The sequence below is a fragment of the Typopeltis vanoorti genome, chromosome 15 (assembly GCF_054136105.1).
Source record: "Typopeltis vanoorti isolate ZY-2024b chromosome 15, IOZ_Tvanoo_1.0, whole genome shotgun sequence".
NCBI lineage: Eukaryota > Metazoa > Arthropoda > Arachnida > Uropygi > Thelyphonidae > Typopeltis > Typopeltis vanoorti.
Genome location: NC_143563.1, coordinates 34,892,368 through 35,096,089, shown reverse-complemented (window position 1 = coordinate 35,096,089; position 203,722 = coordinate 34,892,368). Strand labels below are relative to the sequence as shown.

The window sequence follows — 203,722 nt, the reverse complement described above, 5'->3', positions numbered from 1 at the left end:
ACATCTAGAAGGAACTCTTCTGATGTCAGTTGGAGAGTGTCAGCCAAACATACACTGGTAATTAAGGACTAGATGTCAAAACTGATGAATTATTTAGGTTGAAGTGTTTTGTATTTTTATCAGAAAGTCTGATGAATTTTTCACAGATGCTCGTGTGTGGCTTGTACGGGATCTTAAACGATAAGCTAGGATCTTCTAGTTACTGTCCATCAAAAATAAACGCCTCTCTGGTGTTAACCAGGTTAAGTGCTAATTCCTCTTCTCATGCTTTGGATAAACAGTATGTTCTTTCAAAAAAACAACTACAGTATCTTGTATATCAACAACAATAAAAATGAAAAATCTGGTTTTTCTCAACATGGAGTGGACACTGATCACAATAACCTCTGGTTCAATACCCATCTTTTACATGCTAGTTTAGGTTTGAATGGTTATTTGAAGAAGCTTTTAACACCACCCAAACTTAAATCGGAGTGACTGCTTATCCATGACCAAGATTTGGAAGAGCCTCATCCTCTAACATTTTTTTTTTTATATATAAATGCTATGTCATCCATTCATTTTATTTTTTTTTTTATTTGTTTTGATTTTTGTATTTCAAATCATTTTAATTTTATTTTTAGCTTTAATTGTAATCTTGGTTTATTTTCTAATGACCAGTGGCATCCCAGTAAATATTATTAATATTTTTTTTTTTTTGTTTGAGTTCATCTTGTGCTTATGTATGCACTGATGGCCTGTTAATTTCTGGCCAGAATATTTGAAATAATAAAAATTGTTATTCTTTATTTTTGTGAATACATGTGTTTAATAATTTATTTTATTTTTTATTTATTTAAAAAATAAGATCTCTGGTTATGACAGATCTTGGATTTAATGGATCTCTGTATTATTCCATAATAAAGTTAATTACAATTACAGTAAATCCCCCTCCCCTCTCTACTTCTTTTATGAGTGGCAAAAAATTTCCCACTATGAAATGCTGGAGGTCATAGAAATGAGGCAGATTGTTGCCTAACTTAGACTATTGCATACAACCAAGAATAAAACATTTTAACCAATATGAATGATTTCTAATAACTGAATTAGCATGGTTTAATTTTTTTTTATCCAGTAATTAAGTTTATGTCAAATATATTGTATAGATATTTGTATTTGTATATCTTTTTAACATGAGTCGCTCACTGGGTGAAGTTCCAAAAGAGTGGAAAGAGGGTAAAATTGTTCCAATTCATAAGGCAGGTGATATGGGTAGGGCTTTGAATTATAGACCAGTCTGGAGTGGTGTTTAAGGTATTAGAGAAGTTAGGACTAAGATTCAGAATTGGGTTGACAACAGAAAAATAATCTTTGGCAGCCAGCATGGATTTACTAAAGGAAGATCATGTTTTAGCAATCTGTTAACTTTTTGTAATAAAGTGACAAATGCATTGGATAAGGAAATTGCATATAACATACAGTGGTATATTTAGATTTTACGAACGCATATGATAAATTGCCACGTGACAAGCTGGTAATTAAACTAACGAATGGGGCTAAATAGTAGATTAGTTCGCTGATTGGAGATTGGCTGTCTGTCTATGGAGGAGCGATATCCCAGAAGAGGAAAGTTACTAGTGGTGTATCCCAAGGGTCTGTTTTGGGTCCATTGCTGTTTAATTTGTATGTAAATAATATGCAGTCATTTGCAGATGCTGTAGCTTTGCAAGAGGACTTGAATACACTGGATGAATGGGTAAATGAGTGGGAATTTCAATTCAATGTTGCAAAGTGTAATGTTTTGAAATTTGGGAAGCAGAAATGGATGTAGAGTACACAATCGGTGGAAATATCTTGGAAGTGGTAGAGGAGATGAGAGATTTGGGGGGTGACAAGGACCTAAAATTTCGAGGACATGTTACTAAAATTGTAAAGACAACACAACGGTTAATGGAAATGATGTGGAGGGCATGGACTTGTAGAAGTAAGGATGTTATGGTTCCTTTGTATAAGGCTTTGATCAGGCCATGGATTACTGTGCACAGATTTGGTCACCTGGTTTTCAAAAAGATGAAGATGTGTTGGTAAAAGTTCAGAGGCAATTGACTAAGGTGGTTTCTGATCTCTGGAATGTTGAGTATGAAGACAGATTGATAAGATGCAATTTGCAGAAATTGGTGGATAGGAGGAGAAGAGGGAATATGATCGAGACATATAAGCTGTTAAGAGGTTATTACCAGATTAATATCGGGGAGGTTTTGTACAGAATGGGTGAAGATAGGAAGAGAACAAGAGGTCATCCCTGGAGCTGTATAAGGAGGATGTGAGTGTGGTGAGCACAGAGACAGTAAATATATTTAAGGTGCAATATGATAAACTGTGATATATAAACAAAATATAATAGTGGACCTCCCACGATGAGTCTTTGACTACATGGAGGTTTTTTATTACAATTTTAAAATAAAGTTGCAGCGTCCACATCGCTTCATAGGTCCAGCAGGAATTATTCTACAGCCTGCAGTTGGAGACTTATAACTCACCTTGCAATTTGTTGTCAATTTAATTCAAAATAATTTACCACACAGGTGTGTGCCCTCAAAAGTGTCTGAAAAGAAGAAAAATGAATTTGAGAATTCAAAATCCTTAAAGAAAAAGGAAGCAATAATATTCGAAGAGAAACATGAAATTTAAGCCTTTGCAAATCTGGAATGAAATTGATAGGATTTGATTCCAAGTGTCAGTTGTCTCATTCCATAATAAGCACCGTCTTGAAGAATAAGGAAAATTAATGACTAAAATTAACACACGTGAACCACAGTAGTAGGTTTTTTATTACGTAAATATTTCGTCCTAGGTATCTTAGGATGTCATCAGTACAGTAGAACAATACTAGGAATCACACAAATGATAAGGTGCGTACGTACAATGGAATCCAAATTGCGTGCAGTGGCGCGTTGCGGTCTGAACTTAAATTAGATTACATTTAATTAAAATTAAATTACAGTTAAGTTATTTTTACACAATTTTGTATGACAATGTCCCATACCTTAGGGATAGCAAGAACATCATTGCGGTTTGGTTTGGTCTGTGAAGTAGGGCTTCAGCACTTTCTTTATATATAAGCGTTTATATTTATATGAAGATCTGTGTAGGAGTTGCCTTTTCCCAGTGGATCTTGTGGTTTGGGTTTTCAACTCCGTGTTGAGCGAGGCCTGATTTTTCATCAAGATATGGTCTTGATGTTCCGAAATGCGTTTAAAAACTGATCTGCCTGTCTGTCTGTCCATAATAAGAGAGTTTACAGGAGCATGGAACCTCGTATACACCAGGTAGTAGCATAGGTGAAAGTTTGTCTTTGGGCAAAGGTAACAGGTTGTGAATTTGGTTGATGGGTTTGTAGGTGGCAGTTTATTTATTCGTATGGAGTTTTCTCCCCTGTCCCTATTGGGGCGAGTTGAGCCCCCTCATGGGGGTTAAGTATTTATGGCTTTAGATCCGTGTGTGTTCACGGGGTCGGTTTGCCTGCTTACGGGATGAAAAACGCCAGATAAACTGGCAGAAAACATTTTTTGCTGCAGTGATGAGTTTGAAAGGAAAAGCTTGGAGTCCAGGGAAATCTTCCTTAATCCTGAACATTTGAACCGCAATTTGAGTTACAACATCCCTGATAGCCATGCTGCAGTTGTTCAATACTGGCGTTCACGAGAACTTGCAAGCACGCATGCAACAAATAATAGCGCGTTAGATAGAACAACTTGAAAATTACAACGGTTTCTGTGTCAAATTATGTATTGCATTTTTTGCCTGTAATTCTCAGTTTTTTGTAACATCAATTTTTATTATTGTGTTCTACCTTTAGTGGATACCTGATGAAGGCTGAAACTAGTATCATTTTCATTAAAACTTAATATTTTATCTCGGTTTAAAGTCATTAAATATTTATTCTTTAAAATGTACCATAACAACCGAGTAGAAGCTCAGGAATACATATATATAAAAGAATTGAATGACGTAAACCGAGAAAAGAGGTTTAATCGTATCACACGAACTAGTTTCAGCTTTTTACAGCCTTCAGGTAAACTTTTTATAAAAGAAAAGAAAAAACATTAAACATTGAAGATAAAAACTGTGAACAGCACAGGAAAGTCAGTATACATATTTAACGTGAAAACATTGTAGTTAACATATTCAAAGCTGTTCCCTTGTTGGACACATTGTTGGGTGAGTGCGTGCATATAGCATCTCGTGAGCGCCAGTATGCGATCACAGCAGAATGACAGTCTGGGAGGTTGTAGCTGAAATTATTATTTAAATGTACAGGGTTGAGGATGATTTCTCTAGATTCTACAATTATTCTCTCCAATTCGTTATGGCAACGGAAAATGTTGCCATGACAGAATCGGCCAAAAAAAAAGATATGGCTGGATAAAGCACTGGCACGTGTTCTCTTGTAAGTGATTTCCTTCCTGTGCTCCATACTAATTTAAGCTACAACCTCCCAGACTGTCATTCTGCTGTGATCAAATACTGGCGCTCACGAGATGCTATACGCACGCACTTACCCAACAATGTGGCCAACGAAGGAACAGCTTTGAATACGTTTTTACGTTAAATATGTATAGTGACTTTCCTGTACTGTTCCCAGTTTTTATCTTCACTGTTGAATGTTTTTTCTTTTCTTTTATAAAAACACCTGAATAAGGCTGTAAAAAGCCGAAACTAGTCGTGTGATATTTAAACTTTTTAAATTTTTGCTTTTTTCTCGGTTTATGTCATTCAAATCTTTTAAAAATATGTTTAACAACCTTGGTCATAATTGAAACGGGTCGTATGAGCGAACAGTTGTAAAGCGAATTGTCGTAAGGCGAGATTATTACTGTAGTCGTTTTATGAAATATATAAACTTATACAACCCTCTCTACAAAATTCGTCTCAATTTGATCCTATGATTGCATTTTTATCGATCTATGCATAGCGCATCAGCGCTCATCTTAATTGGTTCAGTCCAATTAATTGTAGGATAACTTTCAATACTTATCAATTAATTGTAACCAAACCTACATAGAGTGGGGATAATGTGTTTTTTTTAAGATATATTAGGGGAAAAAATGAAGGAGAATGTTATATTTGGAGTACTCGAAGATGTAATTTTGGAAAGAAGAACAAGGCTTTGCCTCCGTCTACAAGTATATGATCCGCAAACGCTCTGACAGAAAACAAAACATTCAGAAGATCATCAACACTGTTTCCCATTGCGAATATGTACAAAAAAAGTTATAAATTATTTATAGAAAATTATATATATTAATTATTAAAAACTTGTCTTTATCGGTGTCCTAAACACGTCAATTCATACATAACGCACACAAAACATGAAAAGCAGAAAACAACAGCAACTCGTGGCAAATGACAACGTTCAATTGGATTGGTTGATACAATAATTATTCACATACACTAATTTCTCGGCTATTGTCTCAACAAATACCATTCCTCGCCTTCTTCGTGGCTTACTAAGAATTTGATCTGCTGAGCCATATGTACGTCTTCTCAAAGGTGTACGAATTTCTTACCGCACACCTGGACTATTATCGAGAATGTGATGTAATGTTTACGTGTGAGAAAGGTCATCTTCATGACGCATTAGTATATTGTATTTGATTTTGGGAATCACGTGGAGCCAGAAAACCGTTAGGGGAGTCTTTAACAGCAATAAATGCAAAAATATATCGATGATATTACTATTCTGTGGGTGTATACATATACACTACATAACCTATCCCTGAATATACGGCCGTAATATATAAATTTATATAATAAGTTCATTTAAATTTTAACTTATATAATAAGTTAAACATTAAAATTATAATTTTAAAGTATATATATATATATATATATATATATATATATATATATATATATATATATATATATATATATATAGCCGGTAAACGTTGGTCGATTGGTAGAGCCTCTCTACCAATCGTTCGATGCTGTTGGCACACTCTCCCTCCATGAGTCTTTGGACTCCCTGGAGGTGTCAAATAATAATAATAATATACAGGCAACCCTGGGTTTACGCCGATTCACAATAACGCCGGTGGCCTGTGCGTGCTTTCTTACTGTGGTGTGGTTGACTGGGAAACGACGCTAGCAGGCACTCTAGTGTTTACCGAGCTACTACGACGTATGTGTATCAAACCTAGTTTTAATGTCGAATCTACCTAATTGTTTTATTTAATTTTTTTTATGTACTTAAATTGATAAAGTGAACTGTAGACAGAAAGATTATTGAAAAGAAAATGAAAGAGTTTGAGAACAGGAATCAAACCTTGGAGATTCAGTGGCAAACTCTGAAGAAAACATTGATTGATTCTGCCAGAGAGGCATGTGGTGAGGTTGTGTGCAAGGATAAAAAAATCAGAACTCCCTGGTGGACACAGGAAGTTAAAGAGGCAGTGAAGGAAAAGAAGAAAGCATATCAAAAGTTCCTGGCAAATAAGTCAGCTTTTACTCTTACAGAATACAGAGACAAATGCAAGAAAGCTAAACAGTGTGTAAAACTAGCTAAACAAAAGTCATGGGAGGACTTTGGCAAGAATATAGAAAATAAATATCAAGAAGGTAGCAAAATATTCTGGAGGTTATTGAAGAAACTTAGGAATGGAGGAAAGAGTGCTGTAAAAGGAGTTAGAGATGATAAAGGTGACATGAAAACAGGAGAAAAAGATATCCTTGAAGTATGGAGTAATTACTTTGAAAAACTGCTAAATGAAACAAGCAGTGATGACAGCACAGTGATAAAAAACACTGACCAGGCATGCAGTCAGGAATACATATCCATACTTGAAGTAGAAAAAGCCATCAAAGGCTTGAAATGTGGAAAGGCAGCAGGAGTAGATGATATTCGACCAGAAATGCTGAAGTATGGTGGTATAAAAGTCTTACAGTGGCTGCACTGCATAGTTCAGAAAGCCTGGACAGAGGGACGAATTCCCGATGATTGGAGTAGAGCTCTCATAGTACCCATATATAAAAAGGGAAATAAAACTGAATGTGAGAATTACAGAGGTATTTCCCTACTGAGTGTTCCTGGCAAGATCTATGCAAGTATACTTGAGAAACGGTTGATAAGAATTGTGGAAGAAAAGCTTGGTGAAGAACAAGCTGGATTCCGGCCAAATAGAGGCTGTCAGGATCAGATCTTCACTTTACGACAAATAGTTGAGAAAGCATGGGAATAACAAAGATCTGTATTTAAGCTTTGTCGATTTGGAAAAGGCATATGATAAGGTGCCAAGAGAGAAACTATTCAATACGCTGCAGTTATATGGTGTCAATGGGGCATTATATCAAGCAATACTTAGTCTTTATTTGAGTTGTAAGTCAAAAAAAAAAAAAAAATCAGCTAACGCCTTTTTATTCCCGTATATACGGGAGTAGGCGAGGCCATTTAGCCCTATCTAACTTTTGGAGACTGAGTGGGCAGTTCAATCTCTACTGGTACCCAATCAGAGACAGATGGCCCAAGGCTATCACTAATTAAGCGGTACGCAGTGAAGAGAGACGGCTCAAATGTGCCGCCATCTCGTGGTTCCTAACCCTAACACAATATATTTAATGTCTGAAATAATGTGGGTTCTACGGTCGATTTTCTTGAGTTTACAGGACGAAAAACCCGAGTTTCCGGGAGGAAAAACCTGCTTGCCCGTGCCAGAGATCGACTAACTCGGGAACCGGTCGAAAAAAGGCTTAGAAAAATTTCCTCTAGTCGCCGACTAGACTCGAAACCAAGACTTCCTTCGTGCGGCCAAGCGCGGTGGTGTGCAAACGCCACATCCACTGAGCTACACAGGCTCTTCTTCTTCTAACTGCTGACTTACAACTCTCAGAGAGAGAGTTGTAAGTCAGCAGTTAGAATTGAAGGAAGTACAGGAAGATGGTTTAATATTAAATCTGGTGTGAGACAAGGATGTACATTATCCCCTCTGTTATTCATTATCTATATGGATCACATTATGAAGGAAAGTGGTATTAAACCTGATATCAAAATTGGAGATGTTAATGTCAGCTCTTTGCTTTATGCGGATGATGTTATACTTCTAAATAAATCCGCTACAAGTCTGAAAGATTCTCTGACTAAATTGAATAGCTGTTGTAATAGATATGGTATGAAGGTCAGCAATAAAAAGACAAAGACAATGAAAATAGGCAGAATCATTGAAAATGTCAATTGTGTTGTGAATGGAGAACCTGTGGAACAAGAAAAACATTTCAGTTACTTAGGCACGATTTTTTCTGAAGATGGTAAATTAAATATAGAAATAGACAACAGAATCAGGAAAGCTGGTATGGTGGGAAGTCAATTGTATAAATTCATATGGAATAAGAGAGAAATTAGTCGGAACACTAAATTAGCTATATACAAGACAGTGTTCAAACCAGTTTTAACTTATGGATCTGAGAGCTGGATTTGAAGCAAAACACTTGACCAAAGACTAGAGACCGCAGATATGAGAGTCCTGAGAAAGATTAGAGGTGTGAACAGATGGCATCAATGGCAATATCATATTAAAAATGAGGAAATTAGGAAAGAACTTGACATTGTCAGCATCCAGGAATGCGTTAGCAGAGCTAATCTCAGGTGGTATGGTCACTTAAATAGAATGGTAGAGGAAAGATTAGCAAAACAAGTGTTCTCTGCCAGGTTGGCAGGAAAACGACCCAGAGGAAGACCAAGATATAGGTGGATTGATACGGTACAAAGTGCGTTAGACGATAGAAATATAAGATCTGATAATGTTGGAGTCTTGACAAGTAACAGACTGATTTGGAGGAAAATTGTAGATAGGAAGTTAGTCATGATGTAAATTTTTCATGTAGTACTGTCATATCCTGTACACCCCTTGAGGGTACATGGCAGGAATTTGATGATGATGATGATGAAATTGATAAAGTATGTAATTACATACCATTAAGTTAAGGGGATAATAAATCCCTCATTATTTCAAAGCCGAATAAGAAACTCGAAGATTGGAATCTAAGAGTTTCATGCCGAAGAAATATAGCCTCTTGGCTCTTGATTGTAGTAATTACATACCATGTCTGATAAGAGAAGTGCAGAAAAATTAGCAGAACTTAGGAAGACGCGGAAATCAATCACACTTGAAAAACAAATGGAGGTGATTCGAAGAATGGAAGATGGGTAGACACGTGCTAATGTCTGTTATGAACTTGCCTTCATCGACTGTTACTGCAATTATGAAAAATGCAGATAGAATAAAACACTCTGCGCAACAATCTATGGCAGTACTAAATGCAAAACATGTAAGTTATAGCAGGGGTAAACTTCATGAAAAAATGGAAAAATTATTATCATTATGGCTGGATGACTTGAATCAGAAAAACATTCCTCTGATGCAGGCTGTTATAACTGAGAAAGCAAAAACAATTTTTGAGGATCTTAAAAAGACAGATGGAGGCGAAGAAACATTTTTAGGAAACAAAGGTTGGTTCATCAGATTTAAGTCTCGAAGTAAGTGCCACAGTGTTAAATTATGTGGTGAGGCTGCAAGTGCAGATGTTGCAACAGCGGCTGCTTTTCCTAAAGAATTTCAAGACTGTGTAGAACAAGGAAGTTATCCTCTTGATCTCATTTTTAATGTTGATGAAACTGGGCTCTACTGGAAAAAAATGCCATCACGCACCTTCATTTCCTGTGAAGAACGTTTCGCTCCAGGTTTTAACACTTTCATTGCCAAGCTGAAAATTGGAATTTCGTGTGGTGGCCAAATTTTTATTTATTTTTTTTTATTTAGTTAGCGACGTCCACGCGATACCGCGTGATCGGCCTTTTGGTGAGGACTCACATCCCGCGATATAGCGTGATTGGCAATGAACGTGTTAAAGCTGCAAAAGATAGACTTACACTTTTGTTGGGTGCAAATGTCTCTGGAACTTTGAAGCTTAAACCAATGTTGGTGTACCATTCACTGACACCACGTGCCTTCAAGGGTCTAAAAGCTATGCTGCCAGTATATTGGAAATGGAACAAGAAAGCTTGGGTTACACAAGACGTTTTTATAGAATGGTGCACAAATTATTTTTGTCCTACTGTGCTTCGCTTCTGTAAAGAAAATGATTTGCCTGCCAAGGCATTGCTTCTCTTGGATAATATACCTGGACATCCCCAAAACCTTGCTGAAGTAAGAACACCATTGGATGTCAAGATTGTTTACATGCCCCCAAACAACATGCCCCCAAACATTGCAACCGATGGATCAGGGGATTATATTAATCTTCAAAGCCTATTACCTCCGTATAACATTTATGGAAATGGTAAGTCTTGGACACTTCAGGAAAAACTATTAAAGACTATTGGCGGTCATTCGATATTTTGAAGGGCATTAGCAACATCGAAGCAGCTGGAACGACGTGTCAGCAAAATGTTTAAAAAGGAGCATGGCGAAAACTTCTTCCAGCATTTATGTACGACTTCGAGGAATTAGAGCAAAGGAGAATGTTACTGAAGATGTTACCAAGCTTGCGCGAGAGGTGGGATTGTACGATATTACAGCTGAAGATGTGACAGAAGTCTTAGAGAGCCAATGAAGACTTAAAAGAATTAGCCGAACAATTAAGTCAACATCCAAAGGAGGAGAAAGAAAACGAAGAAGGTCTTCTGGGAGATATAAAAATGGCCGATTTACAGCATATCCTTGCAAGCATAGAGACATTGACCGATGAACTCTGCGAAATGGACCACGATTGGGAACGAAGTGCGAACGTAAAAAGGAGTGTAATCGCATCTATTCGACCTTACACTGAACTCCTTCAAGAAAGAAAACGAAAATCTAGGCAGTTAACACTGGATACTTAAAAAAAAAAAAACCGCAGGTGATCCGAAACCAGGAACTTCAACATAGAAATATGTAATATCTTTTCGAAGTTTCATATTTTTTGTATATAATTTTGTTCTGTTTTCGTTATTAATAATTTTATTTTAACAAATATTTTTGTATGTATTATCAAAGCTTTAAATATAATAATGTTACACATACTTCATGTGCATATTTTTTGACTGCGCAGAACATAACTTCATACCTCCCATTAAAATTGGGTTCGTTTTACGCCCGTTTTTTCAGGAACGGAACTGAGGCGTAAACCGAGTGCTGCCTGTATGTATATATATATATATATTAAAATTATAATTTACTTTTTGTTTTGTTGAAAGGTTCTAAATCTATAGTACATCAGTACTAGGATGAACTAAGAATTTTTTTGTATTTTTTTATTCTTTTTTATTATCTGTTCTGGGAACCATGCTCTAGAGATTAAACAGAACTTTTTCAAATCCCATTAGGCCTTCATTAAGCGAGGCCATCGTCTCATACTAGGCAATGAACTGCATCTACTACCCTAGAGTTTTGCTCCGATTTCTTAAAGAATAAGACGATAAGAAATATCCCCTCCTTCCTACTAATCCACTGATAGACGCATTCCATTTCCATGTATCAGAGTAACTAGCTGAATCGAATTTCGCATTATCTAACACATTTTGTAGTTAAAAAGTTTTTGTTTTATTTTATTTTATTTTTTAGAAATTTTTCACTTTGCTGTCTTGGAGACGTTAGCCTACACTTAAACATAAACAGTGTATTCATGCAACGTAGTCAGCGCATTAGATGCATCTGTATTCCCACCTTTGACAAGTGAATGCTTTAGACACAACTGTAGTATATAGTATATCAGAGGCTCCCAGTCGTGGGAAAGGGTCATATGAAACTTTTTTTAAAGATGTTTAAAATTTAAGGATTTTAAACGAATTTAAAATCCTTAAATTTGTTTATTTGCACAGCTGCTCTTCTTGAAGGGGAGTAAAATTTATTATTATTATTATTACGTGACACCTTTAAGGAGTCCAAAGACTCATCGAGGGATTTTCACTTTGCTCTTTCTTGAAGACGTTAGCCCACACATAAACATAAACAGTGTATACATGCAACGTAATACAGCACAATAGAGTAGGGCGCCTACTCTACAACCTCTCCGTTTCCCGCCACTCAATTCAACTACAACGAACTGCAACTACCATCGTCATCATTTACATTAGCGCCATCTACTGCCCACCACTACTAGTATTTTCACAGATAATCACAAACATCTATGCTTACGGAGTGATTTGAACCCACAACCTTTTGGCTGGAGAGCGGATACGCTAACAACTCGGCCAACCAAGCGGCACCTCCATTTATAAAATATTTTAAGAGTGGCACAAGGTATAAAGATTTAGGAACCTCTGCAATATAGAGTTTCAATACGGTTTTGTTCTTTCTCTCAAATGCTTGACTGAATCCAAAATTGGAAGTGGCCCAACAGATTTTTGTAAGGAGTCCAGGTATTAAACTTTAAGAAAATCCGTCCAGTCTAAGTTCCAGAATAACTTGGATATTATAAAAACGAATCTTGATTACAACTGTTATTTTTCACAATTGCGCGCAGTGTGTTAGGTGTTAAGTTTATTCTATTGCTCACACTAACACTTCAACATTTCCTATAGCTATAAACTAACGTAGCCTCCGTAGCTCAGTCGGTATAGACGAAGCCCTTTGGTCTGAAAGACCTGGGTTCGATTCCCGTCCATGATGTGAGAAACCCTTAGCTGGTCTCTTTCGACTAAAAGTGATTGGGCAGGTGTCATATGCAGGTAGAGGGTTTTCACCCGGAAATTCGGGTTTTTTTCCCTCAAAACAGGCAAACCTGCTCTGTGAACACATGGATCTAGTCAAAAATATAGCAACTTTGCCACTGCATTTGATTCTTGGTCCCCTGTGCAGTATTAGTCCCAGAATTGCGAACCTTCAATATGAAGATGCCACCTAAAATGATGATAGCCGTAAATGCTTTTGTTGTGTGGAAAATACAAAACGACGTATTTGGTTTGGAAAATACGCCGTTTAATTTGAATTAAAATGACTGTGGTAGTTATTATTGTTAACGGGTATCTCCGTGGTGTGTAAAGACTCGTTGTGGGAGACCCACAAACATAATTTTCAATATACGTATCAAACTTCTCACAAAATTTCTCCATGGGACGAAGAAGCTAACATCATTTCCTGATATATCCTCCATGAATGTATAGGATACTACGATTGTATACAGAGAACTAAACAATTAAGTTTATGTAAATTATTGTGGACCGTTTTTGAGTATTTAATCTATTAACACATTACATATAACTAGGCTGTCTATATTTCCTTGAGACAAAAACGGGACATTGAGATGGCAAAAACGGGACTGTAGTTATGTAATGTTCTGTATTCATGAAAAAGTAAGACGATTAAAAAAAAAGTTTTATTACATAAAACTTTTTATTGAGCTTACCATTATTCTTCAGTGACAGAACCCATTCAAAAATTTAGGTAGATGTAGAGGAGGACTGTATTTCTCCCCGATTGTACCATGAATATTTCTCCAATGAAGTGATCTTACACAGCAAATTTCGGTCTTTCAACACCTTATCATAAAACTTCTCACACTTCGTGACACAATTTTGTCTTAGAACTAACATAACCCTCATTATCTCAACACTTAAATCTAGATTTCTCCTTTGACCACATACTGTTCATAACAGAAAATATTCTCTCAACAGGTTTATTCTTTCCAGGAAGTACAACACCTGTTGAGAGAATATTACAATATTACAAGTCTACGCGTTTTTCAGTCATTTCAGAAAAAAATGTGTACCATCAGATACAGGAATGATTTCTTTATTCCATGTATCCAACTACCTCACAATTATAGATTTTATGAGGGTTCTGATCGAATACACAAGTTTCTTCTGTTTCTGTGCGTGTGATGAATTCCTCGTTCAGTCTGTCCTGTATTTTTTTCCATTCAGCCTGTCCAGTTTAATAAATTTGAATTCTTTCCGGAGAACATCATTAAAACTGCAGTTTCACCTCTATGACATTGTAAGGATAGACTTAAAGCTTCAAAAAAAAAATATATGAAATTTAAACCACTGGCATTGAACAAAAAAGCCACCAGTTAGCATACAGGTAAAACAAAAACTAACGCTACAGCAGAACAGACGCCGCGTCTGAGACGGCAAGTGTTGCCAACATGTAGTTTTTATTTTCTCTGAATAAATCACTGCAGATATCGATAATATTTAGTATCGAACAATGCGAATCCATGGTTATACAAATTACTGGTGTCCATGATATTGATATACGATTATAGGTTATGAATAATAATTTATGATTGACCAGTATTAAAGTATATTTATAGTTTTTATTAAAAATGGGACAAAATTGGCATTTTTATTAAAACGACGGGACGGCCAGAAAATATGAAAGAAACGATACTGTCCCGTTCAAATGGTCAGCCTACATATAATGGACTTCTGCTGTATAACTTTACCGCTTGAAATAAAGTTCTCTGAAAATTTCTTAATCCCTGATCTTAAACAAGATGAAAAGTTCTAAAAAAAAAAACATGGAGTCGTTGCTGTGGAAAGGCGTGTGAGTCTTTCCACAGCAACTTTTGCGGCTATTCGGCGCATATTCACCAAACATAATTATTTTTTAAAAAAATAATAATAAGGCATTATATTAAGATCAAAATTAGCGCCACTTAGCGTCGATCCTGATAAAACATTAATATAGAAAATTCAGATAAAAATGATAAATTGAAACGGAAAAATACCAAAGCATTGTTCAGACTGCTTATGGCCTTTATGATATCAAGACATATCATATTGAAAAGTTTTATCACAAACAAATATAGAGCGCCATGTGTTTTTGACGATTTTATGTCTAACGCATACATGAATTTTTTATATTTTATTTATTTATTTAATTATTTTGTTTTAAAGTGTGATTAAGTCATTTTCGAGAATTTTTATTCGAACTATTACTTGCATTTGTGGAATGATTAAAACTTTACAGGTAATTTATATTATGAAATGTAGCGATTTTCTTTTTGAAGCATACCGTATATACATAATGTTATTACACGTTTGACAACAACCACTAACATTCTTGTATATTCGGGTGTTGACTCGAAACGTTGTCACGTGACAGAACGATGGCGAGTTAGTAAAACAGGTGGCAGTCACCGTGCGGGATGCAAGATGCTGATAGGATTTCTTGGAGCCGGTCGGATGGCCCAGGCCATGGCCAGAGGTTTCATCGCTTCAGGTAATTAATGCACCATTTTTACATGTTAACTAATTGCCTTCTTTGAAATATTATAAGAGTAATATTCTTTTATTTTGTATTTGTATATCATTCAAAGAAGAAAAAAAAATTCAAAGATATGTTCCCTTTTCATAGAAAAGACGTCTTAAAATATAAAAATTCTCATTGTCCATTAATTACGTACAGAAAATTGACGCACAAATTTACTATGCAGTCTGTTCCAACATGTGCATATTTAGATTATTGTCAATTTAATATTAAGTAGAACGCTTTTTTATACTTCTCTGTTGTCGAAATTATAGAAAATAAATTAGTTCTTTATATTACTGATAACTTATGATATTTTAGAATAGATTTGAAAATTATAAAATAAAATATAAAAAATATATATATATATATATTTATTAAATTCATTAAGCATCGCATTGCTTAGGAATATATTATATAGAATATGATTTATATAAGTGAAAAAAAAAATTGAGGCTTTCTACACTTATATAGGATCGTGAAGTATCTATCTGCGCCCTTTTCCTTTTATTTTTTTATTTATTTAAATTTTTTCCCCTAAACCGTGGTACAAACCAGTAAATTTTCTATATATATACTGTTCTAGAAACAATATTTATTAAACATGGGGATTAAAAATACTTAATAAATAAAATATTTAATTAGCAAAATATTCTAAGTAATAAGGAATCTATTATTAATTTCATTCGATGAAATTAGCATATTATTATTATGTAACACCTCCAGGGAGAAAGAGTGTGCCAACAGCTTCGAACGATTGAACCCCTTCCAACCACTAAGCCATTCAAACTTGCTTAACTTTTTGCATGAGCCATTAGTAGCAAAAGCTCTACCAATCGACCAACCTTTACTTTGATGAATTTATTTTCTTAAATAGTAAAATTATATTTAGTAAACAACTATTTATTAAAATGAATGTTACTTCCCTTTCTGGTATTTTAATGACACAGTGATTGGTTGAGCGCTGTTAGACATATAGTATGAGACCGTAAAGAAAAGAGAACCTGAATACGATTCATAGTTTGATTTATTTTTTATCCCAGCATGGGTAGAATGTCGCAAACGTGTACCGTGTTCCATTGATTACAAATGACGGCTGTTATTGCTGTACCAAATGTCTGTTTGAATTGTCTTCTGTCTAAAGTGCAAGTCTGATATCACTTTGAACAGATATGTCTGTGTAGTGTCACACTGATTGGATACAAAGGTCCCCCCCCCCCTTCATAGCTGTAAATTGCTAAAGGTAAAGAGCAGTTAAATGTGAACCCATCAAACTAACACAGTAAAAACTGAATGAAATGGATTTAATTTGGCATACTTCTAAAACTGGAATTTGCTATATTCATTATGTGTCATTTAGTGATATTAGTTCTGTAATTGCTTCGGTTTTATTAAAGAATGTATAATGGATAATCGCAATTGTAAAAAAAAAAAAATGTTTTTTTTTCCCCAAAATTTCCCTACCATTTCTACATTCCACTGTTGGACATCGGTGGAGGAGGGGAAAAAAAAAAAAAAAACTATTTATAAAGCCCGCTTCTGACCAACTGAGAAGTGCAATTTTCACGCGTTATGAACCTGTTTTCCCCGTATAGCAAGCATGAATTAAAAACGTGTACAAATCTATCTATTAAAATATCTATCTATCAATATATATATATAAATTTTATTTTTAGTCCTGAGTCGTATTTAGAAAGATCTGAATTACAACCTGTAATGATCAAAAGAACTATATGGCTAAATTATGTATTAAAAATGTGCACATTTAAATTCCTCTCATACTGCTTTATTTGAAAACATTCTTTTGTAGGAAACTATTAGCGCGCCACTTCTAGTCAGATAATTCACAGATGCTCTTTTAAAATGCCCATTTGTTCTTTTCTATGTCCAGGTGATCCCTCGCTTCTTTTTTTTTAATTTTTAATTCCAACACCTCATCTCGATTGTCAAGATTTTCCATTCATCTTTATTTGAGATTCATACAGAGATAAAAGAAGAAATGAAATATGAGATTGTATGGTGATGACAGCTCACAGGCTTACTACTTTAGTGATATTAGTTCTGTAATTGCTTCGGTTTTATTAAAGAATGTATAATGGATAATCGCAATTGTAAAAAAAAAAAAAAAAAGTTTTTTTTTTTTCAAAAATTTCCCTACCTATATAAAAGCGTTGTAAGTTAAAGTCAGTATATATGAAGCAGAAAATGCTGACTAACTTGCAACGCTTTGGCACAGTAAATCTAAGCAAAAATGCTAATTCGGCTGATAGCCCAACATGAGCCTAATAAAGGTGTTTTTTTTTTTTTTTTAATGTGATTCCCACCCACCCACGAAAGCTTGTAAACCTATAGTACATTAGTACCGTGAATAATCACCGCAAATAAATCATAATGAGAGAAGTAACGTATTCTCATTCGCAGCTTTAATATATCGTTGCTGAATTACAAGTACTATATTTATTCTGATTTATTTATTTTGGTTTGCAGAAACGAATGAGAAGTAGCAAATACTAAAGCAGTAATCCTATATCCCAGGCATGCATTCCAACCAAACACCACTTTCCATGCAAAAAAAAAAAAAAAGCTCCCTATACAGTTTTCATGTGGTATAATCTGAAACTGTGATTCTTAATAAAATATCATCGTGAAAGGTAAAATACAAAAACCCAGCAGAGGGAAAAAAAAAAAAAAAAAAAAAAAAAAAAAAAGACCTAAATTGAGATTGCATGACTAGACGAGGAGATTCTCAGGAATCTGCTTAGATAGATCTCCAGGGTTTTGATTAGAACATGACAGAAAAGTGAAACAGCGGATATTTAAAATTTAGTTAAGTTTCAAATATTAAATTAAAAGCTTCGAAAGAAAGACTGAATCACACGAATATGTAAGACATTAAAATTTAAACTATTTCTTTTCAATAAAAAAAAATCGATTTTTAATTAACAATGAGAATTTCATATGGTTATACGAAATATATAACATTATGAATTAACTGACCTTCATGAAATAACAATATTATTAGAGAACAAATACAGGAAAAGCAATTTATGCTTTCCGAAGGAATAAAGGTGAAACATAAACCTCGGACTGTACTATATATTGTTCATTCTAAATGCATGAAATATAATACTCTAAATCCGATAGCCGGATGCAAGTTGAGAGTTGTTTCACGTTCAATTGATTAGATGCAGACAATTAATGCCAGTTTCTTTTTCTTTTCTTTTTCTCTCCGAGAATTTCACACTTACGGAAACAAAAAGTTCCTGAACCTGAGTGCAGGTCTCAAGTCTTTTATCCTTTTAGTGTAGTTTTACAAATCAGCAACGCTTCTGCGTCAGCGTAATTGCTTATAAGTTTAGTATTGAACTTTTCTCTTATTACAGAACAACAAAAGAAAAATCATAAAAAGGTTTATTATTATTACATGACACTTCCACATAGTCCCTGGACTCAGCACTGAAGACACTAGACACTACGCCATCTGCACAGTTCAATTACACAATATTTTTTAATCTATTAATTATTAACTAATATATTTATTAATTATCTGTATTCTAGAGGACGATTTGGCTGTTATTAGTATCAAAAACTATTTTTTTTAAAAAAAAAGGATAATATTATTTTAGAGATCGTAGCATAGGTGCATTGCTGTTTAATTTGTATGTGATATTTGGAGAGGTCTGAATGGTGATATGCAGTTGTTTGCAGATAATGCAAAGTTGGGAAGAGCTACCAGGAGTAGAGCGGATGCTGTAGCTTTGCAAGAGGACTTGAATACACTGGCTCAATGGGTAAATGAGTGGGGGAGTTTTAAATCAATGTTGCAAAGTGTAAAGTTTTGAAATTTGGGAAGCAGAATGGGATGTAGAGTACACAATCGGTGGAAATATCTTGGAAGAGGTAGAGATGAGAGATCTGGGTGTGATTGTAGACAAGGACCTAAAATTTCGGGGACATGTTACTAAAATTGTGGGGACAACACAACGGATAATGTGAATGATGCGGAGGGCACTGATTTGTAGAAGTAAGAATGTTATGGTTCCTTTATACAAGGCTTTGATCAGGCCACATATGGATTACTGTGCACAGATTTGGTCACCTGATTTTCAAAAAAATGAAGATATGTTGGAAAACGTTCAGAGACGATTAACTAAGGTGGTTTCTAGGTCTCTGGAATGTTGAGTATGAAGACAGATTGATAAGATGCAATTTGCAGAAATTGGTGGATAGAAGGAGGAGGAGAGGAGATATGATCGAGACATATAAGCTGTTAAGAGGTTATTACCAGATTAATAGCGTGGAGTTTTTGCACAGATTGGGTGAAGATAGGAAGAGAACAAAAGGTCATCCCTGGAAGCTGTATAAGGAGGGAGTGAGGAGCAGGTTTTATGCATGGAGAGTGGTAAGTGATTGGAATGCATTGCCCGAGAGTGTGGTGAGCGCAGACACAGTGAATATATTTAAGGCGCGGTATGATAGACTGTGTATATAATAGTGGACCTCCCACGATGAGTCTTTTACTTCATGGAGGTTTTTCATAATAATAATAATAATAATAGCAAAGTAGGAAAACAATGTATGTCACCGAAACAAAACATTCGATCACCGACAGCTTATTCCGAAACCAACAAACACGTGAACCTTAATACTGCATTGTGTTAAAGACGACAACTCTGGTTTCACAAGACTGACTGCTGTTTCGAATTGTGGGTTCTCGTCAGAGACTACACAGGAAAACTGTATGAAGGCAAAAATCCTTTTCTCAATACCATGGAATTTCATGTATGAAATTTGTAATTTTTATAAGTATTCTCGGTCGGCACGTAGAACATATATGCAAAGAAAATAGGCTCTTTACTTCTGTATCTCTCTTTTCTTAAGTTTCAAAGAAGTATTTTAGTAAATCACTTAATAGAAATCATTATTATACACAATCTGTGGTTAAAATATTAAGAACGGGCTATAAATAGGTGAATGCTGCCTCTGGGAACAGTAGCTGCGTTCGTGTGTGTGTGTGTTTTGGGATAATTGGCAAAGTTCATGACCTGAACGGTATTCACATGGATGATGGCAGTGGCGAGTCAAACATTCCAGCAGTAGTATCTCCGAGAATGTTGCACACTTGGTTGAGTGGTGCGATATTTTGTTAAGTATAACAAGGGGGGGGGGGATCACATATGGCGTCCCTAGTCGCCGTATGGTCACTCCCGTACCTAAACGGGTATTGGGAGTGAAGCCTTCTGCGAAAAGAAGAGGTCGCAAATGCCCTTTCCACACAGAGTTGGTAGGATAATCACAAACATCCATGGCGGGATTCGAACCCGAAGTCTCCTGAGTGGAGAGCGCATACGCTAACCACTCAGCCAACCAGGCCGGCAAGTATAACCGAGAAAAGTCTAATAAACACAAAATGTGAAATCAACTGGGCATGGACAAACAGAAGAATGACCAACAGGATCGTAAATAGTCCTACAGGAGTGCTATGATTGGTCAAATTATTACACAACATAAACCAGAGATTGGAAGTATAACAGCTTCCATTCATGCAGCTGGAGGCAAGCAAGGAAACATTCCCTAGATACCAGTATCGAGAAAGAAGCTGAATGATGTGACCTACTTTAACGTTCTTAATGACCAAACAATTACACCTATTAATATTTATCCCGCATTTGACGGACACTACCAACAGAATAACTCACTATGTTCAGAGCACATGGGAGTTTCCGTTGCTCAGTCGGTATTCGACGATATCTTTTGACGGAAAAAGATCAAGATTCGAATTCTGTCTAAGACGCAAAAAAAAAAACTTCATACACGGGTTCGGCTTTTTCATCTCACAAAACAAGCAAACCAGCCAGTAAACACACTAAAGTGGCCTCACAGCCGTAGTTGCTTTAGTCATAATTCCACCACAGACCACATATTGTCTAGGGATGGTTAGAGGAATATTATAGTGACATCTTGATGGATTAGTTATTAAATCTCAATCTCATTGAGCATCGTCGAGATATATTGAACAAAATCGTGATAAAATCCAACTATCTTCAGTCTGATGTATCGTCTCCCTGGCCTCATTAGCGAACACAGTGCCCTAAAACATAACCTTTTTAATTTTATTTATTTTATTTTTTAAACAGTATTTCTTATGTTGAAACATTTGGAAAATAATCTGATGGCATGAAACTGCAGGATATGATGTACTTAATAGCCGAATCTGTTGCGACGGAAACATCTGTCTCTGTCATTATATGAAACTTTATCGCGCACCGAACTTGCCGACTTTGACCAGTTTCTCTAAAAAACATTATTAGATGATATTTCACTTTAAATAACACTTTATGTGTTATTATTGTGCTGGATTTATGGTCGAAGCAACTAAGAGACCTGTGTGCTATTCATGTTAGGTGCAAGTATTCTTTGCCATTTTTTTTTTTTTTTTTTGGTGGGGGGGACTTTCCAACTCTGCTCTTTACAAAAGCATCGTTTTTTTAAAGGAAATTTTTATGTAACTAGCTGAATTAATGGAGGGCGAGGCGAATCTAAAAGATTTCATTTTGGCAATGGAAATTATTAAAAGATAGAATAATAAATATCCATCATTAGTTTATAAGAAATAGACATGTCTGCTGCTGCTGCTAATAATAATAATAATAATAATAAAAGTTTTAATAGTGACCAAGAGATAACAAGAATAATGTGAGTCAATGCATTCGCATTTAGCGCTTGTGAATGACTCGATCTACGGATCCTCAGTTTTTCATATGAGCTGTAGGGGAGGGGGGGGGTCTGATGAAAATAATAATAATAATAGTTTTGACCTTCACGATCTCAAACTTTATACGAAGCGAGAGGAGCCGTGCCTGTTGGAGGTTTGTAAAAGTCCAAATTAAGCATTTCAGAGTTTAAATCTAGATATTTGGATATTTATTAATTATCCAATTTGTAAAGAAATCTATTTTACAAACTGATACAGTTACAAAAAAACTTACATGTGTAAATTCCTCCCCCCCCCCCAAAAAAAAAAAGTATATGTTGGAACTCTATTTCTCTGAATGTATAGGCGTATTCTTTGGAAATGCTAACTCACAAAACCTAATGGAAAATCACCAAACTCACAATTGGTTATTTCACTTAAAATGCATAACACTGTCAAAGTTAACAAGGCAGTGACAATGCAAACAAAACCGGTATTAGTGTATGTATGTTTGTGTATATATACCAGCCTTTATCTTCCCAAGATAAACACAATGATGAAATACCTTTGGATAGTTCAGTGACATTACAGTAAACTGCTGTGCAGTGTATATTGTATTCAGTGGAAAATTACAAAGCTTGTTTATTTGGCAAGTATTATTCTAATGATTGTCAACAGTCGTTATTCTAGTCTCGGATTCCTAATACTTGTATAAAATTTCAGGAAAAAAATAAAATAATATATATATAGATAGATAGATATTTTATTTTATCTATTTTTATTTAACTTGTTAAAATATACATTAGACGATAGGTAACAAGGACTATTTACATATTATAAGTATATAAGTATATATATATTACAGAGAAAGAAACATTTTCCTTTCGGGTATACAATAGAGAATGCAATAAATGAATTCAAAATTTACAGTTCAGTTAATAGAGCCACATCAAAAAATTACCCTTATCAGCATATGCCGATGACGTCACTGTAATACTCCGAAATGAAAAAGAAATGACAGTAACAGAGGAAGTACACAGACTATATGCACAAGCCTCAGGAGCCAAATTAAATTCTGCAAAAACCACGGGCTTGTGGTCAGGAAGATGGAAGTCTAGAAATGATTCTCCGATCGAATGTACCTGGTCAAGCGAACGACAAAGATACTTAGGTGTGCACCTTGGCAACACCAAAATATATAACACATTGAACTGGACACAGCTGCACAACCGTTTGAAACAGGTGCTAGGTAAATAGAACAGCGTTCGTTCCATGTCTTCACTTAGAGGAAGAGTACTAATAGTTAACCAGATGGCTGCGAGTGTCTTATGGCATACCCTCAAAGTACTCACACCTCCTGAAGAATTTCTCCACCACATTCAAAAGGAAATCAAACGTTTCCTCTGGAACAAAACTCACTGGACAACATACCCTCAACTCTGCAAGCAAGGGAGGTCAAGGCCTGATTTCCCTTGAAAACAAGATTAGATTCTTCAGGATAATCCTCCTCCTAAAGACACTTCAATGCAATCACACTTATGTAACCACCTTCGATTACATCACGAAATCGTCCACCAGAGGACTTACACTTTCCACAATCCTCCGAATGGCCAGTCCTCCTAAACTACCTCATTTTTACAAAAATGCTCTACAGCTGTGGAAAAACACAGAACTTCATCACACACAGGATCAACAGAGTTATCTGTACTTACAGAACCACTATTTTCGAACAGAAACATAACAAGTCTCACAACTAGCCAGCCCTTTCTTTTCCCTAAATGGAACTGGGCAGGAATAAGTCATAGAGGACCTCCTAACCCGGACCCTAAAGTGGAAAGCATTCACAAGCCTACCAATGAAAAACCCAAAAACTGAAAAGCAATATCAACAGCTGTAAGCCTCCATTATAAAAGCCTATCCAGATATCACTACACCTCAGGAAATCCATATTCCTTCTAGAAACTGCTCGGGGCCGATATTTCACCTTGTACAATCTGAAGACTCACTTCCAATTCTTCCTTCCAACTACAAGAAAATATACCACTTCCTCATGTCAGCGTCTCCATGATCGCCCTTCTTATATTCATCCTTAACCCTCTCATCTACAAGGCTGCATATGCCACTCAGTTTTCAGTGGGATCTGCCATATAAATTGAAGTGTGCCAAACCAAATTCCGACATACAGTGGAGACTATGGCATAACATCTTGCCAACTCCTTCTAAGCTCTACAAATTTCAGCTAAGAGAAACGGATCTGTGTCTATTCTGTGACGTTTCAGGTACCTTGGAACACACATATCTAACTTGTCCCGCAAACAAAGTGATAATCACCTATGCCCTGAATACTGCCTCTAGCACCTGTAACTACGCACACAGCCAAGAAGACTACTGGAATTTAGTCCACACAGAAGAAAACAGACACAGAACATGCAATTTCCTCTTCATCTGCGCTAAGGCCATCATCTATAGCTTCTACCTAAAACAGACAAGAAATAACCACACCCATCCATTACTGAAACCGCATAAACCCTCATGTATATCCTCCGTCGGAAACTAAAAAGCAGGCTTTTATTGGAACTTGAGTACTTCAAAGAAACAAGAACTGTCGCGAAATTCATAGAGGAGTGGAATCTAACTGATACCCTCTTCTGGATTGACGATGACAATACGCTTCATCTGAAAGATAACTCAGACTGAAACTGAACTGTATATAGATAGATAGATAGATATGTGTGACACGCAATTTCCAGACATAATATAATGGCCTCATGAGCTTAGTTGCTTCTCAAGTTAATCCAAAAACAATAAACCTTTGTTGACAGGATGGATGGTACAAGCTATTATTCACACTATTCGAGTCCAAATTAAGCTACACATATTTTTTAAATAATATTTAAAAAATATGCAATATTCAATTGTACCAAGGGCTAATTTTTCCATAAAAGTAATTTACAGTAGCATATTTCTATAAAAAAATAATATTTTTTATAAAATGTATTCTTGTTTTTTTAGTGTGACTCCCACAGACGAAAGGTTACAGTGCATTCATCCCGTGGGAGGGATGAGACTTTTTTTTTTTCATATAATTTATTTTTTACATAATCCGGAACTCCTGCTGTAGAGACCAAACGAGGAACTTTTTCAAGCCACTTTAGGCCTCCAATAAGCGAGGAGGTGATTTTTTTTTCTTTAATTTAAATAAAACTTAAATTATTTTTTTATTTATTAAATTATTTATTTTAATTTAAAATAAAAAAAAGTTTTTTTTTTTTAATTCTACCTGGAATTACATTCGAAGCAACTGGTTATAAAGCCAATGTATTATGTCTGATAATCTATTTGATTCTCCGACTGAATTTGTATTGTAGAATGAAAGTCCTGCAGAAGACTTATAAGGTTCAAACCCAGGTCTTTTTGACCAGCAAATGTCACCACGTCGTCGCTATTGCACGCATAAGGTGCTGTTAACAGCAAGTAGAAACAAGAGGGACCGTGATGGCTGGCGAAACGAGTCTACAATGATGGAAGCCCATCTTCGGATGGACGAAAAGCAGGTTTACATGAGAGATGTACCTACATAAGGAATGTTCAGAAATTACCTGATATTTAGGTTCCAAAAGTAGCTGTTATAAAGCAACACGCTTCAGATGCAACGGAAAGTAAAATATCTAATCCGGTACCTATCAAGTTCTCACTATGCACAAATAATTCGTTGCCAGGATACCACAGCATACTAGCGAAGAAGGCGACGTTTGGTAGTGTGTGTGATGAGTAATGAGTATTTATCAGCTTTATATCATCAGATTTACGATTTTCAAGGCCAATTTCCAGACAAGGAAGTTAGTAGTAATTTTATACGAAAATATGAATGGATAAATATTGCTGATTCATTCACACTTTTTGATCAAGAAGTTGATTACAGGGACAGTGATCAACTTCTTGATCAACATATACTCTCGCGATGAGTCGTTGGACTCCTTGGAGGTGTCACGAATAATAATATAATAATATACGGATCTGGCATGAAGAAATCGGTATGCCACTGAAATCGCAATTGGTCATTTGGGGTATGATGAATTGCATTTAATCCTTGTGAACCCTAGTCTCTTTTTAAAACCGATGAACTTCACTTTTCCAGTAGAAAACCATTATATGAGCCACTGTTATTCACGAAAGCTGGTCTACATACGACAACGTACTGTTATACTTCTTTAAAAATGGATTACTGTGCCGGAAAATGTGATTTGACCATGCCGTTTCAAGTTGGCGATTCCCTCCCACTTCACATGTCTGAAAAGATTTATTATATTCTTGTAGATCTGTGAGGTTCTAAATGTTCCATTATCATCTCCACCGCCATCATAACCACGTCCCAAATCAATTCTCTTGACTACTGTACTCATAACTGTCCGATGATCCTGCTCTACCTGAAAATAACTCATGCATGTCGATAACATCACGTCAGATTACGATGTTATGTGTATACCGTATACATTTGGATTGTTTTTGTAGAGAACGTAGTGGTCGCTTGAAACATTCACTGGTGTAAGATATTATCCAATTTCCAGTCGTTCTCAGTCCACCTTGTTTTTCTTGTCCGTATATCAGATTTTCAATGCTATTGTGTATGATATGCGGTCTTCTTCACTAAAGAGATATGACTGTTTATCAATATTATAACTTTCTAGACACCCTGTATTAAATAATGTATCTCCTAATACACACTAATCACATAATTATCCTCTGATGATTAATAGCATGCAGTATTTGCGTTTTGCAATTTCGTTAAATTGTTAGTTACAAGCTATAAAAAACACCCCCATTCTTATCACTTCCAAAAGTGATATTAACATTTATTTTTACTCTTTTCTTCTTATATGCGTGTTATCTAAAAAGTTGTTAGTCCTTAACCTTGATTTCTATTTGACCAATAAACTACCGATTCTAAATTGGATGACATCGCGTTTCTTTGTGCAGTTATTACACCCTTTGACTCATATAAAACATTAATGCTTGGCTTCATTAGGAAAGAAATAATAAAAACGTAGTATAGCTATTTTCCCTTACTTGAAGGATAAAGGGGAACGTGAGTAGCATATACAATTTCTAAAACTACAACTGTCATATGATAATTATTGCAGTTTCTCTATACGTATTTGCATGCATCTTTTTGATATTTCCCAATAGCTGTATAAAAATAATGCCCTTTGATTTAAATAACTAAATAATAATTATTATTATTACATCACACCTCCAGGGAGTCCAAAGACTCATCGAGGGAGTGCATCTACTCTACAACTCCACATCTCACTACTCCACCAACCTTCATCATCTAACACCAACGCCGACTACCACCACTGTACTTTTCACAGACAATGACAAACATCCATGCCCACGGCGGGATTCAAACCCGCATTGCGGGTTCGAATATATACAGTGGCGTAGCTACCGGGGGGGGGGGAGAGATCCGCCTTGAGCGGCACTTTCCGTTTAAGAAATCTTGCCATACTGTCTATAGAACAGCAACTAAGTGATGAAATAGACTTCGACAATGTCATCGACGATTTTGCTAACAGAAAAACAGAAAAGCAAGAAAAATAACATTTTAGAATGTTGGAATTGAAGTTTTACTTCAAAATCTTATTAAGGTGGGCGCGATGGCTGTTTGTTCCTCACATGTGGTGTCTGTTGACTTCTTTCCAAGCAGGGTATTAATAATTAAAATAATTCAGTTTAAATAAATATTTCCTGTTTTCATTGCATAGGCTGATTTTGTCGGTGATCAACTGAATGTTCTGAGTCCTCAAAGAACCAAATCAGCAAAATTATTTTTGTTTATGTATTTTGATATATGTTATGTTTGTTGCATCCTTACAAAATAGCACCTGCAATTTAAATAAAATAATTATTTCAACAGCAGCAAATAAATGAAAACTTAATCATTTTATCGTTTGGGAAAAAAAAAAAGTGAAGAGAAGGAATTAAAAAAAACCATTTTCTTGAAGATTATATTATATTACATAAAAAGAAATCAGTTAACACGCCTTTTTATTCCCGAATAGGGAGTAGGCGAGGCCATTTAGCCCTATATACAGTGGTGAGCTATAAGGGGCTAGCCCGAGCCCTTTGTTAAATTTTTCTCAAATTTGCGAGCCCCTTGTTCTTCTTGTTTACTTTTTTATTTTTTCAAAAAAAAAAATAAATAAATCAATTTAAATATATTAAGCAACAAACTCATATGGTAACCTAAGAAAGTGATTTTATTAAATAAAATATTATAGTTACTGTTACCACCATTTTACAAATAAGAATTCACTTTTGGTAATCGCATATAAATAAATAGGACTATAAAATAATGCCCCTTGATTGGTACCGTTTTTCATCACTTAAAGCATAAAAACAAAAGAGAAATATAACGTACTTCAATATTATTGTGTTTAGATAATATTTATTTATTCTTTATAGATTGTTTGTCATAAAAACTGCTATCGCAAACAAAAGAAATTTATTGTTTATAAAAAATGCAGACTATTTCATATGTGCGATTATAAAAGATTTTATTCTTATTATATTTTGATAGTTAAAAATGTTTTTCTTATGTAAGATAAATTTACACAGATGATTGTGTGCAAATATTTCATGTTTAGATCATGAAATATTTGTTTAAAAATGATAGCCTTTACAGGTTGATTGTCCCCTCATACTTTTTGATTGGCATTTGTATACAAGCTGTATTAATAAAAGTTTTTGTGTGAAATACGGCTTTTTTTTTTTGCTCGATGATACGAGCCCTTTGTTAAAATTTCCATAGCTCACCACATCCTATATATATATATATTGGAATTTTTCGTTTAAGAAATATCAATTAATTAGATATTCCCTAATGCCTTTCAGTCTTCAAAAGAAGTAATCAAGGCCTACCTCTTTTTTTTTCTAAAATTGCAGGACAGTTAATCTGCATGCACCTTAACTGTCATTGACAGGCACAAGGCTGTCAGCGATATTATAAGCATCCTAGGTATGACAGACAACTACTGCCATCTCGTAATCACAACACTATATATTATTATCTGAGATACTGCGTTTACATCGGTTAATTTTCTCGAAGTGCGAGGTTAAAATTAGGATTTCATTGAGAAAAAACACAGACAAGCAACAAACTTGGGCACTGGCCGAAAAAAAAAAAAAAAAAAAAATCACGTTCCTTTAGTTGATATGACTAGAAAACCTGCAATCGCTTTCATATGGTGGCTAGCATCATTCACTTCTGATTATTGATACTAGCGTAATTCAGAGACAAGGTGAACTTTTATACATACAGTACATATAAATTACACATAAAGATAAAGAAATATAAATAATCTAATAAAAAATACTAATTTTTCATGATCAGTATCTTACATCATTGGAATGAACATATAAAAATAATTGAGAGTTACATGAATCAAGAATGGAATGACACAGACGTTAAATAGTGCTTGGTTTCTATTGCTCTCTGGCCAGCAAAAGGATTTGGACACCTAGTTGTGGTAAAAAAGGGTGACGAATAATGGACGGGAGATGTACCAGACGATCAAAGCCATGCGAGGTGCCCAGACACAAGCGGCAACCATAAGAGATGAGAGTGGAAATCTATTAACAAACTCAAAAGATGTTCTTGCTCGGTGGCGTAGATATTTTGCGAACTTGCTGAATGTCAATATCAGAGGATTATACTCCTTATCAAACTGCTGAACCATTTATTGAAGAGCCGACATTTAGTAACATTACGCATGCTGAAAAATAATAAGGCTATAGGAGTGGACTGCATACTGGCGGAGCTCCTGAAGAATGGTGGGGACGTCCTGCTGGAGCAGCTGCACCGGCTCATCTTGATGATCTGGCGAGAAGAACGGCTGCCGAACGAGTGGAAGGAGTCGCTGATCACCCCAGTATATAAGAAAGGAGATAAGGCTCAATGCGGCAACTATAGGGGCATCTCACTGCTGTCGACTGGCTATAAGGCGCTGTCTAACATCATGCTAATGCGCCTCACACCATATGCAGAAGAGTGCCTTGTTGATGACTACCAGACGGGCTTCAGGAGGAACCGTTCTACAATAGACCAACGCTTCACGCTGCGCCAAGTTTTTGAGAAGTGCTGGGAATATAACCGGGAAGTTCATAATATTTTCATAGACTTTTCTAAAGCCTATGACTCAATGATACGCCCAAAAATATGGCAGGTGTTAGAAGAGCTGGGAATTCCTCGAAAACTCCGAAAAATGGCGCAGGTGTGTGTAGCTGATTCGAGAGCAAGAGTGAAAGTAGGTGACCTTTCGGACCCGTTTCAAGTAGACCGGTGTGAAGCAGAGTGATGGGCTTTCTCCGATTCTCTTCAATCTAGTGTTGGAAAAAAGTAATTAGAAACACACAGCAAGTGGCAGGTGGAGTCAACATGGGGGTGCAAGTTAGGATTCTTGGCTACGCTGACGACCTGAACGTTATGGCGCATCAACGGGACGACACGGTGGCATTGGCTACTGTTATTGAAGAAGCTGCAGAAGAAGTTGGCCTGAAAATAAATGCTGAGAAGACAAAATACCTTTTTTATGAGTTGCCATGCTGCTCAAGATCCAGAGGGAGCTGCACACTTTGAGAGGGTGAAGGTATTTAAGTACTTGAGCTCTTTCGTGACTGAAGTCAAAAATGAAGTCCCCTTTTCGCCTCGCGCTTGCTGTCTTGGACTACAAAGGTGGGACCATACAAGACTTTGATCAGGCCTGTTCTCCTCTACGATGCTGAAGCGTGGACTCTCACGGCGAGACAAGCCGATCACCTGAGAGTATTCCAGAACAAGATGCTACGATGTATCTATGGAGGGGTCATGGCAGACAGAGTCTGGAGGAGGCAGTCCAATGCTGCCATACACGCTTTATACAACTCGGCAGACGACTTGATGGAGCTGCGAGCCCGACAACTTCAGTGGCTGGGGCACCTGTACCGTATGAGCCCCAAAAGGACTGTGAGACAAGCGTGGGAGGCCCGACCCCGATCAGGGAGACCAAGAAAGAGATGGGCGGATCAGGAGAAGGAAGACCTGCAGGCTGTCGGGCTGGAGACCAGAACGTGGCGGACAGTCGCACAGGATGTGCCCAGTGGCGACATGTGGTGCTTGAGGCCAAAAGTCCCCCCCCGGGCTGATAGCGCCTGGCTAATGTAATAAAATGTAACGTAGTTGTGGTAAAAAAAAATGCGTTTTAATTACATTTCTAGTACCGAGTGGGACTACCTTTGGCCTGAATGATAGCAAGTGCTATCCTTTGGGGCATGCTTTCACCAGTTTCTGATACATTGAAAATTCCAGGAATATTCTTCCAATCGCACAAACCTATCCTCACTGCTGATAAAGGCCGCTGTGGTCTGAAGCGAATTGGGCGTTCTCGTTCGCCCCAATGATGTTCGATAGGGTTGAGGTCAAGACTCTGAGCTAGCCAGTCCAACACTTCAATCTTGGTTTATGGAAACCAATCTCGGACAAGCAGTGCAGTATATCATAGAGCATTATTATGCTGAAACATGCAAAGATCACTGTCGAAGCATGAAGCTGTTCAGGTCCAGGTAGCTATCAGACGTCATTGTTTTGGACACGTACACCAATGGACAAAGTCCAATCCAACTGAAACACCCCCCCATACCATTACCAAGCCTCTGCTAAACTTGAAAGTTGGAATGATGCGATCCTGCCCGAACCGTTTCCCTGGTAATCTCTAGATCCAAACAGGACCATCAGAGTGAAACATTTAGAAGCGTGATTTGTCGCTCCACAGAAACCCTTTTCGAATCATCTGCGTTCCAGAACGGTGAAAGACACCAGTCCAAACGTCGTTTGGCATTGAAAGGAGGATGTGTGGCTTGTTCACAGCAGCTCTGGCATGGTAACCTAAGACATGCAACTCTCTTGGGATAGATGTCCCTTCAGCATTTTCCAAGTTGACTGTGATGTTCCCCACTGATGATGAGCGGGATGCTCGAAATTCCGAGACAGAACTGGTAGATCTCGGTGAGTGTCGGTAGGAAACCACAGTAGGAAAATGCCTCCCAGGGCATTTTCCTACTGTGGTAGCACCATCAACTTTCCATCTACGAATGACATAAGCAACGGTGGATTTCGGTATACTCAGATGGGTAACAATGCCTTGGACAGAATGACTACTGATGTGACACTCAACTACCATCCCACGTTGGAAGTCTGTCAATTCATCTGAACGTGTCAAAACTGTTTGCGTAAGTCAGGTAACGAAAGTGAATGTGACATCAACAAAAATACTCTGGTATTTTGTAATTCTGAATCTTGGTCCTAAATAACCTCTGGTACTAGAGAGGTTATTTAGACATACAGACTGGCCTATAATTCACAGCTTAATCAAATATGCCAAAGCTGTTGTTAACTCCCCTGAACATTCTCTCCATACACATGGTGAAATATTATTATGTGACACCTCCAAGGACTTATCGCGGGAGGGCACTCTACTCTACTCCATTCCACTACACACATCTCACTGTCTCCTTTATTATTTAATTCTCCAAAATACAAACAACGACATCTACTGCCCATCATCACCAAATGTTTTTTGTCTGTAAATTGCGTTTTCTTATGGCCAATTTTCCTGTACGTGGGATGAAAAACCCGAGTTTCCAGAAGAAAAAGCCCTGCTATCTCCATATGAGATTGACTAACTCATCTTCAATTGGAAAAGTCCACATGAGAATTCGTCGAGTCATGAAGAGATTCGAACTCAGATCTTTTCCAATCGAAGGGCACAATATCAAGTCCTACAGCCTTATTAACATGAAGTTTATTCAGTTCTTCATAAACCTGTTCACTTAGAGTTTCTTTTTTCTACTGGCCACTTATTAAAATAACTTCTTATTTTTATTTTTTTAGGCTCAGCTAACTATTGCACATACTGCACTTTTGCTACTCTTATCAAACGAGTTAATGTTCACAGCCTGCACTTCCTACTCTTCATATAACTGGTTGTTACCATTCTTCTTGTGCTTCTTCCATAATACCTTCTTACAGATTGCATACCTTTGCCTCGATTCATGCATTTCACAAATGCTCTAATTGTGGTGGTCTGGCTCTGCCAGATTCACAAATACAAGGCGTGTTCAACTAAAAAAAACACGAACTTTTGCTATAAAGACTTTGTTTTATTACTCTACTGGCAATACACCGTTCCCAACGTTTCTTCCATTGTTGGAATGCTTCCTGGAACGCACTTTCTGTGATGGCGCGCAGTTCTCTTATTGCATTTTCCCTGAATCTCCTGTATGGTTTGGAAACGACATCCTTTCAAAATGATTTTAAGTTTGGGAAACAGGAAAAAGTTTGCTGGGGCTAAATCCAGAGAACAGGGTGGATGGGGCACAATAGATGTCTGATGTTTTACCATATAACTGTGGATGAGGAGTGACGCGCGAGCCGGAGCATTGTCGTGGTGCAACATCCAAGTCTGGTTTTTTCCACAATTCAGGCCTCTTCCTGCGCACTAAGCGCGCAGGAAGAGGCCTGGATTTTGGGAAAACCGCGCTAAAACTTCCTGGTACAGCTATCTGACTATGTGGTACAAATTCATAACGGACAATACCTTTCTAATCGAAGAGCAACCAATATCACCTTGATGTTTGACCGACTTTTAAACCATTCATAGGATTGCCTCATATAGTCCTCCCCATATGCTTGGTTAAGCAATTGAAATGTCTCTGTAAAATTTTTACCAAGTTTGCAGCAAAATTTCACATACACACGTTGTTCTTCGAGCTCTTTCACTGTCACTAATTCGACGAACAGTTTGTGCACGTGCTCACTTCAGCGGATATAACTCGATACCTAATGCTTATAGCAGAACGAGGCAAACGGCACTTTGTTGGGAAAACCTGCCGCTAGGCTCAGTAGACGCAGCACGCTCTTTGTGCCGGTTGGCGTGCTATTAAAAAAGTTCGGTCTTTTTTGAACACGTCTAGTATATAATTCCTAACATATATTTTCATCACCATTGGTTCCACAAGCACTTTATAATAAACTATTAATATTTATACATTTATTAATTCTAAAATTATAATTTAATAAATCAAAGTATTAAAGAGTATATATTAATTAATATTAAACTTGAAGTGCTAAACTATTGTTTAATAAATAAAGTTGAATGCAAGTCCTAAATCCAAATGTCTTGCAAAGATGCTTTCCCCCTACAAAAAATAAAAAAAAAATCCACCAGAGATACAATTTACTCTTTGTTGTATCCAACCAGCTTGTAGGCATCCTATAACCTTAATTAGTGCAAGCAAAATTTTTATTTTTTAGTACTGAATACATACAGATGATATTTTTGAATAGCAATATTGTTTACAATACTAATATGGATAACAAATTATGCATTAAACAATTTTAAAAGCATCCCGTAGGGGAGTGTTTTGTGTTTGTTGTACTGCATTCGTATTTGACACATTGGTGGCCAACATGTCATGGCACAAGTATTCATGAAATAACGATGTGAAAGTTAATTTTGCAGATAGATTTGAAAGGTAGGTCTGTGTCATTTTAAGCTAACGCAGTTACTGGAGCATTTGAAGATTAAGGTTAGGAATAGCTTATCTCTTAGAACTAATCCTTCCTTAATCTTTTATGTAACACAAGATTCAAAATATGTCGATAAATCTGGATTTAAACGCAAAGAAAGTGACTCAAGGATAAATTGCTGCTGCGTTACTAGCAGAGGCGTAGCTAGAGGGGGCGGTCCGCCACGGGCGTCACTGAAATTTTGCAGTTAATTCTAAAATACAGTCTTGAGAACTCCGTTCCAACTACTGTAATACTACAGCGAATTTTCCTCACAATTGCTGTAAGTGTTGCTAGTTGTGAGAAGAGTTTTTCTAAATAAAATTGATTAAGAATTACCTACATTACTATGAAATCGACTTTGCCAATGTCATCGGCGATTTTGCTAACAGAAAAGCAAGAAAAATAACATTTTAGAATGTTGAAATTAAAGTTTTACTTCAAAAATAAACATAGTGTTTTAATTTATTTCCCTATAGGTAGTTTTTTTTTGTAGTATTTTTGGTGTGTGTTGAGAGGGGCGGCAAACTCAGGTACCCCGGGTGGCAAAAGCTCTAGCTACATCACTGGTTATGAGTAATTACCTATTGGCTAACGTGTGAATTACATACCAGTGACATAGAAAGGTCTTACCAGGTTACAATACATATATTAACAAGAGATTATATATATATTTTTTGTTTTAATACTTTACCAAAGCAGAAACTTGTAGAATATTATGTATCTCCAAGTTGTCACTGAGCTGAGTGACATGTCGCAACACCTCGCATCTAGGCGGGGAGAGGGACAGGTGCTTTGTGTACCCTCTTGAAAACGCCATGGATTCTACTCTCTAAGAAAGCTATAAAGAGGCCCACTGAAAGTTTGTTTCCTTGCAGGAGAGAGTAAAATGGTTTGGCAGCTGTCGATGTGCTCAAATGACAGCAATCCTTGTATCACGATGCTATGGGAAGGATGATAACAAATAAGAGAGATCTTTCAGGGTGACGTGAATAAGCCGACATCGCGGGCAAATGACAATGGTTTTTCTTGCGATGTGGCAAAACGTAGAGTTATGCATTTTGAATTGAAAATGTTTCAAGCTGTATATTACAGTGGAGGGAGTTTCTTCTGGAAATTTATCAGATCAGGAATTTTGAGGTCTGGGTTGACAGGACACCGAAGTTCAGAGGCCATATTTCAAAAATATGCAAATTAGCACAACGGAACACTCTGATGCTTAAAAACATGCTTATTAGTAGAGACAAAGACGTCATCATCTCTCTAAGGCTTTAATAAGTCAGCATCTGGACTATTATACTCAAATCTAGTCACCTGGTTTCTAAAATGTGGAGGTGGATGACCTTCATAACCTAAAAGATGGCCAAGATGATTTCAAGTTTTTAGAATGCTTCGGATGAAGAGAAATTGAAGATATGTGGGATACAAAAATTGGTTGATAGACAAAAGAGAGGGGGATATGATAGAAACATGTAAGCTGCTAAAAGTGTTTTATAGAATGGTGTTGGAGAAAATTTTCAACATATGACAGAGGAAGAACAAGAGGTCATCATTGGAAGGTGAGTAAAAGCATACTAAGTAGGGTATGAGGTTTAAATTTTTTACTACAAGGGTGGTGAATGGGTGAAATGGACTGCCTAAGGTTGGTGGTGCTCATACGCTAGGTATTGTGTGAATGGTTAGTCTGCTTCCTGTACGTTTTTTTGACGAAATGAAGGAAGAATATGCTTCCTTGTGTTATTGTGGTAATAATAATACTAATAATAATACTTAGTTAGGAAAGGTACGTACAACAGAACATTCCACGCGTGTTCGCATCTCAATCAGGAGCGAATGCTGGTCTTGAAATTCACGCTTGCTCTTGTTATCATTCAGGGAGTGAGAGGAATGATTGAAGTCTGATTAGCGGAATAATGAATTACTGACCATTTAAAATTATATATTTAGAAATTTATGTATATTTAATCATACAAATACAACATTTATTTTACAAATGATATTCTATCTTTTTTTCAATTTAGCTACTTGAATACAAATTCTACCTTACGGTTCTTCTTTATGAACTGGTCAATAACATTGTCATAAAAGTTGGTTGTAACTTAATTTTCCCAAGCAACAAGCACACTTGTAAAGACTGGCTGAAGCTCACTGGCTAGAGCTATGCGTATGGCCTGTGTTTAAGCAACAGAGTGAGACAACGTGAAATGGCTATGCATGCGCATGAAATCACAGTGCTGCTGCGAGGACTTGGAAGCTCCTACAACCGAGCCAGCCAAGGTAGCTTTAACTAGACGAGTAAGCATCGGCCTTCGATACACATCGCAAAGCTCAATTATTGCCGTGCAAGCTTAAGACATCTTCTGTCTACAAAAATAAAAGCCTAAATGGAATGCTTATGCATGCATTTATTAATATATTAATAAATGCATTTATTAACAAATAAATATTACTTCTTTCTCAATTGATGAGCTTGTGCAGCAAACATGGAGAATTCGCCCCTGATCTCAATATTAAGATATGTTACTTGACGACACACTAACAATAAATATGTCAGTGTGAGAAGATAAGCACGATTGAAATCTCCAATTAATCATATAGAGCGAATTATTATTTTACAGTATCTCCATGTAGTCTGGAGACTCATCGCGGGAGACCCAAATCAACCACCGTATACTCAAATCACATCCTACCTCTCCTTGAATTCATTCATTGTCAGGGATCTCTCAACCAATTCTGACAATCCACTCTACTCATGACTCTCCATGCAAAAAATCTGGCCTGCGAACCCCTACTAACCACACTCTTGCACAACTTCCATGGATGGCCCCTAGTTCTCTATTTGTCATATATTCCTGGGATAACCTGTTTTCTCCCTATCTTCGCCCATTTTATGCAAAACCTCCCCGACATTAATCTGGTAATCACCTTTTAACAGCTTATATGTCTCTATCATATCCCCTCCTCTCTTCCTAACGATTGATACTTGTCAGTCGTTTCTGGACCTTTTACAATATATATCAACTTTTTGAAAACTAGGTGACACAATAATCCATATGCAGCCAGATCAAAGCCTTATACAAGGGAACCATAACATCCTTATTTTTACAAGTTAGTATTCTCTGCATCAATCCCATTATCTACTGTGCTGTCCTCACAATTTTAGCGACATGTGCCCGAAATTTTAGGTCCTTGTCCACAATCACTCCCAGATCTCTCATCTCTCTACCTCTTCCAAGATATTTCAATCGATTGTGTGCTCTACATCCCATATTTCAAAACCTTACACTTTTCAACATTTAATTGACATTCCCACTCATTTACCTATTCAGCCAGTGTATCCAAGTCCTCTTGCAAAACCAGCACATCCGCTCTACTCCTGATAGGTCTCCCCGAATTTGCATCATCCACAAATGAGCTGCATATCACCATTCAGACCTCTCCAAATACCATTTATATACAAATTAAATAGCAATAGACCCAATACATACCCTTGGGATATACCATTATTGGATATCACTCATCCATAGACAACTCGCTGATACCTATCAGATAACCAATCTCCAATCCTGCAAACTAATCTACCATTCAGCCTCATCTGTTCCAATTTAATTACCAGTTTGTCATGTGGCAATTTATCAAAGACCTTTGCAAATCTAAATATATATCACTGTGTATGCAACACCCTTATCAAATGCATTTGTCACTTTGTTATAAAAAATAATCCGATTGCTAAAACATGATCTTCCTTTAACAAATACAAAATCCATGCTGGCCACCAAAGATTATTTTTTTGTTGTCAACCCAATTCTGAATCTTGGTCCTAACTAATCTAACACCTTAACCACAATTCCAAACACGCAGACTGGCCTATAATCTAAATCCCTAGTCTTGTCACCTCCCTTATGAATCAGAACAATTTTATTCTCTTTCCTTTAGGACTTGGCCCAGTGCAAGACTCATGTAAAAAGATATATGTAAAAACTCTCCAGAACAGTCCCTCAAAACACATGGTGATATAGCATCAAATCCTACAGCCTTATTTACATTGTCCATTCAATTCCTCCTATACCTCCTGCTCACTAACAGTTCCTCCTCCTTTCCCACCCTATTCAAGTTCTGCATGATGTCACATTCACAACATTGAAATACTCTATAAATTTCTCATTAAATACCTCAACTATATCCTCTGCAGCGATTACCATTCCTCCATTTACACCAATCAATGTTATCCTTCCATAATCATTCTTTCTTCTACTGACCAATTATCGAAAATATTTAGGATTTTTTTTAGCTGCATTAAATAACTACTACTCATACTGCACTTTTGCTACCCTTATCAAGCAAGTCATCTTCCTCGCTTGCTCTTTGTACTTCTCATGCAACTGGTTGTTATAACTACTCATCTTGCACTTCTTCCATAATACCTTCTTCTTCCAGATTGCATACTCTCTTGATTTAATATAAAACGATAAACAGAATATTAAAATTTATTGTTGGAAGTTTTTCCACTTGGCTATACTATAAATTAAAGATACCAAGAAATTGTATTCTTGATTTAATCCTTTATCCAAGTGTAAGCAAAGCTTGCACCTGAAGTATTTTCAGGACTGGGCAACTCGTATATAGAAGCTAATGACCTTCCATCACTTGCCTTGGTATCCCATAATGCAAAGCACATATCCTTACGGACATGTATAATACTATGCATTATGGGAAGGGTCACTACCCAGACCAGTTTTGACCTTTATTGAGGTCTCATCAGTGGGAGCCAGACCCAGAGGTGATAGCAAGGTTGAAGTAATGCAGAAGTCATATTTTCATATACAAGTAGCTAAAAGGTGTCACACCTTATTAAATTACTCTGGATTTGAGATGGGCAGTGATCCATCCCATAATGCATAGCATTATGCATGTCTGTAAGGATATGTGTTTTGCATTATGGGATACTAAGGCAAATGATGGAAAGTCATTAGCTTCTATATACGAGTTGCCAAGTCCTGAAAATACTTCAGGTGCAAACTTTTTGTTTGCTTGCACTTGGATAAAGGATTAAACAAAGAATATAATTTCTTGGCATCATTAATTTATATTAAATATTATGTTTAATATTAAAATATTGTCTACGCGGTTAGCCTAGTGGCTGTGCACTTCACAACCATATGCCTGGGGAAGGAGTGTCCTAGGTTCGATTCCCGTCGACAACATGGGGAGCTTAAGGATTTACCTCGGCCTTAGCCAAGTCAGCTGGTCTTAGACATGGACAGCAGGTTTTCCCTCCAGTTTATCTTGGGTTTTTCATAACACATGGGTACAATCATGAATATCACCCTTAGGGGATGCAGCAGAGGAGTGGCGAACTGGCTGCATTAATACACCAATAACCCAGAGGCGTAGCTAGGGGGGGGGGAGGTCCTCCCCAGGGTGGCATTTTTGAACATTTTTGAACTTTTGCAGTTAATTCTAAAATACAGTTTCGAGAACTCAGTTCCAACTATTTTTTCTAAATAAAATTAAGAATTACTTACATTACTATGAAATAAACTTCAACAATGTCATTGACAATTTTGCTAACAGAAAAGCAAGAAAAATAACATTTTAGAATGTTGAAATTAAAGTTTTACTTCAAAAATAAACATAGTTTTAATTTATTTCCCTATACGTCGTTTTGACTTTTTGTAGTATTTTTGGTGTGTATTGAGAGGGGTGGCAAACTCAGGGACCTCCCTGGATGGCAAAAGCTCTAGCTACACTGCTGCAATAACCCCTCATTAGGAGGGGACTCAACCTGTCCTAGATGGATGAGAAGGATAAGAGGATTAAAATATTGAACAATATATTTTATAATAAGTCCACGAGGTTAGCCTAGTGGCTGTGCGCTTCGCAACTATATGCCTGGGGAAGGAGTGTGCTAGGTTCGATTCCCATCATTGATGGGAGGAGCTGAAGGATCTTCCTCAGCCATAGTCAAGTTAACCAGTCTTGGGCGTGGACAGTAGGGGTTTTTTCCCCAGCTTATCCTGGTGTTTTTCATCCCGCAAAGCAGGCAAGATGGTCTTGAGAACTCAACACTACAGGACTTAGAATACACCGGGGCATAGGACTCACCACCTTATCCTGTGAACGATTTGAGGTCCGATGATTAATAAACCCTCGACAATGCAAGGTAAAAGAGGGTATAAAGAAGATGAGATATTATTATTGTTAATCTAATACCAGCAATTATCCCCATAATAGCAGCATTTCTAATCAGAATATCCAAAACCAGCAATTTACATATGTAAAAATAAATAAATTCCAATATCTCAGATGCTAATTTAGCTTGAAAGGATAATAAATATTCTTTATTTTTATAGTCCAGTAAAACTTTACTTCAGAAACTTTGAAAGTAATCATAAGCTTACAAAAATGGTCAATAAGCTGTCTCTGAGTAGCTAGTTTGATTCATTGTGAAATTTCACAATGAATGTTAGTAGTAGTAGTACACATATGTTTAGTGAGCCTGTAACATTAGAAGAGGTGCAAGGAGAAACTTTTTTTTTTTTGGATTTAGTGATTGTTTTTGAATATAAATTTCTTCCAAACTCTTGCAAATGATGCTTAGATATTCTTTGATGTGGAGTCAGAGTGCTGGTATGGAATGAGTTTAAGAAGAGGTATGACAGGCATCATGTGGGTTAGTATAAGTATCCATCTGATGAGTCCTATGACTCCAGGGAGATGTCTGGATAATATATCTGCAAACTGCATGTGTTCTCAGGGCTGGCTGATATTTTGCAAGAGGGGAAAAAAAAAACAGTTTTGGGTAGAAAATTTCTTGACCAGAGTTAAAATCCCATCTGAACTTAGGTCTCTCTAGATAAAGCATATGCTTCTTTGCCTATGTTATGGTCACTTTCTTGAAGTGACCTTTGAAATCAGCAAAGGTACTGTTTCTTTGAACCACTTGAAACTAGAAAGCAAACAATTTCTTGATAGCGTATATGTACTTTTCTCCCAAATTTTTAAAATTCAGCTCACAGTTTTCCTTTAAGTCAATAAAGATAGTATTTTGCTATTTGTAGAAGGCATAGCCTACTTCTACTCTGTAAACAACTAGAAAGCAGAGCAGAACTGTTTCATTACATTGGGTGATACTCTCATAATTTCTGAATTTTAATGCTCAGATTGTGGTACTTAAACCTGACCTCTAAAGAGTAAAGATAATACAAGTACTGAAGAAAAAGTAATGAAACACGACTAAGTCACTAATGCTAACAATCTGATTCTTTGTCCATATGACAACATAAATGCCAAATAGTAGTAGAATGATGTACAACAGTCACATTGTATAGTAATGTAACCTCAGTCTGAAAAGATTTAGGTGATGAGAACAATTTACAGTACTGTGGAAGACATTTACAATATTAGAATAATGGTTGTGGATGAAGATTTGGTAACATATAGCATCATAACACTGAAATTTGCAAATAGTTTACACAAAGCCTCTGAAGAAACATTTTACTATTCCTGAGGAATGTAAGCCTTTCACATTTAGTGGTGGAAGGTACTCCAATGAAATGCACCATCTTAAGGATATACTCTTCAACTAGGAATAATTATTCAAGTGTCTCCATGGTGTCTGAATACCCACTGCAAGAAGACTCACAATAATTGTTAGTCACACAGTGTCTATCGCATCTCTCTTTTTGAGTGCATTGTTTTTTTCTGGCATTGCACTCAAAACTACTTCTAGTACCTCATTTCCACTTATTTACCATTCTTCAAACAAAAAATCCAAGTCCTCACATTCTTGCTTACTGCACTCTTACTCATTTTCAAGATGATATTTGATCTCTCTCTCCTCTCACATACTGAAAAATGTCTTCTGTATCTATATTAAGAAACTTCAGTAACTTATGTCTTTCTATTAATCTCCTCTTTTTGAAAGTTTATTTTGCACTTGGTTAGACTATAATAAATTTAGTTTAATCCTTTATCCAAGTGTGAGCAAACAAAGTTTGCACCTGAAAATATTTTCAGGACTGAGGAAAGGTAGTGCAACACCAGGCAACTCAGAGCAAAGTGGACCAAGCTATCATCACTCCTATCTCAGTATCTCCCATAATGCAAAACACATCTCCTTGCGGATATGTATAATGTTATGCATTAAGGGAAGGGCCACTACCCAGACCGGTTTCGACCTTTATTGAGGTCTCGTCAGTGGGAGCCAGGCCCATAGGTCCACCTTTGCTCTGAGTTGCCTAGTGTTGCACTACCTTTCCTCAGTCCTGATATTTTCATGCGCAAACTTTGTTTGCTCACACTTGGATAAAGGACTAAACTAAATTTATTATAGTCTAATCAGGTGCAAAATAAACTTTCAATATCTTTCTCTAAATCCAGAGTAATTTAATAATAAGGTGCAACACCTTTTGGCAACTCCTACAGGTAAAGATGACCTCTCCATGGCTTCTGCCTTGGTATCTCCACCTCTGGGCCTGGTTCCCACTGATGAGACCTCAATAAAGGTCGAAACCGGTCTGGGTAGTGGCGCTTCCCTTAATGCATAACATTATACATATCCGCAAGGAGATGTGTTTTACATTATGGGAGATACTGGGATAGGGATGTTGGTAGCTTGGTCCACCTTTGCTCTGAGTTGCCTGGTGTTGCACTACCTTTTCTCAGTCCTGAAGATATTTTCAGGCACAAACTTTGTTTGCTCACACTTGAATAAAGGAGTAGATTAAATTTATTATAATCTCCTCTTTTCTGTCTTTTCTGCCCATGAATCAAATTTTCTAACTCACAAGCCTTCAGTCTAACCTTACAGAAAGTATTCAAAGACCTGTCACTATGTTAGTTTTCCCTCTCTTGAAGTATGTCCTCAAATCCCTGTCCACCACCATCTTTGAATAACTAGCCCCATCAGTTCCTTACAATACAGTGCTATCAATATAATACACAGCTTGTAATCTCTTCGGTCAAAAGTGCATAACTTTATACTTGTCACACTGATCTGGTAACTCTTATCTTTTACCCAGAAATTGCAAATATATCATTTTCCCCTACTGAAAACTAACAGGTGGTGTTTATTTTCACATGGATGACAGTGTGTGTGTGGTAACTTGAAAATAATAAGCAGTGTTTTGCCTGATCTGTCACATATTTTGAAAGCAGACAAGGCCCAGCTTATCCCACATGCAACCAGACAGCAATATGGATGGACTACTTTTATGGTGATCCTAAACATGAGGCTTTTTTCACCTATGATAATCCTACCAATGAAAAATTGGAAAATTTATATTGCATTAGCACCTTTGATAAGTCTTAAAAAATAAAACTTGGAACCCTGCTTTAGGGACTAAAGACAGTATTTTTTAAAGCCAAATCCAGTCTCTAATAAGCTGGGAAGAGGTATGCTTAATACTATGAATGGGAAGAAAGAGGAAAAAAAACAAAGATATTTGTTAATAGTAGTTTTTAAAACCAGCAGTGTTTGTAATTTTTTGGAAATACAGATGCCTAAGATAGCCTCCTTTCAAATTCCTTAATGAGTCAGAAGTTCCAGAGTATTCTCGAACTTCTGACTTATTAAGGAATTTGAAGACATTGTCTACCATATGTACTAAGAAGCAAGAGATGGGAGGAAAAAAAAACTACCTATCCACTTGCAAAGGACAGAAGAATGACCATAGGTACATACAGTATATATGCTATCTAAGGTTTCTAGTCACACTCAATGATTCAGTATTCAGTAGCACACTCAGGATTTAATCTGGGGGGGGGGGGACCAGTAGACGATTTGAGAATACACACATTGCATCACATACGACCTATGACTGAGCATCTGCAATGATTGCTAATTCATGAGTAGCACAGAAATAGAAGACATGACACAACATAAATTTAAAAAAAAAAAAAAAAATTTAATTAGGAAAAGATTTTTGGAAAATTTAAAATTTTTTCCTCTTTTTCATTGGGGAGGAGCAAGCCCCCCCCCCCCCTTTGGGTGTGCCACTGCAATGATTTGCCAGTTAGGATTACAGAAAAGGTAGCTAAATCAAGTATGTTATCAACATATTTGACAGATGTTTGCCACGAGGACCTCTGACAAAAGTCAGAGGTCCTCATGGCAAATTTTGTTCCATTTTGCTTTAAACAACATTTCAAATAGTATTAATTCTTCCAGAGTTATTATAAATCTCTCCAAAGTTTTATAAAAAGCTGTAGGATGCTCACACAATCAATACATTGTACACTGTTTTTCCCATAAGAGCTAGTTGTGGAAACTAAAGCAATTTTATTTCTAAAGATACACTGGAATGACTGCTTTTACTGTGAATGAAAGCTGAAATTACATCTACACAGAAAACTATAAAGCTCAAAATTTCACTACAAAGGAAACTCGCACAATTCAATTTCCCAAAAAAGCCAATTTTGGAAACTTGACTTATCAAAGTTAACCCTGTATAAAGTACACTATCTACCAATAATTGTTTGGACACTTTAGCAATTTATAATTTATGCCTCGGGGCTCTGTGCTTGGGCCATTGTTGTTTAATTTATACATAAATGATAGAGGAAATGGCTTAAATGGAGATATTCAGTTGTTTGCTGATGATGCAAAATTGAGTAGTGCAATAAAAAATCAAGCTGATGTTGAGAGTTTGCAGGATTATTTAAATAAGCTGGTAAAATGGGCAAAAGGAAATGGATGTCAGTTCAATGAGGAAAAATGTAAAGTTATGCATTTTGGGATTAAGAGATTACCAGCTGTATACTACATTGATGGAACAGTACTTCAAGAGATTGATGAGGCTAGGGACTTAGGGGTGTTGGTAGATAGGGAGATGAAATTCAGGGGACACATTGCTAGGGTGTTCAAGGTTGCACATACGATTACTTGGTTGTTGAGGAACACACTAACATCCAGAGATAAAGAGGATATTATTCCCTTTTATAGTGTTGATACTTCCACATTTGGATTACTGTGCTCAGGTCTGGTCACCTGGATTCCTTGGAGATGAGGAGGCTGTGGAAAGGGTTCAGAGGAGAGTGACTAAGTTGGTGAGTGATGTAAAAAATGCTCCCTACATTGATAGATTGAGAGCTTGTGGATTGCAGAGGTTGGTTGATAGGCAGAGAAGAGGGGATATGATAGAAACATTTAAATTACTGGTTTCTATTACATTTGAATCATTCCTCTTTAAATGCAAGACATAGCATATCAGGCAATTTCTTACCTTTCAATGATAACAGCGCAATTCATAGAAATTGGCACTCGTTATTTGTTTTTGAATGAATCCATTTCCAAAATCGGACTCTTTCCCTTCCAACAGGCGGTTTGTTAACATGGCAGTCTACAGGAGACCGGAGCGGACGCGTTTGTATGTGAGAGGTACCCCGTGTTCATTCGCAACCGGATGTGACATCACCAGAAGGGAGATGAAACTAGAAGTTATGCCAAGTTGACGTCGCCATGACGTGCAGTACGGGAACTAGTGGCAGACCGTTGGTTAGGTCAGGTTACGTTCCAGCGAGATGCTTTCCTCCTAACCTATTCTAACCTAACCATCGATTACAGTTGAGTAGATAAATTACATTTGATTCGGTTAGCTTAGGTTAGGTATCTAACCTAACCTAATCATTGATTACAGCTGAGTAGATAAATTACATTTGATTCGGTTAGGTTAGTTAGTTTAGGTTAGGTTATCTTAGGATAAGTTAGGAGGAAAGCATCTCGCTGGAACGCAACCTAACCAATGGTCTGCTGCAAGTTCCCGTACTGCATGTCACGGTGACGTCAACTTGGTGTAATTTCTGGTTTCATCCCCCTTCTGGTGACGTCACATCCGGTTGTGAACAAACATGGGGTACCTCTCACATAAAAATGCGTCCGCTCCGGTCTCCCGTAGACTGCCATGTTAATGAACCGCCCATTGGAAGGGAAAGAGTCCGATTTTGGAAATGGATTCATTCAAAAACAAATAACGAGTGCCAATTTCTATGAATTGCACTGTTTTCATTGAAAGGCAAGAAATTGCCTGATATGCTACATTTTGCATTTAAAGAGGAATGATTCAAATGTAATAGAAACCAAATTACTAAAAGGTTTTTATAAGATTAATGCAGGGGAAAATGTTTCAGCTGTGTGATATTGATGGAAGAACAAGAGGTCATCCCTGGAAATTAAGGAAAAGTGTGGTTAACAAGGGTGTGAAAACAAGGTTTTTTGCCTGGAAGGTGGTGAATGAGTGGAATGCATTGCCTGACTGAGTTGTGAGTTCTTCATCTGTAAATGAATTCAAGAACAGATATGATAGATAGTGTTTGGGGTAGTTTGGGTCTCCCGCAATGAGTCTACCAACTCCATGGAGATACCCGTAATAATAATAATAATTAATACTAACAGGCAAACTCTAATATCGAGTATGTCCACCTTTGGCTTTGATCATCTCATGCACCCTTTGAGGAAGGCTTTTCACCAATGTACAGCACACAATCATGTGGAATTTGTCTCCATTCCTCTATCAAAGCAGCACCGAGTGCAGAGACAGATCAAGGACGTGCTGCTCTGGATCTCAATCGCTGCTCCAATTTGTCCCACAGGTGTTCGATGGGAGTTGAGGTCAGGACTCTGCACAGGCCAGGACAGTCGTTTAACAACCATCTCTTCAAACCATTCCATAACAGCTGCATAATAACACGGATCCATTCCATAAAAACTCCACAGTGTAGGTAGCACATGATTATTCAGAATATCAAGGTACTGAACTGACTTCATGGAACCATGGACAACAACCAGTGGTCCCACTCCAAACCAGCTAAATGCATCCCACATCATTACTCCTCCACCACCAAACTTTATTGTGCATGCAACACACTGTGGCAACAAGCATTCATCAGGCCGCCTCCACACCCACACTCTGCTATCAGACTGGAAACAGGTGAACCTTGATTCATCAATCCAGAGTACTGTTTTCCACTAGTCAATTGTCCAGTTCACACACACTCTTTGCACAGGCCAGATGAGTCACCTTGTTCATTGTTGTAATGTTCAGCTTGTGTGCCACTGCTCTTCCGTGGAAGAGCAGCAGCACACAACTACAGTATTCGTACTTTTCATACAGTATTAGTGCTCACCATGGCATTACTGGCGCTTTGGAACTCATCATGAATGGTCTGTGCCAATTGTAGCCGGTTTTTGCATGCCACCCATTTTAACACTATCTTGTTCTTGTCAGTCATTTTTGGCAGCCATCCTGGGTGTTTTTCTGCACTAGTGATGCCAGAACATTTCCATTTGTTGATCACATTGACAACCGTTGATTTTGGATGCTCCAGTTGAGCAGTAATGGTAATGTCATGTAGGGACATGCCACCAATGTGACAACCCACAATAACACCTTTCTCAAAGTCACTGAGTTCATGCTGTGTTGCCATACCACTTGTATTCAACTGCTATGATGAAATACTGCTTCCTACTATCTATACACTGTTTTTTATGTTATTAACAAACCTGGAATGTTCCATAACTTCAGATGACAGGGGCATCTGGACAATTATTGACAGATAGTATATGTTGCCTGCAGGGAGCTATAGTGTTATCTTCTTGGGGATGAAGTGGTAGAGGGCATGATCCAGAGGTAATTGACCAAAATGTGAATAGTCTGCAGAATAATGTGTTTGAGAATGGATTGAGGGAAGTTGATTGATCATAAATATATGGAGATCACTGATCTCCATATATTTATGGAGAGCAGTAGCATAGCCAGAGCTTTTGTCGCCCAGGGCGGTTCCTGAGTTTGTCATCCCCCTCAATACACAAAAAAAATACTACTACAAAAAGTCAAAACGACATATAGGGAAATAAATTAAAACACTATGTTTATGTTTATTTTAGTTGTAAGTATAGTTGTTAAAAACTAATTATTAATTAAGTAATAAAAATTACTAAGTTAATATAAAAGAGTTGTCAAAAACTAAAATTGTGCCTCACATGAAAAGTGCCACCTGGGGCGAAGTGCTCCCCCCCCTTAGCTACACTACTGATGGAGAGGTACAATAGGTATTATGTGGACAGAAATAGTGTGGATCTCCCCATAAGTCTTCAGACTTCATGGAGATGCCCATGCTATAGTAATAAAGCAGTGTGAGGCAATATGTTCCAGTATTTAGTTCATTTTTATATCACAAAATCAGGGTAGTGGAGTCCTGTATCCATTTATATAGCAGAGAGTTAGATTTTATCCTTAGTCCATACATACTAGTGAAAATCATGCAATTTTGCACTGGAGCACTATTTTTTTGACACTGGTCATATTTTAATTCAATGTTTCACCTCATCATCATTTGGTTGAAAAAAGATACATTTGAAAAAAAACCACAAGTTCCAGAAGGAAAATCCTGCTGACAGCTTATGATACTAACTCACTCATCGTCATCTGAAAAATCTCCTTGCATCCTAAATGGGATCTGATGACATATCCTGGGGATATCATGTGCAATAACTCGAGTTTCTCCAAACCTTTCACGGAACATGTTCAAAGGGTAGATAGTCAAAATGATTTCCATATGGAAACCACTTTGGTAGATGAACTGCGATCAGTTTGGATAGTGAGTAGGGATTTTGAACAGATTGAGAAATTTTTTTCTAGCAGGAATTATTTTGTTACTGCAACCAAATGATGGGTTTGGATGAGAAAAATGAAAACAACAGTCCACCTATGGAAAAGATTAATAGAAATTATAGAGAATATCCATTTGGTCAAATGACAAAGCAAAAAGTAGTAGGCAGCTTAAAGGGAGACAACTTGCACCAGGTCATGATCTGGGTTATGTTACAGAGAACTAACATCAACATACTTGGACTATTGATGAGAAAGAAATTACATATGTATGTCATTTGACACTCCTCATAAAGAAAGTAACTAGAAGGTATTCAAGAAAGAAGGTAATCAATCAGTAAGAAAATAGATATGATCATTCTCTTTGTAGTAACTGAAAGGTAGATCACATATTTGTGTGACAGTGTTGTGAGAGTGATGATATATCAAACTATCCGTATCCACAAGTCAACATTAACTTTATTGTTAAATATAGTAAGTGTTGTAAAAAAAAAAAAATTGTTGGTCAATGTTTTTCTTAAAATTAATACTTTTTTTTTTTTTTAAGGCATTACAACAGCAGAGAATATCATGGCTGGGTGTCCAAAACAGGATGCAGCTTATTTAGAACAGATTGCAGTAAGTAGTTTCTTCTTTTATTTTCTGGCAGTTACTTGATTTTCCACCTCTTTTTCAACTCCATCTGTGTGTGTGTGTGTGTGTGTGTGTGTGTGTGTGTGTGTGTGTGTGTGTGTGTGTGTGTGTGTGTGTGTGTGTGTGGACTTTCTCGTAGGCATTGTGAAAATATGCCAGGAGAAGCTGTACATCATGAGTTTATATGTGCACTGTTCTACAGTTATGGGAATGTTATGAGTGATTCTACTATTCCTTGTAAAACCAGGCTGGCTCAAAATTAAGGATCTTCATTTTGTATGACAGGTGTAATACTTCACACAGCACTGAATGTGGAATTTTATATGCACTGGTGCGAGCTGAATAACAGTATTATTATTATTTGGTAACTTCCATAGAGTCAACAGACTGGGAGGGCCACTCAACTAGCAACATATCATAATTAGCTTTGCAGTTTATACAACTCTTCCAGGGATGGCCTCTTGATCTTCCCATCCTAACATCCACTCTTTTTAAAATTTCTTCTGTGTTAATCTATCATATTTCCTTTTTACTTCCTATCCACCAACTTCTGTAATCCATATTCTCTCAAACACTCTTCATAACCAACACTCCAGAGTACTGATATCACTTTGGTTATTCGTTTTTGGACCCTCTCTAGTTTCTCCACATCACAATGAAAACTAGGTGACCAAATCTGAGCACAACAGTCCATATATAGTCTGCCCAATGCCTTATATAGAGGCACCACCACCTCCTTATCCATGTCAATGCACTTTTTTTATCATAGCAGCTATACAATGCGCAGCCTTTGCAACACTTGCAATGTGCAGTCAGCACTTCAGTCCACTGTCCATCATCACTCCAAGATCCATTTGTTAACATTAAAATTGCAACCCCACTCATTTTTCCAAACTAAAAGTCTATTCAAATCTTCCTGTAGAGAATTAACATTAGCATTACCTGATAATTCTACCTAACTTCATATCATTGGCAAACATTTAAAGATCCCCAGTCAATTCGTGTGAAATATCATTAACAGACAAGTTAAACAGTAAGGACCCAAGAACAGAACCCTGACATACAGCACTGGTCACCTTCCTTTTCTGAGATATGGCACCATCAAACACAACTTGCTGGTATCGTTCAAAGAGCCAATCTCTGATTAATCTAACCAATATACTATCTATTCCTATTCTCTGCAGCCTTGTACGTGAACTTATGTGGTAATCTATCAAATGCTTTTGCAAAGTTCAAGAATATCACTGATATGATTCTCCCTTATCCAGCACATTCGTCGCCTTATCATAAAACACAAGCAGATTGCTAAAACAAGACCTGCCCTTCGCAATCCCATGCTGACCATCCTAGAGAATCTTATGTTCATCAAACCAATCCTGTATTCTATTTCTAACCAATTTTTCCAATACTTTGATGATCACAACTACAGATATACAGACCGGTCTATAACTGGAAACTTCTGTTCTCAAACTATGCTTGTGGAGAGATATTATTTTGCCTTCTTTCCACTCCTTGGGAACCTTCCCCACTGCAAGACTTTCATTAAATAATCAGAACAAGGGTACAGCTAACTTTTAAAAATACATGGTGATATGTCATTCATTCTCACAGCCTTATTAAACATCTAACCCGAGCAACACTTGCTACACCTCTGATTCTTTCACCTTTAATTCTTGCCTCCCCTCTACATGTTGCACAGCATCATTCACACCACTATGATATACATTGATGAAGTGCGCATTAAATAATTCCACTATATCATTTGCTATGGTTACTCTGCTACCATAACTATCCACCAGCATCAATAATTTTAGATGCTGGTGGATAGTTATAATCCACCATAATTATTTTTCCTCTTGCTTGCCACATAGCAGAAAAATTCTCTTGATTTTCATTTTTCATTTTAGAAATTATGGACTTTACAACTGTGTTATAAATAACTCTTTTAATATCCCGACGTTTCGATCTCCATAAGATCATCATCTGGAGCATACACAAATATACAGGACAAGCTGAGTTACATTACACACAGTAAGCTAGAGAAACAATGGTTTGATCATATGTTATTCTACTGGCATGACATCTAGTGAAGAAAAAAAAAAGTTATTTATAAACTACATCAAGCTAAATTCTATTTATGATAACATGAATAAACATTCTTTCTTACAGATAGTTTTCTTTCAGTAACAATGATATCCTATTTTTAGCATTATAATTGTTATTTTTGATTTAGGATCCTGGATTTTTTACAGTCCTGTTTATAGCTGCTCTTAGAGAGGAAGGTTCCGTGGGTCGAATATATGCCTTCCATATGTTTGGGATTTTTAGACCATCATTATTGTTCAGATTAGGGTGGTTGATAATAATCTCACAGGCTTCCTTAAATTTGCGTTCATACCATGTTTTGGTGTGATGTAGACAACTAGTGCTTTTCCAGTCAATTCTATGCAAGGTTCAGGGCATGATCAGAAAGGCCAGCTTCACCATAATTATTATATTTAATGTGTCGTTTATGTTCTTTTTGTCCGATAGGAATTGTGTGTCCTGTTTCTCCTATATATGGTATGTTACAGGTGCAATAAATATGGTATACTCCAGGGTGGGCCAGTGGTGGGAGTGGGTCTTTGGATGAATTGAAAAATTCCCTTGGATTATTATTACATAACACGTATACTGCTCTATGGAGTTGAAACATGGACATTGAAGGCGACAACCATCAATAAAATTGAAGCCTTCGAGATGTGGCTGTACAGAAGAATGCTAAAGATATCATGGACAGAAAAAATTACCAATGAAGATGTCTTAAAATTCATTGGCAAAGCTAAAGATCTTGTACAAATAATCAAGAAACGAAAAACATCATATCTTGGCCACATCATGAGAACCAGCAAATACCAACTTCTACAAACTATTTTGGTAGGAAGCATTGATGGCAAAGGAACTAGAGGAAGAAAGAGAATATCATGGTTTGACAACATCAAGATGTGGACAGAAAAGAGCAGCACACAACTGCTCCAATTAACGCAAGAACGCAGTTTGTTCGCCATCCTGGCGAACAAACTGCGTTCCTGTATTATATTTTACTTTTTATATTCTACTCTCATATTCTACTTTTTCTTTTGTAACTATACTTGTTATTTTCTGGCTTGCACTTTATTTTCTTCATTCATCTGTTCACTGCAAACTATCTTGTACTTCATAACTTCTTTTGTAACACTGCTTGCTTGATTTCATTGTTCATTCATTTTACTCCTACTCTATTTATTCGCTTAACTCTTAGTATGCAGTTATGCATTGCTTGTGTTAGATACTATCCTGACATGCAGAAATGAAGATGTTATGATGCCACTGTATAAGGCCATGATCAGATCTCATACGGATTATTGTGCACAGATCTGGTTGCTGGTTTTCATGGTGACGAGGATGTGATGGAAAGGGTCCAGAGAAGATTCACAAAGGTTATGTCAGTGGTCTTTGGAATGTGGAGTATGAGGACCGATTGAGAGAATGTAAATTGCGATGCCTCATGAATAGGAGGAAGAGGGGGGGGGATATGATTGAGACATATTAAGCTAGTCAGGGGTTGTTATCAGGTTGACATGGGAGAAATCTTTCATAAAATAGGAGGGGGGGTAGAACAAGAAACCATTCACTGGAAACTGTATAAAGAGGGTGTGAGCAGAGGAGTGAGGAGCAGGGGTTCTTTGCATGGAGTGTGTTAGTCAATGGAATGCATTGCCTGAGAATGTTGTGAATGTAGATAGACACATTGAATCATTTTAAGGCACAGTTTGATGAGCATTGTGTGCAATAGTGTGTACTTCCCATGATAAGTCTCTGACTCCATGGAAGTGGGATGTTAATAATAATAATTTCCCATGTACTGTCAACATCGTTTCTACACAATTCATCAACCTAACGTATTGATGCTAGTTGACTCTGTAGATTCTGATAATCAACACCTTAGTTCCACATATAGACCTTTTTGATGACAACTCTTTCCTGTTTGACTACCTTCCAAACCAATACCTCATGATCACTTTCACCAACAGGTGGCAGTGTTGATACATTATTCACAACCACTTCCTGTGAGGACATCACTAAATCTAACACTGATAAACCTCATGTTGCTTTCATCACATGCTGCTGTAGATAGTTATCTCACACAAACTCAACAAATTCAGTCTCCATGTTACTATACACTATCTCTTCTTTCCAATCCACAGTCCTATAATTAATCTTGCATTAGGATCATCTTAGGGCCTCCATAGCTCAGTTGATATAGACAAAGCCCTTTGGTCGGAAAGATCTGGATTCGATTCCTGTCAGTGAAGCAAGGAACCTTTATCTGGTTTCTTTCAATGAAAATGAGTTAGCCAATCTCAAGCAGAGGTAGGGTTTTTATCACCTGGAAACTCAGGTTTTTCATCCCCCAGAATACGCCCTGTGAACACACATGGATTACAGTCATGAATACTGTCCTTAGAGAATGCAGCAAGGAGTGATGAACCAGCCACATTAAAATTCATCGTAAACCCCTCATTAGGGGGACTCCACCATCCTAAAGTAATGGATGAGATCAGTCAGGATCATCTTCCTTTTACTTGCCCAACTAATCTGTCTAAACATTTCACAATCAATACTCTCCATATTCCCTGGCCTGTAACAGCATCCTATTAGATATACTATTCTACTGATCTCAACTTCACACCAAACAGCTTCAAAATCTTCACACATACTGCTATTTTCCACATTGACTCTTGAAGGACACTATTCCTCTGCTACCATTAACAATACTCCTCCTATCTTCATCTTCCTATCCTTTTGTAAAATTCTATATCCTACCATTTCAAGTCCTGATATTATATCATCCTCAGTCAACCAAGTGTCACTTATGCCAATTATCTTTGGGCATACTGATTCAATCAATGCTACAAACTCAGTCCTTTTATTTCTGATATTCCATACATTGGTATACAAGCATAACAATTCTCTACTCTTTGAAGCCATTCCCATCAACAACAATCATTTTTTACTCTCTCTCTCTCTCTCTGCTATAGTGCACTTCTCTCTTTGTCATGACCATTTCCCTGATCCTGACTCTGATTTTCATTTATATTCTTATCATCCCCACCATTTCGCCTTGCATCACCGTTGCTCTGCTATATCAACTTCCTCACCTTTGTATCCATCATTCCACAACCTGCTTCTCAACCTCTCTCTCTGACTGTACTCAAAATGACCAACACCAAGCCTATTCAAATGCATTCCATCAGCTTTTCTTTCTTTCTTTCATCAGCTAACTTCCCTTCAAATTCATTCCATACATTCACAAATTGAACACACTCTGCCTGACACAATTAAGTCATCTTGTTATTCAGTATTATTGCTCTCCTTCTCAGTTCACTAATGTCATATCTGGGCAACAAACTAACCACTTCTTGAATGATACTAGTATCCTTCACTTCCTGTGACAACTTCTTCAAATTCCTTTCCACATTCTTTGTCTCATAATTCAAGTCATTTGTGTCCACCACCACTACCACTAATTTTGATGCCCATTCCTTCCTTCTATGCAAAGTATTTGATATTCATTTTATTGTACCATTTGTAAAACATGTCTTGTGCATTTTATTTTTCACCACCTTTAATGATTGAGTCATTAAAGACCATAGAAAGCAAATCCATCATCCTTAGATACTTTCTTCTTATTATTAAATTCCTTGTCATTTACATCAGCTATGCTCTTTTTTTTTTAATTTCCTCCTCCATACATTTAACCTGACTTCATTTTCATTAACTCTTACCTAAGCTTTTCCACATCACTTCTATTATTACCATCGCAAGCACTTCCACCATTTTCTGATTTTTTCTGGTAACACCATTCTCATTTTTGTAATGCCTAGCCTTTCATCGCACTTCTTACATACTATAATACATTCATTTTTATTGTTCGATCTAACACTCCATAAATCTTAATCTTTGACACTGCTGGCATATACTTCTTTGCTGCAACTGGCACCATTTTTATAACGTTAACTAGCACTTCCATGTTAATTAAGATAACAACCAAAGCAAACGCTTTTAGAACCACAATACCACAGTAGAATGATTATATCCTATCTGGCTATCACACAAAAGCACTATTATAAAAATCTACACAATATAATTTAGGGAAAAAAAAACACTTTTCATAACACCATTCAAATACACTGCTACTTCTCATCATGACAAAATTAAGGGTCTTCATTTTGTACAACAGGTGTACCATTTCACACAGCACTGGATGTGGATTAATCATAGGAGAGGAAGAACTCAATGAGTCTGTATAAATTATTATTATAGGTATCTCCATGGAGTCAGTAGACTCATTGCAGGAGACCCAAACTATCAAAACAATATCTATCATACCTCTTCTTGAATTCATTTAAGACGAAAAACTCACAACTGAGTCAGGCAATGCATTCCACTCATTCACCACCCTCCAAGCAAAAAATCTAGTTCTCACACCCTTGTTACCCACACTTTTCCTTAATTTCCAGGGATGAGCTCTTGTTCTTCCATCACTATCACACAGCTGAAATATTTCCCCTGCATCAATCTTATAAAAACCTTTTAGTAATTTAAATGTGTCTATCATATCCACTCTTCTCCACCTACCAACCAACCTCTGTAATCCAAAAGCTCAATCTATCAATGTAAGGAGCATTTTTTACATCACTCACTCTTCTAAACCCTCTCCACAATCTCCTTATCTCCAAGGAATGCAGGTTGTGGAGAGGGTTTAGAAGAGTGAGTGATGTAAAAAATGCTCCTTACATTGATAGATTGAGCTTGTGGATTGCAGAGGTTGGTTGGTAGGTGGAGAAGAGTGGATATGATAGAAACATTTAAATTACTAAAAGGTTTTTATAAGATTGATGCAGGGGAAATATTTCAGCTGTGTGATAGTGATGGAAGAACAAGAGGTCATCCCTGGAAATTAAGGAAAAGTGTGGGTAACAAGGGTGTGAGAACTAGATTTTTTGCTTGGAGGGTGGTGAATGACCAGACTTGAGCACAGTAATCTAAATGTGGAAGTATCAATGCCTTATAAAGAGGAATAATAACCTCTTTATCTCTGGATGTTAGTGTGTTCTTCAATAACCAAGTAATCCAATGTGCAATCTTGGACACCTTAGCAATGTGCCCTCTGAACTTCATCTCCCTAGCCTCATCAATCTCTTGGAGTACCGTTCCATCAACGTGGTACACAGCTGGTAATCTTTTAATATCAAATTGCATAACTTAACACTTTTCCACATTTGCCCATTTTGCCAGCTTATTTAAATCATCCTGCAAACTCTCAACATCAGCTTGATTTTTATTGTGCTACCCAACTTTGCATCATCAGCAAACAACTGAATATCCTCCCTTCAAGCCATTCCATATATCATTTATGTACAATAACAGCCCAAGCACAGAGCCCTGAGGACACCACTGGTCACCTGCATCATCCTAGACTCTGCTCCTCGATAAACTACTTTCTGGCATCTCTCCATGAGCCATTCTCTTATCCATATCACCAGTTTAGTATCCACCCCCATATGCTCTAATTTGTGCAACAGTATTCCGTGGGGGTATCCTGTCAAAAGCCTTAGCAAAATCAAGAAGTATCACTGTGCAGCCATTCCTCTTGTCCAACTCAGATGTCATTCTATTATAAAAAAGTTAATAAATTGCTAAGCAGGATCTGAGTTGGACAAGAGGAATGGCTGCACAGTTGTACATCTGGATTTTGAATGGATAGATCAGAATACGATACTCTATTGGCCCCTATAGAGTATCATATTCTGATCTACCCATTCTTGAATTCTGTCCTTAACCAAATTTTTCAATACTTTTACCACCACTCCCAAGATGGTGACTGGTCTGTAATTAACTACCGCAGTCTTAGAGCCACCTTTATGCAAAGGAACCACTTTGCCTTCCTTCCACTACTTAAGGACTATACCAGAGTTCAAACTTAAGTTAAATAACCAAGTGCACACTTTTGGTAGTGGTTTTCTTTTATATGCACTAGTGCAAGCTGAAAGACATGCAACTCTGCTGTGTAATTACTACAATCAGGTTGGAGATAGTAATGTCTAATGTCTGGAAACAGCAGCACAGCCAACAGAGTGTGAGTTCTTGAATCATCAATATAGATAGGCAAGAAATCAAAATGGGCTACTCTACATGCATTAAACAATTGCAGGTAGACAGATGGAGTATGAGACCTGTGTTGTTCCTCTGTAGTTGACAAAGTGAGAGGTTGCAGGATGGAGTGCAAAGTTACCATGGAGGGATGCTGTTAATTTTGGTGCAGGCAATGCTGTCAATATTTATGCCAACAGTCTTTAACACACATACTAAAATGATGTATGACAGTCGTGTGTGATTTGAGCTGCCCAATGAAGAGAAAATAGACTAGTCCATGTAGAATACTCTGGAATAGACTTTATTTTTAGGGCATAATTAAGAGACAACTGTTTCTGTCTAAGTGATAGTGCCAGTTCATTTGCTTCAACGAAAAGAATTTGAGTGGGTTATGTATGAAAGGCACCAGCAGCTATCTATACCCTGATGATGGATGAGATCCAACAATTACAGGTTATTCTGCCTTGCAGAACTATGGACTTGAAACCTGTAATCCAGCTTTGAACATATAAGTGCACAATAAAGACTAAGCAACGAGGATTGATCTGTGTACTATTCAGTTGAGGATACTGTGTGAAGGAGATTCAAAGCTCTCTTGTACTTTTCTCTTAGTTGACAAATGTGTGCTGCAAGAAATATGTTTTCTGTCAAAGATGAGTCCCAAGAACTACTGGAATAACAGTTTGTTTGTCCCACTCTTTCAGAATCTGGATAAAGAGCACATTTTTGACAGAAGTGTTCAGACTTTTTTTTTTTTTTTTTTTTTTGCTGAAACCTTAATCCATTACTAAGATGTTTACTGAAGTCATCTATTGATTACCCTCATATTACGAGAGTGACAATAAATTGTGAAGTCATCAACATATAGAGCAATGCTTACAGTGGGAGGAAGCTATTCAGTGATTGAGTTAACTTTGATAACAAAAAGTGTCACACTTAAGACAGAGCCTTGAGGAACACTCTATTCGTGATAATAAAGCCAAGATAGTGTACTTTCCACTTTGACTTGGAAAGCTTGCCTGGACAGAAAGTTTTAAATAAATACAGGACGGTGTCCTCTGAGACATAGGTTATAGAGGTCTTTTAATATGCCATATCTCCCAAGTTGTGTCATATGGTTTTTCCATGTCAAAGAACACTGAAACCAGATGTTTTTACTTCAGGAATGCATCTCTTATACAAGTTTCTAAATGGACCAAATGGTTCAAAGTTAAGTGATGTCTATGAAAGCCACATTGCATATTACAGAAAGATCATTGCTTTCTAAATACCAGAGAATTCTGACATTAACCATTTTCTCCAATATCTTACAAAGGCATCTGGTCAGAGCAACAGATCAGTAATTATTTGCTTGTGTTGGGTCCTTTCCTGGTTTAGGATAGCATGACAACTGCCTTATACCAATAATTTGGAAACTTCCTCTGCAGGTATTCTGCTGTATATTAAGAGAAGGAAATCCATAACATGATGAGGGAAGATGTTTTATCATGTCATCAGTCCGGACTCTGCTGCTAGGGTGAGACAGTAAAAGTGTGACTTTTTAGTTTCTCAACAAATGGCCAATTGTTAGCTCAAGCCCATTAGTAGAAAAAGTTATCCAGTTTCTCTTGATGCTCTTTCAATATTAAAAATTCTGGAGGATAAGAAGCTGTTGCTGAGATTCTTGCAAAATTTTCTCCCGAAGTGTCTCTGTAATAGCTTTAGAATCAGCAACAACACATCCATTATGGTCTACAGTAGGCAAATTGTGTTCTCTATCTACCTTCATTTTCCAGATTTTATCCCATACAATTTTTACACTGGTTGATTGATTAATTGATGAGGTAAAATGGATTACTGTTTTTGACTCTGATATCTCACATAATGTGCTTTGGCCCGAGCACATTTAAAAGCTATCAAGTTTGATGTGGTGGAGTATCCATGAAATATACTCCACGCTCTATGCTGATCTTTTTTGGCTGCCTGGCATTTTGAGTACCACCAATGCTTTGGATGGAGTGGAAATTGAGATGCCATTTTTTGGAGTTGAGGCTGTTGCTACCTGGACAATGCAATCTGTTACATGCTTTACTGCTTCATGGATAGATGTTTGACTGAGAGTATCAGCATTAAATTTTGCAAGAAGGAAAAAAGTATTTCAGTCAGCCTGGTCCATTTTTCATATTGGCATCCATGTAGGAGGAAATGGTTCATATGAAAACATTTTGCAAATAGCAGGAAAATTATCACTTCCATAGATGTTGTCTTTGACATCCCACATGAGCAGTGGAAAAATGGCAGGAGAGCAGATTTTAAGATCAATTGCAGAATTGAGCAGGTAGGCATATGGAAAAAAGTTTTGAGTATATTATTCAAAAGAGAGAGAGATGTCGTTATTGTCAAGGATTCATTCAGTGATATGACTTCGTCCATTTGTGTTGGCACTACTACACAGAGCATTGTGCCCATTGCGGTTACCCATAAGAAGTATGGGTTCAGGCAGTTGCAAAATAAGGTTATCAAGATCAATTTAATTTAACACAGCATCTGTAGTAAACAATAACCAGCACCACCACAGCAGGCCTTGGGTCCCATGGACCATGGTAAGAGACTTACTGCAACACTGTTGATCTTTGCAGACAAGCTTACTAACCGACTGATCCTGGCTGGACTATCCAGGACCAGCCATCTTGCCTAAGCAGAGGCCAAAGTAGTGCAAGACTAGATCCCCTTTCCAGATGTCTATGGGTTGCATTGCACAGCAAACATGGTGGCAAGGCATTGGATCTCAGTGATAGTGGTCTGGAAGAAAGGAAAGTAAAAACGACTCAGGAGAGCAAAAAAAAAGAAGGATGAAAAGGACCAGTACCATTACTGGTAGGTCTCCTCCACCACGAACAGGTGTTTCACAGGGAGGAGAGGTTGAAAGATAAAGTGATAATTAGGGAAGGCATTAAGGGTGGAATTTCAAGAAAGCTAACTTGGAGGGTATGATACGAAAATTAAGTATTAACCAGGAAAGGCTCATTAGAAATAACAGCAAAATGAGGGTTACTGAAGAACATCTTGCTTAATTTAGTGTCTTTTTTTTTTTTTAAGTTTATCTCAAAAAGTAAATTTCATAATAAATCTGGAAGCATAATCAACTTTCAAGGAAATACATTGTTAAAAAAAACTAAGGCTATAGAAAGATTATTGTACTTGACAAGAAATTATATTACTGTTTAATCCTTTTCCCAAGTATAAACAAAGTTTGTGAGTGAGGTATCATCACATTTAGTCTACTTGTATACAGAAGCTGTTGACTTCACATCAGTTGCTTCGGTATCCCACAATACAAAACACTTCCTTCCAGATGTATATATTGCTGTGCACCATGAGAAGTTTGATCATAGCATCAGAGGATATCTGATGGTGACTGAGATGTTATCCTTACTTCTAGATGGTGAGGGTAATTTAAGTGGTCTTGATCTGGATGGAAAGAGTAGGGTGTGGCAGTATCAAAGAGAAAGGTATTTATGTAGAATTTCTCCTCTCAATATTTAGTGGAGAAAATAATTAGGAGATAATAGATAATAACTAAATTTATTTAGCAGTTATAATTATTCAGCCAACATCATCTTCATAGGCATACCAGCAGAAAGGCAAACACAAATTGACAAGTTCCATCACTGCACCCCCCCCCCCCATAGGTGCAGTGATAGAATCTTGCCAAAGGTCTCAAAAATGATGGTCTCCCAAATTTTTAATAATGTATCAAAATTGGCTGCATCACATCACCAAAAATCTGGGAGACCTTCAGCAAAATTCCATCCCTGCATCCATAGAGGATACTGGTTAGGACTGTGGAGCCTGTTGAATCAGAGGTTTAATAATAATGTGTATAAGAGATAAACAATTTTAACAAGAGGAAAGTAAACTGGTGAGAATTTTCCTCCAACATATTCTCTGGATTCAACTAATGCACATATAAAACATAAATTCTATATAATTTTATCTGTATATTTTCTAATTTTTTTATTTGAATTACTACTTAAATTACTATTATTATTCTATTATTTAAATTTTAGACAGATGGATGCCGGACAACATTTGAAAATTCTCATGTCATACAGAACTCACAAGTAGTGATAATTGCTGTTAAACCTCCAGTAGTTCCAAAAGTGCTGACTGATGTTGCTCCATATGTCACACCAAATCACCTACTAATTTCTGTAGCTCTTGGAATTCCTATTAGGTATTTAGAACAGGTAAGGCTTTGAAGTTTTATGGATGAATACTGTCAGAGTTTTTCTTTAGGAAATTTTGTTCCATTATTTTTTTTGTTTATTTATTAATAGTTGAGAAATGTTAAAAGAGTAGCAATGTCCAATTGTTTACCTATCTATCAAGAGGAATGAAATGAATAAAGAGCAAAATTAAGCTAGCACTATGAAAAATATGTTATAGAAGACATAAGGGATAACTTATAGACAGTGAATAGTTATACAGGAATATGTAAGAAAAGAGGAAGCACCATATGAGAGGAGATAAGCCATTAAAAATAAAAACTAACAAAATGGTCTAAGAATTACTGTTTCCCAAATATTGGAAAGTTTCACACAACCAATATTATTGAAGATATGGCTGATTTTTTTTAAAATCTTCTGCTGCTTCCATAAAAAGTATGTCATATTTGTATTTACTGGTTATTTTCCATTTGCTATGTAAGATATCCAAACCTAATTTGGTGATGATACCTTACTGACAGTAGCCTGACTGCCCTTAACTGTGGTGGCACAAGGCATCAGGAACTGAGGGAGCAGGGGGCACTGTTTTTTTTTTTTTTTTTTTTTTTTTAGAAAAGCTGATAAGGGTAATTATTCTTATTATTATTAGTAGTAGTGGTATTACATGACACCTCCAAGTAATCCAAAAAACTCATTGTGGGAGGGCACTCTACTCTGCTACACACATCTCACCATCTCCTCTACTACTTAAATCTTCAACTACACACAATTACCATCAACACCATCTACTGCCCACTGCCACCACCACTAGTATATATTGTCTCTAAATTGCATGTGTTCTCTTGGCTGATTTCCCTGTATCCTGGCTGAAAAACCTGAGTTTCCAGGATAAAAAAAAAACCCTGCTACCTGTATGAGATCAGCTAACTCATCTTCAATTGTAAAAGCCCATATAAAGGTTCCTCTCGTCATGACGAGAATCGAATTCAGGTCTTTTCCAGTCATAAGGTGCAATATCCCTTTGTTCTTCCAATTGTGCTACAGAGGCACCTGTTTCAAAATTAATTTCAAAACTTCTTATTTTCATTACAGTCACTCACCTTTATGTATACTCAAGCGGATTCTTCACTCAAGGCATTTTCTTGGATGTAAAGAGTCAGAGAAACTAGAAGTATTAGGGTGGAGATCAGGACAACAGTTTCTCCAAATATTTTAAAGCCAAATCTATTCAAGTGCAAAAGTACAGTTTCTTCTGCATATTGAAATCATTGCATATAAACTCATTTAGAATCATGGCCTTTTTTCTTAGCTCATTCTGCAACAACAAGCTAACAATCTTTACTCTTCCAATATTTCTTTCAAGTCCTTCCTCATGCCATACTTATCACCTTACAAGTCCTTACTAATACATGAGGACTTACTAATACATATCTCTTCTCCACTTGCTCTAAGATAGTTTTGGACAATTCATGCAATTTATTTTCTATGATTCAGTAGATTTCTATTATCTCAATTGTTTAAAGTGCAGTATGTTCATTTGGACTATTAAAAGTTAATGATCCACAAGTTATACACATATACATAAGACTGTCAACTTTTTAGTAATATATATTACTAAAAAGTTACCGCTAAAGCTCGAAAGCCGTTAATGTGCACATTACCTAGCTAATCTGCAGATTAACTGATTTGCTCCGTTAACGTGCGGAATCAAGTTTTCCGCATTTTACCTAGGTAATGTGCACATTAATGACTTCCGTATCGTTAAAGTTCAAAAGTTTGTTTCTCCCTCTCCCTCCACTTTTAGTTTGGTTTCGCCAGTGTCATATGTTTTGCAAATTCATTTCCTTAATTGTAATAATATTTTAAACCGTTTGATTCTTTGTATTATAGTTTTTTAATTGATTGATGATTGATTCTATCAACTAATTTGTTGATAGTTTGATTGTATTAACTTGATTCTTTAGATATCAAAAAATAAATAAATAACATTATGTTAATTTAAGCGTACAGAAACGTTGCTGTTGTTCCAGCAAAGATCTTATTTTCACTTTAACGAATGCCTAGTAGGTAATGTGCAGATTATCTAGGTAATTTGAGAAATGAAACAATTTTCGGCACTTTAACGGATCACCCTAGTTAATCTGCACAATACCTAGATAATCTGTAGAATAACTGATTTCTGCACTTTAGCGGTAACATATACATAATAAACATGCTATACAATGTTATTTTTCTTAATGAAATGATTAAAAGAAGTGAAAATTCAAGCCAATTTTTATATATATAATAAATTAAGTGTAATAAGTTCTTACTTCTACAGAATTTAACTTTTATAAGAGATAATTTTATAAGACCTAAAATGACCATGTTATTTGCATTTTAATAAAACTTTTTTAACAAATGTTAGAAATAACAGATATTTGTTTGTAAATAGAATAAAATGCAGTTTTGCTTCTTGCAGATGCTTCCACCAAGAAGTCGAGTTATTCGTGTGATGCCAAACACTCCTGCTCTAGTACGTGAAGGTGCATCTGTCTTTGCTTGTGGTACAGCTACTCAAGATGGAGACAGGGATATAACAAAGAAATTATTCACAAGTGTTGGATTATGCGAAGAAATTCCGGAAACTTTAATTGATGCCGTGACAGGTCTCAGTGGTAGTGGTCCTGCATATGTAAGTAATAATGCTAAACTCTACATGAAGCATTTATTTTATAGTATTCCACACTCATGAATGGTTGAAAAATAATACTATGTAATAGCAAAAGTATGCAAAAAGTTGAGAGTGAGGCAAAATGTAGGTAAGAATAATTGTAGATTCTCGTAGACAGGCTTATACGTTGGTTATGCATTACTAAATCACTTAAGGAATAGAACAACGTAGATATGTATATAAATTAAATTACACTTTAATAAATATTTCCGATATTTTGGCAACATCACGTTGCCATTTTCAAAAGGAACTTGCAAAAAAAGGCACGTGAACGTAGGCAATACAACACAGTAACTGAGAATGAAGCTATTATCCTCCTAAAAGTCCTGATGGTGCCCTCTACTGGGCTAAGTAGGTGTTCTTGGCCGTTGGGCTGAAGGTCTGCTGATGTAAGCCTCCCAAATTTGGGGCAGTTGCATACAACCAAATTTGTTGAGGTTTGGAGAGTTTCTTAGGGCTGAGGCTGATTCCATAAATAGTCTTTCGAATTTGTATTTGCTACGGTGTATTACTGTAGCTTTCTTCCACCGTATTTTGTGGCGTGTATCCAGAGCATGGTCTGCAAGACCAGAATGGCTGTACTTGTGAAAGCAGATGTAGTCCTTGCGTTCAGAAATTCTGATATTCGCTGTCCTTCCTGTTTGGCCAAAGTAAGACAGTTTACAACTGCAAGGGACCTGGTATATGCCAGATAGGTCTAGGGGAAGTGGTTGGTCTTTGGTGGAGCGGATAAAGGATGCAAATTTTCTGTAAGGCCTATAACAGGAGGCCAGGTCATGTTTTTTTAAGATTTTGGTAATTTTTTCTGAGGTGCCTCGGATGTAAGGAATGGTGATGGATTTAGAGTAATCCTTGTTGTGGAAGGGGGCTGTGGTTTGTAGGTTTTAATATTTTTTTTTGATTTTTTTTGGGGGAGGTAGCCATTGGCTGAGAAAGTGTTGAGGATGTGATTTAGTTCAGTGTTTAGGGCCATGTCGTTAGAACAGATTAGTTTAGCCCTGTTGTATAGTGTTTTCACCACTCCATATTGTTGTGAGAGGGGGTGGTGGGATTGTTGGTGAATGTATCTGCCTGTATGGGTGGGTTGTACTTAACCAAAAGGACTACACAGGTAAGCTTAATGCTCTTCTATTAGATCGGGCTACTTACCTTCCTATCGAATACAATCCCACCAACTCACAAATTAGAAAACTTCACAGGCTCCTTAAGAAAGTCACTTCTTGGCCTGTAGAAGTTACCAACAGATTAAAGCCGTTTAACTCTATACCCCCCCCCCTGTATTTACAGACTCCCAAAAATACATAAAGAAAATGTGCCATTACGTCCCATAGTGGATGGCATTGATTCCCCCACATACAAATTAGCTAAACATTTGGCCAAAAAGCTCACACACTATACTGGCAACACACCATCACACATAAAAAAACTCAGCCCACTTCAAGGCCAGCATAGAAAACCTTACACTCCAATACTGACATAATGGTCAGCTTTGACTTCTCCTTATTCACAAATGTCCCGCTCAAGGAAACTTTAGAGCTAATCCAAGCTAAATTTTCTCCCGATACCTCAGCCCTATTTCAGTTCACAACGAACTCAGGCTATTTCGTTTGGTAGGGAAAATTCTATAAACAAATAGAGGGGACAGCCATGGATTCGCCACTCTCCCCACCCTTGGCCAATTTCTTTATGGAGACCTTTGAAGAAAAAGCCTTAGCCTCTGCGCCACAAAAACCAACCACATGGCTTCGCTGCATTGATGATGTGTTCGCTATTTGGCCACATGGCTCTGAAACACTCGTCTCCTTCTTAACACACTTAAACAACCAACACCCCAGAATCAAGTTCACCCTGGAAAAAGAGGAAAACAACAGCCTCCCTTTCCTAGACACACTAGTCCCCCACCAGCCTGATGAAACCTTGGTTTTCTCAGTTTATAGAAAACCCACCCATACAAGCAGATACATTCACCAACAATCCCCCCCCACACACACACACAACAATATAGAGTGGTGAAAAGACTATACAACTAAACTAATCTGTTCTAATAACACGGCCCTAAACACTGAACTAAATCACATCCTCAACACTCTTAGCCAATGGCTACCCCCCCAAAAAAAATCCAAAAAATATTAAAACCTACAAACCACAGCCCCCTTCCACAACAAGGATTACTCTAAATCCATCAGCATTCCCTACATCCGAGGCACCTCGGAAAAAATTACCAAAATCTGAAAAAAACATGACCGGCCTATTATAGGCCTTACAGAAAATTGGCATCCCTTATCCGCTCCACCAAAGACCAACCACTTCCCCTAGACCTATCTGGCATATACCAGGTCCCTTGCAGTTGTAAACTGTCTTACTTTGGCCAAACAGGAAGGACAGCGAATATCAGAATTTCTGAACACAAGGACTACATCTGCTTTCACAAGTACAGCCATTCTGGTCTTGCAGACCATGCTCTGGATACACGCCACAAAATACGGTGGAAGAAAGCTACAGTAATACACCGTAGCAAATACAAATTCGAAAGACTATTTATGGAATCAGCCTCAGCCCTAAGAAACTCTCCAAACCTCAACAAATTTGGTTGTATGCGACTGCCCCAAGTTTGGGAGGCTTACATCAGCAGACCTTCAGCCCAACGGCCAAGAACACCTACTTAGCCCAGTAGAGGGCACCATCAGGACTTTTAGGAGAATAATAGCTTCATTCTCAGTTACTGTGTTGTATTGCCTACGTGCACATGCCTTTTTTTGTAAGTTCCTTTTGAAAATGGCAATGTAACATTGCTGAAATATCGGAAATATTTATTAAAGTGTAAAAGTGTAATTTAATTTATATTCGTATATACGTTGTTCAATTCCTTAAGTGATTTAGTAATAATTGTAGATAGCAGTTTGAAAGCAGTATGTTTTAAAGGAGGGTAAGTCAAGTGTAGTATTTATGCCTGGGGGAGGTATTAAGAATGTACATACTGAGAGCATGAACAAAATGAATGAGAAAGTGTTTGTTGGAAGTACAATATATTCAATAGAATGTAATGATAGATTGAAGAATAAGAACAAAAGAGCAAAAAGTTTTTTGAGGTAGACCAGCTGGTGAGCAAGGAAGTATGAATGTTGGTAAAGTGAGGGAATGCAAGCAAATGCAACTGACACAATGCAAAAGTTGTAAATAAAGCTGATGAAACTGAGAGATGAGTGCAGAAAGATCAAGTGAAAGACAGTATGAAAAAAAAAAAGAGATAATGAATGATTTTAGAATAGCACTGTATGAGGATCACGTTATTGGAGGAAAGAACACATAAGATTTGTTTTCTGGAAGGGATGGATAGGATGAGATGAGCAGGAAGTTTGGGGAATTGGATACAAAGAATTAATGAGCAGAACAGTTAATGGTAGTTGGAACAAATGATCCAAATGGAAAAATGTGAAAATGTAATTATTATATACAATGTATAGCATTTCAGTTTGTCACCAAAGAATGTCATGCCCTAGACTTCTTTAGAAGACTAGAACTAATTTGTGGGCTATTTTATTCTGCACATCTTTTACATTCTCACATGTGGATTTCCTCTGAGCAGTCCATCATCCATCTCTCCTATATAACAAATAGGCGTAGAATATCTTATAGATGCTCAGTTTCTTCAAACGCAGAAGTGGAAACTTGGTGATTGTGAAAGTGAAGATGCTCTGTTGGAGGGGGGGGGGAGGCCAAGTGATGTTGTGTTCACTATAAAGGCTATTCTGTTTGCCACTTTTTTTTTTTTTTAGACAGTATAATGATGCCACATGATGTAATTTTGATTTTCTTGACTATCTGAATCCTACCTAGGTGCCTGTTGTACTTCAGATCATAACATTTTTTACTAGGATCTCTCTCTGGTATTTAAGATCTCTTGGTTCCTCTTCTTCTTCTAATCACTTTACTATACAAGTGCTTAAGTACATGCTTAAGATTCTGATGATACATTTTAGGATGTGGTATGTTGCTACCTGCTTATCTGGATTTGATTTCTTCTTTCATACCAGCATAAGGAAGTTTATTTGTTATGCTGCTATAACTTTAATAAAGATATTCCATAAAGCAGCCTCTGAAGTATTAAGATATCAGAAGACCATTGAGGAGAGTTGAAGATAATAGCATAGTAGATAAAGTCTGCCTAGATATGAAAGCTGTGAGTCGAAATAACAAGCAAAGATGATAATGGTGTATAAGAAGGGAACAGTTTGTGAATGTGTGAATGAATTTGAAGGGTTGATACAACTGTATGAAAGTAGTGGATTGCATTTGAATGGGTTTAGTATAAGTCAGCTAGAGAGAGAGAGAGCAGTGGAAGATACGAGTGAATGAGAGATCTGAGGAAGTACAAGGACATATGAAAGAGTAGGCAAACAAGATAGATGAGACTGAAGGAGTGGCTGTGAATAAACAGTGACAGACTAAAAAGAGAGAGAAACTAGTGGGAGAAGTGATGCAAGATTAAAGGAATGTGCATGATGACAAGAAATTATATATCTCTAGAAGGGACATGGAACACAAATGAATTATCCATCACTGCCATCAAATTCCTGATATGTACATTCCAAGGATGTACATGATACTATGATAGTAATAATGTAAACAAAAGTTTACATTATTACTAACTTCCTATTTACAATTTACCACCAAATTCGTCTATCTGTCAAGACTCCAATAATGTCAGATCTTATATTTCAGTCTTCTGAAGCACTTCTACCTACATCAATCCACCTAGATTTTGGTCTTCCTCTTGCTCTTTTTTTACTGGCATCACAACCATCTCTTTTGCTAACCTTTCCTTTCCCATTCTGTTTAAGTGACCATACCACCTTAGATTAGCTCTTCTCACATATTCCTGAATGTTAACAACAACATCAAGTTTAGTTCTGATATATTCATTTTTAATATGATTCTGGCACTGATGTTATATGCTCCCTTCCCTAACTTTTTTCAGACCTCTCATGTCTATAGTCTCTAGTCTTTGATCAGTTGTTTTATTTCTAATCCACCTTTCAGATTCATAAATTAAAATTGAACACTGTCTTGTAAGCTAGTTTAGTGTTTTGGCTAATTTATTTAGCCAAAACACTAAACTAGCTTATTCTCTTATTTCATATAAATTTATTCATTTGACTTTATGAAATGTAATTATTATATACAATGTACAGCATTTCAGTTTGTCACCAAAGAATGTCATGCCCTAGACTTCTTTGGAAGACTAGACCTAATTTGTGGGCTATTTTATTCTGCACATCTTTTACATTCTCACATGTGGATTTCCTCTGAGCAGTCCATCATCCATCTCTCCTATAACAAATAGGCATAGAATATCTTATAGATGCTCAGTTTCTTCAAAGGCAGAAGTGGAAACTTGGTGATTGTGAAAGTGAAGATACTCTGTTGGAGGGAGGGGGAGGCCAAGTGATGTTGTGTTCACTATAAAGGCTATTCTGTTTGCCACTTTTTTTTTTTTTTTTTAGACAGTATAATGATGCCACATGATGTAATTTTGATTTTCTTGACTATCTGAATCCTACCTAGGTGCCTGTTGTACTTCAGATCATAACATTTTTTACTAGGATCTCTCTCTGGTATTTAAGATCTCTTGGTTCCTCTTCTTCTTCTTCTAATCACTTTACTATACAAGTGCTTAAGTACATGCTTAAGATTCTGATGATACATTTTAGGATGTGTCATTTTGCTACCTGCTTATCTGGATTTGATTTCTTCTTTCATACCAGCATAAGGAAGTTTATTTGTTATGCTGCTATAACTTTATAACTTTAATAAAGATATTCCATAAAGCAGCCTCTGAAGTATTTAGAAAGAGGAATAAAATATTAAAAAGAAAAACATTAAAAATATGGAACACAGATGATCTAGAAAATGCAATAAAAGAAAAACAAATGGCATACAAATCACTTTCAAAAACATACAAAGGAATCAGAAAAAGTATACAGAAACAAAATATAGCTAAAATATAGCTAAAACCATAGTAAAGAAAGCTCACCAAAATTCCTGGGACAGATTTATTAATAAAATAGAAGATAAGACATAGCCATTTCTCTAGTTAAAATATTAAGGAAATTAAACAGCGAAGAAAGATATTCAGCACAAACATACAAGAGAACAATGGATATATAGTGATGAGAGCAAGAACGGTCAATGCGTTTAAGGAGTAGTATGATAGACTTTGTGTTTCCTAGGAGGGAACTCCCTCAATGAGTCTTGATAGACTTGTGTTTCTTAGAAAGGACCTCCCGCGATGAGTCTTTTGACTCCATGGAGGCCTGAATAATAATAATAATAATAAAATTATAAGAATTTATGGTATGACCAAATTTAATAACAAAAAATAATAATGAAGAAATCAGTACTGATAAACAATCAATAAAATTGGAAGAACTAAAAAGAAGCAATAAAGGTCTCAATAAATAGAAAATCAACCAGATTAGATGACATAAATACAGAGCTTTGGAAATATGGCAGAGAATATTTACATCACAGATTCTCAAAATTAATAAATAACTGTTAGAGGAAATGTGAGGTTCCATTAGATTAGTTAAAAGCTAAGGAGACAGAGATGATTGTGATAATTACAGAGGAATAAGTTTATTAAAGACAGGTTACAACATTAACAGTAAAATCCTGAATAAAAGACTTAGAAATATTACAAACAATTTACTCACAAAAGAACATAATGGTTTCAGACATAGAAGATAATGTATAGACAATATTTATGTGTTAAAAGAAATTATTGAAAAAAAAAAAAGATGAGAATTTAATTTAGAGACTCAATATGGCCTTTATGGATTATGAGAATGCTTTTCATAAAATACACAGAAAAAACTATGGAATATAATGAAAAAACAAGGATATTGTTAGATCTTGAATGACTCTATCAAGAATAGAACTGTTCCATTCAAGATTTAACAAGAGAACAATATCAAGAAAAAGCACACTTGTACTCTTGGCAAAGCAGACATAATATGTGAAGATGCAGATATTAACTTTGCTTAAAAGGAAATTAATATATAAAAGAAGAGGTTGAATCTTAAATTAAAATGAAATCGAAGGAGGAAATAAATATTAAATTGTACTATGTTTAAGGTTATTGTCTAAAATAGATGGAATCTTAATTTGTCAAAAAACATCAATCCTAAACTATGCCATGTATAAAGTTGTGTATCATCGTGCGAACGAAAGTTCAAAGGTTGCAGTTTGACCACCAAAGATGATGTAACGAGCAATGAGTAGGCATTCGTGGAAGGTGCAAGAAATTCGCATTCCCCGAAAAGAGCAATGCACGTACAGCAAGGAGGTGACGTCACTCGGTGACAGCAAATGAGAGAGCTTCATAGAGTGCGGTTTAAAACAGATTCACATCGTTGAGAGGTCTTTTTTTTTTTGCTTCCTGTTACGTTTTTCTCCTGATTCCTATAGTGTTCCCCGGTCACGTGTGCCCTCCCCGTGGGTCTCCTGCTCGAAGTTCTCAAGCGGATCAGCATGCCTGATATCCAACAAGACGTGTGAAGACTGCAAAGTGGCAGCGTGTTTCCCCTTGCTGAGCGACGCGAATCGAAGAAAATATAGAACGAGATAATGGCAGTGTTCGAGTTTTAGACCGTCTGTGTGGATCTAACTGATGAGAAAGCAGCAAAGGATTCCTTTGAAGGTAAATCGTGTTAGAAGCGGCAACGTGAAAAGTTCATAAGCCCAGAAGAAACAAGTGGCTAATTCGGGACAAGCACGTGATTCCCATGTGGCAGCAATCCATCATACTGAGGGACAATCTATAACAAAGAACAGATGGAAGGATCGAGAAATCATCTAACAAGGTGGTAATGTACAAATCTTCCCTTTTATCTATTAGTGACGAAGGTGTAAAATGAACAGAGTTTAGAAAAGAAGAGAGAGAGAGATTTTTGAGACAGTTTCCTGTGTTATGTTAATCGAATTGGACTGGTAGTCTACGTTCATAAGTTGTCTAGACTAAGTTTAATGTGTGTGGGTCATTAGTAGCAGTAATCTAGTTTAATACCGACATCCATGTTTGGAATATAGATGAACATAAGATTCTCAGAGTGTGTTTGAATAGTCTGTCTGTTTGATTATTATTACCCTGCTTTACTTGTATTTTAGTATTAACCTTGATTTGCTTGATTATATGTGTTGTTTAAATTGTAATGTTCTTAGATAAATAATAAATATGTTTTCCCATGTATACCTGAGTTTGTCTGGGTAAGAGATTGAATTTTACCACTCACGAAAATATCGAACCTATGTTTAGAGAAAAAAAGGGGAAGTTAAGATTGTCAAGGCCATGACTGTATACTGAGAACTCAATCTACCTAACTACTTAATCTATATAAGGTATTACTTGAATTCTGGGAAAGTTTCTTCAGATAAGAATTTCTATCCTAGAGTTCTGACTGGTGCAGCATAAACAAATAAATTTCGTCAGAGCTCGAAGAGAGAAACAGCCCCAGAAAGTCAGTTTAGAAGCCAGATTGCAGTAGGCACAAGGAGAACAATAGAGGTAAAAATATTTAAGAAAACAACGACGTAATAATATTCATTACATTTGGAACAAGCTATACAAAGTTTATATAAATATACAAAAATACAGTTACAGTTAGGTAATAAATTAACAGAAGAGACTGAAATAAATTAGGGTATCAGACAGGGATGTAACTTATCTCCAACTCTATTCAAAATATATATATATATGTAGATAGATAGATTGAGCAGATTGTTAAAATATGGAAAACAACAATAAAAACAAAGCATCCAAGTTAACCAGAAGAACTGTGATCAATATAATGCTGTATGCAGATGATCACATTTTATTATAAGACAATGATCGTCAAAAATCACTTTATGAATTAAACAAAATAAGCCAACAATTTAAAAATCTCACAAAAGAAAAAAAATGTCATGGTATTTACATGTCAAGATCATGTTAGATCAAAAATGTTACAAATAATAAAATAATAGAAAACAGGTGATATAAATAGAACTATTTAGGCTGCATAATAACATATCTTTAAAAAAAATTAAAAAAAGGTATAGATGAAAAAATAAAGAAATTTCAGAAAATCAGTGGAACAATTAAAAGGACACTGAATAAAAAAAACAAGAAACTCAACCAAAATTGTACAAAGTAATGGCCTCTCCCACTCAATTATATAGTTCAGAAACATAGACTTAAAAAGAAAGATGAAAGTAAAATATGAGCTGCAGAGATAAGATTTTTAAGAATAAAAGGATGCACAGAATTGGACCATATAAGAAATGAAGACATCAGAAAAGAACTAGATATTTATAATTTATATGAAAAGATCAAGGAATATAGAAATGAAAAGAACATCTATTTAGGATGGAAAGATATTGGCCACTAAAATAAGTGGATAGATATAAACTAAAGAGAGAGAGAGTGAAAGATCAGTGGCAAATGGAAAGACCAGTGAAGCCAGAGGCAAATGCCTGATCCTTGAAGAGAAGAAGGTTTATTCTGACTCAAATCAGAGATTAAGAGACAAGTATAGGAGAAACTTGTTGTCTTCCAATTCAAGTGTAAATCTTTTTTCTGTGATCTAAAATCACTTAAGCAGGAAGAATCCAACCAGCTGTTCTTTGAATACCTATGTGTATATTTTTGCATCAACTCCATACTAGAAGCTCACTTAGTGCCATGTGCAGGTGAAAAGTGATCCCAATTAAAAAAAATGAATACATTGCAAAGATAAGTTACCTGTTATAGGTTCAGATTTTTTGTGAAAGTGATTATCTTTAAAAAAACTTAAAAAAATAGTAAGCTAACTAATATTACTTAGTAGATACTGTTACATGCTGCCTATTAATACATATATACTATATGTCAAGTATAATGTAACATACTAATTTGCTGCATATTTGGAGTAGAAATGGCTTTCATATCTTATTATTCATATTTTATTTTGTTTTAACAGATGTATATCGCCATAGAAGCTCTTGCCGATGGTGGGGTCAAAATGGGACTTCCTCGTGATCTTGCATTAAAGTTGGCAGCACAAACATTATTGGTAAATATTTTATTCTTTTTTACTAGCTTTTCCCTTAAGTAAATAATTACAGAAATTATATAGTCATCATCATTTCTTGAAACATATCCTCTAATCCAATACAAAAAAGTAGCATTATTAATTGTCAGGTCTCCAGTTTTAATAAGTCTCACTCCCAACTGCTTCATATAGATTGGAGATGCAGAAACAGCAGTCCTTTGAAAACTCTATGAGCAGAGCAATTTAAAAAATACTTTAAAAAAAAAAGCTGTTATAAAATAGTCTTACTGTTTTTTTTTTGGTGTGGGTGGGAAGAGGTATCTCCATAAAATCAAAACGATTATACATATAATGCCACATCTGTCACTGACAAAGTCACACCCACAAACCATCTCTGGTAATCATCTCTAATCCTAACATCCTTACTAACCACATTCCTCCATTACTTCCAGTGGTGCATTCCCCCCATGTATTGAAAAATTTCTTCTCCATCTATCTCAGAAAATTACTGAAAAAGTAGTAGCCTCAGGGCTGTACTTACACTTTTCCCAAGACAGGCCGGGCCCAAAGCACTAGAATGCTTTGGGGGTCACCTTTTATTATTATTATTACGGGTATCTCCATGGAGTCAGTAGACTCATCGCAGGAGACCCTAACTAGCAAAACAATATCTGTCATATCTCTTCTTGAATTCATTTACAGACGAAGAGCTCACAACTAAGTCAGGCAATGAATTCCACTCATTCACCACCCTCCAGGCAAAAAACCTTGTTCTGACACCTTTGTTAACCACACTCTTCTTTAATTTCCAGAGATGACCTCTTGTTCTTCCATCACTATCACACAGCTGAAACATTTCCCCTGCATCAATCCTATAAAAACCTTTTAGTAATTTGAATGTTTCTATCATATCCCCTCTTCTTCGCCTATCAACCAATCTCTGCAATCCACAAGCTCTCAATCTACCAATGTAGGGAGCATTTTTTATATCACTCACCAACTTGGTCACTCTTCTCTGAACCCTCTCCACAGCCTCCTCATCTCCAAGTAATCCAGGTGACCAGACCTGAGCACAGTAATCCAAATGTGGAAGTATCAATGCTTTATAAAGGGGAATAATAACCTCTTTATCTCTGGATGTCAGTGTGTTCCTCAACAACCAAGTAATCCTATGTGCAATCTTGGACACCTTAGCAATGTGTCCTCTGAACTTCATCTCCCTATCTACCAATACCCCTAAGTCCCTAGCCTCATCAATCTCTTGGAGTACCTTTCCATCGATGTAGTACACAGCTGGTAATCTTTTAATCCCAAAATGCATGACTTTACACTTTTCCACATTGAACTGACATCCATTTTCTTTTGCCCATTTTACCAGCTTATTTAAATCCTCCTGCAAACTTTCAACATCAGCTTGATTTTTTATTGCACTACACAACTTTGCATCATCAGCAAACAACTGAATATCTCCCTTTAAGCCGTTTCCTATATCATTTATATACAAATTAAACAACATTGGCCCAAGCACAGAGCCCTGAGGCACACCACTGGTCACCTGCCTCATTCTGGACTCGGCTCCTCCATACACCACCTTATGGTACCTCTCCCTGAGCCATTCTCCTATCCATATCACCAATTTAATATCCATTTCCATCTGCTCCAATTTGCGTAACAGTGTTCTATGGGGTATCCTGTCAAAAGCCTTAGCAAAATCCAGAAGTACCACTGTGTAGCCAGTTCCTTTGTCCAACTCAGATGTTATTCTATTATGAATAGTTAATAGATTGCTAAGGCAGGATCTACCTTTAACAAAACCATGTTGGCCTCTATAGAGTATCATATCCTGATCCACCCATTCTTGAATTTTGTCTTTAACCAACTTTTCCAATACTTTTACCACTACTCCTGAGATGGTGATTGGTCTGTAATTCAATACCGCAGTTTTAGAGCCACCCTTATGCAAAGGAACCACTTTGCCTAACTTCCACTCCCTAGGGACCATACCAGAGTTCAAACTTAAGTTAAATATCCAGGTGAGAGGGGTTGACAATTCATTTGCACATTCACGCAACACCCGAGCTGATATTCCATCTAAGCCTACCGCAGTGTTTGCATTTAAGTTTTGCAATATATTTAATACCTCTGATTCTTTAGCTTCAATTCTCACATTAGGTATTGCTGTAGGTATAGAGATATCCTCACTTGGGTGATAGACTTTTGAAAAGTGATCACTCAGTAACTCGACTATTACATCTGATTTTGTCACCTCAATACCATCAGCACCCACTAAGGTTATCCTTCCAAAGTCATTCTTCCTCTTACTTGCCACATAGTGGAAGAACTCTTTGGGATTACCCTTGATCTCTTTGGCTAAGGTCTTCTCATAATCTGATTTAGCTTTTCTTACTATGCTGGTAACCTTCCTAGCTTGAGCCTTGTACTGCTCATGGGTGTCCTGATCGCCTTTCTCCTTGTAAATTCTCCATAACATTTTATTTTTTTGCAGTTCAAGCTTGATACTACTGCTCATCCATCTAATGCCTGCCTTGTTTGACCTCCTAACCATGGGGACACAATCTGATATTGCTTTCCTCAGATACCCGCTGATTTTATCCCAAGCACTGCTAACATCTTTCCCTTGCAATATGTTCTGCCATGGGATGGCTGCAAGCTCACTACGAAGCTTGTTATAATTGCCTAACCTGTAGTTCCGTACATACCCCTTCTTAATAGAAAAATCTCCAGATTTTGCAACCTCCCAAGTCAATACCACATGATCGCTTTCACCAACTGGAGGTAACGAGGACACCTTACTTATGCATATAACCTCTGAACCAATAACCAGGTCCAACACTCTCACACCACGTGTCCCTTCAGTTACGTGCTGTTTCAAGTAATTATCTCGTAGAAGATGTATGAATTCCATTTCCTTTTTGCTACGTGATATTTCCTCCTTCCAATTGATATCACCGTAATTAAAATCCCCCATAATAATCACCAAGCCTTCACTCATTGCACTAAGTTGCTGATGCATGAATTCAATATCTCCCCCCGTACTCCCTGGCCTATAGCAGCATCCAACTGTATATTTGGTTGCGTTGGTCACTATTTCGCACCAGACTGCCTCAAATGAACTCTCATTCACATGTCTATCATCATGATATACTACTTTCTTTGGCTGCAACACATCAGCTATCATCAACAGTACTCCTCCTCCTGTTCTATCTTCTCTATCCTCCCTGAAAATACTGTACCCATCACATTCAATTCCAGTGACCACATCTTCTGCTGACAGCCAAGTTTCACTAATGCCTACAACTTTTGGTGAGATTTCACTGACTAATGCCAAAAATTCTTCTCTCTTATTTCGAATGCTTCTAGCATTGGTATACAAAAATTGCAGATTCCCTCTAGATCTTGTACCGGCTTTAGAACTGATATATAAGTCACTAACTACCATAGTCCTATGCCGATTTTTATCCCCTCTCTTCTGCAATTTATTCAGCCTATAAGGATCAATAAATACACAATCAGTGCTAAAGTTTCTCTCTCTTACACTCAACCTTTTCAATATTAGTTTCCCTGCCCAATAACTTCAACCTGTTCAGAAAACAATAACTTCTTCAATCACCTAACCTTCATTGTTTAGGCACTTAAGGCCCTGATTTTTGGGACCCCCAGCTGGAGCCTTGTGTGCCTGTGCATAAGTATGGCGCTGAGTAACTTATGTTTCTATTATATCTTGTCTTTTCTACTTAACAACAATTAAACTGTTTTTATAAGTAACATCCAACACACTTATCATCATATTGGTCACCTGTCTCTATATCTTCTCCATCACTTCCTCATGTCTATTATAATGAAGGCCATAATTATCCACACCAGCTATCATACCTTCTCTTAAATTCATTTACACTAGATGCACTCACCACTTCTAGCAATCTGTTCCACTCATCCACTGCTCTGTGAGAGAAAGATCTAGCTCTTATCCCTTTCTTAACTGAACACACGCTTAACTCTAACTTCCATATAACAAAAAAATTTCATCACACAATATCTATAACAACCATTTGGTAATTTATCTCTATCATATCATCCCTCTTTTTCCTGTTTAGTAGTGTCTGAGTACATGTACTCTCAATTTGTTCTCATGATCTATATTCCATAATCCAGATATAATCTTTGTAACTCTTCTTTGCATACTTTCTACAGCTCCTTTATCCCATCCAAAGTCAAGAGACAATCTATGCACAATAGTGGTGCAGTCATATCAAGGCCTTGTAAAGAGACATAATGACTTCTTTATCCTTAGATGTCAAGATTCCCAGCCTCATCAGTTTCTTGTAGCAAAATCCCACCAATATAATATATCATTGGGAATCTCATCATGCCTGTGCACAGCTTTATACTTTGTAACACTGAATTGATAGCTATTACCATTTGCACACATTTCTAGACTATTCAAATTATTCTCTAAGTACCAGATATCAGTAGTAGCTCTGACTGCCCTGGCTATTGCATCATTATCGGCAAACAATTGAACAACTCCTGTCATATTCTCACCAATATAATTAATGTATAGTTTAAACAAACAGCCAAGGGCTGATCCCTGAGGTACACCACAGGTCTCTCTCTCTCTTTCTCTGCTGGTCAACCACCCAATTATCCAAGTCAGTTGCTTATACATCATATTCTCCAGTTTATGCAACAGCTTTTTGTGTGATAAAAACCACATGAAAGGCTGTGGTATTCTATCACAAAAATATTCACAGCCTTTGTGTGGCATTTTATCGCATGAAAGAATACTACACAAAAGGTTGTATCACTTCTGTTTCATTCCCTTTATCCAACTCAACTGTAATGTTATTATAAAATTTGGGCAAATTGCTGAAATATGACCTCCCTTTAGTAAAGCCATGCGATTCCTTACAAAGTAGAGCTTGTCTGTCAACCCATTTCTGTATATAAGTTCTTACCAACTTCTCTAAAATCTTCACCAATAATCAAGTGATACTGATAGGTCAGTAGTTAGACATCAGTTTTTGCACCACCCTCGTACAATGGAACTATCATATATTCTTTCCATTCTTGTGGTTTCTTTCCTGAGCTGAGACTCAAGTTAACAAGCATGTCAAGGGCTCAGTCAATTGAGCTGAATATTTCTGTGGTGCATGTGCCGATATTCCATCTGTTCTTATCCAAGTTATGCAAAAGCTCTTGAACCTCCATCTCATGCAACTCTACCTCTTCATCCAAAGTAGTAGTAGTGTGTGTGCCATGTTACATTCTTGGATGACAGACCTTGGTAAAGTGATCAGTCATTATTTGAACAATCTTATCAGCTCATTCTTACACAATGCTGCCATCTGAATTCAGAGCAGTTATTCTTCAACATTCTTTTTTTTAATTTTTTACTGATTTAGCTTTCTGTATAATACTCTTAATTTTTTGGCCTATGCTTTATATATTTCATAACTCCTCTCACTTTTATTCTCACAATACTACTTCCATGTCATTTTCTTCTTATGGATCTCTTGCTTACTAAGCTTGCACATACATTTTACTCCCACTTTATTTGTTCTCCAGGGGACACATTCAGATACTGCCCTAATTTAAGCACCTTTTCAAAGCTTCCTAGGCATTGCTGCTATATTTCCCAATTCAGTAACTGATATCATGGGACCAAAGATAGGATTCTTGTGAGTTGGTCATAATTTAGTACTAGTACTGGTCATAATGTAGAACTATCATCTGCAAAGTTGTGGATGGGATGAATGGTTATTGTGAACTGGTCATTTATGTAAAGGAGATAGAGAGTAGGTTGATAGGACAGAACCTTCATGCACTTCAGCATTGGTGATGAAGCTTGAAGAGAGGGAGCCAGATACCCAGTTACAGTGCGTTACAGGGAGACCAAAGGATGGTAATTTGTTTAGCAGGCCTCGATACCACACATGGTCGAAAGCTTTGGAAATGTCAAGGGCGACAGCACATTTCTTCAAACCTTTCCCAGTGGTGGGTGATATAAGCTACAAGGTCAGCTGTGGATCTTGAATAGCAGAATCCGTACTGGTGGTCATTGATTAATTTGTGGGCCTCTAAATAGTTGAAGAGTTGGCTATGTTTTGCAGTTTTATAGTTTTCTGATGACTTTTTGTTGAAAAACTATAGGAGTCATACAATGCTTGGATTCCGGTATAGTAGGAGGTGATTTCCCATGGTCACCTATGCAGGAGGTTGAGAAAAAAAGAGTGATATCAGGAGGTCAGCTTTATCTTTGGATGAAATGGCAGTGGTGCCATCAGGATGAGACAAAAGTGGAAGTGCAGTAGAGCAGAAGTTATGTCCAATGGCCTTAGCAAACAACCAGAAGGCACAGCTTCCATTTGGATAGGTGGCGAGTTTTCTGCTGGTGACCTTTATGAAATCGGATTTGGATCTACTGATGGCTGATTTTCATATTTTGCATGCTTTGGGATAGGCAGCATATGAAGCTGGAGTTCTTATGCAAGCCACATACAGTAAGCTGAATTTTTTTTTTTTCTTTGCTTGCTTTGACACATTTTCAGTTGAACCGGGGCTTGGAAAGTGGATGTGGGTTATGGGTTGAATGGGGAACGAAGGCCTTCATACCAGTGAGAATAATTTCTGTAACTTATTAAAAGCAGGTGTTGGGGTCGGGTGAGTGGAAGCAATAGTCAGAAAGGAGGAGTAGAAATTCCAGAGGTCATCCCAATTGGCTCCTTTGCAGTGCAAGAGGATGTAAGGTCTGGAGTGGTTGGAGCAGGGTCATTCTGTGAGAGAGGAGACATATGAAATTGTGGTCTGTTGTCAGGAGGAGAGGTGACCTCTACGGTGTATCTGGAAGGATAACTGGTCAAAAAGAGATCCAGAGTATTTGGAGAGTGAAGGGCGTTATCAGGGATTTCAGTAGATAGATGTACAGTTTTGTGTTAGTTCATTACTTATAGCAAAGACTTCTGCTTCTCATCCTACTTGGTTTGGTGGTGTTTGAGTAGGGGAGCCAGTCGGAATTGTTGACATTGAGGTTGCCCAGGAAGATACCTCACTGCCAGCCTGGTTGGCATATCTGCTCTCCAGCCAAAAGGCTGCGGGTTCAAATCCTGTCATGGACATGGATGTTTGTGATTGTGACTAATGTCAGCATCACAGCAACAAACCTTTCTGTTCACACCAACGACTGGGAATTCACGAGCTGCTAGAAATACACCCTACGTTTTATAGGACTCTCATTTGTACGTATCTCACAAATGAGGCATATGGTACAGCACCCTCTATCAGTGAAAATTTGAACTAAAATTTTCCCCAATTTGCATGAATTATTGAAATATTTACAAATTTATGGGATACCCTGTATCTTTTACCAATATTTATGCAGAAATGTAGAATATTTGTTATAATTAAAAATATTAGCAAATTTCTAAACAAAATAGCATCTGATAGCAATTTCTACATGAAACCAGCATTTTCAGCAGTTTGTTAAGAACTTTGATGCATTTAATTTCAGTAAACATTGCACAAATATTTAAATATATATACACAGTACCATCGATAGGGTGTAGTATAGAGACAGCCTGCCTCACGATACGGCTTAATAAGGGCTCTCTCGTTCAGCCATACTGTGGTAGGTGGCATTGCTACATAAGCAGGGATTGTTAGTGTAGCAAGTGCAGAAAGAAGTTTTTCCAAGTTTAAACCGATTAAAAATTATTTGCGAACAGCAATGACCCAAGAAAGATTGGTTGGCCTAGCAACTATACTGATAGAGGCAGACATAGCTTATAATTTAAATCTAGAAGAGCTTATAAACAGTTTTATTGTGCGATATCCCCGTAGAGCAAACATTTAATTAATATTATTATGTAATCGTTTTGTATTAATGTTTTTCTTGTAAGAAAAACAAAATAGCAATTGGAGATTTTCTTATATTTTTGTCTTATAATCCATTAGGGGCGATATTTAATTGTTTGCCTCAGGGCATGATCTAATCTGGCGACGGTCCTGTGTATATATATATATATATTATTAACATACATAACTCTGTAGATTTGGTAAATCCATTTTCAGAGGTCTTACTCGATTGCCAACATATTCATTATCTTATTCTTAAAATCATTCTCATTCTTCATTCACATCTAGCAGTGCATTCCACTCACCACTCTCTAGTGCTTTTTTTTCTGGCATAATGCACTGGAATGGTGTTCTGGCACCTATTTCTTTTTACAGTTTTTTCAATTTTTGAAAAGTAATTTTTGAAATAATGTTTGCGCATGCCATTAGCATCTACGTTTGTGGCTTTACTTCAGGAAAAAGCTCCAAAAAATAATCCTCCTATTGACCCCAAAACATTCTATACCAAATTGAAAGAGTTAATTGAAAAAAAGGTTGCTTGATAGCGAAGATGTTGAGCTCGCACTTTGGGTTCATGTGCTTAACCAAAAACATTGGCCTGAAGATATTGATGCTCAGCTAACATTCAGAGAGGCGGAAATTAGAGCTTCATTGAAGACTAGAACAGTTTCGGCACTTTTATTCATCAAACTTGTTGGACCACCTTTAAGGCTTTTCGATCCTTCAAAGTATGTTGATCTGTGGTTACTCAGAGGACGACATTCGGCCTTAGATATTAAGAGCAAAGAAAGGAGTCGAGATGATTTGTTCGAGAATTGGACAAAACTTTGGAAAACACTATGAATTTCTCTTAAATTATATAATGTTTTTACAAATTTACTTTTATATTTGGTCTTTGGTTGTATATTTTAATTTGTTTGTTTAATTTTACATTTGATCATGTCTCAAATAAAAAATAGTGAAGATAAATTATATTTAATTCATTTATGCAACTCTGTGACAGCAACGGCTGCTTTATATTTCATTTAAATTAAGATTTGAATATCGTTTTCTTTAATAAAAAGCTTAACAAGATGTGAGTTCTGGCACCTTTTTTTCTAGGAAAAAATGCACTGTCACTCTCCATATAAAAAAAAATCTACTCCTTATCCCCTTACTTGCCTCACAGTTAGTGGCAAAACAGTCACATTCTTAATTGAGACTCCCTTCTGACACTATGGTCAAATCTAACACACTTTGACCTAGTACTTCTTCTTAGTACTTCCAGAGCTGGCATTTCTTTTTTTCTTGATTTCTCTATTCTATGAATAATCCTCTACATTAATCTGGTACACCCCCCCCCCCCAGGAACTTAAAGGGTTGCTGTCACATTAACTCTCTTTTATGTATACACCAAGCTCTGCAATTTACAAATTTACATTCTATGAAAATTTTATCATAGCTTGCATAACTTAGTCCTTATACATGCATTAGTTGTTGTTATTATTATTACATGAGCATCTACATCAAGTCTGAAGATTAATCTTAAAGGCCTATACTAACCATTATTTACAACAATACCTATCACATGCTTCTTGAACTCATTCAGTAACAAAGCACTCATCCCTAAATCCTCTCCAAGTGAAAATTAAATGATCAGTGTCCAGGTGTGGTCTGATTAAGGACTTATACAATGGTCTAAATTATACAATTTTTAATTACAGGGTGCTGCCAAAATGGTTTTACACACTGGACGTCATCCTGGTGCGTTAAAGGATGATGTTTGTTCTCCTGCAGGCTCCTCAATTCAAGCTGTATATCAATTAGAAAAATCAGGGTTGAGAGCTACACTCATGGATGCTGTGCAAGCAGCTACATTACGCTCGAAAGAGACAGGATTGAGAGAAAAGGAACATTAACTATATGTACATATAGATTATATCTAATTAAATCTTTTTAAAAATTTTATAGCAAGTTTAATATGCATGTCATGATGTATCCAAAAAATAATTTTAGTAAATAAGTTAACTTCACTATGTCTGAGCAATATATGCTGCATGTCATTTCATGAAGATGTCTGCATTTATTTTAGTTAATTGTAACACCTTTTTTTTTTTTTTTTTTCCCCACCCAGAGGTTTTAAGTATATTATACTTGGCAAGATTCTTATAATTCTTGTTTCGAGTATTATAAATTTTGAAACCTTATAAGAAGTTAAGTTTAATTCCATTACTCCTAAAATGACCCACAAAAAGTCTTGTTAAAACTATTCCAAATCCAGAATATAGTAATAAATACATTATGTGATCATATAGCATTTTTAATTGAACATGAGAAATATGACTTCTGCCATCAATATCATAGGTCTAACTCTCATAGATGAGCCTTCAGTAATGCTGAAAGTAATTTGGAAAGTAACTCTCACCCTAATCTAGCATTATATATATTTGTGCATTATTATGGGATACAAAGAACATCTTGATGTAAAGTCAGCTGCACTCTAGATACATGTACCTTAGTAATGAAGACACTTCCTGTATGAACTTTTGTTTGCTTGCTCTAGAATAAAATAGGAATATAATGTAAAGTAGAATATAATGTCTTGTCAACTATCATGCAAGTTATTTCAGCTGAGTAATATAAAATTAATACAAAACAATCACAAAAAAAAAACTCACGCAGAGAGTTAATTTAAAAAAAAATAATAATAACAAATTTTACCATAATTTGACATATCACTGAAGTGGTTAAGCAATGAATAGGAGAGGTAACTGCAAGGAAACTGAAGTTTCAATTTCTTTAGATTCTTATTTTTATATTTGTTCTGTTTTATTTTTTTAATCTGAATCTCAAAGAAGGTTGCAAAACTTTTGTGGGGAGGATAGCATCATGGGTGAGTTTATGTTAGAAACCTAACATGGAACTTTTTTGAGCCATTTCAGGTGTCAGATATGGAACTTTTTCAAGGCTGCAATAAGTAGGGTCATTGTCTTACACTCGATAATGAAATTCATCTTCCACCTACAGACATTCATAAACTTTCAGATATGTTATTCACTGGACCAACTAAGCTGGTATATGGTTTATATTTACTTATTGAGAAATGACAATATAAAACTTACATGAAATGATTTATAAAAAATAAATAAATCCACTACTTCCTTTTATTCTTCTATAGGAGTAGGCAAGGCTGTTTTAGCCTATTTAACTTCTGGAGACTAAGAAGAGCAGAGACTATGGACAGCAGCCAATGACCCAAGACTATCATTAATTATAAATGCCATCTGATGAAGAGACAGTTGACAAGTGTCACCATCTTGTGGTCACTAATTCTAACACTATATTTTTATTGTCTGATATTATATGAATTCTATATTCAATTTTCTTGAGTTTATTGGACAAAAAATCCAAGTTTCCAGGAGAAAATCCCACTTGCCTGTGCCAGAGATCGACTAACTCAGGATACAGTTGAAGAATGGCTTAGAACAAGTTCCTCTAGTCGACGACTAAAATGGAACTTATTTTTCTTCAGGCAGTCTAGTGCTGTGGATGCAAATACTACTTCTGCTGAGCTAATTAATTAATAAAATTTTCACCCAACTATCAAGAACATCATAAATACAATTTAAAACTGGAATATAGGCACAACTACATATAAATGAAGTTTCAACTATGGAAGCATCACACTAAAACATGAATAATGTAGAACAACACAGTTCAATCTATGATGAAGTCCTAACAGTGCTAAAACCATTGTTCAATGCTGCTCTTCATTATTCATGTTTAACTGCTCACATTTTTGAATCTTCGGTGATATTGTTTGTGCCTTTATTCCATTTTTAAATTATACTGAAGAAAGTAATTGATACTTGGATAAAAAAGTTTATATGAAATAAATTATTTCATGTCAGTTTATGGTTGTTATTTCTTTTTAAAGGTTTAAAGTTATATCAACTTTCTGCAGTAGTAAGGTAAAATAAAAACTAACAGAAAAGAAAAACAGAAGGTACTACTTGATTTGCAACCAATAAATGGTTGTAAATCCATTTTTTCTACAAAAGTTTTACTTTTGGAATCACTTCTCCCCCACAAAATAATTGCTCCAAAGTGAAAAATTCTCTATTGTATAACTCTTAAAATTTAGCATGCAGCCTTATGCACTTTTATGCCTTCAGGTTCTGTTAGTTTGATATAACACTGTAACATATAATTTCATATTGTTTTGTAGCATTTAAATAATTTAAGCAGAAAAAGTTATACAACTCAAAACTTCAACAGCCTGACAGATTTAGTAAAAACTTAACTGATACATTTCATTAAACTTTGTGAAAACAACAGTTGTCTGACTAAAACTATTTTGAGGAAATTTTCCCAGTCCTTAATGTTGATGATAATCAGATGGAGTAATCCAAGTAGCTGTTCATGCATTTTTCATTAATGTTCCAAAATGTGTACTGTGCACTTTTAACAAGTGATATTTAACTTGCTTATAGACTAGTGGCTATTGCTATATAGTATAATACCTCCTGTTGCCTTGGAATACATCCCAAAGATTTTTGTATTAAAATGTTAGGCAGGTTTAGTAAAATATTTTTGTAATAATTTGTGTCTGTGAATTATTTTCCATAAACTTTGAGCATATTTGTTAAATATATGAAAAAAAATTCATCTAATTTTAAATGATTTTTATTAATTTACCGTATTTCAATTATTGATATTTACCAGTATGAATATTTTAAAGATCAGCATAGATGAATTCCTGGTCCTTTTCCTTGGGCACCTATATATTTCAAAAGAAATAAGAAAACACACTGGTATTAAAAAAAAATGTTTGGAACCAGTTTATAGCATTTATGAAGATTCTTTTTTTTTTTGTTTCCAGTAATTCTATACTGAATTACTATATTATTATTATTGTTATTATTCAGACCTCCATGGAGTCAATAGACTAATCATGGGAGGTCTTACCTAGGAAACACAGTCTATCATACCACTTCCTGAACCCATTGACCATTCTTGCTCTCACACTCTATCAGGCAATGCATTCCACAGTTCACCAACCCTTCCAGGGATAGCCACTTGTTATCGCTCCTTCCCACTGTTCAGAACTTCCCAGTGTCAATCGTGTAACTACCTCTCAACAGTTTAAAACTCTCAATCACATCGCCTCTCCTACTCCTATCTACCAAACTCTGCAGTCCACATTCCCTCAGACGATCCTCATAACTAACACTGTACAGTCCTGAAACCATATTTGTTATCTGCCTCTGTATCCTTTCCACAGTTAATTTATCCCCTTCAAATCCTGGGGACTAAATTTGAGAACAATAGTCTAAGTGTGGTCTGATCAGGGTCTTATACAACGGAATGATAACTCTTATCTCTGCAGGTCAGCATCCTCCTCAGTATTGCAGCAATCCTCTGAGTTACCTTCACCACCTTTGCAATATGTTCTCTGAATTTCAGGTTCCTATCAATCATCACCCCCAGATCTCTTGTCTCCCCTACTTCCTCCAGTACAGCTCCTCCAATCGAGTATGCTGCCTCCCATTGATATATCCCAAACTTCAAGACTTTACATTTTGCTACATTAAAATGATATCCCCATTCATTTGCAAATCTGTCTAGTTTATTCAAATCCTCTTGCAGGGCTGCCACATCTGTACTATTACTAATAACCCTTCCCAGCTTCGCATCATCTGCAAACAACTGAATATCCCCCTGCAATCCACCGACAATGTCATTGATATGAAGGTTAAACAATATAGGTCCCAGTACTGAGCCCTGTGGGACCCCCACTTGTAACCCTCTGCCTCCTTGAAACTGCCCCACCATACTCAACTCTCTGATACCTATCGGACAGCCAATCCTGAATCCAGTTGACCAACCTGACATCCAGACCCATGTGCTGCAACTTATATATCAGCTTATCATGTAGCACCCTGTCAAATGCCTTTGCAAAATCCAAAAAAATGGCAGTATATGCCTTTCCCTCATCAACTGCTCTTGCCATTTTATTATAAAAGGCAATCATATTACTAAAGCAAGGACACCCCTTAACAAATCCATGTTGACTCACAGATAACATTATCCTCATCTGACCAAAGCTGTATATGGTCCCTCACTAATTTCTCGAACATCTTAACAACTACTGATGAAACACAAACTGGAATATAATTAAACACTTCCAGTCTGTTACAGTCCTTATGCAATGGCACTATCTTATTCCATTCCTTGGGTATCTTCCCATAGCTAGACTTTCATTAAAAAGCCAGGTCAATGGAACTGTCAGTTCTTTAGCACATTCTCTCAAAATGAAAAGTGTACTCCATAAATGAATTTCAAGGCTCTTTCAAACCGTTCTTTACTTAATGCACCATGTTGTTTCAGAAAATTGACAACAGAGTAGATAATAACTAAATTAGTTAAATTATAAGAAATAAATTATTAGTTCCTATATTTTTCCAAAGTTAAATTGGCATCTTCAGGGATTAATACCAGTGTATTAATCCCTGAAGTATGAATACATGTGCATACAGGTATACTTCAGTAGCAAACATAGAACAGGAGAGATACAGGATGACCTAAATTCCTATATAATTATGCCACCTATTAGCTTTCTTAAACATTATGATAAAACAATACGATGCATGAGAATCAACTTATAAGCTAAATACTAGGATTCTTTACTTCGGATTTCGATTTTATTTATTTATTTGATCCCAAACATCATTATTATTAACATCAGACCACCCTGGAGTTAAAAGACTCATAGCAGGAGGTCCACACACACACACACACACTCACACAAAAATGATCATTAAATTGTGCCTTAAATCCATTCACGGTTTCTGCACTCACTGAATATTTTAGCTATATCCTCTATCAGTTACAAGTTTACCATTGTCATCAACTAACATCATCCTCCTATAATCATTCTTTCTTCTGCTTGCCACATATCAAAAGAAATTAACCAAATGAGCTTTTCTTAGCTCATTTCCACTCATACTGCACTTTTGCTCTCTTTATCATCCAAGTCGCTTTCCTAGCTTGCTCTTTGTACTTTTCATGCAACTAATTATGACTAACATTCATCTTCTGTTGCCTCCCCAATTCCTTCTTCCAGATTTCATGCTTAATCACTTCATTCATCCATTTTACTCCTACTTTATCTATCCTTTCATCTATGAAATACTCAACATTGCTGCTGTTAAATAGTTCTAGACCAATGACCAAATATAAATTAAAAACCAAGAAATCATATACTTGGTTTAATCCTTTATCCAACTGTAAGCAAACAAAGTTTGCACCTGAAGTATTTTCAGGGCGGGGGCAACTCTTGTATAGAAGCTAATGACTTCACATCACTTGCTTTACTAACTCATAATGCAGAGCACATATCCTTGCGGGTATGTATAATGCTATGCAAAGAGTCACTGCCCAGACTGGTTTCAACCTTTACTGAGGTCTCATCAGACCCAGAGGTGATACCTTCAGGTTTCAGGACAGAGTTTCAGGACTGAGGCCAGACCCCTGGCCTCAGTCCTGAAACTCTGTAAATTGCTAAAGTGTCCAGATAATTATTGGTAGATAGTGTATAAGATGTAGAGCAGATGTTGTGGGTTTACAAGATGACTTGAACAGACTGAGTGAATGGACACAGAGTGGGGTTACCAGTTCAATGTTGTAAAGTGTAAAGTTTTAAAATTTGGGAAAAAAAGATGGGATGTAGAGTATACTCTTGGTGGGAATATATTGGAGGAGGTGAAGGAAATAAGAGATCTGGGTGTGATGCTGGACAGGGATCTAATATTTAGAGGACAACAACGAATTCTAGCAACAATGACAGGGCACTGACTTGCAGAAGTAATGAAATTCCGGTGCCATTGTATAAGGCCAGTATTATGACACACGGACTACTGTGTAAAGATTTGGTCACATGGTTTTCAAAAGAATGAAGAGATATTAGAAAGGGTCCAAGGTGATTGTCTAAGGTGGTGTCTAGTCTAGTCTGTGGAATGCTAAGTATGAAGAAAAGCTGAGAAGATGCAATTTATAGTCTAGTGGATAGGAGAAGTGATGTGGTAGAGATTTTACATCAAATCATCTTCCCATACCTCCTTCAGTTCATTCCAACTGCTGACTTACAACTTAAATATGGACTACTTATTGCTTAATATAATATTCCATTTACATAATATAACTAAAAATCTGAACAGCTTTTTTTCTCGGCACCTTCTCATATGCTTTCTCTAGATCTACAAAACTCACATACAGATCCTTGTTTTATTTTCATGATTTCTCAAGTATAAAGACTCCTCTCATAATGGGAGGAATCTTTATATGGGGCTTTTCAATTGAGGATGAGTTAGCCATATGGAGGAAGCAGGGTTTTTTCTCCTGGAAATTCAGGTTTTTCATCCCATGTACAGGCAAATCAGTCATGAGGAGACACACAATTTACAGACAAAAAATACTGTTGTTGTTGGTGGTGGGTAGTAAATGGCACTAATGGTAGTGATGTCATCGTATTGTATTGAAGAATTAAGTAGTGGGAGAGACAGCGAGTGTATGTAGCAGAACAGAGTAGAGTGCCCTCCTGTGATGAGTCCTTGGACTCCTTGAAGGTGTCACATTGTAATAATAATAATTTGTCTTGAAGTGAAATCTGATCCTGATAACTTCTATTTGACCTGTACTATTTTGATTTTCAAATTTCTCTTCCACCATTATTCTTAGCATGTATACACTGTAATAATAATTTGTCTTGAAGTGAAATCTGATTCTGATTCATGCATAGATATTGCATGAACCATTCAGTAAAGAAGTTCCTCTGTATGTAGTTCTATATTCAAGTTTTATTTCCTTTTTTATAGATGGATATAATAGCTCTACTCCAATTTGACCTACTGAAATGCCTTCTGAATTATGTGATATAGCCACTGTAAAAATTTTATACCTTCCATATTTGAGCACCTCTGGTTGAATATCATCTAACCCAGCTGCCGTTCCACATTCTGGGTTTTAATTTTGAGTCCACTACAGAGTTCTGATTTTTCTATCCTTGCACACAACTTTACCACATGCCTCTCTTGATGAATTAGTTTTCTTCAGAGTCTGCAATGAGTCTCCAAGATTTGATTGTTGTTGTCAAACTTTAATTTTTTCTCCAATAATATTTGGATCTTCGAGTCTACAGTTCCCCTTTGAAAGATGTTCAACTTTGATTCTTTTTAAAATGTTCTTCTATTTTTTTTTTAATAACAATAGTAATATAACAATTTTTTATCCCTTAAAAATAGATCTGTTTTAAACACTGAAAAAAAATTATTATAAATCAAATTATGTAATCATCCATTTATTTAATGTTGTATCCAGGCCTGCCTACTTTGCTGATGCATTGTGATGTGAATGTGAATGAAGCAATTAAAATAAAGTAAAAATCTTTATTTGCCAAATATTTCAACTGGAGAATAAACAACCATCTTTAGTGGCAGGCAGGCTAGTATGTACAAGGTAGGATATAACATTAGACTACTTAAGAACAATATGAGAGGTGCGATGGTAAAAAGAGCAACAATGATATGGGCAAACTGTAACTGAAATATAGATGAAATGAAACAAAACAAAATAAGAATGATACATTCCCAGATTTTTGACAAGGAGAGGCTCTTGTTTCAATTCAAATTAGGATGATGTAGAAGGGTTTCAATACTCCTCTTAAGTGTTCGAATTTGAAGCAGTCAGTGGAATAGGTGCATTCTAGACAAGAAACTTCTGTGATCAGTGTGTTCTCGTGCTATGTTAGACAAAATTTCTCAAGAAAGGATTCTCAGATTTCTTATTAATGATGCAAGACTGGTGTTCATTTACTATTTTCTCCACAGAATGTCTGGTTTGTTTGAAATAGAAGTAGCAGGAACTTGTTAGATGCCAGGTAGGAAAAGAGAATATTGTTTATCTTTAGAAGAATATAGCCATGAGGAGAGTTTGATCAGAAAAAATGTAGGCATTAGGATGTATTTCTAGGATTCTTGAAATCAGTTTGGATATACTTAAAATAACATGGAACTTTCTGTGGTGGTTCAGAGTTGTTGGAAGTAGATTTGTAGGAGTCAAAAGCATGCTGTATGGTCAGTCCATTGAGAGAAGCCATATGGTTACATAATGCATTGAATGTTAAGAAGTTCTAGCCTGAGATTATGTGGGTTAGAGCATATGATATGAGCCCAATGCAGTCAAGTTTTTACATATAGCAACAGCGTGTACATCAACCATCCCAAAAACTTGGGGAAAAAGTTTACTAATTTTTATCAGACAGCAAGTTTTTTTTTTTTCATCTATATTTCAATTAATACATCTTACTCATGTCACTCTGCTCTTTATACTAACACATAGCTTATAATGTTCTGAAGTAATTCATTGTTAATGTCTTACTTTATGCATACTAGCCTGCCTGCCACTGAAGATGTCCTCTCATTGTCAAGTTGAAATATCTGGTAAATAAAGTTTTTTTTCATCTTAACTGTTTAATTTTTCCTCTTCTATGTGTAAACAGTTCTGTTTTGCTGATGCTAGCAAACCTGGATTAAATATTAAGCTCATTAATGTTAGCTACATACCATATAGACTTGCCAGAAAAGCATGGTAAGTGGCAGTACCAGTAACTTCTCCTATTGGTGCAGGATTTTTACGTGTGGTATGGCAGTGGAACATAGTACTATCTTTCATAGGTGGTCCCCATACCTCTACTTCAACTATATGAAAATCTTTCAAACTGCAATAAAATATAACCAAAAGTTCCACTTGATTTAATAAATATATAAAAATTTTTGCAGTAAAATATATAAAAATGTCAACTGCAAAACATTTTATATATAAAAATATATAAAATGTTTTGCAGTGAAATGAATGAACATGAATGTAATTTATTTTGATTATTTAAACGAGAAAGAAACATGGCTAATTCATTCTTTCTTTTGTGTGTTCCAACCATTACCATTATATTTGTTGTCATTATTATTTTATTATGTGGCACCTCCATGGAGTTCCTGTATTCATCATGGAAGACCATTCCAAACACAGCACATAATATTGCACCTGAAGTATCTTCAGGACTGGGGCACAAACTTTGTTTGCTTACACTTGGATAAAGGATTAAACTAAATATATAATTGATAGTCTAACCAAGTGAAAAAACTTCCATCTTTCTTTAATCCAGAGTAATTTAATAATAAGGTGTGACACCTTTTGGCAACTTGTATAGGTAAATATGACTTCCCCATTACTTCCACCTTGGTATCACCACCACTGGGTCTGGCTCCCACTGATGAAACCTCAATAAAGGTCGAAACCGGTCTGGGTAGTGGCCCTTTCCTTCATGCACAGCATTATACATGCTATGCATTAAGATGTGATGTGCTATGAGTTGCCCCAGTCCTGGAGATACTTCAGGTGAAAATTTTGTTTGCTTATACTTGGATAAAGAATTAAACTAAATATATAGTTGATAGTCTAAACAAGTGAAAAAACTTCCAACAAAATGTTAGATATGAAATGTTGGAGTGCTGACAAGTAATTGACTAATTTGGAGGAAAATTGCTGATAGGAGATTAATAATAATAATAATATAATAATATAGCACTACAAGATTAAGTGCTGTCATGATAGCCTGAATACCCGTGATAGCCTCAAGGGTACACATCAGTTTCCTGATATGTACCCTTGAGGATACATATCAGGAAACTGATGATGATGATATAAATATGGTCATGAGATTAGATGGGATATCAGCCCAAATATTATGGGAATGTGAAAGAGAACTGAAAGCTCCTGACCAAGCTGATTAATTTAAGCCTCAGTTCTGGCAAGGTGTCTAGGGAGAAGAAAGATAGCAAAATAGTTCCATTGCATAAAGGAGGCTCCAATACAGAGGTAGCAAATTATAAGCCAATCAGTATCTCAGGAGTGGTGGTGGTTAAGGTATTGCAGAAATTGATAAAAGACAGCATTCAGGACAGGTATATGATACTCTATATGGGGAAGCAGTTTTGTGAGAGGTAAGTGTTGCATTAGTAATTTTCTCCCTTTTTATAATAAAGTGACAACTGAGTTGGATAAAGGAAATGGCTAAGTGATGCTGCTGGACTTTGCACAGGCATTGGACAAGATACCACATGGAAATTTGTTATATAAACTGGAGCAAATGGGATTGGATATGAAACTGGTGATATGGATAAGAGAGCTGCAGACATCAAAGAGTAGTATGGGGGGGAAATTGAATCCATGAGAAAGAAGGTAACTAGCATTATAATACAGGCTTGGTACTTGGTCTGCTGCTGTTTAATTCATATATCAATGATACAAGATATAATTTAAGAATACACATTCAGATAATCCAGGTAATTGTTTTCTGATGATTCAAAGCTAGGAAGAGATCTTGTAGTCAAAGAGATCGTCGATGAAGATGATACACAGATTCTGCAGGATGTAGGCAAAGGATAACAGCAGCTAAATTAATATGGCTAAGAACACGTGATTTCAGATGAGATCACATGCTGTGTACTACATTGAGAGAACTCAGTAAATTAATAAGGCTGGGGATTTGAGTTTGGTTGTTGATAGGGAGTTAAAGTTTAGAGAGCATTACAAAGGTGGCCAAAATAGCTTATTTTAGCCATTTATTTATTTATTTATCATATGGCATATACACATGGTTAAAAGGAAATAAAATAAAATACATATGAATATAGATAAGATTATTATTATTATTATTATTACTTGACACCTCCAGGGAGTCCCAGACTCATCGAGGGAGGTCACTTGCTCTACAAGTCTTTGTCTTCAACACTCAATACTCTAACTACATCGAACCACATCATCTACACGCCATCGACTGTCCACCACCACCACTAGTATTTTCACAGACAATCACAAACATCCACGCCCATGGCGGGATTAGAACCCGCAGCCTTTTGGCTGGAAAGTGGATATGCTGACCACTCGGCCAACCAGGCTGGCAGATAAAAGCAAATAAGCAGATAAAATACAGGTATTAAATATATGACAAGCATAAAGCAAAAATTTAGTCACATTTTTACATTTAGATTTTTAATAGAAATGATTGCCTCTAAGGATAGATCAAAAATGTCCTTTAGTTCACCTGGATATGTCATTAATTCACATTCCTGAACTATATGACGAATGGTTTGGGTCTCGGCTCCCCAAGGGCAGTGGGGGATTCCGTATCTTTCCCCATTTTGATAGTAAGTCTCTGCATACACCATGACCTGTATGGATCCTGTTAGCAGTCTTCCATGTATTCCTGGGCAGGTCAAATCCAGATGGTTTTTGAAGAATATTTATGTAGCTATGAACTTCAGGTGATACTGCTTGAGTCCATGTTGCATCCCACTTGTTCATCAAGCTGGCATTCTGACTGAGAGGATTACAGGTGGTTTTAATGGCAGGTCTTCTGGATTTTAATCTATCAGATAAAGCATCTGGTATTTCTAGTACATACTTTAGCAGTGATATTAATCATATGTTGTTTATATGACAGAGTTCTATCCAAAGTTATCCCCAAGTATTTAGATGTCGGATTAAACGAGATTAATGTCCCATCAACATATATCTCTGGCTTTTGAATTGAAAGTCTCTTATTAAGGTGAAAACAAGAACATTCAGTTTTACCAGGATTTGGTGTTAGCCTCCATTTTTTATAGAACTCCCACAAGGCCAACATATCATTTATCAATATTTCTTTCAGTTCTTTCTGAAGCTAAATCACCTGTTTCAGGGATATCTGCAATGTAAAGACTGAAAAGCAGTGGTTCTAGCACCGAGCTCTGTGGTAGCCCATTTTTAAGCACTCTCTGTTTACTGATACTTCTCCCATTTACCACTCTGAAATATCAATCACATAATAATTTGTTTATGAGGTACCCCAGTGTTTTACAAGGGATGATCTTAAGGAATTTGTGTATGAGTCCCTCCCTCCAGACAGTATCGTAGGCTGCTGTCAAGTCAACAAAGACTGCAGTAGTCTTCAAGCATCTTTGAAACCCTGCTTCAATGTAAGTTGTTAAGCTAAGGACCTGAGCTATCGCCCCATAGCTCTTTTAAGGGCTATGGTGTGATAGCTTTCACTTCTGTCTGCTAGCTTACTAGGTTTTAGCATGGCAATGATTTTTGTCCTTTTAAATACCCTGGGGGGATGCAACCACTTTCAAGTATGTCGCTAAAGAATTTGGCCAACTACAATCTAGCATAAGGTCCACAATGTATCAGGAATTCATTATAAATATTATCAAATCCAGGAATCTTCCTTCTTTTGATGTTTTGAAGCACCAAAGATATTTCCTTACAAGAAAAAGGCAAGGAGAATTGTAGGTTCTATTGAAAGCCTTCATAGCCTTTAATTCACATTTTACCTCTCCAATATGTTCTCTGTCTATAGGGGGTTCTAGAAAGCAAAACAATATGAGCAGCTATCTGATTTGAGTCGACAGGTGAAGATTTCTTTGGTATAAAGGAGCTTGGGCCGAACTTCTTGAGTAGCGACCAGGCATTTCTGCTAGTGTTTAAAGTCTGTTCTCAGTTAATTGGATCCACTTTTCCCTTCGAGCAGCATTAAGACTATGAAGCAGTACTTCTCCTATTTCAGGATCCTTACTCTCAAGGAATTCCTGATACAGGGATTCGCTTTCATTAGTCCATCTGGGCACATATTCTTTTCAGTAGCCTCAAGGGATGTATCTTTTTTGCCACCGCTATAACTACTCCAGTGAACCATGCATGATTTTTATGGGTTGGGGGAATTCTTCTAAGACGTGCATCTAGGTCCATAGTAAAATTTTCCCAGTCAGCTTTTCAGAAATTCCATCTTGGTCTAGTCTTTCCTATTTGAAAAAACCTCAAGAATACGTCTGGAGACCTGTAAAGGTTGATTTTCACTATCAGTGGAGACAAATGTCAAATCAGGGTTATATTCCTTATTCCAGACTCTTGATCTAAAGGTGCCTTTTTCCCCTTGGCATCAAAAACCAAGTAGAGACGGTGTAGATCTGCCCATTCAGCTAATGTTTCTCCATTTTGATCATTCCAATCATATTTCCAAGAAATATGGTGACTGTTAAAGTCTCCAGAGTACACTGTTGGATGGGGGTATATCTGTAAAACATCATTTGGCCAAGCAGTTGCAGGTGGTTTATACACATTCAAAATCATGATGTCCGCTATTCTCAATATCAGTATCATTCTCAATATCATTTTGGACATATGTTATATTGCCATAGCAATAACTATACGTTATTTCAAGAATATCATAACCAGGAATTGTTGCTCTAGATTTAACTTGGTCTTCAGATTCGATATGTGATTCTTGAATAAGAAGTAGCTCAATGTTTTCATCTTGTAGGAGTTTAGAAAGATATTGATACTTTGATGCACTAATACCCTCAACATTTAACTGGCATAGCATAACTGATGCTATGTCTGATGTTCCTTGTCATCTGGTTCTGGGAGGAACCATTGCGAAGGTTTTGAATTTCCAACTGTTAGAGCAACTGACAGCCAGACCATTGTCTGGCTGTCAGTTGCTCTAGCTCTTTAGCGTGACCCAGGGTGCACCACGAGGAGGTGAGCTAGAAATGCACCCTGGTTGAATACACTGACAAACAGGGATAGCAAGGTTATTATTATCCTTTGTAAGACTTTAATAAGGCCTCAGATGGACTACTGTACACCTATCTGTTATATGGATTCCATGTATATGAAGAGTGGTAGAAAGAATCCAGAAGTGAGTGACCAAAATTACAGCAGATCTAAGGAAAGCTCTCTGTGAGGATAGATTGAGTCTGCAAATTACGAAGACTAGTTAAAAGGCAAAAATAAGGATGGATACATGTTAGAAACATATAAGTTATTGAAAGGGTTTTAGAGGACTGATACAAAATTTTCAGGGATAACTCTTTGTTCATGACATGAAGAAAGAAAACAAAGGGTCATCCCTGGAAATTCTGTAAATGTGTGGTTAGGAAAGATATTAGACATTTGTGAGTACTTTGTTGGTAAATAAATTTGAGAAGAGGTATGATTAGTATTGTGGGAATAACGGCTAGGTAATATGGACATCCCACGATGAGTAACTCCATGGAGATGCCCATGAAATAATAGGTTTGGCTTTAAATGTACTGAATCAACTTATCATCCTCATATATTGTATAGCTCTGTTCTTTGAAACAGCCTTCCTCATACCATTTTGCCCAAGAACTATGATTTTCAAATGTTTGAGAAACATATCAGCAGGTTCCTGCATTCTTCTTTATCTGCCCAAACACAACTCATTTATTAAAATTATAAAAATCAAGTGGATATAAGATCCAGCATTATTTCAAAGCCGAATGTAGAAACCGTCAAAGTTTCATAAAAATAAGTTGACCAGAGAGCTTATGGGAATACACCTGCCGGCATTTGCAAGTTCTTCAGTGTAGACCATTTAGAAAACATGAACACTGCCAAGCATCCAAATATTTGCTTTCTAATTAGTCCATTTTTGATAAGGTTTCACTGGCCTGACAGCTGTTTTGAACTGATTGGTTCTCTTCAGAGACTAGGCAGAAACCTTAAACATGAACAACCTGGGCAGCGTTCATGTTTTCTAAATGGTCCGCAATAGGGCAACTCGAAAATGCCAGAGGATGTATTCTCTGGTCAACTTATTTTTACGAAACCTTCACGGTTTCTACATTCAGCTTTGAAATAATGCTGGATCTTATATCCACATGATTTTTATAATTTTGCATCGGTGCACTGAAGTCTTTTGGCTCTTTATTTTAGTAAATCACTTTCATAAAAGTTTCGTAATCTCTCATCTGTAGGGCTGTATTCAAAAAGTCATTTCGATGACTAAGGAGACAAACCTGCAAATAAAAATGTGTTTCTTACAGACAGTATGCTGCAAGCAATAACATGGTATCATTACATCTTGTAGGAATATGTGCCTATAAAATCTCTAACATTGGTTGATGAGTAGAATGCATTGTCAGAGAGTGCAGAAACAGTAAATGAGTTTAAAACATGGTTCAATGGGCTTTAAATGTGTGTAACAGTAAATACCTCCCATGAAGAGTCCTTGATTTCAGAGGTCTGATAATAATATTTATTAGAGAAGATATAGGCAGTGGGACAAGAGAAAAGAGGATGCCATTGTGGTAAATGAAGAATACTGGTCTGAATGTTCTTAAAATAGCAAGGACATGGAAAAGATAACCTGAAGAGTAAAAGGATTGTCTCTAGATTCTTTTCTTCTTGATAACTTTCACATGTTCTACCATGTAATTTTCTCCTGAGGAGCTAGTTCATCTAATGTCACAAATACCACATCAGTAGTAGTTGTAACCTCCTGGGGTTTTTTTAAGAGTGGATGTGACAGTTTTGGTAGATATAGAAATGTGGTATGTGTCGTGTAGGATGGACAGACTATTCTATCTATCAAGCTACAATAAATTATAGCTCATCTATAATCATGGTTGTTGGGGCTATTTGTAACTTCACTGAGAAATTGTACTCAAACTCAGACTTGTAGAAGTAAGGAATTCTTGTTCCATTGTATAAGGCTCTGATTAGGCCACACATGGACTACTGTGCACAGATTTGGTCACCTGGTTTTTCAAAAGAAAAAAGAGATGTTAGAAAGGGTCCAGAGCTGACTAAGGTAGTTTTTGATCTCTGGAATGTCAAATATGAGGAAATGTTGAGAAGATGCAATCTACAGAGTCTAGTGGATAGGAGGAAGATGAGGGTATGATAGAGACCTACAAGTTAGTAAGGGGTTGTTATTAGGAACAATGTTGAAGAGGTTTTACAGAAAACAGTGGGAGATCAGGGGAGAACAACAGGCCATCTCTGGAAGCTGTGAATAAGGAAGGTGTGAAGAGGGAGTGAGAAGCAGGTTTTTTGCATGCAGATTGCAAATGATTGGAATGCCTTGCCTGAGAATGTGGTGTCTGCAGAAGTTTGAGTGTGTTTAAGGTGGGTATGATGAACTGTGTATGACAAAATGACTTCCTAGATGAGTCTCTGACTCCATGGGGTCTTAGGTAATAATAATAATAACAATAATAATAAATTATTGAAAGGCAGTTTTTTTTTTTTTTCCCGATCATAACTATTTTGTGACAGGATTACACCAAGGAGCTCTAGTTCTTAATTTCTCTTCATACAATTCGTCCCATTCTTGTGACTCTTTTTTTTGCCACATAACATTCTTATACCTCTTTTTGTATCAAATAATGGTGAAAGGTGTCATGTAGGTATATACATGCTGCCTCCCACCATTATGGGAAGGAGGATCCATAATTAATTTGTTTATAATTTATAAACTATTATCTTTAAAATTTTACTTGTCTATCAAAAATCAAAAATAAGTACACAATTAAAAACGAAGTCAAAAATTGTCCAAAGTCACTTAAATACAGAATACACAATGTATTTCATTTCAATGTATTTCAATGTATTTCAATATGTTTCATATTCAAAATTGAAATGACGCTGAAAAAAATGTAAGTGCATATCACGCTGTTGAGTCTATCCAAATTTGAAGCAGAATTTAAGAAAACGAACAGTGTAATATACACCTATGTTTCAGACTAAATATTTGTATAGATCAGTGGTTCTGAAACTTCAGATATCCGTGTACCCCATCTTTAATTTTCATTATTACCAAGTACCTTATCAAAATAATAATAATAATAAATAAAAATATATTTCATTGTAAATGTCCATTTTATTTGAATTTAGATGTACATTTAAACAAAAAAATATATGATTTATTTTTAATAGAACAAAATTTATAAAGATACTCTACATTTTTACTTAATATAAATAATTTATCATCAATGAGAGAGTGAAATTGCTTATTTCTATATCTGCTATACTGCTCTCTTTTGTGCGTTTTATAAATCCAGTATTTAACGAATGATCCATATTTAAGAATTTGAAAGCTAAAAAAATTACCGTATTTACTCGAATATAACTCGCACTTTTTTCCCAAAATTAAAGCTAAAAAATTGTGGTGCAAGATATATGTGGGGATTTTTGGAAACTGAAGTTTCAAGAGAAAAAAAAAATGAAAATTGGTATGATTTACCAAGAAGCTTCTATTCTCCATCACTTCATCTGTCCTCAAGAGCAGTTCCTTGTGCGCAACGTCAAAATTATCTACCCAAATAGAGACATCTTCTTTCCCGTTACATCAAGCAAAAATTACCAGTAATTTAAGACTTGATATACGTAATGAACAATCCTTGACAAATTACTAATGAGAAGTGAAAGATGTGCGTGATTGTAACAAAAGATCGTGCGACCCAAACAAAAAGCAACAATTGAATGGAAATGCTAATTCTCTTAAACCGATTTCCATAATATCTGAAATATATTCACTATATATTTCTTAGTTTTAACACATTCATGTCAGGTAGTGTCAAGCAAAACCTTATTGTTGCATCGGCAACATGTGGTTTTGCTTGGGTGTATATAGCAATTTCTTTTGGAGGGGAGGTGTAATTCATTAGTTGTTTATATTACCAGTTGTCTGTAATTGCACTATTTGTTGAGAAGTATATTACACAGTCTGCAGATGTCTGTGAACCTTATTCAGCGACATAATAAAAGTAATTGTTTTTCAATTGTTTCTGCAATATAGTTGCTGTTGTGGAGGGCATATTGTTTACTGCAGGGAGCAAGGAGAATTCATGCATAATATAATTTAATATATATATATATATATATATATATATAGACTATAAAAGTTTATGAGATTCACATTGTATGATACTTCATGGGTTATTTCCTTCAGTATCTAATAAGTGGGTTCTAAAATGTTTAGTTTTAGTATGTATGACTATAATTGTTTTCATTAATAAAATATAATAAGCACATATTTAACTGTCAATGAGAAATGGCACCTTTCTTTTTATTAAGTAAACTAAATGTTGTATTTTTGTAAAATATTGTTGCCATAATTGGATTCAGTGTCGAGGCTAGCTGGTGAACGGACGTGCTATCGGAGAGCTCCTGAGAGATTTGTGTTTTTTGTTGATTTATTGATGTTTTGGATTCAATTTAATGGACTTAAGTGTGTAATTTTGGTATATTATTGGAGCTTTATTAGCGTGGTTAGTGTACTAAAGTGTTTTATAACATAATCTATGTCGGGAAGTCGCCGCTAGATGAATTCGTAATGTGTAGTGTTCGTGCAAGCTCCAGATAAGATAAGTATCATTTTCAGTTATCGATACAAATTACTTAATATTGTGTAGTTTTGTTTTGTTTGCCTTGCGTATTTTAGTGCGTCTATTTTTGGTGTGTTATAACGTATAATTTGACAAAACACATTGCAAATAAGTATGGCACCTGTGCGAAGGAAAATGGCGGCCAGTAATGAAGGTTCGCCATCGTTATCAAAGAACGGTAGCATAAAAGAAATGAGTCAGTGTACTAGCTGTGAAATGTACGCTTTGCGGAGTGCAGTCAGAGTGTGGTTAGATGATAATAACGGATTGAATGTGTGTAGAAAATGTAGGGAGAATGAGGAATTGAAGTGTATTTCGGATCGTGAGTGTGATATTTTTGTCAACCTTCAGAATGAAGGAAATAGGGATATGACAAGAAACGGCAAGGTTGTACATGAAAATTGTGAGAGTGTGAATGATAGTATAAATGGTTTCTCAGAGAACAAAAAAGATGAGATAGATGCATTGAGTGAGATCGCGTTGTTGAATAGTGCGATAGAGAGAGCAAAACAGCAGCTAGAGTGCATGAACAAAAGTAGACTGAATGAACCAACCAATAATAAAAGGTATGACAGGAAAAATAGACGTATGAATGTGAACATGAACAAAATGAAGGATAGAGTGCTGTATGGAGACTCGTTAGTACGAGGTGTGTTAGTAGAGGATTTGACAAAATCGTACCAACCTGGTGCGACCATAAAGGACGTAACTGAGTCTATTAGAGAGCAAAAGGAAAGGGTGCAAGAAATGATTTGTGGCAGGTACGAATGATTTGAAAGGAGATAAAATGGAAATGATAGAAGACCTGAATGAATTGTTTGAGGTAACAAAAGAAAAGAGTGAGAGAGTTAGAATGATTAGTCTTTTGCCACGGTATGACAGTGAAATGTTTAAAAGGAGGGCTATAATTGCGAATGATTTTATGCGTGGGTTATGTATGACGAGTGGTGTGGAATTTGTGGATGTGTGGAGTGAGTTTGATGGGCGAAAGGATCTATATAAGATGGATGGCTTGCATTTGAATGGTTACGGTGTAAGAAGACTTGAGAAAGTGTTGCTGAATGTAGTGGATGTGCAAATTCAGGGAAACTAGATTTGTTAAGGGGGGAGGAGTAGAGATACAGCCCTTATGGAGGCAGTTGAATGTAAGAATGAATATAATATGCCAGAGCAAATAAGGACAACAAATCTGAGTGGGATAGTTAATATAAGGCATCAAGGTAGGGTTGGGGCTAATGGGGGTCTTAAATTCGTGTACACTAATACTAGGAGTATTAGGAACAAGAAGGAAGAGTTTTTTGCCATGGTTGGCACTTCCAGACCACAGGTTATAGGTATTAGTGAAACATGGCTGACTGTAGATGATATAACTAGTGGGATTGAATGTGATGGGTATAGTGTGTTCAGGAATGACAGAGAGAATAAAATGGGGGGAGGAGTATTGTTGATGATAGCTGATGAGCTCCAGCCAAGGAGAATAGAAGTTGAATTGCAGGATAGAGAAAAGAGCACATTTGAGGCCATTTGGTGTGAGATTGTGGCTAGCAGAACTAAATATACAATTGGGTGCTGCTATAGACCAGGTGATGGAAAAGATGGTGGTGACAGTATGCACAAGCAAATAGAAGAAATGGGTGGAAGGAGGGTGATTATTATGGGAGATTTCAACTATGGTCGCATTGATTGGAGTGAGGAGAGGACACACGGGAGGAAGGAACTGGATTTTATGCAGTTATTAAGGGATAACTATCTGCGACAGCATGTAATGGAAAATACTAGGAGTCAGAGAGTGCTTGACCTAGTAATTACATCTGAGGATTTGGCTGTAACAAATATGACCACATTGCCACCAATCGGTGAGAGTGATCATAGGGTCTTAACTTGGGAGGTGGCGAAAGGTGTAGAATTTTCAATTAAGACAGGGTACATGTGGAATTATCGGGCTGGAAAGTATGACAAGCTTAGGAGTTTGATTGGTTCAGTACCATGGCATGTACAACTGCAAGGACTAGAAGTTGATAGTGCATGGGAGGTAGTTAAGAAGTGCTTGCATGAAGCAATGGCTGACTGTATACCTAGAGTCTGAATAATAAATCAAGTAGGGGTTAAATGGATGAATAACACCATTAAGTTTGAGTTGCAAAAAAAGAAACAACTATGGAGGGAAGTTAAGGAGAAGGGTGACCGGCAGGCACATGAACGGTATAAAGCGCAGGCCAGAAGGGTGACGAGTGTGGTAAGAAAAGCAAAAAAGGATTACGAAAGAACATTGGCCATGCAGGCTAAAGAGAATCCTAAACAGTTTTTTAGATATGTAGCAAGTAAAAGGAAAAATGTACATGGCAGATTGATTTTAAAGAATGCCGATGGTAGGGAGGTAACTGAATCAGTTGAGATAGTTGAGTTACTGAGTGAGCACTTTGCAAATATATCATCCAGGTGGTGACATTGCAGAAACGAATAAACCAGTAGATTATACGGGAATTGTGGTTAATGAAGTGGAGGTGAGTAGTCTATTGCATAACCTCAAAGTCAATACATCTGTGGGATTGGATGGTATACCAGCTCGTGTTGTACGAGAAGCAGCTAAAGAATTGTCAGTACCCTTGACCATTTTGTTTAATTTGAGTCTCGGGTCTGGGTTAGTCCCGAGCGGGTGGAAAGAGGGGAAAATAGTTCTACTGCATAAAGGTGGTTCCAAGACTGCTGTTGTAAATTACCGACCGATTAGCATATCAGGAATCATTGTCAAGGTCTTAGAGAAATTAGTCAAGAAAAGAATACAGGATTGGATAGATGAAAATGGGATATTGTATGGGGGACAACATGGTTTTGTGAAGGGTAGATCATGCCTCAGTAACTTGCTCACGTTTTATAACACAGTGACGGCTGAACTGGATAGGGGTAATGGGTTTACAGTGATACTACTGGACCTTGCCAAGGCCTTTGATAGGATACCACATGGAACCCTAATCAGTAAACTAGAGCAGATGGGTATAGATATAGGGTTGGTGAGATGGATAAGAGGGTGGTTGAAGGAGAGATATCAAAGAGGGGTTTATTCAGGAGTGGAGTCTAAAAGACGTCTTGTGACTAGTAGAGTGCCACAGGGCTCTGTTCTTGGACCACTGCTTTTCAATTTGTTCATCAATGATATTGGAAAGGATCTGAGAGGAAGTGTTCACTTGTTTGCTGATGATGCAAAGTTGGGTAGAGCAATTGTGAGTGCACAGGATGTCAAAATTTTACAGGATGATTTGGATAGTTTGGAGGACTGGGCTAGGAAAAATGGATGTCAATTTAATGTGGCAAAGTGTAAGGTTATGCACTTTGGGGTGAAAAGAATAGCAGCAGTGTATTGCATTGGTGGAACCATACTCCAGGAGATTGATGAGGCCAGGGATTTGGGAGTGTTGGTGGATAGGGAGTTGAAGTTTAGGGGGCACATTGCAAAAGTAACTAAAACAGCTCACCAAATCACTTGGCTTTTGAAAAATACTTTAACATGCAGAGACGAACAAGTTGTTGTTCCTCTGTATCGAGCCTTGATAAGACCCCATCTGGACTTCTGTGCCCAGCTATGGGCACCAGGGTTTCTTCGTGATGGGGAGGAAGTGGAGAGGGTCCAGAGACGAGTGACCAAGATGATAGCAGGTCTGTGGAATGAACCTTATGAGAATAAGTTGAAGATTTGTGGGTTGCAGAAATTGGACGATAGGCGAAGGAGGGGTGATATGATTGAGACATTCAAATTACTGAAGGGTTTTTATAAGATTGATCCAGAAGATATTTTTGAAAATATGACTGGTGGTGGGAGGACTAGGGGCCATGCATGGAAGCTGGGCAAGAGCGTGGTTGACAAGGGTGTTAGAGCTAGGTTCTTTACTTGGAGAGTGGTAAATGAGTGGAATAAGCTTCCAGAGTCTGTTGTGGGTGCTACGACCGTGAATGAGTTCAAGGCAAGGTATGATAGATACTGTGTGAATGTTGAATAGTTGTTCTTGACATGATGTTAGGGCCTCCCTCGATGAGTCTGTCGACTCCTTGGAGTTTCCCGGAACAATAATAATAATAATAATAATAATAATAATAATAAATAATACGGTTGAAAGTGCCTTTATTAACACTCAGGAGCTCGCAGCGGTAATTTTGCAGCGTACAACGCGGTATATCTGACAGATACATTCATTACTAGTATGTGCTAAAATGCAAAAAACATAAAGAAAAAACACTGCAAATATAATACATGATGGTACAAATTAAGTGAATATTGAATCCAACATTATTTCATAGCCGAATATAGAAACTACAAGTTTCGTGACGAATATATAGAAACTAAACGTTTCGGTGGATGCAAGTATAAGTAGTGCCTTATGGGCAACTCATAGTAAAGGTTAAGCAAGCCCCAGACCACTTTCCTTAGTATTTTCCATAAATGTAAAGCACATCTTCTAGAGCAGTGCTTCCCAAACTTATGGATGTAAATTCCCCTCCCCCTTGGAAAAATTAAAATATTTCACGGCTCCCCATCGAAAAACAAATCGTAACACAGACATATATTATTATTATATTTATTGTATTTATATTCCAGATTTTGCATTTGTAAGCTTTTTTTTGTGCTTCTTATCAATACCTTTGAAATGAAACTTATATGAATAAGCATATATTTACTAATATTCATTAGAAATATGCAGGAAGCAAAATTTGTGAATGAACACCAATGTGTGATTTTTTTCTATTAAAATGTAAAAAAATAAATAAAGGAAATAATAAATAATAAAAATTAAATGTGTTTCTTTTAAGATTAAAAAAAAAAAAAAGAACTACTTAGTCTTAAAACATTTAAAATTTGTTTTCATTATTTCACGGATCCCTTAACAAAACTTGCAGCCCCCAAGGGGACCACGGCCACAGTTTGCGAAGCACTGTTCTAGAGGACTTGTATGATAAATAAGCCTTTGGCTCTCAATTTCAGTAATACATGATGGTTTATTTATTTTCAGTTACAATCTAGAAATTATTGAAACAAAGAAATATAAAGAATAAACATTTTTGTTAGAAAATAATGCAAACATTGATAATGAAAGAAAATAAAACTAAACAAATGCATTTAACATTAATTAATCAGAATCTTCAATAGTTGGATTTACAAAACTGCCATAAAATCATCGCAAACAATATTGCTATGCTGAAAGCATAATACTTTTTACAATGCTTGCAAAAATATTTTGATAAGCAACTCGTTTGGATGCATAGCACATAAAACATCTTTTTCTTTTTCTGTTTGTCGAGGGAGCCGTATCTATGTCGTCATTAGAATTTCCTTCATATTGTGTCTGAAATTGATGAAGTTTCAGGTGGAAAGGCCTATTCACACCTGTAGAGATTTCTGAATGCCTTTTTATTTGTTCTGACACTAACTGCATTATGAGATTTCTAATAAATATTCTGCGCCGTATTTTCACATTGTTGTTCAGCATATGAATAATCTGACCATTTATATTTACCGTATTTTCCGGTGTATAAGATGCTCCTATGTATAAGATGCACCCAAAAAATTTAATACAATTTTTTGGGTGCATCTTATACACACAAAAAACCTAAACTTTAAAGTATGATTTTAAAAAAAAATGGATAAAATAATAGGTAATTTTTAATAGTAAACTGACCTTTCAGAAACCTGCAAAACCCATGTCACTGTCATCTGACTCGTCTCTATCTTCATTAATTTCTTATAATATAGAAATAATTTTGTCTTCATATTCTTTTGGCATTTTTTGACTGATTTTTGTTTTTGTATGCATACAAAGTCCACTGCATTTCATGAAACGGTAACACCATGATGCACCACCTTTAATGTTACACTCACAGGCTACTTTGACTGCATGTGTACGAATCATTTTTGTTGAAATGGCAATGCCATTTTGCCGATTTTCTTGCATCCATTTCAAAACTTTGGTCTCTAGTTCTAGCCACTTCGCAATTTTTCCACGTTCCGTGCGCTTTTCTTTACGCAAATTGTACAAAATCTCCTTCTGATCACGCCGAGTTCTAATCATTTTTTCTGTAGGCAGAGGTCCAAAATGTCTTTCAGCTTCCCTATTCCCATGTCTTCCACATATTTTACAACCTGCAATTTGTAACTTGAAGTATATGAATGTCGCCTGTTTTTTTCCATTACTAAAATCTACGGGGAAATATTAAACTGAACACAAAATATCTCAAGATGTCAACTCAATACTGATAAACATCAGTAACTGATTACTCGGATAAGATATTATGAAACTTGAATAGGGGCTCCCTGTTCTTAGCCAATGACGCGCTAGAAGTCACGTGAAGGTCACGCATCAATTTGATTGCACCATTAACTGCCTACAAAGATCTTGGAACATAAAAGGGATGCGTATGACTTTGAAAAGAGGAAACAATCTTTACCTTCATTATATAAGATGCACACCCCATTTTTAAGATGAATTTTTAAGGTAAAAAAGTGTGTCTTATTTACTATCAAATATCACAGACCTTTACAAAAAAACATGTTCAACCAAACTGATAGCAATAAAAAAAAAGTGTCAACAGCTAGTCATGACCTTCAACCTATACAATAAAATATCTATGTCAATTAGCAAGTATCTGTCAGATCTGCCGGGACCTCCGCAGGGTCAAATATCACAAATCTTTGCATAACACGTGTTAAACCAAACTGACAGAAACAAAAGTGCAAAATAGCACTCGTAATATACTCACGCACAGCTACTCATGACCTTCAACCTATACAATAGATAAGTTAAAGAATATTCATGTGAACAATTAGCATATATCTGTCAGATCAGATGCAAGCACCCGAGTGTTAAGAAAAGCCATGAGCCATGTAGTATAGAGGTTTAGACCTTTATACTACACCCAGTCAATGATACTGGTCCCAAGAATTATCAAAATAAAAATAATGATTTGGAGCTTATATAATTAGAATAAAATATAATTATCTTTATAAATATGTATATATAAATTTAATATTTTTTTTAAATATTTTCTGCCTCCAGTATAATTATAAAATAAACTCTAAGTTTTCCGCCCTTTTACTTTTCCGCCTGTGGCATTTGTCCATTCCGTCCCTGCCTTGCGCCGGGCCTGACTACAGAATATAGCATACACCAGGGCATAGGGCTGACCACCTTATCCTGTGTAAAAATTTAAGGTCCGACGATTAATAAACTCTCGACACCACAAGGTAAAAGAGGGAAAGGAAGATGAGATGAGATTTCCCGATGTTTCAACGTTCATATCAAGGTCATCTTCATATCTGGAGTATATACAAATATACAAGTACAAGCTGAGTTACATTTCACACAGTATGCTAAAGAGACAATGATTTGATCAATGGTTATTCTACTGGCATGACCTCTAGTGAAAATATAATATATATATAAAAAAAAATACAGATAAAATTTCAAAATTATTTAATTATTTAGAAACTACATCAAAGCTAAATTCTATTTAAAATAACATAAGAGAAATATTCTTTCATATAGATAGTTTACTTACAGTAACAACGATGTCCTAATTTAACATGACAATTGTTATATTAGATTTAAGATGATTCTGGATTATCTACAGTCCTGTTTATAGTTAACTCTTAAGGGGAGAAAGGTTCTGTGGGTAGAATATGTGCTTTCCATATGATTGGGATTTTTAGGCCATCATTATTGTTCAGATTAGGGTGGTTGATAAGAATCTCGAAGCTTCCTAGTTTACGTTCATACCATGTTTTGTATGATGTAAACAACTGGTGCTTTTCCAGTCAATTCTATGTAAAGTGTTCAGGGCATGATCAGAAAGGCCAGCTTCACCATAGTTATTATACTTAATGTGTCATTTATGTTCCTTTTGTCTGATAGGAATTGTGCATTCTGTTTCCCCTATATATGGTATGTTACAGGTGCAATAAATATGGTATACTCCAGGTGGGCTAGCAGTGGGAGTGGGTCTTTGGATGAATTGAGTAAGCTTTTTAATTTTGCAGGAGGTTTAAAGGTGGCTTTGAAGTTGTATTTCTTAGTATTCTGTTTATTTTATCTGATGTCCCTTTAATGTAAGGAATGATTATAGTTTTATTGTAGTCTGGTTTATCTTTGTTTTTTATTGAGGTCTTGTGGAGAATTTTGTTAATAGTGTTTTGGCTTGTAACCATTTTTTAGAAAAGTATTGTTGATAACTTTAAATTCTTCTTTAAGTACTTGTTCATTGAAGCAAATCTTCAAAGCCCTGTTTTTTAAAGTATTAATGACATCTAGTTTTTGTGTTGGGTAGTGGTAGGAGTTATATGTATATATTATGTGTATATGTGTATATATTGGCCAGTATGTGTCTGTTTACTGGAAGACGTGTCACACATCTTCTGGATCTTGATCAGGCCTCATATGGATTATTGTGCATAGATTTGGTCACTGGATTTTCATGGTGATGAGGATATGTTAGAAAGAATCCAGAGAAGATTCACAAAGCTGATGAGTGGTCTTTGGGTTGTGGAGTATGAAAACAAATTGAAAGAATGTAAATTGAAAAATCTCGTTAATAAGAGGAGAAGGAGAGTACAATTGAGACATATAAGTTAGTCAGAGGTTGTTATCAGGTTAACACGGAAAAAATTTTTGGAAATTTTTCCACTTGGTTATACTATAAATTAAAGATACCAAGAAATTATAATCCTTTTTCCAAATGTAAGCAAACAAACTTTGCACCTGAAATATAATCAGGACTGGGGCAACTCGTATATAGAAATGAATGACTTCACATCACTTGTCTTAGTATCCCATAATGTAAAGCACATATCCTTATGGGTATGTGTAATGCTGTGCATTATGAGAAGAGTCACTATCCAGACAGGTTTTGACCTTTTGCAGGAGATTTAAATACAACCAGAAATACAACCTTAAACCTCCTGCAAAATTAAAAAGCTTACTCAACTCAACCAAAGACTCACTACCTCTTCTGGCCCACCCTGGAGTATACCGTATTTACTGCACCTGTAATCTATTATATATAGGGGAAACAGGATGCACAATTCCTATCAGACAAAAGGAACATAAACGACACATTAAATATAATAATTATGGTAAAGCTGGCCTTTCTGATCATACCCTGAACACTTTACATAGAATTGATGAAAAAGCACCAGTTGTTTACATCACACCAAAACATGGTATGAACGTAAACTTAAGGAAGCTTCGAGATTCTTATCAACCACCCTAATCTGAACAATAATGATGGTCTAAAAACCTCAATCATATGGAAGGCACATATTCTACCCACAGAACCTTTCCCCCCTTAAGAGTTAACTATAAACAGAATCATCTTAAATCTAATATAACAATTGTTATGTTAAATTAGGACATCGTTGTTACTGTAAGTAAACTATCTATATGAAAGAATGTTTCTCTTATGTTATTTTAAATAGAATTTAGCTTTGATGTAGTTTCTAAATAATTAATTTTTTAATTTTATCTGTATTTTTTTTTATATATATATTATATAAAAGAGGTCATGCCAGTGGAATAACCGTTGATCAAATCATTGTCTCTTTAGCATACTGTGTGAAATGTAACTCAGCTTGTCCTTGTATATTTGTATATACTCCAGATAATGACCTTGATATGAAGGTTGAAACATCAGGAAATTAAAATAGTTATTTATAACACGGTTGTAAAGTCCATAATTTCTAAAACGAATGCTGATCACCATGTAACACTAAAAGAAAGGAAGCCAGAATGATCAGCCATGCGTTTCCCACTGCATGGCTGCCTTGCCCACCTGATCTGACCTCCTATCACTTCTGTCTCTGGTAATTTCTCAAAGACAGGGTTTATCAGGATCATCATGATAACTTGCCAGCACTGAAAGACAGCATAAAGCAGCATGTGCACAACATAAGTCCTGACAAGCTGCATTCTGCCATTAAACACACTGTGCAAAGGATGTCATTTGTGGCATATCAGGAAAGGCAGCACATTGAACAGTACAGCCCATGAATGCATAATAGAAGTGAATAAAATGTGTTATTTATGCTTGTATCTTTTCTTCTTCTTACACACACACACACAGAAAAATTACTACATTTACATTCACATGATGCTTCTGCATGACACACATTGTATTTCTGCAAAGTTTCACAACATTTGGATCAGTGGTTGGCATCCCACAAGGCCTTAAACAGGAATACTTTTGAATAATAATACTGTATACTGATCCCACAGACAAGAGGTCATAAGACCTGTGACACAACAGTATCTGTGTATGTGGCAATGGTTAAGGAGAAAGATGGAATCTATTAACAAGTTCCTTGAAAAGCTAGGGTGGGGATTGCATCATATGGAGAAGACTACATGTGTAGTGTTGTCTTTGATGAAATTTCTGATGTATCAACTACACGACAGTATGTAGTTGATACATCAGAAATTTCACACACACACCCACACACACACACACATATATATGTGTGTGTGTGTGTTTACAGTAATCTACTCTTTATCCAGCCTTCAAAACAACCACCCTTCAATTAACTGACTACTGCATGTCAGCCAACTTTTCTGTAGAGCACCATGTAATGGTACTTCAATTATCCAAACTCAACATTATAATTGAAGGGTTGAATAAACAGTAGATTACTGTATATACAGTAGTGAACAAATTAATCCAAACAAGCTGAATTTTCGTCATATTTTTGGTGTTGGTTTGGTTTTTGTTTCAGTTCACTATTTTGGTTGAGTACTGCGTGTTTTAACTGCTTCTGCAATGTTTATTAATAGTTTTATGCATTTTTAATAGTGTGAACAAGTTGACATTGATAATATCTTATTCATTTTGTGTAGCTATAAAATGGATCCATCTCAAAGAAAGTGTTCAAAAATATGTACTCTTTCTCGGAAAACATCCATGACTCAAAGACAAGTTGCCAATGAAGGTGATCTTGATTTGGGTTTTAAATGTGAAATTAAAGAGGTTTAGGGAGACAGGTACCTTTTCTCCTGACAGAAGAGGAATATGTAGGCAAAAAAGGAAAACTTCACTTACTGAAGATCATTTACTAATTAGGAAAAGCAAACTTAATCCAAGATTGTCTGCTGTAGACTTCAATAGAGACTTAGCAGTTAGTGGGATTAATGTTTTTGACATGACAGTACATCAAAGATTGTTGGAAGTAGGAAGGATGTCCACAGACCAAAATAAGGAACAGCTGTTGATGAAGACTATGCAGAAAAAGAGACTCAGTGGGTAAAGGTGTACAAAGATTGGACTGTTGAGAAGTGGAAAAAAAAAAGGTCATATTCTTAGATGAGAGCCATTTCTTTGTCCAAGGAGAGCAAGTACTCTATGTTTGAAAATCAGTGGCTGAGAAGACTTCTCCCACCACCTTCACCAAGCTCCTAAACACCCAGCTAAAAATATGTTCTGGGATTGTTTTACACATAACAGTGCAGGATCACTTGTGTCTGTTGATGGTATGATGAAAAGTGACTAATACATAAAAATATTAGAGAAAGAGTGGTCCCACAGATCCAGAAAGGCAAAGAACTCATCTTCCAACAGGATCTTGAACCGTGCTACACTTCAAAAAAGTGAAAGTGTTTCTTAAAAATCATAACATCCAACTGCTTAAGTGGCCAGGTAACTCTACTAACATTAACCCAATAGAAAATTTGTGGGCCATAGTAAAAAAGAGACTTGAAAACTTAAATTGTGATGCAAAGGATAACTTAATACAATCCATTATAAAAGTTTGTTTTCGAGATGCAGAAATAAGAAAAGTGTATTCTATGTTGGTAGAATCCTTGCCTAAGTGAATTAATGAACTTATTAAGAACAGAGGAGCACATATAAATTATTAGGTAAAATTGGAGTTTAATTTTTGTACTTATTTTCTTGCAAAATTAAAATTTTTCTTTAAAATGTGAGTGTTTGGATTAATTCGTTTGCTACTGTCTGTGTGTATATATATTTCTTCTTCCTCCTCCTTCCCTCTTATACTTTGCAGTGTCAAGGATTTCTACTCATTTAACTGTGACCGTATCATGAGGATAAGGTAGTTAGCTCTATGCCTCCTGGTGTGTGTCCTATGCCTGTAATGTGTGTGTGTTCATGGGCTGGTTTGCGGATTCTGGGGACGAAAAAAACCCTACCTCCATATGAGACCAGCTAACTGAAAGATACCAGATAAAGGTTCCTCACACACACACACACATATACAGGTAACCCTTGTATAACGCAGATGTTAGGTTAAACAAAAATCAACCATTATCTAAATTGCGTTATGCAAGACTCAGATCAGATAGAAAAAGTAGGGTTAGGTTCTGAAATCGTTTTTTTTTTTTAAGATTATATAAACAATGACATATCCAACAAAAATATATTTTTATTTAATTCAAGTAATTCATGTAGGTTACGAAAACACAAACTATGAAACAAATACATAGTATATAATTATAAAAAATTATAAATTGTACTTGCACATAATGCAACGAAGGTGTTTTAGGTCAAATAAAATAAAGTGTATATTTTAATCGTCATCACTCTCTTCAAAACTAACATTTCGTAGATGTTCTTTATTTACGATGGCCGGACGTCGCCATCACTTGAAATCTTTTGGACATCATTAGTATAATTCTCATTGCATACTTCGGCTAGTTTAGTTATGAAGAAGTCAGTAATAAGACCTTGCTTACCACTATGCTGAAAACATTTATTAAGTTCATAATATGGAGCTAAACAAATATCCAATTGTCTCATGAATTTTCCAGAGCACTCCATTGAGAGATCATTATCCATAAAATAACTTTCTTGCCAAGTCCAATCCTATTGCTAATTTCTTGAAACTGAGTTCTTTAACGGATTCATCACAATCAGAATCTAAGGCATAACTTCCCCTGACATTTGGTTCGACGTCATCTATTAATTGTACCAGTTCCTCCTCATTTAAATCTATTTCCACATCAATTAATTCACTATTGAAGAGATTGGAGCTGATCACATTGGAGCTCATGTGCTGATCGAAACTGAATGTATTGTCTTGTTAAATTGTTATCTTGGCAGTTTGCAGTGGATGGGTTTATCCCTATTAACAAACGCGTATATTGCAAAAGCGCTCTAGTGGCCATTACTATAATTTTGTTTTTTTTTTTAAGCATTACATTTAAAACATTTAAAGCATTACATACAATATGTAATGCTTTTTAAAAAAAGCATTACATATTGTATGTAACTCACCAAAAAATAAAGTTCTCAGCTTGAGATTAACACACTTATGATTTTTAATGCACTTCCCGGGCAGAAAACGAAGACAATTTTCAACAATAAATACTTTATACAGTAAACAATTGACGTACATGCATGCTAAAGGGTATTTCCCCTAATATAAATTCGCTACTTATAACTACATGCGCAATACTGGCAGACGCAAATTTAACGAAGATGAAATTTGATTTTTAAGTCGTGCGTTGAAAACTATATGAAAGGATAAAGGGTTACTACAGTTTGTAGACCGCATTATATCAAAACCATGTTGTGTAAGTACCACGTTCAACAAGGGTCACTACAATTTGTAGACTGCGTTATATCGAAAACGCGTTGTATAAGTACTGCGTTATACGAGGGTTACCTGTACACACACACACACACATATATATTTATAAAATTAATATTTAATTGACTAGAACCCGAGAAAGTATAACAAAAAACTTTAATAAATCACGACTAGTTTCATCGGTGTCCCGACTTCTTCAGGTGAGTAAGAAATAACACAAAACTTATAAACTAACAAGATAAAAAAACATGGACTTTCCAGCTTAATAAAAAGAAGAAGAATAGTAACAGTCATATTTGAATAGGTGACTGCGTGCTATTGTTAGCATGAGTTGAATGTGTGTGACAGCTAATTTTAGAGCGCCAGAATTGGATTACTGAGCTATGGGAATCAGGCAAATTGTAACTCAGATTATTGTTCATGTGTGAAGGGTCCAGAACTATTTCTTTGGATTCTATAATTCATCTTTCAAATTCTTCTTTGCACATATAGAAATTGGTTGTGTGGTCCCAATCAACTTGGTGTTGACATTCTTCGAGGTTAGAGTTGGCAGAGAAAAGAACATGACTGAAAAGGGCGCTCGCTCGTGTTCTACTATAGGAGATGTCACGTCTATGTTCCTGTTACTATTCTTCTTCTTTTTATTAAGCTGGAAAGTCCATGTTTTTTACCTTGTTAGTTTTATAAGTTTTGTGTTATTTCTTACTCACCTGAAGAAGTCGGGACACGATGAAACTAGTATGTGGTATGTGCTAACACCATTTCATTTTGTTAGCACATATATATAATTGATCCCACAGACGAGGTCACAAGACCTGTAATGCAACAGTGCCACATGTGTGTGTGCTAATGGTTAAGAAAAAAGAGCGAATCCATTAACAAGTTTCTTGAAGTGCTTGGGTGGGAGTTGTATTCATTGGGAAAAACTGTATGGAGAAGACTGTTCCAAAAAAGCAGAGATAGATGGAATGAAGGTAAAAAATGAGAGGTTGGTTTGATATGTTTGAACTGTGTATGGATGTTAAACAGTAATTGCTCTTCTTCTTAGAGAAAAGAATTAGAGGAGAGAGAAAACCAGTAGCATGATAGTGGCCAGTTCAATGGAGCAATGCCAATGAAAATGAGAAATAGACTTGGGATAGGAGAAATATGTTAAAGAGAATCACTGATTAAGCAGGTTGTTCTCCTTTCTATGCAATCAAGAACTGCTGCATCACCCCAAATGTGAGAACAATATCCTAAGGTCACTCAGATTTGGGATTTATAGTGTTAAGATTTGAGCAGAAGAGTAGAGTGCAACAAAAAAATAATATCAAGTTTTTTAGAGGCTGCAGAAGGATGTGATGTGTTTATACTATGATAAGCTGTAGAGAGTGTTCTCACTTGGTTACAAAATAAATTTATACTTATCAAGTAAATTGTACATGCATGTTCTTGTTTAATCCTTTATCCATGTTTAAGTAAACAGTTTGTGTGTGACATAACTTCACACTACATGATTTGTGTATGGAGACTATTGACCTCGCATCAATTGCCTCGATATTCTGTAATGCAAATCATGCTTCCTTTCAGACATGTATATTGCTATGCATTAAGGAAAGGGTCACTATATATACCAGTTTCAGTATGGTAAGGAAGACGAAACTGGAATATGAGAGGAGATTAGCCCTAAGATCTAAAGAAAATCCTAGGGAATTTTTTAGATATGTGGCTAGTAGGAGGAGCAATGACTGTGGAAGAATGATATTGTGAGATAAAAATAGGAATAGAGTGACTGATGCAGAGGACATAGTGGAATTGTTCAATGAACACTTTATTGGAGTATTTCATCCTGGAGGAGTCGGTTTTAATGCTAGAGGGATAGGGCAAGTTCGAGGTTTAGAGGTACAGGAGGAGAGTGTGTTTCAAATACTGAGTACTCTGGATGTCAATAAAGCTGTGGGACTGGATGGTATTTCACCATGAGTTTTGAGAGAATGTGCTAGGGAACTGACAGCCTTTGACCTGGCTTTTCAATGAAAGTCTGGATGCAGGAAAGGTGCCGATGGAATGGAAGGAAGGTAAGATAGTGCCATGGCATAAGGGCGGTAGCAGACTGGAAGTGTCTAATTATAGGCCAGTTTGTGTGTCATCAGTAGTTAGTAAGATCTTGGAGAAAGTAGTGAAGGACCTTATACAGCATTGGGTAGATGAGAGTAGTGTTATCTGTGAGAGTCAACATGGATTTGTGAAGGGGCACTCTTGTTTTAGCAATATGTTAGCCTTTTATGATAAAGTTACAAGAGCATTAAATGAGGGGAAAGGCATATACTGCCATTTTCTTAGACTTAGCAAAGGCATTTGACAGGGTGCCACATCATAAGCTGATATTTAAGTTGGAGCATATGGGTCTGGATGTCAGATTGGTCAACTGGATTCACGATTGGCTGTCCAATAGGTATCAGAGAGTTGTGTATGGTGGGGAAGTTTCAAGGAAGCAGAGGGTTAAAAGTGGGGTCCCACAGGGCTCAGTACTGGGACCTATATTGTTTAACCTTTATATCAATGACATTGTCAGTGGATTGCAAGAGGATATTCAGTTGTTTGCAGATAATGCAAAGCTGGGGAGGATTATTAGTAATAGTGCAGATGTGGCAGTCCTGCAAGAGGATTTGAATAAGCTAGATAGATGGACAAATGAATGGGGTGTTGGTTTAATGCAGCAAAATGTATGGTCTTGAGGTTTGGGAAACATCGATGGGACACTGCATACTCTATGGGAGGAGTTATACTGGAGGAAGTAGAGGAGACAAGAGATCTCGGGTTGATGATTGATAGAAACCTGAAATTTACTGGACATATTACAAAGGTGGTGAAGGTAACACAGATGATTGCTGCAATAATGAGAAGGACACTGACCTGAAGAGATAAAACAGTTATCATTCCATTGTATAAGACCCTGATCAGACCACACTTGGACTATTGTTCTCAGATTTGGTCCCCAGGATTTGAAGGGGATAAATTAACTGTGGAAAGGATACAAAGACAGATGACAAAGATGGTTTCAGGACTGTACAATGATAGTTATGAGGATCGGCTAGGGAATGTGGACTGCAGAGTTTGGTGGATAGAAGGAGGAGAGGTGATATGATTGAGACTTTTAAACTGTTGAGAGGTGGTTACAGGGTTGACACTGGGGAGTTCTTTCACTTGGTTGAACAGCGGGAAGGAGTGATGATAAGAGGCCTTCCCTGGAAGTTACGAAAAGAATGTGAGCAAGAGGGTGCAGAGTGGTTTCTTTGCATGGAGGGTGGTTGAACCATGGAATGCATTGCCTGATGGAGTGGTGAGGGCGAGAAGGGTCAATGAGTTTAAGGAGTGGTATGATAGACTTTGTGTTTCTTAGGGGTGACCTCCCCTCGATGAATCTTGATAGACTTTGTGTTTCTTAGGAAGGAGACGACCTCCCACGATGAGTCTTTTGACTCCCTGGAGGCCCAAATAATAATAATAATAATTTTATTGAGGTCTCATCAGTGAGAGCCAGATCCGGAAGAGATACCATGGTTGAATTAATGCATAATTCATATTTTCCATATACAAGTAAGAATTTATATTCTTGTTTAATCCTTTACCCAAGTGTAAGCAAATAAAGATCATGTGAAGTATCATTTAGACTAGGATATAATTTCTTGGCAAGTTGACAAGTAGAACTTATTTTGTAACCAAGCAGAAAAAACTTTCTGCAGTTTTTCTACAAAATAAGTTGTACTTGCCAAGAAATTATATCCTAGTCTAAATGATACTTCACATAATCTTTATTTGCTTACACTTGGGTAAAGGATTAAACAAGAAAATAAATTCTTACTTGTATACAGAAAATATGAATTATGCATTAATTCAACCATGGTATCTCTTCCAGATCTGGCTCTCACTGATGAGACCTCAATAAAAGCTGAAACTGGTGTAAGTAGTGATCCTTTCCTTAATGGGTCCAGAGTATTTTAATAATAAGGTGATACACCTTTCTAGGAAGGTCTTGCTGAAGAGATATGATCAAAGCCTTATCAGCAGAAGCAATGCCAGAGGCAAGCATCCATTGGAATGTAGTGGTCAAGACCACTTCAACAAGAACTAAATCCATGCAACATCACATCAGTGGGACAAGTAATAGAAAGCTGTATTATTATCATCATCATCATCAAATTCCTGCCATGTAGCCTCAAGGGGTGTATAGGATATGGTAGTACTACATGAAAAATTTACATCATTACTAACTTCCTATCTACAATTTTTCTCCAAATGAGTCTGTTACTTGTCAAGACCCCAACATTATCAGATCTTATATTTCTATCGTCTAAGGCACTTTGTACCGTATCAATCCAACTATATCTTGGTCTTCCTCTGGGTCGTTTTTCTACCAACCTGGCAGAGAACACTAGTTTTGCTAATCTTTCCTCTCCCATTCTGTTTAAGTGACCATACCACCTGAGATTAGCTCTGCTAATGCATTCCTGGATGCAGACAATGTCAAGGTCTTTCCTAATATCTTCGTTTTTAATATGATATTGCCATTGATGCCATCTGTTCATGCCTCTAATCTTTCTCAAGACTCTCATATCTGCGTTCTCTAGTCTTTGGTCAAGTGTTTCACTTCGGACCCAGCTCTCAGATCCATAAGTTAAAACTGGTTTGAACACCGTCTTGTATATTTAGTGTTCCAACTAATTTCTCTCTTATTCCATATGAATTTATTCAATTGACTTCCTACAATACTGGCTTTGTTGATTCTGTTGTCTATTTCCATATTTAATTTACCATCTTCAGTAAAAATCATGCCTAAGTAGCTGAAATGTTTTACTTGTTCCATGAGTTCTCTGTTCACAACACAGTTGACATTTTCAATGATTCTGCCTATTTTCATTGTCTTTGTCTTTTTATTGCTAATCTCCATACCATATCTAGTACAACAATTATTCAATTTAGTCAGGGAATCTTGCAGACTTGTAGCAGATTTATTTAGAAGTATAATATCATCTGCATAAAGAGCTGACATTAACATTTCCAATTTTGATATCAGGTTTAATACCACTTTCCTTCATAATGTGGTCCATATAGATAATGAATAACAGAGGGGATAATGTACATCCCTGTCTCATACCAGATTTAACATTAATCCACCTTCCTGTACTTCCTTGAATTCTACCTGCTGACTTACAACTGAAATAAAGATTAAGTATTGCTTGATATAATGCCCCATTGACACCATATAACTGTAACGTATTGAATAGCTTCTCTCTTGGCACCTTGTCATATGCCTTTTCCAGGTCGACAAAACTTAAATACAGATCTTTGCTATATTCCCATGATTTTTCAACTATTTGTTGTAAAGGGAAGATCTGATCCTGACAGCCTCTATTTGGCCTGAATCCAGCTTGTTCTTCATCACCAAGCTTCTCTTCCACAATCCTTCTTAACCGTTTCTCAAGTATACTTGCATATATCTTACCAGGAACACTCAGTAATGAAATGCCTTTGTAATTCTCACATTCAGTTTTATTTCCCTTTTTATATATGGGTACTATGATAGCTCTACTCCAATCATCTGGAATTCGTCCCTCTGTCCAGGTCTTCTGAACTATGCAACCGCTGTACGACTTTTATAACTCCATACTTGAGCATTTCTGGTCGAATATCATCTACTCCTGCTGCCTTTCCACATTTCAGGCTTTTGGTGGCTTTTTCTACTTCAAGTATGGATATGAATTCAGGAGAAAAAGATATCCTTGAAGTATGGAGAAATTACTTCAAAAAATTGCTAAATGAAACAAGGATATCTTTTTTTCCTGTTTTTGCGTCACCTTTATCAATTTTAATACAGCACTCTTTCCTCCATTTCTAAGCTTCTTCAACAACCTCCAGAATATTTTGCCACCTTCTTGATATTTATTTTCTATGTTCTTGCCAAAGTTCTCTGATGACTTTTGTTTAGCTAGTTTTACACAGTGTTTAGCTTTCTTACATTTGTCTCTGTATTCTCTAAGAGCACAAGCTGACTTATTTGCCAGGAACTTTTGATATGCTTTCTTCTTTTCTTTCATAACTTCATGTGTCCACCATGGAGTTCTGATTTTTCTATCCTTGCAGGCAATCTGAAAACATGCCTCTCTGGCTGAATATTGATTCAGCCAGAGAGGTCTTGACCTTGCTGAAGTGGTCTTGACCACTGCATTCCAATGGATGCTTGCCTATGGCACTGCTTCTACTGATATGGCCTTGATTAGGTCTCTTCAGTGGTGGCCCTAGAAGTTATTAAAAGTGGAAAGTTTTTGCCTGTCATTAAGTGTAAACACTGCTGAGCATCCTGGAGAGATCAAGAGTTAATGAGTTAAAACAAATTTTCATAGCATTTATTGAGGTTAGTTTCTAGTTTCTAGAGAAGACCCAATTACTGACAAAATGATCGAAAACTGGTTTGCATAGTGATCATTTTCATAATGCATAGCAATATGCATGTACGAGATTATGAGATACTGAGGCAACTAATGCAAAGTCAACAGCTTCTGTATACAAGTAACCTAGACATGAAGTTACTTCACATGCAAAACTTGCTTATGCTTGAGTAAAGGATAAACAAGAATATAACACATGGACTATTGTGCCCAGATTTGGTCACCTGGTTTTCAGAAGGATGAAGAGATGTTGAAAAGGGTCCAAAGGCAACTGACTAAGGTAGTTTCTGACCTCTGGAATGTCGAGTATGAGGAAAGATTGAAAAGATGTAATTTGCAGAGTCTAGTGGAGAGAAGGAAGAGGGGAGATATGATAGAGACCTACAAGTTGGTAAGGGGTTGTTATAGGATCAATGGTGGAGAAGTTCTACAGAGAATAGTGGGAGATCAGGGGAGAACCAGAGGTCATCCCTGGAAACTGTATAAAGAGGGTGTGAGTAGGGGAGTGAGAGGCAGGTTTTTTTCGTGCAGAGTTGTGAATGATTGGAATGCCTTGCCTGAGAGTGTGGTGTCTGCAAGGAGTTTGAATGTGTTTAAGACCCGGTATGATGAGATGTGTGTGAGATAAAAGGACCACCTAGATGAGTCTTTGACTCCATGAGGTCTTGTTTAATAATAATAATAATAATAATAATTTCTTGGTAAGTATAATTTTGTACAACTATCTCTATCTATGGCATTTAATGTTAATATTCATTAATGTTAATTAATCAAAATAACAGATTAATGAATTTTATAATTATTATTATCACACCCTCCATGGAGTCAGAAGACTCATAATGGGAGGTTCATTCAACTGACAACATAATTCTCATACTGATTCATTCCCAGCATTAACATGTTCTGGTAATGTGTTCCATTCACCCACAATTCTCCACATAAAAATCTACTCCTCACACCTCTCTTCACCACACTCTTGTACAACTTCCAGTGATGGCCTGTGTTGACATGCATCATTTATCATACAGTCTACAAAAAATTCATTATGTACATTTCAATGAACTATTCTCAACTAGTTACATTGGTTGAGAACGGTTCGTTGAAAAGTCTAAAAAAATTCATGCATGACACACATAAAAAACCTACTTTGGATCTGAAACTAAGCAACCTTGTACTCCATCAAAACCTAAGCTGTGGCCTGCTACAGCTGCAGCAGCCATGGTATTTGTATTCATCGGGGCAAGTTGACAAATATTCCTTACTGGACCTGCGGCAAAATTTTTTTTCTTTATTTTAAATGCAATTATTCTTTAGAAATGTGTAAATTAAGATACATAAATTAAATTAATTATGACAACTTAATTACTTTGATATAGCATACAATACAGCTTTCTTACAACTTGCAGCGCAATCTTTTTATCAAAGGAACAAGTGTGAAGGAACATGGCAGCTAGTAGACTGTCTGCAGTCATTTGCATCCAACAAGAGTTTGTGAAAGAAAGCATTTTGCTTGTGTCTCTGCTTTCTTTCTAAGTTCAGAGTCTTGTTTGTATATTTTTCCACAAAAGTTGAAAGTTTTTTTAACTTGGTTATACTAAAAATTAAAGATGCCAAGAAATTATATTCTTGGTTTCATCCTTTATCCAAGTGTAAGCAAACAAACTTTGCTTGTGAAGTCACTTCACAACTGGGCTACTTGTATATAGAGGCTAATGACTTCACATCAATTGCCTTAGTGTCCCATAATGCAAAGCACATATCCTTACAGATGTATGTAATGCTATGCATTATGGCAAGGCCCACTAATTGATGTGAAGTCATCAGCCTTTATATACAAGTAGCCTAGTTGTGAAGCAACTTCATGTGCAAACTTTGTTTGCTTACACTTGAATAACAATGAAACCAAGAATATAATTTCTTTACATCTTTAATTTATAGTATAACCAAGTGAAAAAAACTTTCAAAATCTGTCTCTAATCACCAGTATTTTAGAAATAAGGTATGACATCCTTTGACTACTTGTATGTGGAAATATGACTTCTGCATTAAACCTTGGTATCACTTCTGGGTCTGGCTCACACTGATGATACTTCAATAAAGTTCAAAACCAGTCTATTATGCATAGTCTGTAAGGATATGGGCTTTGCATTATGGGATACGAAGGCAACTAATGTGAAGTTATCAGCCTCTATATAGAAATAGCTGAGTCATGAAGTGACTTCACGAGCAAACTATGTTTGTTACATTTGGATAAAGGATGAAACCAAGAATATAATTTCTTGCATTTTTAATTTATTTTCCACAAAAGAAAATTTGTGAGATTAAAAATGCACTTTTATTTGCCATAATTATCACAATTAAAGAAATAAAGTTTAGGAAAAAGACTGTATTATTTTAATACAATACTTTTTCCTCATACTATTCCTTAATACAGATTTTCCATAAAATAATGATGGTATTTTTTAAATGCAATTGTTTTTCAAATCAAACTGTTACGTTTGATTTGAAACTTAAGCTAGTTGTTGATTTAATCAAAAAATTCTGTACATATGCACATATAACTTCATTCTGCATGACTTCAAATATTAAGATGGTAACAGTTGAACAAAGAACTCAGTGTGTGTTTTATTGGTATGCAACATTTCAATCAGTGATTCACATGCAAGGAAAATTAAGATGAATCTATAAGGCTAATTCACCTGCTGATAAATGCATCAAACAATAGTGTAGCAAATTTAAAGAAGCCAGCAATATTAAAAAATATAAGGGAATATGTGAGTCAATATATTGTAACAGTATAGTTTTTGTTAAGAGAAGGCCTTGTTTCAATAATTTACTATCATTTTGTAATAACAATATGCCCAAGTTGAATAAGGAAAATGGATAGAACCATGATAATGGTTGCACCCATTTTGCTAAAATACAGCATAGATCATCTTTTTTATTATTATTATGTAACACCTCCAGGGAGTCCAAGGACTCATTGTGGGAAGGCACTATACCCTACTTCGCTAAATACATCTCATCCTCTCTACTACTATTTAATTCTCCAACTACAACACTACTACCATCAATACCATCTATCGCCTATCATCACCAACAACAGTATTTTTGTTGTGTGCTGAAGGCTGATTTGTATGTGTGTGGGATGAAAAATCCTGCTAACACTGTATGAGATCAGCTAACTCACCTTCAACTGAAAAATCACATATAAGGATTCCCCTGGTCACGACGAGAATCAAACCCAGGTCTTTTCCAATCGAAAGGCGCAATGTTCTGCTATTCTTTCAATTGCGCTACGGCAGCTAAAATATATATAGTCACTGAATAGATCTGAACTGAGAATGGCTTTTTTCAGGCAGCATAGCACCAAGAATGCAAATGTCACTTCCACAGGTCTACACAGCTCTCGTGTTCTTTCCTCTTTTCTTTTCTATTTCATCTCCAAGAAACTTAGGCAACCAAATCTGTGCACGTACTCCACTCTACATGTGGTCATACCAATGTCTGATGAAGAGAGATAATAACTTCCTTATCTCTAATTTGTCAGAGTTAAGGTATTCCATTTTGTCCATTTCTGAAATAAGCCCTGTAACTTTTAACTCCCTGCCCATCATAATCCCTCACACACCCCAACTACTTAGCCTAATCAATTTCCTGCAATCCAGTTCTAAAGTATAGTAGTCCACAGCTTGTAATCTTTTTATCTCAAAGTGCATAACCTTATGTCACCTGTTATGCTTCAGAAATCGTAACCTATTGCATAACTTTAAATTTTCACATGTTGAACTGGCAATCATCTTTTTTTTTTTTGTACCTACTGACAGTCTGTTTAAATCATCCTGCAAGATCTCTACATCATTTTTATCTATTGCTTACCCAGTTTTCCATCATCAGAAAACAACTAGATATTTCCCCCTCAAATAATTTCCCATAATCTCATATCATTAACAAATTGCAGTGGCCCGAGTAAGACACTACACACTCTACTGGTCACCTGCCTGCTCCTGGATTCTACTCTTTCATATACTACTGTATGTCTATGAGCCACCATCTTCTGATAGAAAGGCCTATATGTTGGCTATTCATAACTATTATTTCTGAGGAAATTACAATAACTAATTAATACTTCACGATTTTGGCAAAGTTAAATTGCCATTGTTAGGAAACACAGAACAATGATATATGCATACAAGCACTAAGTAAATGAGGCTGAAGAAAGGCAACCAGAGTTGGGTCTCTGGTGTCTCCCCCCTAGTGGGCTAATCGGGTGGTCTTGGATGTTGGACTGAAGATCTGAGGATGAGTGCTTCCCAAATTTGGGACAGTTTCATGCACTCCAGTTTGATGAGGTTTTTGAATGTTTCTTAGGGCTGAGGCAGATTCAAGCAATAGCCTTTCATATTTGTATTTGCTGCAGTAGAGTGAGGTGGCCCTCTTCCAGAGTATGCTCTGGTGAGTGTCGAAAGCATGGTCAGCAAGTCCAGAATGGCCTTAATTGTGGAACCAGATGTATTCGATATGTTCAGAAATTCTGATATTGGCTGTTCTGCCTGTTTGGCCATAGTAGGATAGTTTGCAACTTCAAAGAACCTGGTAAACTCCTGGCAGGTCTGTGGAATGTTGACTAGTCTTTGGTAGAACAGACAAGGGATGCCAATTTTTATACAGCCTGTAAGTGGTTGGATTTCTTTAGGATTTTTGTTACTTTTTTTTTGGATGTGCCCCTGGATATATGAAATAGTGATAACTTTTGTATAATCTGTTCTGGAGGGGATGGGGGGGGGGTTGCAGTTATGGGGTTTTCATATTCTTTTGGATTTGGTGGGGATTGCAGCCATTGGGATCCATCAGGCTGGAATGAATAACCATCTTCTAATTCATATTGCCAGTTTCATATCAATCCCCATTTACTCTAATTTATGAAAACAGCTATATCAAGTATATATCCTGTCAAATATCTTTTCAAAGTTTGGCAATATCAATCATGTTGCCATTTATTTTCTCCAGCTCAAATTTCACTTTATTATAAAAGATACTGAAGAATTATTGTGAAAAAATATTTCAACAGAACAACTAAAGTATAGACAAAATAAGAAAAACAACATGCTGCACTGTATGTCATGATTTTGGAAAAAAGAGTTCATCATCGTCATCTGAGCAATTCAGGTATAGGCTTTTTATGTCCTGCTCTGCAGATGAAGTTGATCTTTCCACCTTAATCTTCATCATCAAATTCCTGCCATGTACCCTCAAGGGGTGTACAGGATATGATAGTACTACATGAAAAAAATTACATCTAAAGCAGCAGTTAGCTAAAGCAGCCAAAAAAAATTCTAAGGAGTTTTTTCGATATGTCGCCAGTAGAAGAAAGAATGATTATGGTAGAATGGGATTGATTGGTGAAAACGGAGGAATGATAACCGCTGCGGAGGATATAGTTGAGATATTTATGAGCAATTTCTAAAGGTATTTCACTCTTGCGAATGTGACATCATGCAGAACTTGAAAGTTGTGGGAGAAGAGGAGGAGGAGGAACTGTTAGTAAGTGAACAGGAGGTATATGAGGAATTGAATAGACTTGATGTAAATAAGGCTGTGGGACTTGATGCTATTTTACCACGTGTCTTGAGGGAATGTGCCAGAGAGTTAACAACAGCTTTTGTATATCTTTTCAACATGAGTCTCTCACTGGGTCAAGTTCCAAAAGAGTGGAAAGAAGGTAAAATTGTTCCAATTCATAAGGGAGGTGATAAGAGTAAGGCTTTGAATTATAGACCAGTCTGTGTGTCTGGAGTTGTGGTCAAGGTATTAGAGAAGTTAGTTAGGAATAAAGTTCAGAATTGGGTTGACAACAGAAAAATACTCTTTGGTGGCCAGCATGGATTTACTAAAGGAAAATCATGCTTTAGCAACCTGCTTACTTTTTATAATAAAGTGACAAATGCGTTGGATAAGGGTATTGCATATACAGTGGTATATTTAGATTTTGCAAAGGCGTTTGATAAATTGCCACATGACAAGCTGGTAATTAAATTGGAACGGATGGGGATGAACAGTAGATTGGTTCACTGGATTGGAGATTGGTTGTCAGATAGGTATCAGCGAGTTGTCTATGGAGGAGCGATATCGCAGAAGAGGAAAGTTACTGTTTTGGGTCCATTGCTGTTTAATTTGTATGTAAATGATATCTGGAGAGGTCTGAATGGTGATGTGCAGTTGTTTGCAGATGATGCAAAGTTGGGCAGAGCTATCAGGAGTAGTGTGGATGCTGTAGCTTTGCAAGAGGACTTGAATACACTGTCTGAATGGTTAAATAAGTGGGGATGTCAATTCAATGTCTCAAAGTGTAAGGTTTTGAAATTTGGGAAGCAGAGATGGGATGTAAAGTACACAATCGGTGCGAATATCTTGGAAGAGGTAGAGGAAATGAGAGATCTGGGAGTGATTGTAGACAAGGACCTAAAATTTCGGGGACATGTTGCTAAAATAGTGAAGACAACACTGCGGATAATGGTAATGATGCGGAGGACATTGACTTGTAGAAGTAAGGATGTTATGGTTCCTTTGTATAAGGCTTTGATCAGGCCACATATGGATTACTGTGCACAGATCTGGTCACCTGGTTTTCAAAAAGATGAAATTGCGTTGGAAAAAGTTCACAGGCGATTGACTAAGGTGGTTTCTGGTCTCTGGAATGTAGAGTATGAAGACAGATTGACAAAATGCAATTTGCAGAAATTGGTGGATAGAAGGAGGAGGGGGGATATGATTGAGACACATAAGCTGTTGAGTGGTTATTACCAGATTAACGTCAGGGAGGTTTTGCACAGAATGGGTGAGGATAGCAGGAGAACAAGAGGTCATTCCTGGAAGCTGTATAAGCAGGGGGTGAGGAGCAGGTTTTTTGCATGGAGAGTGGTGAGTGATTGGAATGCTTTGCCCGAGAGTGTGGTGTGTGCAGAGACAGTGAATATATTTAAGGCACAGTATGATAAACTGTGTGTATAACAGTGGACCTCCCACGATGAGTCTTTGACTCCATGGAGGTTTTTGTAATAATAATAATAATAATAATAACATCATTATTAATTTCCTATCTACAATTTTCCTCCAAATCAGTCTGTTGCTTGTCAAGACTCCAACATTATCAGATCTTATATTTCTATCGTCTAAGGCACTTTGTACCGTATCAATCCACCTATATCTTGGTCTTCCTCTGGGTCGTTTTGCTGCCAACCTGGCAGAGAACACTTGTTTTGCTAATCTTTCCTCGCCCATTCTGTTTAAGTGACCATACCACCTGAGATTAGCTCTGCTAACGCATTCCTGGATGCTGACAACGTCAAGTTCTTTCCTAATATCCTCATTTTTAATATGATATTGCCATTTATGCCATCTGTTCACGCCTATAATCTTTCTCAGGACTCTCATATCTGTGGTCTCTAGTCTTTAGTCAAGTGTTTTACTTCTGACCCAGCTCTCAGATCCATAAGTTAAAACTGGTTTGAACACTGTCTTGTATACAGCTAATTTAGTGTTCCGACTAATTTCTCTCTTATTCCATATGAATTTATTCAATTGACTTCCACCATACCAGCTTTCCTGATTCTGTTGTCTATTTCTATATTTAATTTACCATCTTCAGTAAAAATTGTGCCTAAATAGCTGAAATGTTTTACTTGTTCCACAGGTTCTCCATTCACAACACAGTTGACATTTTCAATGATTCTGCCTATTTTCATTGTCTTTGTCTTTTTATTGCTGACCTTCATACCATATCTATTACAACAGCTATTCAATTTAGTCAGAGAATCTTGCAGACTTGTAGCAGATTTAATTAGAAGTATAACATCATCCGCATAAAGCAAAGAGCTGACATTAACATCTCCAATTTTGATATCATGTTTATTACCACTTTCCTTCATAATGTGATCCATATAGATAATGGATAACAAAGGGGATAATGTACATCCTTGTCTCACACCAGATTTAACATTAAACCATCTTCCTGTACTTCCTTCAATTCTAACTGCTGACTTACAACTCAAATAAAGACTAAGTATTGCTTGATATAATGCCCCATTGACACCATATTACTGCAGCGTATTGAATAGCTTCTCTCTTGGCACCTTGTCATATGCCTTTTCCAGATCGACAAAACTTAAATACAGATCTTTGTTATATTTCCAAGTTTTCTCGACTATTTGTCGTAAAGTGAAGATCTGATCCTGACAGCCTCTATTTGGCCCGAATCCAGTTTGTTCTTCACCAAGCTTTTCTTCCACAATTCTTATCAACCGTTTCTCAAGTATACTTGCATAGATCTTGCCAGGAACACTCAGTAGGGAAATACCTCTGTAATTCTCACATTCAGTTTTATTTCCCTTTTTATATATGGGTACTATAAGAGCTCTACTCCAATCATCGGGAATTCGTCCCTCTGTCCAGGCTTTCTGAACTATGCAGTGCAGCCACTGTAAGACTCTTATACCACCATACTTCAGCATTTCTGTTCGAATATCATCTACTCCTGCTGCCTTTCCACATTTCAAGCCTTTGAGGCTTTTTCTACTTCAAGTATGGATATGTATTCCTGACTGCATGCCTGGTCAGTGTTTTTTACCACTGTGCTCTCATCACTGCTTGTTTCATTTAGCAGTGTTTCAAAGTAATTACTCCATACTTCAAGGATATCTTTTTCTCCAGTTTTCATGTCACCTTTATCATCTCTAATTCCTTTTACAGCACTCTTTCCTCCATTCTTAAGCTTCTTCAACAACCTCCAGAATATTTTGCCACTTCTTGATATTTATTTTCTATATTCTTGCCAAGGTCCTCCCATGACTTTTGTTTAGCTAGTTTTACACAGTGTTTAGCATTCTTGCATATGTCTCTATATTCTCTAAGAGCACAAGCTGACTAATTTGACAGGAACTTTTGGTATGCTTTCTTCTTTTCCTTCACTGCCTCTTTAACTTCCTGTGTCCACCAGGGAGTTCTGATTTTTTTATCCTTACAGACAACCTCACCACATGCCTCTCTGGCAGAATCAATCAATATTTTCTTCAGAGTTTGCCACTGAATCTCCAAGGTTTGATTCCTGTTCTCAAACTCTTTCATTTTTTCTTCAATAATGTTTGTGTATTTTAGTCTACAGTTCACATCTGAGAGCTGCTCAACTTTTATTTGCTTTAAAACTTTCTTACATGTCATTCTTTTCAATATGAAATTCAATTTTATCCTGCTCAAGACTAAATAGTGATCACTTCCAATTTCAAATCCTCTGTACACTCTGGTGTCCTGCACCAGGGAGAAAACATCACTATCAACAATAACATAGTCAATGAGACTTTTCTTATTCCTAGCCTCTTCTCTCCATGTGAATTTGTGCACATTTTTATGTTGGAACATGGTGTTAGTAATAACCAGTCCATGTCCTGAGCAGAAATCCAACAGATATTTGCCATTATTATTAGCTTTGCTCTTTTCTCCAAATTTTCCCAATATATTTTTGTATGTCTGGCAATCATTTCCTACTCTGCTATTTAGATCCCCAACAAGGACCAACTTTTCCTTTTTCATTGTGTCAGATCACCTTAATCTTGGACGTATTATTTATTATTATTATGATATAGTCCACAGAGTCAAATTACTGATTGGAAACCCCCACTATCAAGCACAATTCTCATCACACAACCTCTTAACATTTACTATTTCTACACTCGCCATGCGACAATGTATGCTCATACAATGTATATCTCAGACAATGTATACCTACCATTCCAAGTAGATATATCTTCTTCTCTCTCCTTCCTTAAACTTCTAGATATGACTTCTAGAAGTCATATCCTCTAAGTTCTGTAGTAGCTGACATTCTCTTGATCTATTCTTAAACCTAATATTCCCTTCAGTTATCTCTTGATTTTTTCCAAATATGTGCATACTAGTAAAAATGCAGCTTGATTAAGGCCTTGTATAATCTGTAGTATGCTATTCTCACAATTCTTGCAATTCACCATCTAGAATTAAGGTTCTTAACTAAAATTTCCCTAGGTCTTATTTTCACTGTCCCCTTTAACACATCACTGCCAACTAAATAGACATTGTTAAAACTTTACACGTTGCAACATTCTGGTTCCCATCTGCCATATGGCCAGGGAAAGGTAGCTATATGCTACCATTCTAGGGAGAGATGCAACATTAAGAGCTACATCATTAGCTTTGCTCCTCATAGCAATCCAAAAAATGCGAACTTTGCAGCATCTACAAACACCCTCATATTCCCACTTAAACCTCTCTCAATTTCATAACATATAAGTTAAACAATTCTTCTTCTTCTTCTTATTGTGCTATCTTCTATCGAAGGTCAGCGACCATCTTGGCGAACAAACTGCGATCTTGTGTTAATCTGAGCAGTTGTGCACTGCTCTTTCCTGTCCACGTCTTGATGTTGTCAAACCATGATATTCTTTTTCTTCCTCTAGTTCCTTTGCCATCAATTCTTCCTACCAAAATAGTTTGTAGAAGTTGGTATTTGCTGTTTCTCATGATGTGTCCAAGATATGATGTTTTTCGTTTCTTGATTATTTGTAAAAGATGTTTAGCTTTGCCAATGGATTTTAAGACATCTTCATTGGTAATTTTTTCTGTCCATGATATCTTTAGCATTCTTCTGTATAGCCACATCTCAAAGGCTTCGATTTTCTTGATGGTTGTCGCCTTCAATGTCCATGTTTCAACTCCATAGAGCAGAATAGACCACACGTAGCATTTCAGCATTCGGCATCTGACTTCCATGTTTAGGTCTTTATTGCAGAATAGTGTTCTCATTTTCATGAAGGACTGCCGTGCAACTTCAATCCTTGTCTTTATATCTATTTCTGGATCCCACCGTTCGTTATGCCAGCAACCAAGATATTTATATCTTGACACTTGATCAATATTTTTCCCATTGAGTGTCAGTTTCATTGATGAGACTGGATGTTTGCTGATGATCATGTATTTTGTCTTGTTGATGTTTATATTTATTCCCATTCTTTGGCTTTCTATGTATACTCTGTCAAGTTAAACAATAATGGTCCTAAAATAAATCACTGTGGCACACATCATTATTGACTTGACTCTTCTGGAACACCTCTCTTTCATACATTGCTGATACTTATTAGAGAACTGATTAGCCATTCACTAATCAATTCACTAATCTAATATCCAACTCCAATTTAAATACCAACTTAAGATGTCGATGGCAAACTGTCAAAGGTCTTTGCAAAATATACCTTTGTGATATATACCACTCTGTGTTTTTTTATGTAAAAAATATATGTGCATTCCCTTTTTCCAGTACATATGACACCATGTTGTAATACGTACATAAATTGTTGAAATATGACCTCACCACAATAAACTCATGAATAAATGGAGAAAATGGGTCTAAGTAACAGAATATCAACATGGATGACTGACTAACAGATATCAAAAAGTGGTATACGGATGCGAGTCTGCAAGATTTAAGGTAACTAGTGGTGTACCACAAGGATCAGTGCTTAGCCACTGTTATTCAATCTGTACATTAATGATATTGGGAAGGATTTGACAAGCGACATACAACTATTTGCTAATGATGCAAAGATAGGTAGGGTAATCAGGAATGCTGCTGATATGCAGTACTTGCAGAATGATTTGAATAGGCTGGAACTGTGGATATGGGAAATTGGGTCTCAGTTCAATGTTAGTAAATGTAAACTCATTCACTTCGGCATGATTAGATATCTAATGTCATTATATTGGTGGGATTAGGACACTAGCAGACAGAAGAAAGAGGGGAGATATGATTGAGACTTACAAACTTCTAAAAGGGTCATACAGGATTTCAATTGATGAAATTTTTCAATTTATGGAGAGTGGGGAAAGGACGAGAGGGCATCCTTGGAAGCTGAGAATGAAGGCCGCTAAGAAGGGGGTCAGGACTAGATTTTTCTCTCATAGGGTGGTGCATGATTGGAATAGATTGCCATTGGATGTTGTGAGTGCAAGCAGTGTGAATGAATTCGAGAATAAGTATGATAACTGGTGTGTGTAGTATGTAGCCTCCCTCGATGAGTCTCTGACTCCCTGGAGGTCTCTCTTAATAATAATTCAAACCTGGATTCTCTCTCACACTAACCTCTCCAGAACTTCAACAATCAATCAATTTGAAGCTTCAAATTTCAGATTTCAAACTGTGAAACAATTTTATCCTTATTTCATTCTTTTGAGATCTACAAAGCCTTAATCAATAAGCACTCTTCAGTATTCCCTTAAAAATGCAATTATATGTGCAGACAGTGGATGAGTTTAAGGAGTGGTATGATAGACTTCATGTTGACCTCCTATGATAAGTCTTGTGACTCCATGAATATCAGGAAACAATAATAATAATTAAGTCACTTCAGCTTAAAATCTAGTTTACTTAATTCTTTGTATGTATCTCCTCACTCCTATCCCCATCACTGCCCTTCCATCTTCACTGAAACTTGTATTGCATCATACTCATCAGTATGAAACATCTTAATGAACTGCTCAGTAAATATGTCAACTATATTTTCCTCAGTGGTTACCTGCATCACTTCCACCAACTGATATCATCTTCACATAACCATTCTTTCTTCCACTGCCACATATCAAAATAATCTCTTAGAGTTCTTAGACTTATTGGCTAAGTAATGCCTTACACTATACTTCCTCTTTCCTTTAATAATTTTGTCACTAGCCTACTCTTTATGTAAATGGTAATTATCTCCCATCTTATATTCCATAATATCTCCTTCATCCAGTTTCTGCTTAATCTCATCTAATCCCTCATACATATTCATGCACTGCTGCTCTTAAATATTCTTTGAATAGATCCAAGCAACAATAATCTCTCATTCATATACATGTGGGTTTACTCATTTTTAGATCCAAATCCTCTCAGACAAAATAATCACAACTTTAAAGATAATTTTATGTAGCTTTCAAACTGCACATCAATAAAGATGAATCTCTAAGCTATCATTTAATGCTTCTCTAAAGATGATTTCTTCCTTCTCATTTAGATATTACAAAGTTCCACGCACCTACACGCTAGCCTATTATAGGCAAATATCTTCTAGAAGATAAAAAATATATATATATCTACCACCATAAACTATGAACGGCCCTTTCAAAGCATTTTATTACTGACACTATCCATGGAATCGAATGGAATAAAGCTACTGTATTTCATCATAGCAAGTTTAAACAAAGAAAACCTTTTTCTAACATCTGAAGCTGTTTTTAAAACAGCCTAACCTAATAGATGTCTAAAACTATTTTAAAGCCTCCTGTAGAATGATCAAGGTAAATGACCAGCAACAATAGGATATCTCTCCCCATTTTCACTTCTTGTTTTTCCTGTGTGCATGCTGCATTCTTATATGGCATCTCTAATGATGTTTCTGTGACAAAATCTTGAAACATTAACTTTCAGTAATGAAAGTAAGGCATTATTTCATTTCATTCCTTTGTGCTGTGCTTCATTTCCATTAAATCTACTTCTTCTTCCTAACATGGATTTTAGGCCAAGTGGCCTATTCCGGTCTCATGTCATCTCTTTCTTGGTCTTCCGATTCTTCTTTTCCCACTTATTTTGTATCTGTATAATATTTTTGGTAGTCTGCTGTTGCCCATTCGATTTAAATGTTCTAGCCATTTTTGTTTATACTGTCTTATGTAGAGGATGCGTCTCAATAGATAGCAGTATGATGGCTGCTCTTCTAAGCACAATACCCAGACCAGTACCTAAGGTCATCTGCTGACGATTTGGTGCCCACACATCACACCTGAATGGTACAGCATAGAAAGCAGCTGCTGCATAGTCTCAATGGCTGCCTTGATGCTTCCATTCTAGGCGCACCATCGCCAGAGCGATCGCACCATAACAGAACGAAAGCAACTCCAGCTAATGCTGCCTTTTAACATGCGAGGTATGAATGGTATTGTTGCAGTGGCTAGACGAGATTCTGACTTAGAGGCGTTCAGTCATAATCCCAAGGATGTTAGCTTCACACCACTCACTCGACCAAGCACATGTACCAAGTGTCCGAACCTGAAGTTCCTCTCGTACTGAGCAGGATTACTATTGCAACGACTAGTCATCAGTAAGGTAAAACTAACCTGTCACATTTAATATCAGGTTGGACTCTCTTAGCAATGTACTCCTGTCTCACATTAAGGACCTAAGGCGTTCAGCCCTTAATGTGTGGTACATGAATCTAAAGGCAGACTTACCGAGAAGATTCCCAAGTACTGTGCTGGGGAAGGGTGTCAGAGTAGAATGGGGCAACACCGCCTCCTCAATGTCTAGATGAATAGACCTATCTAACAATGGGGCTAGACAGTCAAAAATTCCCTACAAAAAAGCTCATGTGCATAGGTGCACGTTGGGACTGGCAAGCTCCCCAGTTAATACCAGAAGACTTTAGCAACTGCCTTCGGCTCCTCACCATATGAAGCCACCGGACCTGGTATAGGCGGCTAGCAATCGACCAGGAATTACATAATTAATATATTTATTTCCAGCAGCTATCAATGGGCTCCCTCCAATGACTTATGCTACTGGAAAGTGTCCTGATAATGTCCCATTAAATACATCAGCAGAATCAGAGCTCCATCCAAGACGTCTACCTCAAGGAGTCATAGTTACTCCTGCCATTTACCTGCACTTGATTGAATTTCTTCACTTTGATATTCAGAGCACTGGGCAGAAATCAACAACTCTCAACAGTCATTGCAATGCTTTGTTTTAATTAGACAGTATGATTCCCCTGGTCCATGCCAGTTCTGAGTTGGCTGTTAGTTGCCGGTCGAAACTGTCACACCCAATAGGCCATCTGGCATGCTGCACAGCTGAGGCATTCCATGAGAAGGCCCCGATGCTGGTCCGAGCTCAACAGTTCCATCACTGGACAGTTTCACCCAGTCCCAGTGCAGTGCCATACCCGCTTTGGACCCAGCCTGACCAGCCCAGTCCTCAGAGCCAATCCTTGTCCCAAGGTTACGGATCCATCTTGCTGATTTTCCTTACCTACATTATTCTACCGACTAGAGGTTATTCACCTTGGAGACCTGCTGAGGACATGGGTACGGTCTGGCACGAAAATCACACTCTCCCCCTTGGATTTTCAAGGGCAGACAGGAGCACTCTGGACACTGCAGGAGGCGGGGTGCTTTTAAATCTACAAAATAACAAATTCTCCATGTCACACTACTGCTCAAGGCTGCCTCCTTATCTTTCCATAAGCACATTTCCTTATAGCTTTACATATCCTTTTTCTCATAAAAGCTCTCATATGGTTGGTCACCATCTTCATCTCATACAGTCACCATCCTCTAATACAATAATCAAATCCAATGGTGTCAATCTTCATTACCCTATACTGCCTACTGCACAACATAGGATAATTTATGTATTTCTGCAATGTCTTGCAGAAATTCAAGAAATCCATTCTTCTTACTGCAGATGTTATCTCTTCAATTCCAGTCCACATTTCCATAACTAATATCACCTATAATGATTTTTCTTCTTCTCTTCCACTCATGATGGGTTGAGTTCATCAAAGATGAATTTTTGCCATTTCTTTCTGTCTGCTGCCTTTTTATGAAGTTCTATTATGGAATTTAAGTGGGTGTGCTTTCTTTAATGTTGTCAATTTATTTCTTTCTTGGTATTCCTCTGCTGGACTGTCCTTCAATTCTACCATTTAATAATATGTTTGGTAGCAGTGGCAGCCCGTACATAAGCACTGCGACACTGCAGCACCCCCAAGGAAAAAATGAAAAATTTAAATTTTGTTTGTGTTTATAAATAATAACAATGCTTACAACATTATATAAATGCAATACAACATGTTAAAGGTTATAGCTTATGTTTTGACATTGATTGAATAGTTAATAATTGGAATTGTTCAATTAACGCTTTAGATTATGAAACAGATGCACTGCGATCTAACGGCAATATTCATTTGCGCTTGTCATTGCACGTTACGTCATTCCCACACTGCCCAAACAGCAGTGTATTTTTAGTATTCATACGCACGTTATTTCTGTGAGATATGAAACGTTTATTATTGGTACTTGTGCATAGTGAACTATTTTTTGTTAATCTTATTTTATTTTGTTAAAATAACATATAATTATTTATTTATTATAGATACAAGGCTGAATTATGACAAGTGTCATTGTTGAAAATATGAAAAGAATTATATTATATTTTTTCAATTATTGTTACACAAAACAAATGCAATGCGATCAAATGCCGATATTCGTTGGCGCTTGTCATTGCACGTTACATCATTCTAACATTGCACAAACAGCAGTGTATTTTTAGTGTCCATACGCACGTTATTTCTGCGAGATGAAACATTTATTATTGGTGCGTGTGCATGGCGAACTATTTTTTGTCAATCTTATTTTATTTTGTTAAAATAACATATAATTATTTATTTATTATAGATACAAGGCTGAATTATGATGAGTGTCACTGTTGAAAATATGAAAAGAATTATATTTTTTCAATTATTGTTACATGAAACAAATGCACTGTGATCTAATGCCAATATTCATTTGCGTTTGTCATTGCTATTGATATGAAATTTTTATTATTGGTGTTTGTTCATGGTGAGGATGAAATATTTTTAATAAAGCAATTTTTAATATGTAAATTTATTTATTAATAAATTCGTTACTGATTAGGAATTTTTTTTTTTTTTTTTTTTTTTTTTTTTTTTTTTTTGTATATGCAGCACTCCCACTTAAAATTTTCACCGGCCGCCACTGTTTGGTACTCTTTCTGGGTTCATTCTTGGAACATGTCCAAACCAGCTTAGTTGGCTCTTTTTTAGTGTTGTAATTATTGTTTCTTTAAAGTTAAGCTCTTCTCTGACCTTTTCATTTGTTTTTCTTTCTCTTCAGTTTGTTCTATTGATTTTTCTTAGGCATTTCATTTCAAAAGCATCGAGTTTATCCATTTCTTTTTTTTTTTTTCTTAAGAATCAGGATTCTGGGCCACTGTGGGAATTATCATTGTTTTATATATCTTTGAGTTCTTTGCTTAATCTTTTATTGTTCCATATTTTTTGTAGACTGCTCATTGTTACCCATCCATTATTGTTTCGGTGTTTTATGGTTTTGAAATAATCTAGATTTTCAGTGATCATTGTTCTTGGGTTACTGAACTGCTTTACTTGTTCTATATTACTGTTTCCTATTTTCACTGAATTGCTTCCCATTTTCTTCCTATTACCATTAGTTTTATAATAAATTTAGTTTAATCCTTTATCCAAGTGTGAGCAAACAAAGTTTGCACCTGAAAGTATCTTCAGGACTGGGGTAAGGTAGTACAACACCAGGGCACTCCTTGCAAAGGTGGAGCAAGCTACCAACACTCCTATCTCAGTATCTCCCATAATGCAAAACACATCTCCTTGCAGATATGTCTAATGTTATGCATTAAGGGAAGGGCCACAACCCAGACTAGTTTCGACCTTTATTGAGGTCTCTTCAGTGGGAGCCAGGCCCAAGTGGAGATACCAGGCAGAAGCATTAGCAGGTCATCTCTACCTACAGGAGTTGCCAAATGGTGTGCCACCCTTTTTTTAATAAATTACTCTGGATTTAGAGAAAGATGTTGAAAGTTTATTTTTCACTTGGTTAGAGTTAGTTTTGTTTTACTAAAATTGATTTTCATATCATATTTATTACTTGTTTGATGCAGTTGGGTCAGGATATTTTACAATTTTTTTTGGCTGTCTGTAGTGATGACTATGTTGTCAGCATACTTTAAATGCGTTATATTTCTTCCATTTACAGTTATGACTTCACACATCTGTAGTCCTTCATCTACTACTTCTTTTAGGTATAGGTTGAATAATTATGGTGACAATGGATGGCCTTGCATGATTCCTTTTTCAATTGCTATTTGTTTTTATTTAATTATTATATTTGAAGAAAGTAATTTCAACTAATAAATCACGCAGACACACTTTGTCATCAAAAATAGTACAACACTAAAATTCATGAAATATTGCCAATTATTATTCAAAATAGCACTTATTTTCAGGAGCTCTTTCCAACACTACATATGGATGTATATCATATCAAAGACATGTAAACATTTTTCTTGCCCAACTAAAAGAAACTGTTTATCTAACAGCCATATATAATGACTTCGCACACCTAAGTTTCCTTACTTAGTTTGCCATTTCTTGATTCTGCTGTTCTCAGTTGTCATTACCAGGTTGTCTCCCAAATTATATTATCAGTGGCAATGTACCTGTGGAGCCTGTAAAAATTCAACATACTCTATTTTTAAAAGCTAATCCAAGTATGCTTACTTGGAATAGCTTATACTGAACCACTGTTACATAAAACACACAAGTAATGATCTAGAAATTTTCAACTTGCCTTCATATAAAATTTCAGCCCTATCTGTAACAAGGGTATTCTTTTTTTGAAGATCAGCAAGCACTTTTAGGCTTCTAGGATGCTTCTTCATTGTCACTTTTAATTTCTTTTGAAATTTAAAGATGTGTATATAAAAATTAATAATTTTATAAACAAATCTAATAAAATTCATTATACTTGCATATTTATGAATATAATGTTTTAAAAATCCCTTTGTTACTGAGATCTGTATCTACAATAAATGGTAATTTAAATTAATATAATATCAATGTTAAATAATATTGAGATTGTATTTATAAGAATGCATAGATATTATCAAATAAGAAGTTTATTGTTATTATTAACAGATTTTCTTGTGGTCAAAATATTCACTACAGGAGGCCTCACTTGATGTCAATAAGGCTGTACAGCTTAATGATATATCATCACGTGTTTTGAGAGAAATACCGATAAGAATACTTCATGTACTAAGTCGCATGCTAACAGGTAACTTAATCAGCAATCTTCTGGGTTTCTTCGTCCATAAACTTTCGACCTTTTCCTGGGAGTTAACAGCTTTGATGTACCTTTTTTAACATGCAGCTTACATTGGGCCATGTTGCAAAGGAAGTGGAGAGGGAGGGAGGGAGAGATAGAGAGAGATTGTTCCTTGGTCTTATCATCTTCAATGTAATGACCTCAATGATTAATGTCTTGGAGAGACTAGTGAAGACCAAGATTCAGAATTGGACATGCATTGGAAAATGGAAATTGGAAAATGCATTGAATGAGAGATGAATACATAGTGGTATATTTAGATTTTGCAAATACTTTTGATAGGCTGCCACACGACAAGCTAGAAATTAAACTAGAATGAGTGGTATTGGATAAAGTAAATTTTTAGTGGCACCTATCAGACAACCTGCCTCCAATTCAGTTGCCAGCAAGTTGTGTATAGGGGAGGAATATCCCAGAAGAGGAAAGGAAAGTCAGTAACGGTATGCCCTAAAGGTCGATGTTAGGGCTGGTGCTGTTTAATGTACATGATATGATATGGGAAAGGTGTGAATGATAATATACAATTGTTTGCAGATGATGAAAAGTTGGGAAGAACTATGAGGAATACAGATGTGGCTTTACAAAAGGACTTTAATAGAATGATAGAATGGGAAACTAATGTGTTGCAAATCATGAGGATTTAAAATTCGGAAAGCAAAGATGGAATCCAGAGTATACATTTGATGGAGAGATGTTAAAGGACATAGAAGAGATAAAGACCTAAAATTTTGGTGACACATTGATAAAATAAAACTCTGAAAACAGCATCCTAGATTATGACTATGATGCAGAAGACAGTGACATACAGAAGTAAGGATGCTATGGTTCCTTCAATATCATATGAATTACTGTCTGCAGATGTGATCATCTGGTTTTCAAGAAGATGAATAGGAATGTTAAAGTGCTGAGTAAGAAGAAAGATTGAGGAAATGCAATTTGAAGAGTACAAAATGGATAGGATATGCGTGCATGTATGTTTGCAGGGGGGGGGAATATTATTATTATTACACTCACCATGGAGTCAACAGATTCATTGTGGGAGGTTCATTCAACCAACAACATATTTATCATACTGAATTTAAAATTCTTAAAGTTCTCTGTTAACAACATATTTCAGTAATACATTCCATTCACTCACAATTCTCCATGTAAACAATCTACTCCTCACACCCCTCTTCACCACACTCTAACATAACTTCCAGGGATGGCCTATGGTTCTTCCCATTCTCGCCTTCTACTCTTTTTTATTATAACTCCCTGGATTAAACCAATAAAATCCTTCACTAACTTAATCGTCTCTCTCTCTCTCTCTCTCTCTCTTTCTCACCTCTTTTCCTCCTATCCACCAAACAGTGCAATCTACATTCCTTCAATCTCTCTCTCTCTCTCTCTCTCTCTCTCCATAGCTAACATTCCACAGACTTGATATTGTTTTAGTCACTCATCTCTGGACCCTCTCCAATATTTCCACATCTTAATGAAAACTGGTGACCAAATCTGAGCACAATAGTCCAAATGTAGTCTGACCAGAGGTGTCTATACCACTGTATAGCCACCTCTTTATCTCTATGTGTCAGAGAACTTCAGGAATATGATGTACAATCTTTGCAACACTGGCAATATGCCTTCTAAACTTCAGTCTACTAACAACCATCAGTCCCAAATCTCAAATCTTGTCCATTTCTTGAAGTACAGCACAGTCACTATAGTACACAGCTTTATATTCCTGCACTCAAAAATGCAACATGTTGCACTCATTAATGTTAAAACTATAACCCTGCACAGCTTTGCCCAAGTCAAAAGTCTATTCAAATCTTCCTGAAAAGAATTAACATCTGCAGTGCTACTTCTAATTCTCCCAAACTTTGCATCATCATCAACAAACAACTGAAAATCCCTATCAATCCATATGATATATCATTTACAAACAAGTTAAACAGCGGGGGCCCAAGAACAGAACCCAGGAGCATGCAATTGGTTACCCTACTTTTTTTGAAACACTGCTCCATCATACACAACTTGCTGGTATCATTCAGAAAGCCAATCACCAATCCATCTAATCAATATACTATTTATTCCCATCCTCTACAGCTTGTACACCAAATTATCATCTGGTCTTTTTAATTGCTTTTGCAAAGTCCATCATTGTATATGATCATCCCTTAACACACTTGTTACCTTATCATAAAATGCAAGTAAATTGCTAAAACAAGAGCTTTTGCAAATCCATACTGATCATTATAAATACTCAGCTCTCTTATTTCAAATAATCCTTATATTTCTATACAAACATAACAATCCCCATGTCTTTGAGACCATTCTACCAGAACCAACATTCTGTACTCTAACTGCTATACCACACCTCTCTTTGATCTGATCTGATCACTCTCATTTCCCTGATCTTAAATCTGATTGCCATTCATACCAGTCTCATCCTCACTTTCAAGCATTCTCTCACCTTGTCCTGCAGAACCACGTCTTCAACTTCATATCCATCTTCATCCTGTCATACATCCATTTATCTATGCTCTTCTGTTTCACAAGTACCCTTTGATACAGTACACAACTACATTAATTTCTTGATTCTGTGTCTTCTCAGCAAATAATAGCCTTTCTAAATGCCAACATCAAACTCATTCAAATGCAACCCATCAACTTTAAACTATTCCAACTTTTCTTCAAATTCACTCCACAGATTCACAAACTGAGCCCCCCCCCTCTGCTTTACGTAACTCCGTCATGTTATTTGTTATCTCTGCTCTCCTTCTCAAACCCACTAAGGTCCTATCTGGGCAACACGCTCATGCCTTTTCGAATAACACTAATATCCTTTACCTCCCACAGCAACTTCTTCAAGTCTATCAACATTCCTTTTTTTACCAACTAAATAATTTGTGGATGAGATTTTAAACAGAATGGAGGAAGACAGGAAGATAACAAAAGACAATCCCTAGAAGCTGTATAAGGAGAGTATGAACATTATTATTATCCTAAGATGGCATGGAGTCAGAGACTCATCTAAGAGGTCCCTTTTGTCATACACCAGCTCATCATACTGTCCATTAAACACCTTAAAAGTCATTGCAGACACCATACTCTCAGACAATCCATTCTTATCATTTGCAACTCTCCATGCAAAAAAGCCTGCATTTCACTCCCTTGCTCATACTCTCCTTATACAGCTTCCAGGAATGAACTCTTGTTCTCTTTTGTTGACCTCTTCTTGACCAATCTTTCACCATTTTATGAAAAACCTCTTCAATGTTAATCCATAACAACTCCTTATCAAACTTGTACGTCTCCATCATATCACCCCTCTTCCTTCTATCTACTAGACTCTGCAGATTGTATCTTCTCAACCTTTCCTCATATTCGACATTTCAGAGATCAGAAACTACTTCTACCTTAGTCAGTCACCTCTGGACCCTTTCCAACATCTCTTCATCCTTTTGAAAACAGTGACCAAATCTGTGCACACTAGTCCATATTTGGCTTAATCAGAGCCTTATACAATGGAACCAGAATCTCCTTACTTCTACAAGTCAGTGTTCTCTGCATCATTGCCAGAATTTGTTGTGTTGTCCCCACAATTTTGACAATATGTCTTCTAAATCTCAGATCCTTATCCACCATCACCCCAAGATCTATTTCCTCCACTCCAACAATATATCCCCACCAAGAGTAAAGTCTACATCCCACCTTTGTTTTCGAAATTTTAAATCCTTACATTTTGCAACATTGAACTGGCTTTCCCACTCCTATACCCATTCACTCACTCTATTCAAGTCTTCACATAATGCCACATCTGCTCTACTCCTCATAGTTTGTCCCAACTTTGCATCACCTTTAAACAACTGTATATCCCCATTCAAATCTTTCCCAATATCATTAACATACAGGTTAAACAGCAATGGCCCTGAAACAGACCCCCCTGAGGCATACCACTAGTGACTTTCCTCTTCTGGGATATTGCTCCCTCCATACACAACTTGTTGATACCTATCAGACAGCCAATCTCTAATCCAATGCACCAGTCTAATATCCAACTCCATCTGCTCTAGTTTGACTATCAACTTATCATGTGTTTATTAAAAGCATTTGCAAAGTCTAAGTATACTACTAACATAGGAGTGAGGAGTAGGTTTTTTCATATAGAGTGGTGGGTGATATTAATATATTGCCTGAGAGTGTAATAAATGTGGAGATAGTAAATTAAAGGCACAGTATAATGAGCTATGTCTGTGATAGTGAGACCTTCCATGATGAGTTTTTTTGACTCCATGGAGGTCTGATGATGATGATAATAATATCAATCTTCAACTCATTCAGCTTCCCATTCACTATTTCCAAGACTTCTAGGGATAACCCTTTGTTTGTCCTCCACACTCCTTCCACTTGTGTATCATCTCCATCATATTACTACTGAATTTTTCAAGGCATACGACTGCATCTGGCATTGCATTCTTCTGGTCTCCCTCCTATCCTTTGTGAGTAGATCGACAGTTTCTTCTCTGGTTGTTTAATGCTTATCAGGGTGGATGGTGGCCTCTCATGTGATTTTTCCATAAATGCCAGAATACTACAAGGCTCTGTGCTTTTACCTACACTCTTCCTCCTATATATCAATAATTTTTATCATTAACGTACAATCCTATTCATGGTTTTGCTGATGACAGCACACTCCATTCCTCTTCTTCATTTACAAAACTTAGTAATTCCCAACACCAATCTTCTAGCCAATCTCAAGTGGAGTGAAGATAATTTAGTAAATTTTAATGCTACCAAAACACTATGTCTCACTCTCTCTCTCTCTTACTTCTGATAGTATTCTTCTCAGTAACTTCTCAGTACAATGCCCCCTATATCCTTTTGCCAGAAAGAGATCAGAAACCTATTGTCTAAATTAGACACAAAAATCTCCTGGCCCTGATGGCATTCCTCTAATTGTCCTGAAGGTCTGTGCACCAGAACTGACTCCTATCTGTACATACTCTCTTACTCCACTGGTATCTATCCCAAAGCCTGGAAATTGGCCTATATTTGACCCATTCATAAGAAGGGCAACAAATCACTGCCATCTAAGTCCTATCTCTCTCACTTCAGTCCTATCTAAAGTAATGGAGAAAATCATCAATTCTCAACTCCTGAACTACCTTGAAGGCACCCAGCTATTAAACGACCACCAGTATGGATTCCATTGCTGCCGATCAACAGGAGATCTACTCTCATATATCACCCATCTCTTGACAAATGCCATGGAGAAATCTGGCAAATCTCAAGTGGTTGCACTTGATATCTCTAAAGCTTTTGACTGGGTCTGGCACAAATGCTTACTAAGCAAACTCCTATCATTTGGACCATCTCAGAACTTCTGCAGTTGGATTGCCAGCTTTCTGTCTGTATGCACACTATGTGTGATGGTAGCTAGTTCCTTATTCTTTCACCATCCAACTAATGCTGGGGGTTCCATAAGATTCTGTTCTCTCACCAATCTTTTTCCTTATGTATATCAATGACCCCACTTCAGTTGACCTCCAACCCAATACACAGTTTTGCAGATGACAGCACACTGCACTACTCCCTTTCTTTTGACAAACTTTACTCTACACAACTCACTTCAACCTACAGAACATCAATTACCACTACCCTGATCTCCAAGTCATCCCTCCAATGGGGCTCAGATAACTTTGTCAGCTTCAATGCTAGTAAAGCCCAGTTCTCTCTTATTTCTCTCAAAAAAGAACCATTTTCCCCCAGTATTATTTTTGATAACACTCAAATTTCCATCCAAGATGAGATTTCTCTTCTTGGAATTACTCTGACATCAGGCCTCTCTGCCTCTAAACAGCTGTTAACCTTAAACAAATTACAAATCCACCCAACTATCAAATACTGCTCTCACATTTGGAGTGGGGCTCCTAAAAGCTCCCTCAAAATGCTTGATTCAATACAGAGGAAAGCAATTAGATTGATAAATGATCCATCTCTTACCAACTCACTCCCCTCACTTTCACACAGATGTTTGGCCACTGCAATATGTGTATTCTATGAATATTTCCATGGCAAATGTTCATCTGAAATAGCATCAATAATTCCTCCACTCAGTACTAAGCCCATTGGAACACGTAGAGCTGCCACCGAATATCCTTTAACAGTGCACCTTGAAACCAACAGAACAAGTTTCTTCCCCCCCCCTTCATCCCTGGTACTGCTGTACTGTGGAACACTCTTCCCCCTGATGTATTTCCCAAGGAATACAATATACAGGCTTTTAAATCAAATGTAAACAAGTTTCTCCTTTCCCAAAACCTACTACCCATACATGGTACTAACATACTATAGGTTGATCGACTAACTGCTTGTGTACAGATCCAACATTTAAAAAAAAAAAAATCAGTTCTGTCTTCTTGGGTTGTCTTTCAAATCTAGCCAATCTTGGCATAAACATATCATATCTATACCTAATCCTCCAATGAAACCTTAGTACTTTTTTTTTGTTCTAAACATCAACATTATTTCTCTTCTGCTCACCCAATATTTTACAAATCTGGACAACCTTAAAATATTGTTCTTACATCTGGTGTGGTGCATCAAAAACACCTCAGAATTCCTGACTATCCAGAAGAGCAGCACTGTTCAGTTTATAAATGATCCCCCCCCCTCTCATAACTTCCTCATAGATGCTCTGTTTCTGCATTATGTCTTTTTCTATAGCTATTTCAATGGATGTTGCTCCACTGAACTGGCCATCACCATTCCATTTTTCTGCTTTCCTCTAATTATGTGCAAACATGGGTAGCTGCTGGTTACACCATCCATACACAGTTTAGCTCCAAAACTCTCTGAACCAATTTCTCATCTTCTTCCTTCAATCCACATATCTCTGCCCTTTGGAATAGTCATAATCATACTATGTTCCCCAATGAACAGAGCTCTCAACCTTCAAGAAACACATTAACAGATTCTTCTTTCTAATCACTTGCCCATGGCAATGTTGTAACATAGATCTTGAGATCTCTCATGTGTGGAACTGATAATAATAAAAATCTAGCAAAACTCCATTTTGCTAGATGACAATGGATTTATAAATAATCACCACTTTATAAGTCCATTGTCACCTCTAACTGTAATCTAGATTTCTTCACCCTATCCACATAAACAAAACATTCCAGAGTCCTAATATTGAAATAATCACTAATCTCCGAATCCTTTCCAGTTTCACATCACAACAGAAATGAGGCAACCAAGTATGCACACAGTAGTATATGTGTGTGGTTCAAATGGCAAATAGAAATAAGGAAGTGGCTGCCATGTATACTGGCAACCACTTCCTTATTTCTATTTGCCATTGCACTCCCCTACTACTGCAGAAATATGCTGCATGGACATTGCAGCACTTGTAATATCATTTGAACTTCAGGTCTCTTTTGGCCATCACCTTCAGATCCCAAATCTTGTTCACCTCAAAGCTCTACCTAGTTGGCCAAGTGGACAGTATCTCTGCTCTCTCTAACCTAAAGGCTGTGGATATATGAAACCCATATCCAAAACCATCATGGAGTTTTGTGAATGCCTTCAGATGAGAAATGAATTTCATCACCCAGAGTGAGACCACCATCCTGCTGAGTGCATCCTGTTATGGCTTAAAAAATCATGTGTTGTAGACAGTGATATTTTTATTATGAAACCTGCACTAGAGTAGGGTTCAGGGATTGTGAAATTATCCAAATCACAACACCAATGCTCTATAGTTTTACAATCTGGTTTGTGTGGGGGGTGTAAAAGGGGAAAAACAACTTTTTGATGTGAATATTGAAACCCCCCACTCATCTGTCTATGTTAAATGTTTATTTAAATCTCCCTGAATGAGGGACTTTATATAAGCACCACCCACTGGATATCTCGGTCCATTCACAAGAAATATTAAAACATCAGTATGTCAAATGCACAGAAATCCAATAATATTCCTTCCAGCATGTTTACTGCTTTTTTTGTCATAAAATGCAAAGCAAAACCTCTCCTTTAAAATCCCTTCCTGACACAGGCAACATCACAGAAATTGATCACAGAGAATGATCAATAATCTATTTTTAATTATTTTAAATCAATAAGGAGGGTGTCAGCAGAGACATAAGGAGCAGGGTCTTTGCATGAAGTGAAACATTTTGCCTGACACTAGTGAATGCAGATACACTGAATGAGTGTAACAAAATTTGCAACAAAAAGAATGTATTTCTGTCAAACAAAGCATTTTCTTTAGAAGAGCATAATCAATGGAACAATACAGATGTCATTTTTGTATTTAGCTTATCAGTGCATACAATTTGCCTAAAAGCAAAATTCATTGCAATGCTTGACCAAATTTATATACCGTATTTTTCGGACCATAAGATGCATCTTTTTACATACAAAGATCGACTTAAAATTGGAGTGTGTCTTATGGTCCAAATCTTTGCACTGTACCGAAGCTGTTAGCGAAGTTCAATTACTGGCGCAATATGTTAATAAAATTAGTAAGTACGCCACTGAAGGTAGGTACCTAAGTTATCTTGCTGCATGTGGGTGAATCATCAATTTAGAGCATCAATAGTCATTAGTGTGTAAACATGTGCTTTTGTACGGTTCATTTGAATTATTTTTTATAAGTCGTTAAAATTTTTATCTTAAAATTAGAAAAAATGAGTGTAAAATAAAAAGACTTTCATATAATGTGAGTTATAAATTAAATGTGATAAATTATGCAAAACAATATGGAAACAGAGCAGCAGAAAGACATTTTGGTCCACCACCAACAGAAAAAATGGCTCACAAGTGGAGAAAACAAGAGGAATAATTAAAACTACTATGTAAACACAAGAAAACATTCCGTTCACACCTAGAAAAATGGCCAGAAGTACAAATGAAAAATTGGGAAACAAATCATCAAAACATGGGAATATCTGTTTCTACAAAAATGATAATTTTTGAAGCGAAACAATGGGCAACTGCTAATGGAATTTTAGATTTTACCAGATCACCGTCTTGGTGCTTTAGAAAAGACACGGGTTATGCATGCATACAAAAACCACTCTAGCCCAAAAAATGCCAGCTGACTATGAAGCTAAAATTATAGAATTCCATGGATTTGTCATATCAGCGAGAAGGAAATTTAACTTTGAGCTTAATCAAATTGCGAACATGGATGAAGTGCCTCTAACTTTTGATGTTCCTTCAAATCAGACAATAGATTAAAAGGCACCAAATCAATAGTGATCAAAACAACAGGTCAAGAAAAAACTCACTACACTGTAGTTTTAGCTTGTTGTTGCAGGGAAGGAACAAAACTACCCTCATGTTAATCTTCAAGAGAAAAACATTACCGAGAGATGAAATTCCTCGTGGCATTATTATCCACGTTCAAGATAAAGGCTGGATGGACAAAACAGGAATGAAATTATGGATACAAAAGATATGGGCAAAACGTCCAGGTGCATTGTTTAAAAAGCCTGCGATGTTAGTGTGGTATCAATTCAGAGCACATAAAACAGAATCAACCAAGATTCTAAAAGAAATGAATACAGAATTAGCAGTTATTCCTGGAGGCCTTACAAGTCAATTACAACCCTTGGATGGATCTATTAATAAACCATTAAAAATTTTTATGCGTGAAGAGCAGAACAAATGATGGCAAAGCCAAATCATGATGTTACAGCAAAGGACGTATGAAACGGCCAACAATTTCAGAAGTATGTACCTGGGTGAAAAATTCGTGGGAAGCTGTGAAAGAAGAGACAATTATAAAGTCATTTAAGAAATGCGGGATAAGTAATGCGATGGATGGTACCGAAGATGACGCAGATTTTGAAGGGAGTGACAACAACAGTTCAGACGAAAGTAATATGAACGGTGACATAAACAAGACGAGTGATAGTGTTGAGAGTGAAGATGAACTGAATATTGCTAATACAAATGATTGTAACAATAAATAAAAATTAAGTAAGAATTTGTAAATATCTTTATATAATAAAATATTTTTTTCTAAAAATCGTCTCATAAATTTGGGGTGCGTCTTATTGTCCAAAAAATACTGTAATTCATATGTTATTCGTATGGTTAATTCAAGGGAATTCATCTGCTATATGGCAAACAAGAGGAAAAATAATTATGGCAGGTGAGATACCTAAGAGGGCAAAGCATGGATTTGTTAAGTGATACCCTTGTCTTTTATTATACAGGGTGTTTCAAAAAGAATGACCCGATTTCAAATAATTATATTTAATAATGAAAATGTGGTACAGTTACAAAATAAATTACCAAGTATGAAGTAAGGCCTAAAGTTTCACTCACCACAATCACAAATGCTCAATGTGTCCTCCACCTGCTGCAGGGACAACATCAAGCCGATAGCTGAATTCATCCCAAGCGCATCTGGGAGTGTCTTCTGTGACAGAATTTGCTGCAGCTGTGATTCTGGTTCTGAGTTCATCAAAGTCAGCGGGTAATGGAGGAACAAATGATATATGCAAGTAAACACAAGAAAGATATTTAATTAACCAAATATTTCAGTCTGGAAATAGCAGAACATCCTCGGTGGTATTACAAGAACAGTTTTAAAAAATACTAGCTAGAATACTAACAATAGATCGTTAAAAATAGAACACGCCGCATGATGTTATATCACTAAGTATGAAACGGAATATTTTGAAGTAGACAAGTGATTGGAAAAAAAAAAAAAAAATTAATGAGTAATCTTGATTAGACTTTCCCAGATTTTTGATATAGATATACAGTCATTACGATTTAAGTTGGGACAATGAAGCAAGGCCGCTACGCTTTCCTTGAACAAACGTTCAAACCTATAACGGGATCTATGCGAGAGGCAAGTCCTGGACCAAAAGATGCTGTGGCCAGTTTCAATCCAGTGTGGAGCCAATCCAGACTTTTCAGGTTTGTTGTGAAGAATGGAAGATTGATGTTCTTGGATTCTACTTTCAAGAGAACGTCCAGTCTGTCCAAAATAGGAGAGATCACAGTTGCAAGAAATTTGATAAACTCCAGGAAGAGATAAAGTCGAGTGTTTGTCTTTAGGAGAAGGAAAATGAGAAGACAATTTGTTAATAGAAGAAATATGTAGCTGTTAAATCATATTTCTTTAAAATTCTTGCAATAGGTTCTGAAATACCGGAGATATAAGGAATAGGCACTCGACGTATTGAAACTTTGTTGTTTTGTGGAGGATTATAAGAATTGAGGAGATGTTGAGTACTTATTCTTTTTTTCTCTTGAAAAAAGAATCCAAGAACATCAATCCTCCATTCTTCACAACAAACCCTGAAAAGTCTGGATTGGCTCAACACAAGATTGAAACTGACCACCACAGCCTCTTTTGGTCCAGGACTCACCTCTTGCATAGATCCTGTTATAGGTTTGAATGTTTGTTCAAGGAAAACGTAGAGGCCTTGCTCCATCGTCCGAACCTAAATCGTAATGACTGTATATCTATATCAAAAATCTGGGAAAGTCTAATCAAGATTACTCGTTAATTTTTTTATTTTTCAATCATGTCTCTACTTCAAAATATTCCGTTTCATACTTAGTGATATAACATCACGTGGCGTGTTCTATTTTTAACGATCTATTGTTAGTATTCTAGCTCGTATTTTTTAAAACTGTTCTTGTAATACCACTGAGGATGGTCTGCTATTTCCGGACCAAAATATTTGGTTAATTAAATATCTTTCTTGTGTTTATGTGCATATATCATTCAGTCTTATGTCACAAGTATCCTTAAAACAGCAATGGAGGAACATAAACACAATCTTTTACGTATCCCCATAAAAAGAAGTCACAAAGTGTGATGTCTGGAGATCTTGGAGGCCAAGAATGTAGTGCCAAGTAGTGGGGTGCCATGCGTCAAATCCAATGCTGAGGCAATGTTTCGTTTAGAAACCGACGAACTTGGAGGTTCCAATGTAGCAGTGCTCCGTCTTGCTGAAAAATGTAATCTTCAGATTCTTCATTCAGCTGTGGAAGTAGCCAGTCCTGCAGCATTTCAAGATAGGAGTTTCCAGTAACAGTGTTTTCCTCAAAAAAGAAAGGGCCATAAGCCTTTCTAACAGAAACCGTGCAAAAAACATTAAGTTTTGGTGAATCACGTTCATGTTGTACAATTTCATGTGGATTCTCAAGTCCCCATATGCGAACATTGCGGTGCGAAGCTTTACCGCTTAGATGAAAGGTTGCTTCATCACTAAAAATCAACCTTTGTAGTTAGATGTTGTCCTCTAACAGGTTAGCACAAAAAATCTCTCCTTTTTTTTTTATATCAAACTCTGGGCCAAGGCCGTTCACATGGTACAAGTTGCATTCATTTGTGGTTCGTGGTTGCAGAGATATACAATTGTCAAATCGAGACATTCTTTTTGAAACACCCTGTATTACACCTCTAATAAAGTAACAAGAGCAGTGGTGAAGAAACATATATATTCACTTTTTTTTTTTTTTTTTTGCAAAGGCATTTGACCTAGTACACATTATAAGTTGATATTTAAGTTGCAAAGCATCTGTTTAAATATCAAATACCAATGAGATTACACATTGTATATATTTCTGGATTACAGAAAGACATGTTCAGGTGTGTTTTTTTTTTTTTTCTATTTGCAGATGATATAAAGCTTGGAAGGTATATCAGTAATAATTCCAATGTTGTGTTGTGGTCCTTCAGTAGGATTTGAATAAGCTGAACAGGATTGGCAAATGAATTGGAAATAACGTTTTAATGCAACTAAAATTAAAGTCTTGAAATCCTTGTGTGGAGAAATATTTAAAGTCAATGGCTCAGTGTGCAACACTCTAAGGTTTGTTCACAAGATTAGAATAATGATCTTGAATCAACAAGGTCCAGGTTGCATGAAGTAAAACTGCAAGCAACTGTTATTGTAGCCTTAGGGAAACTTATGGTAACAGTGCCTTACTGTGCTGGACTAGTGGAAGATAGGCCAGTGCATTTTGTGCAGGGCAAGATCATCCAGATGATAATCACCGTGCAGGACAACTACTATTTCAGATGAACATGCTGAGCTTGTTCGGGGACTCCTTGCAGTTGGACTGTCCATAGGTGATTGACTGTACATTAGTTGGCACAGGAAACTGAGATAAACCACCAAAGTGTCTGACACATCCTAAAAGACAGGTTCAGTATGCACAAAATTTCAGCTCATTGGGTTCTACATCACTTGAGTGAGATGCAAAAATGGCACAGGCATGCAGTTGCTGCCCTCCATCTGGAATGATATGAAAATAAAGGGGATGTATTCCTGAATTGTATCATAGCCATTGATGAAACTTGGGCAAGGTCTTATGAACCAGAACTGAAAAGAAAATCCAAAGAATGGTGCCATTCAAGATCACCTCATCTGAAAAAACTTTGCAGGAAGCCAGCAAAGTTAAAGTCATAATGGTAGTCGCTTACAACCTTGTATCATTCTTCATCATAACACACAGTACTATCGACGTTTCTAGAGCAACATTTGCATCTGGCTTTAAGAAGAAAAGTGACTACATTTTTTCATGGGTTCTCCACTGTGTTTGTTGCACGACAATGCACAATGTCAACGGCTCTATATATACAACTGGTGATAGAAATGTTGGACAAGTGGCAATAGGAAGTATTGGAACATCCTCTGTATTCACTGGATATGAGTCCTTGCAGCTTGTTCCCCAAAATGAAAGAATCCCCTCAGAGGTCTGCAGTTTCATGATATGCAAGAGGTTCTTTGAGAAATAGGTCGTACTATCACTGATATCAACAGGCAACATTCTGCTGAAAGCATCCAGAGGCTTCTACAAATTTTGAAACAGGTACAGAACATTATAGGAGATTACACTGAAGGAATGAAATTGTATAGACTTGATAAATAAATTATTTTACATTTTATGTACATGTTGCCACGACTTTATTTACAACCCTTATATACTAGAGGAAGTAGAGGCGGCAATGGATCTTGGAAATGGTGGTCAATAGAAATTTGAATTTAGGGAACACACTACAGAGGTGGTAAAGATAATACAGAGGATTGCTGCAATGCTGAGAAGGACATTGATTAACAGAGTGGTGATTCCCTTGTATAAAGCGCTGATCATATTACACTTGGATTACTGTGTTTAAATCTGATCACAGGGATTTCAACGAGATAATAACTTTGGAAAAGGTATAGAGATGGATAACAAAAATGACATCACGACTGCACAATGTCAGTTATGTGGACAGACTGATGATGCAGGGAAAGATCAAGAGGGTAGAGTTTAGTGGATAGAAGATGAATAGGATGATATACAATTCAGTTACAATCCAAATTGTTTCTGCAACAAAGTAATTAACTCCTGTGAATTATCAGAGCTGTAATTTATGCTCTTGTGATGCTGGTTTGAAATCCAGCACAATATTAGTAACTCAAATTATTTGCTTATTTTGTTCTTCCAGTATTGCTTACATCATAAACTACTACTATAAATAAACATCAAAACCTAAATCTATAATTTCATTTTTGAATGAAATTGCATTTAAACTGGATAATAATTACTTTGTTTTTTTCCATATTTTTATAACATTTCTTACGTATAAAAGAATAAAAGTTGATCTGAAACCCATACTGGATATTACTAATATCTCTGGTATTTTCTACATTCTTTCTCAAATCTTTTTCAACCTCAGCTAGGGCTGTTGGTGAGCCAATCTAATAATAATAATAATTGTAACCAACATTTTAATGATACTAATGAGACTGTCTTACTATGAGGAGAGGGGGTAGAAAAAATGTTTGTGGATACATTTTGTCAATTAAAAAAAAACAATTGAAATCAAAAATAAAAAATACCAAAATATTCTATCTAGTCAGGGCAGAGTATTACTTTTTATTACTTTGTGATGTTTTCCAAATGTGTCTATGTAAATAGTCAAACTGAAATGAAAATTGATATGATTTTACAAACTTTTATAACCTGTTCTACTTTGAATAAGTAATCCTCAACAATGTTTTCTAAGTGTTTTTAAGAATTATCTAAATATTTTTGAGAAGGTAGTATACTATAAATCCTAGTATATTCTGAAAAATAGGGAAAATTAATTTGTGGATAGGGAATATTCTGAAAAATATTCCCTATCCACAAAAAAATGAATATTTTCATTTTAACATAAGCACATTAATGCACTAAAATACTTACATGCAGCTTTCCAAGATCAGCCAATTTCTTTATGTCTTCTCCACCCCACATAGCTCCACTAGGCACATACAAACCATAATGACATGCAGCTTTCTTCAAATCTTTTTCAACCTCAGCGTTAGCTAGGGCTGTTGGTGAGCCAATCTAATAATAATAATAATAATTGTAACCAACATTTTAATGATACTAATGAGACTGTCTTACTATGAGGAGAGGGGGTAGAAAAAATTTTTGTGGATACATTTTGTCAATTAAAAAAAAACAATTGAAATCAAAAATAAAAAATACCAAAATATTCTATCTAGTCAGGGCAGAGTATTACTTTTTATTACTTTGTGATGTTTTCCAAATGTGTCTATGTAAATAGTCAAACTGAAATGAAAATTGAAATGATTTTACAAATTTTTATTAGTTTTATAAATTTTATAAATTAAAATTTTATAAATTTTACAAAGTTTTATAAATTTGAAAATATTAAATTTCAATAAAATCCATCCAATCAGACATAAGAAACAACATGCACACAGACCAACATTGTCAAAATCAATCTGATAAATTTTTATGCAAAACACACCGAATACCTAAAAACAGGAACTTTCAGAGCATCATATGACAGTGTTGAGTCTCTATATGTTAAACAATTCATATTTATCTGTTTTTAGACAATGAATACAAACCTTTTGATGAGCATCTGCTACTAAGACTTGAATTTAATTACTTCCTCTCACTTACCATGTAATCTGCATGCTTTAGAAACAACCTGCCATACAGCTGAGTAATTGAAGGATGAGCAACTTCAACCACAAGGTCAGGACTCTTTAAATGAAATTCTGTTAAATCTTTCAAGATGTATTGTGGGGAAACTTTACCATCTAAAGATGACTGAGTCCTGTTCCAAACAAAGGCCAGTTCTAAACTACTGCTGGCTAGGACAGCAGACATTAAGTGCTGACCTGAAAATAAGTTAGAAATTAATATTTTTATTGCTATTAAGAGGCCTTGATAACATCATAGAAAATCATTAAGAATATATTAAGTGTTGTCCTTGCCATTCTTTAAACATATTCAGTTATTTCACACTTATCACATAACCTCTGGGTAACAATATATATATGATATTCACTGATCACTATCCACATATGAATTCCACTTCAAATTCTTATATCATGGAAATATGACTATGTCTAACCCATTACAAAGGAGATAAAACTCAGCCATCATTGTGCTTGAAAATAATGAAACAGTCAAAACCAATCAACTGCTTAACTGCCTGGAGGTTTAGCAATTAATCAGCAACCACCAATATGGATTTTACTACTTTAGAGACAAAAAAAAAAAAAAAATACCTTGCAAACATCAGTCACCTTTAGACATATCATGGAATGGCTCGAAGAAACAGGTTTGCTCTTCACGTTTCCAAAGTATTGAGCTTGACAAACTCCTGCTTACCAAATTTACCACCTTATGGTAAATCACCATCTTATTGCAGTCACCTTCCCAAATTCATCTCTAGTTATCCACTACATATTATACTGGATGGCTTGCTGATTAATAGCACACTCCATTCCTCTTTTTCATTTGACAAATCCTGCAGTGCTCAAATCTTCCCGGAAACGAACAAATAAATTCTGAAATTGTATCCTGGATCCGATTATATCACTGTAATTTTTGATTAAAATTTACGAAAATATACCTAAAATAGTTCTTCTTTATTTTTTAATGTATCATAAATCAACTTATGATTAATTGTTGAGTTCCATGTAAAAAAAATTTGTATAAGCAGGACTAATCCGTAGGTAACATTATACCGTAAAGCGGTTTTCATTTCCTGTTCATTTTATTCACACTTTATTAAAAAAAAAACTTTTTCGGAAAGGCGCCAAACATTAATCCCACACACAAGAAAAAAACTAGGCACCAGTGCTGACCATGAACATGATAAAATGTGTAAAACATAAGCAACTACTAGTTGCTTGTGTCTTACAAGTTTAAGGGAAAATGGAGGAACAGTGTTATAGCACTCATAAAACCTTTATGTTACTACTGTTCCATAAAAACATTTGGGATAGTGCACCAAAAACCTCCTTAAAAGGAAAATGCTAACCAGAAGAAGGCACTCCAGTGAACTGATGACCACTTTCTCTCATAAACTCACTCCAGTCATTTTTTCATTGCCATTCTATTTCTGTGCTTCTGTAGTGTAAATCCAAGTGTAAAATGCATTATGAGATACTTTTTCATTTCTTCAACCTTGGTATCACTTGTGGGTCTGGCTCCCGCTGATGAGACCTCAATAAAGGTTGAAACTGGTCCGGATAGTGTCTTCCCATAATGCATTTCATTATACATGTCTGTAAGGATATGTGCATTGCATTAAGGGATACTAAGGCAATTGATGGGAAGTCATTATCCTCTATATAAAAGTAGCCCAGTCGTAAAGTTACTTCACACACAAACTTTGTTTGCTTACGCTTGGATAAAGGATAAAACCAAGAATATAATTTCCTGGCATCTTTAATTTACCGTGAACATGACTGAGTGAAAAAGCTATCTCTAATCCAGAGTATTTTAATAATAAGGTGTGACACCTTTTGACTACTTGTAGATGGAAATATCACTTCTGCATTACTTCAATTGGTATCATTTCTGGTTCTGGCTCCCACTTTTGAGACATAAATAAAATATCTTCTGGATCTGGCTCCTACTGATTACATTTATTAATGCTTGTCATTGGGTTTGCTATTTCTTGGGGAGTGGAGAGGTTCTACTTAGTGGTGGACTTTTGCCCTCACTTTGTTGAGCCACTGCTGAGTTTCCTGTACTGGAGTGATTCAGGTTAGGAGTAATGAGTTCAGTAGTGATCCTTTAGGATCATTCAATAAGATTCGGAGCAATCTTGTAGATCACTCAGAGTTTTTTTCAGAGAGGAATCACTGCACTTAAACATACCTCAATAAAGGTTAAAACCAGTCTGGGGTAGTGGCCTTTCCTATAATGCATAGCATTATACATGTGTCTATGAAGATATGTACTTTGCATTATGGGATACTAAGGCAATTGATGTGAAGTCATTAACCTCTATATACAAGTAGTCCAGTTGTGAAGTTACTTCGCACACAAACTTTGTTTGCTTACACTTGGATAAAGAATGAAACCAAGAATATAATTTCTTGGCATCTTTAATTTATAGTATAACCAAGTAAAAAAAACTTTCAATGTCCAGCTTCAAACCTAACAAACCAAGTTTTCATCCCAATGTTTCATTCCCTCTATCTTTGTTTTTTGTAATTATCTTCCTCACACCATTTTATCCAATTTATTATTATTATTATTCCAAGACCCCATGGAGTCAAAGACTCATCTAGGACTCTCAGATTTTGGATAGTGTTTAAGGTTAGAGTTTATTCAGGTTGGGGCTATTATCCCCTAGTTCTCCAGAAAGAAAATCAAAAGGAAGATAGATCAAATTTGTCTCATCATCTTATCCAAAAGTCAAGGATATCAAAACTTTAATCATTTCACACCCTTTGTTCCACTGAAATTTTTTGTGGAGGACACAAAAACTTTTATGTGTCCTCCATAAAGGTTTTTCAATTCATCATCCTGCACAGGAGTTTAAGAGGTTATGGCCTATTTTAATTTGGGAAAACAGGGTCAAGTTTTGTTTGATTGAAAAACACTATATTACACTCTGTTTATTGTAACCTCATGTTTCTGTTTTGTGGAAGAAATAAACATGGACTGATAATAATTAAATTTTATTTTAATTATGAAGCCACAGGCATATAGACAGGAATATACGCATTACAAATACGACTGAATATTAAATGGCATAATCCTATTGCTCTAATCAGTGATCCTTGATGGACACAGTAAACAGATTTTGGGTAGTGTTTATTTAGGTTGGAGGGATTCCCCCTAACCTAAATAAATATGATTACCTCAGACTACAAAAAAAATCTGAGCCACTACCTTTGTTTGTTTGTCTGGTCAATTTGCTTGTTTAGCAGTATGAAAAAACCCACTACCTCTGTATGAGACCATCAGTTCAATAATCAAGAGCTTACTCATTACTAGCCCATAGAGGGCACAACCATAACCTACAATTACGATTGTAGGTTATGACGACAATGATTTTTTTTTTTTTTTTTGAGAAGCTGCTTGCTTATTCATGTTATTATCTTTATGCCAAAAATTTACGTACTGACAAAAGTAAAACACTGGCTTAATAGTTAAATAAAATGTAATTAATATCTGTAGACATGTTTTTTTTTTTTTTTTTTTTTTCATTTAACAAAAGCACAAGTGAAAATCAGGGTCTAAGTTTTCGCAAGATTATTGTAACTTCCATTTGTCGATTTTACAAAAGGTAAATATTTAAGTTATATCTGTTTAACACTTTCATTATAAATAACTTCTAACGTTTAATCTCACTCCACACGATATAATAAAATAGCCTAAGTTTATATGAACCATATCCGCTTTTGCAAATACTACATGTAAGAAATTTAGAACTTTATTAAACTATTTTTAATCCAGTTATCATAACACTCGCAAACACATTCATTTGCCCGGTTCAAAAAAAGGGATTAACATTTTATATTGTATTTATAGAAGTGTAACGCCTGAATATTTTTTGATGGAAAAAAAAAAAAAAAGTATGTAGTTACGCCTTACTTGACCTACTAACCCAAGTGTCCAAAGCCAACGATACCAACTCGCCGCTTTCTTAGCTCGTCAGACCGGTCTCCCATGTTTTAGTTATCAACAGGGAAAAACACTCCACTAACCCACAACGACTGCTATGCAACTTGTAGGTACAAAGGTTAGGGAGCATCGCTGTTATCATGATGCGCCTAATATAAAAACAAGTCCATAGTCATGAAGCATTAAATAAATATTTGCGATCTACTCTTTCGTTCTTAGCATACTATTTCGTTCGGCTTTTTCTCAGTATTCTTGAGCAATATTAACAACTCATAGCTATCTTTGCAAGAAGAGAAACATTCCTGTTTTAAACAAACAAACAAAAAATCCTTATAAAACTAAGAACACATTCGATTCGCCAGTGAGAAAGAATACAGTTAGTTTCTATGATTAAAGTTCTCTCTTTGTAAATGTCTAGATCAGAGATCTGACATTTCCGGGTCAACACTTTCTTAACGTTCTACACCCCCCCAAGATTCGAAACTAGAAGTCTTCCCCTCCCTAACGGTTAACACAAAAACGATAAGCGGCGACTATTCCACTATAAATACGTCTTTAAAAATGAATTTATATAGTTTAGTACGTTTTACGCTTATGCTTTTCATTGTTACAAAAATATACAGTATTATTGGGTTTTTAAAAGGAACAAAAAAAATCATAAGTTTCCATCCTTATGATTTCTCAGAGCTCCTTGACGTAATGGATTTAAAATATCACATTCATCAGGTGGTCATTCCAAATACACTAAGTAACTTAATGTGTGTGTATGTATATGGGTAGACTTGGAATCATTATTATTATTATTATTATTATTTCGGGCGACTCCAGGAGTCCTTAGACTCATCGAGGGAGGCCCTAAACATCATGTCCACACAACTATGCGATTACATTCTCACAGTATCTATCATACCTTGCCTTGAACTCGTTCACCGTCATAGCACCCACAACAGACTTTGGCAGCTTATTCCACTCATTTACCACTCTAAAAGTAAAGAACCCAGCTCTAACACCCCTGCTAACCACACTCTTGCCCAGCTTCCATAGGTGTCCCCTAGTTCTCCCACCACCGGTCCTGATCTCAAAAATATCCTCTGAATTAATCCTATAGAATCCCTTTAGCAATTTGAATGTCTCAATCATATCTCCCCTCCTCCGCCTATCAACTAGTTTCTGCAACCCACAAATCTTCAACCTGTTCTCATATGGTTCATTCCATAGACCTGTTATCATCTTTGTCACTCGCCTCTGGATCCTCTCCACCTCCTCCCCATCAAGAAGGAACCGAGGTGACCAAATCTGGGCACAGTAGTCGAGATGAGGTCTTATCAAGGCTCGGTACGGAGGTAAATCATTACTATCGATATATCCTACATTAATCATGAGTGTCGCTGACTCACAGGATATATACTACACGAGCTTCTGAGCCAAATCAGACGCAATAGTTCTTATTCTCATATCCTGCTATTATTAAATGAAACACATGTCATAAACAGTTGACACAACGGTAATGAAGGTTGCCGCTTTCGACAACAAAAAGATACAACAGGTGGCGCCACTAGTTTCTTCTATTATTGAAAAGTTCGGTTTCTTTTTGGACAGAGGATGTATAACAGGCAGGTTCTGCCTGGGATTAGAACACACAAGAGTTATGTTCTTGTATTTTTCTGTGTCAAGCACTACTAAAAAGGGATAATTCATGAATTACTCTAAACCGTTACCATAATTAGAGCGCATAATTTCATATTATGGTGTTTTAAAAGAGAGCTTTCAAAGGGATTATTATTTCTTGGACCAACTAGACGAAATCCCTCATGACACCGAAAGCTGACTGAACAATATAATTATTTAGAATAATAATAATATAAAGGATTAAAAATGAATTTACTCGAAACTGTGGATAAGGGTTAAGTTACCGGTTATAGATTGTGACTAAGAGAGCTTAGCGGATAGGCATAGAACAAGTGACATAACAGAAACGTTGGTGAGAGAATTGTGCTCGATTTTAAAAGAAAGGATTAATCATATAGTGGTGAGAATGAATGGAAAGGAATGAGAGGGTTGAGAGCAGAGGATGTGTGGAATGCAGTACCACCGATGGAAGTCCTATAAAGTGCACAAGAGAATGAAAAGGTCGATTTTTACGTATTCTCTGGCAAACACAGAGAATACTGTGTCATAGTATGTGACCGGCATATTTTAAACGAGATATGCCGGTTGAACAGGACCTTCTACGATAAGTTTTTTCCATAATGTATAAAAATGTATAATAATGTATAACAATAGCTTAAAATGTCTTGAATTTATAGCCTTTGCTTTTAAACAAAAATTTGAACGAAAGGCGTTGGGTTCGAATTAGTAAATATGAAATTCCTGTACATATCTCAGACATTTTTTTTTAGTTGAATTCATTGCGTTTGGAAATACACTAATAAATAATTTCTTCCTCTCACATTCTTCCAGCATGACATCATAAGACATGGAAAGGAGGCCATGAGTGTAATCCTTTATAATTGAAATTGGGAGGATCCCTACTCATACCGATAGATCTCGTGAGCCCTACTTTGATGTCGATGGAAATTTTAGCTAGAGTAGTGCTGCCATCTAGAAGCCTTGACAAGAAACAATCTAATTTAGTATTTTCACATAATTCGTTGCAATCATTTTAATTACTTTTTTTTAAAAAAAAAACCTTATCCTAGTAAACTTCATTATTATTGACCATTTCATCAACACACAGTCTGGATTCAGTCTTACAGGGCAGTAATGCTGCTAGAGGCGTAATTTCCATACTATTAACAAAAAATAATAATAATAATTTTTTTTAATAGTATGGTTTTTAATCCTAATAACAATATATATATATATATATATATATATGTATGTATGTAGAAAGTATTTTACCTTGGGTATAATAAATGTTAAAGATACCAAGCTATTTTAAACCTGGTTTTACTCCATTTCCCAAGTAAGCAAACAGACAAACAAGTCACGTTTGCGCCTGCAAGTGTTGCAAGTCTAGTTGATCCTGCACGTAGTGTGTTCATATTTTTTATACTGACTGAAATCCGAGAATTAGACAAACGATTAATTTATTTAACACACAACATGTTTCGTCGGAAAACCGACTTCTTCAGGCGTGAGAATATTGAAAGCAAAATAATTTGTTTTTCATATATATATATATATATATATATATATATATAGCTGCATCGCTGGGAAATCCATTCCATTCTTCATAAAAAAAAAAATCCATCGCTTCGTTTTGTTTCCGACAACACTCTTGTTCATCTGAAAGAGGTGACAGCCTGTTCCCCCTCCTCTTCTTAGCTCATATAAAATATCTCCTCTTTACTTTATATAATTCACTCATCAACTTATGCCTATAGCATGTCTCCCTTTCAACTATCTCACAAACTCTACACCACCCACATTTCCTCAATCTATCATTGTCGTCTACTTTCAATAAGGATATTATTACGGTTACGTGCCTCTGACCTAACCCGCTGTGTTCCAGTCTCCCAGAAATCCAGGTGACCAAATCAGATGAAGCCTAACTAAAATGTCTGACGTCCGATGACGCCTTGTACAAAATGTTATGAAAACAGTTTTACCCCCAAATGTGAAGTTTTCCCTGAACTCCGCCTTCTTGTCGCATGTCGAGAGAGATTTTGCACACCACCTCCGAGAAATGACAAGCTTTTAAGGAAAAAAAAAAGCTACCATGTTTCTTTCTTTTTTTTTTTTAACGTGGCCGCTTGATTCCTATGTTGAAAAAAAAAAAAAAGACGTCATTTTTCCCATGGCGATTCATATTCACTCAATAATTCGGTGCTAGTTAACTAATTGCCTGTATTTAACCACGATTCCGGAAATGCCAACTGATTTGTAATTTATTGCTTTAGTTTTGGCACCTGACTTGTGCAACGACAAATTTTTAGCTTCTTTTTTCTTCTGTCATCAATTTTATCTTCTGTAATCAGTACTGTCTTCTCTTAAATAACAAATGGAATCGAATAAGATATCGCATATAAAAAATGGAAATAGTTTGATAACATCTTTAAACAAGGTAAAGATATTAGCGTTTTTTCGTAACCAGATAGGTATCTCTTCTAGAACCGTTTATCCATCCACTTTCATTCTCGAATTTATTCTCTTCCCTTCAACAAATAGTTCTTTAGTTGATCATTTTTCATCCGGCGTTCTTACGATCAATAACCAAGCCATTTCATCACTGTATTGTCTCGGATCAGCAAAGTTCATCTATAGTAATTTTTTTTTATTATTATTTTATTTTATTTTAGGACCACATAACTAAGAGTTCCTAGGATAGCTTTTAGCTTTCTTTATTTCAGTTCGTATTCTGTTTCGGTACTAAATGAACAAGGACCTGAAACTCTAAAACTTGAAGAGGCGAGACGAGAAAAGAAACGGAATGTTATTAATGAATGAACGAATGACTTCATTTTAACTCTGTTGTAAATTTATTATTGTGCTGGTTGTTAAAATTCCTCTTCGGTTGTATGAAAGACAGCGCCACCAAAAATATTCATTTATTTTAAATACGCTTCTTCTGTTATTTATTTGTTTCAAAAATTAACTTTCATATAGCTTATCAACAATGCAGTTATCAGAAATGTGAAATGCGCTTACATTCCACTTCCCATGATCCACTAAAATAAAATAAAATAAACAATCCTCTCTTGAATCTGAAATTAAAAAGGTACACCGGTTTACCGTTGTCCCATCGTACTGTGATATGTGTAATTATCGAATGGCGAAGTCCATGAATAATACAACTTAGGTAAAGTTGTTTGAAATGGCGGCCGAAGCAACGAAGTGTCCGTACAACGAAGTCTGAGTCCAGTATGTTATGTCTGTTAATTGCGTGTGTTCTTCTGACAGGTTTGTCTGTTTTACAAGATTAAAAAACTCGAGTTTCGAGGAGAAAAACCCTGTAGTTGAAAAGCCTTTTACTTCGCGGCCTAGGGGAGATTCGAACTAAATCTTTTCAATCAAAAGCACATAATACCGATTGAGAAACATTCTCCAAAACGTTGCCACCTTCTGCTGGACTATGAGATTCCTTTTCTTAGCTTTTCTCCTAACTCCATCTATCGTCCACACGAAATAGCAGGAAACAAGATTGAACTCTTTTTTTTTTAAGTCAGTCTTCAATAGGTCCAATGATATTGTAAACTGTAGGCGTTCTCATCAATGGCTAGGCGTAAACATGGTTACATTGACTAAGCCCATTCTTCGGAGGTCCATAGGAGTGCGATCTGAGAAACACCACCACCATTCGTCCCTCGTTAAATTTCATGGTCAGCCGTTCCAGTTTTTCGTTCTATGGGACAACCTGCACTCCCCACGAACATCGACGAAGCAGGAACACATATATTTTGTCCGGTTACTGCTGTTTTTGTCCAGTATCCTTCCATTCTTGGAATATTTTAACTATATCACTTCGCGAATAGCTATAGTATTGACAGCGTGCATCCTTCAACCGGTGCCCTCCAATCATTCTATGGTCCTCCAATTATTCAATCATTCAAAGTCCATCAGATCACATTCTTTACCCCATGTCGATGCATAACTTCGAATGATCAGCACCTCACACATTTCCAGTATCAGTGATACGAGTGCCATCTGATGGTGTGGAATGGCCGATTGTGAAATAATGGAGGTAGTCATAAGATTTTGACTGGACTGTGCATAGTTATTATTGTACTATAGTATTATGAAAATGAAATGAATATTTGTGGGATTAAATACGTATGTTAAGCCCCAATATTTATATGTTCAGAAAACGGTCATATTTAAAGCAACTAATTTACGGAATGAATATACTAGATTATGAGTTGCTGTACTTGGAGGTTTATTTTTGAATTCTGAAATTGTAAGAAAGAAACTCCCGAAAACCGCATTGTTGATATTCCTACCAAAAATTAAAATTTTGGATACCACAAAATCAATGTTAACAACAAATATAGTTGGCTTCTTAATACAAGAACATTTTAATCTTGTGTCCAAGAATTTGGATGCAACATATGGTAACATGAAGATTCTGATATTTTTTTTTTTTTAGCAAAGAAGTATTTACCGATGGATCTGCTTGTTTAGAAGACAGAAATTATTTGTGGAGTCATGAGAAGACTTGGTTTAACCGAGACAAAGAAAAAAAAAATCTGCTAATTATGATGTACAAGTTCTAGGACCGGTTCTATGGTTGCAGAGATGACTGACCCGTAGTTTAAATGGAATAACGCAGTGTAATTAAAAGAGATCAATGTCATACATAGCAATTATTTTGTTATGAGTACGTTGTCACGACAGCAATTATTTCTTATGAGAGGACACCAATTATTTTGTTACGTAGTAACACCAATATTATGTACTGACTCAATGATATTTCTATACTGAATAACAGTATTTTATGATATGACCATCTAATGGATTTTTCCAAGACATTAGGTTTTTATGTCGTGATTTATTTAAACACCCTAGTTTATTGTGAGAGAGAAAAATGAAGAAACAACGCGCATATAGGTAAGTAATAATAAGTAATATAATAATTCATAAACATAAGATATAAGAAGAAATATCGATGCAACGATATAAATATGAACATGGGATAATTTTGAGTATAACTATTCTCTTTGTACTACATCAGTAATTCTTTATAATAATAATAAATCAGTATTAAAACATATATCTTCCATTTTGCTAATGAACATTAATCTTGTGAGTATTTAGTTGTCTCCATTTTTTATCAGCGACATGACATTCACATTCATGTTAAGGACGTGAGGAACCTTGAACTTTACTGAAAGTGAGTTAACCAATCTCATGCCGAGGTGGCATGATTTTCCTCCAACAAAACAGACAAATCGGTCGGCGAACACACATACATACACTTATGATATATTGGCTTCATCATCTTGCCTTCTTCAGTTGTAATTCCAACTAGCATTTCCATTTCCACTGCAATATGAATCGATACAATAACATCGTTTTACCAATTTAAGTGTTATAATGCTATGATTGTTATCATATACTCTTTATTGTGACATTCCTCTTTTCGATATCGTTAAACCTTGCGGTCGTACTTTCTTATATATGTAGTTATATTATTTGTGAAATGAAGTATGAATAAACATAGATCTCTAATAAATATCTACTTAAGATATAATATTTCAAACAGTAAATAACGTTCTTTTAATTAATCGTGGTCATTTTATTGATGCATTATAATTGCAAATTCTTTTAATCTTTGCTGACCATTAATCGCATTTATGGCTCTACTGACATCTCCTTAGCTCAGCCAATTGTTTACTTTCCATATTTAAATCACAAAATGCACGATATACGTAACTATCCAGTCAGGACGTGTACATTTTCAGAGACACGTAACTATGATAATGATTTGAGGATTTGCCAGAATCATAGAATAGTTCCAAAGACTCTTCTGCGACGATACTTAGCTTTGAATGGATCATCAATTAGCAGGCTGTCCTTCCCTGTACCGTTTGTTCTCTCTCTCTGGAAAGAACAAATGACCTTATTATCTCGTCTGACAAATGATCTAGTTAAGTATCTCACGATAAAATCCGTTTAAATCAGTATAAAATCCAACCAGCCTTTATAACGCATATCATACCTTGTATGTGTCAGCGGGCATTTATGTTGAGGGGTTATTATATTTAATGACTAAAGCAATAAGAGAACACTAGGCTCACAAAAGTCACTGGCAGCCGCGAATTTGAGACTTTTCACGTAGCACAGATTTCGAATCATACGAAATCAATATCAGCAGTCATAATTACAGTATAGTTTTAGATAGGGTTTTCGGAAACTTTTTAGGAATATAAATAACAAAAATAAAATAATTTTAAAATGTTTTCCTTCTGTTTCGACATTTGTATAAAATGCCTGTTTTGTCCATTCGAAAAAATGTCATCTCAAATTGAGAGACAGTCGATTTGTTTAATTGTTGCTACCACAGACAACCTTTCCCCAATAGTTTACAATTAATTTGGCTTTAACTAATAATAAATCTATGCAAGATGTAGGAAAAGTGAGGAACAAAGGCAACGAGACCAGCAGTATAGTGGTCTGTTAATTGCTTGTGTTCAGGCAATTTTTTTGTTTTGCAAGGTGAAAAATGCGAGTTTCCAGAGGAAAATCTGTTAACCTCCTTATCAAACTAGTTAAATCAAATCGAAGAGCGAATGTCACGTGGTTCTTGCGATTGCACTACGAACTGCAATCGCACGAAGGATACATGCATCCTTCCGGGGCAAGGATACATGTATGTGTTTTACTATCAGCTCAGCATATTACATCTATCGTATTACATTACTTCTAAAAGGCCTGTGTAACTCAGTGGAAGTGGCGCTTGCATCCTCTGTGCTTGGTCACTCGAAGTCAGACTTAAGTTCAAGTCTAGTCGCCGACTGGAGGAACTTTTTCTAAGCCTTTCTTCGATCGGCTCCAGAGTTAGTTGATCTCTGTCATGGGCAAGCAGGTTTTTCCTACCGGAAACTAGGGTTTTTCGTCCCGTAAACGCAAGAAAATCGACCTTAGTATCCACATTATTTCAGACAGTAACATAGTAATATATTAGGGTTAGGTACAAAGAGATGGCAGCACTTGTTTTCCAGCCTCTTCATCGGTGGCTGCCTATAATTAGTGATAGACATGGGCCAGCTATCTCTGATTGACTACCGGTGGAGATTGAACTCCCCCACGCAGTCTCCAGAAGCTAGATAGGGTTAAAAGGCCTCGCCTACTCCCTATAAGGGAATAAAAGGTGTTAGCTGATTATTTTATTACATCACTTCTATATGATATTGCTGAAGTCTGCAATGAAAAAATGTTCCCCACAGTTGAATAAATACTGACTACATAACTGAACTTCTTTTATTGTCAATACTACAGCACAAAAAGAAATAGTAAATGAATAAATAAATTTATCCTAATAAATTAACTAGAATAAAGCAGTTATTACTGTATAACAAAGCAGTACCTAGAGAATCACTCTTGTCAAGGTTCTGATTTGTCATCCAATCATATCCAACTGGCAAGCATTTCTCGTTGCCTCTGCTTATATTTGCATAGAAGCATGAAATAGAATATAAGAAGAAATGACTGTGGAGTAAGCGATGATTTCTGGAACCTTAATACGACTTTCGCAGAACTGTGAAATTCGGGATATTGAGGATTATTTGGAACTGGAAGGAGAAATAAAAAGCTTTTTATGGAAGAAGGAAAAAACATTCTGCAGAACGAGTGATGGAAATGATCGGAATACGAGAGAAAGAACGATGGAGTCGTAGTGAAAGCAAAGTGAGAAAGTTTGTGAGAAGAAAGAGTGGGAGATATCATGATCAGAAAAAGTGAGGATAACTATGACGATGACAGGAAGACAGAATATGGATGAGATGAAAGGTAATGACTGATACGAATGACCTTAGTGGAAATGTAAATAAGGAGCAACGTTAGAAATTACGAAAGAAGATTACAAAGAGTACAGCGAATGTGCTGCCTGATATGATATTGAACAATAGAGGATATGAGTGGTGGTAATGAATGACTTGATAGTAAGAATGCATAAGAAGAAAGTTCGAATTGCGTAAAAGTCTGAAACACAATTGATGAAAGAAAGAAAAAACGGTGTGCAAGGGAAGATGGATTGCACTTGAAAAGGTTGCCATGTTCATTCAGGGAAGCTAGATGGGAGGCAGCAAGAGTGGTATGTATCTTCGATAATAGAAGGTCGTAAGGCATATCACGAGCAGAGTGAAACTGTAGAGAACAATAAGAGGAACAGTGGTAAGCACTGGTCTTTCCATACTCGAATGTCAAGATAATCAGGAAACAGGGGAATAAGTTTGTAATTTTGATAAATTCAGTCTGTCCATAGATTATTAATATCAGTGAACCGTGGTTAACAGACAATGATGACAAGACAAAAATAGCAAGCGAAAGATAGAGCATATTTGGGGAGGGGAAACAGGTAGAGGAAACTTTTGATAGCACATGTTCACCAGGGCTAGGAATCAAGAATTCCCATAATGCATAGCAATATACTCGTCCGAAAGACAGTGTATTTTGCATTATGGGATATTAAAGCAATTGATGTGAAGTCAACTTTTATATACAAGTAGTTTAGAAGATACTTCATGGGCAAACCTTCCTTGCTTATAATTGAGTAAAGTATTAAATAATAATAATTTCTTGGCACGTACAATTTACTTTGTAGCCAAGTGGAAAAAAAAACTTCCTACTTCTACTCGTATTTATTATTAAACATATCAAAATCTGAAATATCAAATTTAGCTCTTTACTTTATATACTGTTATAGTCTTAAAGAAATCCAGTTCGAGTCTTGAGGATTCTTTAACTAAATTGAATAACTACTGTTACAAATCTGGCACAACATTATCAACAAAATAGATTGTATCCTGGAAAACATTAATTACATCTTCAATAGAGAACCTACTTTTCATATTCACACTTTTTTGTGAAAATGGCAAACTGAATATGGAAATACATAACAGAATAAGCAACTGTGATAAGTAGGGAATCGAATGGATAAATTTATATGGAACAAGAAATTTCACAAATCTACACTAGCAGCATACAAGATGTTCAAAGAAATTTTAACTTATGGATCTAGGCTTAGATTAGAAATCAAGATATGAATGTGCTGAGAACAATTTGGGAAATGAACACATGGCAATAACGGCAGATTCATGTGAAAAATGATGATCAAGCAAAGGAACTTGCCATCGTTTGCATTCAGGAATGTGAGCAGAGCTAATCTCAGGTGGTAATGGTGGTCACAGAATGGGGGAGGAAAGGTTAGCAAAACGGGTTTTTGATGCCAGAATATCAGGAAAAAGACAGAAGATGACCAAGATTGATTGATGCAGTCAGAAGTGTCCTAGATGACTGAATTATAAGATCTCAGAATATTGATGTGCTGACAACTTAATATACTAATTTGGAGGAAAACTGTTGATATGAGATTAGCAATAGTCAAGTTAATCGCGAAGTTCTGTCATATATGTATCCTGTCATTGTACATATCAGAAATTCGATGTACATCTAGCGTGGCAATTGTAGTCCTGATGTTTTCTGTAATTCTACATCTATGCCTCTTAATTAACAAACACAAAATATACAATAGTAAAATGGTAATGATTTTAGAATGCCAGTATTATTTTAGAAATCGTAAACTATGTGCATCGAGTTATCTAGATTAGCGTGTATTTAGGTTAAGAAGTGGTGAATAATATGCGCATGCGTGGATAACTAAGAATGTCGTTAAGATTGTATGCTCTACTAGGAAATCAATACATGGTATGATTAACATTCAATAAAAAAAAATAAAAAATAAAAACCTTCCCACAACTGCGCTTTCTTTATTCAGCCCATTCCCTCGTTTAGAAATCAGTGCCTACAGGCTTCGGCATTTCACCTCAGAGCACGGAAGACGAACTATTTGCGACACAAACCAGGTCAGTGAACTTACTTACAAACGTTCCGATACCTACTGACCTGTTTCCGCTACCTGTGCTTTGTTGGAAGAATTATTTGTCTACATTTTAAAGTACACAGATAATTCGAAATCATTACTGAAACTGGTGACATCTCAATAAATCAACAATTATAAAATAAAGAAGGGCAAGGTTACTCAGTAATAGTAATGGGGTTAAGGTGGAAGAAACATTGTTGCATTTTTCACCGCTTATTTTAAAAAGACATCCTGAACAGCATCACACCACACGTGGCACAAGTGTTTGGAATAAATCAGTTCACAAGTAGTGACCTACTTGGACAAAATGTTAAATTACACTGAAGTATTTAATTTCACCCCAGTTTTTTGGAAAATGTACGACTGCGGTTTTTATTTTCAATCAACGTTGACAATCTTGCTTTACAAGATTGCAAAATACTGAGGAAATTATCTACCACAGCCTACACGGCTGTGGTAGATAATTTCCACCATGTAATGCAAACTTTTTTTCGGCGGTAAGACACAAAATTTTGTTTATATACGCGAAGCAATATTCCACTAACAAAATGATGATCATTGTCTGGTAAAAGTGCTTGACTATTGTGTAGGATCTTTCATGCAACTGCTTGGGAAATACCCACTTCAACCACAATCCTACCCCTGCCCATCTCTCTCTCTCTCTCTCTCTCTCTCTCTCTCTCTCGTGTGTGTGTGTGTGTGTGTGTGTGTGTGTGTGTGTGTGTGTGTGTGTGTGTGTGTGTGTGTGTGTGTGTGTGTGTGTGTGTGTGTGTGTGTGTGTGTGTGTGTGTGTGTGTGTGTGTGTCCGCGCGGTTAGCCTAGTGGCTGTGCGCTTCGCAACTATCTGCTTGGGGAAGGAGTGTCTTAGGTCTGATTCCCGTCGGAGATGTGAGGAGCTGAAGGATCTTCCTCCTCAGCCATAGCCAAGTTAGCGGGTCTTCGGCGCGGGCAGTAGGGCTTTTCCCCAGTTCAGTGGAGTTTTTTCATCCCACAAGCAGGCAAGCCGGTCCCGTGAACACACACACACGGACTACCATGAACACCTCCATTAGGGATGCAGGCAGAGGAGTGGCGTGCTGGCTGCATTATTTCGCCATGACTCTTCATTAGGGGAAGACCCAACCCATCTGAATCAGATGGAAGGGAGATATATATATATATATATATATATATATAGGATGGAGGTGGAGTGCCCTCCCGTGACGAGTCCTTGAACACCTTTGGATGTGTCACGTAATAAATAATAATAATAAAAGGTGGATAAGCACGCTTTTGTAACGCAGAAGAAAAAAATACTCAATCTCGTCTAACACCCCAGAAACATTTATATCGATGTTGGAAGCGAAGGGAAGAAGCTGTCCTGTGGAAGTAGTAGGGTTTCCATTAATTAGTTTATCCCTTCTACGCGCAAAACATGCAGATCTACTGGAAAACACACACACACACACCGTAGATGGCGCTGTGTGTATTTGGTAAATTATGTAGATGAAGGTTTAAGTTGGTAATATTGGGTTGCGTGAAGTTCCCTCCCATGAGTCCTTGAACACTTTGGATGTGTGCGCGCGCGCACGCACGCACACACACACACACACACACACACACACACACACACACACACACACACACACACACACACACACACACACACACACACACACACACACACACACCACGTGATATTAATCGCCTTAGCAGAATCGTAATCGTAGTTTTTTTTATATATATTATTACTGGAGATTTTTTTTGAGAAGATATATATGCCTTCTTGTGCAATATAATATAAATATAGCATCGATACATGCATTCCTATTTCTAAATAATGAAAAATATGATGAAAATAAAACAAAAAAAAAAGCATGTATAATGTCCTCAAAAGAACTAGACATGATCATTTATGGTGTTTTAAAGTGAAAATAAGAAATTTCCCTTAATTATCCGTTTCTAATTTTTTTTTTCTGTATCAGTAAGAACAAAGGTAAATTTCTCGAAATATCTAGAAATTTTGTTTTTCGCTCCCTTTGTTGTATAATCGCAGTGAGAGATATTATTTAATAAATCTACTGTAACGTTTATTAAATTTAAAATATCATATTATATTGGCATTTAACTATAAACAAAGTTTTAAAAGAAAAATATTTGCAACTTCTGTTTATCTTAGACTAATTAAAAACAGCACTGCTCAGTCTATTGTGATTAAGAGTATTACAGTATTTAAGCATGAAGTCTTTCGAGGCTCTCTGTAGTTCGAAATGAATAGCTTCATGCCGTTCTTCCTTGTAGGATACAGTAACTTTATATAAAAGAAACAATTTACTATTATGAACCATTCAATTTTCTTTTGTCTGTTTCTGTTCTTTGTCAACAAATACTGAGCAAGTTTTTTTTTTTTTCCTTTCAATATCATCTTTAAGACTCTGGAGTCGAGGGCGGAATATGATTCGTAGAGCGCCCCAGCTGAACTAAGAAAAAAAAAAAAAAAAAAAACTGAATACATTCGTTGTGTATTAATAATTACCAAGAAAATTTTGTGATTCTTTAAAAATTTGGACTTGAATAGGCCAATGCCATAAAACTATCCGGTTTTGGTTTTTGCTCATAATATTTAATCATTTTATGAACATAAACAAATACCAGGACTCTCTCTCTCTCTCTCTGAATTCTCTCTATTAGTCATTTTCACTCACGTGTTCCATATGTGCAAGCCATCTCATTGTACACTTGCATACTAGTTTGACAACATTTTCTTTCATCCCACACTCTTCCATTTTCTTCATATTTTCATACCCCTCTCTTTGTGAGACCGCATACTCCGCTCACATTCTTCGCCTTAATGTCACCTTGCTCTTGTACTTTCTTACCACACCCATGTTTCACTTCCATTAACCAAAATTGGAACTACCACATTTCTGTAGAATAGTAAGGTGAAACACCGCTGTGTCTTTGGCCTGACCATTTAAAGCACTCACTGTCATTAAGTCATCATTCATTCTTTAAGATCTTTGTAAACTCTACTCCCAAGCCATTTTTAAATCCCAAGTAAATCACTTAGTTCTCCTGTTCAAATAGATTTAACTCCCCCACACAATCAAAAGCCAAATAACAATCCGGCCATGTTAACTATGATTAATAACTCCCTAAGATCTTTGTAGCGTATTTAAAAACCAAACTATAACTACGTATTCAGTAGATTGCATTACAATAGATATATGAAATGTTACGATGGATATGTAATATTCATGACGCTACACCTGCGGACTTCGGCGGCCAACCACTATTTTTTTCCCATAGGCAAGTTATAAATGATTTATTATTTTAATCTGTACATTATCCATATTAGGGATAAGAAGTACGTGATAAGTGATTTTGCTCGTAATAAAGACAAATTCAATGACCAGTCTGCTTTCTTCAACATTAATTTAAATGTTGTTACTGAAACAGCAGAATAAAATTCTGATCTGTTAAAAAAAAATAAAATAATAAAATAAAATAAAAAAAATCAGAAGATCGAGAATTTGGTTAATGATCTTAAACGGAGCATTTATTCATTTTAAACTCCTACCCAAAGGTCCGAGATATCGGGATAAAAAAGTACCATTCTGATATCATGGACTTTTTTTTTCGAATTAAAGAAGAAAAAATACTTATGTATTAGATGGATTTGTATTTGTGCTTTAAGATTTATTTTTGATAATTTCAGTTTTGCCAATTACGCACTCTTCGACTATTTTTCGTCTTAAAGGTTACATTTGTGCGTATGTTCTATTTGCTATCAAATGCGAATGAATGTTTAAATTACATCAAATTGCAGTTTACCTTTCTGCCTATGCTAAACAATTTCGTGCAAATTATCGACATCCAAACCTGCTTTTGAAATCTGATACTTAATTTTGTGTTTACCTTATTTATAAGATATTTAATAATTTTTAATTTAATTTTAAAATTAAATCACGAGTTAGTAATAACATCACAGAATGTGACAGTAAATAAAGTGAAAATCATACAGCTGGACGTTGGTTACTGCTGTCTGTAATTGTGGCCGGAGAACTAAGGCTATGAGGCAAGTGTCTGTTAATCGTGTGTTCTTCTTGCTGGGCTGTTTGTTTTGCAGTCTGAAAATCCTGAATTTCTAGGAGGAAAAGAGCCTTTCTCCGTATGAGATCATCCAACTTTCGTTTGAACAGCCTTATAAAAGTTCTCCGCGTTCAAGACTGGTTTCGAACCCAGGTATTTCCAACTAAAGGGCATCGTCAGTACTGACTGAACAACAGAGATCCTTTGCATTTGAAGAGAACGAACCATGCAGTCGCGAAATAGGAGATATTTTGCTTAAAAAGATAGACGCAAGTTTGATAGATAGAGTGTTAGGGAGGGGAAAAAGAAGTTTGAACGGATAGGCCACTAATATGGCATTCTATTATAACACCTTTTTCGAAGTGTGTAAATCTAATCACCTGCTAATGAGACGCATACAACACACCCATGGGGAATAATTCTAAAAAGAATGCGGCAGAAGAAATAACCATCAGTATGATGATTATGAGAATATCATTGAATAAACAAACCCAGCAAGTGAAATATCATTAATGTGGCAGGACGTGTATTTTAATATTAACCCAACGAACTGTAGTAAACGTCACCCCATTTAGTACAGTAAGTAGGGTAAAGATTAAATACAATGGATTGCTGCTCTACAGATCAAACATGGAACTTCATAGGGGAGGCATGGATGTTTTCATAAACAAGCTGTAAAGCGAAGATTTTCACTTGGCTAACCAGACAGGTAGAAGACTTGCGGACAAAGATCAGTCTCAAATCCAAGAAAAACAAGTATTAAAAATGTTGTATAGACAAATAATATAGAAAGATTTTGGAAGCCCAGACTTAAAAGATATAGACATAACCAGAGGAATGTCTAAAGATATCTGAAAAGAAATTTGCATTATATTGATAGCCTTAAGATAAACTTTCTATGTATAAAGCTGTCTTTTAGTTTTTCTCGACGTATAATAATCCAGTGACCTATTTAGTCATCGAAAATATTATGACCTATCCAAGCTTAATAAAACATAGTTGTGTGACGTGTGTTTTGGAGAGTACCTTTTTCCATTTTCCACTTCCTGTTGCTATAGAGCAGGGATAAGGTACAGAGATAGAGCAGGGATTTACATAAGGAACGGGTGAGCCTATTTACACAGAAGAGACAGAAAGAGCTAAGCGGATTTGATTTAAAAATTGATTTACACGAAATCTGTGATAAATCCCATATTAGGAATGAAATATATTCGAGCGTCTTATATTATAGGGATTGAATTATCAAGATGTTAATCCTAGACCGATTATGATAAAAACTCCGATACTGCAATGGCTTCCAAACATACGCATTTTCAATTTGAAAGTACTAGTAAGTCATATTTGCCTGCCTGGCTGGCCAAGTAGTTAGCGTATCCGCTCTCCAGCCAAAAGGATGCGGATTCGAATCCCGCCGTGGGCATGGATGTTGTGATTGTCTGTGGAAAAACTAGCGGTGGTGATCGGCGCTAGATGGCATTGGTGTAGTTGCGGTCAGTTGGTGGAGACCGAGTTGTAGAGCAGGTTCCCCTCCCTCGATGAGTCTTTGGACTCCTTGGAGGTGTCAAATAATAATAATAATATTTTTAAATTAATAATGACAAAACACCACTAAAAAAGTAAAACAGTGTAATCAATTAATGACTAATTTCGTACATCACTATTGTGCTTCTTCAGTTGATACAAGAAACAAAAATATAACGAGGTATTTACAAGGAGATTTCTGAATTATAAATTTTTAAATTTATAATTCAGAAATGACGTTTTTAAATTCATTCAGCATGCAACAGATGTTGAATGTAGGAACGAGATATCATGAGCTTCGGTCATTGTTACAGGATATAGCATACCCTGTCTAATAGCCTAATTTATCAATATGTAGATCTCTTATGTATGCCGCCTAGAACTGATTTAAGATCAGGTCTTGGTTTTTATTAAACTGGGTCGGATATTGTCGGACGGCTACAAAGATGCGATTTTTTATTGTATGTTAGACAGTAAAACATTATTCAGCACACTATATGATATGTAGAGTATATTCAATATCCTCCAAACAACCTTTTAACTGCAAAATTAACAAACCTACACACACTGGAATTTCAGAATCAACCTTCCCCAACCTTCCAATTAAATGCAAATTGTCAAGCGAGGAGTAAAAATACCGGGGGAGGGGTCTATCTAGGCAATACTCCCAAATTGATCGAACTCAACAATAACACGCTCAACTAGATAGAACTACACAGACGCTTTAACAAGTCCTGTGGAAAAGGGCATAATGTAAGCACAACCTTTTAGGGAAATATAGCTAATCATAAGCCAGCTAGTAGCCTACATTCTCTGGCGCGCACGCATACACACTGAAAATACTTATATTACCTGAATACGTCTTCCACCATATTAAGTCAGTAATTACAAGTTTCGTATGGAACAAAAGAAACTGGAAATCCGTTTTGATTTCCAGAGAGACTAAGACCTAACCTACGTTATGGGATGGCATGCCACCTAGAACTCATCTGATTTGCCCTGTAGATAATGTTATTAACATATATGCCCTAGACCCTTATAGTCCTTATAAGGACTGGCTTAAAAGGGCGAAGCAAGAATGCTTTTCATCTTCCTCGTTATCTGTAGGGATAAAGTGTTATTGGGCTATTAAAGCTCTGATCATGGCAGGAAGGTAACAGCAATCGCCGAGCCTCAGTTAGAACTTCATTGGCTATAGCATTGCCATCCATTACCCTCCAAGGGTATTAATCACCGCATCTCACGGCCGATTCGACGTCATGCCTAGACCAGTGATGGCGAACCTTTTTATGTGCGCGTGCCAAAAGTTTACAAATCGAGTTGCTAACGTGCGGGCGCATGCCAAAAAATGATATCGTTCGTATCCTCTGACGACAAGATTCATTATATTCTTGTTATAATTTTGATACTTAAATAAATATATTTCCATTACTTCCATAATTTCAATTTTATACGAATTATAATTGAACGTGAAGACATTTTTAATCTTAATTATAATGCGTATAAAATAAAATGATCTATTGTTCATAAGGGTTACTTTATTCAATCAATTACAAACCAGAGAATTAAAATTAAAAATGAATGAGCTACGGAAGCTCAATAACGTGCACGGTTCATCATTTTTAACCATTGAAAAAAAAAAAAAAAAAAATTAACAGTAGTACCTGCACATTACCGACTCTACTAAACAGTAACGCAGTGATTTAGCATGTCCTCAATAACAGCAGTATCGATGCACGCTTTAATATTATTTCAGCTTTGGAGCAGCAAAGTTGTCGGTGTACAATTTTGTTTTCGCTGTTACACGCGAGTACTATTTTATACGCAGTTATGAGTGTGAAGAGGAAATGCAAACAAGCTTGCGAACTTGACAAACCTCAATTATTAATACAACAACAAAAAAAAAAAAAAACTTGAAATTATACATCGTCGTGAAAGAAAATTATATGATAAAATAGCGCGCGACAAAAGAATGAACGAGTCATTGGTACGAACGCTAATTAAGAAGAAAGATCAAATGAAAAAAAAAAAAAAAACAGGGAATAGCCACAACACCTTATATGACAAAAGTGATAATATGGAATTTCTTTTAATGATATGGATTGACGACTGCAATAAAAGAAAAATTCTTTTAAGTCAGATGACAACTCATGCTCAAGCAACACGTCTGTATAAGGCGGTGAAAGAAAATGGAGTACAGAAACTTTTTTAGCAAGTCGTGGTTGGTTTAATAACTTCAAAAAATGTCTGCAGCTCTAAAGTGCTAGTGCTGATAATGATGCTGCTGCTGCCAAAATTCTCCAATAAGTTAAAAATAAATAAACGAACAGTGATGTGATTCAAAATTTGTTCATCTTTATAGCTCCTTTTTCCACATCAACGAAAGGTTTATTTTGGAAGAAAATGCCTTCGTGCACTTACTTAGCAGAAATGGAAAAGTGGCAAACAGGATATAAAATTTCAAAAGACCGTGTGACACTTTTGTTAGGTAGAAATTAATCTGGTGACTTCAAATTAAAGCCTTTGTTTACTGAGCTGAAAATCCACGAGCTCTTAAGGGTTATGCCAAAGTGCTCTTCCTGTTGGCGATCGAGTGAAGAACGGTTTACAACATTTTGACCCGCAGTCGAGCGTTGCTGCAAAGATAATGATATGGATTTTAAAATTTTGGTGATAATAGACAACGCAACAAGGTCATCCTACTGCATTTCTGACTTGCACGAAAATGTTAAAGTCCCTTTAACATTTTCATTATTGCAGCCAATGGACCAGGGTGTGGTTACGGCGTTAAAGGCCTATTATTTGAGTCGACTTTTTCTCAAGTGTAAAACAACGGGAGTAAATCCATAACGTTGAGAGATTTTTGGAAATGTTTGATATCGGAAAGATTCTTTTAATATCGGCAAAGTGAAAATATTAGAGAATCGCGGCTTGAAATATCTCCTAGCAATATGAGAGCTGTGTTGGCGATATGTTTTACCGCATTGTGGTGGGATTGATTTCACTAGTTTGAAATCGCAAATTCAAACTGTTTCTGAGGACATTGTGCAGATCTCGGATTTGGAATTTTGGATTCTGACAACGTGCTCGAAAGCACTGACTCGAATTCAAATGGCCTAGATCAGTGATGGCGAACCTTTTTATGTGCGCTTGCCAAAAGTTTACAAATCGAGTTGCTGACGTGCTGGGCAGTTTTTAATAAGGGAAAAATTAATAGAAAATGAATTAATTTGTAATACAGTCATCCCTTGACTTACGTCCTTTCGAAGATACGTCCGTGATCCCATAAGGGAATAAATAACATTTTCGGCGCACTGTGATCTTAACCGCTAAGGCACTAAGTCTCTTTAATATGTTGAAGGAGAAAGCAGAACCCGATTATGACTACGAATTCAACGCTTCTTATGGTTGGTTTATGAGATTCGAGGAGTTTTGCGCTGCATAATGTGAAAATGTATGTTAAGCTGCAAGTGCTAAGAAGGCTGCCAAGGAGTTTGTGGAAAAATTGGATAAAATTATTACGGAGGAAAATTATTTGCTACAGCAATTATTTAATATGGATGAGACGTCCTTGTTTCGGAAAAAAATGCCCGAGCGGACATTCATCCACAAAAAGCTGAAATCTATACCTAGTTTCAAAGCTCTTAATGCCCGTATTACGATTCTGTTACAGGTAATGTGGCTGGATATAAACTGAAACCATTCGTGATATGGCACTGAGGATCCACGAATCTTCAAAAACATTAGGAAGCATACTCTCAGTTCATTATCGGAGCAATAAGAAGTCGTGGATGAGTCAAAAATTTTTTGAGGATGCCTTAATCAACTGTTTTGCGAGTGAAATAAAAAGCTATTGTGTGAAAGAAAATGTAGAATTTAAAATTTTATTAATTCTAGATAACGCCCCAGGTCATCCGTCTTGTAAGTCTTATAGTGATGATCTTCACCATGTTTCTCCTTCCGAATGCTACTTCATTGATCGAACCGATGGATGAGGGAGTTGTTGCAGTGTTTAAGGCTTATTATCTACGGACAACTTTTTCACAAGCCATCTCTGCCACTGAAGGAAATGACCAGACTCTCATGCAATTCTGGAAAATACGAAGTGACCTATCAATGTATGAGTGGCATGTGGAAAAAGACATTAAAAAGGTTTGTGCATGATTTTGGAAGTTTGTAAGTGGGCCTAGCAAACAATCTGAATCTCGAAGTGAAGGATGACGACATAATTCAACTCATAGAAAGTTCCCCTAAAGAGTTGACCAACGAAGAATTGGTCGAACTGGAGGAACAACTGTTGCAGAAGAAAAACGAGAAAAGGAAGAGGGAAAAGAGAAACAAGGAGAGGTAGTTAAACAATTCACAGTGGAGTTCTCTGTAGTTAGCGATGTTCTCAAAATGGTTGAAGACATGGACCCCAATGTTGAATGATACCTATTAGTAGAAACGAAAGTACATGACGCATTTGCTTGCTATGAACAAATTTATGATGAAAGGAAGAATTGGAATAAGCAGAGCACATTGGAATAGTGGCAATAACACTAACACACAGTACAGTTTCATAATGAGGTTTAAAAATTAAAATGACAGTATACTTATTATGGTGAAGTCCCTAACTCCTATAACTCTGTTGATTTAATGTATCGACTTACGTCCGGATTCCGTTCCATCCGGCAGGACGTAAGTCGAGAGATGACTGTATATATATATATATATATATATATATTTTTTTTTTTTTTTTAATTTTATAAATAATTACACAGGCCTGCAAAATTCGAGTCATGAAAAGTTGTCTGGAAACTATTAACTGTTTCTGATTTATTTTTGGCCGCTGATTTGAAATATCTCTTTTATTTTTCTCTATCACGTAAGGATTTTTCACAAAATGGATCTCAATTACAGTAAAATAGCTTTAAAACGCATTATATTAAGTAAAATAACAGTATTTAAACTTTTCCGTAAACATTTTTGGAATGAAAGTATTGGAAAAAAATTTAATTAAAGTAATTAAAGATTAATCTTTAATATATACTTTATATTTCGTTGTGGTGTCTTTTTCTTTTTCCTCCAAAGCTTCTTTTTGAACTTTTTCTGTGAAATTCTTTTCCCGGTCGTCTCTGTGCAACATCCAGCAATAGTCTGCCATCATGTTGACATTCCACCTGCCCTGATACCTTCTTTCCATCCTCTTGATGTCTTGGTGGAATCGCTCTCCTTGCTCTTCGCTGACAGTTCCCAGATTGTCAGGAAAGTAGTCTAAATGAGAATTGAGAAAGTGCACTTTTAAGTTCATGGAGCATTCCAAATCCTTGAATTTCTGTAGTATGTCTTCCATAATCATTTTGTAGTTGGGGTCCTTGTGATTTTCTAAAAATTTGGTCACCACCTCTTTCAGAGCTTTCCATGCCATTTTTTCTTCAAACAGTTTATCCATCATAAGTTTCCTGAGGTCCGGACTGATAAAAATACCTTCTTTCAATTTTGCTGTAGATAATCCCGGAAACTTCTTTCGACAAAGCCTTGACAAATTGCTTTATCAATCCCAGCTTTATGTGAAGCGGGGGTAAAAGGGTTTTTTCACGAGCAATAACCAAAATTTCGTGTAACACATTTTTACTTTCAGGTTCTAATGTGACTCTTTCTGGTCATTCCTTCTTGATTCAATGTTGCTCTCGATCTCGGCTGTCCCACTCGCACAAAAAGTACGGGTATTTGGTGTATCCTCGTTGTTGTCCCAAAATCATAGATGACTTTAAGATCACTGCAAACTGTTCATCCATGATCATTGTACTTAAGTTTGCTGAGAATGAAGGCTAAGTTTTCGTATCGTTCTTTCAAATGCACGAAATGTGCTATTCAAATATTAGGTGAATTTTTGCAACCTCTTGAAGCCATTACAAACACCACTTAAAATACAGTTAAACGAATTTTAAACAATTACATCTGGTACTTATTGTAATTATGGAGAAGCACAGCTTTGAGGCTTCTTTTTGAGGAATTGATAAACAACCTCCAATCGATGACTTCATATTTTACGTTGAATTTGCTTATCAGTCCTGGAATATCGCTAGAGTAAACTAAATCACCTTCCTCTGAAAAGAAATGAAGAAAATCTTTCTCTGTATCTAAACCGCGAGAAAGAAGTGTCAGGAGATAACAAATTCTTTTCGTTTAGTCTCGAGCCCAGCAGTTCTGCAGATTCCTTGGGAATACCCAAATCTCTGACCAAGTCGTTTAAATCGGTTTGTGAAAAACGTTCAGGTGGGCCACTTTGTATTTGTTATCATTGAAATCTTCAATTTCTTCGTTTGAATCGCTGCTGAGTGGTTCTAAAATTTGTGGAGGTGTTGGCATGTGTATTTCAGGATCATGTTTCACTGGGCGTATTGCAGATGGTAAATTATGATAGGAAATGTCTTTTTTTATTTTTCACATTGAAACCTCGAACATTCAAAGAACAGAAGTAACAGTCATCGGTATGGTTGCGGGGTCACCGCCATACCATGGGAATTCTAAAACTTAAAGATTTTTGTTCTCCTTCGACCACCTTCGAAGTCTACACAAATGGAACATATTATATGCGGCGCCCATGGCTTATCTAAGTCACCAAGTTTCATCCCAAAATACGCAGAGTACACTTTTTTTTCACCAAATCTGTAACTTTTCTTCGTTGTTTTTTACCACTAACTCCTCGCATATGTAGCAGAAAATGTTAGGCGAATTTTTGCAACCTCTTGAAGCCATTACATGCACCACTTAAAACACAGTTAAACGAATTTTAAAGAATGACACTACGTAAAAACATTAAAAAAACCGCAAAGACATTAAATCTTCACACTAACTTAGAAAATATGCCACCTTTCAGAAATATGATAACCTTAGTAGTCAACGACTAAAGTTCAACTAAAGAATCACACAAGAAAATGTGTCTGTGACAACAGGAAAGTCATCCGTTATCTCGGCGAATCAGATTCAAAGTAGCCACCTGCACTTTTATCTGCATTCCTCCCTCCCTCCCTCTCCTATCTTAAGAATGAGAAGTTTCATGGAAATTTCTTTATTTACCATGAAAAGCACTTATACAATTAATTAGTATAAGTGCTTTAAATAAAGGAGAATCAAAATAAATACCAATGCGCTGAATTCAAATCCAAATACTACTAATAAAAACGATAAAATTAGAAATTGGGTAAAATTGGTGAGTGATGGAATTTTTTTACTATTTTTTATGAACTCAGCACCTAAAAATCTATAAGAATCAATTATTGCTTCTCAGACAACTTTTCCATCGCAGGCCTGTTTTTTTTTAAATTTTATTTTATTAATAATATTTATTTATATATAAATTTATAATGGTTTGGGAAAAAAACGGTAGTGAGAACAATATTTATGCATCGTAACTCACAATACAAATCAGCTGAGCATGGGGATCAGCAGAAGGATGTTAACTTGTCGGCTAAATGCTTACTGTATTTACTCGAATATAACTTTCTCTCGCGTATAACTCGCACCCCTAATTTTACTTTACGAAAAAAGACATTAAAAAGTTTTGCATATGCCTCGCACACGAAAAATGAAATTCACGTCCAGGCGACAGTAACTCGCTCCCTACAGTAACAACACGCCCTCCCCAACAGTCATTATACTGCAGATCAAAGAAAAACAATAGTTTTATTTTATCCCTGAATAAGGTACAAAAGCTTTTGCAGTCTGTTTAATATATTTCTCAACAAATAGTGCAATTAGAGACAGTTGGAATAAAAACGGCGCTAACTAATGAATCACATGTCCCCTCTCACAGAAACCATACTGTACAGACTCAAGCAAAACCATATGTTGCACACCGAAACACAGTATCTAACTAAAAACTATTGTCCAATTTTTCAATTATATGAAATAAGTGTTTGTTTGATTGCATTTAAAATTCTCAATGTCATTATGACAGATCACAAAGGCTAACTTCAAATAAAATTCTACCACGAATTGAAACATACCATATAATGCTTGTGTGAGTTCCCCTGCCAGCTCAAACGCAAAAAAATCAACCAACAGTTGAAACTTTGTGTGAGTTGAGCCCGCCAGTAATGAGAAGTTCGGAACGATAAACGACACCCCGTCGTGAATGTGTTAAAACTAAGATATATATAATATATATATCTATCATATATATATCATATATATATATATATATATATAGTGAATGTTGTTACGATAGTTGCAGATGTTATGGGATTCGATTGAAGAGAATTAGCATTTCAATTCAAAAATTGTCGGCTTGCTTTTATCTTTAAGTCGTGCGATCTTTTGTTAATACCGCACCAATCATATGCACGTCTTCATAGCTGCTCTCTCGTGTAAAATAAAATTTAACTTATACGTATTGTAACAATAAAAAAAAGGTTGAATAATTTATAAGCGTATAAAAGGATAGTGCCAGCAAAATTCTCGGATGTGCTACCTCTGGCACGCGTGCCATAGGTTCTCCATCTATGCCCTAGACACTGCCTCTACTACTACTATCGATCGCATAGCGTAGAAGACTACTGACATCCACTCCACACAAACGGCAGAGACACAGAATATGCAATTTCCTCTTCATGAAAAGCAATGCCATCATCTACAGTTTCTACCTAAAAACACACGAAACAATGAGCCAGGGAAAACCTCAAATTGAGCCTTCGCAGAAAACTGCACACCAGATTAAGAATCACCACTGGAGAGAATAAAAAAAGAAAAATCCTTCCAACACTGTATGAAACTGCCTAACTCACTTCTGTCAAAAAGCGATTATAAAAGTTCGTGTCACAAATTGAATCGAAACTCACATCTTTCTGTCGAAAGGGCATCCACACCGAGCTACGATCTCTCTGCGAAACAATCGGATCAGCGATGCTCTTAGGCTAGAAAGATACTGTTTGGAATTTCGTACAAGAAGGGGGGGGGGATCAAATTATACCGAAGGGAAGTTAGTTGGATTTATACGGAAACGGATGGATTTTCCTTCGACAAAACTCAGATTTCTTCCTCTACAAAACAAATAAAAACGGCCTGAAAACATACGCAATTTATAGGTATGATGCTTTTCCCTTATAACCTTAATCGTAATTTGGCAAAATCTAAACAACAAATCAACAAATCTGCATTCATGAAACATTCAAGTATTGATAATACTAGAAGGAGAATAATTCTACACCGTTATTGATTTTACGTCACATCATATTCATACCATTCTGGTTATATAAAGAATCCAACAGACTACTAAATGTTATTTCATGTTTCTATTCTTTTATCAGTAATATAATTCATGTGCTACCTATCTAAACTGTGTTATTTTCAATGACATTCATAGCGGCACCATTTTTATTTATTTATTTTTTTTTTTTTTACAGTGGAAAAATGGTGCGCCTGTCGCTGAACATTAATCACTGTGCACACAAACACACAATCTGGCGATCACATTTTTACTTTCGATACAAGAATAGGTGCAGCAATCATTGCTTAATAAGTCAAGGTCTACAAATTGGTGGGTCTACAAAATTGGGATCTATGCTTTATTAATTGCGATAGCTTAATGATCTTTAGTCTGACTAGATTTCTAACTAGACACCTAATATTTTCTAGGAATTCTCAATTGGGTTAAGGTCTACACTCTTCACTAATCTAATCGAATCATAATCGGAGTTAAAGTTTTAATTTTGAAATTATGGAGGCTATAAGCGCTTGACAAGGACTCCGAACTAAGCCGAAAGACACAAACAAGAAAATGCATCCCAAGATTTCACGAGTTATCCCACTATATTTGCTTTGGAGTGAAAACCTATCTCTCCAATCGGACTACACTGTCGAATGCAGAATATAATATCTTCACATGCTTATTTCGTGATCGCTTCAAAGTATTTTGCCATGGATTTAATAATATTATTTTGATCTGATGTTTCTAGAGACACGGATTATACCAAGGATTCGCGAAATATTCACTAGCAAGTTACTATTAAATATGAAACAACCAGGCTTAAAGAATCGTGTGAAATGAAATCCGCATTCACAAACACACACACACACATCGATCAAACCAAAGGTAAAATAAAAAATAAAAATAAAAAGTGTCATTAGTCCGGTCACGGTTTTGTATATCCCAGGGCAGGCGATGCTTGACATTGAGTGGTCTGATGAATAGTCTGTACTTACCAGTTCTACCAGAAAAGTACCTGCCTACGTGTTAGAATCGTTGTATGATGGTACTGACACTTATGCTTGACTAGTAGACGATTAAATCGCAAGAAATGTGGTATAAATCTGAGGGGAAATAAAAAGCGTTTTTAAAGCTTTCGCTCCCTTTCCTGTTCGAGTAGAAGTAAGATTGTCACGTTTTAATTAATCAAGATAAACATTCTTCGCTTTAGTGGCTAACGATAAAATTCCAGCGTTAAGTTTAGTTACCATTAATTATAAGTATTTATTATAGTCATTATTGTCCGGATTTCGACGTTTTAACAATGTTGAGTAATCGAATATTCAAACTTTATAGGATGGCTATTATTATTATTTACGAACCATATTGCAGCTGGAGCATGAAGAAGAAACTTGGGCCAAATTTTTGTCCATATTTTTATCAGTAGGAGAAAAAGCGACTCTATAATTGAATATTGACTGACAATTGTTCTATATGATTTCCATTGGCAATTGCAATTTTCTAAAACAGAATAATTGTGTTTTCAGTGACAGAATAAAGCAAAAATTTAGGTAATATTTTCGACTTCGCAAATGTTTTCACTTAAGATAGTCTGCACAGCCAAAACCATAAGGGATGAGCAGAACCGACTAGGAATTTTGCTGCCCTGTGCAATAGCATATTTTGCCGCCCCTTCCCCCTAAAAAAAAAAAAAAAACTCTTAATGACGTCTTAAAAGCCATGATGTTAAGCTAGGCTTCAACATGTCTGATCATAAATTCTAAATAGTAGCGTTAGCTAATGAAAATCCATAAGTTAATGAAAAATGATCATAAACTATATTTTTTTACAGAAAGAGAGACACAATTAATCCTTTAACGGTAGAATTTTGTTCTGAAAATGTGCACCTGCATGGGTAATAAAAATCAAGCGAAGACGAGTATACTCGTCTTCGCTTGATTTTTATTCGTCAAACGCAGAGTAAAATGCAAGTTTGCCGTCCCGTGCAAATGCACGTGTTGCACCATCGGTAGAGTCAGCCCTGGGGATGAGATAGGACGAATGGAAAGGAAAAGCTAGCCTACGCCCACGGTAAGTTTCGAACCCATAGCCTGGTGGTTGGAGAAAACGGTATCCTATCTACGCAGCCAACACCAGGTCCATTGGCTGAGATTCTTTACAATAGTTGGCACGCACTGGACTGGCGTTATGCGGAGATACATCATTCTCCATGAATATTTTAGTCCCAAGGGATGTCAGTTTGCATTTCAGTAATAACAATAGTCACCAGCAGGTCTTGATTCTTCCGAGTAGAGTAGTAACTGAGAGTTCAAAATTATTTCTTTAAAAAAATGGACGTAACATTTTACAAGTGGAAGATGCGCTTCTTGTATCATCTGTAGCAATTATTTTACTTAAACTGAGACAATCGTTGGTTTTCGAAGTCATTTGTAAAAAAAAAATGAAAAAACACGTGCATATCTGCTAAGAATATTATAGTCGTTCCAGAAAGAACGTATAGATGTATATCTCTGTATCAGTTAGTATATGAGATGGATTTTGTTCGAATAATACTGCAACACAATAATACTGCAACGTTCCATATTGTAACACTACAATATGAAACTGGCTTCTCTTTCAACGGCATGCGCACTATAGATAACATATAGCCTGTCTCTTGATAATTTGTTTACTGTATTTCCAAAATAGTCAGTCAACCCACTGACTATTTGAGAATGTGGCAGCTTTTCTTCCTCTTCCTCTTCCAGACTCTATGCAAGACTTCCTGTCTCCTATATATATATATACATATCAGGTTTTTAAACAGCACGCATCGTCAAAGCTTATCACTAAGTTCCTATATGAACACTATATATATATCAGTACTGTATATATAGCGTTGACATAATCGAAATATTACTAGTGCATTACTATCAGAATGTATTAAAACTTTACAAACAGTGCACACTCTGGTACGTGAGTGCCATTGTGAAAAACTGTTTCTGATCACTAGGAGGTTTTTGTTTTGTTTTAATAGTAGCAGGATCAATTACAGAAGTATTTTTTTTTCCCTGGAGGCGAAAGTATTAACTATTTCCTGTACCATTCTGTTCCGCGTATTCCTTTAGCCAATTAGCGAATTTCGCATGTTTAATCCATTACATGATTCATTAAATATGTGTGAACAAAGAGAGTCTAATTATGCCCGCTGTATATTTTTAAAATCAAGGAAGTACGTAAATACCATTGCGAGAAACCTGAAGGAGCACTTGAAACCTCTCCATGTGACCTCTGATCATTAATATTATTATTATTATGTGACACCTCCAGGGAGTCGAAAGACTCATCGAGGGAGAGTGGTGCCAACAGCATCGAATCCCTTCCAACTACTAACCGCCCTCACACTTGCTTAACTTTTTGCGTGAGCCATTAGTAGCAAAGGATCTACCAATCGACCAGCCTTTGCTGGCAATACCACAATAAAAAATATTATTTGCATAATCCACATTTAAATCATCTTAAAATAATAATAATAATAATTTACAGTTACATATACAAACGCCGAAATAGTAGATAGCACTGCACAACGTCTTGAATATTTTGCAATAGTCTAGGAAATGTAGTAATGTAAAGACTGAAGTTGGAGTAATTAGGGTTGGTGGCAAGCTTGTAGAGCAGCAAGTAGTTGTTAGTCAATCTGGTCGCTATTTTGCAAAACGTGATCAGATTTTTTTTAATAAATATCATAAAAATAAAATTCTCAGAAGTTAAAAATTAATATAACCTTTCTTTATCAGTAAAATTATCTGCCTCATGTTAAAAATTACTATTTTATTCTTATAAATTACTAATTGCTCTTTATTCCTATATATTACTAATTACTTTTTATTACTATAAAAGTACTTTTTATTACTTTGACACAGGTAACAAAAATAGTAATTATATTCAGAAGAGTAAGTGACATTCGAGCCAGTCTGGTTGGCCGAGTGATTAACGTATCAGCTCTCCAGATGCGGGTTCGAATCCCGTGTAGGCATGGATGTTTGTGATTGTCTTTCATCTTCATTCATTCAAACAAGTGAATAAACATTTACCCAAGATGGATTGGGTCACCATGTGGGTAGTACATCCAACCCTCCTGCAATGGGAGGGGCCTTCACCATGTAGTAGGTAGGAAACAGGCTGAATATCATCAAGTAACATTAACAGTTAGTTAGGTTTTTTTTTTTTTTTTAAATCAACATGCTGTACACTTGGTAGCACGAGTGGAGGATAATCCAACAGCCAAGAACGTAAGACCTTTCAAATCTCCATCATAAATATAAAATTATTGTTAATTTGAGGACAGCAGAGTTGGGTTAATTAAGTTGGTTATTACGGCGGAAGGAGCTAAAGCTATGAGGCTGTGTATTATGTCTGTTAACTTACTGTATTATTCTGACCTGTTTGCTTGTTTCCGGGAGAGAGAGAGAAAAAAAAAGAACAAGAAAAAGAAAAAAAAACTTCCTCTTTATGACTGAATAACTCATCATCAGCAGGCGCTCATCAAGACATCTCGCGTTTTCTAGACAGGATTTCCAACCAAATAGCATCGTCAATCCAAACTAAGCTGTGGAGGCTCTTGAAGACAGTCAGAAGATATTTCAATCTCAGTGAAGTATTGTACCATGTCCTATATTTAACAACAACAGCGTGTGCAAGATTTTCGTAAGGGGAAGAAGAAGACGGGTTGCTATTGTTTGAAATTACGGCCGAAACAACTAAAGATCTGAGGCTAGTATCTTATGTTGATAAATTGCTTGTTCTTCTGGCTGGTTTGTCTGTTTTGTGGGACAATAACAACAACAAAAAAAAAAAAAAATGGAGTTTCTGTGAAGAAACCCTGCCACTTCCTAAGAACTAGTATAACTTTTAAAATCAACTTTAGCCGTTATTATCCACCAATGTTCCACCAACTGGTAACAAAAAAATTTAATATCTAAAAGTGACAACTGATCCATCGCTGCACTGTTCCATCATTTTGCATTTTGATTGATCGATCATCCCCATCTTAGGGGACATACGTCATAGCTTTCGATCTCCTCCCTCACTGACTCCTATAATACTAGGTGTCTTAACGAAGCCCTAATTGCTGTCTCAGCTAAAAAGTAACCGATGCTGCCGAAAAAGATAAAACATCATAGACGCTAATACTCGACAGTTTCACTTTCTACAGCAGTGCACTTTTAATGCAGGTGTCTTGGAACTATACTTCTTTAAAATTCTTGCAGAAAATGATAAATACACATGAATATATAAAACAAAAGCTGATACAAGAGAGTTCTTTTAAATTTTAAATCGAGTCAAGAAGAATAAAGTTTTGAATAGCAATTGGAAGATGACAAGAGAGTACAAATATAGGGATCTAGTGGATGCGTGATAAAGCTATTCGACTTCATTCTTAAAATGGAGGCCGAAACTTTTAGCACTGGCATTAAATTTTAGGCCATTTTATAATAACTAATGCGTCTAGAATACAAATACTTTGCATCGTACTGGAATGAAATTGCCCAATTCATTGTACGCTTTCTCTGAACTTCTGTGAAGTTCAGAGAAAGTTCTGAATTAATTCTATTCAGACAATCAAAAGTGTCATAAAGACATAAAGAATTGATGACAGCAATCTCCTGATGATAAAATATTAACTTCAGGCATTTAGCTGGTGCGAAGTTTCTTCCTGAGGATAACGGGAAACCTGTATTCCTTAACCTCCAATTACCTTGGCACAATTAAGAGCTAGTATTGCTGGAGGCCAGCTGGCTTACGGCCAAGCATGATTTCCATAAATATTCCAAGATTGGCTGTGCAAGCAAATACATATATAACAGAAGCTAGAATATGAAGCCACACGTAACTGTAAAATGAAATTTTAAAAAAATAAGAAAATAAAGCTTAACATGAAGAGCTTAAGCAAATCTCAGCCTTCTTATCACTAAATAAATAAAGAAAAAATGTAATGTTTATGCCAAAGGTCGAAATTCATTTCTTTGCTTAGAAGGAAAACTGTATTCAACACATTAAGCAATGATAGCAAAACATTTCTCAAACAAAAAAGTAGTCGGAAAAAGCCAGTACATAGAATTGAGTACCACTGTTTGGACTATCTACAAACGAATACATTTTCTTACGATAAGAGAATACAAAATACTAATTAATGTGCTCACATCTTTATTTTATTATGGTAATCTCACCTAATTAAAATATTTAAGTTCGCTATGTTTATCTTGTTGAATCAGATTAGCATTACTCACATATATAAACGACCTTTAGTAATTATCACGAGATGTTTTAGTAAACTGCAGTGGGCGAAGATATTTATCTGCAATATGTTCTATGAATGGCACTGAAAAGGAAATTAGTATTACTATCATTTTATTTATAAGTTTCGATTGACGATGTTTGGGAGAAAAGCTTTTTTTTTTTTTTTCAGCTAACCGGCAGAAGTATTGCTTTCAAGACTAATTCTCAAATCCAGCATCAGTTTTCACAGTATTCAAATCCGGCATTGGCTTACTTGTATTTGCTAGCATCGCAATTTGAAACATCGGTAGCTTTCACTGAAATTCTTGTTATTATTAAATAAAATAGTTTATATCAGCGCGAAAGAATTGCAGTAATTGCTTCACACATTATAAAAGTGATTTCTCAATCTCCTTATTCGGAGGCTCCATGACTAACATACCAGAGAGATGGTGAGCCTTGGTTTGTGGTTAAGGATGACAAATGTTCAACATTAAGGAACCTGTCACGTGAGTGTAGAGTGTTCTCATCTGTTTGATAAATAATATTTAGAAAATCTTTGCGCAACTTTATTTTAACTTTGTAATTATTGAATCTTAGAATGCTTTTCCATAAACAAACATAACAAAAACACCTACCACTTCTGAAGCTACCTTTATAAGCAAGAGTATAATTATATATATATATACGTATATAAATTCGCAGGGGTGCTTGCTAAGAAGAGTATGCTCTTTTCAGTAAGTGCCCCTGCCCATGCTCTCATTAACTAATTTTCACTAGCTATTCACCGTTATTGGCTATTTAACAATAATTCAATTATCTTATTGGCTTTTCACAAAACAGAGAGACCTGGAGAAAAAAAACCGAACCAAATTAAAATTGCGATTTCGAAATCGATCACTATTATAATAGAAATCACATCAGACCATGTGCAGGTATACAACATATCCATCTCAATGCAGATTTCAGGATTCGAAATTTCATCTGTGCTCTTATCATTTAAGGGAAAAAAAAAGAATACATTATCAAAAAAAATTAATGAATTGGATAATTTCATGAATTTTTGGATAATATATTCTAAGCCATTCGATTGGAGTAATATACTCACACTGGCTATAGTCGTTGAATAAATGGTGTAAACAGCTACTATAATAATGCAATTATATTAATTTTATCATAAGGTTCATTCTCACATATGAGACATTACAAGCGAATCACATATTAAAGCCGTGTATGGACAAGAGGTTAAAAAGAAAGAGGAAGCCTGTTGATATATATTTTTGAACGGAGATTGTAGAACTTAAAGGAAAAGTGTGTGGGCTGTTCCAGAGCACAAAGTTGGAAGGTATGAAAGAGGGAAATGAGAAGTTGGTTTGGTATGTTTGGAGTTGGACAGTGAATGGATGCCACCAGAAGCTGCTCGTATGTTTATAGGTTTGATGGAAAATGTCAGCAAGTACAGTAGAACAGCACCCATTAAAATATCTATAGAAGAGGCACAAAGCGGAACACTAAGTCTTTGAGACTGGAGTGAGTGTGTGTGTGTGTGAAGTATAAATTAATTGTCTGAGGTAGTGAAGAGGATTTTTACGGTATATGAAGTCGTACAGGTGAGAAATGCCTTCGACGGATAAGGACACATAGCGTTTAGATGCAGAGGAGGCTGTGAATGCAATGTGCTTAAGCCACGAGAGGCCAAGGGTATAAATGAGTCCAGGGAGAGTTATCTGATCTCTGATGGAGATCGGGGTGTTATGAGAAATATAACGCAGGATTGTGTTTTGATGGCACTTAAAGTGACGGGGTTGTTCTCACCTCAGCGAAATACATTAAACAGATTAGTGTTTAAGATACTGGTTATGGAAAAATCTTGTAGCTTGAGATATATAATCAGTATGTCGTGCACCTCTCGGAACTATGTACTCGAGAAGAATTACCACAACCCATCTACGGACTTGATGATTCAAGAATCTTAACAAAGCTCAAAACTAACACGCACACACAAACACACAATAAAAAATAAAAATAAAAAACCCTCATCACTTGCAGGAACACAAGTTTACAAATGTTTCGAAATTATCTATGACAATAACTTCACTATGGCTATATAAAATTTATGAAATCTTATTTAGGATTTCTGTGGAAATTTGTTACGCTATTTCAATTTAGTTACAATCGGATGACAATTTATGGTGATAAAATTAGTTAACATAAAATTATAAGTCTACAGCACGTAAGCCATCAAGTAAGGAAATGATTGCAGATTATTAAAAAAGGTGTGTTTTGTAAAAACATTAATGTATAGTGATATTATCCATTATCAAAACAATTTCTAGAACCATTTTTATCACAAATAATTTTGTTATTAAAAGGTTCAAATGAAGCGAGAAGTTTTAATAGTGGTCTTAATTCTAGTATTTTATTAAATTCAATCAAGATAACGATATGTGGTGAAGTAGTGTCCTCCCACGATGAATACTTGGACTCCTTGTAGGTGTCACGTAATAATAATATAATAATAATAATAATCCTGTTTTGATGAATCGTTTTGTCAATGAAAACAGCCCAATAATGGAGATAATTATTACTCTTTTATCATCATCATCATCATCATCATCATCAAATTCCTGCCATGTACCCTCAAGGGGTATACAGGATATGATAGTATTACATGAAAAATTTACACCATTACTAACTTCCTATCTACAATTTTCCTCCAAATCAGTCTGTTACTTGTCAAGACTCCAACATTATCAGATCTTGTTTCTATCCTCTAGGGCACTTTGTCCCGTATCAATCCACCTATATCTTAGTCTTCCTCTGGGTCGTTTTGCTGCCAACCTGGCAGAGAACACTTGTTTTGCTAATCTTTCCTCGCCCATTCTGTTTAAGTGACCATACCACCTCAGATTAGTTCTGCTAACCTGAGGTGGTATGGTCACTTAAACAGATTACTCTTTTATTAAAAATAATAATTTTGTCAAAAAAAAAAAACAATTAGTCGGGTAAAACCCAGTGATTAACAACGAAAACTACTACACTGCATTGCTTTGAAATACGCATATAAAAAAATAAAGATTCTGCTTAGCAGGTTATTTTAACTGTTTATACCGTTTGATGTCCTTTAAGAAGTTGAAGTTTCGCTTCTCAATATTTCTGTTGTTTTCTCCAGAAAACAAAGGAAATGTTGACATTTAAAAAACAGTCAATTAGTGGTAATTTTTTTTGAGGTATAAAAAAAAACAATGACGAGTGTGTCAAACTAAAAAACATGCAAAATCGTTTTTGATATGGTTATTAGAAAGATACAGTTTGATTTCAGGGGCACTAAGATGCATCATTCGATTTTTTTTTTCCTTTATACTAATTGCGAATAAATATTTAACATCAAATTGCATTCTGCTCAGCAAACCAGTTGGGAAATACTGTTTACTTGGAATAACAAAATGACCTACATTAGCAAAGAAAATTATTCGTAACACGTGCAGAAACTAAGTGTTATATTAAGATTAAATTCCAACCCCTCTACATATGCTCATCTTCATCTTGCTTTGATTCTTTGGTGTTTCCAGTTGTTATCAGAGAACGATGTGTGATATGATATCACCTTGCTTACTGGAAACTTGAAGCAGAATTTAAAAGAAATAAAATAAAATAAAAACGGACATGATGGTTGATCCGAGAAATTATGCCGTAAAGCAAATATCTCGGATTAACTAACTTCGCTCACCTACACTACAAATGTGCCATAGGTTTCCATTTCCGCAACTGCCAGATAAGGTAGTTAATCTTAGACCCATAATCTTCCCTGTTTGTCAAAGGTGCATGTTGCGTATGCTGGTTAGCCTGCTTAAAGCCTTCATCAAACAGAACCTCAAGCTCTGTTTGATGAAGAAACTTAGTCTTCTCAGCCTAAGACCGGCTTTCTTATTTCTGCACACAGGTGTGGAGAAACTACTCAGCTGCGGAGACTCCCGCACCTTGCACTAGTCTTTATAAAATCAATGTAGCTGAAGCCACAACAATATTACAATACTCACTTACACTGAATAACATATAGCTAAAAGCATAATAATAGCATATTACTGATAACAAATTAGATAATCTATTATGAGCTAATTAAATGAGTTGGATGTGCAGAGCGCATAAGTGACTATTACTTTGTTAGTTTTTTGTGTTTTGGTATATATACAGTATATATATATTTACATTCATCTTCCACCTAAAAACATTCACAAACATCCATGCCGACTTCGGGATTCGAGCCTGCAGCCTGTTAGTTGGAAAGTGAATAGGGTAAGGGCACTGAGTATGATGCGAAATTATATCGAGCTGTATAGACCAAAATCTTAGACAGTAGTTATATTTTAGATTTTGGTCATTTTATACAATCGGTAAAGTAGCTATGTAAAGTAGTAAATTATGCAAAGACAGCAGTATACACAATCAGTTTGCAGACCGGTTGTATGTACTCTACAGAACAGCACGTTTTGCATTTGTTGCTTAGTGACCACTATAATCCTTGGTTTCGTAGCGATCACAGTACGTTATAAATAGCCTGGGGAAGTTGGTTAATGGGCCATAAGATATACGAAGCAATCACAAACAGGATCAGAGTTAGGTATGAAGCCTACATTTTTTAATGATTTTCTTGCATCACTTCTAAACTTTTTAAGATAATCCTATATTATTATTAGTAGTAGCAAGTAAGAGAAACCTCCAGGGACTCATCGAGGAAGGCCTACGAGAGGAAAATCTAGTCCCTCCCCCCTCTTAGCGGCATTCATTCTCAGCTTCCAAAGATACCCTCTTGTCCTTTCTCCGCTCTCCATAAATTGAAAAATTCCATCAACTGAAATCGTATACTACCATTTCAGAAGTGTGTAAGACTCAATCATATCACCTGTTTACTAATGTCTGCAGTCTACAAATTCTCAATCTTTCTTCATAATATATCCAAATATATCCTAATAAATCAAAAACCTATCCATGTTAGTTGGCAGCAACTTCTTCTTCTCTTCAAGGATTAGGCATTTGCCTGTTCCGGCTTCACTGCTCTTTCCGTCTTGTCGCTGGTCTTCCTCTTTCTTTCCCTTGATTTATATTTATCCACCTCGTTTGGTAGCGGATATCTTTCCATCCCATATAGATGTTCTTTCAATTCATCTCTATATTCCTTGATCTTTTCATTTACGTTATAAACATCTAGTTCTTTTCTGATGTCTTCATTTCTTATATGATCCAGTTTTGTGCATACTTTAACTGTTTTTAAAAATCTCATCTCTCCACCTTGTATTTTATTTTCATCTTTCTTTTTAACCGTCCATGTTTCTGAACCATATAACAGAGTGTGAGGACATTATTTTGTAAAAGTTTAGCTGTTTCTCGTCTTGTTGTTTATTCAGCGTCCTTTTAATTGTTCCACAGATTTTCTGAAATTTCTTTAGTTTTTTATCTATATAAATATCTTTTAGATATGTTATTATGTAGCCTAAATAATTAAACTGTATAATCTTTTCTAAAACTATTTTTGATCTTTCATGATCCCAATCTTTAAATGGCATGAGCTTTGTTTTCTTTTGTGAAATTTTTAAATTGTATTGTTGGCTTATTTTGTTTAATTCGTAAACTGATTTTTTAAGTTCACCTTCATTATCATGTAATATAATCTGATCATCTGTATACAGCATTGTATTGATAACAGTTCTTCTGGTTAACTGGATACCTCGTTTTATTGTTGTTTTCGTATTTTATTAATCTGATCAATATGCAATATATAATATTGAATAGAGTTGGAGATAAGCTACATCCCTGTCTGACACTCTGATTTATTTCAATCTCTTCTGTTAATTTATTAACAACTGTATGTTTGCATCTGTATATAAACTTTGAATAGTTTGTACCAAATGTAATGGATATCCTTGGTTTTTCGTTATATTTCATAGTTTTCCTCTGTGTATTTTATGAAAAGCTTTCTCGTAATCTATAAAGGCAATATGAGTCTCTAAATTAAATTCTCGTCTTTTATTTTAATGCTTTGTTTTAGCACATAAATATTGTCTATACGTGATCTTCCACATCTGAAACCATTACGTTCTTCTCAGAGTAGATTGTTTGCAATATTTCTAAGTCTTTTATTATTTTACTGTTAATGTTGTACCTGTATTTAATAAATTTATTCCTCTTTACAGAGGAATAAATTTATTTTTCCACAGAGGAAATCTTAAATATAGACATAACTTTAATTTTTAACCAATTTGATGGAACCTTACATTTCCTCCAACAGTTATGAACTTTAAGAATCTGTGATGTAAATATTCGCTACCATATTTCCAAAGCTATGTATTTATGCCATCTAATCTGGTTGATTTTCTATTTTTTACTACTTTTATTGCTTCTTTTAGTTCTTCCAGTTTTATTGGTTCTGTATCAGTGCTGATTTCTTCATAATTATTTTCTGTTATCAAATTTGGGTCATACCATAAATTCTTATAATGTTCTATCCATTGTTTCTCTTGTATTATGCAGATTTGTGCTGAATCTCTTTCTTCGCAGCAACTACAGCCAGCAAATAGCAAAGCAGAGAAGCTAATCGGTGTACCAACTAAGTTGGCATTTAACTATAATGTATTTCTCAATATTCATTGCATTATGACGTTTTTCCCAAAAAATTTGGAATGCAAAGTCGATTTGGAAAACTATATGAATATATTTTTCACAGAATATACTAATATCAATATATTTATGCTCAAAGAAGATGCTTGAAATGGAGAGAGAGATATCATCCCACTTCAAAAGAACTGAATTTTCCTCGCTTTGGATAAACAACCAAACGCATGGCCTTAAAAAAAAAAAAAAAAAAAAAAAAATGTAATCGACAGGCATAATATCCAGACGCCTCGTGGCCTCGACAGAAATTCTAAACAGCCTCCAAATTCCTTTCTAGGAAAGCCTTAAACCATTTTGCTGTATTATTATATTTACTCTTCAGCGAAATGGATGGCGGAACAGTTTATCTTTAGTAAAGATGAACTATATAGAAAACATTTTACATTCTTTTTTAAACTCCATTTCAAGCACTGATTAGCATAGTATAACAGACATACATTCTTTATTATTATTATTTTCTGCTTTTCATAAATATCTTAAATCATCGAGCACATCGAACGTAATGAATATGGTGTGTGTGTGTGTGTGTGTGTGTGTGTGTGTGTGTGTGTGTGTGTGTGTGTGTGTGTGTGTGTGTGTGTGTGTGTGTGTGTGTGTGTGTGTGTGTGTGTGTGTGTGTGTGTGTGTGTGTGTGTGTGTGTGTGTGTGTGTGTGTGAGAGAGAGAGAGAGAGAGAGAGAGAGAGAGAGCAAAACTTGGTAACACGAATAATATAAGGAAATAGCAAACACAATTGGGACACTGCGACAATAGGAAGAACCTGAAAACAGGACAGCATAGGAACAGGGTTATTAGAATTTGCATTTGTATTTGTTTCCTTATTGAAGACTATAAAAATTGATTTTTAAAATAAAATTACAATTATAATCTGGCGTTTTTTGGAGATTATTCCCATAACAATGCTTGGTAAGTTCTTCATGTTGCAGCGGTTTATATATATATATATATATATATATATATCAGTGAAAAATAGAAAGAAGGACAAGTAACCCCAGTAGACAAAAGAAAGATTCATTTTAAATATGATCAACTGAGATTACCAGGGCACAGACATCAGTGACAAGTATTTAAATGTCTTAAGTACAATCTAATAAACTTGGTCCCTCGCAAATATACACGGTCTTTGTTTATCAGTGGTTGTTGGTTCCCAAAGCCGGATATCCTTTCTGATATTAATCATAGATAATAGATAAGCTGTGTAAATTGCAGTGCCTACATACATTCTCATTAGAAACAGAAAGAAAAATATATATATACGCGCATAATCATGCCAATACTAGACGTTAACTTCCACGCCATATCATTGTTTATTCATGCAAGAAAAACAAATTTTGATACAGCGTCGATATATAAACGTAGCGTGTTATTATCATTATCATTGCAATTATTGTGTATAAATGTCACAATGAACAAAATTCTCGCTTCAAAAATGAAATGCTTCATTATACTCCTAAAGAAATGTAGCACTTCATGTTTAGTAATGTATTTATATGAATATAATAGTCACAAAATGAAATGCGCAGTGCTGTTTAAACATTTACATACCTGTATTTTAGCTACATCTCATCAAACCTGTTTGCATTAACCTTAAGCCTGAAGGTAAACATCTGTACATGCCGACTCTCGCTGCTTCTAGAATTATTACCAAGTTATCAAGGATTGTCCTTGGTATGAAGATACTAAGCAGAAGTTGCTAATAACGGGAGAATATATGACTTACTTCCTGGTTAATTCTTTGCCAGTTATACAAGTCGTTTCTGAATAACTTTTGCCATTTAAGTAATGAATCTCGCCATTCAAGTAATAATTGTTTTGAGGTTATTTCATTTCGTCTGGTTTAGAGAGTACATTATACTTCGACCAGTAATTTGATACAAAGGAGTTCAATATCTTCTGCCGAAATGTATTTATCGATTTACTGTTTACAAGTATATTTTGTACGTTTTTAACTACGAGTTTAACTACTCGTAAATAAGAAAAAATGTCGATGTCTTTAGAATAATATTATATTTCGTTAGTGATTAAATGCAAAATAGTTGAAAATGTAATTTATTGATTAAAAATATTGCTACAGATAATTCAATTTATTAATTAAAATATTGTTACAGAAAATGCAATTTATTGATTAAAGATGCAAAATGACTGAAAATGCAATTTATTGATTTAGCAAAATATAGTGCAAAAATATAACACAATAATAATAATTAAAAAGACAAATCACCGTAGTTGGCCGAATGAACTGTTTTTTAGTTGCTTTACATTAGAAACCTGCTGAGAATTTATTATTATTAAAAAAATAAAAATAGAATAAATAAATCTGCAAATGCTTTTTATTCCCCCATCTTTTCTGAAAACGGCACCACCCAAAAACTATACTTTTGTCTCACTAAGAGCTTGGTTTTCCAGATTATGCTAATCCCATCTAGTCTATCCATGATACCGATACATTATACATTTATAATCTTTTGTGGGTATGATTATCACAAAAGAAACAACATGTT

At 36.1% G+C, this 203,722-nt stretch overlaps 2 protein-coding genes across 4 annotated transcripts; one reads left to right on the top strand and one right to left on the bottom strand.

Moving 5' to 3' along the window:
- The first annotated feature begins 14,771 nt into the window (after nt 1-14,771).
- On the top strand, nt 14,772-87,365 carry LOC150098598 (pyrroline-5-carboxylate reductase 1, mitochondrial-like). 2 transcript variants are annotated; one of them, XM_090404797.1, is made up of 6 exons: nt 14,772-15,179; nt 49,661-49,731; nt 61,974-62,153; nt 64,594-64,806; nt 74,841-74,933; nt 84,488-87,365. In XM_090404797.1, the coding sequence occupies exons 1-6, from the start codon at nt 15,113-15,115 to the stop codon at nt 84,680-84,682; spliced, it is 819 nt and encodes a 272-aa protein (XP_090260923.1). In that variant the 5' UTR covers nt 14,772-15,112; the 3' UTR covers nt 84,683-87,365. The 2 variants fall into 2 exon arrangements, with proteins under 2 accessions (XP_090260923.1, XP_090260924.1); XM_090404798.1 differs by lacking the exon at nt 14,772-15,179 and adding an exon at nt 34,398-34,470.
- Nucleotides 85,063-203,008, bottom strand: LOC150098597 (aspartate dehydrogenase domain-containing protein-like). Of its 2 annotated transcripts, none has more exons than XM_090404796.1 (8): nt 202,767-203,008; nt 157,997-158,217; nt 157,265-157,408; nt 141,527-141,632; nt 124,211-124,331; nt 93,386-93,540; nt 87,486-87,543; nt 85,063-85,322 (listed from the first exon to the last, which is right to left on the bottom strand). In XM_090404796.1, the coding sequence occupies exons 2-7, from the start codon at nt 158,204-158,206 to the stop codon at nt 87,506-87,508; spliced, it is 774 nt and encodes a 257-aa protein (XP_090260922.1). In that variant the 5' UTR covers nt 158,207-158,217; nt 202,767-203,008; the 3' UTR covers nt 85,063-85,322; nt 87,486-87,505. The 2 variants fall into 2 exon arrangements, with proteins under 2 accessions (XP_090260922.1, XP_090260921.1); XM_090404795.1 differs by lacking the exon at nt 202,767-203,008 and adding an exon at nt 161,955-162,067.
- Between the last annotated feature and the right edge of the window lie 714 nt (nt 203,009-203,722).

Excerpts from the sequence above, each read along its gene's own strand:
- LOC150098598 (XM_090404797.1), top strand. The coding sequence starts at position 15,113 with ATGCTGATAGGATTTCTTGGAGCCGGTCGGATGGCCCAGGCCATGGCC. Across the intron at positions 64,807-74,840 it reads GTGGTAGTGGTCCTGCATAT|ATGTATATCGCCATAGAAGC; the intron begins GTAAGTAATAAT and ends TTGTTTTAACAG. Across the intron at positions 74,934-84,487 it reads TGGCAGCACAAACATTATTG|GGTGCTGCCAAAATGGTTTT; the intron begins GTAAATATTTTA and ends TTTTAATTACAG.
- LOC150098597 (XM_090404795.1), bottom strand. The coding sequence starts at position 162,018 with ATGGGAGACCGGTCTGACGAGCTAAGAAAGCGGCGAGTTGGTATCGTT. Across the intron at positions 124,332-141,526 it reads GGCTGAAATTTTATATGAAG|GTCCAGTAAGGAATATTTGT; the intron begins GCAAGTTGAAAA and ends ATTTTGCCGCAG. Across the intron at positions 87,544-93,385 it reads TTTTCTGGCAAGTCTATATG|GTGCCCAAGGAAAAGGACCA; the intron begins GTATGTAGCTAA and ends TGAAATATATAG.